This window comes from Colias croceus, chromosome 14 (genome assembly GCF_905220415.1).
Source record: "Colias croceus chromosome 14, ilColCroc2.1".
In the NCBI taxonomy this organism is placed as follows: Eukaryota; Metazoa; Arthropoda; class Insecta; order Lepidoptera; family Pieridae; genus Colias; species Colias croceus.
Genome location: NC_059550.1, coordinates 8,316,458 through 8,602,963, shown reverse-complemented (window position 1 = coordinate 8,602,963; position 286,506 = coordinate 8,316,458). Strand labels below are relative to the sequence as shown.

The window sequence follows — 286,506 nt, the reverse complement described above, 5'->3', positions numbered from 1 at the left end:
TTTAAGACTGTATAATCATTCCCCATAGACCACGTTTTTCTGTAATAAAAACGACTAATTTTATGAGATAAGTATATATTTGTCTCTTTCTAATATCAACTTCCCGCCTTGACATGTATAGTTTGTCTCTTCCTCGCTTTTCGATATTTGACCATTTTTAAATGTCTTTGGTTTTCAACGAATTTTAAAACGACCATAGATAATGTCTATGCTTTGATTGACCGATTAGTGACATTAAAATATACACATCAGAGTAATGTATAGTAAAAAAAAAAATAGAACAATTGCTAGTCTAATTTATAATATACTAATTGTTAATGATATAATATTATGTAGGAATAATGCTATGTTATTTTTGCTACTTTTGTTTATGGTTTTTCTACTTTTTTGTATCTGTGCGAAAATATTAACGAATTATTCGTTAATTTTTCTTGTTTAAACTTTATTTTTTTAAGGGCTGATTTTTCAATCCTTGATTAAAACGTATTCGTCTAATAAAATATTACACGAACAATATATTAAAATGTCACCTGTAAACTGTCAAATACGGACAATTAGAATACATTTTTGAAATGGTAAATACGTTATTCGTTATAACGTTCGAATAAGTTTTAACCAAGAATTGAAAAATCAGCCCTAAGCCGTAATAACTTATGCATATGATATTCTTAGTGTTGCGTCTTTGAAAACCTACACCGATTAAAGTATGGCTAAATATGAGTAAGTTTTCCTATAACTATACTAAGTTTTATTATATACGAGTGAAGTGTACATAAAGTTGATACTCTGGTGTGTAAGGGCTTATACACATAATGCGATTTTTTAACGCGCGTTAAAATTTATTCAGTCATTATATTGAAGTTGTGATAACTCTATGTTCATAGCGCGGTTTGCCTTATGTGTATATGCCCTAATTGTGGATTTGACGATTATTCCTTTGTGTTAAGTAGGAATTGATGTTTCTCATATTTTGCCTACATCGAACGGCGTAACTTTTGGATTTTTGTAACCAATAAATTTATACAAGTTTCGATAAATATACAACGTATTTTTACAATATTATCTGTATTGTAACACATGAGATTAAATGTGATTCTGTTTAGTTGTAATTGTAAATATTAATTTTATATGATGTAATCTGTTACCGACCAGATGGAATTTTAATAATTTATTGATCCGTAATTATAGACGTTTGTCTCTTGTAAATGTTTATTATTTTGTTCAGTATTGCTTAAGCGTATAATATATTATATTATCATACAGTGAATAGGATTATTTAAATAAAAATTTGAAAATATTTTATCTTTTATTTCTTAAAACGTTCCTGTGTACCTTATATTATATGAGAAAGTTAAAAGTGGTGTAGAGGTAAGGTATCAGTTTTTTTCTAACTCATGTCTTTTACAATATTTTACAATGAAAGAAAGAAAAAAAGTGTTCATAATTGAAAAACTTTTATTGTAAAGCAAAAACAAAGATATGTGTCATGGAAATTTAGAATAAACTACTTAAAAGCTACAAAATTACATATTTTATCACAATCGGTCCAATAATAAATTACCTAGGCATATCTTAATTTAAGTATATGATATTGAAATGTTATGCAAAAAGCTTCTTCAAATTCGAAAGGGCTTCATAAAATTAATGACATTTTTAGAGTAGGTATCAGTAAGTCTATTACTACCTTATGTTAGGTACTTTAAAAGCCAGTTTCTATATTATGTGTAAATATTACCAAGATTTATCAAAATGAATCGGTACATTTAGGGTCAATTAAATTAAAAATGGATATTGAGAATAAAACAATGATTTAGTACTTTTCAATCATTTATTTTAAATATTAATTAATCTAAGATATAATGAATAGACTAGACTATCTAGATTTAGGTTAGCTAATAGGTGAGACCGCGACCATAAGAAGAGCCGAATAAGCGAAAAGAGCGGAGTGAGCGACAGTTGCCAGCGAGAGCCGATACCGATTTCTACATATTTTACTTAGTTACGTTACGTAGACTAAGATTTATAATTATGTAATGAATCGTGGTAAAATATCAAAATTAACAATTAGCAGAGAACAGTAATTAACCTCCTCCTTGGTACGCGTCCCAGTATAACGGAGGGATTCTGGTTTCTGGGTTCGATTCCCGGTGGAGACTAGCACAAATTCTCGGTCTGGCTGCTGGCAGGACACAGACCTACCTGTCCCTAAAGAAAAAAGATCAGTGAAACATATGCATAATCTAACTATCTGCTCCATAATAGGTCAGAAACGATATATCTACCGAGAGGCTAGAACTTAGATTATAAAGTTTCAGTTGCTTATTATCTTATAAGTATTTTCTTTATAATATAATAACTATCGAGAGAACAGCTTGTTATCAGTGAAAATCTGTGAAAATAGATCATACTTTAAAATACGTGTTCACTGAACACTTTTTTCAGAACTTACGTAAGTAGAAGAAAGTTATCACATCCCGAAAAATAAACTTGAAGTTATGTAGATGTGTGTAACGTATAATGTATTCTTAATGCTTAATTTACTGCCTGGAAAATTCTGGCATTCGATAACTTATAAACACCGCAGTTTTACGATGGGTCATAAAATATAGTGCCAATATGAATTCAGTATACGATAGTCGATAATGCAAAATACTTCCCTATACAATTCCAACATAAACCTAACTTCAAAACGAATCTCCCAAAAAATAATGACGTGTAAAACGATATTACGAACAAAGACCGAGATATAATTATAAACATTCATTTGATAATTATTCCGCTACGAAATTAATGTTAATTATGGTAGAACAAGCGAGTGCTCATTATGACGGATTCGAGCGTCAAGTTTCTCTTAATTATTAGGAAAAAGTCTAGGGGTTGTGTTGCTAAAATAGGATACTAGACCTTGATAAATTGCAGTTTCTTTTGTTTATTCAGCTGAGATTTATTTTCACTATGCTGTGACAATTTAGTCGTCTGTGTTTATATTTCATCAATGGATAATTTGGTGCAGCATTAAGTACATACATATTACTTGGCGCGAAAATATTAAAACATAAAATACATTATATTTTCTCAAGCTTCCACCCGGGGCTTCGGTGCTATTGTCCCGTTCCCTTGCGATTTCTGGGTTACTTAACCAATTCCCTTTTTCAGATATAAAACTATTATTGTACTCAATTTCAACCAAATCGGTTCAGTAGTTTAGGTGCGCGTGACGAAGCGACTGACAGATAGACACACAGACATACCGACATACAGTCTACAGAGTTACATTCGCATTTATAATAGGTTGCGATTAAGAATAAAGTAATTATTTGAAACACACATCTAACTATATAAAGTTCTTATAAAAGTCGACTTACGAGTATGTTCTAGTTCTGAGAGGTTCAATGTTCATCAAATATTACCTAAGTAGCTACCTAGATAAGTAGATATGTATATATTTTCGTCAAGTCGATTCGCCAAGCTTTGGGAGTTTTTAATGAAATACACACGTATTACAATACTTCGTATGTTCACAAGAACAAGAAATATATTTTATTAAAGCAAATCGAGGTTTGTAATTCTACTGTTTGGTAATGAAAAATATCGGTCGTAATAAGTAATATAAGTCGCAGCAAAAGTTACATAAGTATAATATTGAATCTAATTCATGTAAATTTGTTTTGGTATCTTTTATTAAAACTACTACGAAATTTAATGAAATCTGTAGTTGAAATGAATGTAGTAAAATGTACCTATACTTATTATGTAAGATAAAAAAAATAAATAAAATAAAAATAGTTTATTTACCCTTCTCAATTTCATACAATATGGAGTAGTAGGGCCCTCCTAGTAAGTTTAATATAAAACCTGTGTCAGGAGGACCCGCTCTTCCTTAACTTAAAATAGGTTATCTACATGAGAAAAATAAACTGTTTAAATAACAAAATATTAATAGTTAAGTGTGGAGTGTATTCGTGTGTGTGTGTGTGTGTGTGTATGTATTGTGTGTGTGGGCGCATGTGTGCGTGTGTGTGTGGGTGAATGTGTGTGGGTGAATGTGTGTGGGTGTGTATGTGTGTGTGTTTAGATTTGTCATTTTATGTATGAGCACGAGTTTGTGAGTGAACAAATTTAATAGCAATTAATATATTTTAGTAGCGTATGATTATGATTAAATTTAAATAAATAATATAGAAACAATAATTACACAGTGCATGACGTAGCAAGGAGTTTTTCTGTGTCATCATAATTTAGTGTTTTTAGCCAGTTCGTTGTTTTGTTTTTTAAATCACTACACGTTAATCTATTAATGTTTAATAATTTATTAAGATGATTATATATATAAACTGAGTTAGCTGAGTATTGGCGTCTGGCAAAAACAGTTTTGGTACAACGAGTTTTGATTACATCCTTCCTTCTTCTTCCCTCGACTGTGGTATGAATTAATGGTGTTTTTTTGTGTGTTTTTATTGTAATAAGTAAGATGTATAATTGTCTAACTGATAGTAAATCACATAGTTTATACAGATCTGTCGTTGGAAACCGGCGCGGTTTTTGATACATGACTTTCAGAAGACACCTATGCACACGCTCCATTTCTATAAATTTAGATTTGTTAGCCCCCCCCCAAATAGGAATACAATATGCTAAGATTGATTGAACTAAGGACTTGTATATTTGATTCATAAGTTTATGTGAAGTTACGTGTCTCAAAGATTTAAAAATCCAGATTAGTTTCCGTGCTCTTTCGTTCATATAGTCAATGTGTGAATGCCAAGATAAGCGGTGATCAAGGTAATTGCGCTGGTTTGCCGTCCAGCTTCTGTTTTCGTCCATTTGACTGACCTGCTACAATCACGTGCGTAAAACTTGAATACAAACCTACCTTTCCGCGCAAGTTTGCACTTTTTACGGTCCATAATGTTTAAGCAACAGTACTATCAACATTAAAATTTGATTTGACAAGAAGAGAGTTCAAAAAATTAACGTAAATGTGGCCGCTTCGCATACGTGCCTTGCAGATGTCATCGCGCGAGAGAAAAATTTGCCGGCGAGAAAAGTTCATGGTAAGGTAAATCACTGTTTTAGCTAGTTTACGTAATGTTTTTGGTACGTATGTTTATTTATAAGCATAATAAACGCAATTATAAGTGTTTATCATACATTTTTATAATACTCTTCGAAATATTAAGTGGACGGATACTAGGTTACCAAATTCTCAAAATATTTGGTTTTCGTCCAAGTGGACGGAAACTCAAACAGCTACGTGAATATTTGTTAGGGTCATTTTACTTTATCGGACCTTTAAAATACTGAATAGTTTCTCCCGAAGTGATCTTTATTGCTATTAGTTTAGTTTTTTTGGTTTCCGTCCACTGCTATGTCAGTGCTGCCAAAATAAAAAAATATTTAAAGAAGTGGACGAAAACTAAATTTAGCTTTAAATGTTTTAGTTTTCGTCCATGAATGAGTATTGGAGTATCCAAAAATTAAATATAGCCATTCTTTTGCATTACTTTTCGTCTATTTTTACGTATTGAAAAGTTTTCTATTCAGTATCTTCCTTATAAATAATTGGTGAGGGCCAGAGTGTTGTAGGTACCTAATATTGTCATTCATTCAGTCATGTATCATTCTCCTTATGTGAAGTAGAGTCAATTATTCGTAGCATAAATGAGGGTAGGTCAGACATAATACACTGTATTTTTCTTGATTATCATTCACTTGAGTATCATCTTTTATTCTAGGTCTGTTTTGCCAATGCAGTATTTTTTTATTATACTTACTCAACGTATCTTCAGAAAGATCTTACTGTTTTTAGATGGCCTCGAAGGAGTCTAAGAAATCTAGAAAAAAAAGACGCTGCGTACACTGAAGATTCTGTAGCTAAAACTTATTATTATGGCTGTGTGTTTATAGTACGTTTCATTTGATAAACAAAGTATTAGAATGAAAATTTTTGTTGTTAGAATGAATATTTCTGTTTTTTATGTTATTTCTTAGTCCTGTAATTATTACTTGTTTCATTTACATTGTAAGGAACGCATTCCTTTCTTTATTACGAATGATTATACAGTCATCACTAACGCCTATAAGGACTGCCAAGTGCTACATAGATCTCAGTGTTGACTAGTTATATTTATTATTATTAGTAAAACCACAAGTAAAACTAAACCTGGGTAGTGAGAAATTGTAATGTTAATTAAATAAACGTATATATTTACCTGTAATTGATTTTAAACTTAATAGTTGACCTACCCTCCTTTTTCTACACGGTGGTCGAAAACTAGCTTACACTAGGACGAAAACCAGTTTTTTTGGACGAAAACTAGCATTTACCCTACTTTTGCAGAAAATAATTTAAATAAAAAGATACATCAAAATGATTTATTTTCCCTTAATATTATCTTAAAGAAGACTATATAAGGACTTAAAAAAAAAATTATATGCTTAAGGAAGGGTGCTCCAAAATATTTATTTCGTATCACAAAGTTGGCAACTCATATAATTGGACGAAAACCAGCGCAATGACCCTATGATCCCGAGATATTTTGTAGTAAATACTTTTTCAATAGTGTCGCAATTGCAATTTAAATAATCTGTTCCATCGCATTCGTGGAGCTTAAGGTTAAGATTAGGGTTAGGTTGTGTTTTATTATTAATTGAAAAGCATATGTAGTTAGTTTTTTTAATGTTCAGAGTGAGGAGATTACTTATTAACCAATCAGAAATTTTAGAAATACCTATTTGTGCCGCGTTAAAGACTGATATCCATGAGTTCCCACTAAATACTATCGCCGTATCATCTGCGTAAGAGTAGATTTTTCCATTTAATATACTTAAATTAGTTAGAATATACTTAAATTAGTTAGAAAAGTAAGTAAGATGAAATTATTATTCCTATATGTAAACTGAAAGTTTCTTGATATTTCTGTAGAGTCGAAAGGAAAATGAAACTCAAGTGTCAAAGAAATATTTTATTAATTAATGATTTAAATAGTAGTAATCTTATTAAAATCTATTTAAACATTATACTATATTATCTGCGGACAATGTGAAAAATGTAATCATCCAAATCTCTTCTAATAATTATAAAATACAATAATTATGTTTTAAACTTTACAAATAATTAAATTTATTCATGAAAATCGACGTGAAAATTTTAAATTACAATCCATATGAAATAGTAACTATTTAACATATAAAAATTAGATATGTTTAAAAGTAGATAAAAATAATTATTGGAACAGCTTCCAATTATAAAATTAATTAAGTAAGATAACCTTCATTTCTAACGCTAATAGATCGATTTATTTCATTTAGCAAAATAATATTCTACACATAAAACCACTTAAACTAAAAATTAAAGCTCAATCTAAAATTACATCGAGATTTTCTCCACGCGTTAGCATAATTTGATTTCAAGTATTACAAAAACAAAAAGTTTACACAGCTGCCGTTCTGAGTTAATGCGTTATTTTGACACTTTAGGTATAAACAATCACATAAATTATTAAATAATATACAGATAACATGAGATTGAGCAATTAAAAGGACAATTATATCACTAGCAAGTTTTTCGGTTGGTTGATTAATTTCATTCTTAGAGCGGCCGTACACGGGCGGCTCGAGCAGTTAACAGCTGAGCGACGTACACGGATTGCTCGAGCGGTCGGTCGTTGACTGCTCGAGCTGTTACGCGCTACAAACCATGCAGTTAACGGCTTGAAGAGGTCGCGACTGCTCGAACAGTCCGTGTATGGCAGTGAATGAATGTCCACAGTTCGCCGCGCGATCGCGGCTTCAAGCGGCAAGCCGTCGGTCTTAACTGCTTGAACCGTCCGTGTACGGCCGCCCTTGCGACTGACTGATTGTCCAGACAAAATTTGAAGACTTTAATGTTAAAGCTGAGATAGGTACTAAACATAATTTCAGTTTAAAAAGGAAATAAGAGATGGGCTCTTAGCGAGGACATTTTTTTAAAATAGGTACATAATATGTTCAATATATATTCTGATTACAACTTTTTTAACTATTCATATATTTTATATATTACACTAGACACTGTCGGGGACAAAAAAAATTATATTTATTGTTCATGTATTATTGTTTCGTATCTATTAGCTACTAAATATTCGTGTACATTTAAAAAGTCAAAAGAATGTAAAATTATTTTCCGTAGGTACCATTGCTAATATACATTCAAAATTATAATATGCATGTCTGACTAATAATACCAACACTTCACTAATTGCACGAGAGCCAGTAAATTATGAAGAAATTTGTTCCATTACATACATAAATCGAAATAAATAATATTGGACGGATTTTTTAAAGATATAAAAAAAAACACATAAAAATATATTTCTTAAAACACATTAATTTAAATGTAAATTAAATATGATAAATATCGGTATGATAAATATAAATATTGAAGAGTTTTAGTTGTTCAAGGAGAAATTATTGTTCTAACGAAACAAAAAAATTGTTACAAAATATTAAAAAGTTAATAAAACAAGAGACAGGAAAATTGATCAACATTGTGTTACTGAGAAAAGTTTTCATGAAACATTGTTCAGTTGTAAAGTTATAGAAAAGAATTTTGAATGGAGTGGATTTCATGAATTAGTTTAATATTATTTTTATGTCTTTTTTACTTAAAACAAGCAAGTTTTCTATGTTTACCTTTATATTACTGACCTAGCCACTTCGAATTGTAACAACAAATAATAAAGTATAAACAATACTTATTATGTCTATTCGCAATTTTATACAAACTTTTTGGTAAATTTGACATACATTTCTTAACAATACCGTGGAAACAATTCAGAGCTAACAATAAAAATATTTTAGTTTACCGATGACACAGTAACATTTAGTATTAATATCTTAACAACATTAACATTAATTTAATATTTAAAATGGATGACAACAAAATGATGAAGCAAAATATACTTATTTTTTGGAATCGAATTCCTCTAAAGTTGGTTTTACAAGCACCTCTGAATGTGAGTCTAATGGTGAACACATGATATTCGATATATTGAAGTAAAATCATTATATTTTTTTCTTTTATGGCAATATTGTCATATTTTACACGAAAGGAGATTTCATTGCTCGTGTACCATTCCACTTTCAAAGACAATCGGTGCTTATGATTATCGTACAAAAATATATTAAGGCCATCTCTTTTGATAATGCTTTTCTTCTATGATCTTTACAACGAACGTTTGATATTTTGTGAATGTTTTTACAAAATACTTTTCCTTTTTTATCCTTTATATTTTTTAATTGTATGATTTCACTTCAATAGTTTCTTACATAAAATGACGGCCACTTCATAGTGTAATGAACTATACACATACTCTTAATTCTACATATAAATTCGTTATTATAAAAATACAAATAAAATTGGCACTGATGTCTTCTATCACAGATCCTTCAATCATTAAAAGTACCCTTTATCCTCATTCTCTATTAACAATAAAATGCTAAGCTAATACGTATATTTGTGCTAAATTTTGTTCCCTCATACACTTTCGATATCATTACTAGCTACACATTGAAGTTGTTCTGCAGTTGAACGCAATCTTTGTCGAAAAATTTACTAACTATTGTCTCTTTGAAGAAACTTTTCGATGGTATGTACGTTTCAACTGAGTATTTCCTCGATTTCGCTTCAGGGGGAACTTGCCCCAAATCAAACGAATAACTATGTTTGATATTTTTAGATTTATTAGCGTCGCTTTCACTACTTTTGCTTGTGAATACTTGGTCATCAATTTTGATGTTTGGATTCAGAGAACTCTCATCTCTTTTACTGTAAAATAAGCGTTCATGATCGATTATTAATGTGGGAGAGATATCTGTATCGTCTCTCTTGTTACTACTATCTTCATCGTAAACAGTATCAACGGAGCGTTCCGCATCGGATGCTGTTTTTGTTTCTTGTATTGTTCCTAGTTCATACATTTTGGGTAAGTGACGACTTCCGTCGTAATTTGTTTCATCAGATTCTTCTAAGCTGAACGCTTTTTCTTTAAGCTTTTTCGGCGTACTCGAAAGATTAGTTTCTGATGTATTAAAACGTACTGTAATATCATTGAAAGCAGATAACTTATGGGCTGGAGACATAGCTGTATTATTAAATGCTCTGCTGGCAGGAGAACCACGACCTTTTGAATGTACTCCAAATATTTTCTTGATGGATTGTCGGAACTGTAAAGATTAATCGAAATTAACAAAACCGTACGTGTTGTTGTCATTGATAATAAGATTAAAACTCACTTGAGTGTTCATGCCGACGTATATCAGCGGGTCGTAGCAAATGGAACTTTTGGCAACTAGAGCTGGTATCACTCCGGCGCCAGGTGAAATCTGTAATAAAAGACAATCATTTTAATGATTCATTTTCAATATATTATCTTAATTAACCTATGTTTGTTTCTATGTCTCTACTGTGAACGTAAGTTTAAACAAATAAGTAAAATCATATATTTTAAAAACTCTCTCGTCTTTTCTTTTATCACAAGATACGCTACATAATTTGAATCCCAGATATTTCTTTAAGAAATTGTATCGTTTTCTAATATAGGAACAAACCTATAGGACATAGGACTGTATAATTTTGGTATACTCACAATTCCCTCAGTAGCAAACTGTTCCATTAAAGCGAAGAAGGAATACGGTGTCCAGGCCACAGTGAAGGCAATGATCATCACGAACACCATGGAGGTGGCCCTTGCTTCTGCGCGACTCACTCGGACTCGGCCGAGCCGCTGGGAATTCTATAAGAATAAAATAAACCCTTTATGAGACAGAAAAGGGTTTTATTTTTCCTACAATGTTGAATTTTTAATGTAACGTTAAGTGTGTTAGCATTTCCGAGCTATATGTGACTTAGAAGTTTCATCAATCGAAATGATTTCAAGATATTTTAGCTTTGATTCCAATTTTAAGTTGTATTAATACAAACAGTATCGTCCCATCCCTTGTGTCGTACGGGAAAATGCATTGTATATAAATTATATCATATTATTGATTTATCTTGAGGAAAAGAATTTATATTAATGCCATTTTGTTATTTTTTCGAATCGAAGTGCGACCTCTTGGTTCATGTGTCATCGATTAATGTACCATCAACCATGGGCTACATTTTTACTCAAATATTCAAAAAATTATAGGTACTTTTATGGGGCAAATTAATCGAATGAAAGAAAATTAATTCCATGCTTGTAAAGCGACGTCGTTTTACTGAATTAAATTTTATATAGCCTATAATGCCGCATTTTTATTGAATTTATGTTAAGGCATGAATATCGAAGAGGCGTGAGATGAGGGAGCATGTTCGACCAACAATCGTTTATTTAATTCCGTTTTATTCTATTATTCGGCAATTTACTAATCAAAAAGCCTTTGTCAAGATCAACATTATAAACTTTGGCTATCTGTAGACGTAAATGGTATCAAATTAAAGAAAATCTTACCTAAATTAGTGAGCCTTCGCGATACCTTCTACTATTATTTGTTAAAAGCCTTGCTTTACCTTAAGTTTTGTAGGTTTTTTTTTGAAGAAGTTAACTATAATTTTAAATTTAAACAATTATAAGAAGATTAGACTAAAAACTTTCAGGTTTCAATTCTCCTGTTAATCTAAGGACTACCTACTTAAGTCAGAATGGTTTAAACCACTTAACTAGTACTTACAAACGCTTGTGGTCCGCTAAATTGCCAAAGATCGTGATGTATGGACCACTCTGTAAACCTTATTTACTACGGTTAAATTAGTTCCGATTTAATTAGGGCTCTTCCTTTCTACATTATTTATGGATGGGAATGTTTTTCGTAGTTGTTTCGGTAAGTTTTAGCTCGTTATTTTTATTTTATAACCTTTTTACGGCTAGGTTACTATTTAATTAGCTTTTTATTAAGTAGGTTATTATATTATTAATCACTTTTGTTTTAGTTTTTTTTCATCTTAATGAAATTTAAGGTTTAGTAACTGTATCTTTTTAATACTATGTTAGTTATAAATTAAATCTAATCTGGTTAAAATGAAAAAGTTATATTTTAATATGTTTTTTGTGGAATAGTAATATATAAAGGATCACAATTACAGTGCAAATACCTCCGTTAAAATAAACAGATTTAAATGAAAAACCTTTTTAATGTAGAGTTTTTTGTTGAGCGTCAATATAAGCACGACAAGTATTATAAAAAGAGTAGCTCAAGAAAATTCCTTCGAAATGTTTCTGTTCCAGGAATATTTATTTCAACGCTTTATTTTAAAATATTTTAAAGCATTCCTGAATCGCATAAAACATCTCAAGCGAACTTTAGATAATAATCTAGACATTTTTATACATAAAATTACGAAAAATTCATTACATACGAATTCATGTCAGTTTAGTAAGATCAAAGATGTTTCGTTAGTTTTAAAATTAATTATCCACTTTTCTATAATTACTTTAATATGGATTCTGCTTATACTAATTTTTAAAAGTTCAAAGCACTGAGCTTGATCCACGCAAGTAGGTACCTACTTGTGTGGATCAAGCTCAGTGCGTTTATACCAGCTCATTTTCCGAATCTGCGTAACTACGTAACTTATTAGATTACAATTTTGTATGTTATTTAGGCCAACTAATGGAAATTATGTAATATTTAGGAAAAGTAAAGTGGAAATATAATTTAAAAATTCACACGAAATAACATGACGGATGTCGCCAGGTCACTGGTCCACTCTAAAACTTATATTAGAAAACTCATCGTTCATGGAAATTTAATTTTGCAATTTATTTTTGATTAAAGTCTAAGAATATGTAGGTCAGTAGGTACATCCCTTTTTTGTTATAAATCGTTGTCTAGGTACAGGGATTTAGAGCATCTACATGGCCTAATCGCGGCTTCGTCCGCTTTGTCTAAAACTAGTCTAGTAAAATATACATATATATACTAAAACCTTCACATTAAAAAAGAACTGTATCAAAATCCATTACGTAGGTTTAAACATTTAAGCATACGTAGGGACAGGGACAGAGACAGCGACTTTGTTATACTTTGTAGGTACTGATAATCGTCTATATTTCAAGCTATTTTCAAATCGAACCAGTACTTCCTGAGATTAGCGCGTTCAAACAAACAAACTCTTCTGCCTTATAACATTAGTATAGATTACTCATAATACTCACTCTCTTCATAGTCCTGATGATGTTCACGTAGCTGAAGGTGATGATCGCCAGGGGCACAATCTGCCCCATCGCGAACAGAAACAGGATGTAGGTCAGCGTGTTCATGCTCTGCTCGTGCCAGTTTACCGAACAGCTGGGAACAAAAGTAGTATATATTAAAATAGTTATTCGTGAAAATTTGCCTGACAGAGATGGCTTAGATTGCAATTTGTTAAAAAAACAGGTTATTGATAAGATATTAAAATTGTACAATATAGTATAAATAAATAAAAGTAGTCGAAGGAAATATTTTAAGAAAGCTTTTTTGTCATGAAATTTGAATGGTTTTGTGGGGATTTCCTTTGTATGGAGGCAATGTAACGAAATACTCATGTGCACAAAGGCTACAGTGTTAATAATAATTAATGTAGGTACAATTTTCAGTTTTTAGAATTATTAATTTATATGTTTTTCCTGCAATAATTCAGCAGGTGTCAAGACGAATCTATTGAGCAGATAATGATATTTGGACCTGTAAAAAAGTCTAAAGTTTAGGTCTAATGCATAAGAAAAACACTCTTCATACTTACCTACGTTACCTTCCCTCTATTGAAAGTCATTTCAAAAGTCAAAAGGAGCGTCTTAATTACCCCTGTTACCTTAACAACTGAACACATTATTTGCATGAATTTAAATTAATCTATGTACTTCCTTCCTAAAGAGATCTGTGGTCTTTTAATGAGGACAAAAATGTTTGTGTGAATATAATAGGATTCGAAAATGTTGTCTTTGTAAAATCAAATCGAATTAAGCTCATTATATACGCTTTGTTGGCGACAAAAAATTAAATGATTTACATTTGAGCGATTTATTTGTTCGAGACATCAATGTTATTAAATTATTGTATTTCTGTTATAATTGGCATTGGTTAACTTAATTAACAAAGAAAAAAAATAAAACCTTGAATTATTCTTTGCAGATTTAGTCACAATTTAAAACAGTTTGGTACAATAAAACTTAAATAATTGGTTGATAATCTTATAGCTACTTTTAAGTAGTTCCAATGTATGTGAATATTTTAAGTAGGTAGGTAAATTCTTTTTAATCAAAACATAGCAACGAATTATATTTTTTTTTTCGTTTGTTATCAATAAATGTTTTATTTATTTCATTATCTCGTCATCGACTAAATAACAGCATATCGAAAAAAGTTGTGTTTTAATTATAACAATAATTTGTTATTTCACTGACAAGACTGTTAATTATAAGAACTGCGTCTTAGTTGGCTCAATCTTTCCAACATTACGATGTTACTAATACACAAAAACACCATAATAGCACCTTGATGGTGTCGGACCGAAAAAATAGTATTAAGTACATGGTTTTTCCCATGATGAATGCATAAGGAAAGAATGTACCATCTGTTTCAATGATCCATTTCCCCTACGAGCTAGTAGATTAATGTATAGGTACTGAAAGCTCAAATTTGCTCTTTCTATGGCACTTATGAAAACATAATTAAAATAATAAATAGTCTCTATCCTAGCTTATTCTTCAAAGCAAATATGTACCTGAATTATATAAAACTAATGCGAAATAAATCGAAAATACATTCATACAAATACAATACAAAATGTCATGGTGCATAATGACAATTCGTGATACCTCGTAGCTGAATAGAATACCAATGTTAAGATGCACATCCTCACTCTGATATAAAGGTTAGCATCTTGTGAATACTTGGAATTAGGTACAATGCTCACTACTAACCTATTTCTGATGGAAAATCTATACTTATGTAATAAATTTGAAGAGTTTGTTTGCTTAAACGCGCTAATCTCAGGAACTGCTTTGAAATATTATTTTGTACGCATTAGATCATAGAGTTCATACAAATACATATAAAAAAAGAATCACGTAAATCGGTTCAAAAAACCTCTGAGTATCAGTAATCGGTGTATATACCTTGTATATACATAAAAAAAACGTACCGGCCGAATTGATAACCTCCTCATTTTTTTTTAAATCGGTTAAAATCTGCAGATTTTCAGATTAATGTGATTTGTGCTATTTGGGTATTATTTGTTGGATAGTAGCTACCTTGAAGTTTTCCTTTTATCACAGCGAAACATCTCTTGTAGGTACTTACGATAAATTTTACATTCCGATAATAATATTATTATAAAAGTTTGTGTTTCATTTCGTTTTATCCAATAATATTGGATTTACCTTGGAAATATAATCATCGGCTTACCTATAATAATAATGCTTTATAGGCTGAAATATATTATACTAGCTTTCCGCCTGCGGCTTCGCCCGCGTTTTCAAAGAAAAACCCGCATAGTCCCGTTCCCGTGGGATTTCCTGGATAAAACCTAGCCTATGTTGCTCAGTGAAGATGCAGCTTTCTAATGGTGAATTTGAATTTGAATGAAGAATTTTTTAAATCGGTCCAGTAGTTTATGCGTGAAAACCATACATACATACATAGGTACATACATAATTACAAAACTTTCCTCTTTATAATATTAAGTATAGATAATTTTAGAACTTAATTTAAAACTTAAACTTAACCATTTACCTGTTAATATAACTTCTAAAACCGATATACTTATTCAAAATAAGTAACCGAAGAAAACTTTTCTGTAAACTAACTTTTGCCGTAAACTTTACAATGTTTGTGTGCTTTTTAAGTTTATTTGTTTGTTTTTCGCAAGTTTTAGTTTTATCCTACATTTAAAAGATAAGATGTAACCCACTTGTTAGGAGTTCTGTCTGAATGGCCTCTTAAAATAAAAATTGTAGAACAGAAATCAAGAAGCTTATATCAGAAATTCATAGGTATTGTATTTATCATATGATATTATTTTTCTTATCTTTAACAGTTTAAAATATTACTAGTATTAAGTGAAAACTGTCGTAGTTTGTTTTATTTACATACCTAGGTTAAGCTCTCTAGCATAATTTATTGCAATGAGATCTTTTTATGGCCCGTGTAAATGTGTATTTATTGGTTTTCCACTTCCAGTAATAGAGAAGTCGATGCGTGTAATTTTTTAAATAGGGTTTAGCTAAAGATTAGGCACTTAAATGTTTTAATTAATAATACTGTTATATTATTTCTTTTTTTATAAGCGTCGTGTAGGTAAAATGGTATGTAAAATTGAGGTATTGTGGTACATTAACAATATAATTATATGATATCTTTCTTGAAAGTCGGCAGGTACTTATATTGTAATTATTCGTTCGCACTGCAGGTTATAGCTTCATTATTGACCGGTTGGCTTGGTTGGTCACTACCAATGCAGTGCCACTGCACTGCATTCCAAGTCAGAGGTCGTGGGTTCGATTCCCACCAGGAGCAAATATTTGTGTGATAAACTATGAACATAGACGTTTGCTCTGTGTCTGGGTGTTAATTATCTATATTAAGTATTTATTTAACATCTATATATATAAAACTCAACGGTGACTGATATAGTGATCTATCAACGCACAGCCCAAACCACTGGACGTATCGGGCTGAAATTTGGCATGCAGATAGATGTTATAACGTAGGCGTCCCCTAAGAAAGGATTTTAGAAAATTCGTCCCCTAAAGGGGTAAAATAGGGGATAGAAGTTTGTATGAAACTTTTTATTCCTTGGATGTATTTGCATGAAATTGGGCATGTAGATAGATCATATGACGTAGACGTTCTGTTAAGATTTTTTTTTTAATTCATCCCCTAAAGGTGTAAAATAGGCAATAGAAATTTGTAGGAAACTTTTTATTCCTTTGATGTATTCGCATGAAATTGGGCATGTAGATAGATCTTATGACACGTAGGCGTCCGGTAAGAAAAGATTTTCGAAAATTCATACCCTAGCTTTGCCCTGCGGTTTCAGTCAGTAATCATATATATATAAAGCTACACTACCACTCACTCACTGACTGACTGACATCGGGTTTCTCGGAAACTACGGGGAAAGTTGGGGGAATTTTGACGTGATCGTGTAGAGGTGCTCCCAGTGACCACCGGAAAAATATAGCGAACTCCAACACCCTGGACAAGAGGGTGGACCCCTGGAGGTGCGCAAAAACGGTGATACCTGGAGGGGGGGTGTCTGAACAAAAAATGCTCGGAACTGGTGGCGATTACCAGGGGAGGTGGAAAAATGGGGATTTTCGCGAAAACAAGATGGCCGCCGTACTTTGCCAAAATCGCCGTTTATGAATCCTTACGTCTCAAATTTGGCACACGTGCTCTGTTTGAGCCGGCGAATCGATCGGTGCCCCGTTCGAGTGGCTCCGGGCCCCCGTTTCCAACTTCCATACAACGTAAAATCCAACGGCCCGCGGAAACGGTGCGAGTTGGGTTGGGGGTCCCGGAACTAAAAATGATCACCACCTTGGGACGCTACCAGGGAGCCATAGTGGGATGCTAGATTTTGGAATTTTTCCATTTTTGGCGCAAACATAAAAACGTAAATTTAGACGAGGTGGTGCAATAGAGAAATAAACCAATGACGCATTCATACTCGCCCAGCTCCCAGGATATCCAGAAAAATCCGAAATCTTGAACTTTCTCACAGCCCGCGGAGACGGTCAACGGCCCGCGCAAACGGTAGCAGCTACATCTGGGGTGCTCAAACTAAACTTGTAGTAGACCTCGAGCAATTACCACAGATAGTGAAAAAAATTCAAAATGGCGGAAAAAATGGCCGCCGCCATACAAATTCTAAAACGGCCATCGCTGGGCCGATCACGCTGAAACTTGGCGCAGGGGCTTTAATCGAGCCTCACATTGAGTTGGTATACTCATAATCGAGTTTCCATCGCTGGTTTCCGAGTTTCATACAACGCAAAATTCGACGGCTCTCTGAAACGGCGCAAGATAGGTGGGGGGTGTAGAACTAAAAAATGATCAGGAAGATGGGGTGCTACCAGGGCAATCGAGAAATTTTAAATTGGACGTAATTTTTTTTCAAAAAATGGCCAATTTTTCAAAGCAAGATGGTGGCGCCGGTTCCGTCACGATAGGTCTGAAAATTGACATCTGTGCTTTGATTGGTCAGATTTACAAAACTGCATACTCAGAATTTCTCTCAGACCCCCGGTTTCCATTTTCCATACATCACGAAATTCAACGGCTCTCTGATCTGGTGGCACTTAGGTTGGGGTCACCACGGTAAAAAATGTTTAAAAACTTGGTCCGCTTCCAGGCACATAAAAATTTTTGCTAAAAAGCGAAATTTTTTTTTTCGAAAATTTTGTATGGAAATTTCCATAGTAGGAAGGGTAATTGAATAGCATCGGCAAAAGACGGCACCGCGGGCTGCTTGCTGCCCGCGCACCGCGCAACTTCGGGGGTTGACAGCCTCCCGGAGTAGAAAATATTTATTAACTTTTGAACTACCGCACGAGCCAAGCGAGCGAAGCGAGCGAGTCACGGCAGCGGCCAGCGTAAATATTCAAATAGGTAGCGAGGAGCGAAGCGACGAGCGTGTTAGGTTAACTTTTGAACTACTTACCGCACGAGCCAAGCGAGCGAAGCGAGCGAGTCGCGTCAACGGCCGGCCTAAATATTCAAATAGGTAGCGAGGAGCGAAGCGACGAGCGTGTTAGGTTAACTTATGAACTACCTACCGCACGAGCCAAGCGAGCGAAGCGAGCGAGTTGCGGCAGCGGCCGGCCTAAATATTCAAATAGGTAGCGAGGAGCGAAGCGACGAGCGTGTTAGGTTAACTCTTGAACAGTTTATTATGAAAAGTCACTGCCCGCTATCGATAAGACGTTTCAAAAATTTTACCAATATTTGAATAAGTAATTTATAAGCAGTTTAGGTAGCGAGGAGCGAAGCGACGAGCGTGTTAGTTTAACTTTTGAACTACCACACGAGCCATGCGAGCGAAGCGAGCGAGTCACGGCAGCGGCCGGCCTAAATATTCAAATAGGTAGCGAGGAGCGAAGCGACGAGCGTGTTAGGTTAACCTTTGAACTACCTATCGCACGAGCCAAGCGAGCGAAGCGAGCGAGTCGCGGCAGCGGCCGGCCTAAATATTCAAATAGGTAGCGAGGAGCGAAGCGACGAGCGTGTTAGGTTAACTCTTGAACAGTTTATTATGAAAAGTCACTGCTCGCTATCGATAAGACGTTTCAAAAATGTAACAATATTTGAATAAGTAATTTATAAGCAGTTTCGACTGACTGTAGAATCGCTGTTAGCAGATGTTACAAATGGAAAGGAAATTCGAATGCATTTTCAAATGACTGAAGATTTCTGCCCTAGGATGAGCCACGAGCTGCGCAGCTCGCGCACCACGCACCCTCGAAGGTGGACAGCCCCCCGGAATAGAAAATTTTGAATGGGGAATTTATAAGCATTACCGACTGACTGTAGAATCGCTGTTAGGAGATGTAACAAATGGATAGGAAATTTGAATGCATTTTCAAATGACTGAAGATTTCTGCCCTGGGATGAGCCGCGAGCTGCTTGCAGCTCGCGCACCATGCACCCTCGAAGGTGAACCGCCCCCCGGAATAAAAAATATTTGAATTTGAAATTTATAAGCACTTCCGATTGACTGTGGAATCGCTGTTTGCAGATAATAGCAAATTGACGGGGAATTTTAATGCATTTTCAAATGACTGAAGATTTCTGTCCTGGGATGCTTCGCGGGCTGCTTGCAGCCCGCGCACTACGCTCCCTCGAAGGTTGACAGCCTCCCGGAGCGGAAAATACTTGAATTGGGAATTTATAAGCACTTCCGATTGACTGTGGAATCGCTGTTAGCAGAAAATTACAAATGGACTGGGAAATCTAACACATTTTCTAATGACTGCCCTATTGCTTCAACCCAGGGGCAAAAGGGGCTCGCGGGCTGCTTGCAGCCCGCGCACAACGCACCAGCTAGTCTATATATATAAAACTCAAAGGTGACTGATATAGTGATCTATCAACGCACAGCCCAAACCACTGGACGTATCGGGCTGAAATTTGGCATGCAGATAGATGTCATAACGTAGGCGTCCCCTAAGAAAGGATTTTAGAAAATTCGTCCCCTAAAGGGGTAAAATAGGGGATAGAAGTTTGTATGAAACTTTTTATTCCTTGGATGTATTTGCATGAAATTGGGCATGTAGATAGGTCATATGACACGTAGGCGTCCGGTAAGAAAAGATTTTCGAAAATTCATACCCTAGCTTTGCCCTGCGGTTTCAGTCAGTAATCTATATATATAAAACTCAAAGGTGACTGATATAGTGATCTATCAACGCACAGCCCAAACCACTAGACGTATCGGGCTGAAATTTGGCATGCAGATAGATGTCATAACGTAGGCGTCCCCTAAGAAAGGATTTTAGGAAATTCGTCCCCTAAAGGGGTAAAATAGGGGATAGAAGTTTGTATGAAACTTTTTATTCCTTGGATGTATTTGCATGAAATTGGGCATGTAGATAGATCATATGACACGTAGGCGTCCGGTAAGAAAAGATTTTCGAAAATTCATACCCTAGCTTTGCCCTGCGGTTTCAGTCAGTAATCTATATATATAAAACTCAAAGGTGACTGATATAGTGATCTATCAACGCACAGCCCACAAACCAGCACACAAACCACTGGACGTATCGGGCTGAAATTTGGCATGCAGGTAGGTATCCCCTAAGAAAGGATTTGGATCAATTCTACCCCCAAGGGGATTAAATAAGGGATGAAAGTTTGTATGAAACTATGTCAATTTTATACCGATCGGGCTTAGACTTTGCATGCATAAAGCTACTATGACGTAGGCATTCCCTAAGTAAGAATTTTGTCAAATTCCACCTCTAAGGGGATAAAATATGTGATTAAAGTTTTGTAGTTTTGTAGGCCCTAAGTTTTTACATACGCTTAAAAAATGTACCAAAGCCGCAAAAAATATACCTAATTAATATTAATACTTCTTAACGCGAGCAAAGCCGCGTGTAAAAGCTAGTTATATATATGTATGTTTATCAACCATCAAGTTTCCATAACACAAGCGAAAGCTTAGTATGGGATCAGAACGTGCCGTGTGTGAAAATTGTCCTGAAATATTTATTATTTATTATGTAGTAAAGTACAAAGTAGGTAAACACTATAATAGCACCTTAATGGTGTTGGACCGAAAAAAATAGTATGTACATGGTGTTTCCCATGATGATTGCATGAGGAAAGAATGTAACATCTGTTTCAATGATCCATTTCCCCGGCGAGCTAGTAGGTATTAAAGGAATCACGGACTGTTTATTGTATAAATAAAATATAAATATCTAGATTATCACAGCAAATAATTTCTTTATTCCACCCCACTTCATTAAATTCGAACGAATCAATCAATGTCGGACTCTCAGCATTTTTAAGCTAATTAATTGCTTGGAAAGGGTGAAATAAATCTAGATTGATCTTTAGACTTTTTAAAAAGCTTGTTTGAAATTTTAAACATCAGTAAATTTATTTTTGGCGAAGTTGAGTTACATTTAGGTATTTTATATTATTGTTTGTTGGAAAATAACATGTTGTAATAATTATAATGAAATGAAAACAAGCAGATTAGAACCGAAAAAATCAGCCACAATCTTGATAATATTTGCGATTACTACGTACCTATACATTATACAAAGTTTTACTACACGGTAGATGTGCGTCACATTGACAAAAAAAAACTTTTCAAGAATTAAAACAACTGATAGACAAATATAATAACCTACTTACACAATATAAATACCATTCTGATGTAATAAGATAACATACATACACATCACGTTCGATTCCAGGCATAAATTTAAGTCTAAGTCTAATAAAATTTTCTGACAAGCGCGCCCTATTCCATACATGGACCGATTTCGTGAGCAATATTTTTCCTTTATCTGTGTAATGAGAAAATGAAACGGCAGCGCAGCAAAGAGGTTGGATTACGGGAATTTTGTATATTTCAATTGGAGGAGGTATGATAATATATTGGGTGTATAATGACTCAATATTAAATACTAGCTATGCCCCGCAGTTTTACCCAAATTGCTCCGCTCCTATATAGACTTGTTGGCAATATTCAAGCAAAATTTGAATTAAATCCTACTTTTTTAGTATTTTTTTATTTTGGCCCTGACAAACATACAAACATCGAAAAATCGATTGTAGATCACGCCCCAAGTATTCTTTTAAAAAAATATTCTATGTACCTATAGTTTTGACTTTCCTAAATCCTAATATTTCATTATAATATGCAGGTATTATTTGATTGGATTAAAAAATAAATTAAACTAATAGCAAATAGGGTAATAGCTCAAATGCATTGAATAAAACTCTGGCTGGTAATAATAATAGTAGAGTTTGTTGTACCGGGTGGAATTTTGTAATGGCACCTGAAGGTAGATGTTTTCTTTCTTTTCATAAAATATAATGAAATATTTTCTTAGAGAACACTGCTGATGGCATAACAAAATTCCAACTTTAATTGATTTCTCTCCTTAGATTTATTATAATTAAAAAATGTTCGGTTCTATTTTTAAATTTTCTAAATATAAATTAAACACTTATATTTCATAGTTTTAAAATGAAATAATACCTGCCTAATATTTTTGTGAGGTTACAATATGTCTGTTCATGATGTTGTTGTTCAGAATGTTCTCAATGTCTCAATAGACGATTTATTTTATGAAAAAATCTAATTATATAATAATAGGATATTATACGAACAATAAATGAAATTTTAGTAGTAGACTAAAAGCTGTCTCCTATAAAATATGCATTTCAAAATCCCATATATAACTTTTGGTATTTCTCATAAATTAACTGAACTTAATTTTATGACATAATAAAATACTTCAAAATTTTAAACAGCGATTAAATTGAAATAAGTTATCCAAAATTTATAATCTAAATGTAGTAATAAAATTAGCATAAATAATACTTATCATGAACAACTGTCGTTAATAAGATATTCAGAAAATCCAATTTCTCAGCCCTCCCCTTCCTGAAATTCCAACCCTCTTAAAATGCCAAAATGGCGCATGTACGATGTTTATTGCATACCGAAAGTGTAACTGGATCATTATTTATTTAGCTAGTTGTGTAACGCGGCTTTGTGTGTGCGATTTGCTGAAATTGTATTGACTTTCTGGTCTATATTCTAGCTTTTTCCATTAGTTGTCCTTTCTATGCGCCTCTCCACCATTAGGTACATTAACCCCGAAGTTTTATTTATTTTAAATTGGCGAATGCATCATCACTACATAGTATAAAACAAAGTCGCTTTCTGTATCCCTATGTCCCTTTGTATGCTGAAATCTTTAAAATTACGCAACGGATTTTGATGCTTTTTTTTTCCAATAGATAGAGTGATTCAAGAGGAAGGTCTTAGTATATGATTCATTAGGTTTTAGACAAAGCGGGTGAAGCCGCGGATGGTAAGCTAGTTTACAAATATTTACGGGCAGTGGCTAAATATTCAGCACTCACATGGCACTCACAAAGTTTCGAGTTCATCATACGCAAAAGGAGAATTATTATTATACTAACTAAATAAACATCCACAATTCACTCATTTCATTTCATTTAATTTCACAGTTATCTGAGTAATTCTTTCAAACATTAAAAATACATTATTAAAACGTCGCTTTAATTGAAAATAAACTTCCAAACTACGACAGAAGACCAAAGCGCTACAAATCTGATCAAGGAGTTAGACAATTTTCAATCTTAATAAAGGCATTTAAATCCCCTTTTACCCGAGTCCGAGTTTGACTGACTAGTTATTAAGTTCTTATCGTCATTGTCATATATTTCATAAAAAGAATCCGCTGGGCTCAACGTTATTGCGTAAGCAGTGTTTGTGCTGCCTTGCTGTATTACGGTCCTACGGTACCTTTGAGTTCTAAATATAGATAGACTCCAGAATGTTCGACGGCAGAATGTAGAATATTTTATTGTAATGAACGGTGATTTGGAGCGGAGTTCTGAATTACCTAGTGAGAATTCTGAGAAAAAGATTGATTGTGAATATTGAAGAAAAGCTTTTATATCATTTCTTTTATATTATTTTAGTATAATCCTTCTGACAGATTTTCAGCTATAATTAGCACTGTGTATTAATAAATGAAAGATGGTAAATTCGAAAGCAAACATTATGTCTGGTTTTTTACTAAAGATTTTTGAGAAAAAGCTTTTTTAAAACTTAGAAAAAGGTCCGTCATAATAAAGATACATAGTTTAAAAGCATAAACAAAACACCTACTAAGTAGTTGCAAATTATAAAATATTATAGTTGCAGGTTTCAAAGTCCGTGTAATTATAAAACCTGATGAACTTTTGTCAAAGGGCTCGGTAATCTAAATAATCACGACAGATTTTCCAGATAAGATAATATTAAATTTCGTTTTAATTTCGAAGGTTAGGGCACGTGGAAAGGCATTTGTGTATTTGTCTAATTGTATACGCCGAAATAGATGGTTGAGGTTTTGTGGTTGGAACACGAAATCTGTGAGTCAAAAATAGAAACTAGAAATATCGTTTTTGAAATTATGAATAGGTTTATTCATTTCAGTAGTGTTTGAATATAGGTCTCCAATTGTAACAAGTTGGGAATACTAAAAATAGTTTCTCATTTCATAGAAATTACGCCTCGATGTAAACAAAATATGAAACAGACATGGTCTTTCATATCACATAATATTTGGTTCGCTATTTCATATAAAACGAGAGAGTCTGGTGAGTTATAACTTATAAGAATAACTTAAACTAAATATCTCTAATAATAGTAGTGTTATTAAAAGAGTAGAACCAACACAATTCCATATTATTCCAATATAATTTTATGTAACCCATTATTAAATTGAGAAGCAAATATAAAGGACTAGCTTTCCGCCCGCGGCTTAATCCACGTTTTCAAAGACAAACCCGCATAGTTCCCGTTCCCGTGGGATTTCCGGGATAAAAACTATCCTGTGTGTTAATCCAAGTTACCATCTATATGTGTGCTATATTTCATTGTAATCACTTCAGTAGTATTTGCGTGAAAGAGTAACAAACATACACCTACACATACATACATCCTCGGAAACTTTCGCATTTATAATATTAGTAGGATTAGTTTAAAGCTGTTTATGTGATCCATATTGCTTATACGTTCTAATAATTGCTAATTTCCTGTACCAATTTTCCAGTGGCGGTATACTAAAGGATTATTCATCCACATTCACGGTAGATGTCTAGTTGTTTAATGTAATCCATACTAATATTATAAAGCTTTGTTTGTTTGAACGCACTAATCTCAGGAACTACTGGTCCGATTTGAAAAATTATTTCAGTGTTGGATAGCCCATTTATCGAGGAAGGTTATAGACTATCATCATCTTAAGACCAACCAAATGCGAGTGAAACCGCGGAGCGCACTTAGTTTGTTATATTAATAGAAATTCTATATTCGATTTATTTCGACTCATGTAACGAACGAGAAAATTTGTAAGAATCGTATGTATGTACTTACGTTCTCTTCCACGCGAAAACCATTGAAGATTTGACGATATTTGGAAGTGATAATCTATACTACTTAATATTATAAAGCTGAAGAGTTTGTTTATTTGTTTGAAGGCGCTAATCTCAGGAACTAATGTTCCGATTTGAAAAATTCTTTCGTTGTTAAATAGCCCATTTATCGAGGAAGGCTATATATCATCACGCTAAGACCGACAGGAGCGGAGTAATGCAAGTGAAACCACGGAACACAGCTAGTAACTCGTTAACTTTAGAAATATCTACATGCTTTTGCCTGCAAAACCACGCACATCTAGTTTAGATAATAAAATAGTAGAGAAATTCAATAATGTATATTTTTTGATGGAAACTTAAATATACAGGTAGACTGTCAAGCGTGGCGTAGACTAGTGATAAGATTTTCTTGCAAAGAAGGTTGTTCTTTGAATACAAATTCCGTTCAATCTTTGCTTCAGTTAGGCATGGAAGTTCGGTTTTGGTCTTAGCGTAATGATAATATAATATAGCCTAAGCGTTATTCGATAAACGGGCTATCTAACACCGAAATAATTTTCAAATCCGACCAGTAGTGGTTCCTGAGATTAGCGCGTACAAACAAACAAACTCTTCAGCTTTATAAGTTTAGTATAGATTGCTACGAGGTGTGAATCATTTTTAGAGGAAAATACATATTATGTTTTTAAGTTTTATCATACTCAGGATGAATTTAATAACTATCGATGTACAGTTGATTAAGCTGACTTAGGCATACCTAAACAAAATTACCTATAAGCCGCACATACAGACACACGGACGTCCAAGACAGAACTTTTTTAAACTGTTTTTTAACTAGTTTAAATAACAAAAATGACATCAAAAAATATCATGAATGTTAAAAATAGTGTTTTTTCTTAATATGTGTGTGTATGTATTATCTTACAAGTGCAATGTATGATACATAAAGACATTTTAAGTTTGAAAAATCAGATGTTTTGCGCGAAGTGACAGTAAATAATATGGTCAGCATGCAACAATAAATATATATAATAGCCTACTGCTATACTAGGCTATCTAAAGAAAATAATTTTCATGCCCTATAATTATTATTAAATGTAATAATTATAAGTTTACTATATACTCTATCGCATTAAAATAATGATGTAGTCATGAAGTACCTATGTAAAAACGTTGTCATAGTAATATGAAAATGGAAGAATAGCTTACAAAACTACGAGTATAAAAGTCTATATAAAAGAACTATTCTTGTTTATTGAAACACTGGTCATAGATAATAACAAACTAACAGAGCGACACAACTTGTGGTTGTGATGTTTTAATTATCCATTGTGTGGATTGTCGTTAGAAATTTATTATGTGTGTATCAGTTTTTGAAAAAGCAATAATTACAAAAGGAAAGATATTCTATACGTAATAGGTAGTAATCTATACATATAATAAATCTGTAGAAGGGTCAATTCTGTACATTGTAAATATTGAAAAAATAAATAGCAGGGGGTGTTACTGGATCGATACCAAACCCAAATATGTGATTAAAAAAATTTTTGTCTCTCTGTCTGTCTGTATGTGAAGATATCACGTGAAAACTAACGGTTCGATTTCGATGAAACTATGTATAATTATACCTTATTATCCTGGACGTAAAATAGGATACTTTTTATCCTGGAAAAGTACGTAGAAAAAAAATTAAATTAATTTTTCAGTTTTAGGTATCCATAGACGTTGTTCTGTAGAACCCTGAACACACGTTGCGTTATGCGTATTATTAGGTATAGGCCTAGCCGTATTTGGGTCCAATAGATATTTATAAGATGTCATTGTAAGAGTTACTCAAAAATGGAGAAATAAACCATCCACGCGAAGATCGACATCCGCGCGGACGGAGTTGCGGGCGGAAGCTAGTAGTATTAAAATAATTCAGAGCAAATATTAAAATAACTATTAACAATTAATTTATAAATATATAGCAATTATTTTATATTTGTATCAGATATATTGTCATTACAAAATCATAAAATACAAATTTTACATTAAAACAGGACATTTGATGCAAAGGGCGGCTTTATTTTTCATTATTCAAGCATACTCTAGCAACACGAGCTTCTGTGATTGTTAAATTGAGAGATCATTTAGGTATTTTTATTCATATTCAATATGTAGATTACATAATAAGTCACCCTAAAGCTACGGCAAAGTTCGAAACTTTCACAGTCGTATTTATTAGGATCACGCTTAAAATTCGTATCGAAGCCACACAAAAGATAAATTGTTCAAACTAAACTAGTTATTAACAAACCGAATACTATTTAAACTGTCAGTCAAATATATGAATTCTGACGCGTTAGTTTCTAATAACAATAGAGAGTAAAGCTACGGGCAACATATACTTGTATGACAATGCCATTACGAAAGAATTCTAGTGCTAGCACTAACTGTGTTAAAAACCATAATATGGGTAAAAGATATATCAAAGAGCATAATAGAGTAGGATAATAATATTCCGGGCGGTGGAACGGGGAATGTAATCCATCGTCCGGTTCGGTGAGGCGGCTTGAGACGTGTTCCGCTCATGCCGCCAACGGGAGGGAAGAGCAGGCAAACCATCTTTCCTGTTCTTGGCTTGCGCCTGGCCTAGAGATGGGCTGCCGCCGAGGGGGTCACGGAAGAATTCCAACCAATACCCGCGGCCCCATCATTAAAGCGGCTCGACGGAACACAGTGGGGTTTTAGTTGGTAGGAATCCGACATAACCCACGGCTCCTTCCCCGGGGGCAGTGGGTATCTTTGGAAGATTTCCCCACTATAAAAAAAAAGGATAATAATAATCTGTGATAGAGCGTAAATATAAGTACAGTCAAAAGTGCACTCTGTAGGTATTTGGGATATTTTTTGAACAGGAATCAACAATGGACCAATACCTAAATATTATTTGAAGGTTGAACTCTAATTATGATGCATTAAACTATTTTAACCTTTTATTAAAGGTTGTTAACGTCCATAGTTTAAATTTCATGTAGCTATAGGTTAGTTCGTAGAAGCATCTTCGGATAATCCTATTATTTGTGTTTATTAAATTTTGTTGGAAATTGATTTTAAGTTTCGCAGAATTCTAAGTAGACATATTATTTATGGGTAAAGTGTTCATGTTTATATTATATCATGATGAGAACTCATTTGATTTGTAAATTTTGTGAAAATTGTCCTGAAATATAACCTGCTTAAGCTTTAGGAATAATTAGTCAGTTTTATTAAAGCCTGAGTAACTTTTTCTGGTCCTACCAGACCGAGACATTTTTTTTTCTTCGTCTACACCGGGAATCGAACCCAGGACTCGTTGCTACGCTCACGCGTCAACCACTCACTGTACCAAGGAGGCGGTCACATACAAATAATATAGGTAACCTAGAATTCTATGCATATAGCGACAACAGCAATACTCAAACATCAAATATACGTATACACCTAATCCGCTCTTATGACGTGAAACTCGGAAATGAGAGCAATTTAATCTCTTATACATCCGAGCAATAAAACTTTTGGTATCAAAAAGTTTTGTAGGTATTCGCCCGCCTTGCCGTAAACTGTATATTTTTTCGTTATTTATATGGGATTATATTGGGATAAAGATTAAATCATCTGACTAGAAATACAACAATAAATCATGTAAAATCTGAAACACCACTTAACAACTTCAGCCCTTGGCTTCTCTTGCGTTCCGGATAAAAAAATTATTTGTAGGTATAATATTGTAATCCACGAATAATAAAAAAATCGGTATTATCATGAAGAACCGCAATAAAAACAATGCTTTATTTCGATAAATCAAAAGCTAATTCGTAAAAAATGTTTCTATATTTAATTCTGCGTTATACATGAAAACACTAATTTAAAAGAAAGAAATAAAGAAATAAGAAATAAAAACATTTATTTGACAACACAGCGTGACACATCAAAAAGTAGACAATAAAGAAAAGAATACATACAAATAACACAAAAAATTTAACAAGAAAAGAGAAAAAAAAAATATTAAAACAAATTGTGCCCGCAGTACCGCCAAAAAGGACCTAGTTCAGCTTGTGCCAGGCATGAGCCTAGCGCTGGTTTTCAACTAGAACCTAGTTTCGACTCACGGATATGAAACGACGCAATAATAATAATACATTAAAAATAATGTGATAAACATAATATTACATACACATATATTATATCGTGAAAAACGTACCCACATAAATATAAAAATAAAAAGTTCTATAAAATAAATATAGATAGGATTGACCCATACTAAAAGATAAAATAAATAGTAAGAAAAAACAAAAACGAAAAAATAAGCATTGGACATTAATCTAACCTTCGCTGTTCATCGATTAAGTAGTTCTTAAGATGTTTTTTGAATGTATTAATGTTTAACAATAACCTAATCGGTGGCGGCAAGTCATTCCATATTTTCGATGCTGCATAGCGGAAGCTGCCTCTAAAAGTGGAAGTACTATGTTGAGGAATGATAAGTGGCTGAGCACAGCTTCTGCATGCAACATCTCGACTACTCGTTGTCCAGCTGAGCCTTTCGTACAGATATATGGGCATACGGGTCTTGGCAATTCCAAACATGAGACAGGCCAGATGTAGTTGGCGTCTTGCTTTAAGCTTAAGAACTCCCTGCTTATTTAAGAACGGTGTGACATGACTACGTGGTGGAATAGTGTAGCAGTAGCGTGCACACGCATTCTGTACTCTTTGTATCAGCCGATCTGTTCTGGCCAGGAGACGTGGACCATAAACAGTATCAGCGTAATTAAGTTTTGAAATAACTAGAGACTCCACCAGACGTACTCGAAGATCCTCAGACAAGTATGGACGCACTCTATATAAGGTTCTCAACCGGAAAAAACAATTACGAACCACATCGGTTATGTGCTTTTCGTACCTTAATGAGCTATCGACATACAAGCCCAGATTTCGTGCCTCGTCAACTTTTTGGATTGCCTTACCCATGAGCTTGACGTCAAAAGATGGTAGAGATTTAATATGCTTCTTTGAACCGAATAACATATACTTCGTCTTGTCAGGATTCAGCACTAATGCATTGGTCTCAGCCCATTCTGCAATACTTGCGAGGTCATCGTTCAAGTATTTAACAGCATTGTGTAAATCAGTGGGGAAAAATGAAATGTATACCTGAGTGTCATCGGCATAAATATGAACTTACAATTTTTAATAGAATTTATTATATCAGCTGAGTAAAGAATAAATAAAATAGGGCCCAAAATAGAGCCTTGGGGCACACCTCTTTCAAGTAGGCTAAAACTTGACAATTGGATACTGCCATCATCCGACCGAATTTCAACCCTCTGTTGTCGATTAGATAGATAACTATGAAACCAGAGCACTGTACTCTGGCTAAAACCATAATAATGTAGTTTCGACAAAAGCAGGGGAATATTAATACAGTCGAAAGCTCGGGAAAAATCAAGCAATACAAGAAGAGTACACATGCCCTTGTCCTGAGCGGCCAATATATTGTCAGTGACGTCCAACAAAGTTGTTGTAGTGCTATGGCACTTTCTGAACCCTGACTGAAACACGGGGAGCAAGTCATTTTTATCAATAAAATCTGTGAGTTGCTTACAAACAACTCTTTCTAGTATTTTAGACATACATGGCAAAATACTTATCGGCCTTAAGTCTTTGTAAGAAGTTAGGCTACTTGTTTTAGGTAATGGTCGAACCAATGCCATTTTCCATAAACTAGGAAATATTGACTTTTGTATTGAACTATTTATGATATGGGTTATAGGTTCCAAGGTATAAGGGAGTGTTAGTATCAACATATTCAAATTAATTTGACACTTATTTGACACTTTAACAGACACTATTTCTACATTCAGTGACTACGACTATCTGGTGCTCACCGGTGATTTTAATATAAATCTCATTAACAAACGAGACCCAAATACCGCCCGCTTGAATGCATTCTTACAATCTCTGCAATTAGTAAATCATGTCAATGATAGACACCTACACACTTTACTGATCATAGTCAGTCACTCATTGATGTTATTTGTACGAATGCTCCTGTAGCTAAAATAAAAGTTGAACATATCCCAGACCTTGGTGCTCACGCAATTATCACAACAGAATTTAAATTAAGAAAAAACACCTTGTCCCCCAAACACATAATATTTAGACCATTAAAAGACATAGATCTTAATAAATTGAATAAAGCTGTTTCTGTTCTACCCTGGGACACAATTGCGTGTTTTTCCGATGTGAATCAGATGGTAGATGCATTCAATCACTTGATTATAAACTTATTTGACTCATTTGCCCCTATTAAGAAGTCTTTAATAAAGAAAGTGTCGTATCCATGGATAACCAGTAACGTAAGGTACATGATGAAGCTGAGAGATGAGCAACATTATAAATTTCGAAAAACTAACCTTGACGCTCATCTTCAGGACTATAAACATTTGAAAAGTTTAGTGAACACTAGCTTGTTCTATGAAAAGAAAGCCTTCTTTGATCACAACATAAACCAACATAAAAATAATGCAAAACTTCTGTGGAAAAATTTGAAAAGAAATATTATCCCTGATTTTAAACGCACTGGTGAGATCCCGCAACATTTGTGTGACGCCGACGCAATTAATAAACATTTCCTTGATGTTCCCGGTCAAAGTATTGCTGACCCTGTCGACCTCGCCTATTTTGACAAAAATCTTTATTGTGACAGTACTTTTACATTCGAGCCCGTAAGTGAAAGCTATGTCGGAAAACTTATTCTTGACATCAAAAGCAATGCAGAAGGAGTCGATGGAATCACCAGGGACATGTTTCTTTTAACACTTCCACATTCTCTTCACGCTTTTACTGCAATTATTAATAAATCTCTCTCTTCTTCACTTTTCCCATCGCAGTGGAAGACAGCCCTGGTGCGGCCCATACCAAAAAACAGCAATCCTACTGCCCTCAAAGACCTTAGGCCGATCAGTATTCTCCCCTACCTCTCCAAGATCTTAGAGCGAGTTGTCTACAACCAAGTCACTAAGTACTGTGAATTAAATAATATCTTGCCGGAGTACCAGTCAGGTTTTAGAAAACTTCGTAGCACCTGCACTGCTTTGATTGATGTTGTGGATAACTTGCTCTCTGCACGTGACAATGGCCAGCCATCACTTCTAACTCTGCTTGATTTTTCTAGGGCCTTTGACTGTATAAACATTTCTTTTCTTCTCTCAAAGCTTAATTTCTATGGTTTCAATCCTATTTCTTCATCTTGGTTTGATAGCTATCTTCGCCAACGTCACCAAAGAGTAATGCTGGTTAAAGGTGACGGAAACAGAGACCTTTCTTCGCTTGTGCCTGTCAACAGAGGAGTTCCCCAGGGCTCCATTCTCGGTCCTCTTCTATTTATAATATACACGGCAGATATCACCTCTTGTATACATAACTCCCAATATCATTTATATGCCGATGATTTGCAACTTTACATGCCTGTTGATAGAGATCGAATAGAAGAATGCACCGGGAAAATGAATGAGGATTTGGAACGCATATCTGACTGGTCTCATAAAAACTCATTGGTTCTTAATCCATCCAAGTCTAAATATCTTGTTGTTGGCTCTAAGAAGCAAGTCTCTGACTTGGTTAAAGCAGATCCCACTGTTTTTGTAAACTCCATTCCTATAGAGAGGGTTACAATTGCTCGTAACCTGGGCATCGATTTCGACGGCCAGTTAAGGTTCGAAGATTATGTCACTAATTTAGTTAGTAATTGCTTTTATAGACTCAAAGTTCTTTACAATATTCGGCCTTTTCTGAGTGTCGATCTACGAATAAGATTGTGCGAAAGCATCGTACTTTCTAAATTAAATTACGCTCTCCCTGTTTATGGACCTTGTCTAACGGCAAAAGTACAGCGTCTTATTCAGAGAGTCCAAAACTCCTGTGCCAGATTTTGCGTGACAATCCCACCCAGGTCTCATGTCACCCCTTTTCTTAATAGCATAAAGTTTTTAAAAATGAAGGGTCGGCAAGATTTACTATTGGCTTGCCTTTTATTTGATACGATCCATACAAAGCAGCCTGAATATCTGTACACAAAACTATTGTGGCGTAAGGATACTAAAAGGGGTGAAATAAGAAGTGGGACCCAAGAGTTATCCATTCCCCAACATAAAACTACCGCCTTTCGTGGGTCATTTAAATATAATGCGACGAAATGTTGGAATAACATACCACCTCCAATAAAAAAACTCAAGTGCAAATCCAACTTTCGTCGCACTTACAAATCACTACTGCTCAATTTACAAGCATCTTAATTTTATTTCCTTTGACTATACGTATCCAAATTTATAAATTAACACATTATACATATATACCTACATATAAATACTGATTTTAATTGACCAAATATATCTATATAAATTTATACAAATATATCTTTTCTACTGCTTATATAATATTATTATTATTACATTTATTATACATTACATTTATTATTTGTTTAATTCATAATTAATTATTCTATTTTTATTATACCTATATATACATACTTGATACTTGATTGGAGGCGCAAACTATTCATCTGGGTATCTGGCAGAATTATCAGCGTTGTGGAGCTTTCTCCCACAACATTATGCTGAGCCAGGGCCTAATTACAGCCAGTGCGCAACACACATACCTAATACATTTGTGTACTTATAACTGTTAGTGTGTGTAAATTATTTTGTGTTATTTTATGTTTGTTTTCCTTTTTTTATATTTTGTATTATTATGTATGTCTGTTTGGTTGCAATAAATCTTTTTATTATTATTATTATGTGTATCTCATTCCATAATACTCGGGTACCATCATAAGGAAGGTACCCGGTCCTTTGGAAGGCTTACGTGGGGACACGGATCCAACACGCAGAGGCCCTTTAGAGAACTTTACTGTGTTGTGGGACACCAGCCGCAGCCTGCCCATGACTGCACTATAGAGATACAGTCCTAGGCAGTCCGCGGCCGATGTAGGACTATTTCAAGATATGGAAAAACAAAATAAACTGGGCTATGGAGTGGGATGTTAAATGGGCCGGTATTTGGGGACTATTGGAAACTATGGCACCTGCCTTTCTACTAAAAGAAAGTAAAAATATGTTGGCAGGTGGTGACTCGCCCTCTCACTGTATGGGCCCCCGAAATAAGTCGCTGCAATAGTGCGACAAGGGGGCAACATATTGTGAGCAGCTAAGGGTGGAGAGGCGTCTCCGTTGGACTTTAAACGACGATCACGCGCTCCCTGAGGGTCCAGCATCACGTGCCCACTCGCCACTTACGATTCGCATCCACCCTTCGAGCTAAAAGCTCTCGCGACTCCACTCTGGCCGGCCGGTTAAGGCAAGCCAGAGGTGGGGGTCCTGTCCTCGTCAGGCTTCACTCCGACCGGCCGGTGATGGCAAGCCGGAGATGAAGACAGGGGTCTCCCCCGGGAGCACTCAGTTCCCGCGGGGTCGCTACTCCCCGACACCCCGCCACAAGGTGTCCTGCGGGTTGACTGATTGCACGGGTGGAATATCTACTGTCACGTAGACAATAGATATTGCAACCGTGGGCGATGGGGTCGTCACATCCCTACGCCCTTATTATTATTATTATGTTTCTCATCTCCATAATACTCGGGTACCACCAGAAGGACGGTACCCGGTCTTTTGGAAGGCTTACGTGGGGACACGGATCCAACACGCAGAGGCCCTTTTGAGAGTTTTAATGTGTTATGGGACACCAGCCGCAGCCTGCCCATGACTGCACTATATAGAGATACAGCCCTGGGCAGTCCGCGGCCGATGTAGGACTATTACAGAAAATGGAAATAAATGACTGGACTATGGAAGGGGTGCTATGTGGACAGGTTACTGGATCTATAGGAACTATGGCGTCTGCCTTTCTACAACAAAGTTTGTAAAAATATATTGGCAGACGGTGACTCGCCCTCTCACAGATGGGCCCTCTAAAAAGTCGCTGTAACTTAGCAACAAGAGGGCAACATGTCGTGAGCAGCTAAGGGTGGAGAGGCGTCCCTGGACTTTAAACTCCGATCACGCGCTCCCTGAGGGTCCAGCATCACGTGCCCACTCGCCACTTACGCTTCGCATCCACCCTTCGAGCTAAAAGCTCTCGCGACTCCACTCTGGCCGGCCGGTTAAGGCAAGCCAGAGGTGGGGGTCCTGTCCTCGTCAGGCTTCACTCCGACCGGCCGGTGAAGGCAAGCCGGAGATGAAGACAGGGGCCTCCCCCGGGAGCACTCGGTTCCCGCGGGGTCGCTACTCCCCGACACCCCGCCACAAGGTGTCCTGCGGGTTGACTGACTGCACGGGTGGAATATCTATTGTCACATAGACAATAGATATTCCAACCGTGGGCGATGGGGTCGTCACATCCCTACGCCCTTATTATTATTAATTTTATCGTGACCCTCAGCGTTCGATTTAAGTTTAAGCAAGTACCTAGATACAACGTCTTGAGAAACCGTTGCTAATTCGAAAACCGCCTCGCCATGTAGGTGCGATTCGAAATATGTTATGGTCGTCAAATTAACAATAGCCCTACCTGGGACTTGTAGAAAATGTTGGTTAATATTATTGGGACAGGACAAATGAGGTGGAAGTAGATTTAATTGTTTCCTAGGCAAAACATGAGATTTTATATTGTTCCAAAGAATTTGTGGTTTATCTATTTTATTATTTATATTATGACGAAAAAAGGCAACTTTTTCACTGTGCAAGGAGGACATAACAAGAGATTTCAATTTATGGTAATAATTTTTTTTAGAATCTGTTCTATTTTTTCGATACTTAAGTAATGCCTCATCACGTAACTTCATCATGATTTTTATGGTGTCAGTTATCCAAGGATGTGGGGGCTCTCTGATTATACTTGTCTTAGTAGGCGCATGTAAATCGAACAATGTAATCATGCACTCTGAAAACGACTCGACCATTGCATTGACAGAATCTAGAGACATGAAACTACTCCAATCTATTTTACCCAGGTCCTTGCTTAAACTTTCCCGACATATATTTTTGAGAGGACGGAATTTAGTTACGTAAGGTTTTAATCTATTTCTTTTTATGTTGAACTCACACATAACTACAGAATGACCAAGACTAGATCTGTATGGTTCGACTGTAACATTCCTAGCCTGCAAATCCGTGCAAACTAAATCGATTAGAGTTTGACTGCTTTCAGTAAAGTGGGTAGGAGCAGTAACAAGCTGTGAAAGGCTCAAGGAAGAAAGAAATTCATTTATTTTCAAAGATTTAGAATCATTACAATTTATCATATTTACATTGAAATCCCCCAACAATACACAAAAAACGATATTTATTTTTTGTTGCCTTAACTTAAGAACTCGAGAATCTCACTTTATCCCCGTTCAAATTTGTCTCGGAAACTTTAAATGAATTGTTTGACGACGTTTTATGAAGAAATAAATATGAATAAACTTTTAATTTCAACATCGAAAGTTCGAGTCTTAGATACAAATGTATAATAATTATAGTTAGATTCCATAAACATAAACAACATTGATTGAAGACGAAAATCTCAGTTGTCTATGATTGCTTCAGATTTTTAACACACTCTTATTAGTTTCGACTGTATGTTTATTGTTTATATAGGTAACTGACTCCTTTAGACTCGAATTTGACCCAATTTAAACTGACACAAATTCAAACTTTGAACATTTACCAAGGATAGGTGAACATAAGATTGTTCTTTTTAACCCAATGAGCCCCAAGCGGCCCGATCGGTCCCAGACACAATAGATTTTCTATTGTGTCTGTGGTTCCGGGGCCTGAGTTACCTATATTAATCATTAAATAATAGTTGCTTAAAAATCTAAATTAATTACAATTAATTGTCATTATATTATCCATCAAAGGGTAGTGTAATTACATTAATCATTTCAATAGTTCAGACCTTTGACAATAATTTATTACGAATCGTTGAAATTGTTAGATAACATTTTCCGCTTGAAAATCACTGAAATACGCGTCAAATAGAGAATTAATCACTACATAAAAAACAAAGTCGCTTTCTCTGTCCCTATTTCGCTATGTCCCTTTGTGTGCTTAAATCATTAAAACTACGCAACGGATTTTGATGCGGCTTTTTTTAATAGATAGAGTGATTCAAGAGGAAGGTTTTTGTATATATAAATTATTAGGTATTAGACAAAGCGGGCAAAGCCGCGGGTGGTAAGCTAGTGTGAGGATAAACCATGAATTAAATGAAAGATGTATTGCATTGGTTATCAATACTTCTATAATTATAAAGCTGAAGGGTTTGTTTGTTTGTTTCGCTAAATTCTGGATCCGCGGGTCTGATTCGAAAAATTATTTCACTGTTAGATAGACTTCCATTTATCGAGGAAGGCAATAAGCTATATATAATCACGCTAAGACCCATCGTAGCTTAGCAATGCAGGTAAAACCGCGAGGCAAGCAGCTAGTAATATTATACAACGTAGTTTTTAAATTAATATTCTTCTAGCTATAAAAAGGATGGAGTGGGGATTTAGTTTACCTATTTACGATATTTACGATACAATATATTAATATACGATGAAGGAAAAATAGTCCAAGGTTATGGAAAATGATTCATATTATGGAATACATATCATAATATTATGCTTAAAGGACATATTGTATGGTTATTTTTATCTTGAATGTTTGCGGAAAAAAAGTTGTATATTTATACAAGTATTTTTAAATTTTCAAGGATTTGCATATAGGTATGCACACACATACTGATTAAAACCACATTATGCATACGTAAACAACCTTATTTTATTCGATTTATTGATATTCTGGCGATATATTTTTTTTTTTTTGTAAATACTAAAAATATTGAACTATCCTATTTGGTCTACAATGCAGAATTTTAATGGCCTGTATATTTTGAATATAGTTATATTTTGAATTATATAAAAATTATAATGTTCTTTAAAGTTTAGTTTGTTTTCATTATACCTTAATAGGTACCATACCAACATACCATAATAGGTTTAACTAAGTTTTTGGGCATGGTACAGTCTGGTACAAAGGATATCTCATGAGAATCGTGCCGAAGGCTCGACAGAATATATAAATTTATAATTTTCTAACTTTTATGTAGAAAATGTTTATTAGCCGCAATTTATTGACCAATTAATTTCTTTAGTAGTAAAAGTTGTGCTAAATCGTTTTTAGAAAATATATTGATGATCGTATTAGTTCGTTAATGTCTTTCCTTTTTCATTATTTTAATAATTTTTTGGGAGCTTTTTTCAAACTGCACTATCCCTTTGAAATCTTTCGCATAGGCTCTATTTATTTAGAATTACTAAATACTGTTCATGTAAAGTGTTTTTCCTCATTTGCTTAAACATACTAACGCTACATAGTAATTGTGTCTTGACTTGACTCTTCTGGCGGGAAATGATCCGCGACTTTCTCCTGTTATATCGTTCTGAGGCCAGAATATTACGCATATTTACATAATGGTATTACCGTCGAAATGGGAAGCCATCTTGTTAAGTCGATGCAAATGGTTTAATACGATAGTTCAAAATAGCTTTTCGAACATGATAACGGTTTTTTTTTATATTATAGTTGTTTATGCTTTTTCGCGAATCAATAAGGGAAGTAGAATTGAATATTCATGGAATTTAATGAATCGAGCACGATTTTTGTTTCAATAACTAGATACATTGTATTGGATTTGTTCGCAAATGTTTCATGATTAAGTCGTAGGATGTAAATCTTACAAGAAAATATTTTTATATTACTGTACTGAAAAGTCTGTTGTTCAAACAAATATTGTGTAACAAATAAAAGATTATACAAATAAAGAATAGTTAGATTTCATGTATCCTCTACTAGGGTTTCATAACTTCTAATTTAGCCAGTTAGCCAGCCACTTACCTACATTAGTCAAATGTTGTAACACCTAAAATTAAAAGTTGTAAAATAGACGTGCATTGCTGCGCCAAGCAATTACCGTTTACATGGATTGCTAATTGCAGCCGCAGTGGAAAGTTGTAATTAGTTTTGATCGGAAACTAATCGAAACTTCAGTCCAGGCCGACGGGGGATGTGGAAACTTCGGATCCTTCTGAGCCCTTGGTCTTACGTAATTCTATTATTATCATTGAAAAACTTTTCAATTATTTTTTTAGTGATCGGAATAGTTCAGCGATTACGAACAACTTCAATAAAAAGAGGAAGGTTGGTGATTAAAAAATCTGCCTATTACTCTAAGCATGCTTGTGCTAAATGGTGAAGGAAATCGTGATGAAACATACAGTTTGGTAACGACGGTCAATGAGCCGAGTCGATTACCTATGACCTAATCTTAATACGATAATGAAGTTATATTATATTTATTAAATTTATTAATTCTATTTATAAGGAATTAATAGAAATAAACTGTTATTCCATAACGTATCTAATACATCGAGTCGGAGGGTCGCCGGGTACGTGAATAACTGCCTCTAGGGCAGTTCTTTGATGCAACGTAATTGCATTGAATGTTATTTCACTATTATCACAACAAAAAACTTACCTTATATTAGCAGCTTCATTAACATAATTCCCCCACCCCATCAAGGGTGGTGTAGTGAGCGCCAGGGAGTACGCCCAAATGAAGACCACGGAGAGAGCCGCTCCCTTGGAACTGAGGTGCCTGGACCGGAGCGGCCTGGTCACCATGAGGTAGCGCTCGAAGGATATCACCGTTAAAGTGGTTATGGAAGTTATACCTGGAAAGGAGATGTTATATAGTTTCAAACTCGAACTGGTAATTTTGTTGGTACGGTTTACGTTTTATGTTACTTATTTAAAGTTTTCCTGGAACGACATTTGTCATATTACCTATGTGCACTAAGTAATTAATGACACTCTCTCTATTTTTTTTATGAAATGTAAGGTTGGAAAATGTGCAGAGACACAAACCGTTTTATATTATTTTGTAATATAGGTATTATGGTAAATTAGATTCCGTATAACATAAACAATCCTTTCTATTTTTCGAGTTCATGTATTTGCCAAAGTAAACTGTAGTCAGAAAATAAATAAGTAAGACACAAATTTGCTGGTTATTATTAAAAGATCTGGACAATTTTGGCGATTAAGTTAAATTTGTCTTAATAAGGTTTTCAAAGAAATAATAATTGGAAAAGTTTTGTTAGAAATTTGTTCAAAAGGACCACAACCCGGTCCTTATATGACACAAATAAAATAGTTCGAGTCAGCTAGATTCTGCTCTACGTTAGCAAAAATATTGTTTTGGCAAAGAGATGCCTTGTAAAAAGAAATAAAACTACCTGATGTGTTACTTGAGTAAATATTTATATCACCGCCAAGATGGTCATTAATCTATACGAATTTTATACAGCTGAAAAGTTTGTTTGATTGAACGCGCAAATCTCAGGAACTACTGGTCCGATTTGAAAAATTCTTTCGGTGTTAGATAGCCCATTTATCGATGAAGGCTATAATATTATCATCACGCTAAGACTAACAGGAGCGGAGCACTGCTGGTAAAACCGCGGGGCACAGCTAGTTGCACTATATTTCACCGCGATTATTTGGTCATAAAGTCACGAACCTTTTGGGTAACCTAAATCTATCTCTGATTACCTTTATTACCCAGTAATAACTCTTGTTAAAGAGCGATTTAAGCGCTTTGTGCTATAATCACCACGATGAATTCTTATAAAGTCATCAGTTCGTGAGGATGGATGTATACTATATGTTTGTTACTCCTTCATGGGAAAACAACTAAACGGATTTTGATAATAATTGGCAATGATGTAGCTAATGTATTAGATTAACAAATTAGCATAGAAACACTTTTTTTCGCGTGTGAAACTGCGTGGCATGACTAGTAGATACAATTGCAAAAGGAATTTTTAGAATTTGAAGATATAGGTAGCTACTTTTCAATACAATAAGTATACAAACTCAAACATTTATTTATTCAATTAGACATCTTCTAGAAGCACTTTCGAATCGTCATAACATATTATTATTAAACTGAAACTTTTATTACATCGTCTCAAACTTATCGGTCTGTGTAGCGCATGTCGCGTGACGCACGATACGTACGATAATTATCGTACAAATACGATAATTTTTTGTTAAATGTCTACTGTGTGAAAAAAAGTTTCACTTTTAGCGTGGTTTCATAACACCACACAAAATTTTTTGTAACATTTACCATCGATTCTAGATTATTCTAGATTTACAAGTCGGATTAGTTCAATGAGGTCTCGCCATCTTTTTATTTAAAGAACAAATGACAAACGACTCAGAATAATTCAGAAGAGAGCGTCTGTAAATTAAATAAAATGGTAATGTAAGATGGGATAGCTGTTAGACGTCCGCCATTAAAATATTCTCTTTCTTATGTTTTCTGCGTCTTAACGTGGCAATGTATTTAATACTTGTTATGTTTATGTACAATACTAGAATTTATTTATGTTATGTACTATAAGATATATGAAATAAATTCTGCCAGAATCAAAAAGGCGTGATGTAAGGTAAGAATTTACACCATCTTTAAGTATAATTTCATAGTTATATAAATATAAAGGTAGGTAATAGGTATATATTTTTATGAATATAATATGCAAAATAATAGTCAGTCTCAATTGAACCTGCCCCCATTTCCCGTGACATTTTTATTAACAAATTTTATAGACTACTACTTCTGTGGCTAGCCTTACGGCTTACCCCAGATCACTTGGGGTCGGCTTCATTTTATAGATAATAAATAAAATTAATCGTCTCGTAACCTTTCCCAATATTGTAATTTATGGCAATAATATTGACATATTATCGTCCCTCTATTGGGCAGATAAGGAGATTATTGAAATTCCTGAAGAAAACGAAAGTATTATAATACTAGCTGTGCCCCGCAGTTTTGCTCGCATTGCTCCGTTCCTATTGGTCTTAGCGTGATGGTAACTGAGCTAACTAACACTTTCTTTTTGAGATTAGCGTGTTCAAACAAACAAACGATCTTTTCAGGTTTATAATAGGCATTAAATAATATGATGATATTTCATTTCGTGGTCCTTTTCGATCACTTTTACGCTGTTTACGAGTCGTCTTTTCAGCTGATTCATAATTTTCATAATGGTTAGCTGACTTAATTGTGAACATTAATTAAATTTAATTGTTTTAATGCGAAGTTATATTATTATTTAGTACTAGCGGTCCGCCCTGGCTTCGCCCGTGGTACATATTCACGTTTTCTCTACATAAGAACCATCCTCGAACTTCAAGGAATATTATAAAAAAAGAATTAACGAAATCGGTTAAGCCGTTCTCAAGTTATGCGCTCACCAACTCATTTTGGGATTCATTTTTATATTATAAGATTTGTCATACAAAGATATTATATATTCTGTTTTTAAAGTGAAACTTTTATTACATCGTCTCAAACTTTTTGGTCTGTGTAGCGCATGTCGCGTGACGCACGATACGTACGATAATTATCGTACAAATACGATAATTTTTAGTTAAATGTCTAGTGTGAAAAAAAGTTTCACTTTTACCGTGGTTTCATAAAACCACACAACATTTTTTTTCTTGATATCTATTTGCACAAAAGTGGTTTAATAAAAATATTATTCCGAAACATAATTTCCTCTCACTGTATAAAGTTAAAAGGATCGTGTGTTCGTCTTAATTAAAGATATGCAATTACTGACTGCATACGAGTTTTCAGTGTGATTTGTTTAGTTTTGCTTTAGATATCATTTTCGTTGTGGAATACAAACTTTAGTGCTAATTAATATTGCAGTTTTGTATGAAATTTGTATTGTTTTTAAATAATGTTCACGCGTTGCTAGTTGCGATGGAACAAAATATAACTACGTTTTTTTTGTGGGGAAATCTTCCAAAGATACCCACGCTTCCCGGGGAAGGAGCCGTGGGTTATGTGATATGTCGGATTCTTACCGACTAAAACCCCACTGTGTTCCGTCGAGCCGCTTTAATGATGGGGCCGCGGGTATTGGTTGGAATTCTTCCGCGACCAAAAATATACCTATAAGATAATATACAAAGCATACCAATCTACTGTATTTAAATGCAATTTAATCAAAAAAATAACTATCAATCAAATAAATGCGAAAGTAAATCTGTCTGTTATCATTTCACGGCTAAACTACGCATCGATTTTGACGAAATTTGAAATGATAACAGACTATAATATTGTATAATGTTTTTTTTTCATTGTAGATAAATATTGATTCATTATTTGGAAAACATCTACGCAACTTCTACATAATCTACATAAAAAAAAACAATTTTCTTACCCAAAAGTGCCATAAAGAATCCATACAGCACACACATAGTACGGCCGAAGATCCACCGATGGAAGAGAGCTGATATCAGGGTTAACGGGTTTCCCAGGACAGATACGGAGAAGTCGGAACACACCAGGTTGAACAGTATGATATTTAGGGGTGTCCACAGCTAGAAATAGAGAGATAATGTTAGTAATTTTTAACCGACTTCAAAAAAAGGAGGAGGTTATCAATTCGGTCGGTATGTTTTTTTTATGTATGTACACCGATTAATCCGAGGTTTCTGAGCCGATTTACGTGATTCTTTTTTTTTCGATGCGGGATGGTGTCGAATTGGTCCCATAAAAACTTTATTCGGATAGGCCCAGTAGTTTTTATTTTATGAGAATTTTTGTCTGTATTTGTAAATGTTGCAAGTGCAAGTTTGAAGTCGGTTGTTTTTAACGCAGTTATATACAGTTAGCATTTTTAGTGGTACTCCACAGCTGAAAATAAATGAACATTGTTAGTGATTGTGTTTTGTACTCTCAATGCGCCTTTATTATGAAGTATAGATATGATCCAAATTCATCTCGTTATTTTTTCGCGAAAGAGTAACAAACATACCTCAGAAGCTTTCGCATTTATAATATTAGTTAGATTAGCAAGTTAAACTTTTTGTAAAGTAGGCTGTAAAAAGTTTTATCCACACAAATAAATTGTTATTAGGTATAATCCAAACAAAAGATATTTCCGAACGTGTTGTTTGATGTTTAGTGTAGCTGTGTGTAGGGAGATGAAATTAAAGATAGCGGCCAATTAAATTTTATATTTCTTCTAAATTACACAAAAATATACTATTTATATTCACTAACTACAAAACGTGGGTCGGTGGCGCGAGCTATGGGACAACTGAGGGGCGACGCTATGTGACTGTGCGACGCGGCCGAAAATCCTGCGTCAGCACAGCACCTACAATATTCCCCCCTTTTCAAAAAAAAATGTGGAACATTTTTAAACAAAATCAAATTAAATTATCTTTATTTAGATTACTAACTCGCACAACGAACCCTAACAATTCTGCTGACAGACAAAAATTTATAACAAAGTGAAACATAATACAAGATTAGTTCAGGAGTCGGTGAAACATTTTTATAAACACACGAACATTTATTTTAAAAAAGATACATAACATAATATAAAAATTACTAGTCTGCAGCCATGGTGTTTGATATAACGTTATGATGTCCTCTCTTGGCATCATTGCGGCCATTTGCCAACAATACAATCTAATAAAGTCCTACGATCGAACAACATAACATTACATACACACAAACATTATAATGTAAAGTAACATTATTAATAAAAAAATACGCAATGTATAATATTAAGGTATCATGCACCTAGTACATTAACATGCAAATAAAATCATTCACAATTAATACGAAAATATAATTAAAATTGTTCCCGTCTCTTACACTATGACGATAGATACAATAACAATGCAATATATGAAACGTCATGACATTAAAATTTTAATAACACACAAAGAAATATAACTTACATGTTTGTTAATACACAACTTTATTTAATTCTCGTGTTCTTTCCACCTTGATTTCAGGAACAGATAAGCTAGTAGTACTCATAACTTCTTTTTTAAACCAATTACTAGCAACTTTAATACACTGTTGTTTCAAAACACAACAAACAAAAATAGTTAATATAACTGCAATGAAAATTATTATAATTCCAAATATATTAATTTTATTTTCCAGCTTTGAAACATTGGAAATACTTTCGTTAATGACAACACTTTCCTTGGTTTGATTTAATCCCATAGTAAAATTGTAAAATATTGTACATATATAGAAAAATAATTGTATAAAATGTATATATTTAGTTGTATATAGTTTGAAAATAAAAATGTTGAATAAAATATTTCAATATAACCATTCTTTAAATTCAAAGAATTACGTGACCTAAAACAACAACATACAATTTGCAACTTTGCATGGTTGCAATAACAATGGCTATGTACATGATTAAAACATAAATTTACTTGGCGTTTTTCGTATTCGCCCTGATCGTGTAACATAATTTTTACAGCTGGATTTGTCTGTCTCAAACGTTACCTTTTTAATTACCTTTTTTGTATGTAGCGAATCATTAATTTTACTATCACTCATATTAACAGACTTACCTGTGAACTTAGTCACACTATTATTATCATCAGGTAAAACGTATGCAGGTTTTAACCTATCTACTGAAACGTTAAGTTGTCTGTCCATTAATTGAATTTTAAAAGTTTTATCCTTTCTACTAATGACACGATATGGCCCATCATACGGCGGTTGTAATGGTTTCCGTACGGTGTCATTTCTTAAAAATACATATTCGCAATCAATTAAATCTTTATGAATGAACATTTTACACGGTAATTTATTAATTCTAGGTACCGGTTTCATACTGTGTATAATCGACCTCAATTTATCAACATAACTATGTTCGTCACACGGTTTTATATTACTTGTGTCATAAAAATCACCAGGCAGCCTTATATTACTGCCATAAATCATTTGAGCTGCAGTTACGCCTGTGTCTAATTTAACAGTTGTGCGTAACCCTAACAATACTGTTGCTAGTTCATCAACCCATGAATTACAATTTAAACGAGCCATAAGCGCTGCTTTTAAAGATCTATGCCAACGCTCTACTGCACCGTTGCTCTGTGGATGATATGGGGTGGTCCGCAACTTTTGTATTCCCATTAATAACATAAGCTGCTTAAATAAATTACTTTCGAATTGTCGACCTTGGTCACTTGTAAGCCTAAGGGGACAACCGAACCTACAAATCCAACCCTCATACAACACCTTAGCCACAGTCTCCGCAGTAATTTCTTTTAAAGGAAAAGCCTCGGGCCACTTGGTGTACCTATCTATGATTGTTAGACAATATCTAAACCCTTCTGATGAAATTGGCAATGGCCCTACAAGATCAATATGTATATGCTCAAAACGGCTCGAGCCTTGAAAACTTCCTAAATCGGATACAGTATGTTTTGAGACTTTAGCTCTTTGGCACTTAATACATGTTTTAGACCAAATTCCTATATCCTTATTCATTTCTGGCCAAAAATATCTATCTGTTACTAATTTTTTTGTAGCTCTAATACCCGGGTGACTTAAATTATGCACAGCATCAAAAGCTAAACGTCGAAATTGTTTAGGTAAATATGGTCGAATTCTATCTGTGGATGTTTCACAATAAATTTGTTTATTACAATCGAACATTGCAACACGCTTAAGTGTAAATTGACTGTTTACGTTTGACCGGTGTCGCATTTCTGCAAGTTGTTCATCCGTTTCCTGCGCTCGGGCGAGTTCTGCGAAATCTAACACGGTGGGACATGTTATTGTTTCAATTCTCGATAACGTGTCAGCGACTATATTTTCCCTACCTGTTACATGACGAATATCTGTACAAAACTCACTAATAAACATAATTTGCCTAGTTCTTCGAGCAGTTTCCCTATTTGTACCTATTTTACTAAATGCAAAACAAAGCGGTTTATGATCTGTATAAACTATTAATTCGCGCCCTTCAACCATGTTGCGAAAATGAATAATTGATAAATATATCGCTAACAATTCTCTATCATAGGTACTATATTTACGCTGAGCTTCCGTAAGTTTACGTGAAAAATATCCTAAAGGTTGCCAAATATTGTTAATTTTTTGTTGTAAAACTGCACCTATACACGTATCTGAAGCGTCAGCCATAAGAGACAATGGAGAATCTAAGGAAGGATATGTCAACAAAACTGCATTTTTCAAATCGATCTTACATTGTTCAAAATTTTGCTCTGCTAATTTATTCCAATTAATTTTACTTTTGTCTTTCCGTTTCGCACTACCAAGATATTTATTTAACTCTGACTGATGTTCAGCCGAGTGAGGAATATGAGATCTATAAAAATTTAACATGCCTAAAAATCTTCTAAGTTCTTCTATAGTACTAGGCTTAGGAAAATCTAAAATTGCTTTAACCTTGTCTTCGAGCGGCTTAATGCCCTCGGTAGAAACTTCATAACCTAAAAACTCTAATTTTTGCTGACCAAAACTACATTTTGAAAAATTGATAGTTATACCGAATTGATTAAAACGTTCAAAAACTTGCTCTAAATGTTCTCTATGCTGGCTTTCTGATTCTGAACTGATAATGACGTCATCGATATAAATAAATAAGAAATCTAAACCTTTTAAAACTGTTTCTTGCATGAAACGTTGGAAAGTTTGCGCAGCATTTCGCAAACCAAATGGCATACGCATAAATTCAAATAAACCAAAAGGTGTAATAACTGCTGTCTTTTTTATGTCATTTTCTGCAACAGGCACAGAATTATAGGCTCTATTAATATCTAATTTAGAGAAAATTTTCTTATTACCCAAAATATATGTAAAATCATGTAAACGTGGTACTGGATAACGATCTGGTTTCGTAATTGCATTTAAACGTCTATAATCACCGCAAGGCCTAATATTACCATCTTTTTTTGGAACTATATGTAGTGGACTTGCCCAAGGACTACTACTCGGTCTACAAATCCCTAACTCTTGCATAACAATAAATTCATTTTTAGCCTTTACGTACCTGTCAGGAGGAAGCTGCCTCGCTCTCGCATGCACCGGCGGTCCTGTCGTCTCGATATAGTGACAAACATCGTGTTTTGGCGTCTCTTTGTAAGAAATAGGTTTAGTTAAATCAGGGAATTTATTCAATAAATCGGAATATGGACATTCCATAATTGTTTTTAAAGTGGGCACAGTAGAATTTGAGATATTTCCCTTAGTACTCAAATTAGTTACTTGATCAATCAATCTACGTCCGTTTAAATCAATTAATAATTTATGATTAGCTAAGAAATCCGCACCAATAATTGGTTGCTTTACATCCGCTAATATAAAAATCCAACGGAACGGTCGTCTCAGACCCAAATCTAGAGACAAAAAATGAATACCATATGTTTTAATTTCCGTTCCATTAGCAGCAAATAATTTATATTTATTACCTTCTGCATAAACCTTACCATACACCACACTACGCGGGATGACGGACACATTTGCACCACTATCAACTAAAAAGTTTAGTCCTGAATTTCTGTCCAAAACACTGAGACGGTTATTTCTGTAGACTCGGTCGCAGGCACCCGTCGCTGGCTGCACCGATGCTAGTTTTCCGCTGGTTTCTCACGCTGACTAGGTTTCCAGTTGCACGGTTTCACACATTTCGTCGCTTTGTTTTTATATTTGTAATGGTATTTACAAAGCCAATTGGGATTATGCCTTTGATTACGTTGAAATCTACCTCTTGACCTGGATCGTGACCTCGTTCTAAAATTTGATGTATTATTTCTTGTTTCCAATCTCCTCAGTCGATTATTTAATTTTTCTATCTCACCAATCAAATTATTTTCTGGACTGTTGCTTAAACTGGACTGTTGAACTGCTGATACCGAGTTTAAGGGTGTCATGCTCTCCATAACTTTATCTGCTATTGATGCCAAAATATCTTCACTTTTACTCTCGGATACGGCTAACACAGCTCTTATTGCCGGCGGTAATAAATTTTGCCATAAAACTAGAAGTGTTTCTGTTGTTACTCGTCCACGCGCCAAATCTTGCATTTTCCTCATTAATTGTGACGGTTTTTGATCACCCAATTCCATTTCGCCAATTAATTTTTTTATTTGTCGATCTTCCGATTCTTCAAAAATTTGTAATAATCTTCTTTTTAATTTTTCATATTTTCCTGTCTCCGGCGGGCTAATTAAAATGTCCGTGACTTGCTCGATGACTTCTGGCGTTAATTTAGAAATTACTATTTGATATTTCGCCTCATCTGACATTTTCTGTGGCGATAAAACTGCTTCCGTTTGTATAAACCATATTTTCGGCGATTTCTTCCAAAAATCTGGGATGCGGGACGTAATGGAGATTGACGATAAACTTGCAAATTCTTCTTTAACCGGTTCCATGGTGATATTTAATTTTTATATGTACTTTTATGTGTTATTAAATTTTATTTAGTTATTTAAATTTTACCGCTGCCACCGCCCTGTAGTTTCTTCTTGAGTTGTCCGTATATATATATTTATATATTAATTTTGAATATTTATTCTCCCTACTACACACTCACGTCGATATATCACGCCGGTCGAGATCACGTCGGGGTCACCAATTTAGTGTTGCTGTGTGTAGGGAGATGAAATTAAAGATAGCGGCCAATTAAATTTTATATTTCTTCTAAATTACACAAAAATATACTATTTATATTCACTAACTACAAAACGTGGGTCGGTGGCGCGAGCTATGGGACAACTGAGGGGCGACGCTATGTGACTGTGCGACGCGGCCGAAAATCCTGCGTCAGCACAGCACCTACAGATGTTTCACACTTAGCTCAAACTTCTAAAGGATTCCTAGTAGGCCTAAAATCTAAATGCCTATAATTCCCTGTGTCTCTTTTGAAGGTTTTTCTTCAATTTCTATACAGTGAAAATAAAATCTATTTCTGAAAATACTTGTCTGATGTTAAGCTTTTAGGCACAAGGTGTTAAGTATATAACCTTATAACCTTGTCTAAAAATTGTTTCCTTTGATAGATTTAACATTGGATAAATAAAAATTAAAAACACCGTTTATCAGATGGTACGTTTATTTTGTAGGTATGAGTTGAAGGCTTTACTGGGCAACGGAATTTGATGTTTTTTTTTAATAGAGCGATTCTCAATGAAGGTTTGAGTGTGTAATTTGTAAAGTATAAAATTGAAAGCTAGCTATCGATAAAAAGTACGTTGCATGATCTTATTACAGACTGACAAAATATATAATACCTACTGTATTACAGAGAAATAATTATCAATTGGGCGATTAAATAATAATGGATGAAATGCTTATATTATTATAATTATGATTGCATTCGTTGTTTTAATATTATGATCAAATCGAGTCAATTTATTCAAGTGTAAAACGAGACCTTCCAAGAAATTATGAGCTTGATAAATTCCACGCAAATTACATTTACAAGCTAGTGTTTATTTCTAGTCCCAACTCTGTTATTATTTAAGTATTGTTTTAGACAACAGCATTTGCATTTTTTCGAATTCGCAATTATATCATAAACTGTAATTTGTGAAATTATATTATTATTTATAGGGTTTTCTTAGTAGGCTCGTCTTGTTATTGTTTGTTACTTTGATGAAACAACTCCAAAGTTTCGTAATAAGATAACGGAGTGTGTATGTATGTTTACGCGTTATATATTTACAATTGTAAATTACACGATTTCCCAGAAATAATCGATTTAGAACGTGCGTCTGTGTGTTTGCATGTTTAGATCTTTAAAATCACGTAACGGATTTCGAAAGGATAAAGCGTTTCTGAAGGAAGGTATACAGGGTGTCCCACTGTTGGTATACTAAGCTCAAAGGAGGTTGTAGTTTTGCATACGCCGAGTACGTAAAAAATACTTATAAAATTCCAGACACATTTTTTTTTTCAAATAGATGAATTCTTAAAACTCTATGTGTACACCTGTCACCTCTAACAAGCAACCCACCCAACTTTGCGACCAGCACGTGAGCTATCTTTTAAGATTATGTTTTCATTGATAAAATGCTCCCATTAGCGAAGCGGTATATGCCGGCTGGTCGAAGTTAGAGAAGAAAACATGGATTTTATGGAAAAACTTAGCAAAAAAATTTTGACATAATTTTGTTGTTTAAGTATTTTTTACGTGATCAGTGTATGCAAAACTACAAGTCCCTTCGCGCTTAGTATACCGATAGTGGGACACCCTGTATAATGTCTACAAAGCGGGCGAAGCCGCGCGCAGGAAGCTAGTCTAAAGCAAAATGTAATTCAGAGAATTCGTATAAAGGGTAACTTCTGGTTTTCACGGAATAAACATGGCGTTAATTTTAACGCCGTGGACCATTAATTATAATACACTCGGTCTTTGGTGCGGTAATTTTGAGATCCTAGGAAATATTAAGACGATAATTCAAGTGAAACGATGTCGTTGGTTTTATTGCTTATATATGGATGAAGAGTTAAAAAAGTAAAATAACACAAACTGTTGAATGTATAAAATAAAATAAATTATTCACAGCCAAGTATTTTTAGATAAGTTCAGAGTATCTATATTGTAATTTCTATCATTTTGCCCTAAGAAAGATAGATTGTATAGCAAATACACCGAACCGAACACCTATCTGAAAATAATATAATTAACTAGCTTACCGCCCGCGGCTTCGCCCGCTTTGTCTAAAACCTATTAAATTATATACTTAAACCTTCCTCTTGAATCACTCTATCTTTTAAAAAACCGCATCAAAATCCGTTGCGTAGTTTTAAAGATGGACATAGGGACAGAGAAAGCGACTTTGTTTTATACTATGTAGTGATTAGCTTTGAATCAAGCTTTAAACAGAATCCAACAGTTGAACTGAGCTTATATACAAGTTGTATGTTAGTGAAGGACAAAGGAAGCTTTCAAATTGAGTTCAAGGTCACAGCATAACTTCCTAATTAGGTGAAAAGTTCTCATTTCCCTAGTTGTGGAAGTATTAACAATTCTAAACTATGTTACTTTAATGCAACAATTCTCACAAAGTTGCAGAAATAATATAATTGAAATTAAGAAACCCTAAAAATCATATTTATGCGTATTATTTATAATGAAAAATCTGCTTTTTTATGCTTTATCTACGAGTTCATAAAAGTTGTGATAATAAGGTGTAATTCTTTCCAGAATTAGCGAATACGGTGTATGTTATTTCTATCTACTTTTAAGCAAAATATAATAATAACAACCGACAAACCTACAAATTGTTAATAGTAAATTTCAAATATTTTGATTTGTTTCTCACAAAGTATAAAATAACTTCGAAGTGATTAGCGCACTCGTAATTAATTGATGAAAGTTCTGATAACGTTGAAAAGATCAAGGAGTTTGAGTTCCTTTAAATAAATAATATCTTTGAACAAAAGGGAGTTTTTATAAAATGTTTGCTTCTTTTTAATATAAATTTAAGTTTCTCGTAAATTTATTCGCATTCAATCTTCCTGAAAATATCGAATACGTATATATTATATTAGAATATTCAACTTATCTGCATTTTGATACAAAAATACAGATAAGATATACATAACAGTATATCACTGTCAAAAAAATATTGCCCATTAAAATTTTAGACTATATCTTAATATATATAAATCTCGTGTCACAATGTTTGTCCTCAATGGACTCCTAAACCACTTAACGGATTATAATAAAATTCGCTCACCATGTGCAGTTCGATCCAACTTGAGAGATAGGATAGTTTAAATCTCAAATCGTTTTAGAAAAATCGGGCGAAGACGCGGGCGGTAAGCTAGTTTTATAAATAATTTCGAATCCAATTTATCTTAGCAAGCCGCGTTCATTTGTTTTTTATTTCATGCGTACCTATTTATTGGAAATTCAATGGACCAATAACGTTATTCGGTTCAAGTATTCGACCTATAGCAGCGTACCTAGTAGGTCAACTCATTACGTGATTGGTCGTTTTAAATAACGTATTTTATTAAATAATTCAGGTCTACTAGACTAGACACCTCTGGGCTCTGGGTAAGCTCAGGGTAAAGCATTTGAATTATTTAATTACTGCGGCTATGTGAGGTGAAGCAGCTTGTATTAAAGAGCCTATAAAACTGTTTTATTGTTGCATGAAAGTCTGATTATGTCGAATTATTATTACATAGAAATATAAGAACATATAAAAATTATATAACTAAATCCAATTAATAGGTAATTATAAGGAAAATCCTCATGACAATTGCTATTTCCACCAAATTTATACACAAATCGACAATAACGCAATAAAGATTCTAACTTGGTTTAAATAAAAATTCAAATGATTGCTGTTTTTGAGATGACCTACCGTAAAAAAACTTACAACATTCCTCGTTTTATTTGGAGGTTAAAAAAATGAGTTTCGGATGGAATTTCAAGAAGGTTCATCTTGTGCGTTAGTTAACTCAAGATTCGCCTCACGTAATTAAACTTTTTCTATTTCGCCAGTAACCATTTTATTTATATTAATTAACTGGAGATCTTTCTTCATTGTGAAAGTTTTTAACGCCGTAAAACGAGGTGCTACTTTTTAGTACCTACATCGACACAGTTTACTCGGTTTTTAAATATTTAAAATTGTTGTAGACACTTTAACAATAAATTAAAATATGTTTTAAAATTATAAATTTGTTTGTAAATTCGTGTATTATTTTATATCGTAAACTATTTTTATGCCAAAATATAAACATTACCAACACAGACTACTTAGTTATGCATAATAAAGGCTTAATTTTTTAAACAATATCGGTGTTTTATATACCTACTGCATATATTGCTGTAATTTAAAAAAAATGAAAAGAAAATTAAAATTTATTTATTTTACATTACAAACACGAAACATTAATATTTTACATTTTTTTTACATTACAAACATTACAAAACACATCATTTTATAAGTAGAGCCTATCACACAGATTTTATAAAACTTATTCTATTAACGAATTTCTCTGTAATATCACGTAATATTACTGTAGAGGGGTTGTGAACTCAAAGACGATACTGATCGTAATGATTTTATTTTGCACACAATATCCGTATTTATACAAAAATTGACCAAAAACAAAACCAATCAGAATTCTAATGTTGAAATTGAAATTTAGAATGCGCTCTGATTATGAAAAAGAATGCGCCGGCCTGTACACAATATGATATATATAAACTCTATGCATGTCTCCCATAGTGTCCCCCCTCAAGCGAAGCGAACATTTTTCTTGACGACGCGTCCACTTCTTGTAGTGTAGGGACGTGCCTTGTCCGTGTTGTAGTCTGTAGCAGGAACTGACGACGTAGCACTCGTAGGTGTAGGTGTAGATGCTACTGCTGTGCTTGCCATACCTTCAACCTCTTCGTTTAATATGTATGCAGGCTTGAGTCTGTCAATTGATACTACTGTAGTCCGAAGTGGTAACTGTATTTGGTAGTACTTGTCGTAGCGCTTCAGTACTTCATAAGGGCCGTCATACGGCGGAGTGAGTGGTGCTCGAACTGTATCGTTCCGTATGAATACATGAGTACACGTAGACAAATCCTTGTAAATAAATGTTGCTCGATTTGCGGGGGATCGTTTAGTCGGTGTGAGTATAGCCATAGTTTCTGTCAGGCGTTTCACGTAGTCAGCGTCTTCAATACCCGTCCGTGTAGGCACGAAGAAATCGGAGGGCATGCGCAGTGTAGTGCCGTAGGTCATCATAGCTGGACTCAAGTTGTTATCTTCTCTTATAGCTGTGCGTAAACCCAGCAGTACTGTCGGTAGTTCGTCTGTCCATTGACAAGTACTGCCGCGAGCTATGAGCGCGGCTTTCATAGTGCGATGCCATCGTTCGATTTGCCCATTTGCTTGAGGGTGAAATGCCGTCGTGCGTATTCTTGTAACCCCAAATCTTTTCATGAGTGCCTTAAATAAAGCAGATTCAAATTGTCGACCTTGATCGGTAGATATGCGTAGCGGGCAGCCGAAGCGTGCAATCCAGTTCTCGTACAATGCTTTCGCGACGACTTCGGCAGTTATTTCTTGAATTGGAACTGCTTCAGGCCATTTTGTAAGACGATCAATGATGGTAACACAGTATCGGTAATCTCTTGAGAGTCGTAGTGGACCGACTATATCTATGTGTATGTGCTCGAAGCGTTGCGAAGGCGGGAACTCTGCTAATGGAGTGACGACGTGCCGGTGAATTTTAGCTCGTTGACAGCTGATACAAGACTTGGCCCATAACGTAGCGTCTTTATTCATTGCTGGCCAGAAAAACTTCGATGTTATTAGCTTCCGAGTAGCTCTAATACCAGGGTGGCATAGTCCGTGTTGAGCGTTAAATGCCATATAACGGTATGCCTTCGGTAGAAAGAGACGGGGCGATGCGCTTGATAGCTCGCTCGAATGTTAAATTTGTTTGAGTTTTTAATTTTCTGAGCTCTTCGTCGTTACTTTGGTCGATGGCTAACTGCTTGAAGTCGATTACATTAGGGCATTGGATCTCTTCGATGCGTGACAACGCGTCGGCGACTGTGTTCTCTTCTCCTTTGATGTACTTGATACTCGAACAGAATTGACTTATGTAATACAGCCGCGTATATTGCTAATAATTCGCGAAAATACACGCTGTAGCGACATTGCGTAGCACTCATTGCTTTAGAGAAAAAGGCTAGCGGTTTCCATCGGTTCTCAATCTTTTGTTGAAGTACAGCGCCGAGACTATGATCCGAGGCGTCAGTCATGATGGCAAGGGAGCAGCCAGGAATGGGAAAACATAATGTTGTCGCTTCTGTGATGCTTTGTCGGCATTTCTCAAAAGCTTCAATTGCTGCAGTAGTCCATTCGATAGGCGTTTTGTCGTTCTTCTTGCGTTTTGTCGTTCTTCTTTTTATTATGTAGATACGTCTTGTTTAATTCACTTTGTAGATGTGCTTGGTTCGGTAGGCAGTCTCTGTAAAAGATGGTAGCAGCCTGGACTGGATGGAGACGGGAGCCAGCTCGCAGTGCTTTTCTTCATGGTGTAGTTAGTCTTCTTCTTCCATGTTTTCTTTTTGCTCCGTCGGAGGTCACCAACTGTAGAGGGGTTGTGAACTCAAAGACGATACTGATCGTAATGATTTTATTTTGCACACAATATCCGTATTTATACAAAAATTGACCAAAAACAAAACCAATCAGAATTCTAATGTTGAAATTGAAATTTAGAATGCGCTCTGATTATGAAAAAGAATGCGCCGGCCTGTACACAATATGATATATATATAAACTCTATGCATGTCTCCCATATTACTATTTAAAAACAATTATAAATCTTCTAGTTTTAAAATTCGTTTTCAGTTTAAGTTTATCTCTTGTAAAGAGCAAAATCATTGTTAAGTTTGTTTATAACGTCAAAACGTCTAAACACAAATATTGATTCATAATGAACCAAGCTTGCTCCGCTTTGTGATTCCAGGTGTCCTGATTGCATAGCATTGACCTTACAACATCTAACTATATTGGATCTTGCTTTGTAAGGGAATTGTTTTGTTTTCGCTTATGGAAGATAAGATAAGGGTAAATTGAAATGCGAAAGAAAATATCCAATGGTAATGTTAGCATAATATTCTCAGTACAGGTAACTGGGAAGTCCTGGTTTTAGGGACTTAAAAAATAAAAACTCGCTTCGGCATAACACAGAAGACTGATCATTTATTTCCCCGTAAAGAAAAACGATTAAATGGAATACATGACTTCAAATAATGAAAAAAAAACGAACAATATAAAAGAAAATACGTACAGATTAAAAATTTATTATCCAGCACAGTTTACTAAATATCCATCTTATGAACTATAGGGAAATGTTGTACTCACTTCAGGGCGCTGTAAATCCCTAGTTATTGACGTAATGAAAAAATGTTGTATATAAAAGTTGTTCCTCAAAAAACAATCTACAAAAATGGTCTGATATCATTTCTTCGTAAAATGATAAAAAAAAGTTTTATTGAAAAATATAAATAGCTCTAATTTCTGAACATTTTCTCTTATAACTTTTTTATTTATTGTTCTACGACAAAAAGTTACTGGACCAAAATTGTAGAGAATTTAATTTGCAACAAATAATGTTTAACAATTGTTTTTTATCAGATTAATAGTCTAAGAGATATATCGTAAAAATCATTTCAACCGCTATTTTCAAGATGGCGGCCGTGGGACACGGGTGGCGACCCCACAAACTTGGTGATAGCTTCACACTGACCCCCCCTACACATCAAAAAAATAAAATTGCGTCCTCTAAAAAACACAAGGTTAGGCCAAATAAATGTAACATTTCAATGGACTAATTTACATAGAAAGACTTTGTGCGAAATATCTTTAAACTACAGTGTTCATTATGTATGTTAAGTACGATATTACGCTAATAGTTTCCTTGTTTTAACGCGACTTGTTGTTACTTTAGGCTAAAGTATAAATAATCATCACTGAGAAACTATAAATAAGGACAATAAAGTCGTACTTACGCGTGAAAAGACACACCCGCAATTTTCTTCTCACTATCGCTTATACATGCAATAACACGACAACGCACCATTCTATTTACTTCGATGTCTATATTAAGATAATTTCACCGTCTTTTCAATGTACTCGTATCGATTTTTTACTAAATAATATCCAAAATTCGAACACCAAGCACGATGAAGGCACGAACTGTCAAAGTTTGTTTCGCAACTCAAGTTGCGGATCTTGAAAAATAGGTTACACACTAAGGGACAAAAAATTGGGTATTTGTGTCTTTGTCTTATGCATTTGTTATGGTATTTTCGCTCTCTTTCTTGTGTAAGTGAGAAAGGTATCGTCATTGGGTCTATTAGTTACTCTGTCTACGCTCATATTCGTACTAAATAGATAACATAATATTATACTCACTTGTCGATCCTTAAACATGAGCAAGATCACCATTAAATTGAGGAAGAATCCGAAAAATCCAATCAGAAAGAGCACAAACGCGGATGCCACGTAACCCCACCGAGGCATCAAAAGAGGGAAGCCCTCTTCATAAGTCCACACCACTGTGTCATTCACACCTACATATGACGTCATGATTCATAACTCTCACTACACTAGCACAGTGTCACATTTTCAGGTCAATCCAATGTACCTGGAAAAGAAATACACGTTATAAAGGCTCGATTGAAATCCTACCCTTCTCAAGTTATTGAATAAGTCATGTTTGCGTTTAAGGATCTTTGTAGATATATTATCACGTTGCGCATGAATGTACAATGTAGTACAGTAGTTATGTTTTTCAGTATTGCACTGAAGTTTTTTTTTTATACTTAAAAAAATCAAAGTAAGAAACAACCGAAGATATTAAGATATTTAATATTATTAAGAAAGAAGATATCAATATATAGGAATGTCGTAACCAAAAGAAAGCCTTTTTGGCTACTACATTCTACCACAGACTAATTAATAGTTACTACGTAAATTCTACGAAATATTATAGGTAGGTACCATACCTATACCATACTTAGAAAACATGGACATAATTTATTTTTATGTATAAAATACAACCAGTCCGAACTAAATAATCGTTCAATAACTGTTGTACCATATAATTTATATTATATCACGTAACAGGAAACTGACGTGTAAATAATAACATTTTTATCATGTTTCGCATGAAATGAGAAGGAACCTTCATCAGTAGTGTGTCAGTACAGGTTTATCGTTTAAATCTTCTGTCTATCGAATTGCAATTAAACACCTAATCTCAATGATTTTATGCTCTACTAGCGGTCCGCCCCGGCTTCGCCTGTGGTACATGAATCTCATTCAAGTTTTATGCTATACTAGCGGTCCGCCCTGGCTTTCCCCGTGGTACATATTTCGCAATTAAAGGTAGCCTATGTTCTTACTCAGGGTCTAAAGATTGTCTGTGACAAATTTCATAAAAATCGGTCCAGTAGTTTATGCGTGAAAAGTTGAAAACCATACATACATACATATATAAACCTTTCCTCTTTATAATATTAGTATAGACTAGCGGTCCACCTCAGCTTCGCCCGTACATGTTTACATTTTATAAGAACCATCCTCGTACTTTAAGGAAAATTAAGAATTAACGAAAGGAATCTGTTTAGCCGTTCTCGAGTTTTGACGATTCATTTTTATTAAGTACCTTTATAGAGACAGATATGAAAATAGTTATAAGTTATAAATAGTATGTAGTTAGGGTATATTGTCACTTTGTCCTCAAACATTTATAAGAAATTATTTGCTTCTATTTGAGTCTTACATTCGAGATTTCCTACGATATTCAATATGGTATCTTAAATATGTATCGCTAACGCTATTATCAATAAAGTCTATTCTACAGTGACAATTTTCCGACAAGTCAGTACATACCTTATATATTTATTGTAAAACAAGCAAAGAAATGTATACCTTAACGACAATGAAACGAAAACAATCCGTTGAGGCGTAAGATCCTCTATACAATGGCCTTATTGTGTCATTCAGGCTTCGATTCAAGTGACAATATCCAAGTTGATCTGGCATTATTTATACATTTACTATTTTGTATTAAACTTTTCATCTAAAACTTATAAATAGACGACAATGGAAGTCCAATTATATGTTTAATTTTAAAATTTTAAAATAATTCAATTGCAATAATCGTATTGTCAAAGTTATTATTTGTTATTATTTGTCGTATTGTCAAAGTTATTATTTATACTGATTTTGCAGTCAAAAAGCAAACGTTAAAAATAACACCAACGAATTTATATAAAATTTGTTTAATAAATTAATGTCTCCAAGTAAGAGTAGATTTAGTTTCTCTGAAAAATGAAGTGACTACCGTTAAACATGCAGATAAACAGCTATACAAGTCTGGTCTCTAAGATTTCTAAATACCAATGATTATAGTCCAATAGCGTGATAATATTACGAGGGTTTGTTGCTATCATGTATTTAATACCTATCGGTTATGGTACTAAATCAATTGAAAAGCACTCATTAATCTCACACCAATATAAACCCCCATAATTATGACGAAGTCTGATTAATGGCCGATTAAAATAAACCCGAGGCCGCTTGTCAATTCCGTTTTATGACAGATCTGGTTACGTCATCAAATGTGGCGTCCAATATAGGAATAGCCTTCATGGGCCATTTACACAATGGGCAGCGATGGGCCAACAAATGATCGTCGATGTTTGCCGCTATTACATCAGCCACAGCAGCCGATCATAGATATAGGAGCTCTACACTATCGTTATTTCCCCTATCCAATGAGAGACGAGCATAGTTTTACTAGTAAATAATTATAAAAATCCATTCCTACTTTTTTAATGAGAATACATAAATTACTATATTATATTCATTGCCAAATATATTCAAATTTTAGGGAAATTAGGCATTCAAGACTGTATGAGGACATTGCCCGGATTCTAGTTGTATAGAACCAGCCCACGTGCATCGAATAATTTCCGACTCACATACATAGTCTATTTGTCTCAGTAATTGACCAATATTTGATTTACGTAATTAGTCAGATTCTATTGAAATAAGCCTAATATTTATTAGTCGGAAAAATTAATTGAAACTCTACGGGAATAAATATTGTATAACAATGTATAAAAATTAATTATTTAACAGTGTTTACTTTCCGTATGTTTTCTTAAAAGTATTTATAGAAAGCAAACGATAGGACTCTTTTTTATATTATAACCATTTTACGAACTATTTGTTTAGGTGGTAACAGTATTTTATTAATAATATTTGATTCCTTGTATTTTTATGGCTTATTTGATAACAGACTAGATTGTTTAGTTGATATATTTTTATTGTTCGTAATCTGAACTTATTGAATTGTAAGAGCATACTTTTTATTTACTGCCCTACATTATAATATTTAATCATTAGTCCTAAATTGACAACAGACAAAAAACAGCTCTATTATTAGCTCCACAGAAGCTAAAATGTCCTTAATAATAATTATACTTCGGTGTCGCGTAATTTTTCGAACGAAACAATAATTTGCTGAAGAGATGTTATTACGCTTTTGATTTGTTTATATTGGAATAGTATAAAAAATAACAAAAGATTAATGAGTATTTATAGAACAACAAAGTTTTGTAGTTTACCTAACATTTATTAGAAGTCGAACTGCCACTACATGAGTAAATAAATCGTACAGACTACTACAAGCAAGACACATGTATGCGTGTGTGTGTCCTTTACAGTAGGGTTGTGTTACAGATAGAGACTGTCATCGCTTGTCATGTACCTACTATTTGCACTGATTTGCACTTGCTTTGCACGTACCCGACAAAATTTGAAAATAACCAATGTTCGATGATCGATGGCACACAGTTGAAGCATTTTGACAATTTCATGCCTGTTTGTTTTTGCTGTGGTTTTTTCATATGCGATTCTTGCTTTGATTCGTGCTGCCTCTGCTGTCAAGTAACTATTCTGTGGCTGTTATTCGTTGAACCACTTGAACCGCTTTCAGCAATGCGTATTGTCAGCGAAAAACACGAATACTTTAAATATTTTACAAGAATACTTTATTATAGGTACTTTATGTATGTACAACTAATTCTATTTTATCAGGCTCATCAGTAATAAACTTTACATTATAAAATTTAATTTTCAATTGATGGATTTGAAATTAATGAGGTCAAAAGAGGATTAGCTTTCCGCTTGCACGTGTAAATAGACGAGGGACGAATTAATGTTAAAACGCTTGGACAAATGGATTATGTTCGAATTAGCTTTCTTTGAAAAACTATAGTTAAATTGAAATACCTACTGTATTTCAAGTACAAATACCTACTGTATTTCAAGTACAAATACCTACTGTATTTCAAGTACACCCATAATATACGTACACAAAAGTATTCTTGTATGGAACAGCGTGTTATCTTAAAACTTCTAAATTGTTTAACAGAAGAATACCTATATCTAAACCACTTGACGGATCGGGCTGAAATTTGACATGCAGGTAGATGTTAATTCTACCCTCAAGGGGATAAAATAAAGGTTGAGCATTTGTTTTTTCCACGCAGGCGAAGCTGCGGGCAACATCTAGTTGATATATCGAACACTACAAACGTAATTAACATTTTGAACGCTGTAATTTCCAATAATAACAGGTGCAGAAGATCATGTACTTGGATTAGATGTAACGAATGTAATCTGTATCCTCTGTCGGAAATTCTAAAATAAATAAATACATTATTGAACAACATTATTGTTTTACACATAACACCTTTCCAACACAACCTAAAAATATTCTACACAAAAAATCTGCCTTTCCCGTTTTATTTATTTATCGAAGGAATATATTATCCGTTTATGAGTCACATGTTTTTGTTATTGTCAAACGTAGCCATAAACCATGCTATTATTTGCAGATGCCGACCTTTAAAATTACGGCCTACAGGTTTTCATTAGTGCAGACTGTAGCTGAATGGTATTTTTTGTGAATGAGTATTTTTCATAATTTTCTGACACGTAATGCAATGTGAAATGAGGGTGTATTAATTAGTTTTATTAATGACTAGCTTCCGCCCGCGACTCCGTCCGCGCGGAAAAATTAAGAAAAATTAAGATTTTTTTTTTCTTCGTATTTTTCCGGGATAAAAAGTATCCTATTTTATGCCCAGGATAATAAGGTATAATTATACCAAGTTTCATCGAAATCGAACCGTTAGTTTTCACGTGATGCCTGAACATACAGACAGACAGACAGACAAAAATTTTTTTAATCACATATTTGGGCTTGGTGTCGATCCAGTAGCAACCCCTGCTATTTATTTTTTCAATATTTTCAATGTACAGAATTGACCCTTCTACAGATTTATTATATATGTACCTATAGATTAAAACTGTAGGTTGAAATTTATATTTATAAATAAAATATTTTGAAATTGTTAATAAATATAAAATAAATATTGTTATTAATTGGCTTATTTCTTAATCAAGTGGCCAACTAGGTTAGGAAAATGAAATGCTGCTGAACTAAGTAGGTTATCAGAAATAATGAAACTTACGCGAACTTTTATTGTAGTTCGTAAGCGCATACCTACTAATCATTATTATTATAAGTAGAGCTGTTTTCAATACTTATTGCAGCATCGGATAACAATACATTTAAAAAATAACAAATACCTATATTTGCTCACAAAAATAAACAATCATAATCTTACTTTAATATTATAAATACGAAAGATTGCGAGGATGTGTGTGTGTTGGTTACTCTTTCACGCAAATACTACAGAACCGATTACAATGAAATTTAGCACACATATGTAACGGTAACTTGGATTAACATATAGGACAGGTTTTATCCCGGAAATTCACTGGAACTATGCGGGCCCTGCGGGTTCTCCTTTGATAACGCGGGCAAAGCCGCGGGCGGAAATTTAGTCGTACATAATCTAAAAATCACATAAGAAACAGCGCAAAACAAATCCCTAAACACTGGAATCGTCTGACACGTGCAAAAACAAAAATATGACCTAAATAAGAATATCACATCGACATTGTTACGAAAGTGAACTACAAAAGATAATTTTGAACGAAAGGATGTTTGAAATGTAACCCGACTTGCGTTCGTTTGTAACAGCATACTTTAAATAACGAGCACTGAAAATGGGATAAGGTATTCTTTGTAATAATATATTTAAAAGTATTTATTGATAAATTTAAAAAGTAATCTTATATAAATGAAACGCTAAAATTGCTAAGCGCAAATCTCGACAAAAACGACCTTCAAGGATAGGATGTACATGTAGGTACCACGGGCGAAGCCGGGTCGGAATGCTAGTTATTAATCTATACATATAATAAATCTGTAGAAGGGTAAATTCTGTACATTGAAAATATTGAAAAAATAAATAGCAGGGGGTGTTGGATCGATACGAAACCCAAATATGTGATTAAAATAAATCTTAATTTTTCAGTTTTATCCATAGACGTTGTTCTGTAGAACCGTGAACACACGTTGCGTTACCCGCAGTGGATTCTTTTCTTTTATAAGATGTCATTGTCAGAGTTACTCAAAAGGGAGAAATAAACCATCCACGCGAAGACGGACATCCGCGCGGACGGAGTCGCGGGCGTAAGCTAGTAAAAAATAATTTGCAAGTCTGAAGAGTTAGTGAAGGCCTGCATGAAAATTAAATATCTAGGCACATGAGGTTAATTAAATACAATATTGGTTTCCAATAACATACGAATATCTCGATTTCCCGGAAAAATAGGTACTTAATGTGAAAACACGCCTTACTAAAGAGAATTTGGGGTTCATAAATTTTAATGATACACCCGGCTTGGGATAATGTTTAATTTAATAATTTCATTTATTCGCTGAAACAATTCTATTCCTGTATTACATGGAATTTTTTATCTGTGTCAGTCCTTTATTGGGATAATAATAAATAGGTAAGGAAATTATTCTATACTAGCTTTCCACCCGCAGCTTCGCCCGCGCAGTCAAAGAAAAACCCGCATAGTTCCCGTTCCCGTGGGATTTCCGGGATAAAACCTGTCCCGGGGCAAAAAGTGGTAGCCTATGTAAGGACATAAGGATATAGAGATATGTTGATACCTGAGAAAGGTCTCAGGTATCAAAATATCTCTATACCAAATTGGTTCAGTAGTTAAGGCGTGATTGAGTAACAGACAGACAGACAGAGTTACTTTCGCATTTAAGCGTAAATTCGGATTAATAGTATGGATAATCTGATGTTATATAAGACTTAGCAATTTAGTTTTACAGCATTCAAATGCTTTATATGAGATTTTTTTAAAGAATAGGAAAAATCGATCACAAGGTGGAATGCGAACCCGCGTCTTTCGCTTTGCCGGGCGGGAATTATTTTTTTATTTGACAAATTGCTCACTCATAAGAATTGAATTGTATGTATAAAACAGTAGGAAGAGGCATGTTATGAACATATAAAATAAAAATTAAATAATTTCTTGCAGAGTAAATTTAAATATTTATATTTTAATCTTTAAGAAAATACTAACATGAAAACGCTGTGTAAAAATTGTCATTATAATTTTACAATTAAACTACAAATGCATGCAATAACTTTTTTTTAATTTATAGTGGAGGATGCATTTAGGCATACCCAGAGCGCTCGGGGAAAGGGCCCTGGGTTATGTTCCATATACGTATTTAAATATATTAAAATGAAAAATGTTTTTGTGAGCTCAATAGAAATATTTACTTTTCATTAGATTTCGTTTGATTCTCAAACACACGTTTTTACTTTTTATTCGTGTATTTGCTAACGTATTACGATTGACGACTCAGCGTATTTTTTAAAAATGGATTCCAGAATTTTATTCTGTTAAAATAGACTAAGGCTAGCCGCACACACGCAATATTATTGATCAATATTATTGTTGACTATATTGAACAATATAATGGTACCGCACATTATACAATATTATTGCCAATTTTTCGTAATTGAAAACGACTCATTCATCCGCAGCATCTCGATCAGTGTGCACTGTTTTCAAAATGGATAAAAAGAAAAAAGCTATTGCATTGATTGTTTTATTGACTTTATTCAGTAAAACGAGGCATTCAAAAAAAAAAGATGGATAAAAAAGTGGATGATGAAAAAACCTCAACTAAACCATTTAAATGTCATAAATGTTCTTTTTCATTGGCAGCTATACTTCTTTGAGTATTTTCTAGTGTCCGTCTGCCCTGAAATCTTAAGGTACTGTTACACATGCTTATTTCAAGCACGCCGCATGCTTCAACCGAGCACTTGCTGCTTACAGGCACGTGTGTCCAAGCACTTGCTCAAAATAAGCATGCTTATTTCGAGCATGCTCAAAAATCAACAGGCGTGCGATTTTTGAGCATGCTACTTGCGGCGCGGGTGGAAGGGGGCGTGCTTCAAGCACGTCTAAACAGGTTTGCTTAATGAGCATGCTAGTATCGATCAGTCGGTCGCAACAAGTGAAGTCCGCGTGCACAATTTCACGCAAAATGTCTCGCTGGGGCGACGAAGCACGCTATAAAATGGCATGTGTATTTGAATGTCTGCTTTGAGCATGCTTATTCAGGAGCAGACTTAAAACTAGCATGCCTATTGCAAGCAAATGTAAACTGCACATCAGCATGCTCGTATTGAGCATACTCAATAGCACGGTTTTAAGCATGCTATTTTAGAGCATGTGTAACAGTAGCTTTACTCTCAACTAAAATATTGACGCACACTCTGCACACGACAATATTATTGTCAATTTCCCTGCCTCCCCCCGATATTGACGAAAATATTTCAGGATTTCCGGAAATCCACAATAATATTGATCAATACATCAATATGGATAGCAAACGATCAATATTATTGACAATACGTAAATTATTGACAATATTATTGCGTGTGTGCGGCTAGCCTAGACATCGAAAATTTAGGGGATGAAGATTTTATTTTAGAATCGAACGTTAAAACGATTTGTTAAAATGGTTTTTAGAAGTATAAATATAATAAATAAATATTATAGGACATTATTACACAAATCGACCTAGTCCCACAGTAAGCTCAATTAAGGCTTGTGTTGTGGGTACTAGGCGACGATAAATATATTAATATTTAATAAATACATATATAGATAATAACACCCAGACCCAAGAACAAATAATTGAGTTCATCACACAAATATTTGCCCTGACCGGGGATCGAACCCGGGACCGTCGGCTCAGTAGGCAGTTACTTTACCACTGCGCCAACCGCGTCGTCAACAATACATTTATTTAATTTATGCCTGGTTAAATTTAATTTAATGGATTTTATCGCAAACATGTTTACTTTATACTATTATTTGCTGAAACCTATGCATAAGTTCCGTAGTATTTTCCTAACCAAGAAGGCAAGAACGTATCGCTTTTTTAACCGAAGTTCCCGAAACGTCGTTCAATTCGAAGCGTTTTTACTAATTTACACTTATCTATATATCAGATACTGAAGATGTAAAGTACAAAAGAAACTCGGCCGATACTCCGTTTAGTACACGCACACAGAGACAATTACAAAGAAACCACGTATACATAAAACAAAGCGTTCACGCACACAAACATAGCCTAGTGACCCGTTTTACGTAATTATTATAGCGAGAATATCTATCCAGTTTATTATATTATGTATATCCAATAAATGGTATAAAAATATATATCAGACATATCGGCTGTGTCTGACAGCAATTTATTAAAGTGCGTCAAATCAATTACTAATTATTATTATTCATGCGATCTGTCAAAGCCACATTCATATTCCAACCCATATAAATGACTATGTGATCGGATAACGTCTGTTTTATTCCGTTTTATAATGTACTAGCGGTCCGCCCCGGTTTCGGCGATGGTAAATGTTTACGTTTTCTCTCCATAAGTACCATACTCGTACTTCAAGGAATGTTATAAAAAATACACAGACAGACGTTTGGATGTACGGGTGTGTCATGTCTGACACCCTTAGACTGACACCTGATTAAACCAAAATTAACGTGTGTTTTATTAGTTTTTTCAATTACCTACATATTTAATTATATTACGTAGAGACGATTACAGGAGCATATAAAACGAACAATATTACTTTCCTATGCACGTATTTGAGTGATCAATAATAAACCAAAAAGTTTACAACCAGCATAAAGTTTTATCCAATCGCCTCAAGCCTTATCGGGTCACTTTATACCTTTGGAAACTATTTACGATCTATTACACGCTCTAAAACTTGCATTTCCTCTAAGAACTATCACATGTTTTGGGATAAACTATTTTCTTAAAAGGATATGTTTCGGGTTGTTAGATAATATATACTTAGTAGTTTTAGAGGACGTTTCGATTCAGATTAAGACTTAATAAATTGTTTAATGCTCCTGTTACATGGAAAAAAATGGCATAGGTTTATTACTAGTTTAATTTATAAATGAAATAAAATCCCGTCTCTCAGCTATAATTATTATTTATTTTATTTATGACACTTCATTGTACATGTTAGAGAAATTGAAAATAAATGAATACATAAAATTGAAAAGTGTACAATAAGCTGCCTTATTGCTTAAAAGCAATCTCTTCGAGGCAACCATAAAAATAAAGGACATGAAAGACATTGTTAAAAAGCGAGGGCGCATCAATAAGATAAAAAAAAAATGAAAAGATAATTCAAATTATTATTGTTCAAAAAGTGAGTGTTTCAAAAATGCTTTTCCGTTGTCCCTTATACGTAAAACATACTCTTATAATAATTATAACAAAACCAAACATTACTTAATTAGGAAATACATTAAATGTTAGAGTTGCGCCATTAGGAAATACATTAAATGTTAGAGTTGCGCCAAAAAATGTGATGTGAATGTGAAATGTGAATTTCATAAAATACTTTTCATTGAAACAGTGTTAACAAGTGATAATAATTTTATTGCTTTTTTTTCCGAAGAAATAAAGGTAGCTTAAACAATAAACAAGAGTCCTTCTTTCCTAGAAATGCTTGATTGATGACGTAACTCAGCTTACAGAGTTATTTAAAAACTGTTACTAGGCTGATTCTGTTTCTTTTTCACAATATTTTTAACATAACAGATTAGAAAGCTCAGATGTCTTTAGTTCTGAATAAAAATAAAAACAAAACTATAGAAGAGCGCGGGTTTTCTCGCGTGTACTTCGCTCTATCATTCTTCAGGTCCATGTTCTTCAGGTTCATGTCCCATATATTATTTACGTTCCATATTATACATTATAATTTATTGACACGTCAAAAACTAATTCAACTTTATGTAATTTCATTAAAATAAAAAAAATAATTAGGACTTTAAAACGTAAGAGAGAAATGTTGATAGAGATACTTCCACATGAGTCATAAGAAAAGTACCTATTAATAAATATGCATAGTACCTACAGGTAAACCTCAGCCAACACCGTCGCTCGCGTATACCAGAATATCAACTAGTTCACATATTATTTCACCTGATAATCTATCTGCATACCAAATTTCAGCGAAATCCGTTAAACAATTCTCATATTAATAAGCATCACATACATCCAAACTTTGAGATTTTATTGGCGTAATTTCAAAGATGTAATGTCATCTCATAATTCTAAACAAAGGTAAGCTTCATATATTTATTGTTAGCATAAGGTTTAGTAAAAGAAAAATGAGCAAAATAATATGAAAGCTGTGTTAAATTTACTTCGAAAAACGGAACTCAGAGCTTGTTTATATAAAGGCTTTCTGTAGCCATGTCACTTTGAATCACTGAGGTTCCCTGTAAGGTTACTTTAAAGAAGTTTCCCTTCATATAAATTACGAACCCTAATGCTCTTACGGTCTCGTAAAGTGGGTATTTTTATTACTAGCATGCCGAAGTAACATTTTAGACTGTTAAAACTGTTTCCTTCAGAAGATTAGATTTATATTATTTATCAGAGTACCTAACATATTATTATGAAGGTACATTGTACACAGCAACTATGATTATGATAAAATATCTCCCAATGTATTGAGAAGTGATTTAGAACCTCCTCCTTCTTTGAATTCGGTTGAAAACAAAGATTGTTAAGTCAGAATGAATCCATACTATAATATTATAAATGCGAAAGTAACTCTGTCTGTCTGTCTGTTACTCAATCACGCCTAAACAACTGAACCAATTTGCATGAAATTTGGTATGAAGATATTTTGATACCGAGAAAGGACATAGGCTACCTTTTATTGCGAAATATGTACCACGGGCGAAGCCGGGGCGGACCACTTCAAAATAAAACTTCTATGATAGGACAAATAAGTCTTGATAAATTGACAATCTACGAATGAAACAATTTTTAATTGCATCCCCATTACTCTTAAGAAGCCACTGGATTCACTTATATATTAAGTACTTATTCAGAAACCAAACTTCCATATATATTTCCCACTTGAAATTACGAGCTTTATAATTAGGCTATTCAAAAGTTCATTAATATCAAATCATAAGCCTACACATAACGTAAACCAAGGTAATACGTAATTAGCGATGTGCATTATTCGGAAACAATGAACTATGATTATTTCATTAACCCGAATATGTTTATATTCAGAGTTCCTCCCGGTACAGTAGTTAGTGTATGAGCACAGAACCTATTTATTATAAGTATAATTTACAATGTTAGAGTTAACTCTAGAACCGTTCCAGGAAGGCGGGGACAATAAGAAGGCAAAGAAATGTATCTATTTCCATCATTCCATTAAAATGATGGAAATAGATGCATTTGTTTAAGCTAGATTAGGCTAGATTTGTTTAACGATTAAGATAATATATTTATGGATACACCTCTTTGCTTACCTATACAATATTTGTATGATTGATTGATTTGATTTCCATATTTTAAACGAAGAACGAAACAAAGATATGAAAACGTGGTTTAGTAGGGAATCGCGTGTTTCTAAACTGTCAGTTAATGTCCCAATACATAAATCAATATGTCTCTCAATAATTGGAATATTTGTTTACGCGGGTCTCTATTATGTTTTCGCGAAGCAAATGAAAGAAAGAAAGAAAGCAAGCAATTGCTGCGTGAAGCAGCCCCGTTAGTTTAGACGTGGCTCGGCTGTGAAAAATGACAGCACTCGTAATTTTTTGGCCAAACCACGTCAATAATAATAAGGCTGTAGGTACGCTTTGTAGGCACTTCTTATTAGTGAATGAAAATTATTCTTATAAACGCAAAGAATCTATATTTATGTGTGACTCTTAGTCTGTTATATTTAGGACGGAAATTCGAATCAGATTTGGATAGATTGAAAGATAGGAACATCGGTGTATGGCTTTGAACAGTTTACTAACTTCAACTTGTTTGTATATAATATAATTAATAATATCATTGTTTGTGAGTAAAAACCGCGTCTAAATCCGGGCCTTGCTCAGAGATAAGTTGGTTAAAAAAATGATTTTACCCATGCAGTTAAAATAAACAATAAACATACAGGAGACGGTAGTAAAAAACAATGTATCTACCTCTGATGTTTACACACATTTAATGAAACTCTGGTTTTCCAATTTTACAAACGGATATACCGATTTTATTTATTTGTATAAAGCCAATTCAGAGCGCTAAGGTATACATATACAACACACGACGAAGGCTTCATTACATGACGACCCTACCAAAGCTGCCTTTGTACATTTTAATTGCTGAAGTTGATATTATTGCAAACATGTAGAGAATACTAATTGCACATTTAATATTCCCTTTACTTCGCATATGTGTATCTACTATCTAATTATTTATTATAACTCATTGATAAGGATATTTCAGGATAGTGTTGTCACCGATCGATTTGCTGAAATAATTTTTCATTTACAAATAAATAGGTATATCATATTTAAAATTTACATATATTTTTTTTGTGTGAAGGTTTATTCAGAAATAAGAATTACAAGTATTTTTTTAATAACCGTCAAGATAGGTCACATTCTGATCATGTTCGCATTACAATATTTCATGCCTTTAACTACCAAGCTACAATTCTTACAAAATTCTAAAAAAATCAAACGTACCTAGTACATATACAATTTAGTTAGGTACATTACTTCACTAAAACATTAAGCCTCGAGGGCTCGGCTTCGAATCTGTTTTATCCACGTGACAGATATGATCGCGTGACTGAATCTATCTTGATGCGTCATCGGTACTACCATAGTATAAAGAGAGCAAGTAAGTTATCTTCAAACAAAGGTACATCGCGCCATTTGTATGTACGCGGAGCGCTTGGCCACGCCCCTCGTTCATGTACGCAAACTTGACGCACGCACACAGCGACGCTCGGTTCCTTCTCATGGACCGTTCTCGGGCCGGGCGCACCGTGTCAGCGCAGCGGTCGGTGCTTGTTTATACAATTATTTAAAATACCAACGTGACAAGTGACAACCCTGCGCCTCGCGAGTATCTAGATACCGTGCGCTCCTAAATGCCGGGAGACGGCCTACATGCTCTCTTTATATACTATACTACCGTATAAGTTGATTTATAAACATTAAATAAGACAATTCTAGATCTACGTGTTACGTACGTGTAATGAGAAAATTATTCGTTTCTTTTCTGAGCGGTTGAATTGCGATGTGAATGAACTCATGTCAATAAACTGAAGTACTTATACGTAAATAAAATAAATTACACCAAACTTATAACCAAATCAATAACACATAAATATATAGTAAAAAATAATATAAATCTCAGAGAAATCTCAGAGAATGCATATAGAGAAAATCGACCGATGCCGAACATGAAACTGTGTTAAATTATGTTTTGCCTATATGAATGTTACTTTACAAATGTTGCTTTTGTATTATATATTATATTCTTTAGAGTTTAAAACATAAACAATCATATTTTTATACCGTAGACTCACAACAAAGACTCAACACTATTAAAAAATATCTCCAAAAAGAATTACATCAAGGACACCTTGATATCTCAATAATATTTTCTATTTGTGGAAATGATGAGTCTTGAATATCAATTAGGACAAATTTATAATGCGAACTTGATATCTTGCTTGGGAAATTCCATCGGAATTCTGAATCCAGTAACAATTCACATTTCGACTACATTACCGGCCGTCCAAATTTACCGGCGAATAATTCACTATTAGGAAGGGATTCTGACTATAATCCGCCCAAATTAGATGTGTAACAATTCTATGAGCGACAAACTATTATTAATTGTTTTGATTGTTACAGCATTATATTCTCATTTACCTACGTGCCTGGATGCGACGTTTTAATTAAATTAATCATTTACAATGAATATCGATTGTTTAGGTTTGTATAAAGCTAATTTTCGGGAAGCTCTGGATGACTATACTGTGTTTAATACCAAATTTCCAATCCTACTACTATTGTAAATAAGTAAAATACAATAAACGAGAAAGTTGAAGAGATAATTCTTACTTACGCGAAATACGAATGCTACTTCAACAAGTAAATTCAATATAAAGGCTTCTTTATATTCATGACACAAAAAAGTCAATGAGTCATTTGTACACATAATGTTGTAGAAATTTACCTAAAATTAAGGGCATATCAAGCTGTGTTGTATTAAAGCAGGCCTAGACAAATGGCACAAACGATAGAAGAATATAATTCTTCATGTATGGGATTGTCAATACGCAATTTAATGTAACATAATGAATTGGGAATTGGTAGCCAAAGGTCAATGTAATCTATTCTATTTATAGGTACAAATGTCACAGATTGTACATTTGTATCAAAACCGCGTGGGCTGTTTTGACAAATAAATAGGATTAAAGTTGTCATTTGTATAGCGTGGTACTGCTAAGTGAATGATTGTTGATAATTGTATTATCTTACTAGGAAATTCAATATACTTACATATTTGGAACTAAAACATTTTCTAGAACAAACAAAAAATAAAATAATAAATTATGAAACAGATCCACTCAAACTTCTAACACCATTAAAAATTGTAACTAAATTGAGACTTCAAACAAGCCTTTAAATTCCATAATGGTTTCCGAGTACCAAGAATTTTGATCAACAAGAAGTTTATAACAAGTCAAGACATGTCTCATCTAATGGGAGCCATTGAGAGGAGGAAATTTCATTTGTCTCTTGCTCGATATATTTGTAAGGACAAGGTCATCACTATTGTTGAGGGTAACTTCAAAGCAACTGCAATTTTGGGACTTTTCCAACGTCCAATCGTAATGGAATTTCGAGGAAACGATCCTTTTGCTTTGCGTTCACTTGTTTTTAATAAAACATGACAACATTGTATCAATTTTGTTTCTAAAGACAGAGTTCTTGTTATCTTTAAATAAACAAATATAGATGGCCCAATAAAATTTTAGAGCTGGGACTTTTTTACTATACTCTAAAAAAGATGGGTCAATTTATAGACATCTATCTACTGCATCAATAAATTATTGCCTTCAAAATGTTCGTTACTATATTGTGTGCCTAAACTTTATTAAAAGGATTTTGAGGATTACAAGGAGGAAGATTGTTTCACATTAATTAACTCAAAAACGAATTGACCGATTTTAAAAGCTATTTAACATAAAAAGTCACAATCTCTTAACGTCACAGTCAATATCTTTACTAGGGCTAGACGAGGCTAGGTATATTTTTATTAAAATTGGGAGTGAGAAAATTATTATTCAAATCGTTTTTATGTGAAAATGTGTTGCTGATTCTTAATATATTATTAGACCTCTTCGGAACATTACAATTTTGAGTGTTTGTAACTTGTTTAGAAACACACTTATTTCAAGAAACATATACATGTATAAAATAACGTTGAAGGATGTATGTTCAAAGCGGTTACATAAATCGTCGTGTATAATAATTTATTGATATAATTATTGTGATCACAAACACATGGGTTAGATCCTCAAGTGAAGCAATATACGGAGCTTAAACAATTTATGTGTTCCTTATGGAAATTCGCATTAAACTCACTGCCTGGTAATGGGCCAAGATAGTGGACCTTTATTACATTAGACTGACAAATGTAGCATATAAAATGGTCTATAATATGACTAGCTTGATTACTTCTTCAGAAAATCACGTATTTTTAATTCAAATTCAAATTGATTTTTTCAATAGACTCCTTTTATAATCACTTTTAAATCGTCATAACATAATATATATTTTAACATTTACCACCGATTTGGAAAGCAGTGCCTAAGGAAAAGAACCGGCAAGAAATTCCATAGTTGCTCTAATAAAATCACGAGCTAAGGAAGAAATAGTAGATAACTCAACAAAACCACCAACAACCTTGACCATTATAATTATAATAAATATTCAAATTTTCGTAACATCGATGGTTTGTACCTAAATGTACTTGAAGCGAAAATTTAAGAGCCTCGTGTAACTAGTTACAATATTTATTAGGGTGTAAAGATAGCGGCAATTATGCAAAGGATGTCTGTTTGTAAAATATTGGATGCCGCGCCCGCTTTGCTGCGGTAAAATGAATTCCCTTCGAGTATCATAATTCATGATATTTGGTAGTAGCAAGTAATGTAATGTCATTTTAATAAGCTTTATTATTGGGATAACAAGTTCTAGAACGTAGGTAATGTAAAAAATGGAATTGTTGTAGTCAACGGACCGTTGAAATACTTACCTACCCATAATAGTATATTACTAGATAATTCAAAAATAATTAGGTAGGTTCTTAGTTCTTACTATAAAGGGAATTATAGTTCAGTGGTCAAGATACTTTGTTTTGAACGATACGAACCTTTTTTAAAATTATATTTCAGTGTATTTGTACACTTTGTTTCAAAGAAAAGCATGGAAACAGATTCCCTCTTACCATGCATGACATGGAATGTCCATTTGTCCAGTGGGCTAGTTATTTCCGGTTTATTAATATTATTAGATAATAAATACTAATTATAATTTATATCTGGTTTCGTCCTTCGAAATTAGCAAATGCTACAAGTACTATAGCATTTGCTAATCTCTCGGACGAAGCCAAATATAATTTCGATTGAACTACACTTACTAACAGGCAAGTTCGTTTAATCACAAATTGATAATTAGTTATGCGATCAAGTTAGAATACTGGAATGCTTTAATTTTTTGATTCTCTCGTTGGATAATAATAATGTATACCGGGCGTTATTGAAGTGGGGACAAAAAATGCCTGATTTTACTGTATACTTGTATGTATAGTAATGAGAACCTTCCGTAAATCTTGAAGGTTCACACAATGAGTTCTTTGCCTGGATTAAGACCCCTCTTTAAACACATAGTTCCTGAACGAAGCTGATTTTCTAGGGTCAAAACTGTAATTTGCTATCTAAGCTTTACAACTTAATGTTGACTTCTCAATTAAACAAGTAAAGTCCCTTATAATCCTTGTTATAATATCAATCGGTCACGAGCGATAAAGCCACTCTTTGTACATTACTAGCTGTGCCCCGCGGTTTCAGCGCATTATTTCGCTCCTGTTGGTGTTAGCGTGATGATATACAGGGCATATAAATGGGCTATCTAACACTAAAATAATTTTTCAAATCGGACCAGTAGTTCCTGAGATTAGCGCGTTCAAACAAACAAACAAACAAACAAACTCCAAAGATTAGTATAGATATATTTTAAGTTTGTCTTATATCAGAAGTTATCTCAACCTTGTAACAAACTGTATTTCCGTGTATGTACAATAAAGAGTATTCATTCATTCATTCATTCATTCAATTGTTACTGTACCTCAAATTGAATGTTTTATTATACCTCTTTAAACTGTTTAATATAGTCAAGTCAATGTATTAGAGAAGTTATAATAATAACCTTGAATGAATTTACAAAACTACAATGAACATTGGTGTAAAAATACATATTTAACGTAGTATTATGATGTTTAGTTCTTAAGTTATTTAAAAATATCACCATTGAACCGAAAGGTCACGTTTAAATAATAAACTCTTTATTGTTATATTAACTTTCTCTTTATTAAGACCTCTTTTTTGGAATTCGTAACAAGCGAAGTTATGAATTCCAGCAATAAAGGCTTAATGGCGCATTCTTTAGTGTTATATATTTTTTTTCTTATATTGAATGTAGTCGACTCTACGTTGTTTAAATCTGGATTGAGCCATGAGGTAAACTATATTGTAATATGTAAACTATATAATTTACATAGAGGTAAAGTTACATGCACCAAGTGATTGCATATGTCAGCGGAAAAAATACCTTCGTAAGATTGACCAATCACAGAAACGCTCATAAGCTTTTTTAAAATACGATAAATAACACATTGCTCTCTGATTTTAAACATGAGTTTGGTAAGTTTAACAATTTGCAAAAATTTGTCACTCACTTATAATCCTAGAAAAAAAACCTGCGGAACTATATTAGCTTCCGCCCGCGACTCCGTCCGCGCGGATGGCGGTCTTCGCGTGGATGGTTTATTTCTCCATTTTGAGTAACTCTGAAAATGACATCTTATAAATCTATTGGCCCAAATACGGCTAGGCCTATAATCCTATAATAATACGCAACGTGTGTTCGCGGTTCTACAGAACAACGTCTATGGATAAAACTGAAAAATTAAGATTAATTTTTTTCTACGTGTTTTTCCAGGATAAAAAGTTTCCTATTTTACGCCCAGGATAATAAGGTATAATTATACCAAGTTTCATCGAAATCGAACCGTTAGTTTTCAGTTTTTCACGTGATGCCTTCACATACAGACAGGCAGACAGACAGACAAAAATTTTTTTAATCACATATTTGGGTTTGGTATCGATCCAGTAACCCTGGTATTTATTTTTTCAATATTTTCAATGTACAGAATTGACCCTTCTACAGATTTATTATATGTATAGATGGTGAATATTCGTAGTGTCTTTGTTTAGAATAGAATCATACATTCATCTCGAGATTGATATGTTTATTAAAGTTATATCAATGGTATCCCATAAAAGCCCATAGTTTTGAATTATATGAGCATTATGGTAATAGTTTCACCCTCATCCATGTGACGGAAATATTAAATTCAAATATGGGACAATAAATATACCTTCGTTATATGAACGTGTTGATGTATGAATTATTATTTAAGGAGTCGCTTGTAAGCAATTATACCCATGATATATGATTAATAATGTTGTTGTTGTATTATTCTTGTTGGCCTGTAAATTACATTACAAAATTTAAAATTACAATTCTGTCATACGGAAAATGTAAAATGCTTGCAAATAAGATAAGGAAGATAAGTCACTGAATTTATATGTAAGAAGTTAAACTACAATTAGGTTAAATAATACTGACGCGGACGTGGAGGCAATAAAAGCTACCGTAGCAACGTAGCACCGTAGCAAAGTTTAGTGTGGCGTAGCGCCCTACGAGCATATTGCCCTATATACCTACTCGGTTATTGTTATATGAACTTGGCTAGTATATTTCATGTTGCAGTATATAATTTACTAGCTTATCGCCCGCGGCTTCGCCCGCTTTGTCTAAAACCGAATAAATTATACACTAAAACCTTCCTCTTGAATCACTAACTATTAAAAAAACCCGCATCAAAATCCGTTGCGTAGTTTTCAAGATTTAAGCATACAAAGAGACATAGGGACAGAGAAAGCGACTTTGTTTTATACTATGTAATGAAGTTAAATATTTCAATTATTTATATAATTAAAATTGATACATTTGTAGTTAACTGTAGAGAAAATGAGAGGTACATTTGGTACTTAATAATAATTATTATGATTGAAAATAATCGTCTTACATCAATATGTCTACACATAAATTATGTAATACATTAAACCATAAACATTTCGTATATTTCGTAAGTTGTTTACGAAAATATAAATAGAACCTTGATAATAAAATAAATGTACAAATGTAGGTTATTTATTCTATTGAATTGGAAAAATATTTTATAAGCTAACATTCTCAGAAACAGTCTTATTCATATCTGTAAGTCTGTCTTTAGGCGACAATTTTAAAAAATGTAATGTGTATATTATACAAGTTTCACCAATGACTCAAATGATCATATTCATTAGAAAAACATGTAAGAGGCAAATAATTAAGGTTAACTACAGTAAATATAGATAATATAATTTTGTTTGTTTTATGAATAACTAGATTTCCGCCTGCGGCTTCGCCCGCGTTTTCAAAGGAAAACCCGCATAGTTTCCATTCCCGTGGGATTTCCGGGATAAAACATATCCTATGTGTTAATCCAATTTACCCTCTATATGTGTGCTAAATTTCATTGTAATCGGTTCAGTAGTTTATACGTGAAAACCATACATACATAGTACATACATACATACATACAAACCTTTCCTCTTTATAATATTAGAGGTAGTATAGATATATAAGTACAACCAAATCTAACAACATCGTTCTATGTGCTAACAAAATGATACACACGTATTATGTAATTTTGTTTTGGATTCTAGTGCGAATTATACTCGTTTAAAATGTATTTTAAGGCAATCAGTGAGCTTTTTTAAAGCCCTTTTATAAGTTCTGATTAAATATTTCATAAATAATTAACAAAACAATATAATAAATTAAATATAGTACATATATTATATAAGACATAGTGCAAAGCAATTAAAAAACTAACTATACACAATAACTTCGAATTATTAAATATGTATGTAATAACAAATACGCCTGAAGTAAGGAAATCTCCCAAGATACTATTAAATATTCAATGTTTAGTTAACCTTTATGTGTGTTATAATATAAGACATATTAATATAAATGAAATTGCGAGTGACAAATTAATGATAAAATAAAACAAGCATATTGTAAAAAGCTTTAAAAAGGCTCTATATGATTTATATCGGAAGTTAAATATTCTAAATTGAACATCCATACTAATATTATAAAGCTGAAGAGTTTGTTTGTTTGAACGCGCTAATCTCAGGAACTACTGTTCCGATTAAAAAAATTCTTTCAGTGTTAGATAGCACATTCAGGAAGGCTATAGGCTATATTATATCATCACGCTAAGACCAACATGAGTGGAGCCACGCGGGTGAAACCGCGGAGCGCAGCTAGTACTTGATATAAGGGCTGAAGCTGCCTTATAATAATATCATCATGAGTAAAGTGTTATTTCATTTTTTAATCTTAATAATATTCATTTCAATTCGGAAAACGAAATGAACTTTTTCATTTGTATATTTATTGTTCTTATACTTTGTTTATAAGTAGATATATTATTATCAGTATGTTAATTATTTATTACATAAACAATTTTAATTTGAAGAGAATTTAAAGCGTAACTAATCATATTAATAATTTAACACTATGTCGAGAAACTTACTCCAAAGCAATTTTTAGTGAGTTTTCACTGTACTTTTTACGTCATAAAAAATACAGTATACATAAATTTAAAAACATTTCTTAAATTTCTAACAAAATTAAAACATCAACTAACCTTCGTAAACATTAGCACAAATCACATCACTACGTAACACAAACTCAGACGAAAGACCGCCCACCGCAGCGTCCGAGCCGCGACTGACACACCAAGGGGTGCCAACCCTTATATATCCTGGACCATTACCTGTTGCAAACGACCCGTCACATTGTTCCCAACGTGAGGAATAATAACCGGGATTTAGTTCCTATTTTTCAAGCACTTATGCTTTGGGATTTAACTTTTAATGGCCGAAAAGTTAGGTTTTTACGTAAAGCTCTACGAATTTATGTAAGTTTGGAATCAAGTATCATGACCATGTATCAATCAATATACCGTACTATACCTATAGGTATACTTAGTAGTATCTACTCAATAATACCTAAGATATAATCAAGTCGTAGAACAAATGTTGTTGCTTATGATGTTAGCTATCTTGTCCTGCGAGGTTGCCGGTGTTTTACAACTAACCCTGTTTATTATAAGTTTAAAAAAATAACTTTAAAATTCGGTCAAGAAAAGGACCATGACGTGACCATGACGAAAAGAGATATTTCGTACTGATTCCTGACACTCACATTCCTTTATCTGGGCCCAAACTTAGCAGTTATTTCTCAGTAAATAAACAAAATAGAAATAAATATTTTTATAAATTCTCGAATTTATCGTTTGGCAACAGTTTTGTGGTAATAATTTTTATTTGTATAGAGTATCTACTATCTATATTTTTATTTAAGTTGTAAGGTCACATAGAGAACTTACAAACTTTATTATACCCATAATATCTATGCTTATCATATTATATAAAACAAAGTCGCTTTCTCTGTCCCTATGTCCCTTTGTATGCCTAAATCTTTAAAACTACGCAACGGATTTTGATGCGGTTTTTTTAATAGATAGAGTGATTCAAGAGGAAAGTTTTAGTATATACTTTATGTTTTAGAATGTAGGTTTTAGACAAAGCGGGCGAAGCCGTGAGCGGTAAGCTAGTTACTTATAATATTATAAAGCTGAAGAGTTTGTTTGTTTGTTTGAACGCGCTTAACTCGGGAACTACTGGTCCGATTTGAAACATTATTTCGGTGTTAGATAGCCCATTTATCGTGGAAGGCTTTAGGCTATACATAATCTCGCTAAGACAAACAAGAGCGGAGCACTGCGGGTAAAACCGCGGAGCGCAGCTAGTTTAAATATAAAAAGATAGCGTGTTCAGAAAATATACACGGATTAATCAAAGTAAATTGAGTATTTATGAAGTCTCGGAAGCCTAATATCGAACCAGTTCATATTTTACGAGCATTTTTATGGCAAAATATCTGACCCCTAAATTCCCTAGCGCTTTTTAATAAATTGAAATATTTGATTATGATTGTTCGATGGTTTATTCATTTCGTATTATATAATCTGTATTAGAATATTGATGATAAAAAATATTTCGTTATGGACGGATACAATCGTGAAATAAAAAGGAAAGACGGTTTATTTATTAACTACATTAAAAATAAATAATAATTAGCTTTGTTACAATTTACCTTTTACCTACTTTTTATGATTAAAACAAAATAATATAATATCATCTATAAATTGATGAAACACAGAAGTTGAATATTATTAATTTTGATCTATTTTCTATTATGTTTGAATGCACGAAAAGCTTATTGGAACTTCAAAACAGTACAATTTCTTAAAGTAAGGTTTTAAAATCCACTCATTAGCACTGGAGTGAGAATATATTATAAATATTTCATGTAAATATAATTAATAATAATAATAATAAAGCCTTTTATTTCCCATAAAAATATATGTTGTTTCCCATAAAGTATAATTAATAAGCTCTTTAAATCACATAGTGTGTAGCACTACGTGTGTGTAGCACTATGTGATTTAAAGAGCTTATTAATTATACTTTATGGGACGTAGGTATATAATATTATATGCGCTTTTGATTTGAAATGATCATGCCAAGAGCAAATCAAATCAAACGCATTAACAAACCTCTACAAAATATCCTTCAGCATTCTGCCTCCCCATGACAGACTTCTTGATCGACGATCTCGATCTTGACAAAAACGAGTAATCTATACGCCAAGACAGAAATAAGTAGCCACGAAGAATATTAACATTACGAGCGGATAGAATACATTTTTCGATATTTATAACCAACATCGAGAGCGGAGTTAAAAGCTACTTAAAACCGATATAACGATACCTATTGTTCCTCAAGCACCAGATGAACGGAAAATAGTCGACTGCAGGTATTCTATACCGTTTTAGGGGTTCAACTTTCAAGGATGTATTGTGTTGGAATGTTTTGGCATAATCTTCATCGGTCTATCTGAGAATTCCATTTACTGAATATGAATAAAACTGTGCACTAAGACGATAATCGATACAGCAATTGACGAAATGTAATAAAAGATAATAAGAATAAAAAAGAGCGTCCAAAAAAGTTTCACTTCAATCTATACTAATATTATAAAGCTGAAGAGTTTGTTTGTTTGTTTGAACGCGATAATCTCGGGAACTACTGGTCCGATTTGAAAAATTCTTTCGATTTTAGATAGCCCATTTATCGAGAAAGGCTATATGCTATAATCATCACGCTAAGACCAACAGGAGCGGAGCAACGCGGGTGAAACCGTGGAGCGTAGCTAGTAAGATATAAAACTTAACACAATAATATGAAATTGAGAGTGATTAATACAGTTAGTATTTGTAATTTATAAAAAGTTTGTAATCACTAAACAAGCATAAGCGACTTGGTGACATTTTAAAGAGATGCATTCTTGATATATATTGATAAAGCATCTATCTATTTATATACAATTGATACTCGTGTAATAAACTATATATAATTCTCATGTCATTCACAAAGGCTTATGCAAGCTTAGTGAGAAAGTTTCCTCAATTGTGACGTCATAGCTTCGATGAAAATATGCGTTCGGTAAGAAACATTACTGGCCAACTATTTTTATTTTCCTTAAATTATAATGCTTTGCTAATATTTAGAAATAAATCAAAAGCAAGCAAGGTATGTTTCATTTTTTATACCTTTTTCTACACTAATATTATAAAGAGGAAAACTTTGTTTGTTTGTTTGAGGTAATGAATAGGCTCATAAACTTCTGGACCGCTTTTGATGAAATTTGGCACAGACAATCTTTAGACCCTGAGAAAGAACATAGGCTACGTTTTATTACGAAATATGTACCACGGGCGAAGCCGGGGCGGACCGCTAGTAATAAATTAAATTGACCATTATATCTGTACCTTAATAAACTCAATATAGATACTAGCTGCTCCGCGCGGTATATAGCCTATAGCCTTTCTCAATAAATGAGCTATCTAACACCGGAAGAATTTTCAAATCGTACCAGTAGCTCCCGAGATTAGCATGTTCAAACCAATGACCTATTATACTAGTAGACGCGGCATACGCCAACATCATTGCACTAAAAAACAGCGTAATTAGTACATATTATCTACTTACTAACGCATTATCACCAATACAGTTGTTCTCTCTTTCACTCTCACGCACGAGACATAATACATGTCTCACTCATGTACTTCGTAATAACAACTGCCGATTAGAATACAAAAAGAACGTCCAGCCACGACGCTGAATGGTGCGTGACTAAGTGAAACTCGGGCACTTAGCTGAGTTTTTTCTTGCCAAAATAGAGAGCGGGTAACGTATCTAGCTCTTTTATATATCATAGGTTCAAACAAACAAACTCTTCAGCTTTAAAATATTAGTATAAATTATGAATTTGAAACACGAGAAAGCGTCCAAGTAAAAAATAAAGAGTTCTTATGAAACATTCTTAAAAAACTCCAGTTTAACGCACAAGTTTTATTTATATGGCTTTAAATTTTTCCTGTTTGTTTACTTATAGCAAATGTTTCTGAAACAGTTCTTATTATGGCTTCTTTTGTTTTCAATTCTTTATTTAAATCACGTGTTTTGTCATCGCAATGACTGATGTTGGATTAACACAATGTGATAAAACGTGGATTTGTATTACACAAGTGATAACTGCGTTAAAAACAACCGACTTCAAACTTGCACTTGCAAAAATGCCCATAAAATAAAAACTACTGGGCCTATCCGAATAAAATTTTTATGGGACCAATTCGACACCATCCCGCATCGAACAAAAATCACGTAAATCGGTTCAGAAACCTCGGAGTAATCGGTGTACATTCATAAAAAAAAAAACATACCGGCCGAATTGATAACCTCCTCCTTTTTTTGAAGTCGGTTAAAAATATATTATGAAAGCTTGTGTTCAATCGTGAGACCTCATTTTCCGTTGTGTGTTTTGCTGATTATTATTATTTACTAGCTTTCCACCCGCAGCTTCGCGCAGTCTAAGAAAAACCCGCATAGTTCCCGTTCCCGTGGGATTTCCGGGATAAAACATATCTTATTTCCCGGGGTAAAAAGTAGTCTATGTCCTATCTCGGGTATGAAAATACCTCTATACCAAATTTCATGCAAATTGGTTCAGTAGTTACGGCGTGATTGAGTTACTTTCGCATTTACTTAGTATGGATTTCAATTGTTATTTCTGCCGTAGCGATGATTAAAATAAATGTGTCGTAAGGATCACTTTATACTATACTAGCGATCCGCCCCGGCTTCGCCCGTGGTACATATTCACGTTTTCTCTACATAAGAACCATCCTCGAACTTCAAGGAATATTATAAAAAAAGAATTAATGTTATGCGCTTACCAACACATTTTGGGATTCATTTTTATATTATAAGATTTTAAAATGCTTATTCATTGATGAAAATGAAATCTATATTATTCCCATCCATCTCATTAATATCCAATAATTATTACCTAAATAATTACATAACTGCGTCCTTTTCATACGTATAAGTATATGTATTGCAAAACGCTCATGCCTCCATACACGCCGAAATCTGTATATCTTATACTAGCTGAGTCCCGCGGTTTTACCAGCATTGCTCACATCCTGTTAGTTTTATCGTGATGATAATATTATAGCCTATAGCTTCCTGGATAAATGAGCTATCTAACAACGAAATAATTTTTCAAATCAGACCGGTAGTTCCTGATTAGTGCGTTTAAACAAGCAAACTTCAAGCGAAGAGTGAACCTTGAGTGAACCGGTACGTACTAGGGAAGCGCGTACCATCTTAGACCGCATCTCAGCTTTCCATCAGGCGAGATTGTGGTCAAGCGCTTCCCTATCCTAAGTAAAAAAAAAAAAAAAACTCTTCAGCTTATATAATATATGATATATAAGTATAGATATATGAATAATAGGTATATATTTTTCAATTACACACCTAAAATAATTAGTTCAAGATAATTGCTTGGATTTATGCAGATTAAAATGAATGTAAGTACCTACCTGCAGCATCAAAGTGAAAGCAGTAGAAGATAATAAGGAAAATGCGTTAAAAAATAGCCCTCATATATGTAAATTGACAAAGAGCTGCTGTAAAATACGTTCATTTCTTGTTAATTAAAAGAAAATTAAATGTATATTGAAGTAAGGTTTATGAACTTGCGTTGAAATAGATTCATTTAATAACCATGTTTGAATTCGTATGTTTGCATAGTAATATTATGTACAGAATATAAAATGTAATTTAATTAAAAGTAAAATGTGTGATCATATAAATGAGCTTCTATTTTTCAAGTAGAAAAGTTTTTTGAAAAGTTAATAATATTAAATTCAACATTCGCGCCATTTGTAAGAATTTATGATGAAGATGTTTGTTAGATACTCTACCACGCAAAAACAGCTCATCGAATCTGTATGAAATTTGGTAACAAGACACAAAATAGTCTGGGAAAACATACTCCTGTTTTTCTAAGTAGGTACCACGAGAGCCGCGGGATCTAGTAAGTAAGTGCTATTTATAAATTTATGAAATAAAATAAAATATAGAATACTAAATAGTTTTATTTGAAGTTTAACATTTCTAATAAATCGTAGCTTAATAAACATCACACATGAAAATGTAACAATATTTTTAGACAATAATTAGTAGTCTACAATTATTGTTATTATTGTTTTCATATCAATTTGAAATGTTCGATCTTATGTCCCACAGCCATAAATATATTTTCCACTGTACAAGGGTTTTCTGTAACAAATAAAAAGATATTATTTACGTTTACTAAGAAATATTTCATTTTTACATTTATGTATTTTCCAGAAATAATTTGAATTTTTCAAATGTTTTACCGTTTCACGACTCAATACAATGCTCAGATTAAAACAAGTTACATAATAGTGCACGGAGAAGATCGTGAGTTCGAATCCCACTTCATTATCATAAAAAAATTTTTTTCATTGAAAAAAATCTAATATTTGTAAGCATTCTAAAACTACAGAAATAATTTCATAATTTCAAAATAAAATCAAAACTCTACTACCTATATAAATTTAGTATACATATACATTACTTCATAATTATTAATAATTAAATGTATACCAATTCGTAACCATTCGTCTGAAAGGCCGGCGTCCAAGCGCGCTAGGCGCACTGCGTCTCGGATCGCGTGGATGATTACTGTAGCCAGGCATAGTGCTGGTTCCCCGGTACCTGAAAATAGGCTTGTTTATTATTTAGTTTTGCAGCATTATAATGCTCTATATCTGATAAAAAGAAAGAATAGAAAAATATCTTATGTTCTTTAGGTAATTTGCTTAATTATTGAAACCTAAAAAGTGAATGAGCAGTATAAAACTTAAATGGTCACTAGGATCAGTGTAAGTAAATTTTTACTGAATAAATTTCTCTTTAAAATTTCAAAAGAGCCACAAAAAAGACGTGTATTAAAAGTGGTCAAGAAGGTATAATTAATTAATCTATACTAATAATATTATAAAGCTGAAGAGTTTGTTTGTTTGTTTGTTTGTTTGTACGCACAAATCTCGGGAACTTCTGGACAGATTTGAAAATTTCTTCCGGTTAGTTAGTTAGATAGCCCAAATATCGAGAAAGGTAATAGGCTATAAATCATCACGCTACGACCAACAGGAGTGGAACCACGGGGGTGAAACTGCGCGAAGCAGCTTGTTTATTATATAACCAAATATCAAATTCTTCGATTACATAATGGGAAGGGATTCTGACTTCCTTCACAGTTAGAAATATGTTGTCTTTTAATATCATTATAATATTATATTCCCATCAAGTTTGTCTGCATGGGAAGTCAGAATCCCTTCCTGTTATGTAATCAGAAACTTTGATATTTGGTCATATGATATAATATTTAAAGTGTTTCATCATATTTCTAACAAGGAAAGAAATTGGAAACCATTCCTTCCTATCCTTTCATTATAGCAGGACCATGATTTTGCTTTGAGAGTACGTCATTTGAAAGTATGTTCTCCTTTTTCAAAATTATAATTATGAAAATTGCAAGTGATAAATATATTCCATAATTCTTATATTGATGTAACATAGCATGTATTATTGTAAGCCAAGTTTTGTCTGTTTGTTATACAAAAGTAGCTTAATCACTGCATAGTATAAAACAAAGTCGCTTTCTCTGTCCCTATGTCCCTTTGTATGCTTAAATCTTAAAAACTACGCTACGGATTTTGATGCAATTTTTGTTAATAGATAGAGTGATTCAAGAGAAAGGTTTCAATATATAAATTATTAGGTTTTAGATAAAGCGGGCGAAGCCGCGGGTGGAAAGCTAGTATCGAATAATCGACACTTGATATTAAGGGATTAAGGGATATACGAATAGCCTGCATTAGTTTGTTGAAGACTAGTTAAACGTGTTATCGGCAAACCCTAGATTGCGTAGACTGCGTAATTCGAGCATATTATCTTACGGTCTTACTAATAAAATGTTACCCATTCGCTATGCAGTGGATTAGTTGTTGCAATAACCTGTCTTGTTTTTATGATTGACGTTTCATGTGAGCAAGAGCAGGACACAGTTATGGTTGAAAATGTTAGAAATTTATCCATTGTAGGTATAACTTTTTATTAGTAAGGCCGTTAATATATATGTAGGTACATATGTTTCCTTGGCTCGCTCTAAAGCGTAAATTGTTTGAAGGATATAACCCTTAAAGGCGTTGTAAGATTCTTATCGTAAGAATGGGTTCATCAAAATTGTATAAAAAAAGAAATGGATGGTGAAAAATAAATGGTGCGACGTTTAACGTTAACCACGCTTTTATTAGATTCACCTGTATGTTTGTATGTAACGGATATGTTTGTATGAATTGACTCGAATTTGGCCTAATTTAAACGGAAGACAAATTCGCATTAATAATGTAAATAGGGATGCTACTAAAGTTACCTTTAGATTGTAGCACACCAAACTCGTTTTTAGAGTTTTTGCAGAAGTAAATTCTCATATCTGCTGGTATATCTTTTATACCTGGAGGCTTGTAGGACCACGTGCGATCGGTTAATAGTCTTCCCGATAAGGGATCATATATCAGATTTTCTTGCGTCCAATATCCAAGGCCCATAACAAAGGCACCTTCTATCTGCAATTTTATAAAATTATTATACCTTTTTTCACTTTTCGATAATTTTTAGTCAATTTGTGTATATGTTTGTTTTTGGTTATTTTGAATGATTGAATGTAAAGTAGAATTACCTGTGTGACATCTATCATAGGACTAAGGCTTCTACTGACATCTTCAAGTAGATCCAACCGTCTCACATTATGATTTCCAGTTAAAATGTCAATTTCCACCTCTAAAACACACACTGCATATACAGCATATGGTTTCACATCATCTTTCATAGCAGAATACATGTAAGACGCTTGCAAATCAATTTCTTCTTTAAACGCTTCAACGATTAGCTCTTCCCAAGTATAACTTCCTTTTGCTTTGATAGGAGCCAATCTATCTAATAGAATTTCACATGCTCTTTTAGTTGCGTATGAAACACATTCGCTTCCAATACTAGCGCCTGTAGTCATAGTATTCGGTGAAGTAAAACTTGTAGATGGTTGTACACTTATCTTTTCTAATGGTATGCCAAGTGTATAGGCGCATACTTGAGCAACTTTAGTATTAAGACCTTGCCCCATTTCAATACCACCATGCATAATAAGGACGCTTCCATCACCGTGATATATTGAAACTATGGAGTTATAATTACCAAAGTATCCTACATCATACTTCATCGGCATCATTTTCATTGCTCTCTTGCGCCACCGGTTATTTTTATTGAATTCTTCGATTTCCGTTTTCCTTTTATCATAATCAGAATCTTTTTTTAATTGATCAATCATATCTATGAGAGGATTGTTTTCGAGTATCATGTTTGCAATTCGAACTTGCATAGGATCTTGGCCTATTTCATATGCAATTATTTCCATAATGTACTCTATCATTGCTACACCTTCCGTAGAACCTAACAATTTAACGGCTACCATTAATTATTGATCAAAAATGACTAGTTTAATACTTGATTTTAAATTGTAGAAAAACTTAAAATAAATTTAGTACTATTCATGTAACGATTATATTCATAGCTATTCTTGCATTGCATGTAAGTTTCAGAAATTGAAAAATGAAGTTCTATTTTTATATGTACCTACCTATAAAAACGAATCTTATAGGCATTTTATAAATAAATAAAACCTATAAAAACTTACCAGGAGCACGACACCAAGTATTCGAGGGTTTATCAGTCAAAACAGTATTAGCTTCTATCTCCCACCTCTGAGTGTCGTAGCAATTACAGAAATGATTAACGGTTAAAGGGACGATCACTTCATTAATTGAATGACCATTATCTTGATAGAAAGTGTTCTTTAGATACTGAATGACACCTTTTTCATCTACGCCCACCTGTGTACAAATATAATTTGGATAAAATATTGATCTTGGTTTATATATTGCGTTTTATTTTAAAAGGTACAGTTCAAACCGTAACGCTAAGAATTAACACCAAAATCACGTGTTTTTTTATTGGATTTGCAACATATTTAACAAATAACTCGTAAAATATTCTGGCTCGTTCCCTGTTATTTATTTATTATATTGCATATGGCAAAAATACATTCTAAGTCATTTAGTCACTTACTTTTGATTGCATATTCAAAATTTTATAGAAGCATTTTTTTATTAAAACTATCAGTGCTAAACAAGATTAATACTGTGATTATAAATACTCATAGCATAATTATACCTCAAAATTACTCAGAGTCGGTAATCTCTTTCCAATCGACCGCATATTCGTTTCAAGAGACAGAATCAATCTACACGCTTTTCTCTGTAGATGCGCCACCAGACCCGCAGCACAGGCGACTTGAGCTGATCTCGTTATTTTACCTCCATAGGAACCACCCACTTTACGAACGATCACATTTATACTGCAATCAATCAAAAATTAATAAGTGACTTTATTATCACAAGTATTAAAAGTTTAGGTATTTTATCATACTTGTTTGTGTTCACAAAAGAGCTGGTAGTTTGCCTGATATAAAGCGATTGCGACCAGCATATATATTTAGAGATGCAGAGTAGTAACCTTTGCTAGTGGGTTGCCAAGTTTATTATAAGGACTAGATTCATGACGGGAATAAGAGAAAGTACCAGAAAGGATGTAGAAATCAATACAGGCAATAGGCTACTCGTTACATTATTTTACTGGCACAACTCAAACTCAAACATTTATTTATTCAATTAGACTACTTATAGAAACACTTTTGAAACGTTATTACATATTTTCAACATTTACCACCGATTCAGAAAGCAGTATCTACGGAGAAGAACCGGCAAGAAACTCCATAGTTGCTCTTTTAAATCATGTCAGTTTTACAATTTAATTTTACAAAATACATAATATGTAACATCATATATTATAATAATAAGCCAAAGAACTTACCTGTTTACTGGAACATTTAAACATTGAGCAACAGCAACATTAGCTAAATCGAGCCACTGTGTAGCTGAATGTATTTCCAGTCCATCTTCAATAGGTTTAGCAACACACGTTTGAGGTTCAATGTAATAATGATATTGATCTACTGTTTTAAATTCACCTTTGATTACATGTTTCACATCATTCCCTACATTACTGGGTTTTATGGTTTCATTATTTATTACTCTTGATTTATTATCAGGAGATTTTAAAACGTCATCGATAGTAAGTAACGGTTTGTTATTATTAATAACTGAATAAATGATTTTCACTAGTTTAGCAGCTTTGTTGGCGGTAAATTCTCTATTTGCAACTATAATAGCAGCTGGTTGGCCATTAAATAATACTTTTCCAGAGCATAGGATCTCTTCATCAGCTGCCATGAGCGGCACGTTACTTGGTGTAAAGGTATTTTTTCCAGGTATATCTTTAGCTGTGTAAAATGCAGCGACGCCTTCAAGTTTCTAACAAAAAAATAACAATTAATATTATCATTGATTCAAAGCGTCTATACAAGTTTAGTAGAAGAAGTTTTAAACATTACAAAGATGCGGATGCGATTATTTTATCAATTCCAATATAAAATATAAGTATAAATATTTGGAGATCTAATGTAATTAGAAGTGCAACATTTGTAGTATCATGGCTACTTACAAAAGCTTCAGAGGTATCAAAATCACTAATAATACTGCCCGGAGTTGTATCAGCTAGAACAAATGCAGCAAACACCTCATTTGTTAACTTCGGTAAAGCATTTGCGTAAACAGCTTCACCACTACATTGTATTAATGCTTCTAACTTCGGTATCGGTTTATTTAGCGGCCAAATAGTTGGATCAGTGTCGTAATACTGATTTCCTTTGGAAACTTCTCTTTTAATTACATCACCACCAGAACGATATATGGGATTTATTTTATCATCAGGTGATAAGCTTAGAATGGCCTGTAAAATACAGTAATCCTAAGCATTACGGTATAAATATGTATATTATATAAACAAAATTAGAATAAGTCAATCAATTAAAGTGAATAATGTGTAATAATACGAATATCTATACATATAATAAAATCGTAGGAAAGTCAAAACTGTACATTGAATATTTTTTTAAAAGAATACTTGGGCCGTGATCTATAATCGATATAGAAGCCAAAAACATAGTTTTTAGAATTTTTGTCTGTTTGTCTGTTTGTCTGTTTGTCTGTTTGTCTGTTTGTCTGTATGTTTGTCTGGGCTAATCTCGAAAAGTACTGCATAGATTGACTTCAAATTTTGCATGAATATTACTAACAGGTCGGGTGAGGCTATAGGCTACATATTATCAAGCTATCACATACGGGGGAGGAGCTGTGAACCTTTATTTTTCTTACATATTCCGTGTACTACGACAGCGTACAATCTAAAGACTCATGTTTAAATGTTGTTTTTGAGTAAGCCATGCTATTATCTACCTTTACACTATAAAAACTACGTCATTTATGTAATTTTGGCAGAGAAACAGTTAAATGAATCTTAGCAGTATAAAGACAAATTTGAAACAGCGCCATCTATAGCCAGTGTTATAAAAATCAAACACACATTAACTATTGGAAATTAATAATTAAATGACGCATATATAAATGTTGTTTGACAATATCTAGATTGAAACTATAAAAATTATGCCATTTAAGTAACTTGGGAAGAGAAACATAGTTTAAAGAATGTAAGTTGTATAATGTTAATTTTGTAACAGCGCCATCTATGAGATTTCGTAAAAATCAAATCAATTTACATGTTAACACTACTGAATACACTGTTGAAAATTAATAATTTAAATATAATCATGTTATTTATTTAACTCTTTAACCCATATCTTCCCTTCCCTATAAGGTATATTTCGTGTAAATAATAAATATACTACATTTTTTTAAAGTGAGGGTAGATGTTTATTATTTTAAGTAAAACTATAGACACCATTATCTACAGTAATTAATCTAATATTGATTATGTTCATTAGTTACAATTTTAAAAATCTTCATGTTTTATAAATTTACTAGCTTACCGCCCGCGGCTTCGCCCGCTTTGTCTAAAACCTAATAAATTATATACTAAAACCTTGCTCTTGAAATTAGTCTATCTATTTAAAAAACCGCATCAAAATCCGTTGCGTAGTTTTAAAGATTTAAGCATACAAAGGGACATAGGGACAGAGAAATCGACTTTTGACTATTGAATGCCATAAAACCAAAAATATCAAATGCAATCTTAGTATTTTGTGAATTTTCACCGTCATGCGTTCCCACTAAAGGTAAGTTGTTACATACAGGTATTTATTTTTTTATAATGATAGCAATTCATGTGTTTTGTTGGTATTATATTATTACACTTTTTGAATGAAATAATAAAATGATGAATTGATGAATTCTTTTATATATGACTTTTACAAGATTTTGAGGTGCATTGGGAACAGTAGTTTTTGATAAAATTTTATTTGTAAGTAGCTTTTTTTATAGATTTACAGTTAACTTTTGATTTTTTTATTTACAGATTCAATGCTCATAAAATTATATCGCCTTTGGAAGACGATTTCTGCTGACAATTTTACAACACCACTTGAAAATTGATGATTTGATGATAAAGATAGTGGCAGCGAGGATTAAGTGGAAATTAGTAATCATCCGCTTCGTTAATTTTTGACTGAAGTTAATGTCCAACGTCCAATGGTTCAATCATTGATCAATATCAATAATAGTGTTAATCATAATGGTTCAATCATTGGAAGTATCTCGGGAAATTTTGGAGGATATTTTTCAGGAAGGAGAGGAGGGGCAGCCAGCCACATATCAAACTACTACGTTTTAGTACCGAAAAAATGTTATTGCCAAATGAAACGTAAATTTTGCACTCACAACTGTACAAGTAATGTTTTTATTTTGACTTTGCGGTTATCTGATTATAATATTTATCGTTATGGCTATCGAGGTACCGACCGTACTGGGATCAGAGTACATGATATACAGTTCATCATCCAGGATTGCTAAGAGCATTTTCACACTGAAAAAGATGTTTTCTTTGAATCGTAGTTGCTTCATTTATTTATTTTTAATCATTTTACATAACTAATATGTTTTATATTTTATAAATATATCATTTTCATTATTTATAAATAAAATGGATCCAACATAACTTTGTTGTGTATCATTTCTCTATTAATAACCCATAGGCATATTTTCCGAGCGCCCCATTTAAGTTGCGGTCCTGAAATTATAAAAAATTTATGTATACTTTTGCCAAATATGTATAAGCTCATTGCTCAAGCTCATTTTTACATAAAAATAACAAAAACTAAACTACTAAATAAAATAAATTATGTAAAGATTTTATAAGAAAACACAGTATATTTATTAGGAGACGGTGATCTCTTCCAGGCAAAAGATATTCATCAGCTCAATAAAATTGAATAGTATATTGTTAGTTATTACTTATTCTTTAGATTCACAATTGTAATGAGCATTTCCGCATGCAAGTTATTTCAAGTAGTATCGTAGTTTAGATATATCATAGTTTTGACACATTAAGGTTCCAACAAAATCCTCAAATTTTTGAGCAGAGTTGAGCAAGATAATTTGAAAAATGTGCCGTGTTAAGTATTATAGAAAAGGTTAGTTCGTTGGTAATTATTATTTCTTCTTCATTTACATGTTGTTAGTAAAAATAAACTTTGACTAACAGTCAAAGTATATTTTAACTAATACTACTTAATACTAACTATTATACTTATGTTCAGTATTTATCTGTATTATTATTGCTTGGTAATTAATATATTTTCATGTCGTATACTTAATTATAAACATAAGTTTGATGTGTTATTAGCTGGATTTATTGAAGTGAAAACTTTTTTAGCGGCGTTGGGTATTAAATCTTAAACTCGCGTCAGGACACGTGACCATCGAAAAAGCGTAAGACGGATGTTAGTTTTTTTAGCCCTTATATTCCATGCGTAAGACAGATACCTACCATTCCAAAATATCAAACATGCTGAACGTTAATAATCAAGTTTTCACTTCTGCCGGCACTCCCGGAGTGCAACCCGTCTTTTTTTTTACACACTCACAGACTTATAATATTTTATGTTAAAATAGTGTTAATCATATTAATATTTTTTCACAATTAAAAATATTCCTTTTTTTCTGATGGTGATGTTATGAGGACCATATTCGGTCCTCATATCATTAAAAATCTGTGCGAAAACTATAAACACTTGTGAGGCCCTCACGGCAGTCACGGATGAATTCTACACATACCCGTGGCCCTGTCGTTGATGCGGCTCGACGGAACACAGTGGGGTTTTGGTCGGTAGGAATCCGACATAACCCACGGCCTCTTCCCCGGAGGCCGTGGGTATCTATGCAAGATTTCCCCACTAAAAAAAAAAGGCCATCACGGCAGATCGGGGCGGTCTTACGCGAAGTGGGGACAGCGTTGTCACTGTATCGCTTTTGCCACGCTTTTCAACAGACTTATTCGATAGTTCAGTTTTGTGTTAAGACCGCTGTGACAACCAACCCGTGAGACAAACAAACCCGGTTTCCCCTATTATCCCGTTAGACCGAAACCCTCACTGAGAGGGAATTACGTCTCACTACTGATCACGACAGTCATATTTTATCTCGAGAATCTGAAACTTTACTCAATATGAAGACCGTTTGACAAATGATAGGGTGTATCATAATATTATTCGATCTCTTGAAGATGAACATGAGCATAAGCAATGACTAGAGTAGGGACGCGAATATTACAATTATTTGAGACAAGAACGATTAATATTTGTTTAATGAAAGATTAAGAATTGAAATTATTCAGTCTCTGAAAACGGACGAATAGCGAGAGGCCCGTCTTACTGCAGACGATTTCGTCATAGTCTTGAATTCTTGATGACTTAGAGGTAAACAATCTACGAATTCGGTGGTGTGGTCCGACAAATATAAAAGTGGGTTTGCTTATAACCTCACAATTTATTACAGATCATCTTCTGTATAGGCGATATTAACGTAGTATGTTCTTTGCATGCTTTACATGCTTTAAAGTGGAGTAAGGAGACGGCTTTCGTTTGAAGATACACCGGAACCTTTGAAATCACTACTTTTAGAGGAACATACTGTGCAATCTAAACTGTTATTAGACAATATTCGCTCTTATAGTAGTGCGTTTCAAATGATCCTTTGGTGCTCAATAATTATCAGAAGGTCCTTTCATGCTTACTTTTAAGATACAAGGTCAAGTTTACCATTTGATAGGATCCCTTTTGCCTGAAGGCCAACCTAAGTTTGTTTAAATATATTTTGTATTCGACTACAACGAATAGTGGAATACAAGAAATCAATATTTCTCAAATTTAAAACTGAACTCATTTCACAATTATTTTAGAACAGGTTAATTCGTATGTATGCAGTTTTAAATCGACATTAGAAGCTTTTCCTCAAGATGGTGATATCGGCACTCAGGAACTCCCTGGACGTGTTATAACGCCCAGGCCACAGTATTACAATTTTTCCTACAGTAGAGCAACGAATGTATTTTCGCATAGCAACGGAGGGGAACTCGCGGGGGGTCAAGTGACGCGGGCCACGTACCACAAACATGCTTAGTTTGTGGTACCGAGCGCGAAAGAAAGTCATCGTGTTTTTAGTAAAGTTACTATGTATACTGACGTAATTTAATACTTAGGTACATATTCTATAATGGTGCGCTCAAACTGTTAATCTACATTTAATTTAGATTATTATTTGAAATACTAAGTAATGTAGAATTTAAATCACATTCATTCATGTTGTCTTTAGATTTTAAGATTTTCTTATCAGTGTTCAATTTTAATGTAGTTAAATTTTATAAGAGACAATAATTAAGAACATTCAAAAATAAAGTGTCACGTATTTTTTTTTAAACGACGAATGACGAAAAACGACGTAATCGCGGACGAAGTCGCGGGCAACAGCTAGTTAGTAATAAATGAACCAGGTATTTACAATTTATGTGAAAGTTTGTAAAAAATTGTGAAAAATAAATAAATTTTGAATTTGATTTGATTTGAAATATATTAGTACTATCCCTGTTCCTTTAAAAAATGAGTTATAAGAAGAAGAGAAAAACAAATCACACCGTGTCACATTATAATTTCTATAAAGCCGCGAAAAATAAACAATAACATGAGACGTTATTATCTAACAGACGTTTCCAGAAATGACGGAGATTCTCGTAATATTTATTACCTTATAGAAAAGACTCAGAGCCAACATTTTCCGATAATCTACAGATGGCTCAGTTTCCATAACTTCAGGATTTATTTCCTTCGACAAACTTCTTAAAGCTATGTTCAATGTCTCATTTGTAAAGGGATCTTTACCAATCAATGCCATCTCAGATTTAGCAGCATGTACGAAATTTGGTGATATACCACCATACACAATTGTCATTTTGTCTAGAATTTGGGAGCTGTGGTGAAATTTGAACAGGAATGCCGAGTTTACTATCGCACGAGAATTTTGGGAACAAGGCATTATCTGAAAATGTAAATTTCATAGTGTATGCGCATCAAGTATTTTAATTAATTTAAATTTTGTATGATTGAAGCACTGATATAAAGTTTTATCTGTGAGTTATTAAATTAGCAATAGATAATATTGATATCTAACATTTTAGTGTCTAGTGATTTAAAATATTAGGCTCACATAGAGCTCATAAAATGTTATAACAAAAAAGTACTATACATTTTCTTACCTTGTAAGTTTTTAAAATGCAGTCTTTAGATAACGGTGGTAATAAAACATTAATTAAAACCTTATTATTCATATCAACCTTAAGAAAATCCAGTAGAGTTATGATTTTATATTTCCCCACGCCTTCAGCTAGGAACAATTAAAAGACAACTTTACACAATAAACAGTGTTCATTAATGCTCACTAAAGATGGGCATACTTCACAAAATATAGCCTTAAAAATGTATTTTTTGCGGCTTAGATATAAATTAGATTTTTTTATACAATAAAAAAATTAGATAAAAAAAATAGAGAACTTGTTGGATTTTCAAAAAAAACTCAAAATCCAACAAGTTCTCTATTTTTTTTAATCTAATTTTTTTATTGTATAAAAAAAATCTAATTTATATCTAAGTCACAAAAAATACATTTTAAAGGCTATTTGTGAAGTATGCCCGTCTTTAGTGAGCATTAATGAACGATTAAAATAATCCAACAAGACGTGATTTGAACCTGCGTCTTTCGCTTTACCAGAGACGATTTCGCTTTAAGCCTTTGCAATCAAGTGGGGATATGTATGTCTATAACCACGAATACTTAATTATAACTCACAAAAATATAAATATAGCTCTTACCTATAGTAATCATGCCACCAATTGCTTCAAGAAGTACGAAGAGATCAGATTGAAATTCTTTGTTTGTATGTTTTAACATTAAATTACCGCCAATCGTGCCAACCTTAGACATAAATGATAATCTTTTATATCCATGTAAAGTTTAAATTAACCCATTGAGCCCCAAGCGGCCCGATCGGTCCCAGACACAATAGATTTTCTATTGTGTCTGTGGTTCGAGGGCCTGAATTAATAATATTATATTTTTTTACAAAAGCCTTAACCGCCTTGAAATGGTTGAAGTGGCCAAAAATTTAATGGGAATGCTGGAAGCTAAAATGCACTAGCCAGCTATAAATTAAAAAAAAATAGATTCACCCAGTTGAAATTTTTCATGAAGCAAATAAACATAAAAATACAATCGAATTGAGAACTTCTTTTATTTTAAAATCGTTTGAAAAAATAGCTTATATTATTATAACCCTATTAACGAAGGTTTGCTCATGTAAAATTTCCATAACAAATAATATTTTGAATTAGTATTTTCAATTGAAAAATACGTGAACAGCTCCAGCTAGTCAAAACATACTTGTACCTTGTTTATTTTTCTTATAAGTAGGATTTACAACATTGACGTAATATTTTTTTTTCCACATTAATTTTTTTTAGTAATAAAATATGTTTTCCATTTTGTAAACTGAAGATACCTATTGGATTTTGAACAAAATAGCAAATCGACTGACAACCTTTTTTCGCCTAATAGGATTTGACAACACTAACGTAAAAAATATTTTTCGTTATATACTAAGTTACTATAAACTATATTCCAATTTGAAGAGACCAGAAAATTAGAAATCTTAAAGAGAAATCAGAAAATTAGAAAAGACTTAATTACATAAAACTAGAAAAAAAGACTTACATTTCTAACAGGTATATGAGCAACCAAATCCATATGATCCCATAACTCTTTCAGATAAGAAAAGTCCTCATTTTCTTTGGACAACTTCAGAATTATTTCCATCATTTCGGTTAATGAAAGAGCAGCTTTTAAGATTAGGTTAACGTCAATATCAAAACCCTTTAATTCCGTTACATTTGATATGTCTATTACGTTTTTCGGATATTCATTGATGCGATAAACACCTGTTCGAAACATTATTTTATGATTATCATATAAATAATAAAGACCATTTAATTAAATTACTCTTCACAATATGTTAAACTATTTGGAATTAATGCTAGAATTAAAGAGTAACAGTGTGGCTTGCGTCTATGTATTTTTTATCTAGGTATACAATAGCTGTTGACATTCACAAAGTTTTTGGCTATCCATTACACGTACATTAATCAATATTTAATCCAATCATTATAGTACGGGAGCTAGCAACGTTTAAAAAAAAGTCATTTTAGTATAGTTGGGTTTTTGATATACTGTTTCTCTTGCTATTTCGGTTAGAGTCCGGGCTGTCTCATGTCTGGCTGGCCGCAGTGGTTGCGTTTATTAGTGCGCATCTTATCTGCACAGGAAAATATCCCTAATTTAAAGTCATTTTTAACGCGTAATTTTTAATCCATTGCCTTTAGATAGATCCATCAGACATAATTTTTTTATTGCAAGACGTTTTTTTCGTTGTAAAATAGGTGCCATACGCAATTTTTATTTCAAAATAACTAAAATGTCATCGAAATAAGTGAAATTACATCAACATGAGTCCGCTTAAAAGGTAAGTAATAACTTTTTTATTTATATTATATTATCCTTTTTTAATACTTATATTGAATAATTAGTAAACTAATTTTTTAATAGATGGTTTCATATTTATTACACTTTTGGGTATAAATATGAATTTGATGATATTTGTATTTTCTAGTGTTTGATTTTACGCGAGTATTATACATTTTGAAATTAAAGACTTGGGAAAATAATACAATGAATAAATCGCGTTTAAAATCCGTTAAAAAGTCTTTAATTTCTTGATGATATTTGGTTTTTATCAAGTTTACATTAACGTCCTATTTGAGGTTCGTTGGGAAAAAGGAGGCGATATGGTAGATTGTTGCAAAAAAACTGTAAATAGTAAAATGAATATTATATATAGTAAAAGTAACACAGTGATTACTTATCCTTCACTGGGACTCATGTTGATGGAATTTCACTTATTTCGATGATATTTTAATTATTTTGAAATAAAAATTGCGTCTGGCACCTATTTAACAACGAAAAACACGTCTTGCAATAAAAAATGTATGTCTAATGGATCTATCTAAAGGCAAACGATTAAAAATTACGCGTTAAAAAATGACTTTAAATTAAGAATATTTTCCTGTGCAGATAAGATGCGCAATAATAAACGCAACCACTGCGGCCAGCCAGACAGCCCGGACTGTAACCGAAATAGCAAGAGGAACAGCATCAAAGAACCAACTATACTAAAATGCTCACTTGTCAACGTTGCTACCTCCTAGAATATTACTTTCTACATTTCATCCTATATTCACATCAATGAAGACGAACTACACAAGAAATAACACATTTAATAATTCATTGCGTGTACTTAGAGTGTAAAACAGGCTTGTTTTACACTAAGTATAAAGATTTGGATATTTTATTTCATTTAATAAACTACCTTGTCCCGTATTTCCAGCGACTAGTTTATGTTCACCATTCCCCATAGCACTGAATACATCATTCAAATTTGTAGCTCTGTACCATTTAAATCCATCTCCACTTATTTCAATTGGTACATTTTCATCTTTCTCAATAACACACCACGTACTTTCATTTTCCTCTTCTTTTTTAACTTCTTTACATTTTTTATCACATTTAATATTACCAAGATCTTCATTTTCCTCTTCTTTTTTAACTTCTTTACACTTTTTATCACATTTAATATTACCAAGATCTTCAAGGTCAATTAGTTTTTGTTTTATATCTTTATTTTCATCGATTGCGAAAGATTTGAAAGCATCAGCTATTGATCTATAGCCAGTACATCTGCATATATTGCTGGCGAATGAATTTTCAATTACTGCTGCTGTTGGTTTTGGATTTGACTCCAATAGGCTAAAATGTAATGTTTTCATATGATTTTAGTAAAAATTTTAATTGTTAACTTCGAATGTGGTACTGGAAATAAATATAATAAGTAATCTGTGGAAAAAGAATGACTGAAATAATTTAATGTTGCTTTCAATGGATGATAGCGCAAATTTATTAGAGTGTACACAGGCGACATTTTATCTCATAGTTTTATAGACATTTTTTATTAGTTTATACGACTAATTTTCCACATTTTGTAGGATATTATCTAATAATGTGAAACAATACAATTGGAAATCATTACATAACTACCACTTTATACCAACAAAAGTAAAAAACGACGTGTGGCACTCGGGGACTGCCGCGGTAAAGCTATTGCATGCTATGCCTTCAAGCCACACCTCCGCCCGTCGGAGTGGGGAGCGTGAGGTTGTTTCGTTACGGAATTTCTCGATTCGGTCCCCGCGCTCACGGCTCAAGGCCCGCGATAGAAGCTATGCAATAGCTTAAAATACGGAAATCTATACAAATAAATTACCTGTACATACTCATAACCCAGCCTGGTGAACAGAAGCCACACTGCGATCCGTTCACAGCAGCCAATCTCTTCTGTATCTCATGATATCCAATGGTACTGTTGCCTATGCTTACTGTTGTTCGAATATCCCAGCCGTGGCAAGAAAACAGAGATACTAAACACTATAAAGAAAAAGTTAAAGGAAACTTTAATAATAATGTATTTCATACTTCGTATAATATTAATCTTTAGCGTATTCTTAAATATTTACCTATGTAAAAGCAATTAGATTATTTTTAAAGCATCCATTATACTGATTTTAATTTTTAGTGTTATACCTTTTTAGCATATACATATATAACATATCAGATGTTGAACTCGATAAAATCCATCCCTTAACTTATCTACTATTTTACTTACTACTTTAGATACTATTTAGGTAGATCTACTATTTTTGTGTATAACAAAATGTTGGTAATAAATTATGTAGGTCAAATTAAAATTATAAACCGTCCTATCGCGACCACTTTAATCACACAGAATTCGGAGTTATCGATACTCAGTTATATATCAAACTTTTGGTATTAATACTGTCATTATGGACGTTTATTTCAATCGCGCCTAACCATACAAACTTACAGAATTCACGGCGAAAGTTTTTATCTCTTGTGTGGGTGTAGAGGCCCTTACAGATACTATACAGGCCCCACAACCTCCCTCCCTGCACATGACTTTAGTGTCGCGAAGGTCTGCCACGGTTCTAATGTATTCGTTTAGAGTGAAATCTGGGCTAAATCTGCCGTCAGCTGAAATTTTTAAGAAAGATATTTTACATTAGTTTTAATGTTGATAATTTGTCAATGCTTCGGTTGGGTCTGGTTGAATGCTTTGTAGAATAAGTCTATTCAAATAGAGTATATACTCTATATAGAGTTTGAAGAAATTTATCCTCATAGACTTTATCATGTTTGTCGTTTCGATACAGTAACGAAAATAAAATTTACCTGTATTGGAATAAGAATATCAATGCACAGTGTTAATAAAATAATAGGTGTTTATTTTTTTTTATTAACATCACAGTATAATGCGTTATAGCCTTTTAAATAAACATTTATATTTCTTAGCTCATCTTTCTTTCGTTTTCAATTAACGAGAAAAGATTATCATCAGATGGTGATAATTAAAAAAAACGACCCTACGGCCGAGGCCGCTATTTTCCTGTGAGTGGTTATAACCGCAAAACCTCCCCAGAATCAAACACTACGGTTAAACACTGCGTGCCAACAATAAGGGTTAGTTCTATGAAGAACTAACTTCGGTGCGAATTCACGGTTTTCACTCGCGAGCATTTGCGTTAATCGGTTTTAAAATCAGTCACGGGTAAAAACTGCGACGCCCGCGCCGTTTGTATGAGGTTGCTTCATTCACAAAGCACGAGGGTAAAAACCGCGGCGGTTGAGCCCTAGCGCGGCCTTGGCCGTATACGAAATGGCTCACTAAACTTTAACAAATTTTCCATACATTGAAACAAATGAAAAGACTAATATGAAATGTTGGCTTTACGTCTGGGTCTAATATAGAAATCACCTCATATAAAATTCAAACTATTTCAATTAATATCTATTTACCTTTATGCTCTATTCCATTTAATTTGAACACGATATGATCCATCTTTTCATTTATATTACACACTTACAAATATGTTAAAATATTTTGTTTTAGACGTAAATAATATCTGATTTATTATGTCTTCTATATAGATAATTAATGCTACCTATCACAATATGAACTGTATCTAGGATATGATCAATAATTGATTAAAATTAATATTTTCATAAGTAAATTAAATAAGTGCAAAATATTGAAGAAGCCTTAAATATTTTCAGATGACAAACATAATTTAAACAAAATAAAATTTTTCCGTAGGTACTACTTTTAGATCACTGAAAACTGCGCTTGATTTGAAAACCACGAGCATTTAAATAATAAACTCAAAGCTGATAAACGAGAAAATTAGTAAGCAAATCAAATAGAAATATAATTTGTAAATGATACTTTATTGCACTAGTTAGGGTTCCACGTAAAATACATTTTGTAACATCAATATGAATTTCCTTAACATACACGCCTTATAACAAAACTAGCTGCTCCGCGCGATTTCACCCCCGTGGCTCGATCGGATATATAGCCTATAGCCTTCCTTGATAAATGAGCTATCTAACACTGAAATAATTTTTCAAATCGGAGCAGTAGATCCAAATATTAGCGCGTTCAAAAAAAAATTCAGCTTTATAATATTAGTTTATATGACCGGAGTAGCTCTTGTGTATATTAAAGAGTAAGTATGATTCGATGGTTAAAAACTACAGCTTTTTTATAAGTAAATCTAGCAAAGCAAAATAAATATTATGATCAATTTTATTTTAAACCAATAATACAAGTTTCACGATTAAACAGATCCGACTGAAGTTTTTATAAAAAAACTAATTTTGCGGCATTTAAAGCAAAGACAAAACACCGTGGAACAGCGTAAATTCATGGAATCTTCAAATAAGGAAAAAAGGGAAATTGGTTAAATTGGTAATCACTTTATTTATTGGGTATTATCTTGCAAAACAATGTCGTAAATGGAGACGATAAACCGGATTCTGTTATAATAATATAAAGAAAATTTACCTTTATGTTCTACTATCTATGAAATACCTATCTAGAAACATTTGATGGTTATAATGCAAAATCTTTTAGAGATATTTTAAGCAACCTGCGCCCCGCGGTTGCACCCGCGTGGCTCCGCTCCTGCTGCTCTTAGCGTAATGTTAAATAGCCAATAGCCTTTCTTGATAAATGGACTATCTAACACCGAAATAATTTTTCAAATCGGACCAGTAGTTCCTGAGATTAGCGCGTTCAAACAAACTCTTCAGCTTTACAATATAACAAGTATAGATGTGGTAAAAAACGGTAGGGTTAAATATAGAAAGGTTTTTATTATAGCTTCAATTTATTGTAAGTTTAAAAGTTTTTTGTATTGTGTAATCTAAAAACTACTAGGTAAATCGATTCTGAACATTCTGTTTCCAATAAATAGCTATATTGTTTCTAAGAAACATAGATACCTTTGTGAGCAGTATGTATTTATATGAAAATATGCCTTTGATTAAAAAAGACCGTAGGTACTCTTTCTTCAAGTCAACTTTAAAAGAAGAATAACTTTTCACGTTTACAAATAATTTGATTTATTGCTTTTCTTCCCGCCATACGTCAATTAGTAGAGCATAACTTCGTAAAAATGTCTCCTTCAGTCATAATTATGAAAAGTTTACTTACTTACTTACTTACTTACTTACTTACTTACGGAGTGGCGCAGGGACCCAAAGTGAGTCTTGGCCTCCGACAATAAGAGCCTCCATTTGACTCTATCCTGCGCCATCTCTTGCCAGTTTTCAATCTGAAAATTCTATGAAAAGTTTAGGGAGTAAAATTAATATTAAATTAAAATACTGCATACTCATACAAAAATAATATAAACCTTTTAAATACACTAGTTCACTCAAGACAATTTATATTTCTACTAGTGGTCCGCCCCGGCTTCGCCCATGGTACATATTTCGCAATAAAAGGTAGCCTATGTCCTTTCTCGGCTATCAAAATATCTTCATACCAAATTTCATGCAAATTGGTTCAGTAGTTTAGGCGTGATTGAGTAACAGACAGACAGACAGAGTTACTTTCGCATTTATAATATTAGTCTGGATTGAAAGAATAAAGTTACTAAAGATTTAAATATTTGGGCTCTATCACTAAATTATACCTAGTATTGAATTTACAAAAAAAAAGAAAATATTTACACGATTTCAAAGGAATGAACACAATAATTGATGAAACCAATCAAAATAATTCATTGCTATTATTTCAATTATCGAATTAACAAATGGAATGACAATAGGATAATGATATGTTAATCTAGATTTTGATTGGTCGCGTGATAAGGGCTAATTTAATAACAACTTTACTTTTACCGTCCATCAGTACGTATGTCAGTCGCGCTTGTCATAAACTCAAACTCAAACATTCTAATGTATGGAAATTCATAAAACCGTTCATAGCTTGACCGACCATACGCACGCGTATTTCCATACATTATGACAAGCGCGACTGACGGTCGGTGAAGCTCTGCAACCGGCCTTATGGCTGAATCGTGCGATGAGTCTGTGTTTGCTCTCACAAAACATAAAAAAACAGTATTTTCTACAAGACCTGATTGTTGCAGTATCCTGGACTGAAAGGTTCTTGATTTGTGTAGACTTTTTTTAAGCACTTTATATATTTTAAAACATTATTAATAGATAAGGCAAGTAATATTTTGACAAATCAGTGAGAATATTTTAATAATCGATAACGGTGAAGAAAATGTTTATTATCGAAAGTTAATCGGTTCAGTTTAATCCGTTTTAAATTCATAATAATCTGTATAATTTATACATAGGCTAGGTAAACGTATGTGCATATTAGGTAGATTAATATTATGGAGTATAAATACCATTATCAATGAAATTTATATTATCCACTCATCATCATCATCATCATCATCATCAGCCCATATACGTTCCCACTGCTGGGACACGGGCCTCCTATGAGGGTACAGGCCATAATCCACCGCGCTGGCCAAGTGCGTGTTGGCGGATGACACATGTCGTCGAACTTTTTTTTAATTCTTCGACATGTCGGTTTCCTCACGATGTTTTCCTTCACCGTTCGAGCAGTGGTGATGTTACAACATGCGCAGATAAATTGAAAAATCAATTTAATTCCTGCGCGCTCGCCTAGTCTCGAACCCCGGACTTATCGATTCGAAGTCCGAGGTCTCACCACTGAGCCACCACTACTTATCCACTCAAATCTTAAAAAATAGCTCTATTGTAAATGCTCGCTGTGAAATATTTGTAACATCAGCGCGAAAAATATTTCTACGAAATTTCATATCGAATTTTCCCACACGTAGAAAACATTTAGGAATTTATAATTTTCAGAGGCATGCTTGTTAATATTTATTTCGATGCTTTATAAATAGAGATCATGACATTTTTTGATAGTGTTATGGTATAGAATTTTCCAGAAGCAACGGAGCGGTAAGGGTCACGCATAGTACAACAGTAAGGCTGGTTGCAGAGCTTGACCGACCATCAGTGCGTACCGTCGGTCGACGATACGCATCAAAAATGTGTATGACTATGACACTAATGCGCATGACAATACGCGTGCGTATGATCGGTCTAGCTATGAACGGTTTTATGAATTTCCATACATAATATGACAAGCGCGACTGACGTACGCACTGATGGTCGGTCAAGCTCTGCAACCAGCCTAAGTTTATTACATAAAATTTAAAATAAAGTTTACATCCAATGTTTTCTTCTACTAGAATACCAATGTGTTACTCTTTAATTGATAAAATTCACTTAGTTAAAGTCCTTCGAAAAGTATTATTATGTTCAAATGTAACATTCTTAAATTTGCCATTTGCATCCACTTAAAATTAGATTCTTAAATACTTTAACAAATTTGAGTTTTACGAGATATTTTTCCAGCCAATAAATAAAATAAATAAATCCTCAAATAGACATACAATTTGTATTGTACACGATATTGTAACATGATTGCGCAGGCCACAACAATATGATGCGGAACTAATAGCTGTGCGAGATACAAATCGCTTGTTGTTTGACGACGACTTCTGAAACTTTGAACTGTGGACAATTTTGAGACTAAATTTAGTGGAATTGAAACTTTTAGTTGCCTCTTTTGACTGGCTGGCTAGTACACAAGTAAGTGTCTTTGAAGATAATTTTTATTGTCTTTTTTCACTGACTAGATGTGCTAGTTGACCCACCAAATTTTTTTTAGGGCAAAAGAATTTGTCTTGTTTTTGTAACAGTTTTAATTGACGTTAAGGTTCTATTGGTCGTAGTATTCATTTTTATTTGTAACAGTTTTCATTGGCGTTAAGGTTCTATTAGTCGTCTTTATTATACAATGCCTATGGCCTTCTTCAATAAATGGTCAAAAAATAACGTATAACGTTCGTAACCAATGCTTCGTCGAGTTTTTCCCTGTTTTTACTGGAGAACTTTACAGCAATTGTGATCAATAGAAAAAAAAAGAAGTCTGAAAGAAGAAACATACCAAATAAATCTCGTTTAAAAGTGGTTAAGTAATAATTGTACCTATTTTATAACTCATTACTTTACCAATGAATAAGTAATATATTGTATTAACAAATCCCATAGGCAAAACGGTGTCATGGTACCCTTGTTCTTAATTATATTATTTCGCAATAGTTCTGAAGGCCAGAGTTTATGTATGTATTTTTATTCGCATGGGTGTGAGTAAGCTAATAACAGAGGATCAGTGTGGCTCAGTTAAAAGTGTTTTGAAATGTCACGTAAGTTTATATAAGTTGTTTGTTTTAATTATTTTCCGTTGCAAATAACAGCGGTTATGGGTAGTGGAATTTGGATAGAAGACCAATTTGATTATGAAATTATTTCACACTGCTGTAGGCCGCAGCTTCGCTTGCGTGGAAAAGATAAATTTTCATGGTTTATGGGATGAATTTTCTTAAGTCCTTTCTTAGGGGACGCCTACGTTATGACATCTACCTTCATTCCAAATTTCAGCCCGATACGTCCAGTGGTTTGGGCTGATAGATAGATCACTATATCAGTCACCTTTGAGTTTTATGTATGTTACCGGAAATGAATGAAATTAAGGAATTGTACACAAATCCTAGGAATTGTGTACAGTTCCGATACCATTTAGGAAATGTATAAAATATTGTTTAATAAACTATTTAATGCATAGATATCCTAGGAAATGTATAATCTTCCTAGGAATTGTATACAATTCCAATATCGTATTAGGAAATGTATAAAATAAATGATTTCTGTAATAAAACACTGTATCGGGTAACAGTTTTACCGTAAAATAATAATAATATGTTCATATTATCTTACTAATTAACATTTCTTAAATCAACTTATATTCAATCAAATCAAATTTTCATTTGGTAAGTTATCAGTCCCCTCGTCCCGGCTGTCCCCTTGTACACGTCCCAGTCGGATTGTATAATCCACCGTATTACAAACGGCTGGCATTTTGTAATATGCCGAAATTCGTCTTTTTCCAAAATTCTACAAAAAGAGGTCGTGAGCCGACGGAGCCCCACTTCGTGGGGCTCCTATTTCTACGTAGTTTTAAAAAAACACGAACCTAACCTAACCCACCCCCTTATCCAAACTAAAAATTCTGATTACGGGAATTTTCGGCCCTCCCCCCATCGACCCGCGTACCTTCTAATATTATTGCATGATACATTTCCGACAATGTGTATAAAATAATTTATTTCACACATTTCCGTGCGATTTTAGGAATTACATACATTTCCTAGGAATTGTATACAATGACGGATTACATACATTTCCGGTAACATATATATAGATAATATAGTGTAGGTTGGCTTTGATTGAAAGGTCTTTTCATTCTTAATTACTATCAGACCCAACCACTAAACCAATTAGGATGAAATTTGGTACAGAGATAGCTTGAAACGACATAGGAGATAAGTCCTATAAGATCCAAAAACCGTGGGTTTGTATTGCCCATCGGGTTAAATATGATTGAACGATTTACTAACAAATTCTCTGAGCTAGTCTTTTAGTCAATTTAATACACAGTGAATGTCATCAGATATCAATAAATTCTTCAAATTAGATATAATATTGTAAATATATTGAACTAAATAGCCGTAAGGTATCTTATCTATAAATAGATTACATAGATAGTATTGTATTGTATTGTATTGTATCAGCCTGTCGCGTCCCAATGCTGAGCAAAGGCCTCTCCAAGTCGCTTCCATGAATCGTGGTCTTGTCCTAATAAAAACCAGTCATTTTTAGATAGTATATAACTGTATAATCCTTGGTATCTTTTTTACTTGAGACTTGTTGCACTGCCAATTTCTTGTCATTGGAGAATTATAAGTATTTTACAACCTCATGATTCTGAATAGGTATACCTACATAATATAAAATACCATCAAAATCATTCAAGCCGTTTCAGAATAATAATATGGCAACTAAGACTACTCGAGAATTTGACATTTGAGAGATGATCAAAATCTCCTCGAGCATACACAGAAATTATTTTCATTGTAATTTTAATTTCAGTACATTTCAAAATTCTACAAATATATAAGTTCCTGATAATCGGCGTACACGCAGTACATGTCAATCAAGTTCCCGCCAAATTTAGCTTTAGTTCTATGCTAGAAGCTGCCAAACCAGCCATACAACCTATTTTTGCAGCTGGTTCTGATAAATGTAAGTTTTTATTAAGATTCTCCACACAACAACTTATAAAATATTTCTTTATGAGAGCTTCGGATCACAGGTGCAGGGCTAGTAAAAATGTATCGAAAATGTATTTATAATCGGAATATCTCTACAATCAAAAAAATGCTTCAAACCCTATAATGTCGGTCAATAACCCAGTGGAAATGACAAGTACTTATTAAATTGATCTACCAGTTGAATTAATCAAAATTCCAAATGCAATCCTTGATATTATAACATCACAGTATTACAATAATAACATCTTGAAGCGAAACCATAAACTACTCTATGGTCACACCATATTTATGGCTATCTCGAAGAAATGAACAGCAAATATCAAATATCTTTCGTACGGTACATGAATTTTGACGAGAATCAAGACGTGCCTTATTTTTACATAAATATACGTTTGGGTTCCAACTTCCAAGAATACATTATTCAATCGGAAATCTACTTTGTGCTCCCGGCATTAATCCTAGATTTAAAGCTTACAAAAATGATTTTCCATCTTCGTGTGTGAAAATCGTGTAATGTGACTTATTTTATCAGAGTTCAAAATACGGTTTCTGTATTGGTGCTTTTATTATCACTTATTAACATCTGTAGATGTTAATAAGATGAAGAACTAATATTATAAAGCTGAAGAGTTTGTTTGTTTGTTTGAACGCCCTTATCTCAGGAACTACTGGTCCGATTTGAAAAATTATTCCGGCGTTAAATAGCCTATTTATGGAGGAAAGCTATAGGCTCTCGCTAAGACCAACAGGAGCGGAACACTGCGGGTAAACCCGCGGAGCACAGCTAGTACATAATAAATGAAAAAAGAGAAGAAAACCTATAACCGTACTATGAACCGTACTTTTGTGAAATTATTATAAAAATTGATAAGTTCATGAAACCCAATTAATATATACAACTTCGAATATAAAACGAATTTAACACCAATTCTTTACCTTTCAGGTGAAGTGCTGAAAAGTTATTTCGGCCTAACATACGAGCAGATGCAAGGAACCAACTTGACCATATTTAGTGAGAAACTGAACATTGACAGAATCACCAAGAATGGTAATACCAAATACAATTTCACGAACAGGTTAAAACGTATGATGACGACAGACTCTATTGCTATCATAATTCATGGGTATTTAGAGAATTCAGAAGGAGTAATGGTACAAGCTATAGCCCCAGAATTGTTGAAAGGGACGAATTTAAAAGTATTTGCGTTAGATGGAAGGAATGTTATAGGCCTGGAGTATATAACATCGTCTACATATGTGCGTTTTATGGGAGAGCGGCTGGGAAGCTTATTGAGTGATGTCATAAGACGTGAGTATTTGATTTCTTGGACGAATAAGAATATTTGGAGGTTAGTGACACTTGGTTAGTATGGAAGGCACAGATATATTAAAATTAACATGCAAGTTAAATAGAGTAGGAGTCCTATATAAAAGTATTTATTAAACATTGATGACTGCATGATAAAATACAAAATACGATTGCCAACGAATCAGTTTCGAATCGAATCAGTCAGAGTCGCAAAAATTATTTCTTCTTTTGGAAGGTCTTCATTTTAAATTGGTGTTTCCGAAGTAATTAGCTTTTCTAATTAACTCTTAAAATATTCGCCGTTGCTGTTATCCCCGTAGTATATCAGTACTCGACGAACAACATCAAAGGCATAAGTTAAACTAGGAAAGTAGATGTATTTCTGGAATTCCCACAGGAACAGTGAAAACTGGTAGCCCAGAGTACGAAAGTTTAAATTTCCTAACTATTTACGACGCTAAAATTTAGTTTAGTTATCATTGCCTACCGTATTCTGAATGAGATTAACGAACTAGGTTTAATAACGTTCGTATTTTCTATATCAAATTATCAACTTCAAACGAGACATGCAAGGCATATTTAAGCATGCATACTATTCTAATTTTATAGAGATAAAAAAAAAATTTTTTTTGTTTACGTGTTTCATACGAAGATACGGGACAAGCTATATTTATGACACTATTGTCACAGAATACGTAATAGTAGCTAAACACGACAGAACGTGACAAAATCGTAGAAGATGGTTAGATATTGTGGTTTACGGATGTATTTCATCAGAAAAACGCGAATTTCTTTACGCTAGTCACAAACGTGCCATTTGCACTCTCTACAGTGTGACTGTCAAAACGATAATTTTGTATGGAGTGTCCGGGGTGTGCTATTGTGCAACAAATTTTATAAAAAATGTAGTTTTACACCAATTATGATAACTGTTACCACATGATGACATGAAGTTCTTTACAATATCCATTTAATGGCAACTATCCAAATATGTTAAAGGAAGTACCTAACTTAATATAATTTATTTCATCATTTCAACCAGCCAACATCATTATTCCAGGTGGCCAGAACCCGTCAAAAATACTTCTAATCGGCCACTCCCTTGGTGCCCATATTGCTGGAGCAGCAGGTCAAAAGGTCCAACAAGACACTGGTCAGCGCATTGGCAGGATATCTGGACTGGATCCAGCAGGACCCTGCTTTAGTAACGTCAGTCTGGATGATAGATTGGACCCCTCTGATGCTGATTATGTTGATGTTATACATACAAATGCTGGCATGCTCGGAATTAGAGAGGCTGTTGGTAAATTTGGTTTTATTTATGTATCGGTCGTTCAAAGTGTTTAAAATATAAAACATGTGACATAATAAATACGGTATTCGAATAATTAAACAATATAATATGTATATTTTTCATAATTATAAACATGCTGACTAGTGAACTTTAAGAAAATATGATCGTATGCACTGATAGATTTTCAGCTTCGGAAAAAAGAGATATATAATTACTGTTGTATTTATTTTTATCACATGATTATTAAAATATTATGATACACTATGATCGTGTAATTCCTTTAATTTGAGGAAATTGATACAATTACGAATTAGATATTTTTAGAAATGTTTATGTGATTCTATTTAATTTCATATTCCATACAGGTCACAAAGACTTCTTTCCAAACAGTGGGGCAATGCAGCCGGGCTGCATTTTGCCAATTTGCGAGCACAGTAGGGCGTGGGAGTTGTATGCGGAGTCTATCAATTCTCCTGAACGCTTTCCAGGTAATGTTTGCACTTTATAGTCCGGAATATGATATTATGACCTGCTTTTGAATAAACTCAGGCATTTGAACTTATTAAGTATGTGTAGGTATGTTATGTATTTCTAGGAAGAGTCATCAATAGCTATATAATATGTGAAACATTATTTAGCAATTTATATTCAAGAGAAAAGGCGCAGTAATCTCATGACGCCATAGTCCTTCAATCTTCATGCCTTATACAGATAATAATTCTACCTGCAAGAGACTTATTCATTAATTTCAAAGGAATATAGGTGAAAGACTCAGTCTTCTATAAAGAAGAATTTAATGTAAGTATTAATATTTACAGCAAGAAAATGTGAGAACTGGACGACATTTCAAAGCGGTCGTTGCATGAAAAACGAAGTCGCGTTTATGGGATATAACTCCGAAAGTGGCAGCCCTGGCGTGTACTATCTAACTACAGGGTCATCTTCACCGTTTGGCTTGGGAGCAGCTGGTAGTGGTTGAAATAAAGGGATATTCAAGATATTGGTAGTTTAATTCGGATTTAATTTGACTAGCATAAATATATTATGTTACATTTTTAATTGAAGAATGAATGCATTTTGTAATTCGACTGTAGGTATATTTTATAGTCTAAGATACCACCGCAGGATAAGTGCGTTCATAGTTTTTTTGATGAAACCAAAATTTTATGTATATTTATAATAGGGAGAATATAATATATCGACTAGATTTCCAGTCAAAATTTGGCCGCAAGTATTATGAGAGTAGTGTGAAATTTTTAGTCGATATAAATTTATTTAGAAAAGATTTTGGAACATTTTTTCTAATACGATTTGGCGTGTCTTTTACTTTTAATTCTATGAAACCAACACTCATATTATTTTTCATAATATCGTTAAAATAAAACAATGAAGAATCCATATAATTCCGATAAGATCAGTCTTTGATTTATAAATGTTTCAAACTCGGTCAAACTGGGAAAATGATTCTTAGAAAGTATTTACCCAAACATATACAAATACCGAAGCTTTTCTCAAAACTCATTATATTTCATAAAATTTGCCATTTTAAAGCCAAAAAAATTCAAAGTCCTTTCAGAAGTTCGAACCGAATTTGACAGAAGCACTTATACAAAGTCGTAAATATTTCGCAAATCAACTGATTTGCAAGAAAAGTTAATGTTCATTTTCCTTTTATTTCCGTTGAAAAGTGTTATCTGTAGGCATCGCAAAGTTGGCGGGACTTTATCGCTATACTTTGGGTATGTATTTTTCATTTTATTTGATACACGTGGTAGAAGTATGCAAATAATGATAAATTAATTTCAAGGGCAACACTAATATTTTCTAATAAGAAAGAATAATATTAATTACGTTATGACGTCCACCTCGTTCATACTTTACTGAATTTACATCAAATCTCAACTGATACAAGATTTATTTTGTATGCTACGATTTAACTCAAAACTACTGGATCGATTTTTAACACTTTTTTAATATTATAAAGCTACATATTTATTGAGTCACTCAACATAACATGTTTTTGTCATGGGGAAAAACGAGAGGAGCCGGGACAAACGGCTAAATAAAAATATAATTTAACTAACAGACTTAGTCAAAAACAATATGCTGAAATTGATTTATCTTTATTTTTTTATGCTGATTTATAATCTACACTAATATTATAAAGAGGAAAACTTTGTTTGTTTTTTTGATTGTAATGAATAGGCTCATAAACTACTGGACCGATTTTAAAAATTATTTTACCATTCGAAAGCTACATTATCCACGAGTAATGAAGGCTAGGTTTTATCCAGGAAATCCCACGGGAACGGGAACTATGCGGGTTTTTCTTTGAAAACGCGGTCGAAGCCGCAGGCGGAAAGCTAGTAATATATAAACAAAGCTACGAAAAGATAAACAATGTATTGATTGTTCTAAGAATCAAAACACTAAAGTTTAATGCCTTCCAGTTACAATATCCAGCTCTTCAAGTCCAGAGTGAATAGGCTTCTTCTGGGTAGACGTGCTCCTAAATAGATCGCATCACTGCTTTACATCAGGCAGGATAGCGGTCAAACGTCTACCTATTTATAATAAAAAAAAAAAAAAGTTCTCTATCTATCTATAGGTAAGTTTACTAAACTTGCATTATAAGTTGTTAGTTAGTTAGTTCGAATTATTTAGTTTGAAATGACGGGTGATTTAGGTATAATTATTTTTAACAAAAATCTAAACTGCCTTCAAGTTGTTGGAAATAACTTTACTTAAGTCCCCACGGAAGGCACCTTTCAAATAAAAGAAATATCATTTAAATCGATTCACCCAGTCGAAAGTTTTGAGGTAAGTGGTAACAAACCTAAAAAAAATCAGTCGAATTGATAACCTGCTTTTTTGAAGTCGGTTGAAAATAATGATTGCCCGGATTGTTTGCTTTCGTTATGTCAGGTTCTTAGAGTATTATATTAATAAAAGTCAGGTTATAATCTAGTTGGCCTTATTGTCATAGTAAGTATATGAGAATATATTGGAATATGAAAATGTTAAAATTATTAGCTCCAAAGAAATTCTTGTGTAGTTATCCTCTTAGTTTAGGTGCTACGTGTGGTGGAATTATTTTAATTGTGAGTACAGATAGTTTGTCTTAGATTTAGATATTATAAAGTAGAACCACAGACTAATAATAATATACTACGTATACGTAGAACTTACCTCATATTTGCTCGTAGAATTTGAGGTGTTACCTTTGGGGATTATTACAGTACAATGTGTTTTCCCCTCTATAATATACTATATACTTATAGCTAGTGCTATTATTCGATACTAGCTTTCCATCCGCGGCTTCGCCCGCTTTATCTAAAACCTAATAAGTTATATACTAAAACCTTCCTCTTGAATCACTCTATCTATTAAAAAAAACTGCATCGAAATCCGTTGCGCAGGGACACAGTAAATGACTTTGTTTTATACTATGTAGTGATGAATGTATCATTTCAATTTGTTATCTTTTAAACAAAGTAAGCGAAGCCGCGGTTGGAAAGCTAGAATACTATAAAATAGATTATAAATTATATCCAGGAATCTCCTTTAAGATCTGTCATTTGTTATTACATTATATTTATTTCAAATACGAAGAAATGTGTTTGGTTTAGGTACCTAAATTAATTTTATTTGATAGTCGTAAAAATAACATAATTGAAGATTTTTTTCTAGGAATCGGTAATACGCAAATTCGTTTTCCTGTACCTATTATAATGACATTTCAAATGATTTTTTAAATGTTAATAAAAATAAACCGTACATTCATATTTACGTACAAGTTTCTTAGAATTGTGTATTTCCTTGATATTCAAATTTAATATATTCGTGTCAAATTAATCAAATCCATACTAGTATTATAAATGCGAAAGTAACTCTGTCTGTCTGTCTGTTACTCAATCACGCCTTAACTACTGAACTAATTTGCATGAAATTTGGTAAAGAGATATTTTGATGACCCGAGAAAGGACATAGGCTACTTTTTATCCCGGGAAAATGACACAATCCCACGGGAACGGGAACTATGCGGGAGTTTCTTTGACTGCGCGGGCGAAGCCGCGGGCGGAAACCTAGTTTAATATATTCGTGTCAAATTAACTTTACTTTGAATGCTTTTGAGTTCTCTTCATAGAAACTTTGGTAAGTCGGTCACGAATCTGATAATAGTCTTCTAAACTTGTTCTCAAGAGTTTCGGTGTCATACAGAAAAAGACGGAAGTAAACTGAATAAGTTATTAATAAATTCAAATGAAAAAAAAAATGTGTGCGTGTACTAGTGTACACACGTAAAAAGTGAAACTTCTTTATGACCTTATTTTTATCTTTGACCTATTATATGCAACTTTACAGAAATACGTCGAATCACGCGCGGTAGGGATAAGAAAAAGATGGCGCGTAACGGAAAAATGTCACGCGTAACGAAAAAATGTTACACTAAATTTGTTTCCAACCCCGATAAAACAGTTTCACTTCAAAAAAGGATTGATAATGAAATCCTTTTAAAATCCGCCAAGCGATTATTGCAGGAAGTTTTACTGGAACTTACTATTTGGGAAAGAATTGACCACGTCTTCATATTTACAATTATGAGACACTCCTAAACACTAAAAACACAAAACATAGCATACCTACGAATTGAACTTTCTCCACGACATAGCGGTATTGCCACAGTATTACAATATTATGTATTGCCCTGAAGCGACCTTGAAAATTTACTCTCAACGCGCCTAAAGAAGCTTCACTTCACTAACATCATAGCACACTGTATAATTTTAACAGAGTTCTATTTTAATAGAGTTTTATTTTAAATTACATTGTATATAGGCGTCCAAACAGTTTCAAACTGCAAGCTATGAAAAGCAAAAGGGTGCTTTTCCACAAAGAATGTGCGAGAGAAACTAGGATGTCTAGTCTGTGCTGTGAAAATGTGTGGGAAACCCCCACACATTTTCCTATCAAAGCTGTTCGAGGAAAATGTGCTGTGTAAATTGGCATTATTGGTGGCAAAGCACCCTAATACTTCCCATATGATTAGCTCTATATCTGAATTTTTCACAACTTTCTTTCATTAAGTAAGTATAATTAATAAAGTTTATACTGCATTAGCTGCGCTCCGCGCTTTCAGCCGCGTGGCTCTGATCCTGTTGGGCTTAGCGTGATGATGTATAGCCTATATAGCCTTCCTCGATAAAATGGGCTATCTAACACCGAAATAGTATAAATAGTTCCTGAGATTAGCGCGTTCAAACAAACAAACTCTTCAGTTTATAATATTAGTTAGTACTACATAATACTTTCAGTGTGTCACAGCATCATGTGGTCTTGCATTATTCGTCCAAGTGATGACGATCAAAGACTGCGACGTTTGCTCGCGGTATGTCTGGAGGAATGCGTATAGTTTTAGCGTCACTGGCATTGTTTATTGTGCCTTTATGTTGGCCATCCATGTCTGGTTCTTGTGGGGTATTCATGAGGTAATTCATTTTATCTGTATCCCGTTTTATATTATCATCACTTTGTCATCAAGTGCGGCTTTATGATAGAAAAGTTTTGATAAGCACGTGTTTATTATAAAATCAGTTAACGATAGTAAAGTTAGTTACATTACACTTATTACAGAAAATGATTCAACTCATCACACTGGATATGTAATGAACATAAAAGTGACCTAAAACGTATAACCTTATACTTAAAACCTAACAAATTAATACCTAACAAATTAATTTGTGCACCAAATAAGTTATTAAATATTAATATTTGGTTACGTAAGACAATAAGTTATTAAGTAGTAACATTTGGTTACGTAAGACGTATAAGTGTTGCTATTTTCTTTTCTTTCTTTATAAATATCCATTTTTTCATCATTAACTTTTCATATAATCATTTTTCAGGAAAAATCATCAGTGGTGTTATGTTGGAGTGTAATAACTGCAATGTGGCTGGCCCAAACATTCGTGCTTCTTATAATTTTGATTTGCATGTACAGCACTCAAGTTAACTTCATCGCGTGGGTTCTTTCGTTTATCTTTGGGATTATTGCTGTTTGTTAGTATAATTTATATTTATTCTTTGACAAGTTATAAACCTCATTGTTTAATTATAGTCCTTTCCACCTAAGATGATTTCTGTGACACATCGATTTTTGACACGTGTAGAGATGTCTGTACTGAAATCATATCAATTCTTTCCGATAATCGATAATATTTTATATGGAAATGGAATCGATTTTAATAATGTACCAAAATTAGTTTTTTCGGCATTTCGCCATCAATTAACTAAGGAAATTTAGCAAACAACAACAACAAAAAGTCAACAATAACAATTAGTAACAATAGCAGAATACCACGTAAAGTATCAATATAAAAATACAACTTGTATACAAGGCTGACGCACTCGTACAGACGATTGACTCGATTGACAAACGATCACAAGATGGGCGCCGATTATATGATTTTCCAACTCTATGATTTTTCAACGATCCATTTCATGTACACGAGTTACGTAGGTATTACATTTTTGTGTTATTTTATTTTATTTTTCATTATATTAAACTAAACAATACTGTTTTTGATTTATAAGCTTAAGATGTTTCATTTTTATATTTTTGGTAATAATGCCGCCATAAAATAAAAATATTATGCACTAAAATTATTTTGGCGTTTTAAACATAAAATACGTAATTCGGAACACGATGAAGTGTCACAGGAATCATCGCTGAAAAGGACTATAAATACTCATTATCTGTGTGATATTTTTTTAAGACGCAGAATAAATAGTAGTTCAGGATACATCGCCTATTTTTGCAAGTGACTACTATCAAGCTGATTTTCCGTTTGTAGCTTTATTTTGATGAGACACTAATTTCAATATACACAATAATTTCGTGTACGAAACTCTCGATTGTGGTAGCTAACAGAGATAACAAGGATAAAATTTTTTGATTTGATGGTTCTCAAATATTTATTACGCAATTTGTAGGACAATATGTCTGTTGAATTATATAAACATTAACTAAGTGAAAACAAAAAAATCAGCTTGTTAGTAATCATTTATGATGACCTCGTTATCGATACACTTTGGAAAGGGGGACTCATTGAAGAAACCATAGATTTTGTAGGACAAATATTTTTTCGAATAATTTAGGTAATTATCTTCTAATCTAATCTAATCTGGTCTAATCTTGAGATTGAACAAAAAAAAATTCATTCAGTTAGTAATAAATATTTGAGAACCATCAAATCAAAAATTTTTATCCTTGTTATCTCTGTTAGCTACCACAATCGAGACTTTCGTACACGAAATTATTGGGCGTCTCATCAAAATAAAGCTACAAACGGAAAATTAGCTTGATAGTAGTCACTTGCAAAAATGGGCGATGTATCCTGAACTATAGGATTTTACCAAATTACTTTTGCAATAAAAATCGAAAATTTAAACACATTCCAGGTGTATTGTGGTACATTGTCTTAGTTGGATATGGATATTGGTTAGAGCTGAGAGAAAAAGACAAACATCCAAATCTAAATGTATCCTCAAATTAAAGGGAAGTTTTAATAAATAATTTTTATTTCATTCAAATAACATTTTATTTCCAGATAATGTTTGATCTTTAAGAAATTTTGAAACTGAAAATAGTATAATAACTTTGTGTGTGTACAAAACTAACACATGCAATTTTACATGAACTATCTTCGATAATATCAACAGTACTCAAGTATAAATGACATCGAGATAGAACAGAAGATACGATTTAAAAATAATTTAAAAACCAATACGGACACAGACTGTCATGATAAGAGTAAAAAAAATATGCGCATCTTGCCAGATATTTTGCTTTCATTAAATGAGGGTAATATTTCCTCATGATGAATGTTATTTTATGATAATGGCTGCAAAATATCAGAGTATGTAATCTATGTATGGCTATTGCATAGGCTTGGGTTAATGTGTATTGTTAACATTTTTAGTAACTAAGCTGTAGCACCAAGCATACCTAGTATTGACCAGCACAAGGTTGCACAATTTTTATCGACACACTACACTTTCGCTACACTTTCTTACAGATAGACAGCTTCCAGATAATCCAGTAAATTACAAATTCTTTGAAAATATCTGCAGAATATGTTCGATATTTCACTTACCTATGCTATATATTTATTTGCTATTTTAAGGCTATTCTACTTTGAACATTATACTATGTGCTACTGCAGTTTTCTCCGAAACGATAATTCTGAAGGAGCTTTCTTAAAACCTACTCAATTCTGGTGTAAATAAAAGACATATATTATAGAAAATAATATAATAAATACAGTACACAATTATTTCACGTATCTTAATCAACAGTATCGTCGCCAGTTGAGCTCGAACCTTGCAAATGCTTTCGATGACTATTCACCACTAATATAAAGTATATTGTCACTGAAAAAGAAACTTTATGTTACAAACTTTACATACAAATATTGAATGATCGAAACCGAGATTTTGAAATTGGTGATTTCTTAGTTATTAAGCATTAGTAGTTGTGAATTAGAGAGAAAAGGTATACTTATTTAAATGCGGTCACATATTTAGAATATCCTGAATACAAGATCGCAGTTAAATCTTTCTTTTCATGTTAACTATTATAAACATATACAAATATTTTTGGAATATATGTATTTACAAACATTTTTGTAATATTTTCAAAAATAGATTATCACCGATTGTAATGTCACAAATGCTGAGAAAAGTTGAAATGAAACGGGGCGGCCATTTTTAAAGGTCACATTTTTCACATACATTTTAATAAATTTTTTTTTTGTACACATTTACTTGTGTATATATTATAATTAGGTATACCTAGGTATTTTTTATTTATTTATTCACATCACGTAGAACTTACATACATCACATGATTTTAACCTAATTATGTAATGGTACTAACATATATACCACAGCATGCCCAATATAACTATAAACACCCGGTTCCTCTGCTTCCTGGACGTGAAGACCAGCGCCAAAAGCATCATCATCATCAGCATCACCACCACGAAGATTACTGCATACCAGATCCATAAAGCACAGAGGATGGTGTCATCCTGAAAAGGGTTGAAGTTAGTTGTAAATAGTGAAATAGTGGCTAATGTTTGTGTTATAGCCTTTCTCGATAAAGGGCTATCTAACACCGAAAGAACTTTTCAAATCGGACCAGTACCTAGTTCCTGAGATTAGCGTGTTCAAACAAACAAACTCTTCAGTTTTATAATATTAAGTATAGATAGTATAGATAATATAATTGGTACTATAGAATAAGGTATGTTACAAGTTAGAATCCTGAATTTGCTCTGGTCCAATTATTTATATCTAGATCTATCTATCTATGCTACTTAATTTTAAATGAAAACATTGTTTTCTATTTTTTTTCTATTTTTTTTATTATCATTTGAAGATTAAACCACGAAACAAAAAAAGCGTTGCTCTCTAATTTAAACAAATATGATAGCAACCTTTTCATTAACGGCCTTCCACTGCACATAATACGAACATAAATATCTGTTAAAAAAACATTTATCCTCAGTAAAATATAGTTTTATTTCGCTCGCGAAATGTTAGAAATGATTTCCTTTATCAAGAAGACGTTCTATGAAAAACGTTTGCAAAGTCAAGCTTCAAAGGCATTTATAGCGCAGCGATTCTATAGATTTTTCACAATGTCGACGTGTCTCCGGCACTATTTTTATTATGGACGAGTGAAAATATATCGTCGAGTTGAAAAAGTAAGTCACGTAAGTAGGTAAGTCAAAGTGAGTCAGTGTTGAAGATTATCTTTAAAGTATTTTTATTATTTCTGCATCTCTTTTTGGGAGAAATAATATTTAAAAATAACTAAGATTCGATATCCAACTTGTTAAACAATTCTACAATACAAGCTATAGATTTTATAGAGTCGATTGATACTAGTGCCGTGCGTGCAGCCTAAAATCAACTTCAAAGCATGAATGTTTCGTTTGCAAGTATTTTTCTTTGTTATATTCTTGGTATTGATAAAAACTTAAATATCAGTACGAAAAAAATACAATTAAAGAATATGTGTTACCTTAGCCAAACCCCAGAATAAAACCACACTTGCGGCGAAATACAGAGCTACCAATATCCATATTGTGACTAGAAGATAGCTTAACGGTATGAAAAAGGAGCACCCATAGAATATTGGATGAACCTGAAATACAAAAAAAAATACATTTAGAAAGAAGATTTATATTTTATTGATATTTTTCACGACAACTGTAACAAAATCCGCAAGTATTTAAAGGAATTAACTTAATTTTGTTTTCCTACTTTTTATTTATTTTTTTTTTTTTTGCTTTGTATACCTCATAGTGACTTGACTCATTAATCATGTTGTGTTATCCTGTAAATGTTTGTCACAATTTTCTTTTTTGTTATATTATGTACCCTAGCTCTAAGTATTGTTGTGACTGATGTTGGATGACCTAAATAAATAAAATAAAATAAAATATTGAAAATCAATTGTATATAATATATGAATTTGAACTATCTTTCTTCGACGTGGAATCACCGTTAGCTATTTTATCGTCTTGTAGGATGGTATAGCTACTATCCAATTTTGTGTTATACTTTACGGAGAAACTATCACCTGTAATACTTTCAGATTTGGAGATATAGGTACCTACATATCTATTAAATAAGCAGTGTTTTTTATTCATCCTTAAGTGTGTTTTATAAAACTAATTAAATCTGTATAAAATAATTGCATCAGAAGCTAGTGACAGTTTAAGAACAACACACCCACACTATTCCATTTTATAGATTGTGTTTCCAGGATGAAATAAAAACAATTTATCGTATGGACTTACAGATGCTCCTGCTACACTAAAAGCGCAGCTAAAAGTAAAAAACTTCTAGAAAAATAACATTTAAAATGAGCTTTTATTTTTATCATCAAGGTGAGAAGAACGACTTGACTTCTCGCTTTTGACTAGGTATAATCACTACATAGTATAAAACAAAGTCGCTATCTCTGTCCCTTTGTATGCTTAAATCTTTAAAACTACGCAACAGATTTTGATGAGGTTTGTTTTAATAGATAGAGTGATTCAAGAGGAAGGTTTTAGTATATAATTTATTAGGTTTTAGACAAAGCGGGCGAAGTCGCGGGCGGAAAGCTAGTACTCACTATACCCAAAGCCGCAACTATCATAGATCCTGTTCTCAAATCAACGCCGAAGAAGCTGGTCACATTGGGCAAATCATCCAGGGCAGTCATTGTTTGCAATTTATTTTTAGGTTGGTTACTTATATTTTAATAATGACAATAATGATTGGTGACAAATTTGAAATGACGCAATCAAAAATTGAAGCGAATAGATTATAATTTAATCAGGAAATTATAGATTATAATTTTTTTTTAACAAACTTAATTGTTAAGGAAGATATTGCAATGGAAGCACAAATGGAAGCTTTAGCGCTAAAAGTCGATGCTGAGACAATGATGTTTGTGTCTCTGTATGTCTTTTACAGTACATTCTATTATACAAGCAAAAATCCTTATAAATTTTTCCTTTTCTTTAGGAAAATTGTTATAAGTGCAAAAAGCATGTTGCAAGATGATATTATGTTCCTCGTATACAAATCCAACTCATATTGTTGCAGAATACATAATAGTAGCTAAATGATAATGTGTACCTTCTGTGTAGTAATTATAAGTTTTAATGTAAACTACTGTTACCTACCTATTATAAAGCCAAAACAAGTTCTATGAATGTAGAAGTAGCTAATTTTCTTTCCCGAAAATGTAGGTTTTAATGAACAATATAAATGCACAGCTCTAATTTATGTTGAGAGAAGTAAAGAAAGAAAAGCTCAATTTTAATTGTATATTTTCTAAAATGCTTTAAGCTCATTGGCTAGTAGAACGTGGACTTTGGACTTTAAATGTTTTCCTGTGTATTACACTCATACTATTTTTATTATATCGTCGTTAATAGGTAATATTTATTAATAATGCTATTATATTACTTATTCAAGTATTCAATAAATCATAGGTACTTATGACCGAATATCCGCCTTTTTCTATTAACTTACTACTTTTTAACTAACGGCGCAAAATATTATATTCCTCAAGTATACGTCAAAAAAAATGCACTCCGTACTTCAAGTAGTTGTTTTAACACTTTTTTGACTTAAAATTTTCAATATGTAATTACCTATTGCTACTTTTATAAACCGTCTTCGATTCTTAAACCTGATGAGTGATGACCAATGACCATACTTACCAATAACAATTAACTACGACTCCACACTAACCAATTAAAATCAATTTACCCCCCATCTGTCAACTATCAATAATTTCAATCAACAGCTTGCAGTTTGTTACAAGTACTTATAAAGTCAATACAAGTTGGCAAGAGACCCCGGACCCTGTTTCTAAAGGAAACATCGTTCAGCCAATCAAAAGTTGCTCCACTTTTAAAGGAACTTTCTAGATGGTATTGAAAATTTATCGGGGATTTTAAAACAGCTCGTGCTTGTGCTGGTAATGATATACCATGCAGGCTAGACTTGAGAAAATATACCTACGCTAAGTGTAAAGAGCTAACCACATGCTTTGATTATTTCAGCAATGTATTTCTAATCCCGGAGAAATAGTTGTGACTTGTGTGTCTATTTTTTGAGGTTGAAAAATTGAACCACTTCAAATTGAAGTCTGATGATTTGATTTAACATCTATAGTAGTTGCCGTAGGTTAATTATATATCCTACATAGACTTTTATGAACACATTGAAATACTGTTAGTAAATGTGCATGATAAATTCTACTTTCATTTTTTCGTCCTGACATTTCAAAGAACTAAATGAACTATAACGTAAGCTACATGGATTACACCAAGCCGCTTATGAAGCTAAGTTAACGAGCATTTTTGAATTTTTACAAAGCGATTAGCCCTCCAGTGTCACTAACTTTGACGATGCCGATCGGTAAAACGTTAATTGGATTATTCCGGATAGAACCGGTTTAGTTTGACTGGATTTTGCATCTGTTTTTCGTGAGGGCTTATCGAAAGACGATTAACGTTTTACGTTTGAAGCTTCTATAGTAAAGAAAAATCAATTTAGTCATGCAATGATGTAGTTATAGGTACCAGCAGCTTTCAATGAGAGCTGTTATAACTGTAGGGTATCTTTTAATGACAGTTTGCCATCCTTTTGCCCACATGCTGTCGTACCTTTCTTTTTTTACCACATCGTGGTCACTATAGGATAAAAAAACCTGTCAGGGTGCTAGATTTAATACTCCTACACCTCGACGGTCAAAGATATCTATTCTTTTATTCATCGCTATTTTCAATTCTAAACATATATTAATTTCCTTGCTGAATTAATCTATACGTAATAATATAATGCTGGAGAGTTTGTTTGTTTGAACGCGCTAATCTCAGGAACTGCTGGTCAAATTTGAAAAATTCTTTCGGTGTTAGATGGCCCATTTATCGAGGAAGGCTATAAGCTATATATCATAAGACCGACAGAAGCGTAGCATTGCGGGTGAAACCGCGAAGCACAGCTAGTTGAAAATAATTGTAGTTTTAACTGTTCTATCCAGCAAGCTCTATAGAATCCGGAATTTAACGAGAAAGTATCTCAATCCATTTTCTCGATTCCTCCAGAACCCGCAATCTTCTTTATTAAACTATAATATTATATTCTTATCTGTTATAAAGCGGTTCAGCGTATTGAAAATGAAAATTGGAAAATGTTGTAGATATAGGTACGTGTTGGATAGAGTTTAGTTCAGATTATATAAAGCGCTAGAGGAAAGAGACTGTCCATGAAATTTTGTTGAAGCAATTTATTAACATAAAACCAAAAAGTTAGTACCTATCTGCTAGTGTAAATGTCATCGTTCGGTGCAAGCTGTTTTGGAGATTAGCTGGTATAAACATAATGAACATTGTAACTCTTTTAGTTTTAATTAAGATTCGATATTTTTCTCGTACTCATATCTTAGTACATATAAGATTATTTACTTTGTAAAATAAAGCATTTTTAATAAATCGGTTTAAAAAAATAAACATGTATTTTGATATAAAAATAAACATTTCATTTTAATTTACTCGGGCAGGGTAGATTTTATTCCAAAGGAGTTCGAAAAAAGTTATTGTTTAGTACCTAGCAGTCATTGATCCAATAATAAATTATTTATATTTTTAAACATGACTGTTAGTAGATATATATTTTTATCCGTATTTTTTTTCATTTACCCTAAATATTCATTATTTTTTTTAATTAAGACGTTAGCGTTTCATAACAAAACCTCGTGTATACAATTTTACGGAGCAAAATAAAGGTTGTAATTTTTAATTATTTTTCATAAATATTGCTAAAATACAGTAATAATTACAGATTAACACTGGCATTCATTATAAATTAAAAGCCAATGTTTATGAAACAATGGATTTGTGAACAATAGATCATGTTATTATCGCTGTTCCTTTATATTTTGTTTTTATAAAATAAATCGGAAAAGAAACAATAAGATGCTACCAATCTCGATGGACCTGGAAGCCAATGAACTTCAAACCTTTTTAATTATGAATAAAATAATGTAACAAGAAATTTAATTCTTAGTCTTTGGTAAAATAACAAAAAATGTTTTTTTTTTCGTAATCTTTAGAAAAATTTCATTAACCTGTTAATTAGCCAGATTACATTACTATTTTTATTTAGGGTTGTTCGTTAAAAATGTATTTTCTCGAATTATAATTATAATTATAAAATCTCGAATAATTATTATTTATTATAATACCGATTCAGCACAAGGTATAAGTTATTTTCATAAAGTGTAGTTATTTAGATAACAACTGTAATAAACATGTCAAAATTGTACCATTTAATGAAACCATTGTTTTGTAAACGAGTTTTATTAACCGTCTTCAGAGCAGTAAGGCTGTATTGTGAGAAAATAGTGGGTGGTCAAAGATTAATATTGTAGATGCGAGATGCGTAGTTTGTTAAAGCTGTTAAAATTATGTTATGGCTTTCTGTATGTTTACGATTAAAGATTTTTTAATTAATTCGTACGAAAAAGATGTGTTAGATGATAATCTTGATAGAAAGTGCGAATATTATACATTTAGATTTAATACTTTTAAAAATTGTAATCGCTGTTGAATCATATCGTTACTTATCCTGACGATTTATAATTACAGTCTTTTTGGTTCGACAACACTTTATCGCAGCACAAAGTTAGTTCCCATGTTCCCTAATATTCACCTAACCACAAATCAAATTTATTTTTCATCCCAGAGGAGATTCAAGTTTGACAGCTTTATTTAGAGAAACCTTAATAAACAACATAGCTAGCAGAATTAAGGCTGTAAATTACATAATATTATTATTTTTTATCATACCACCAGGTGTTATTTATAGAAGCTAACAAGATTTATATAAAAAATACATAATTTTGTTTATAAAACTAATAAAGTTGTGATATTGTCACATCTATTTTATTTATAATCTATTCAGTATAAGTTTTCAATTAAACAGCTGCCTGTTGCAGTGGTTTTAATAACAAAAGTGACTCCTTACAATACACAGCTTTAAAATGAACAGTATTATAGGTATTATGTAACTAATAACTATGTAAATCAAATATGGCATTTACTTGCAAATATTCATTTCTTTTTTTTTGTCTTTAAATTTAAAGTCGGTATGAACAACCACTCTATACTACGTATCTTCATACACTTTAAAAATAAAAATTCCATAATTTATGAATCATGAATCACGAAATTATTACAAATTCCAAAACAACAACTTCCAAAACAGGTTACATGGTGTAGGCATAGGTATTATTTTTTGAAGTAGCGCCTGTCTATTATAACAAGCATTCCGCTCATTAAAACGGCAAATATTTGAAAACCATTATTCTAACAAGCTAAGCTTTCACAAACAAAACATGCTATGGCACGCGAACAAAAAAGTTATAAAAGCACATGCATATATCACCTCATTCGACATAAACCTCTTTACTCACCAATGTTAAAAAAAAGACAAAAATAGGCCATTTATAGACGTTCTATTTTCAAAATTTAAAAAATCGTCTCTACGCGGTCCTTTCTTTGTCTATTCATTTAGTTTTTGGCGCGGAATAGGTATCTTTATTGTAATAGATTGTAATATTTTCGTTATTTAAAATTAATTATTTTACGTGTGATAAAATATGATTAGAAATTCAACATTTAATGTAAGTTCCCTCTTTCATTGTCAATATATTGAAGTTTATTCACATAAGTATGAACACGATCCGATGTGGAGGCAAACGTACGCGGGATGTTTGATTTTGCTCATGCTTCAGGATATGTATAAATTCAAGTAAGTTTAGAATTTTTTCTTAAAAATTGAATAATTTAGAGTATGTACGTAGAGAGGGAATAAAGTATAGTTGTTTGAATGATAATATAAAATAAGCCAGAGGATACAAACCACGTATGTATTGACAAATTATACTCATCAATAATTTCCGCTTCTATGTAAGTAATTTATTTATTAGTAAGTAAGTAATTAAGTAATTAGTTTTAAAAAAGTAGCAGCTCAAAATATGTATTCATTTATTCGAAGCCACATCGATATTTCTTCCAGTTGTAACAACGAAATAGTATGTAAAGTAAGAACCCACGTAATATACATGATGTTCAATTAGTGAAAAATAATGTCATACAAAACATGACATGGGTAGAATAATTTACAAACATTTGTGGTTACTACCCACCCGTATTTAGTCATCTACGTAATTGACCAGAAAACTTCTCTAATATATTATTCCGTATCACCATACAAACTTCAACAATAAGCCAAATTACAGGAATAATAGAAAATAACTGACTAATTAGACAATCGGAAAAAGTAAAACAATTAAATTATTATAATATTTTTACATTGTGAAATGAATTATAAAGATTTATGGCTAATTTGTAATGTCGAATTTGTGTAGTTGTCCTTATTTTGTATTTATTTAGAGACTAGCTTCCGCCCACGACTTTGTACGTGCATCCCCGTTTTTCCCCGCTCCCGCAAGAATTTCGGGAAATCCTTTCTTGGAGGATGCCTACGTCCTAACATCTACCTGCATGCTAAATTTCAGCCCGATACGTCCAGTGGTTTGGGTTGTGCGTGCGTGTTGAGTTTTATAGATATATAGATTATAAAAATGCTATTCTTATTGTAATTTTTTATTTGTCCTATAACTACTCATAATATTAATATAACTAGATAATTTAACATAGACCAAGAGGTTGGAAATATTGTATGAATTCCCTCTCTCTAAAATGTTAACCTAGTATATATTATATTCTAATATTTTTAAGTGTAAACTACGTAAACACAACAACAGAACAGATATTACATCCAGACATTAATAATTATGTGGACATCTACGTCAGACCGATGACAATGAATAAACGGTATTTGGAATTCGCCTTTCCTGTTCACTCTGTTTTTGAATGGAGGTAAGTTTACTGTTCATATTCATTCATTATTATTTCACACACATTATTTCGCATTATCTACATGAGTTTACCACACAAAATTAACCTTTTAATAAAAAATGTGTGCGTGCAACTGCAGTACTAGTGCACACACGTAAGAAGCGAAACTTCTTTATGACCTTATTTTTCAAAAATATAATTTACTTTATGCAACTTTACAGAAATAAATTGAATAAAAATAAATCGAATCACGCATGGTAGGGATAAAAAAATGATGGCACGTAACGTTAAAATGTTACACTCTTAGATTAAGGATTGGTCTCCGCGCGCGCTACGACTAGATACCGCCGGCGTACTCGAAAAATGCGGCAACTAAAAGTACGCCGAAATCGGCGTACCCGAGCCAGTCGTGTCACAAGCATTGTGTGGAGAGGGCGTACCGATAGTTTCTAAAGATTTTGGACATAACCTGAAGTAAAATGCCTGTTTGTGCCATAAAACTGTTTAAAAAAAATACAACAAATAATAAGAAAGACACTGGGATTACGAACCATCAGGAATAATCGTATTATTCAATATTTCACCTGTACTTCGAAAATGTTGTTTACGAAAATACGACGCCATTTAGTGTTGCCGTACTGCATATCCCAAAAACACACTTTTAATTTGAACTTATTTTATTCATAATGTTTCTTTTTCAATACTATTACTAATGCATATTATAAAAAAAAATGATAATAACAATAATTTATTTCTGTTTAACCTTGTTTAACTGACTCATATATATGTTATTTTTTTATTACCGCTTTTTTACTTTTAAAAAACCTTTGTAATAGTATAGTGGCATCGCAAGTGGGTTTGAGTCACATGTTCATGGGTTCGATTCCCGGCAAGGCCAAAATGAAATAAAAATATTTTTCAAACTTCTTTCCAAGATAGCCCATTTCCCATTTATGGGGTAAAATTTATGTAGCTGGCAGTACAATTCTTCACACACACTAGCGTCCTTACAAATTGCCTTACACACACTACAGAACTGAGTTGCCGCACTCACGGAGCTATTGTTTTTAGGTGGAGCGGTATCTAGTCGTAGCGTCGCGCGCGGAGACCAATCCTTAATCTAAGGTTACACTAAATTTTTTACCAACCCCGATAAAGGAGTTTCACTTCAATAATCGGTAATGATCTTTTATGTAATATATTTTCAACGTTAAGTACATATTATATGTATAAAAACTTTTTTTGTATTCGATATAGCAAAATATGCTGTATAAATACTTACTTGCAAAACGTACTTGTTTATTGCATAATAAAAACACTCTAATTAATCTAAGTTAAATGTGAAATGAAAATTACGAATACACTAATGATTTTACTTAAAAATCGTTGGAAAACACATATTTTGTACATCGATAGCTATCATTTATTATCGTCAAATTAATCTTTAAAATTTTGTTTTAAAATCATACTGCACATTTCATTCGCAGATTTGGCTTTATACTTCGATACAAGCAAAAGAAGATCCTTCAGACATTCTACAGCCTGCCGTTCACACCTCGAGTGTGGTGTTGTATTATTGTGATCTTATTTCTTAGCAGCTTGATCTTTTACATCCTAAGCTATTGGGAAAAACGTATTATTGGTGGAGAATGCAGCTATTGCCATGAATTGCTACTTGCTTTTTCTGCTTTTTGTCAACACAGTAAGTATTAGTAGTAGTAGTATGTATAAGTAGTAGTAATTTTTTTCTGCTATTAGGTACCTATAGTGAAAGAAATTACGTTTTCGTATGAAAGAATGAAAAAAAGTTAGTGGAACATGATTTACTACCCGTATTATTATGCAAGTTGCGTACATTTTATGACATTTAAAATTGTGAGCTATGACAATAAAAACTTTAATTTAATGTGAAACATAAAAAGTAACAAAAGAAAACCAAAATGCAATTTAATGAAGTACGCCTGAAGTATCAAAAAGTCTACGAGTCGGTAAAGAAAGGGCAAAGCAATCCTGTTAGAAGTTGTTTGGAGGGAAATATAAACTTTTTGAGTACGAATCTTTTGGCATTTTAGAGACACAAAGATTATTTTTAGATATAAGAACATTGAGCTTCAGAACGTTGCTATTGGTTCATAAAATAGTCAAGGTACTTACATCATTGTTTAATTAAATTAGTTACACAATTATGTAATAATTATTATTACAAATATACAAATTCACATTTTTCGTAATTTGTGTTTTAACATAATAGTTATTTTAGCATTTATGATACATTCTACACATCAATATAAGGATGAATTTCCAACCAGCTGCTGTCCTTTTTTTTTTTTTTTTTAATAGTGGAGAATGCATTTAGGCATACCCAGGGCACTCGGGGGAAGAGCCCTGGGTTATGTCGGACTCACCCTGCTGAGTGCAGGGACCTACCGACTAAACTCCACTGTGTTCCGCCGTGCCGCTTTATAGACGGGGCCGCGGGTATTCGGTAGAACCGCGTCCGCGGACCAACCAGCTGCTGTCCTATGCTATAATTATCTATACTGCGTTTATTTTAATAATGCTTTAAAATCCTTTATTAATCTGTCATTCAACATTAGACTTAAACCAAAACTAAAATCGGTTACCAACAGCTCCCTTGCAAGTAATGACTTACGATAAGCCTCCCTTAACGAGGTGAAATTAGTGATAGTCTCCTAATATATCAGTAACCGCTAGGGCATCCCAGATCAACAGTTAATGGAGGGAAAATGTCTATTGTAACTCAGACTTTGTAATGACACCTTGTGTGTGTTATCTATGCATATATTATTTTATATTTATAATAACTTTGAATTCTGATTTTACGGATTTTTGGTGTGTTGAGTTTTCTATCTCCTCTCAACTTTGATTAGGATAAACTCGGTAGGTACATTTTGAAAAACTTACAAAAACGGATTTTTTTCTTTCATCCATAAGTAAAACACAGACAAAAAACGTAACAAAAAACCTTCATAATATTAGTAGGGTAGTCTTTAGGATAGTAGGTATATGATTAATTGCATTTTGACAGTAAAAAATTTAAATTTTTAAAGTTCCAGACACAGAGTATTGAATAATGAATAGTACCAACTTCTATGACCCGTGCCGTTATGGGTTGAGTTTGATTATCTGTGTAAGTTCATAATTATTAAATTTTTTTCAAATAAATTATATTAATAAATAATAACATTTTTGTTTCAGTATTACCACTGCAAGCTAACTTATATTCACGTCGTATAGCCTACCTATTTTTCATCCTATGCTCTTACGTCATACATTGCTTCTATACATCTAACCTTCTCTCACACATAGTGAATGATAACGACAGAGCTATGAATCTACAAGCCTTGGCTAGGAGTGATTATGAGCTTGTAATAATACAAGATACTTTAACAGCTCATAGACCAGTAAGTATGTGTGTGTTATTATCTATATATGTATTTATTAAATATTATATTTATCGTCGCCTAGTACGAATAACACAAGCTTTAATTGAGCTTACTGTGGGACTAGGTCGATTTGTGTAATAATGTCCTATAATAATATGTTTTTATATACAAATTCCATTTGCAAGTCACATTTACTAATCAATTTTCGTTATGTTATAAATGTAGACCACATTTGTCCAAGAAAATCGACGTTATTTAAGTCTCCTCTGATTCTTCTCTGCTCGAAATCTTATCGTAAGTCAGGACAAGTAATGTTCATTAATATAATAATATTAATGTTATCCTGTCTATTATTATATCTGAAACTTTTAATGTCACGAAATTTGGCGCGAAATTTAAGGCTACAAAAATAAAAAAAAGTAATACAAAAATACTCCAAAACCTCATAAGATATTAAACTTCCGCCTTGAAAAAGCTGTTAGTTTTTCTAAACCTCCATACATTTACTCCGACAACAGATGCCTCCGGGAAAAAGATTGCAAGATGCGCCATAGACAATATTATTATAAATAGTAAAATGAAGCGTTAACAAAAACAAAAACAAACAAAAATCTTGTACAAAAACAAAATATTTTCAAGACGCAAATCTGATATTTTACTTCAAATCAAACTAGCATTTAAATAAACAGCTAAGAGCATTGAGTTACTATGTGCTAAGTCCAAAAATGCTTAAATAATATTGACAAAATCTTATATTTTTAAGAAAAATAGTAGGTATTTAATTGAAAAATGTTTTGACACACATAAAATCTTCATACATTCCAGAATACACATATTATACGAATGGATAAAAACCTGAGTCTCATAAGCAAAAAAATGGATAACGTCAAAATAATGAATGTTTCATCCGCCTTAGAGGCACTCAAGGATACGAAAACCGCAGTTTTGTCTGATTTTACCTCGTTATACCCTATAATAAAGAGATGTTAGTTATTATTTATATTATCTAAGTAGTTGTTTATAATATGTAATTTTGGGCTGTTGTGAAGTGTTGCAAACAGTCAGCTCTTAAAGTTATTAGAAATTGCATGTTGGTTTCAGTTTTCACGACTTTTTGAAGTGAAACTTCTTTATCGGGGTTGGAAAAAAATTTAGTGTAACATTTTTTCGTTACGCGTGACATTTTTCCGTTACGCGTCATCTTTTTCTTATCCCTACCACGCATGACTCGACGTATTTCTATAAAGTTGCATATAGTAAATTATTTTTTGAAAAATAAGGTCATAAAGAAGTTTCACTTCTTACGTATGTACACTAGTACTCGCACATTTTTTTTTGTTTGTGTCACGTTAGATCACATTTGAAAACTATGTTGTGTTAGAAAAGGTTATCTAATTTATTATGATGTATTAATTTTAACTGTTTAATAACTTAAAAATAATAATATATGTGGGGATGGTGTAAAATGAAAAGCCAAATTCGCCCAATCGATTTATTTCCCAGACACCGGTTACATATCAAAAATACATTTCAACAATCCTCCATTACATCGTACCAAAAAACACACAGTCAAGTCATAGACAACATAGATCGTTTTACAGTCTACAGATAACATATCCACAGATTAAATAATAGAAAAGCACAGACTAAAAATAAAAGTAGTTATGAAATACAATCTTAATTATTTATCCTATTCCCACACGGTCATCCTGCAGAATCATCTGTCCCAGATGAGTCAACAGTCGTAGATGATCAATATGGTAAGTAGACAATGGTAAATCACCTTTATCTATTACATGTAGAAATCCTTCCTTCTTTCCTCTTTTATTTGAATTAAGTATACATTCCACGCAATTATCAATGTTTGTTTTAATCTTTTCTTTTAAATTCTCCATATAATAATTTCTATTTATTAATTCCTCAGTCTTAACACAACCAAAATGTCCGTTTTCATGATGTTTTCTTATAATTTCATTTTGCATTTTCTTAGGTACAACCATTAATTTATTTCCATCCTTAATCTTCCATAACATTCCATTCTTCTTTTTTGCAAGCACAATTGGACTAGCATAATCAGACTTACTTGTTTTTATTATTCCTTCATCAAGCCATTCTTTAATCTGTTTGTCAACAATGTTAAGCTCCAAAGGTGACAATCGTCGTGGATTCTGATAAACTGGTACATCATCGGTTAATAATATTTTAAGTTTTACATTTGATTCTTTAGTACATCTTTTGGGGTTATATTCTTTTATAATATTCTGTATTTTATTCTTATATTCTTTGTTTTCAATATTTGTGATATCTTCATTTTCATTCTCTAGCATTGTAAGGTGTAATATTCTTGTTGCAGTGATAGTTCCAGATTTAAAATTGATTTCTACTTCTTTCAGTACAGGATTTCCTAATATAATGTTGACAGGGATAGCGCCATCATCAACAACATAAAATAAAGTTTCAAAATAACAATCATCAATTTCAATTTTTGCTGTGAAAGATCCTTTTGTATAAATTTCCTTTTCAGCTATTCCAGTTAAAGTTTCTGTTGTTCCTGAACTATAAGATAACAATTTTTCACCTTGAATCTTCCTAAAATAAGACATAATTATTAAATTAGCATCGCTTCCGGTATCAATCAGGGCTTCTACATCAATATTATTTATTTTCAGCTTCTTGAAAGGTCTCACATCAATATTATTTTTAGTTGACATAATTTCCAAACTCTTTTTTATACTTTTAGAACATTCAGTTGATTTATGGCCAAACAAGTTGCATTTAAAACATTTAATGCCTTTAGTACAATTAGGCGACTCATGATCTAAATCTCCACAATTGAAACATCTCTTTACTCGTAGTGTTTTTTGAATTTTCATGCCAATGGACTTTGATACTGAATTACTTTGAATCTTATTAGGTGAATATGATTTTTTCTTAATTTCTGAATAAATGTCTAATTTCTTTCTGAATTCTTTAATGTTACAAGCGCCATATAAAATATTTTTGTTGGACTCACTGTCTTTAATACCGTCGATGACATATTCCATCAGGGCTTCATCTTCAACATTCCCAAGTACTGCAAGTTCCTTCATATGTAAAAAATATTGCTGATGAGTCTCATTCATCTTCATCCGGCGAGTTGAAAGTCTCTTGTGAACAGTTGCACTGTTCAACTTCTTACCAAATTCCTCACGGAGCTCAGACTTAAGTGTATCCCACGTGGTGGTCCCACTTAGTGAACGTAAAAATAGCTTGGCGGTTCCCGCGAGAAGCCGCTTCGAAAATATGAGTTTTTCTATTTCGCCCCATTGCATTAAAGAGGAAATATCTTCAAAATCTTTTACGAATGTTTCGATGCCATAGGCATCATCACCCGAAAATGGCGTCATTGATTTCTCTAAGTCATTGAAGGAAATACGCGGCGATGGTTCACCACAATCATCATCATCTTTTACTCGTTTCGGCGGCATGTTGAATAATGTAAATAAAAAGTTTTATAGTCTTCAAGTCGTAATCGTATAATCATAAGCTTCTTTAAATCTTAGTCTTCGTTCGTAATTCGTAAATTCTTAATCAGGTTAAATCACCGGCATCATAGTCTTCGTCTGTTTTTTCTTTATTCCACCATCCCGTATCCCGGACGAGCCCCCAAATTATGTGGGGATGGTGTAAAATGAAAAGCCAAATTCGCCCAATCGATTTATTTCCCAGACACCGGTTACATATCAAAAATACATTTCAACAATCCTCCATTACATCGTACCAAAAAACACACAGTCAAGTCATAGACAACATAGATCGTTTTACAGTCTACAGATAACATATCCACAGATTAAATAATAGAAAAGCACAGACTAAAAATAAAAGTAGTTATGAAATACAATCTTAATTATTTATCCTATTCCCACATATATATTATACATACATCAATGTCACCACCACGGCTATTCAACTATGTCACATTGCTTCTATGTTATTATGTCTAAGCCTAATAATATATTTTTAAGTAAATGTAATTGCTATACTATCAGATGCATCTTAACGACATAAAATGAAGGGCTAAATAGCCATAATGGTGATTTTCATAGTCTTTGTTGTGTTTTTAAAAGATTGTTGTATATGTATGTGATATTTGAAGATTAAATAAGTACCTAGACATTGTACAATAAATCTTTATATATAACTTACATTTCTCGTTATATTTTAAGTATTACCTCTACAAAGCAAGCAAAATTTTATAGAGAATAACTTTGTTAATGTTTATTCTTCTTAAATAGAAATATTTGCGAAAAGATAAATGAATGATTTTTTGAACAGTTTAACGTGCGCCTTTCTCACGTAGCGGACAACACCTTATATTCATAGCATGGCGTCATAACGTATCTCAATTCTTAACGTGGCCATTCAATTTCCTTTCCCCCATTTTCCAGCGTTGGACAAAGATGCGATATGCGACCTTATTGAAATTGATTTATATTCAATGGTCAAGAAATATTTCTATACGTCCAAACAGTTTCCGTTCAAGGATGAATTTAAGATAGGGTAAGTGAACTTTGTAGTTTTTACAATATGACCAAATATATAAAGTATATTATCTAATCTATACTTAATATTATAAAACTAAAGAGTTTGTTTGTTTGTTTGTTTGAACGCGCTAATCTCGGGAACTACTGGTCCGATTTGAAAAATTCTTTCGGTGTTAGATAGCCCATTTATCGAGAAAGGCTATAAGGCTATAATTATATCATTACGCTAAAACCAACAGGAGCGGAGCAATGCGGGAGAGACCGCGGGGAACAGCTAAGTACCTTATATAGACTCAACAGCTAAGTACCTTATAATACTCAATACTCAATAATATTAGTAATTCTAATTTCTATAGAGGTTGTTATTGTCCGTAAAAGCTGGATAGATACACCAAAACTTGATAAAACGGTCTAACTTATTCTTTCTACATCTTATTTTTAAAATATGTTGGTAGTATTTTTATTTCATCGACATACGATTCCAACCAATGAGGAATACTAAGTAGGTATATTATTAGTAGTGTACAACGTTTGCAGGTTTATTTATCTAAATATTATTACTATTTTAAATAATTTCCAATACCACACAGCTATTAACTTATCCTTTTAATTGTTTATGTATAATATTTTTTTCTAGGATACTAAAAGCAAAAGAAACGGGTCTTGTTCGTCGAATGTTACTGAAGAGTCAACATGCCTTTTCTTGCAACGACCATGAGAGATCCTACACAGATTATACTATTATACCAGTTATTATTTTAATAGCATCCTTTGTGATCACTTTTTGTATATTATTCGGAGAAATTGTATATTATAAGCGTTATGATAAAATAAAATTGTTAAATAAATAAAGATTAAGATCTAATAAATATAATATGAGTTTATTTATTGTTTTCAGGACCCTTTTTTTGTTTTTAATAAAACATTCGAATAAATTAATTTATTTCTAATTTGTTATGGAACTAGATCTATAAAATAATCTTAATAGGTGTGTTTATTTTTGAAGAATTGCGAAACATGATACATATAGATAGCGACGGAAAAGCAAAAATATTGCGCCTTGAGGTTTGAAAAGACAGACTGTATCCAGGAAAAATAATTCTCCCCTAAAATAAGGAAATTGTAAACGCAGAGTACATTATAATTATTTTGACAATTTACTTAGTCCTCAAAAACGCCAATGTAGTATTTTTTTAGTAAGAATTAATTGAGATCTATGTTACGAGTTGCATAACATACCTAAATAAGCCAAGATAATAAATAATAAATTTTATATGTTTGTAAAAACCTGAGCTGATATTGAGCCTTGGGATGCCAACCCTAAAAGGGTTAAATATTATTTTGTAAATAAAAAAAATACTGAAACTGGATATAAATTGGATAACAAAGATCCTTACTCTAAAGTACACGTGAATCAAGCCGCGGGCTTTACTTAGTTTTATGTCAATAAAATACTACAAAACGAAAACCAAATAAACAAGTAATCTGTTGCTTTGATTTCTCATAATAAATATAACCTCAGGGCAAGTAAATGATTTGAAAACCAATTTATATTTTGATATCTTCAACGTTTGACAAGTTTTTGTGATTGATTACAGTTTCCTAGAAAATATACTAATATCTATAATAATTTTAAATACAAGTAACCAGTGTAGTACCTAGTTTACAATAAAAATTACATGAACATTCTTCATAGATTTTAAGATATTTATTTGTACAATACAAAACATCCCTAGACTTTGTTGATGTGTGTATATTTCTTGTGTGTAATAATATTGAGGAGGATAAATTATAAAGTAAATACCTTCTTTTTCAAGTAGGTAGAGTATAATTTATTTGTGCACCCACTGCGTAAACAACATTGAACAAAATTGTGAAATTTTTCGCTTATTTGAACACAGGAAGTTTTCTAATAAGTGGAGCCTGTACTCGTGTATTAAGTATTATTTGTTTAGAAGTAAAATACATTTTTACGAATATAAAATGATATATTTTTCATTATAATATTGTTTTTAAACCCTTACAGGTAACAAGGTCAGAGGCAGAATATGTTAAGTTCGAATTTTGTGAAAACTGCATCATGAAAAGTAACATAGAGAGATGATTAAAAAAAATGAAGCTGAGAATTCAAAATAGAAATTTAAATGTAAATTCACTGTCTCTATTTACGAGACGTAAAGAACTCGTTAGTTACGTCATAAATTATATTTTAAACTAAAAGGGCCTAAAACTAAAGTTAGTTTAAACTTACTTTAAGGTCAGTTACGTAAGAATTACACTTGAATTACAGAATTCACAAACATCAAGCACACATTTTGTAGAGTTATCCCTTCAGGAATCGTAACATAATAATAACATAAAATATACCCCATAGTCTCGCAAATATCTATTGAGCTTGCAATAACTTCAAATTATGCAGTAAATACAAGTAATAACACATTGCATGCACCTTATCAACTACCATAAAATAATAACCTGACCTTCTCATAATAGCATTATTTACTGCTACGGCTAATATTAAATTGTTTAAACTGTCTCTCTATTGTTTAAGCTGTTATTATTTACGGTAGGTTACGTTCAACGGCGTAAAACTGTGAGCCTTAAAACTGACCATGTTCGCATTAGTGATGTCTATGCAGCTTAGAGAGGTTCGTAGAAGAATTTTATTGAATTGTAAGTGGAATAATTTAAGCTTTTAAATTAATATATCGTAATTGGAGTGTAAGTAGGTAGAATACTAATTGTGAAATAAAGATTTTTTGTTGAATAAAATATATCTATCATCATCATCATTCATCCTCATTGATAAGGGAAAAATATCAACAGTATACCCAATTACCTATAACTAGTATTTTTTTTTTTTCAATTTAATAGGAAAAGATTCCTATAATCTAAAATTATATGTTGTATGTCTCTATTGAACTGCTTGACTGATGTTCATAAATTTTTGTACGATTAGAGTAGCTAATTTTTCCAACTTGATTGAATTGATTTTGACGAAAATTTGAGAAGAACAAACATTCATTCATTCATTTCCTATTTGTACAACTATTAAAGATTTAAATTAATAAATTCAGAGATATTCAAAGGAAAAAGTTCGTCAATACCTAATATTATATATCTTTCCATTTGAACAATTATTATCTTCTCTTTATACTCAGTTTATTAAATCAAATTAAGCAATTTCCACACAATTCACAAGGTCACACTAATGGTATCATTACACAAATTATATCAGACCAGCACAATACATGAAATGGTTTCATTAATTTCATTTTTGACCATTATTCCCATTGACTGCCATCAACAATTCATTAGTAGATAGTTAAGCTTGCTATTATGTCGTCGTAGACAAAGTATCTATTTTATTTGGCATCCATTTACTTAAAAGAACAGAAAAATCGTAAAATATAGAAAATATTCTTTCGGTAGATTCGGTAGACGTAATCGTTACAATTTTGATATCTTTCGTGTGAAAATAGAGTCTAAGTATAGTATAGTTAAAAAAATATTCAATTTTTATGAAAAGTAAATTCGATTTTTAAACATATTACTTACAGATGGCGCTGATCACTTTCAAAATAAATGGGAAACAATATGAAGGTAACATTCCGTCTTGTGAAAGTTTAATACTCAATTATTTCCAAGTTTTCAACTGAAGTTTCTCACGAAAGTTGATAAATAAATCATTTGTCTGTTTTAGTCGTTCTAGATAGATATTTTATATAAAACTTTATATTATATGCTTATAAAATAGTACCTAACGTAAATTTAATTTATCTATTTGTTTGTTTGTCTGTTTGTTTGAACGCGCTAATCTCGGTAACTACTGGTCCGATTTGAAAAATTATTTCGGTGTTAGATAGCTCATTTATCGAGAAAGGCTATACGCTACATGTCATCACGCTACGACAAACAGGAGAGGAGTCACGGGGGTGAAACCGCGTGGAGCAGCTAGTTTAAGATAATCATACTGACAAAAACAGTTTCCTCATTTTAAATTTAAAGCTTTTCAAAGAAAATGTATAAAAAGCTAAACTTAATCCAAATATTTGTTACCCATGCACTCGAAATTATAGGTACATAAAAAGGTACATAACTTAGACATGATTAAAATCATTAGACTTACATTCCAATTTATCTTTAGCCGATGGTAGATACGGTCCAGAAGTATCTCTAAATGACTACATAAGAAGTGTAGTAACACTAAGTGGTACTAAAGCCATGTGCCATGAGGGAGGTTGTGGGGCCTGCATCGTGAGTGTCCAAGCGTCACTACCACCTAGCTATGAAGTTAAGACGTTTGCTGTTAATTCGGTAAGGAAACTTCTAGAAAATCTTACATGTTATTATTTAAATGGTTATTTAAATGAATGGCAATACTAGTATAAAACCTATAGGTAAAACTGTGCAAAATTCCTAATTCTCTGGCACCAAATTCTCAGTCTATAAATCGAATAGTTTTATTTTGATTCCCTTCAACGATTATATTATCATCTCATAAACCTTATAAAAATTAAAAGTTTGTCATACTTCTTTCGTATTGAAATATTTCAGTGTCTTGTTTCCATTTTATCGTGTCACGGATGGGAAATCACGACGGTGGAAGGAATAGGAAACAGGATAATTGGCTATCATGAAATTCAGAGTAGACTGGCCAAATTTAACGGTACTCAGTGTGGTTACTGTACTCCTGGTTGGGTTATGAACTTTTACAGGTAAATGAGAGTAAGATAATAAATAATAGAATTGTTAAGTCCTAAATTAAATATTGGTAATTGTTTCTGTTTATGACGTCTAGTCGTTTTACCACGTAGTCGCGAGTAAATAATTCATTGAAATCTTTTACATATTTTATATTTATTTTCTAAGTTTATTTTAAAGTATGAGCGTAAATTTATTTTTAAAAATAATCGTGGTCTACAATATTTCAAATCTGTTTTTCAGTCTTTACATGTCTAAAAATGGAAAGCTAACAGCAGAAGAAATAGAAAATTCATTTTCTAGTAACATATGCAGATGTACTGGATATAGACCAATTGCTGATGCTTTTAAGAGTTTTGCCACTAATCCTGGCCAAAATATTGATAAAAAACTTAAAGATATTGAAGATTTAGATTTATTCAATACGTGTGGTGTTAAATGTAAAGAAAATTGTCACCATAAGAAATGTTACAATGCTAATGATAGTTTCAAAGATAATGATTGGTGTATTCTTAATAAAGATGATAATGAAGTCAGAGTATTACAATCCCAACAGTATAAGTGGTCTAAAGTGTATAGTTTACGACAGGCGTTTAAAGCTATGAATGAATCTGATAATTATAAATTGATTGCTGGTAATACTGGACAAGGTAAGTGAACTAAAAAAATAATATTATAAGTAGTATCTAAAGGAACAAATTATATACATTTGGATCGAATTGGATTTCAGCAGATAATATATTTTAATGCAATAAAGATATCATTCTCGTTGTAACTTAAGAGTTATATTGCTTTTATATATTATGAATACTGTCTTTTTCAGTACCTAAATAATTATGTAACTGAGTATAAAATTATTGTATAACTAGCTTCCGCCCGCGACTCCGTCCGCGCGGATGTCGGTCTTCGCGTGGATGGTTATTTCTCCATTTTGAGTACCTCTGTCAATTACATCTTATAAATATCTATTGGACCCAATTCCCAAATACGGCTAGGCCTATAATAATACGCAACGTGTGTTCGCGGTTCTACGGAACAAAGTCTATGGATAAAACTGAAAAATTAAGATTAATTTTTTTCTACGTATTTTTCCAGGATAAAAAGTATCCTATTTTACGCCCAGGATAATAAGGTATAATTATACCAAGTTTCATCGAAATCGAACCGATAGTTTTCACGTGATGCCTTCACATACAGACAGACAGACAGACAGACAGACAAAAATTTTTTTAATCACATATTTGGGTTTGGTATTGATCCAGTAACACCCCCTGCTATTTATTTTTTCAATATTTTCAATGTACAGAATTGACCCTTCTACAGATTTATTATATGTATAGATAAACACTACCTTTTTCACCAGGTGTTTACCACGTCACAAGTTATCCAGATAATGTGATCGATATATTCAGTATTGCTGAACTAAAGGGTCACACACAAGATGTGAACTTAATACTCGGAGCAGGAACAACACTTACTGATATGGTTGAAATATTTCAACATTTATCATCGGAAAATGAAGACTTTGCGTATTTAAAAGAATTTTGCAACCACGTGGATTTGGTGGCCCACATTCCTGTAAAAAATGTAATGTTTTTAATTATTTAAATTAAATAAAGGTTAAATAAGTTAAAGTATAATAACCATTTTATTTTATAGATTGGAACAATCGGAGGGAATTTGTATCTTAAATATTTAAATAATGAATTTCAATCGGACCTCTTTGTTCTGTTTGAAACGGTTGGTGCTATGGTAACTATTGGTTAGAACATTTTTGCTTTCTACTATACATATTAAAATAATTTAAAAGTATAGCTAAATATAAATTATATTTATAATTGCAGCAGCTAGTGTGAATGAAAGTAAAATAATGAGCTTAGAGGACTTTTTGAAATATGACATGAGGAAAAAAATAATTTTAAATGTTGTTCTACCGCCTCTGCCAAGCTACTGCTGCATTAAAACTTACAAGGTAATGGTATATAAATAAAAAATATTTTTTTTAAATATTACATAAACTAATAATATAAATAATGATTTGAGATAAGTCCATTTATTATATCTAATAAAAAAATTAAAAATATTGTTTTACATTCCAGATCATGCCCAGATCACAAAATGCTCATGCAGCTGTCAATGCTGGATTTTTCTTCAAATTTAAAAAGGACAGTCGAGTTTTAGAAAATATAACGATGGTGTTTGGTGGAATATCGTCTCAATTCACACACGCTATTCAGACAGAAACTATTTTAAAAGAAAAAGATCCATTCACGGATGAAGTCCTGCAAAGAGCACTTAAAACTTTATATGACGAAATGATTGTAGAAACGGCGCCAACGGAACCTTCGCAGACTTATCGGAAATTACTAGCTGTTTCTTTGTTTTATAAAGTAACTAGAATAATTTATTTTTTTATAATTAAAAGTCATTTGCGATACTTAGATTAAAATACATTATTTTAGGCAATCCTTCATCTATGTCCTGGTGATAAATTAAACCCTAGATATAAATCTGGGGCAGAAGTCATAAAGAGAATAATATCACAAGGAACCCAAATGTACGAAACTGATAAAACTATTTGGCCTTTAAACCAACCTATACCAAAACTAGAAGCATTACTACAATGTAGTGGTGAAGCATTATTTGCAAATGATTTACCGAAACAAAATGACGAAGTATTTGGTGTATTTGTAACTGCTGATGTGCCTGCTGGAAGTATTATTAAGAAATGTGATGCAAGTGAAGCCTTGGTAAGTATTGCACCTGTTTTAAAAATAAAAATGACATATTTCATAAAAAAAACACCTTTTGCATTTGCTATATTTACAGTTTAACAATACGACTTAACGAAAGCTAACAATATTGTTCAAATAATATTATTATAGACTCTACTAAATTAACTATTTGTTTTCTTAATAAAGAATGATAAATATTACAGAAATTACTTGGGGTAGTTTCTTTTTATTCAGCGAAAGATGTTCCCGGTGAGAACACATTCACACCTCCAGCTATTCCATTAACAGCTGATAAAGAAGAAATATTATGCTCCAAAACTGTTAAATATCATGGACAACCAGTTGGAATTATAGTTGCAAGTAATCAAAAGCTTGCTACTCGTGCTGCGAAGCTAGTTAAAGTTGAATACGAATCAATTAGTACCAATAAACCACTTTTGACAATAGCAGATGTTCTGAAATCGCCTGAAAAAGAAAAAAGAGTGAAAACGTTTAAAATAATTGAACCTACAGAAACTGGGAAGGATGTTAAATGTGTTTTTTATGGTGAAATAAATATGGGGTCTCAATATCATTATTATATGGAGACTCAGACTTGTGTAACAGTGCCGAATGAAGATGGTCTGGATGTATATGCAGGGACGCAGTGGTTGGATGCGACTAGTATAGCTGTGGCAAATTGTTTAAATGTACCTCTAAATCGGTAAGTTGATTTTACTTTACAAGTAGATAATATGATTGATAATGAATTATATAAATTTATCATCATCATCATCAGCCCATACGTTCCCAATGCTGGGACACGGGCCTCCTATGATAGTATAGTGAACTAATGACTTCTACATCTCAAAGGCCTCCTATGAACCTATATCGTATTTATACAATCATATAATACGTATTAATTTTGAGTAAGAACAACATAATATTATTTACATTAGCTTCGTCTGCTAGAAATATTAAGATTTTAAGAGCTCATTTTTTTTTTTTTTTTTTTTTTTTTTTTTTATACAAGAGGAGGCAACAGAGCAGACGCGTCACCTGATGTTAAGTGCACTGCGTCGCCCATAGGCACCAGCAATGCCAGGGACATTATTAGTGCGTTGCCGGCCTTTAAGGTAGGAGTACGCTCTTTTCTTGAAGGTCCCTAAGTCGTAACCGTTTGGAAACACCGCATGAGGAAGTTCGTTCCATAAACTCGTTGTGCGCGGAAAGAAGCTTCTTTTGAAGCGCGCAGTCGTCGATCGCCAGGAGTCAAGGTGGTGTGGGTGATATTTTAGTTTGTGGCGTGCGGTACGATGATGGAACTCAGCGGCAGGTATTGTTCCAAACAGCTCCTCAGAGCACTCCCCATTGTAGATGCGATAGAAAACACACAGTGAAGCGACGTCTCTTCGCAGCGCCAAAGTATCAAGCCGATCGGTAAGACTTGGCTCGTTAACGAGTCGTACTGCTCTCCTTTGAATACGGTCAAATGGAAGGAGGTGTTGTTGGGGTGCCCCGGCCCAGATGTGGGAGCAGTATTCCATGTGCGGCCTAACTTGCGCCTTATAAAGCATAAGGCGGTGGTGCGACGTGAAATACTGCCCCGCTCGACAGAGGACACCAAGTTTCTGTGAAGCCAATTTGGCTTTTCCTTCCAGATGACAGGAGAACTGTACGCTACTCGAGATTTCGAGACCAAGAATACCGATGCTAGCTGTGGCAGAGAGAGGAATGCCCTGAAAACGAGGAGTTACGACAAAGGGAAGCTTTTTTGCGGTGAACGCGCAGACCTGTGTCTTCTTGGGGTTGAATTGGACTAAGTTACGTCGGCCCCAGTTAGACACCTCTTCTAAGGAGGTTTCTATTGAAGACACGAGGTTGTTCCGGCACTCAATGACGCGGTCCTGAGAAATATTGCTGTGGCCGGTGTATATTGCATCACCAGTACTGTCGTCTGCATAGCAATGAATGCTACCGTCTAGCAGCATATCATTGATATGCAGAAGAAACAGAGTGGGAGACAGAACGCAGCCTTGTGGGACACCAGCATTCACAGGCTTAGGATCAGAGCATGAACCGTCGACTACGACACTCATGCTACGCTCTGTGAGAAAACTGGCGACCCACTGGCAAAATTTCTCAGGAAGCCCATAGGAAGGAAGCTTCGCAAGAAGCGCTTTGTGCCATACCCGATCGAAAGCTTTCGCTATGTCCAAGCTGACAGCTAAGCCTTCCCCCTTGCTCTCAATCGCTGACGCCCAGCGGTGAGTCAAATAAACAAGAAGATCGCCAGCTGACCGGCCACGACGGAAACCGTACTGTCGGTCACTAATCAGCTGGCGCTCTTCCAGATATTTTAGCACCTGGCGATTGATAATGGTTTCCATTATCTTGGAGAGCAAGGAAGTGATGGCTATGGGTCGATAGTTGGACGGATCCGAGCGATCGCCTTTTTTCGGGATAGGGTGTACTAAAGCTGTCTTCCATGTATTCGGGACGACGCCTGTGGAGTAGGAGTGCCGGAAAAGTCGCGTGAGAACCGGCGCCAACTCAGGTGCACACATCTTCAACACAATAGGAGGAATACCGTCGGGACCACTCGACTTGTGGATGTCTAGAGCGAAAAGTGCTTTACGCACAGCGCTCTGGGTGAATCGGATGTCCGGCATAGAGCCCTCGAACCGTGGGATGGTAGGTGGTGATTTTCCCATGTCATCCAAAGTCGAGTTAGCGGCAAAAAGGGAGCTAAGAAGATCAGCTTTCTCCTTTGCCGTGTGGGCCAACAGGTCATTCTCCATGCGTAGAGATGGCAATGACGGTCGACAAAAGTTTCCTTGCACAGCTTTGGCGAGTGCCCAAAAGGCTCGTGTTCCCGAAGGAAGTCGGGCGAGTTTCTCGCCAAGCTTTGCGATATGCTCAGACTTAGCTCTTGCAATAGCTCTTTTGAAGGACCTAGAGGCCGAGTTTAGTTTTCTCTTAAGAGTACGGGCGTCTGGATCATTAGTCACAAGAGCATTGGCCCAGGCTTGGTAACAATCCTGTTTTCGGCGTGATGCCGTTTTACAAGAGTGACCAAACCAGGGCTGGGACTTGCCACCGATGGGAACAACGGAGTTTGGAATGAACAATTCCATTCCCTGAAGTATCACATCAGCAACAGAGTCAGCACAGGTGCTAGGATCTTCTGCCGAGAAACAAACACGGCCCCAGGGATAAGATGAAAAGAAGGTGCGCATCTCGTCCCAGTCTGCTGACTTGTAGTGCCAAACGCGACGGCGGCCACCATTCAGTAGCCGTGAAAAGCGCAAGATTGGCACTTCGCTCCGTACGAGGCAGTGGTCAGATGAGCCTAAAGGGGCATCAACTGTGACCTGATAGCCATCCGGATGGGAAGTCAGCAGAAGGTCCAACAGGGAAGGCGTATGGTCCTCAACATCGGGAATTCGCGTGGGCGATGCTACCAGTTGGGTTAGACCATAGGCAAGGGCAAGGTCGTAAACAGATTTCCCCGCGTGGTCTGTTGTGCGAGACTTGAGCCATTCTACATGGTGCGCATTGAAGTCTCCAAGGACCACGATTTCCGCTGATGGAATCTGATTGAGCATGTTGTCAGCCGTCAATTGTATGTGATCGATGAGTCGGTCGGTTTCGTCATTACCGCTATGGGATCTGTATAGGCACGCATAGACGCGAGGGTGGTCGTCGCAGTCCACACGTAACCAAAGGATGGATAGATCCCTACCTTCAAGACAAGCGAGGCGACGAAAGCAGATATCATTCCGAATAAAAGCGCAGACACCAGCGCGAGGAATAAAATTGTGCTCCAGGGTAAATCCTGGGTAATTCAGATAGGATGTGTCGGAGGGGGAAGATATCTGCGTTTCGGTTAAGAAGAGCAAGGCCGGCTTCACCGTCTCAAGGTGGTAATGGACGGCATTGATGTTCGAGTGTAAGCCCCTAATGTTGCAGAAATTCACGCAGTGCGTGGAAGGGGGTGCGCTGAGCTTTTTGCTCTTGTTGCCTCGGGTTTTAGAAACGAGCGGGATTTTGCCCTCCCCAGAATACGCAGGGCAGCCTGAACAAAGATGCTCAGGGAGGGATTCTCCAGCACCGACAGTGTTGGTACCCTCCTGGGGTAATAGTTCTTTAAATTCCGCTGCCATAGTTTTAAAAGGGAAGGGGGGGGGGGATTGGGCATCCGGTGTGACCCACTCACCTATGCGAAACGCTAAGAAAGCTTTACGCCGGTTTCCTGTGGGTTAGTGGTACCGCCCCGGATGGACTACAGCCCAATTCATGCTGCGTACGATTTCCAAAAGAGAATATCTTACGCAGCTGTAGTCCTACCACTCTAAAATGTCGCCAGAGCCTCGTCCGTTGATCGGCAGGGTGCACCACGAGCAGGTGAGGTTGGCTTTGGCCGTTGGATGGTATACGGCCATTACACCCCAAAATTCTCACGCTCGCACGCTCATTGTTTTATTAAAGATTAATAAGTGATTTTAAATGTAATTTTAAAGTGTAATTTTAAATCATACAATGATTTCCTAAGTATAGTATCCTTGAAAAGTCCTTTAAATAAAAAAATGAAGTCTTATAAAAAAAAAATTATGTAGCATACCTATTTAAAAAAGATGTGAAAATTATTCTTTATCGCCAATTTCCCTTATTTCCTTCCAGGGTGAACGTAACCGTCAAAAGAGTAGGAGGAGCTTACGGCGGCAAAATAACAAGATCGTTACAGGTCGCGTGTGCTGCTGCAATCGTATCGCATTTACTAAATAAAACGTGCAGATTCGTTCTGTCTTTGCAAGATAATATGAAGATTGTTGGAAAACGAGCGCCTACGTACTGTAACTTTGAGGTATATAAACAAATAGTACAAAATTATTATTTCAAAACCTATCATTTGACAGAAATGAAAGACGAGAGACATTTACTTTCAAATAAAAAAAGAATCATCAAAATCGGTTCACCCAATCGAAAGTTCTGAGTACCAAACCCAATAAAAAGACAGTCGAATTGAGAACTTTTTTTTGAAGTGAAACTTCTTTATTGGGGTTGGAAAAAAAATTAGTGTAACATTTTTTCATTATGCGTGACATTTTTCCGTTACGCGCCACCTTTTTCTTATCCCTACCACGCGTGATTCGACGTATTTCTGTGAAGTTGCTTAATATAGTAAATAATTTTTTTTTAAATAAGGTCATAAAGAAGTTTCACTTTTTAAAAAAATCAGTTGACAAATTTTAGCAGAACTAATAAACGAAATCATTGATACAGGTGGGCGTAAGTAAGCAAGGGGAAATTCAGTATTTGAAACTGAAATACTATCAAGATTTGGGCTGTGCAGAAAATGAAATTATAGCTGGTCTTACTTTGGGACATATTATTGGCAATTGTTATACCACTAAGCGATGGACGTTTGAAACTTATACTGTTCATACTGATACGCCTTCCACGACTTGGTGTAGAGCACCAGGTAAAATATCTGATAAATCACTTATAATTGCTTTAAAATTCTTATCAATTCCATTCAATGTTACTCAATAATGTTTAATGAACATAGGCTAGAGTTTGTTATGGTAACTGCTGAAGTTAACAATAAACTTTATTATTACGTTTCTTCTTAAAAATAATCTAAAACTTGAATAAGCTTTTCGTTAAACAATTCGATAAGTTTTTTAATTTGAGTAAAGTTACCTCAAAATAATAATGATCACTTTTATTAATGAATAAAATTTTAGGATCAATGGAAGCTATTGCAATAACTGAATACATAATGGAGAAAATAGCTTACACACTAAAAAAAGATCCTATCGAAGTTCGTGTAATCAACATGAAAAAAGACGACCCATTACCAGAATTAATAAATCAATTGAAAACAGACTCTGACTTCCACAATAGAGAGTTAATTGTGCAACAATTTAATAAAGAAAACAGATGGAGGAAGCGTGGCTTAAAAATAATGCCAATGACTTATGAATTATTTTACATAGGTCCATACAACGCCTTAGTATCTATTTACCATGCTGATGGTACAGTTTCTGTTACACATGGTGCTATTGAAATGGGCCAAGGGGTTAATACTAAAGTAGCTCAAGTGTGTGCTTATGTACTTGGAATTGATCTAGATAATATTTCTATAAAACCTAGTAATAGTTTTACTTCCCCTAATTGCATGGCGACTGGAGCGAGTGTTGGTAGCGAATGTGTAGCGTATGCTACTATGAAAGCTTGTGAGATACTTCTAGAAAGATTAAAACCTATTAGGGATGAATTAGATAAACCAGAATGGAAGGAACTAATACAAAAAGCACATGCTTCAGGAATTTACTTACAGGCGTCTTATATGTATTCTACTAATGAGCCTGTTAAACCTTATGATATTTATGGTGTAGTAGCGTTAGAAGTAGAAGTTGATTGCTTGACTGGAAACCATGAAGTAAAGAGGGTTGATCTACTTGAAGATACTGGAAGAAGTTTGAGCCCTGAAATAGATGTAGCTCAAGTAAGTATATTGTACAATTAAATAATATTTGTAAGAAATAGTAGTTTGCGAATTCAGAAAAAAAAATTGTTATTGAATAATCGATTGAACGGAAGTACCGAATCAAAATACATTTTTAAAGATGCTTTTTTGATGAAACTTGTCTTGAGTATTTTAACTGTTAATTAGAAAACCAAATAGTTATATGTAAGAAAGATCACGGATCATCAGATTAATATGATCACGAAAAAACAAGGCTCAAGGTAAAAAAAGTTTTAATCACTCTTTTAAACAAAGATTTAAATAAAAAGGCTTTATGAAAATATAAGGGAGTTTCTTAAAAATATGATGAAATCAATTATTTCGTACAGATTGAAGGGGCGTTTGTAATGGGATTGGGTTATTGGACATCGGAGAAATTAATCTATGACAAGAATACGGGCGAACTTCTGACGACTCGCACTTGGAATTATAAGCCCCCTGGTATTAAGGATATACCAGCTGATTTTAGGGTATATTTTAGAAGAAATTCAACGAATTCCTGTGGTGTTTTGCAATCTAAAGGTAGGCAAATATTGAAAGCAATAGCTTTTTCCCTTTCGTTATTAGATTTTTAACTAATTCCTGTTTAATTTATGTACCTACCTATCTAAAAACGGCAAATGTATTTTTGAAGTGAAAACTTCTTTAGCGGCGTTGGGTATAAAATCTTAAACTCGCGTCAGGACACGTGGCCTGATCGAAAAAGCGTAAGACGGATTTTTTTTAGCCCTTATATTCCATGCGTAAGACGTTAATAATCAAGTTTTCACTTCTGCCGGCACTCCCGGAGTGCAACCCGTCTTTTATTTTTGTTAGGTCAATGATTAGTTTGTAAGTACATGTTTTTTAGAACATGTATGATTTTTTTGTCTATGTTTGAAAATCGCTTACAAAGAGCATCGTAGTAAAATAACACTGTTGACTAAAAACCTATGTGATGCGAAATGTTTTTGTGTTAATTTTCTTGGTTCATTAAATATGCATTAATCTGCAAATGATTAAAGATAATTAATTATACATATTTTATAATCTATATGAAATATACCATTTCCAAAATTAATAAGAGCCTAAGTTTAATGTTTTAATGTAAATTTGTGTTAAGTTTGCATAAATTAAAGTCATATTTATAGTGAAAATATCACGAAGAAAATAAGATGTATTTTCAAATGCAAATATTCCACTGTTTTCATGAACATTAGATAGATAAATATTCAATGCCAAAGAACTCGAACTCTATATTAAAAAAAATAAAAGTTAGTTTTTTTTTAATGTAGTTGTATACTACCCAACTTTTTTGTTGAGCGCGAAATCTTCCAAAGATGAGTTGCTAGCCGACTCGTCAACTTGTAGATGTTCACATGAAAAAAAATTAGAGTTATAAAATGTGTTTAATACTTTATTGTCATTGAAATATATATTTTTTATAATACAAATCTAATATCTTGAAAACATATTATATATTTTATAATATTATGGTTTATCAGCAACCGGAGAACCAGCCCTTTGCTTAGCTGCAGTGATCACCCATGCTTTCCGAGACGCCATATCTGCCGCGCGTCTCGATGCAGGCTATGAAGAGCAGTGGGTGGATATTGGTATGTATTGACGATATCATCATCATCATCATCATTAGCCCCACGTTGTTTAGCCACATACCTATACGTTCCCACTGCCAGGACACGGGCCTTCTATGAGGGTACAGGCCATAATCCACCACGCTGGCCAAGTGCCGGTTGGCGTATGTCATATGTCGAACTTTTGATTCTTTGACATATCGGTTTCCTCGCGATGTTTTCCTTCACCGTTCGAGCAGTGGTAACAGCATGTACAGATAAATTGAAAAATCAATTAAACGACTATTCGATTTGTAGTCTCAGGTTTTTACCAATGAGCCGCCATTGCTATTCTTTTATTGACGATATAGAACGATATTTTAACGAATTTAAACGTACTTTTTATATGTCTGCAGAAACATTGCATAGTGGAGAGATTTGTTTTTTGTTTGTCATATTTTAAAAATTAAAAAAAAGCATCGCCCTTCTGTTTTGAACATTCTTGCACTGATAGGTAGCTTATATTGTTCACGAGTCTTTTTAAAATACATTCACCATCTGTTATATTTCAAGACGAACTAAAAAAATATATATTTGTGTCACGTCAGTCTCAACTGGCCTCTAATTGAACAATAGCGACTGTTAGCTTTGAAACTAAACGACAAAGCTCAGTTTCCCTGAACTTAACACAATTATTGTCTTTGAAATCCGAATATATTTCAAACAATTCACTAAACAATATGGTATAGGCCTTGAGGTTAGAAGACTGAGGGCAGCTTCCTACGTCTAGTCTAACAATACATACAAGTAAATTATAATATTAGCTAAACGAATAGATATTATATTTTTGTTACGATTTATCATCCTTTCAGAAAGCTAGATTTTCCTTGTAACAAGCCCTTTTTCAAATAGTTTTAAGCTTTTTAATACAAGATTTCTAGGAAAAGAAAATTTAAGAAAATTGCGTAAAAAATGGAGCCTTTACTGGTCTTACCAAAAAACATTTTAAACACAGTCTAACTTTAAACCAGGGATCTGTCACTTTAATAGTTGCCTGTGTGAAATACGACAAATTCAGATTAAAAAGAACCCGCGCTTAAAGTTAACCCTGTCTAAATTTTTTTGTAGTAAGACAGTATCTCTATCAATACGCATGTTTAACAGTTTGCATGAAAACGAAATAAGTTGTTTTTACAAAAAAATTGTTTTTTATATCTTCGAATTCCAGTAATAATTAAGATAGGCTTATTGGTTTGGGTAATGAATTAAATTAATAATTAAGGTAAAAATAAGGAAAAATAACTCAAATAAAAATCTCTCTATTAACTACATAACATTTTTTCTTTTCAGAATATCCGTGTACCATTGAAAACCTGTATATGGCTGTTGGTCACAAGCTGGAACATTTTAAATTAAAATAATATTATATGTACATGTTTATACATTGACCGCCTCCTTGGTATAGTGGTTGACATGTGAGCGTAGAACCGAGGAGACGATTCGATTCCCGGCGGAGACGAAGAAAAAAAATGTGTCGGTCTGGTAGGACACAGAAGACTGATCACCTACTTGTCCCTAAAAAAAATTTATCAGTGAAACAGATATATAATCCATCTGCCCCTTGCCCCACTAGGGGACATGGGTATTCGCTTTTATGCTTATACATAATATTTTTGATCATTTTTTGAGTTATATAAAGTTTTTTCCTATTAATAAATAAGTTTGTAAATAGAAGTAGTAATAGATGATCCAATTTCTTTATAAATATGTTTAAAATATACCACATATAATTCTGTAAGCTATAATTAAAATCGTAGAATTCGTTTTAATAAAGGAGTGTGATTAAAATATATAACGAGTTTTATTTCTTTTATAATAAAGTTTCAACCTATTATTACATCTAAACGAAAATAATTACTTACTGAAAAATAACAAAAACCCACACATAACAGCTGATATTTTTTATTGTTAAGGCTCCGTGCAGACAGAGAGCGTTCTGCGTTCCGCGTTCTGCGTTCTGCGTTCCGCGTTCTGTGTGATGCGAAGGATGCGCACACAGAACGCAGTCAGACCGCACCGCTACGTTAGATAGAAGAACGCGGAACGCGGAACCCAGAACGCAGAACGCAGAACGCTCTCTGTGTGCACGGAGCCTTATATGTGACTTCTTAACTCCAAATCTTCGATATAGCGATTTAATAATTTGCTTTTGTGTTTGAAAGAACACTCGGGAATCTTTAAAAAAATTTTTTTTACAAAAAAGTTTTTAATTATAATTTTATAAATTAAAGAGTTGCTAGATAACATTTTTACGTTTATTAATTTCCCATAATAAGCTGTCGCTATAAGTAGTAATCGCATAAAAATGCAGATTCGAAATGAGTAATATAAAAATATAAGGGTTAGAACATACAATTATTGTATACCTTTAAAAAAATTAAATTGCCACAAATCCAACATACCTATTTGTTCAAACGGAACGTGTAATTTTATTACAAAAACATAAAAACTTAATTACAAGGCAACTTCAAACAGTATTTGAAAACTAGCCTACTTTTAAATTCAAACACGCCTCATCCATTGACACTTAAGTACAAACTTAAGTTATAAAAGATTTCATAGCTATTTATTATTAGTAGAGTTCCGTAAAGTGTTGATAAAACACGAAATATATAAAAAAAAATATGAAAGGATTGAAATTTAAACTTAAGAATTGATTTAAATTTATTTTCAAGTAAGTTTACTTATCTTCTACCTAGTTAGATTAATAGATAGTTTAATAAAAAAAAATATATTTTATGAGATTTGGAGTAGATAATAAACTTAAAATGTATCGTTTTCAACTTAGCACCTTATTTTTACATTTTACAAAAAAAATTCTAATCTTTGTGCTCTATTCTACGTTTATTGCAAAATAATATATATTTTATAATCTGATTGGGAAAATTGGCACCTTTAAAACACTCAATATGAATGCGGTACTAGTACAATCATGAAAAAAGCTATTGTAATAAATTATATGTATTTTATAGATATTTTTGACTGGCCGGTTGGCTTGGTTGGTAGTGGCCCTGCCTTCCAAGCCAGAGGTCGTGGGTTTGATTCCCACCCGGGGCAAATATTTGTGTGATGAACATAGATGTTTGCTCTGTGTCTGGGTGTTAATTATCTATATAAGTATTTATTTAAAATTATATATGTATGTTTATCAGCCATCTGGTTTCCATAACACAAGCGAAAGCTTAGTATGGAATCAGATCGTGCCTTGTGTGAAAATTGTCCTGGAATATTTATTTATTTATAGATAAGCAAGCTTATAATCCCAAATATTTTGCAACCCATGTTTGTAACAGGATTGTAATAAAAATATAGTGTTAATAAATAAATATTTATTTTTTGAAATATTAGGTTTAATAAACATAATATAATATTATATACTTATGTTAATTTATTCTAATTCTTTTTTTTTTATATTTCCACAAACTTAACATTATAGATCCGAATAACAAAAGACATGTTTTTTTTCAACTCCCATTAATATTTTTTTAAATAATAATAATATAACCTATCATTTAACTTGTGCTACCGACTGTACTCTGGACCACGCCCTTTGGTACTTACCATTGCAATATTTCCCGAGTATTCTGACAGCCGCTTGACTATACGGTATAGAGGTCTGATACGTATGTATTTTATTAATTATTAAAAATCTATTAATTTTAATAATAAGTTTTATACTTAACGTTTTAATAAAATCTCAAACTAGTAAAGGATTGCGAACGTAAATCAAACACAAAATAATATTATATTATGTGTTCAGATATTTTTAATAATAAAAATTCTTGTGAATGTATTTTACTTCACAAAAAATACATACTCTATTTATACAGAATTTCATACTGATGATAGCAAATTTAGAGCTTAAATAATAGGTTAACCCCTTGGATAAAAGGATCAGTACATATCTTCTATAATATAAAAATGAATCCCAAAATGTGTTGGTAAGCGCATAACTTGAGAACGGCTTAACCGATTTCAATAATTCTTTTTTTATAATATTCCTTGAAGTTCGAGGATGGTTCTTATGTAGAGAAAACGTGAATATGTACCACGGGCGAAGCCGGGGCGGACCGCTAGTTATAGATAAATTATATCGTACTAAGTTACCGCCTGCGGCTTTGCCCGCTTTGTCTAAAACTTAATAAGCTACATACCTTCGTCTTGAATCATTATATCTATTAAAAAAGCGCATCAAAATCCGTTGCTTAGTTTTCAAGATTTAAGCATACAAAGGGACATAGTAGTGATTAGTCATGGGGATAAGCCTGCTCAAATGTAATACAATATTTAGCAGCTGCAAACAAACAAAACCACGCACATTTTTCTTTCCCTATTTCTATATTTACGGGTAACGGTTATAAACATCTCCTTTTTCTTATTTCGAAATATAAAAAAAGTTTGACTCTAGGATCTCTACATCCAATGCATTTGACTCTAGTGAAACTAGATTCAGTTTAAACTAACAAGTAAAATTGATATAGTATAAATCTTAAAAAGACTAACCCAAAATACATAATATATAAAATGACAAACTACAGTGCCAGTACTTTGCTTACTTGCTCCCACATTCGTTGATTAAAATGACTACATAATAATTACAACTTGTATACTTATACAGTATCTATATTATATACCTTAGTTTTTGTGTTAAAAAGGGATATAAACGTCTTAATCCATACAAACTTGTGAATTTGTAATAAATTATCCATTCGGACACGAAAAAAGCGAAGTCACTTTTTCTTAAAGTAAAATTTACAAATTTACAGTAGGTATATGTAACGTCTTTTCAGTGTGAATTAAAGAAGAAATAAAAGCTAAAAGAATATCGTATAGTACAACGTATCTATTTACAAACAGATCGAAAAATATATCAAAAAAACACATAGTTATATATAAAAAAATGGAAAATGCGCATTGATTTTTTGCAATATGAACGATCATGAGATTCTTAACATATGGCATAAATTAAATACGTAATATCGTAACATGCTTAACCATGAATACGCTGTATCGATTTAAATGCAGTTATTTTAAAAATTGCACCTTATGTCTTCTTTTCACATTTCCGAACGGTGGGAAAAAATATTTTATGGCAGCAGCTGCTTTCTACTGACTATTTCATGATCACAAAAATTGCTTTTATTTTTAAGTCTTTGCAATTATTGTTTTCTTTTATTTAAAACTTTCGCTAATTATTCTAGAATAAAATTGTTAAGTACAATCATTATTTTGTTAGAAATATTTTTTTTATTCATGAAAAAGATGAAATAAATGCAATTATGTTAATCAAAACAACAATGGCCCTTTTATGCGTTGTTTTGCCAAATTTCATTGGTTTTGTTTTCTTTTTTCTCGCATAAAAAAGAAAACTCATACTTGTTTTGTATCCCCAACTTATTGTGGATGCAAGAATTTAATGAGATAATTTTGCCTGCGTATTTAACCTGTATATTAATGAACTCAAATAATATACTTAAATAAAAATTCCAGTATTCACTAAGACATTAGTTCCATGATAATTTTCAATGTTTACATTTTAGATCAACATGCAGCTTCGAAAGCACATGAAAATTGCAGCTGGTTGCATGGGTGCAGCCATATTTGGAATTCTCTTCGGTTGGGTATTATTCCCTGTTATTCTTAAAGGCCAGTTGAAAAAGGTAAGAAGATGTCTATATGCATTTAAATACAGGTAAGCTTTTGCTACTAATTACTATACCCGTAGAATATGAAAAAATGTTTTTTAATGAAATCGACAAACGTTTTGCCAACATAAGTTTTGTGCATCATCACTACATAGTATAAAACAAAGTCGATTTCTCTATCCCTATGTCCCTTTGTATGCTTTAAATCTTTAAAACTTCGCAACGGATTTATATTTGTTTTTTTTAATAGATAGAGTGATTCGAGAGGGAGGTTTTAATATATAATTTATTAGGTTTTAGACCAAGCGGGCGAAGCCATAATAAATATAAGTTAATTGCATAATTATGTTATTTAATAACTCAATTTGCTATGTTATTATAAACAGTATATTAGTATTAGTCTGTGCTATAAAATAATAAATTACTCTACATGGCTTATCAATCACCATTGATATATTATATCCTCGCTCTTTGTTTTTGAACAACATCAATTTTCAATTTTAGCACTGATTTACAAATTTGTAAAGTTTTCAAATTCTAACTATTAGGTCTTGTGTAAAACTAAACCTAAATTAACATGAAAAAGGGTTATCTGTAGGCGTTTGCTAAAAGACTAATATTATGAGAGAACATTTTTCTTGGAGGAACCTTTGTGAACTTCGTAATGGTACGCTTCATTGTTTTTATAAATGAATAAACCCTTTGAAAGGCTCCAATTATTAACAGATAGCGGTTTCACGTGTAGGAAGTTAATAGAAAGAAATGCGAATTTAATCTGAAACCAAATCGGGTTTGGGAAGGGTGATTTTGAGATTAAATTTACCTCTCAATGGGATCGGAAATTAATGCGTGAAGCACAATTTTCGTAGTTACCTTGCAATGAATGTTTAAATTTGTAATTAAGAGACATGTAGAAAAAAGTTGAAATAATATAAAACTTGAGCGATGTCATGAGACATCCGGGTTGCCGGAAGTGAGAAGTGTCAAGTTCAGTCAAGTTAGAGAGACACAGACAGAGAACCACAGATTAAGTATTAGTTACTACGTAACAGATGCGACAGTGATGTTTTCCATAGTTTCAGTTGGCCAGTTGTGGCGCTGCTGTAGCCTTACCAATTTTGACAGTAAAAAGTAGTGTTGCCTACCAGTTCGATATCTATCGATACTTTAGTGAGGTGCCCATTGTATCGATAAAAATACTACGTACTAGATACTACGTGACTTCCAAGCATTATTATTGCGAATATTAAAAATAAAACAGATTTCGTTTTCAATGTTTATTTATTTAATGCCCTTTTTCTTAATTTATTTGTTTTATATTTCATAAAAGCAATTTTATGGATTCCTGCCATTTTTTGCACATATCTCTCCTCTATAGCTCCCTTTAAAATTTTATTTATAATATTGCTCCAGTTATGGACATGAAGCCTAACAATATATGTAAAAACATTTTTTTTAAACACATATTGTGTGTTTTCTGACACCCTAACCAGGAAAACTCCAAATCTTGAATTTTTTCTCTTAAATTTGCCCCAATTTCGTTTTGGATACAGTTATCGTTTAAATAATTATGTTTAAACAACTTGCTTCCCTGTACAACACTAGAAGTTTGGAACTTGGATAAACTAAATTACTATTTTTTAAAAGTTTATATTCTCTTTGGCGCATGTAAGAATAAATATTATCCTCTGTAGATTTACTAGTAAAGCTCTTCATGCAATTTTTTTTGCAAGAGCAGCATTTGCAAGAGTTTATTTTTACTGCTTTTCTCATTTTCCCTTTTGTTGCGCCTCCAGGATAACAATTTACGCTATCAAATAAATCGTCGAAGAACTCCACAACTTCTGCTGTAGTAGCCACACTGCTACTGCTGCCCGCGTGAATGTTATCTAAAATTAAAAATATTTGTAAGAAATTAAAATCTTGGAAACACATAGTTTTTATTGTAAATATTAAATATTAAGTACCTACACACATTACATACATATGAAACTTTGAATCTAATAACAGCTAATGGAATTCTCTTAAAAACAGCTTTATAGTAAAATCTGAGAACATGAATAAAAAACTTACTAAAATTTACAAACATGGATTTATCAACTATAAACTATCATAAATCACATACCTGTAGGTCTTTTCATAACAACTGGAATAGCTGTAATGCATGATGGATGTTCATGATAATCATCACCTAAAACCAAAGAACTTATATAAATCTATACTATATATTATACTAATATTATAAAGCTGAAGAGTTTGTTTGTTTGTTTGAACACGCTAATCTCATCTAAAAATTTGAGTGCATATTACATACCTGCCCTTCCAATGACCAACATAATATTATCTGTAACATTTTCATTCTCATCTGATTCCACTTTGTGATAATTGTGATCACTCAGAGCATTTTGTACTGTAACAAGTAAATACATATTATGTAACATTTAAAAATATAATTCAAACACAAATAGAAGGTATGTAAAGTATGTCAAAGTATTTGTTTGGAGCCATGAAACCTGTCTTACCAAATATCAGCTATTTACATAATTAGTGGGCACCAGAAAGGACATCCACAGGTTCCTGAAATTATCATTCTGATTTCTGCGGAAAACAAAAAAGCCGATTCGTCGCATTGGTTGCGGTGCAACCACCGACACAACACTTTGATAGTCCCATGGCAAATTTAGCACTTATTTACAGTAGAACACTTTAAAGACTATATAGTAGAAGGTAGGTATCGTATCAAAAATTCAAATAAATGTCAATTGTCATAACATGGCTTCTCAAAATGGCGCCGTAGACAGGAACAAGTAGAAAAAAAAAGAAAAAAAAGAACAGGAAGTAATGCAGCGCCACAACTAGCCATTATGAAACTAGGCTGTCAGGGGCCTGCAGAGAACCACGCACACGCCGCACGGCTTACAAATCTAGCAAAATGTGTCGCGACAACTTTTCGTAACGTTCACAACGTGCGATAAGGAACTTCGTTCCAATAATGCAACTTGCATGCAATCTCCTTTATGTAGAGAAGTCAAGTCTATGTACAAGAGACAAAGTAGAGAATTATTTATTTATGAATATGAAATATCTCTTTATAATATGCCTTCAAATATAAATATTTCGTATTATTTCCAAGGAAATGGCGCTGTCTAAGAAGACTGACGTCCGCAAAATGTGGGAGACAATACCTTTCGCCTTGGACTTTAAAGTTTATCTGTTTAACTATACGAACCCGGACGAGGTGCAAAAGGGTGGAATACCTATCGTTAAGGAGGTTGGACCTTATTATTTTGAGTGAGTATATGATGAAAATATAATTTCTGGTCTCGGGTAGATGGTGAGGCAAACTATTTTTTTTTTTTAAGTGAAACGCGTTGAAATGCATTGAGCGTAAATTTCAAGGAGTAAGGCGACGATTGTGGTATCATTGAATCTTGCCAAAGAAGTTTCACTTCTGACACGAGTGCTCGGTACACATGCTCTTTTTTATTAAATCAGCATACCTATGACCAATAACTCTATTAAGTCGGCACTATGTATTTTTAACGATTTATTTTAATGACACTATCGACACAATATACCGATAATTAAGTTACGAATACGGGAACCGATGGATTTATGTACATGTTAATCATGTCACTTATCAAGGATATTAGGACTTACCAGTAAACAATTCGGTGTGATTATGCATAAATATCTGACATCAAAAACCTTGTTTCTTTAAAATACATATACCTAAGTAATTCTTATATTACAAGCACATCAAAAATGGAAAGGACCATGATTCCAGAATCTTCCAAACTACTTTTTCCATTAAAAGACTATCCGTAACAACTCTTTGTAATAAAACGGAAAAGTTTCACAAAGTGATTTTCCCGGCCGAAGTTACTCAAAATAGTATTTGTGTCCCCTCGTCCCATTCAGTTGGGATAAAAATAAAAACGCATCGAATAAAAAGTTTTCTTTATTGCACTATTATAAAGTTGTTAGAAAGTGGACAGTAAGTAGGTTATTATAGGTGATTTTGATTATTGTAATTTATTTAGCACTAGCTTTCCGCCTGCGGCTTCGCCCACGTTTTCAAAGAAAAACCCGCATAGTTCCCGTTCCCGTGGGATTTCCGGGATAAAACCTAGCCTATGTTACTCGTGGATAATGTAGGTTTCGAATGGTGAAAGAATTTTTAAAATCGGTCCAGTAGTTTATGAGCCTATTCATTACAATCAAACAAACAAACAAACAAAGTTTTCCTCTTTATAATATTAGTGTAGACAAACATAACTCCGCAATATTGATAAAGTTTTTGACTACACCATATGGAACAAACTTCATTAGGCTTTCAAAAGATTCGTTTAAAACCTACAATACTTCTTTGGTTCCGTAGTCTATCTCAAACTGGACACATATCACTGATTTTCAGTATCTCTAGCATGTAATTTACAATAATGAAACATCTCGTATATCATTTGATAAAAGTATGCCAAGTCATACTGTATCTATGATTCAAAAAGGTCTACGTGCAAACTTGTATTGTTTTTGCTTATCACGTAATTATAAAAACAACATGGTAGAGCAATTCAATGTAATTTTTGATACGAAACTTATATTTTTAGATCAAAAACGTGTATTTATTTTTCAGGTCTATTTAGACCCTAAAAACTAAAACTAACTAACTAAAAAAAACAATAAAGTATTTACTTTATTGTTTTTTTAGTAAAAACAATAAAGTATTTACTTTATTGTTTTTTTAGTGATTGTAACTGATGTTACAATCACTAAAAAAAACAATCGAATAAAACCGTTTGCTTGCAGCATTGATTTTCTTACATTTTAGATTCTTTAGAGTTTTAAGGTAACTAAACTAATGTTTAAATATCCTCTCGAAGCTATAATAGCTCCGGGATCTCTAGCTTACACGTAAAATAGTTTTAATGAATAGCATGTTACATTATCAACGGATGTTCCAAAAGTTTTCATATAGCAGACCCAAATGTTCGCCAGAAATGAAGGTCCATGTAACAGGTGCTCATAATCACAGCAACTAAATTAAAACAAGACCCTATGCTCGCTATATTAATGAGAAACTACGAGATCCCTTTTATTAAACACATGATACATCATGGTGGACTTGTTAGCCAAAAATACATTTGCCTTTAGATAACATGCTTAATTGAATGGATGCTTTAGGTTGTGTAAATGAATATTGAGGGTTAATGTTTGGTTATTAGAGGTATATCTTGGACTAGCTGTGCCCAGTGGTTTTACCCGCAGTGCTCCGCTCCTGTTGGTCTTAGCGTAGTGATATATATAACTTATAGCGTTCCTCGATAAATGGGCTATCGAACACTGAAACCATTTTTTAAATCGGACCAGTAGTTCCTGAGATTAGCGCGTTCTAACATCAACAAACAAACAAATTCTTCAGCTTTATAATATTAAATTTGGTATAGATTTTTCAAACAGCTGGTAGCTAGAGTACATAAGATATACGTATAAAATCACACTGTAGCGTTCTAATTATCCTCATAATATGATCCAGAGTAATGTTCCTGGAAGTATGAATGCTCATTACACATACTGCATAAATATAGGAATAATAAGTCCGTTTGTTTTATTATCATCTCAATCTACTTTTGCATAGATCAATATTGTGATATAATAATATACATACACATAATAATATGTGGTACATTTACCTACTTATAAACAATAATTATCAATTTTTATTCTTCAATATCGTAATTTTTATGTTAAATTTATGTCTGTAATAAACTCAATAAAGAATCGTGTTTCGTGGTATAATATTTACATGATTTAGGATAAATTGATTTCAAGGAATTATATAGGATCAAAACGGTTTGAAATTAATCAACAAGGACGAAATTGTTGAGAATTTCTTTCAATCTACTTTCGTTATCTTTGAAAATGGTACACGCTTTTAAAGGAAAACACAATATATTTTAATATGGAAGAGTAACTGAGCTGTAATAGTCCAATATATATTTTGTAACATGATCTTTAACACTAATTATAAACCAAACCTTCTGAAAACCTTTGTCTGTCTTCATCATGTTTCTCAGAAAATATCGATGACGTGTCATTAAAATTGAAACAACGTGTCGCTAGGTACCGAATAACGAACAAAAAGGTTATTTGCTTTGATACAATTGTCTTTGATACAGAATGTAGGTCATGAATTCCCTCAAGTTTCATTATAATCGTAAACTGATTTTCCTAATTAATAATCCTAAGCCTTCATCAGCTATGTAGAAACGTGTCTGCGCTATATCAAAGTGTTTATTACTAATATTACAAATTGGTAACTTCTTCTATATCTAAAAATTGATAAAGTATTCTAATAACATAAGAATGAAAATTTCCAAAAATCCTCTCTTAATGTTTCCTTACACTACCTAAGGAACCTTCATAACAAATCGCAACTTTCTGCGCTCAGTAGTTTCAACTGTGCGTTGTCCGTTAGTCAGTCAGTCAGTAACAAAGTAACGCAAGAGTTTTATACATAATATTGACAATCAATTATAACACTACGATTAATAGCAGAGCATAGCAGCAGTGTAAAGGGCAAAAATATTCCTTTTAAGAGCAGACGATGTTGCCTAAGCCAGTTCTTAATAACTCAATTCTTCCAGAGAGTGGAAAGAGAAGGTAGACATCGAAGATCATGAAGACTCAGATACTATAACATATAAAAAGCGAGACACATTTTACTTCAAGAAGGAACTTTCTGGACCTGGTCTAACTGGTGAAGAAGAATTGGTTTTACCCCATATGTTCATGATTGTGAGTACTAGTTGTGAAAAATATAGTTAAAATGCTCCGTAATTATTTTGGAACTACAAACACCATTCAATATTTCTGGTAAACTAAACTTATGATCATCTTATGACATTAAATGATTGATTCATATAATAATATGTAAATAGTAGAGAAAATAACACACCTAATACCTACAAGCAAATCTACATAAAAATAAACTTTAATGTAGATTTGCTTTGATTTGTAGAATAAGAAAAACGTATTGTCTTTTTGTGAATGTTCTTCTTGTTAGAGGAAAATCTTATCAATTCGTTATGATAATATAAACATCTGTTATATTTTTGCCTTAGGAGTACCGAAAGCATGTATAAGAATTAATAAATGAATTGTTTTTGCCTTCCTGTATATGTAAGTTCATATTAAAAGATTATGATTTGTTTTATTTAACGTTTGTATCGAACAAATTTAATTTGCGACCATTTATAAAAAGTCTCTCATCAGCAAAAAGTTTCGTAATTATCGATGAGCGTATTCGTTTATGTTATTTTATTTTTTCGCCTTATGGGTCATCCCGGGATCCCAGGAATCGTCCCAGTTGCAAAGGCGGTCATCCCGGGATCCCAGGAATCGTCCCAGTTGCAAAGGCTTAACACAAACTTACTTCTCCCGAGAGTTGCGTCGCCCATAGAGTTGACGGGAGAGACAAAATAGTTGCGGAGACAAAAGTTGCTCTTGCGCGCTAGCTCAATGATCAATGAGCGTACTTTTCATACGACAATGTCATACGATTAATGCCATATTTATTACAGAGCATGGCAACAGTGGTGTCCCGTGATAAGCCAGCCATGTTAAGCATGTTAGGAAAGGCGTTTAACGGAATTTTCGATGGTCCGGAGACCATTTTCTTGAAAGTAAAAGCATTGGATCTTCTATTTAGAGGTGTGATTATAAATTGTGCTCGCACTGAATTCGCTCCGAAAGCTGTTTGTACTGCATTGAAGAAAGAAGCAGCCGATAGCTTGATATTTGAACCGAATAATCAATACAGGTTTTCGTTATTTGGTATGGTAAGTTGTTTTTTACAATGGAAGATATACTAATAATAGAATTAAAATATTTAATGAAAAACCTTTATGTAAAATTTGATTGATTAATGATTGCAATCTTCTAACTTCACCCTTTTTATATTTTGAAATTATGCTGCTTTTTCTCTTTTGTTAACACAAATATTGCAACTTATGGTTGAGGTACAGAAAAAATATTTGCAACCTCGTAGGTATATTGTTTTCTTTTTCGATTATGAAATAGGAAATAGATTATAAGGAACGAGTAAATTGTAATTACAAGCGGGATGAAATAAATATTACAAAAAATCTTTTACATTCTTACACTTAAACGTAACAATTACACAAATATTACCAGCATTCATATAATATCTCTTACTCACTTACTTTAAATTTACTCAGAAAAATATTTTAGAACATCCTAAATAAGATTTAGCTCGTAAACAACGACTTACTTATATAATCCTAATGGCTTTCACGCAGATATTGTTCAGTGTTTTCCAAACAAAATAACAGACTAAGGTTTTTAGTCTGCATAATATTTGTTAGACGCTGAAAAAGGAGATATGATTTTAATGTTTCGATGCGTAAAATATACCTATATGCATAAGTATAGTAACGGTATACTGTAGCACTTTTACAATATTGGAAACTAGTTAGTTTTATTATTAAATAATTTAAATTATAATAATAATATAACTTTATATTAAGCTTAATATAACTTTATATTAAGTTTATATTTATATAACTTTATATTAAGCTTAATATAACTTTATATTAAACTTAATATAACTTTATATTAAGTGTAGCGATTTTTTTTCGGGAGATATAAACTCGCTTTAAACTAAAGAAACTTAGTATGATGCTATCGCAAGACAATCGATTAAATTTTCACGACATAGTATCATCATTTAGTATCATATACTTACTTAGTTATCATTTTGTATATACCTAATATAAATAAATAACTTTTTATTCAGTCTATTATATGATACATAATATAACTGATATTTAAGTAGCCGTATATAAGAATATTTTCGTTACAATACATTGACGCAAAACGGGTCCACTTACTTCCTGGAAAATACGAAAAGGGAAAACGAATAATACAACCGTTGTAAAAATTATTATGAAAGCATACATTAAGAAAACATATAAAAATTTTAGTCAAAACAGCCCGAATCATTCATCTAAACAAAAACAATTGTATTTTGGTGTTTATAAAAAAGTAAAATTAATAATGCTTTCTAAAACATTAAATCAAAAACTTTTTCGAATATTTTAAACATTGTGTCTTAATATTTTTATCTTCTTCATACTTTGAGTTAAATTAAATAGGAAGTTTCTTTGTCTTAATTAAAAGGCTGTCGACTTAAACACTGAAACACTTTTCCACTCTTAGCTTTATATTAATATTATTTTCTGCTAAGATAAAACATTTACATAAGGACCATTTTGATTTTTTTAATCATTGATTTACTAAGTTCATAAAAATCTGCAATGACTTGTCTCAACAATCTAATGTAAAAGTTCTGATAATTGGACTAAAAGAAGAACATAAATAATTTATTATAGGATTATATTTTCTCTATTTGGGAGGATAGATGTCACCGAGTTATTTTATAGGTCAATAATGTCTGTAATAGATACTCAAACGTCTATGAAAAATTTTTGCTAAAACATCAAGAATTCACTACATTTATGTTTTATTTGAGACAAACAATATTGAAATCCTTCTTCCCTCTAGCATTTGTCTCTACAAAACGAGACACATAGAGCTACAAAAAGTTAACAGATTATATAATGTATAATCTGATGCCAATAAATAAATATATCATAGAACAAAATGTAGTTTGTACATTTTCATTGCAGCGTAATGGCACAATAGACAAACACGTGGTCACAGTCAAGCGAGGTATTAAAAACGTCATGGATGTTGGTAAGGTAGTAGCTATTGACGGTAAAGCGGAACAAGAAGTGTGGAGAGATTCTTGCAACGAGTTCCAGGGGACTGATGGGACAGTATTCCCGCCTTTTCTGACTGAATTTGATAGACTGGAATCATTTTCTGGAGATTTGTGTCGGTAAGTTTTGATATGCGTCTATGAATTATTTAGGGCTAAATTTTAGTGGATCAGAATTTACACTTTTATTGGAATTCATACTAATCTTAAACGAGACGGGAGCTTCGTCAATTTCTAACACGTTTTTCACAAGAATAAATCCTAATGAGGTCCCGGATTAAAGGTCACGCACGCAATATATGGAGCAGTTGAATATTTGCATTGATTCGTAGAAGCAGATATAATTAATTTGAAATATTCTTTGAGTTGTACGCTCATAGAATCTGACAAATCTCTTGAGGTTGTGTTAAAAATATATTTTCCTCTTTCTTATCGCCTCTCCCATGATAATCTATTCTGTTTCTAGAACATTCAAACCCTGGTACCAGAAAAAGACATCATACCGAGGTATCAAAACCCACAGATACATTGCAAACATAGGAAACCTGGCCAACGATCCTGAACTTCAATGCTACTGTATTTCCCCTGACAATTGCCCTCCCAAAGGCCTGATGGACCTCTCTAAATGTTTAGGAGCACCTATGTATGTGTCTCTGCCACATTACTACGATAGTGACCCAGAATTATTGAAGACTGTTAAAGGATTGAACCCAGATGTTGAAGAACATGAAATTGTTATTGACTTTGAACCGGTAAGATTATAGTATAGCATAGTTAGCGTAATAAACGAGAAATTATCGTTGCCAATTTTATGCAAAGCCTATAGTTCAGGATACATCGCCCATTTTTGCAAGTGACTACTATCAAGCTGATTTTCCGTTTATAGCTTTATTTTGATGAGACACCGAATAATTTCGTGTACGAAACTCTCCATTGTGGTAGCTAACAGAGATAACAAGGATAAAATTTTTTGATTTGATGGTTCTCAAATATTTATTACGCAATTTGTAGGACAATATGTCTGTTGAATTATATAAACATTAACTAAGTGAAAACAAAAAAATCAGCTTGTTAGTAATCATTTATGATGACCTCGTTATCGATACACTTTGGAAAGGGGGACTCTTTGAACAAACCATAGATTTTGTAGGACAAATATTTTTTCGAATAATTTAGGTAATTATCTTGAGATTGAACAAAAAAAAATCAGCTAGTAATAAATATTTGAGAACCATCAAATCAAAATTTTTTATCCTTGTTATCTCTGTTAGCTACCACAATCGAGACTTTCGTACACGAAATTATTGGGCGTCTCATCAAAATAAAGCTACAAACGGAAAATTAGCTTGATAGTAGTCACTTGCAAAAATGGGCGATGTATCCTGAACTACTAAGCCTAAAAACAGGCGATATATCGGTTATGATTGTATGCTAAGATATTAAAAAAACAGACACTCCTAAGCAAGGAGTAAGCAAATAAGACATTCAGATTCAGAATTCAGATTCTGAAATATTTTACGATCCCGTGTAAAACTAGAAATGCCAAAGCTTGTAGCTAGTTTAATTTTTAAAAATGCATAGAGCCATTCTTATCATAGTGCGTACACACGAAATATTTTGTCTAGATAACTGGGACACCAATGGTTGCGAAGCAAAGGGTACAATTCAACATAATACTATTGCAAACGGAGAAGATGGAACTCTTTAAGGATTTACCGAACACCATGGCGCCTTTGTTTTGGATTGAAGAGGTAAATATGGCTATAATATGTTTAAATGCTCTGCATTGGATATTATTTAAATTACGTTCTGCTATTTTAACTTTTCATAGATGTTTGTAAGTTTAACAATTTGTTTATAGGAAGGGTCTCTAACGATTTAAATTTTGATTATTTATAAATTATTGTGACTTCCGTATCATGATTTATCTTTATTCGTCTTTAATGTATGGAACTAGTTGGATTTAAAGCTTGTAATGTATTTTCACGTGATTTTCCATTTTCTGTATCTTAATATTCTTCGTGAAATTATAATACAGTTATCATTGCATTCCGGAAAATATAGGTACTATATTATCTACTATTCTAATTAAATACCTATCAATCAAGGCATAAAATCTATTTCCAATGACGTCATGAATCATAACTTTTTATTATAAGGTACGCAAACCAATTGCTAATGATCTGAGAATTGCCATGTGATTTTACTATATTGCAAAAAATTCTTGACGTCACGGTCGCGAAGTAATTATAGGCTTAGATTTGCATAGATTTAAAATAATGAATCATAACGTACGGGGCTTTTATAAAAAGCAAACATAATAATTATCGTACATGACGTATCACTACCACAATCACTACATAGTATAAAACAAAGTCGCTTTCTCTGTCCCTATTTCCCTATGTCCCTCTGTATGCTTAAATCTTTAAAACTACGCAACGGATTTTGATGCGGTTTTTTTTTAATAGATAGAGTGGTTTAAGAGAAAGGTTTTAGTATATAATTTATTAGGTTTTAGACAAAGCGAAGCCGCGGGCGGTAAGCTAGTAAGTAATAAATCACAAATGCATATAGATTATAGAACTAGCCGTAATCAGAATAATTAAAACAATTCCAATATAATTATTTTCAAAAGACATGCTTGTTATCCTATATTATATCGACAAAAAAGTTGCATATTTTTCAAATGAGGAAGATTTTCGCAATTACTTTTTCAATACTTTTCTATAGAGTCTATGTTAGCGTATTATGGAATTTTATTTCATTTTGCAATTTAATAATTGTAATCAATAATATGCTCAATCTAAATTTTCAAATACTATTTATTAGTTAAAGTTCAGTACAACCAAGAAGCATAATACTTAGATTATTGATATTAAAAACTATTATTAGCTATATATTATTATCATCACGCTAATTCCAATAAGAGCGGAGCAAAACGGGATAAAACCGCAGGCCACAACTAGTATATCATATAGATGTATTTAATCCCTAATTTCTATCACAGGGTCTCTCCCTCAACAAGACGTTCGTGAACATGCTAAAACATCAACTCTTCATCCCGAAGCGGATCGTGGGTGTGGTTCGCTGGTTGCTAGTGGCAACCGGCATCTTGGGTGTGCTGGCTTGCCTCGTGTTCCACTTCAAAGGTGAGATTAAAATGGTGCGTGTTGGCTTTGTAGCGTCAGCAAGGAAGCTGTAATTATCTTAATATATATAAATCTCGTGTCACAATGTTTGTCCTCAATGGACTCCTAAACCACTTAACCGATTACAATAAAATTCGCACACCATGTGCAGTTCGATCCAACTTGAGAGATAGGATAGTTTAAATCTCAAATCGTTTTAGAGAAAGCGGGCGAAGCCGCGGACGGTAAGCTAGTTAATTGATATATTTTTATTACAATATGGCGACTTGCAAGTGCAAATTCTAAAAATATAACACTCTACTCTGTCTGTTCAATGTTTCGTATATTTTAGTAAGATACCTATTTCAATCAGATGACTAAACAGTTCTAAATTCTAAACTGGGACCGCTTTTTTTAAACAATTATACCTTCTTAAGAATTTATAGAAATCTAGGAATAACTTACAGCTGAAAAAAAAGCACTAAATAACCATAAACTATTACTAATTAATATTAATACAAGAAACAGTGTCCCCATGACCACGCTCGCTGTAAAGTGTTCGAAACGTCGGGAAAATAATATAATGAATAAATCGCGTTTAAAATCCGTTAAAAAGTCTTTAATTTCTAATTAATACTCGCGTAAAATCAAACACAAGAGATATTGAATTCAGCCTAATACATTATTAAGTCTAGATTTTAAACAATATTGAGTAGTTTCCGTTGCCGTCAGTACTTTTATAATCCTTGCTCTAAAATTGAAACTAAACTCATAAGTCATAATTAAACTGTAAAACAGAGATTTATCAAGTACTAGCTTCCGCCCGCGACTCCGTCCGCGCGGATGTCGGTCTTCGCGTGGATGGTTTATTTCTCCATTTTGAGTAACTCTGACAATGACATCTTATAAATATCTATTGGACCCAAATACGGCTAGGCCTATAATAATACGCAACGTGTGTTCGCGGTTCGACAAAACAACGTCTATGGATAACTGAAAAATTAAGATTATTTTTTTTCTACGTATTTTTCCAGGATAAAAAGTATCCTATTTTACGCCCAGGATAATAAGGTATAATTATACCAAGTTTCATCGAAATCGAACCGGTAGTTTTCACGTGATGTCTTCACATACAGACAGACAGACAGACAGACAGACAGACAGACAGACAGACAAAAATTTTTTTAATCACATATTTGGGTTTGGTATCGATCCAGTAACACCCCCCTGCTATTTATTTTTTCAATATTTTCAATGTACAGAATTGACCCTTCTACAGATTTATTATATGTATAGATAACTTTTTTAATTCTATAAAGAATTAATGAAATATAGAAATTTTGTAATGAAAGAGCACATTTTGTGAGTATTATTTGTTTACACTTGCATACAAACGGAAAATATCTTAATAATATTATCGCCATTATGATCACTTCTTATCATAATTTATTACAAACGTATTAAAAAGTTCAATAATTTTAATTTATTCACAAGATAGAACAATGATTTATAAAACCCACAATCCACATCTTTCAAATCGCATGAAAATTCGACCCATATATCCATCAGATAGTTAAATCCAATACCAAACCTATCTCCAAGATTTATATTCATCATCTGGTCACGTATTTTGACTGCTCACTTTCAATTTCAAACCTGCCGAGATTGGGCCCATAAATGGATATAATTTGGGGAATTCGTGTCCATTTTTATGTAATATTTGACGATTTGCCGGTGACCTACATTCTGGGTATCTTTAGTCGAAGTTTTACGGCCGTTTGCAAAAGCTGCGATGAAATGTGAAAGCTTTACGGTATTTTCAAGGAATCTTTACGTTTTGATGTACGGTAGTATGGTAATTGTACGCAGAATTTAGGTGATTCGATTTGTGTGTATAAATTTATGAGTTATTACCTACTACTTGTATTAAAAGCATCTTATATGATATTATTATGACCATGAAATTCACGATTTTTCCCAAAATTTCCTAGTAGGAAAAATTATGCGAGTATTATGAAGGAAGTAAACAGTGCGTTAAAAAATTCAATGCTCTTGCCCAATATCTATGTACCTACCTACTTATCCTGAATTTTGCAACCTTTTAATAAAACGTAATTTTCGTTGCGTATATTTAATGTATTTTTGTAATTTTCATTGGCTGTTTAATAAGTAACTAGTAAATAATCGATTTATTTTTTCATTTTTAGACCACATAATGCGCTTCGCGATAACAACCGATTCGCCTGCTAAAGTGAAGCCAGAAAATGGAGAGGTTAAAGATAATAATGGGAGCGTCATTCAGACACCCACCAAAATTGAAATGTAATAATTTTCTAAGCTTATAAAGCTGGATAAGCTCTCTTTAATTTGCTCGTTTTGTAACGTTTCAAATTTTATAAAAAAAATACTAAACTTTAAATTAATTTTTAATCTGTAGTCTGTCATAAACCTATTACAAAGTAAGCACGGCTTTTTTGTTACCTTTCATATTTACTATAATAAGTGATTATTTGGTAAGCGATTAAATTATATTTTAGTTTTAAAATATCTTGTATGTAATAGAAGTTTAGACTAGTAGTTGTATTTATGGATAATTATATTGTCATTTATGTAGTTTAGACTCTAAATAGATCGCTTTTAGCTATGAAAAATTAGCAATTATACTAAGAAGTGGACTATTTTCTGTTAAATAAAATAAATTATTGTACTTATCACGTAGGATTTCTTTGGTCAATATGACAAAAATAATCTCAGCTGTTTTTTATTAAGTTTTATAAAAATATTATATTTCATTCATAAGGTATTTTCAACATGGAAGTGATAATTTATATTTCGTTTATTATTATAATATAAATGTTGTATGTTATTTTCTATAATTAATAAATGACATTTTTCTTTATTTCTCTTTTATTGCTAACCTTTTTTTTACGTAGATAGGTCGACGTTCGACCCCAGTCCCACCTGATGGAAAGTGTTGACGAGATCTAAGGTGGTAAAACACGTCCGCCTAGAAAGTGGCTGTTAATTCGTCTCATCAATTTGTGTTACCTCATGCCTAAATAAATAAAAATAATATAATTATAGCTCTGGTATTAAACACTAGCTGTGCCCCGCGGTTTCACCCGAAGGCTCCACTCCTGTTGGTCTTAGCGTGATAATATTATATAGCCTTCATCACTCGTGGATAATGTAGCTTTCGAATGGTGAAAGATTTTTTAAAATCGGTCCAGTAGTTGATGAGCCCATTCATTACAAACAAACAAAGTTTTCCTTTTTATAATATTAGTGTAGACTAATTATTATATCTATAGTCAATATCTAATCCATGAATTTCAAGACTTGTTAACTATTTTTCGCAATTCCATATTGTGTCTTAAAAGCAGGAGAAGTAAAAGACACATATTCTTCTCAAATTTTATTTATCTTAATTTAAATATATTTACATGTCAGGCGTAACACTAAAAACTTACATATCACATTTTATTGTACTTAACAATCTCAAAAAGCCAGTGTCCACAGAGAATATAATACTTAGGGATGATTTTTCAATCCTTGGTTAAAACTTAATCGTTGAATAACGTATTAAACTACCATTTCAAAAATGTATTCTAATTACTTGCATTTGACAGTTTACAGCTGACATTTTAATATTATCGTGTAACACTTTATTGGACGGATAAGTTTTAACTGAGGATTGAAAAATCAGCCCTAAAATAAATATTTTTTTTATTTAGTCCTTATATATGTTAGAGTAAGTAGCAATACAGAATATATATTTGTACATCATTATAGTGAAACGATTCAAATCAAACTGTCTATAAGAAAATCAAAAAATGAAATAACATTATTGAAAACTGGCCTACGTTCCACAACGAGAGCTTTTCATACAGTATGTTCAGAATCTTAAAATTCATGAGTTTGCCTTTTGTTTAGATAAAAATGGTGAAATTTATAGCTTTCAAGATCATCATCATTTAGAGAGTCTAGTTATAAAATTAAAAGTGATTTTCGACTTTGAAAATACAGTAACTAATGTGGACGCAGCTTTGTGGTAACTAAAATTAATTAATTGACCGTGAATCACAAATTTTTCTTCGTTATCGAGTGGTCTATTAACTTCTTGGACCGTTTCACTAAATCGCTCGATTTGTCAATCAACTGATCCATACGCTTGCTCTGCACGTAGTCGACCAATTTTTTGAAACCCGACCGTAATACATACACTACAAGCACCGACACACAGATGAATAAAACAAAAAATGCTAAAGCAACATCGATCATGTAATATTGGAAAATGTTCAGATCTTTCGCGGGCGACAGCAGATGATATGCGCCCTTGTGCCTTATTACGTATTCAGTCCAATAAATGGCTCTCTCCAGCGGCGATTCCTTTTGGTCCCTGAGCAATATCTGTCGCTTTTTAACTTGCGTTCTATATCTTGGTTCGTTGATCACTTCTTTGATGGCTTCGTACAGTTTATCAGCTGTTAGATATTGAAGGTCTAGTTTTTTAGCGTAGCCGTCGACTTCTGCTTTGGCTGCGTTGGAATCGTGGTCGCAGAAGACTGGCATGCTCACTATGGGCACTCCGTGATACACTGTCTCGAACATGCTTAGTAGTCCACCGTGTGTCACGAATGCCTTTATTTTTGGATGACCTGAAAAATAAATAGTAATTATGAATTGATATAAAAGATAATCTAAAACCATTATTTATCTCTATAGAATTTATAAAATTATACACATGCTTTTACTCATTATTATGTTGTCTTCTCTAATGTAAAATTTCTTGGGCCCTATGGCCTTGGTTAGGTTAAGTAAATTTGCATATTTATAACATGTTCTGATGTGAGATAAAGATATTATCACTATGGTCTTGTTGGCGTTATAATAATGTGAGTCTAACCTCTTTATATTTCTTTGATGATCCTTATGAAATAAAATGTTTTGAAAAGAACGACTAAAATGTATGTAGGATAGAGGAAACTGCATCTATCCTATAAAAACTACTTTCCACAGGCAATAATAATAATTTTGAACATAACAACTGCTCATTGATATGCTAGTAGAGATATTAGTTGTACTAGTAGAGATTGTAATTTTATCACAGCTTACCAAGCAAATCCTGCTGAGGCAGCCACTTATAAAGCCGCACATTAGACGGTATATCAGTCAAATTCTGTTCCGCATCCTGTTTCCACAGCACCCTTTGAGGAAGTCTTCCAAGAGCCTGAACGATCAGTCTATGTGCTGTAAGCGGCATATTGTCCGTACGAACTGACGAACCCATGGACACGTAGACGAAACCTGCTTCACCTGCTCCGGTGATCCAGTCTTCTAAATCCTGGAATATTCGAGAAGCTATTGAGTCTTTTAGACCGTGATAGGAACGTCATATAAATTAAGATGGTAATAAAGCTCTGGAATATCTTCACGTGGTTGAGTTGTTATTAGGGTTGGAATTTAAAACAGTGGTTTTATTTTTCGTTGTCTTTTCTTACTAACGGGTTTTGGACAGCAAGAAGGTTATTTAAACTTTCAGAATAATGAAATCTCCAGACTATCTTCTGTTTAAGTCTTGTTAAATTCTGGTTAAGTCGTTATTAGGATTCGAAAAAAGTGTTAATATTCCTTGAATTATGTCTTACTGTTCAGTTTAAGTTTTAGTTAGTTCGTAGTCGATACAGTTCCTAGAACGTGTTGTTTTTTTCCCAATCCAATCTAAGTTTACCTCTTCTTTCGTAGAATGTTCTCGAATACAAACAAGTTACAATTTTTACATTTTTATTTATTTAAATAAACATGTATAAATAATAAATTTATAGAAAAATAAAACAGAACTCGAGATAAATTTTATATGAGGGCCGCACTAAGCACTATAACTTAAAAATATACAAACAACCTCTTAGTCAAAATAAATTTTGTTTGAACTTCTTAAAAGGTATGAACATAATAATGAAATGTGTAACAAACCTTACCGCATTCAATTTCTTTGGCTCCCTGCAATGTATACAAGCGACTTCGGCCACATTGGGCAAATATGGCCTTGGATAGGACACAGAGTAATGTCCGTTCTGCAGAATGAAGCTGACATTTTTCCCCATATCGTAAACATGAGGCATTTGCTGGCCAAAATGTTTTCTTAAAACGCCTTGCAGGATCGTTACGCTTACAGCGTGTCCAGCATAGGCACCGATATGCCAAAATGCATTTAATGTCCGGTCAATAAAGTTCATATTGTCTGTGAAGGATTTTGCGAAGATTGGTGTGACAGAAAATGGTGCTGGACTGCCAGAAATGCTGGTTGGTCCAGAGTAGAAGCCAACAGTGTTTATGTACATGAAAGGGACTTTCTGCTTGTACACTAGGCCTAAAGCGCATTCGGGGTACGCTCCGTCGAGTATAATGAGATCGTACTTCCTCCCTGATTTGAGGAGTGATTTTGTTTGGTAATCATTTAGGAAAGCGTCGCAAGCCTGAAATCAATATTATTAAAAATAACTTGTAAATGGTATTACTAGCTGGCGTTGTAGCATATATTTATATATTTTTGTGTATTTTTTCTGATATTTTTGAAGATTTTTTACAAAATGATCAAAATGACTATTCCTCAAAAAAAAAACACACGATTTAATTTTCATCCAATAATTTTTTAATTACTTACTAATATGTAATACCTACCTCATAACCAAACCGTATGATATCCTTATACGGAAGCGGTTCCTCCCCCCTCATCTTGGCTCCCACCAGGTCCAACGCCATGTATCCCCTGATGAAGGACACCAAGCCAGCTGGAGCGATCTCCTCTAAACCCTCGAGGTGGAAGTCCGGTGGAAACGCACTGATTAACGTTATGTTGTGGCCTCTGAAATTTAACAACTGCAGGATAAGCTCTGTTTGAATATAGTCTGTAAACGTATGTGTTTTGTTATGAATTATGATGATTTGATTTATGAAGTAAACTTTTCAAGTTCAACGATATTGATTTTCTTTTAAAGAATAGACATAATTAATTAGGTAGATTTATAAAATACTTTAATGCTATAAAAAAATGAAATTTTCTACAATAACTGCAATTGCTAGATTTCTGGATGCACATTATTTTCTTTAGAATTCTCAACTCTTTACTTTATACAAATAATTAAATTTAAAGTCACCTTCTAATTAGCCCTCTGGCAAGCTCCCAAAAAGGTATTTTGTGAGACTTTGTACCGCCCATTGTTACCATAAGAATGTCGCTGCCACAGACCGACGCAGCCAGCAAAATCGGCAAACAAAATATAGGCCATCGCGACCCCTGAAAAAAAATAAACCAATGTCAAAATTTTGGCGGCATTTTTTTTCTTCTTTTTTGACAGCACTATGACAAGTTATTTTTTTTTGCTATAATATCGAGATGCTGTTACTGTATGTCACTTACATTCTTCATTAGGTAATAAAACAAAATAATATTAAAAACGATTCATAATTAAAGAACATTACTGCGGCAGTCGTTAAAAGGAGAATTAAGAAAAATACGATAAAGAAGGTGTTTTTAAGCTTAAAACGTTATGATTACGAGTTTTTTTTTTTAATTAACATTGTACCTACTACGAATTACGTCATGACGTCATTTATAAACAAAAATACAGTAAATTAAAAAAGTAGACAGTTTGTACCTATATTAAAATAAAATAAAAGCTTCCATTGTATAACATGTTATATTCAAGTATCAAAAACCTCTAACTTCACTTTTTCATTTCTACTGACTTGAAATTTCTATCTATTAATTAAATATTCTTAAGTTTCCCAAGGGAGCAACATAAAAAGTGACGCCTACAAAAAAGGTGAGGCAAAAAGGCATCCATAAAGCTCTTTACATCTTTATACCCTGCTAACGAGCATGTAAATTAGCAAGAACGACAAACATAGATTTCTTATGAAAACCGCGATTCAAGTTTTTAGTGAACGAAATAATAATACATTTTGAAATTATATTCATTTGTATTTTGCCTCAAGTCGAGTATTATAATTGAAATAAGTATTTAGAATATTATAATACTTTACACAAAATACAAATATATACGTGGCTTAGGTAGGTAGTTATAAGTGCTTTTTTATTTAGATTTCCATGAAACTCTTTAAAAAATTAGTATTGGAAGATAATAATATTAAGTCTTTAATTTATAACAATATTAGCATAGACGAAACGACAGAAATAAATCAAATACATTATATAAAGCCCTAATTTTAATCTCAAACGTTAATTGCCCCTTAGGAAGTCAGACCTCTTCACAGTCATAAATTATTTCCTAAGATCCTAATTCAACATTACCGCAAAATAAGGGAAAAATCCAAGCAAAAGCAGTCCATAGTCTTGACCCAGGCTTCCTATAATATGGTAATTTTTCTCAATTCCTAAGACGTGTTTACGGTTAGTCCCAGGGTTACAAATGTTCCGTAAAAATGTCCCATTTACACGATAAGTGAATGATAAATGACTTACAGGGAAGTGTCAAGTCAGTTAAGTGAAGAGGATAAATATATTAACTTTATTTGGGAACAAATAAGACTATTCATCACTATGACACTATATAGTGGAATAACAACAACTATGCTAAACAGATTAACACGTTTAGAAATTGGTAAACAATTTTATTTGGGAATATCTGTTCTGGATTATACGAGTTATCCCATAGAGCTTTAGTACTGAGAGTTTCTGAAAACAGTTTCCCCCCAGAGCAATAGCATTCCTCCCAGTAAATAGTTACTTATAGATTAATTAGTTCTAGTTCCATAATGCAATAATCATAGGAAAAGTTCGTGGGATCTAATTAATCCAGTCTGATACAGAGGAAGACAAAAGGAAATCATTTAATAATTAATATAAGTGAATAAAAGCTCAACTTCAGTTCAAAGATTGTAACTCAGATATGCAACAGTTATAAAACATTTTATTTTCTAGATTTTAAAGAATATAGTTTTAAGGGACAGTCTTATATAAAAACAGTTTTTGATGTCAATTCCTGCTCTATCCCTTTATAAGTAATGACTCATTTTTATTCAGAAAATTAAACTACAGCTTGAAACATATACATTATTACTACACTTACTTCGCTATGCCAATACTACTTTACTCCTATGCCAATTATTTACGTAATATTCAGAACTAAAAGTTGTGTCTGCTGATTAACTTACCATGGTTCGTAACCTTAACAAGAACGACACTTCCTTGAACTTTCGAAAATTAATATTTATGGCAGTAATTATTCAAGCAATAATATAATATAAAACTTTTTCTTAACAATATGTAACGATTAACTGTAAACTGAAAGTTTTTATATACATATTTGTACATCGTAATTCGTAACGTCAATAATAATTATGATTTCTTTTCTGTGATATCGTTAGAAATTTATTTAGTACAATTATCATAAACCAAATTCATTCCAAATCCGATTTCGTTCGTCTCGTTAATACTCGAACTAAGGTTATATTTTATATTTAAATAATAAAAGTTATTGGATGTGAAAAGCAATTTAAAACGAAGAAAAGGCGGTCCCTGCGGGTTGCTCGAGGTGATTGCGTCGTGTATGTTTGTTTATTCAATTACTTTATGTTTTATATTAGAAAAAGAGCGTTTGTGCTGAGCACACGTGTCAGAAGTGAAACTTTTTTGGCAAGATTCAAAGATACCTTAAGTGCTCTATGACGTGACGATATTGCTATGACGCGACCTTAATTAATTAAAGAAATTTTACTCTCTACGCGCCTGTGTTTATTTATCTGATTTTTTTTCATCAATACGCTAAAAATAGAAAGATAATTGACAGTACATTTTCAATTAGGTAATTCTAATATTAATTATCTTCTTTTATCCTTATAAACATCGATACGGAATTATGAAAACACCCTGTTTAATTTAATCTTTGATTAAAGTGTTGTAAGATACAATCAATCGTTTTTATTTTATAAATGGGGCATTTCACGCGAAGTGGATACAGATTTCAGGGTCAGGTTTCAGATTTCGGTTATATTTTAGTATGTTACACCTGTACATATTATATCCTCGGTATGTATACGAAAAAATTTTGCATTTATAGAAGCTTAGTTTTCAAAATGCAGGTCTTTGAATATGTCAGTAAGCGCGAGGTATGGGCGACTTCGAATGTAATAATTACCTATCCTATCAGATATAAGAAGAGTATTTTTTTAATAAATTGATGACTGAATAATATACCCCATTAAATAAACTTTTTATCTTCATATTTCGAATTTCGAATTTATATGTGAAATGCCCCAAATATCAATAGTAAATCATTTACTGTTTTACAAAAAATATTAAAAGAAAATTAATTACGATTTATTACGTAAACAAATGCGATTTATTTCTAATTCTAGATTCTAGAATTATCTGTGGACCTCAAATGTCAAACACGGCACAGACCTATAATTTTATAATCTGGGGTAATGATGTGAGAATTATTCTGCGTCTGTGCGGCTAAACGTCACCAAGGTCAACGTAATCAAAAGTTATGGTGTGTTTTGGCGGCAAAATGCCAAGTGATGACTGATTGATTTGCTCAGCGTTTTATTTGTATTGTGTGATTGTTTTATTGGTATTTTGTTGTATTAGATATTTTTTAATGTCTTTAGACTAATTTGTGTTATTTTAATTAAAAATAATTCGTTTATTTTTTTTGCAAAAAATGCCTTTAAAAATGTTTCCCTGTTGCATAAAAATATTTTAAGTATACTAACATACAAAATCTACGCAATTCTATTGTTTTAGCATCAATCAAGTTTATTCAGTGCCGTGGGAATGAAAACCATTACTGACCTTCATTGTTCTATAAATGTTTTTATTTGAGCCTATCAAAATAGCATGTAAAATTATGCGCGTTTGATAAAAATGCTTCCATTTTTCTTCACTTTTTTATTCACTTCGATGGTTAGGGCAAAAAAAAAGAATCGAAATTTTTATTTATTTACGATTACTAGAAACGAACGTTAAAATAATTTGTTAAATTTTGGGTTTATGTTCTGTAGAAGTATCTGAATTTTTCTGATGATTTATTACTGGTGGAGAAATGGCTTTTTTAACGTTTGTACAATAATATTATAACGTAATAGGTAGTAACCGAACCTTTGTTTTCGAAGAACAATCGATTTTATAGTTTTACGAAAAGCCAAGTCAAATCTAGAATATCTAATGTTCGAAGTTGAGTTAATTAATTTAGATTTTACAGAATTAGCGTAATATTACGATGAAATGTAAAATTTAAACCGTATATAAATATCTAAGTCTCATGAAGCTTATATGCCTGTAGTCAAAAAATTATGATAATAATAATAAAACCTTAGAGCAAGACAATTCAATAAAATTATATACTTCATACAGTTTAAGTATTATTATAAGGTCTTGGAAAGTTGCTAACCCCGGTTTAAGGGTTATAAAGTGAATAACATACGGAATCACCTTATTTTGGATATTGTTGATAACCTTGTATAGTGTAAGAGACAGTGACATTTTACAGAGGCCTTATTTAATTATTTGCACGTGACATAAAATTTACAATGACATTTATTTATATTTTACAGAAATATAATGCAACGTATAAAGGTGCCTTTTTGCATTCAATTGCATTCGATGCTTATACTTTCAACTACTTCGTTTCCATTTTTTTTTGAAGTGAAACTTCTCTATCGGGGTTGGAAAAAAATTTAGTGTAACATTTTTTCGTTACGCGTGACATTTTTCCGTTACGCGCTATCTTTTTCTTATCCCTACCACGCGTGATTCGACGTATTACGGTAAAGTTGCATATAGTAAATTATTTATTCAAAAATAAAGTCATAAAGAAGTTTCACTTCTTACGTGTGTACACTAGTACACGCACACATTTTTTTATATATTTTTTTTGTTTTCTAAGCACATAGCTAATATAAGTACCTAAACATAGGCTCAAATACGTCGTATACAAATTGAGATTTTCGCGTCTTTCAATTATTTATCATTGAATATAAAACGTACCATTATTTATTTACCTATAATATGTACAGAGAGAGAGATAATAGTGAAGAATACATAGGTATTAGCCATTAGGTATTGTTCCAAGCAAACGATGTCACAGGACGAAACATAAACGAAATTCAGATTAATCTACCTACGAGATTAAATAAACACGTGAGAGTAATCAAATTAGAGACTCAGTGATTATTTGGACGAAACGAAAAGCACTAAGACTATAATAAAATTATGAAACCTAGATCGTCTGTTTTTTCATTTCGAATTCTAAATTAATTTTCCAGCGAATTTATTTCTCTTGGGGTCAGATTAATGACCCACAATTCCATGTTCATAAATTTTTGATAAACTTACATTTCAATCGACCGACTTGACAAAAAGGAGATCTCAATTAGACTGTATTTTATTTCGTTTGTTATTTTAGAACTTTCGACTGGGTGAACCGATTTTGATGATTCTTTCTTTATTTGAAGGCCAGTGCCATCCGGTTGGTCCAATTTAAATTTGGTTCATATCTGACAATTTTTAGGCGGTTTAGATTTACTTTAAAAACATGTTGTTTAATTATGATACCTGTTTTTTGTTAAAATAAAGATCATCTTTAATCACGTGAAAGTTGGAATTTAGTTTATTTCTTATTATTTATATAACAGTGAAAGCAAAATTTTACCAAATGTTAAATTATTATACCAACTTTTTGCTAGCAACTTAGCTAAAACGACCCAGTTAATTTTGTCGACAGAACCATTAACTAAAAACTATATGTTTATAAGTATTTTAAATGCCCATTATTTAATCCATAGATACTTAATATTATAAATGCGAAAGTAACTCTGTCTGTCTGTCTGTTACTCAATCTCGCCTAAACTACTGAACCAATTTTCATGAAATTTGCTATAGAGATATTTTGATACCCGAGAAAGGACATAGGCTACTTTTTATCCCAGGTAAATGACGCAATCCCGGAAACCCCACGGGAACGGTAACTATGCGGGTTTTTCTTTGACTGCGCGGACGAAGCCGCGGGCGGAAAGCTAGTAAAATATAAACATAAAATGAACTTAAATGAAATAAAAAGCCACATCTTACGCTATAAAGGTAACAAGACATATTGGAGTATAAATGTAATTAGCGAAAAGGTTTATTTTTCACATTCTTTTTCACATTCACAAAAATATATATCCTTGACGCTAGAGTTGTTATTTTCAGATAAAGAATTATAAAGCGTTTAATATCTTGGTTACAAAAACTTGTACAAAGATATAAGAGCGTTTTGTTGGAAACGGTAATTACCTTACATTATCACGATTTGAGTAGCTTCACCTTGTATGCGTGATTATCATTTCTCTCGCTGTACATACTTAATATAATTATTTATTTAACGCCCGCGCCCGCTTTGTCTAAAACCTAATCAATTATATACTAAAACCTTCCCCTTGAATCACTCTATCTATTAAAAAAACCGCATCAAAATCCGTTGCGTAGTTTTAAAAGGGACATAGCTTTTTAAATGATAAGGTTATTTCTATGCAGTTTAACCTGCTTGGTATTTTGTTTTGAAGGAATTCACTCATTTAACTAGAAATAATATTTTTAATACAAAAACACAGACAAAATAAGAAACATGCGCAATCACAACTAATTATTATATTCGAAAATATAAATGACAATGGGCAATCATAGTTCATTGGCATATATAAATACACCAAACTGTCTGCCGGACAATTATAATGCCTCCTCCACACTACTCGCGAAGTTGAACGAGGTTAGACGAATAGAATAATGTAGAGAGGCACTTCGGCTTACTTCGTCCAACTTTACCTCGCCTCGGCCGACTTCCGTTTGTTGTCGGTTTTTGCGTCCGAGTCAAAGGGCACGAAGTTACCTGAAGTTCGTTCTGAATATGAACGTATGCGTTCCTCGCGAAGTTGAACGAGTGTGTAGTGTAGCACCGCGGACTTCAGTCAACTTCGGCCGAGTACTTCGCCGAGGAACTTCGCGAGTAGTGTGGAGGAGGCATAACAATAATTAATATACCTAATTTATATGGAAATTCAAAACGGCTTTTTCAAATACATAATTAGATTAATAAACTATTTAAGCTATTAGTATCACCGTGCAAATAGTTAACTAAAATTAGTACACAATGTATTATAATATGAAACAAAATTTGTTTGCAACAAACTTAAAAACTACCCAAATAGATTTTCTTGTGGTTTTCACCAATAAATAGAAAGATACACTATATACACTACGTATTGCTCTATCTACTTATAGCCTCTCCATAAAATACAGATGCAGTTCTGCACGGTGATTATTTTTAAATGACTTCCCGTCCGTTCGTTTTCTTAGTCATGAGTTATGACGCTAAGAACCACTACAATAGAAGTATCCTATTCACCCCTGTAAAGGACGGATATACACAAATTTAAATAATAATTCAATAATCTTCGCTTGTGTTCTGTTTGTAAACACAATTATCATTTGAATAGACTCGCACAATAGACGACATTATAACCATATTGGGCGGACCACCATAATAATACGAGTATAATAACATAATAATAAATACGTAATACACGTCTTATAGGTATGGCTGTCACGTGTTGAATGAGGAACAATTAATTATTAACGTTCGAATTAATTGAAAATGGAATTTGTGTTTCTTTTTTAATTTTTTTTTTTTGTCAACATTTTTTCGTGCCTGTACTTATCTGCTTCGAGGAAACTTTTATTACGAACTCATAAATTATTATATCAATACCTATTGATACTAATAATATCACTGACCTCAGGTTCTTTTGAGGTCAGTAAATAATATAGATTTGAAATAAAGAGCTTCCATTAAGCACCATAAACGATGCCCAAAACATATCGGAACGAACAATTTATTTATATTTTTATATAAATAGGATATACGAGTAATACATATTTTATCCATAATACTGAGTATATTAGGATTCTAGGCTTAAAATCATTCTCATTAAGCAGTCCTTAGTAAGTAACAGACCCTTGGGCAGGCACTTTTTATAAAAACCTTTCAGGATGATCTCTGGAGTCTTGACTATAAAAATATTAAATATACCACAGTTTACACAATATTGTATACTTAGCAACAAGCTAATCGACAAAATAACATGACTGTGAAGATTCATATTTATCCAAAAGTATTTAGAAGTTATGATTGAATAGTTTATTTATTTAAGGCACAGTAATATTCAAGTGCGTAGGTACTTATTTTTTGGAATGACATGTGAGCAAATGGACCTTTAAAGTATGTATAGAGACACAAAACAATAATAATAAATAATCATTTATTTCCTCAAAAAACTTATATCTAATTTAACAAAAGTACAAGTAAAAATAAACTAAGAGGACTGGTGTCTGCGATAGGCCGTAGCCTGTAGTGCAGATCGCCAGGCACTCCCCAATTCGAACCGCTACAATTTAGCGCAGTAGGTACATTGATTAGAAGATTTACATATTATGTAACATTCAAATAATAAACTATCCAAACTATACTTATGTATATCTAATGACAAGCGAGATGCCCCGGCTTCGCCCGTGATACTTAATCTATAGGTACTAATATTATAAAGCTAAAGAGTTTGTTTGTTTGTTTGAACGCGATAATCTCAGGAACGAATGGTCCGATTTGAAAAATTATTTCGGTGTTAGATAGCCAATTTAACGAAGAAGGCTATGGCAATAAAAAATAGCAATGCGAGTAAAACCGCGAGGCACAGCTAGTTTCAATAAAGAAAAAATTTAGAAATCGGTCCAGTAGTTCATGAGATAAGTGTATTCACACAAATATACTCTTCAGCTCTATATTATTTAAAAAGTATAGATAAAAAGTTTTATAAAAAGAGGGTGTGTGCCGAGCACAAGTGTCAGAAGTGAAACTTCTTTGGCAAGATTCAATTCAAAGATATCAAAATCATCTCACTCCATGACGTGACGGTCAGGTCAGCGACCTTGAAATTTTACTTTCACCGCGACTAAAGAAGTTTCCGTTCAAAAAACTATTTCATTGTCACATAATACATATTATAATACGTAAAGACATAGAGATACGTATTGTATAGAGTTTGAGTTTGAGTTATTACTCAGTATTTGTAATAAATTGTATGTAGAGCGTATTAGGCGTTATGCGCGATTTTTCGAAATCACATAATATAAAAGCATAACCGACATAATCTGTTACGTTATGTTATATAACCCGATTGTTATTAGGAAAAGATAACATATACGAAGCGTGCCCGTTTACCTTTCATTTCCGACTGTGGTACAATTTATGAGCTTTTTAGTACGAAAATATAATATAATAATAATTAATCTATACTAATATTATAAAGAGTTTATAAAGGTTTGTATGTATGTTTGTTTGTGTAACTAGTCTACTACTGTATTATTGTAGACAATTTCATATGAACAATTTTTTTAATTATAAATATTAAAATATATAAAAAAACAAACACAAAATATGTAAATTAATGAGTGTTTTTTATTCTAATATCTCGATTCCTGATCAAAGCTAGACAATAATTTGTGATCCAGAATATCAAAACTTGTCAGTGATGAATGGTAACATTACATTTTTAATAACGCTTACGACAAATAGGAAACCCAATACCTATTAATTAATCTAATATATAAAAATCAATGCCACTTTTCGTTGTAATTCCATAACTCGAGAACGGCTGAACCGATTTCGATAATTCTTTTTTTATTATATTCCTTGAAGTACGAGGATGGTTCTTATGTAGAGAAAACGTTAATATGTACCACGGGCGAAGCCGGGGCGGACCGCTAGTTAAATATAATGCAGACTATTTTTACCATAGAAACTCTATGTATCTACGTTTACAAATAAATTGACCAAATCTTCAGCTATAATGAAATCCATTCTAACTTTGTTCTGTAAAGTCAGTTAAAACGCTTCAGTCTGTATTTTATACTGTTTTCTACAAATTAAGGTTATAAGTACGATGTCCGAAGCTAACCGGTTAGATATAATATTATGATCTTTGCTTGGAAATACCTGGTTCTGAATACATATTTGATAACAAAGTACATTGACTTTAAGTACACTATGATAGATATAATAATAATAATAATAAGGGCGTAGTGATGTGACGACCCCATCGCCCATGGTTGGAATATCTGTTGTCTACGTGACAATAGATATTCCACCCGTGCAATCAGTCAACCCGCAGGACACCTTGTGGCGGGGTGTCGGGGAGTAGCGACCCCGCGGGAACCGAGTGCTCCCGGGGGAGGCCCCTGTCTTCATCTCCGGCTTGCCTTCACCGGCCGGTCGGAGTGAAGCCTGACGAGGACAGGACCCCCACCTCTGGCTTGCCTTAACCGGCCGGCCAGAGTGGAGTCGCGAGAGCTTTTAGCTCGAAGGGTGGATGCGAAGCGTAAGTGGCGAGTGGGCACGTGATGCTGGACCCTCAGGGAGCGCGTGATCGTCGTTTAAAGTCCAGGGACGCCTCTCCACCCTTAGCTGCTCACGACATGTTGCCCTCTTGTTGCTAAGTTACAGCGACTTTTTAGAGGGCCCATCTGTGAGAGGGCGAGTCACCGTCTGCCAATATATTTTTACAAACTTTGTTGTAGAAAGGCAGACGCCATAGTTCCTATAGATCCAGTAACCTGTCCACATAGCACCCCTTCCATAGTCCAGTCATTTATTTCCATTTGCTGTAATAGTCCTACATCGGCCGCGGACTGCCCAGGGCTGTATCTCTATATAGTGCAGTCATGGGCAGGCTGCGGCTGGTGTCCCATAACACATTAAAACTCTCAAAAGGGCCTCTGCGTGTTGGATCCGTATCCCCACGTAAGCCTTCCAAAAGACCGGGTACCGTCCTTCTGGTGGTACCCGAGTATTATGGAGATGAGAAACATAATAATAATTTAATAATTTATTTATTAATAGAACAACATAGGTCCACTTGTTAGTAATTTCTTAATTACTATGTTAGTACATTACATTAATTATTTAAATATTATCATTTCATACATAAAAATATGCCTTTTTTGGATTTTGAATATGTTTTGTCAAAAGATATGATTCATTTTTTCCGATATATTTTAAGGATTTAACTTCGTTTTCTCAGTTAGCTTCGCATAAAGCTTTATAATAAAATATGAGACTTGACTATGAGAGAATGTTTTGTTTGTTTAAACGCGCTAATCTCAGGAACTAGTCCGATATGAAAAATTATTTCGGGGTTAGATAGCCCATTTATCGAGGAAGGTTAATACATAATATATATAATATCATCACGCTAATACCAACAGGAGCGGAGCACTGCGGTTAAACTGCAGGGCACAGCTAGTGTGCAAATAAAATAAATATTAAATCTCTCACGCGTCCTACTATAAAATACAGATTTAGTTACGCGCAAATAACGTGCGTAGGACGTGCGAAGGTGGAACTGTGATTCCCCATGAATCCTTGATATATTCACACACTATTAACTGATTTAAGAATTTCTACTCATTTCATTAAAGGTAAAGTCAGGGTTATATTGCTATAATGACCCTTAAAATCCGCAATGAGCCATGATACTTGACACAATTCACAAAGAATGCAGTAATTATGTTGATTACGCGCCAAAAACCTTCGAGGCGGGAAAAAGAATTTTTTAAATACATGTGGTAATCAGGAAGATAATCATTGAGTAATAATTAAGGATATAATTTCATACTTATTTAAATATAAATATAAAAATGAATGGTCGGCTGGAGGGATATATGTTCTTAGTCAAGAAAGCCAAAACTCCTGAGGTGATATTGATGAAACTTTGCAGTTTTGTAACTTGTGTAACCATATGTTAAAGTGGGAGTCGAGCATGCTTCGGCACGAATTGGGCCACGCTCGCACCGGGGAAGGTACCACAACCTCACCGAATATCGGCGCCATAGTGACAGTTTACTGTCGCGTTCCGTACGGTGAGTGAGGGGTCCGGAGGCCCACATCCCTTCCCATCCCCTACCCATGTTCTCCTTCCCTATCCTCATTCCCTCCCATCCTCGCCCCTTCTACCTAAATCCTTCCAATTCCCTTTGAGGATAGCAACCACTTCCCAGTGGAGTGGATGCTTATGGGCGGCGTGTATCGCTTAACACCAGGCGACGCGTCTGCTCGTTTGCTATCCTATAGCATAAAAAAAAACCATACTAAAAATACGCTATGTTATTTTGTCTCTGGTTTCGTTTTCTGAATGAAATGTTAAACCCTCTTTCAACAAAAAAATTTACTACAATAAAAGAGAGCCTTTATTTCCTTCATTATCACAACAAATACTTTTTGATATTTTAATTTAACTACTTCTAGATATAAAGGTTTATTAAAAAAAATCTGCTTACAGTATTAATGCCAAAGAATACATTTTAAACCCATTCATTCACCTATTCCCTAATCATACCCAGGTATGGTCTCTGACAATTAAGCCTGAAGCTATATTTTTATGACAAAATTATAAAACATTTAATTTTCTTTACTATATTTTCCTCTTTTAGTCACAAACACACGAGCTGTTTGTAATTGTATTAAATTAAATGAACATTTACTTGAGTTGTCCTTTGAGCCAAAATATTAAAAAAACAATTAGACAAATGAAAACACATAACATACTGTCTACTTATTCGCTGAGAGTTAAAATATCGAAAGAATATACATACTCCTAAATCAAATCACAATTAATACTTACATACTTATACTAACTATTTTTTTGTTGTGAATAGGAAAGCGCTTGATCACAATCTATGTGTCTAAGGGCGTATTCAGAAAGAAAGCTGAAAACTTATAAACGCTTATCGGCGCTTGTCAGCGCTGGTTTGTTCTACACAAAGGAAGCAGGTTGAAGCAGACCAAGACACATTTTATATGGCAGCGCCCAGCGCTGACCAGCACGTGTTGAAGCTTTCCATTCAGATCTTATCGGCGCGTGTTCGTATATTTTCCTGCGCGGGTTACCAGCGCTGACAAGCGCCGGCAAGCGCCTTATAAATTTCCAGCTTTCTTTCTGAATACGGTCTAAGATGGAACACGCTTCCCCTGTCCACTACGCTTGAAAATATGAATCATATTATATTATTATCTGTGATATTATCTGTACCTATAGATAAACTAATTCATTTCCTCAAAGCGATATTAATCCGGAACAAATATTTGACTTCCACAAACTTTTGCTATTCTAGTGATGTGATGTTCACGTTATTCAAATTATCTGTGAATATTCAATATTTGATTATTCTAGCGTGAGTGACACCACGTGAATGTAGGAGGTAATGACTTCATACGTTCATTAAAATTATATTAAAACTTGTTGTACGAATTTGAATAAATGTAGAACAAAGATAGCATCAAGCAATTTATATAAAAAATAAAAGCTATTCACTTTTCCCTAACAACCTAATTTTGATTGAAATTTAAAAAAATAGCCAGTTACATGAATTTCATAATGCAGCAATACGTAAATTTGCTATTTTTTGTAAAAATCGTAAATTTTCCCACCAAAACAAGAGCTTTAATTCAAAAAATCGGCATTTAACCCGAAGAAGGTATATATCTTCTACTAACTCATTTATAAATACGTAATTTAATACCATTATTCTAAGGATTGTTTATTTTACAATGGAAATTGTTTTCAGGGTTTAATACGCAAATATGTTTATTTTTATGAAGTTGTATTTCATATAACTTTGTAACAATACACCAGTGTTATTCTTCATAGCAAGCCAATGCTGATCTAAAGCTTGGTACTCATTAAGCTTTGATAGTTATTTACTTTTTTCCTTCATATGAATTCAGCTTTAATTCGTAAATGAAAATAGCGTAAATGAAAATTATGGAGAAAAGTTGATTCTATGTATCATGGTATCACTTATTGTAATCAACATTCATCACTACATACATAGTATAAAAAAGCTCGCTTTCTCTGTCCCTATGTCCCTATGTAAGCTTAAATCTTTAAGACTACGCAACGCAATGCAGCTTTTTTTATAGGAAGAGTGATTCAAGAGGAAGGTTTAAGTATATGACTGACCGGTTGGCTTGGTTCGTAGTGACTCTACCTTCCAAGCGTGGGTTCGATTCCCAATCGGGGCAGATATTTGTGTGATGAACATAGATGTTTGTTCTATGTCTGGGTGTTAATTATCTATATGAAATATTTATTTAAAATTATATATGTATGTTTATCAGCCATCTGGTTTCCATAACACAAATGCCGTGTGTGAAAATTGTCCTGAAATATTTATTTATATAATTTATTAGGTTTTAAACAAAACGGGCGAAGTCGCGGGCGGAAAGCTAGTCATAAATAAATTGAACATGTCACTTGAATGTATACCTAGTCAATATGTCTTGACTCTTGAATGTGGGTGATCAGTGTAAGTTTTCAACTGTACGCCGGAAATTATAGCTTGACCACGAATGCCATTGGATAAAAAAATTGTTCTCTGACCCCATAATATGCTAATTGATTACCATCTCTCGTTTTGGGAACGTCAAATTAAAAAGAGGATCTTAGCTCTACCATCTATAATAGGCGATTTTTTACCAGATTTATGAATTGATATTTAACCAAACTGTCGAAGATACATAATTATTAGGTAGATAATATGATTTTGAAATAAATAAAAAAATAACTTTTCCCATTGTATACCAAGCTTTACTGTACTACAATCGTATTATTTTTACACAATTTGAAATTCATAAGAAAAGCAAACACGAGGATTGATGTTAAGGAAACAAATTACAATAAATATGAAATGTTTATTTACATTTTAGCCGTTGGAGAAAGCGTGAAACGATAATCTGTTTATTTTATTACCATAATATAGTATTATTATTTGTAAACATAAAATAAGACTTCCCTGAAATATATTTTGTCGGACAAAAACGAATCAACTGCTTTGAATTTAATATAAAAGCACTTTAGAACTGGATATTTATCGGTTCCATTGTTAATTATGTTATGAATATAATTTTATTTAGGACAGTTATCTATTTTTCTTCTTTCAAGAAATCATCAGGATTTTTATCAGAAACATCTTTTCTTTTTTTAACCACAACAAAATGATCAATTCTTTTGTATTCCGTTGGCGACTGTCAGCCAGAAGTAAATTTGAGCGCTTAACGATCCACGCTACATAATTTGCAACATACGTTATTAGGCTGTTTATAAATGGGGCGTTTGTGAACTTTTATTGTATATTTCATAAGCCTTAGAAACTATGCCTTGTTTATCGTCCAATTATCAACTTGGTGTCGTTATTTGCAATCGTCAAAAATCTAGAGATGATAATACTTAACTATATCCCTATGTCATATTATAAATGCGAAAGTAACTCTGTCTGTCTGTCTGTCTGTCTGTTACGCTTTCCCGCTTAAACATCTCAACCGATTTTGATGAAATTTGGAACAGACAATCTTTAGACCCTGAGAAAGAACATAGGCTACCTTTTATTGCGAAATATGTACCACGGGCGAAGCCGGGGCGGACCGCTAGTAAGTTATAATTTACCTTATGAATAACTCTTCAAAGTTATCTATGATAATTTTTATACAAATATCCGTAATACGGATTTTCTTGAAGTTCTCATTACGCATACAGTGCGTTTTAAGCCTACAATTACTATTTTTACTTTACTAAACTCTACTATTTCAGTAGATCAAGTTCATAGTGTCTTTTAAAGCTTACTGTTTTATACTTACGTTGCTTAAATAGCACATAAGCAACAACATGAAAAATGAGTTATGAATTTTCATTCAAAAAACACAAACACAATACACTTGTAAAAAGTTTCATTTTCATTACACAATTTTAAAATTGGAGTGAATTATGTTTTTAAGCTATTGCTTAACTTCTATCGCGGGCCTTGAGCGCGGGGACCGAATCGAGAAATTCCGTAACGAAAAAACCTCACGCTTCTCACTCCGACTGGCGGAGGTGTGGCTTGAAGGCATGCTATGCAATAAGCTTTACCGCGGCAGTCCCCGAGTGACACACGTATTTTTTTTATTCTCAAAGCAAATTAAACTAAACGTATCGTACATAAACAGCCTAACCATTGTTTGAAACACGACCATGACCGTCTAGATAGTGAGAGTAATTACAGCACAGAACACTTTCCCTGCTTTATTGAAATCGAGCAAAATTACACCTTAACTTCAAAAGCAGAAGTCATAAAATACGTCACAGTAACATTACATAAAAGCTTTCATAAAGCACTGAAATTAGATCTAAAGGCTTAACAGGTTTGTGTTTTCTTTAACGTTTTTAAATTTACATATGGAATCAATTTTAATCAAAATAGTTATGTCATACTTAATTGACATTTATGAATATTTCTTGCATACAAAACGTGTTCAGGCATTTGTTTAGTAGGTATTTGTTAATAACAATTCTCGCTAGCATTAAAATCAGTCGTAAATTTTAATTGTTAATTTAATATTGAATGCATCATAATTCATTCCTCATAAGATATTAGCATATTTTTACAATTTGCGACATGACTTATTTTTGCCAGTTTTTTGTCTCTTTAGTATCATAGATTAAGCATTGCGCTTTCAATAAAATAGTAATAAAAATCTCTCGGTGAAACAGATCTATATTTTATTCATACATAATATTTCCTCATCCCTCTAGTTTTAATTAATGGAAGCTTGTTATATTTTTATATGAATCAAGATTTGGTCTTAAGAATTATTCTACAAAAATACTTAAAAAGTTATTGTGGTAGAGCGAATGCAAACATCAATAAATAAATCAAATATTTCTTATATTGCAACGAAACATAAAAACTAAGCTGAAATAATATTAATATTATACAACAACAAAAGCATATAATATTATTTTCTAAAGAATATTCATATTCATTACACGCGCACTTTTTCTAGCTCTATGGTTAAACTACGGAAGTGGTGTTACTGGTCACTTAGTCTATGACATTGTGCATATTTTCGTAGACAATATTTTGCCGCCCATTTTTCCGCGTAAAACATTCTATATAGGGGCAAGTAAAGCACCTATTGTTGTCGCATAGTATTGGTTGGATTAATGAGCAATTATCGTTTTATGATAAGGAAATCTGCCATTAAAATTGAAATTGTCCTCTATCAAGGATAAACAAGACGTAGGTATATACACGATATATATTTGTTAATGGTTATACGGAAAAATCATACAAATGATCATATCCAGATTTTAATTATAAGTTATCGAATGCCTCCTTAGAATGCCTCAAACAATCTCTGTTTTTTATTAATTCGCAAATGTATCGCTAATTTAAGTGTGAAAATTTAACAATAGACACGACGACAATATTTACTTCGCATTTAGAATACTAAGTTAAAGAATCTTTTAGCGTGTTCTCATAATATTTGTTTAATCTATTTGGACCTAGGTATATAATTTCCAAAATATTAAGTTTTAAATGTCCGGTTTATTTATTAGTATGATATCACTACAGAGTATATACTAATTGTAATGTCGTTGAACTGTATAAACACACTCCTTATTCTACTAACCTTCTTCAAAACTTTTTAATTTAACTTATGTAAATGAAGCAAATATGAATTTGTTAAATTCTTATGCATATTATTACATCATGATCAAATATTAATTAATTATTCAAATATTTCCACTAAAACTGGCCAAACCTCTTTTCTTTTTTAATTTACATACCATTTTCAGTCCGATGCACAAAAATTGTCACAACACTAATTCACTAGCACTAAATACGTTTAATTCACCAAAAAGTATTCACACCACAGACGAACGAAATAAAACCAATTGCTGCACTTCCTTCGTCACTGCTTTCGTCTGCAAAAAAAAATATGATTTAGTGAAAGTGACAGTCGTTTGTGATGTTTTTACATCGAAACTATTTCGACAGCGTTTTGGCGCCAACTCTTGGCGAATTATTTTTGCAGGTTAAACGCTTTCTAGATGTTAAATGCTCGTTATAATTTAGAAATTGAAATTAAATTATTCATTTTATAGTCTGAAATTAGAATATCAAATAAATTAAAATAATAAAAAATTGACGTATTTGCCCACTATCTTCAAATTCAGTTGTTATATTATAATAATTATAAATTTTCTAATTTCAATAAATTTTTGGCTAGTTATAGCAATTTAGATAACGCATAATATATCTACATAATAAAAAGGTGCGAAAAAACTTTACGTTTGACTTTTTTTTAATTTTTTACAACAAAATGACAACGAGCCGAGCCCAAAATATAGGTAGTACTTAGTATCTGTGCTTAGAGTATTATTAAACTATCTGTAATTTATAGGTTTATCTGTAGGAGAGCATTAATATCAAGTTACATACCTACATCTTGTATCAATATTGGCCCATTAGAATAGATTCCACGAAAGATTATGTTTACTATAACATATTTTATGACCTAGGTACTATGTATACATATATTTATTAGTTTATTACATTAAAACTATACGCATACGCTTGAGCTGCGTAATTCATGTTTATTTATTTAACAACTTAATGTACAACACCATATTAAAATTAATTACAAATGTACCAAAAAACGGATCAATATGTAGTACATAAGGCAATCTTATCGCTTATCAGCTATCTCTTCCAGGCTGCTAAAAAAAGGATAAAGAGAAAGATTTTTAGTTAATCTATCCTATCCTACTAATATTACCCTCTGGTAACCTTGATTAACACATAGGTTTTATCCCGGAAATCCCACGGGATCGGGAACTATGTGGGTTTTCCTTTGAAAACGCGGATCACCACGGTATGAAATATGATAAGTAGGTTTAAATTATTCAATGGAGTTGTATCACAAGCCCGCAATCTTTGGATAATAATTTTTAACGAGTGTAGCGAGCACATGGCAAATTTCCACTTGGTATGACCTCGCGTAATTACATAATTGATTAAGCAAACTCCATCGGATTATACATACTGCATTTGTTGTGTAATCTCTTGCACGAAATCTGTTTTGGATATGTTTTTAAACACATTTCTATGAGCAATGTTACCAGGCATAAAAACAAAATCACTATATCTGTCCCTATGTCCCTTTGTTAGATTTACGGATTTTGATGCGGTTTTTTAAATGGATAGATAGATAGAGTGATAAAAGAGGAGTGTAGTATATAATTTATTAAGTTTTAGACAAAGCGAAGTCGCGGGCGGAAAGTTAGTTACATTTATATATTTAAAAATTTCAATTGAGATTTTAAAAAGTAATGATTGTAGAGTCTTATCTTATATTGTCTTATTTTAAAAACTCTTCAAATATAGTGGTTCCATGGTTTGATTAAATAATAAAGGACCAATGCTTCCTAGAAAAAAATTTAAACGAAATAAAAGATAATGAATTAAATCGGCTTTAAGCTCTGTCCACGAGACCGTAGGTAGATAATATAAAATGCCATCATATTAGTACACGAGTACTAAGATAAATATTGTCTTATTCTCTAACTTATGCTGCTTATACATACAACATAAACACTTGATTTGCTTATAATTTCTAACATTTCGTAAGCTGGGTTAACATTAACCAAACAAATGCATATTGATAACGTTGTCTAAAGTTATAATATAAGGAATGATTTGATTGTTCTTTTCTTGAAGTGAAACTTCTTTATCGGGGTTGGAAAAAAATTTAGTGTAACATTTTTTTCGTTACGCATGACATAATATTTCCGTTACGAGCCATCTTTTTCTTATCCCTACCACGCGTAATTCGACGTATTTCTGTAAAGTTGTATATATAGTAAATTATTTTTTGAAAAATAAGGTCATAAAGAAGTTTCACTTCTTACATGTGTATCTACACACGCACACATTTTTTCTTACGATGTTTGTTAAAAAAAAGGTCTTGATTGAAAAAATTCTTATATCATTAGAAAACTTCAGCATCACCGGATATCATAGGATTTTTATTTAATTTATTTATACCCCGGGCCAACCCCAAACAACCTAGTCTTTTTCTAGACGTAAGCCCAGCAAAGAAAATCCATACATCCTCAATTATAGTCAAAGGAATACAACATTATAGCGACAGTGTGACCTACGTATTTCCACGAATTGACACATGATTATGAGTATGATTTTCGGAAAACATGGTGATATTTCATGTATCATATCCGTAACGGGGCCAATGACCACTTCAGACCTTTTTGAAGCCTGTTTCAGCGACCAGACTTTTAACGTATAGACTACTTTCTTTTTAAATTCATTTCTACGGGCTATAAAGTTAATAAATAGAAAGAATAAAGAAGAATTTATCGCAGAGGAGAACGACGTTACATATAAAACCTCATAATATACCAAAAAGTGGACCAAGCGACTCTATCTCCGTGAATTTTATAAGTGGGAATGTAATTGAACGACACCTTTGTCAAAAGGCAGAATCAGGAGCAGCATAAATTATAAAAAAAAACAACGAAATATTGTGATGAAAACTGATGATTGCCCATTAAAAAACAATTACGTGAACATCTTGTAAATGGTAGGTAAACGTCTGACTAGCTCCAATCATCGAAAACAAACTTATGAGCCGTCAAATTGTGAAAGGTCGCTCGGTAACGACGTGTAAACATAAAACAGCGCAACCCGCGTGACACACTGACACAGCTTGGATTACGTATTCATTCCACATGTTCACAAAATATGATGACCAGGAAATCAAGGGCCATAATGGTATAGTTCACGGGTAAACGCTATTTTGTAATCTACGTCATAACCTATACTTATAGTAGGAAGTAAATACATCTACTAATTCTTAACACAGTTGCAATATAGGACTCGGTTAAAATTCAACGTTCAGATAGATCATGACCTAAGCTAATAATGTTGAGATTTGTCCAGTAATCAAAGTGTTCCATTGTAAGGATGTACACAACTACATCTTTATCATACTTTGAGTTATCACAGAAGCAAAAATTGTCTATCTATAAATTATACTTCAATTTTTTACTTGCTTCAATGTATTCTAGATACATTTTTTTCTGCGACAGGTTTAGATAGATATAGTATAACAATGAGATTTTTTTAATAATGTAACTTATAGCAAACGTTGACCTACCGGGAAACTCTATCGTTTCAATTAAGCGTGATCGTAGTGTGGCACGAAATTTTACATAATATATTATATTATTTAATAGCAATTAAAGATCTCATTAAGGTAAGTAGATCATAGTTATTTACTACGATGTATCAGACATTAATTCTAAGAATGAACTGACGCAAGTAATGATATTCGTGTGTGAAATATTTGCGACTAGCTTGTGCAAGCTTAAAAGTCGCAAAACGAGCAAAAACTTGTCTTAGCTGTTGCCACAATCTTAGATAGATAATCTGAATTTGCGTAAACTTGTAATCCTTTATTATATACGACACTTGATGAATTTTTTACAACGTTGACAAAAAGTTTTGCAAAATGTTTGGTAAGTACTTTAATGAACCGTCAAAGCCTTGTCCGTTAATAAATTTTTAAACGCTTTTGTCACTCTGTCCTCGAATGTTTTGCAGTTTCAAGTAATCTTTTATCTAGATGGTGAGATATGAATTTTTATGTGCTGCAATTAAGTAATATCTTCATAAGATTCAGCGACATTGACACAAAATATTTTTTACAAAAATAAATTAAACGTTCACAAATTCTTCCGTAGTTAACATAAACACGTTAATTGTTTACGTACATATTGCACACTTTACTTCTTTTTTTGGTTTTATACTATATACTTGGAAACAAAAAAAAACCAACCTACTTATATCATTTCGTACTTCCATACAAATTTATTTCACACAATCATTTAGTAAAACACAATCTTGTATCCAGTATTCTATGCTGCCATCAATCTTACTTTACACAATAAGTTATAAGGCATTAGGTAGGTACAATCGCCAAATAAAAATATACACGCACATATGTGGTCAACCTTATGGAAAATTTGATCCAGATTTGATTGCATTGCAACAGTAATAGAGAATACGAAATATTGAGGTCTCTGACCTCTACATATTCGAAACACGAATAACTTTAATATCAAGTCTAAGAAGTGTATTTGTTCATACATGACAATATGGAAGCTGGTACCATGCGCTTCCCTAGAAGATTCCCGTTCTCTGCGCTTGAAGAATAGTGTTATATCCAGCGAAAAAACAGCTTTTCTTCCACACAACCTTACTTATCTGTTACTCTTTCTACTATTATAATTATATTTGTATGTTTATCAGCCATCTGGTTTCCATAACACAAGCGAAAGCTTAGTATGGGATCAAATCGTGCCGTGAGTGAAAATGTCCTGGAATATTTATTTATTGTAACGAAGTCCAACTCTCTTGATAAACTACGAAATGTAACAAAATCTGCGTATTATTCTCCAGTAATTATATAAATAGTGGAACATTCACGTAACAAGCGATGGTGTAGTCAGTGAAACCAGTTTGTACACAAACATCAATTTCCTACTTTTTCCTAGGGTACTGGAGCGTTGGATTACGTAACATTTATCTGCTTTATCTTCCTATATTTAGCTCATTATAATGTTCATTGCGATATAATATTGCACTGATTAGATAATTGTTTTAATTAATTAACACTCTTTGCATCCAATTAAAAAATACGTAAGTACTTAGTGTCTTTACTATTTTTATTTTATTGGTGTTGTAAGATAAAAGGTGGCAAGAGGTGTTATTTAATAGTGTTAAATTAAGTGATAGATAATCATGTGATCTTACAAGATTGGGAAAAACAAAATATAAAATATAGACGACGATCTACAATATAAGATTATAATCTATTTCAACATTTATTTTTATTTTTATTTCCATTACATGTAAAAGCTAGGCGATATTTTTATTTCCCAATATTTCTACTAATTTAATCACACAATTTAATTTTACCTCATGTAATTAACATTACACCATATAAAAAATAAAGTTTAAACCGTTTATGAACACAGAACAGCTTTTAAAAGCTTCCATTTACGCGTAATCTGACCGCAAACTATCAAGGTTACTTTCAAACTTAACCGAGGATATTGGTTAAATTTTGTCAATCACGTGAAATTGTTTATATTTATCAATTTATTATTAATCTTGTGATATACCTTATTAACATGCCCCTGAATCGTAATAAAGCATAGACGATAATTTTCGAATCCAAATAGCATATTTATTTGCGGAAAGCATGACGTTGAGGTGTTATAATTTTATTTGTTTATTACATACATATTAATATGGATTTTTTGGATATCGTTTAATTTCTAAATTTTATTTATTGTTAATTTCCAAGCTCAAAAACATATTTAGCATTCCAAGTTGCAACTATATTAAAGAAGTTGGAGCAAAGTTAAATTTAATTTTGAGCGAAAATTGTTACCTATGTTGTAGTGTTTTAAAAGTTCGATACATCTAAAAGCTAAGAGCAATTAACCTATAGAGTTCTTATATTAAGACAGAACAAAATACATATTTTCTAATCTACTTACTCTTAGTCAATAACAGCATAAGCCAGATTGAGATAGCGATAGAGTATCTGCACTGTCTTCAAACGTAGCGCGCCGGCAGTCAGTTTGTTTTCCAACCAGCTGGTGGGCTCAGTGCGTCAAGTGTTTTTAACGAAATATTTAGAAAATATAAAGTGTACAGTGTTTCTTTTTATTTGTCAGTGTGCTAAAATAACTATTGTATGTTTAGCAACCGGCTATCACTAGTCGAATGGGAGTTTTGGATAAAAACAATGTAAAAATATCTTTCCATCGGTAAGTGATTTTCAGCAAATTGATAAATATTTATGTTTTAAACCTATTTGAAGGTTTTATCAAGCACTTTTTTGTAATTTTATGTTGTAACTGTAACATTTACCCACTTTATGGGGTTGTGGAATATAAAATAATGAAATAATTTTTAAAAAACGTCACAATAATATCACGTTTGGCATTTTGTTTACCACCGTAGTGTTGTAACACATCTAGCGTATATTATCGATTTATGACAAAAAATCTATTTCATATTAACGTTGATTTATTTATTTTGTTTCATAAATCAGATTTATATGTAGTTGTTGTTGCAAATAATAGATGTAAATTTTTTACCGCAGGAAAATAAAACATACCACGTGGTTGTTTTATTTGCCCTATGTGTTTTAGTTTTCGTTTGTTGTTTATTAATTTCTCTTTCAGATTATTAATAAATTCATTTTGTTTTAGATTTCCAGAGCTAAATAAAAATGGGTATAAAACGTGAGACATGAGTTGATTGGACGCCGCCACAATTTGCAATATTGTGTTCACTGCATTTCGAGCCTACGTGTTATCAAGATGGATACTCTAGAAGAATTGTGCAATCTTACGCTTACGTTTTTTTTTTGTTCCTGTAGATAATAAATACATTTGATTAAAGAGAGTGAATTTTTATTTTGAAATTTTTTACACATAAGTTACCTACTTTAAATGTGTAACTATGTGAAAATTAAACGGTTGATTAAATGACAGTTCTCATAGATGAGAAACTACTATTGAAATACATACTTAATATACATGCGTTTTCAAAGAAAAACCCGCATAGTTCCCATTCCTGTTGGATTTACGGGATCAAAAGTAATTTTTCCAAATTTCATTGTAATCGGTTTAGTAGTATTCGCGTGAAAGAGTAACAAACATCCATCCTCACAAACTTTCGATTTATTAGTAGGATGTTAGGAAAATGTTTTCATTAAGACTGTCCTTTTATTAACTTGTTAAAATGCTGCATGATTCCTTCATGCTGACTGTGCCTTTCTCCTCACTCCTTTAACTTTATCATCATTTCCTTCTTTATTTTAAATTACATTTCAAGTTTTAAAATTTCTTTTATAATGTACTAACTTTCCGCCCGCGTTTTTAAAGAAAATCCTGCACAGTTCCCGTTCACGTGGGATTTCCGGGATAAAACCTAACCTATGTGTGTATGTACAAAATTTCATTGTAATCGGTTCCGCAGTGAAAGAGTAACATCCCTTCTCACATAATTTCGCATTTATTATATACGTAGGATTAAACAAATAATGTATTCAACTGAAATTAATTATAAGTTTTGTTTTTTTTATTATTTATTATTTCACGAAACCGTAAATGCAAAATACATTCACGATTTTATCGATTGAAGCACATCCCATCACTATCACCTTCTATCTATCTAAATACGTACCTATAGTAAAAATGGTGCCATGACTATGTTGAAACGTAGCTTGTTGTCTATAGCTGTCTCATTCTTTCATACGACGTTTTCTTTAGATAGAGAGAAACAAATATATGTAAATTGTATACGCTCGATACAAGTACTCTATAGGTTAATTGCTCTTAGTCTAAAAGAGATATTTTCAATGCTTACCAAAGTTAAGCCACCAATAGCACTGACATTCAAATCTACTTTTGAATTCAATTTAAACTATGAGCTGTTAACGATAGTAGTTAAAAATAATAAAGTTTCAAACTAGGTCTTTCCTTTACCAATTGAAGATATTTTAATGAATAAATGAAACAGTTAAAAAAATTAAAACGTTTTAAAATTTATTTTACACGTGCCCTTAATTCATCAGTTTCACAAGTTAAACTTAATAAAGTATTGCAAAACCGATGGGTCTTAAATTGAACCTAGATAATATTATGAAACTAATTTCTTAGGCCATTGCTAGATTTTTACTTCACAGTATTGACTCACCGTTAAACTGTGGTTTGGCGCAATTTTATTGCTTTTTATTGTATAATTTCACAAAACATTGCGAATTTTCTTACGAATAAAAAGTTCGACCATAATTTGTTGTTAAAAAAAACAGTTGGCTTCAAATACCTTTACATTATCATGAAATACTTTAGTGCCACCTCTAATGCAAGTTAATTTTTTACCAATATAATATATAACACGATTTATTATTTTTTTAATTAATCACAACTCAATTTTCATAAAATTAAACACTTTTATCAATTACACTGTTCCATACTTTCGCTCCATTCAAAAAAAAACCAATCACACCACATTACACATAAAACTGAAAATAAAAAAAAACTTACAAATAATAAAGGTATATCTATACACAAACTGATTAACAAATTAAGCGCGTGCGCATACCGCGCTGTATCGAAACTGACAACCCTACCACTGCCTTCTCTCACCACCTCATGATTACGGAATTGTATCGTATAGACTTGACCTTATGTTACAAGATCGCGAATTATGTAAGGTTCCTCTTCGAGTGCAATTCATTTGGGAGAGCGATCTGTTACATTTTTTATACAGATTCTTAAAAGTTTACAATTTGTTTTCCAATTTTGTGACATTAATTAAATTTAATAATATTATGCAGAAAAGATACATGTCAATTTTAATTTTCTCATTCAAAAGATATTTTTGGAAGAATATTTTGAACGCGCTTATCTAGGGAACTACTGGTGCACTTTAAAATCCTTTAGATAGCCCATTCATCCAGTAAGGCGATAGGCTATAGGATATCATAACGCTAAGACCAACAGGAGCGGAGCCACGCTGGTGAAACCGCGTGGCACAGCTAGTAATATAAGTCATTTATCCTTAATCAATAGATATTTATAATTCATACTCCTTAAAAGTTAAATTGGGGTTAGAATTGCAAACTTAATTTTTAAAAAACTGTATTGAATACAAACCTAGTTCATACGGGATTCAAATCTAGGTAGGTACATCTCATCACATCTTCTTCTATATCTCATATAAAAATATATAATAATATGTCTGTGCATGCAGCGTAAAACGGAATTCCGCATTATTACGTTACTGAGAATGGACCTGATACAGATTTGTTTTATCTTGATCTAAATATTCTTCCTATTAACATTCATAGTTTTCAAGCAATCCAAAGTAGGTACCTACTTAGGGTATTTGCAATTTTAGATTGAGTTAAATTAGATAGGTAAATATTAATGTACCTATGTACATTGTACCTATTTAATTATTTAATTAAATTCAAAGAAAGACCTTTTACATTTGAATCTCTGAAGCACTCTATACTATAACCACATAATGCATCTGTCTATCTGTGGGTATGCAATAAACTCAAAACCACTGCACAAATTTTCATTCCGTTTTCACCTATGGATAGCGTCGTTCTCGAGGAAGGATTAGAAGAGATTTTAATTCGTGAAGTTTAATATTAAGCCAATCTGTGAACTGAAAGCTAGTTAATTATAATTGAAAATCTTAAGAATGAAAATAAATTCACGAAAGCGTGGAAGTAACTAATTAAACCTATTTATTTTAAATAAACCCATTCTCAGGTACACTTTCTAAAGTAAAACTAAAACTTGTTACAATTAATTACTTGCCGTAAATACCTAATTGAATAGAATTTATCTTCAGTAGGTACTAGGAAGGCAGGAAAGTACCTACCTACTTTAAGATTTTATAGATACTTGCGTAAACTACTTATTGATAAGTTTCCGAACAAATTTAAAGAACAGTAACCACTAATCCAATTAGAAGATATTATAGGAAAAATGGGATTTCCACCAAGATTAACTAAGACTTGAACATAGATCCTAGGATATCAGATGGTCAGACTAAATTGGACAATTTGTTGGGTAAATGACGATTAATGGGTCCGAAATTATCTGAACTAATAACAGAAGTAGGAATAGGTATCTACCTAGTAGTAAATAAACCTAAGTAGATACCTACCTAATATATATTCTAATTTCTATGTTAATGAAAAATGAATCTCAAAATGTGTTCCTAATCGTACAACTGGAGATTTTTGCGACAAGGAAGGTTGTAACCACGCTCCGGAGAGAAAAAACGTAAAAGGGGCAAAAGGGCATATCTGCCAATGTCAGCCGGGGCATCTAGTTTTTTGATAAATACATCTACAATTTTTATCCATAAGCAAAAAGAATATGTTAGGTATCTAAATAAATGCTTTACACTACAAACAAACAACATTAGGTACATGTTCCATTTTTTATTTTACACGCTTCACTACTATCATCTCAAAACAGTTCAACAAAAGCTAATAATAGTTAACACAAACTGCTTAATACCTACGATATTATTGTTTTGTACTAAATACAAATAAAGATATATACAGTTCCATTTCTCATGCATTAGCTGTGAATCTTTGTGGTACTTACCTTGAATTTACTTAAAAGCCCAAATAAACAATTCCCTTCCTGGAATAAAGCGCATGATTATGTAGGCTTTCACTTTGATAACATTATTATTATCATCTGAGTTGTTACCCATAAAATATTTTTATTGTTTTAACTTCGAAGCTTGACTAAAATATAAGACGAAGAATGTAGATAAGTAGTTACGTCTATGTTAATAATAATATTTAAAATGCAAAATATTACCTATTATTATAATTACAATGATTGTAGCTGACCCAGCAAACGTTGTTCTTCCAGAGCATCCCATAATTATACTCAAGCGTAAAATAAGCAGACCTTTCTCAGACCTACTAAATATAAAATTTCATAAAAATTAGTCCAACCTTTTCGGAGGAGTCTGTTTAAAAACACTGTAGTTATCTATAAAGTATAAAATTTATAAATTGAAAACAACATTTGGTGCAAGGAAACTTTTCTAAACCGCACATTAGGTCTTGCTACATTATTACACAGATGATTGATGTCTTTGTATATTAATGCAGCCGGTGTGAGATCAAAAGTGTGATCGAACTTTCGTTCCTCAATTATATTGACATATTGTGTGCAATATTCTGGCTCTTCACTGTTGTAATAAGTTTCGTAAGCAACTGCGTTTAATATTTAAATTTATTTCATAATCTAATATATAAAAATCAATGCCACTTTTCGTTGTAATTCCATAACTCGAGAACGGCTGAACCGATTTCGATAATTCTTTTTTTATTATATTCCTTGAAGTACGAGGATGGTTCTTATGTAGAGAAAACGTTAATATGTACCACGGGCGAAGCCGGGGCGGACCGCTAGTATTATTTAAATAAAAGTTAAAGATTACGAGATTAATTATGATGGCTACTGAAATATAGCAATCGAATTAGATACCATTGTTTTGGGACAGATGCGTAGTTTCAATTTACTTGGCTGAGCTCTTCGGAAGTTGATAAACTATTTATTCAAGTTACCTAAGCAAGTTACAAATATTATAAATGCGAAAGTTTGGGAAGATGGATGGATGTTTGTAACTCTTTCACGCAAATACTACCGAACCGATTACAATGAAATTTGGTATGTAGATAGCTAAAGACCCAGAATAAGACAAAGATTTTTATCCCGGAAATCCCACAGGAACGGGAACTATGCGGGTTTTTTTTGAAAAAGCGGGCAAAGCCGCGGTTGGGAATTTGGTATTACATATACTTAAAGATTATAATAATTGATCATCCCCATTCCATTTTCGCTTACCTATGTCGTTATAAGTATAATTAACGATATTTTGTTTACAAACATCAGACCGTATTCCCAGAAGAGAAACCGTGATAGTTATCTTTCATGTAACAGGAGTCGAGTTTATTGTTGTAAACTGGGTGAAACTTAAATCACCAGGTTAGTGGGACAAACAACTAAAATTCGATAAAATATACAAAGCATAGTATAGAGCAGTCTGTCTATTGATGGATTAAACTTGGTATTTGAATGAAAACATTCCTTTTTGCCGAATTGTATTTCAAAACGTAGGTACTTGGTACAACGTTTACGTAGGGGTACGTTAATAATCCAAAAGATGCTCTTTTGTCGTGAAATAAACGCACCAAAATCTCATAAATATCTCTGATCTCAGCAGGTTTTAACTTTTAGACAGCTGTCGAGAAGCCAAAGCAACTTCCTGTAGGAGGATCATAACTGTCAAGGCGTTAGACAAACGACAAAGGAACAAACCGTGCATAATCAACTATCTACATAAAAGATTGTAACATAGGATAGCTGTGTAGTTACGACACATTAGAAAGGTATGCATACCGCGGTTGATTATAATATTCAAAACAAAAAGACCAAAACATAATGATCGAGCGTTGCGTGCTTTTATTATATTGTTACCATTTTATAAGCGACTATAGTAGGTACCTATCTATTGTGCCTGTACTTGTGTGGTCTTATTTTCGTAAACTTAATTTTAAAACGACTTCCGTACTTATATTATTGCACGCCTCACAACACGAAGTGTGTTGTACTCTCGAAAGACCGTGTTGTGTCAAGTTCGCAACCACCGCAACATAAAAAAGTTTAAAAAAGACGTTCCGCGTCTTGTCTTTATTTTTCCATTTTGTCTCTACCGGTTGCCGATTTAATATAGAAAATTTTCTTTCCTATTTTTTTAGTGTAGGTACCTATTTCCCGCTTAAAAATTGAATTAAAATGCACGTGCACGTGCGTGAACTTTTGGATTTACCAAATTTTTGTATGATTTTAATGACAGATTTCTTCGCTTACTGGTCTTATCTACAAAATATTTATTTTTTATTGTTTGACTAATGAATAATTAATATCGACCTGATTAATGTGGCGAAGAGCCGCTGGGTGCAGGCCGCCGGTGATCGGCGGGATCGGCCGTTCTGGAAGGTCTTTGGGGAGGCCTATGTCCAGCAGTGGACGTCCAATGGCTGAGACGACGAATAATTAATCGAAGATACAGAAATATTTTTTAAAATAATATATTTTGTATAATATTGACTAATGCAAAGATTTCATATACAGTAATACATATTTTAACACAAAGTAGGAAAAATAAGCTACGTAAATATGCGTGAACAAAAAATTGAAGCAATTTAAAAAAAAATAAGGTGAAGTTGATATCGGTATCCAAAATAAGTAAAAAGTTTAAAATGGACTTCAATTTTAATTTTTTTCAAGTTCATTAATTTTTTGTTTGAAAATAGTTTTCAATTTAATAAGGATAATACCTACCTACCTATAATTATATGTATAACTTTAATTTAGGGTTATTCATTCATTACTTGAGGAGGTGGAGAAAAAGGGTTGAAGGATCGCGCAAAATTAAGAATATGCTTGCATCATATTTTATTTTACAAAAATTTTAAATGTACTTATGCCCGTTACCCGTTATAGTTACCCATTACATAATATTTCATAATACTAATGAATAATCAATATCGACCTGATTAATGTGGCGTATATTTATAATTAGGTATCAAACATTATCATTTAAGAATACTATAACTACAAAATGCTTATTAAAATATTTTTATTTAGATATAACTAGCTTACCGTCTGCGGCTTCGCCCGCTTTGTCTAAAACCTAATAAATTCTCTTATCTCTCTATATATTAAAAAAAAACCGCATCAAAATCCGTTACGTAGTTTTAAAGATTTAAGTATACAAAGGGACATAGGGACAGAGAAAGCGACTTTGTTTTAGGTATACTATGTAGTGATAATGATACAAGATACGTGTTAAGTTGTTCAACTTATTCGCAACTGCTTCAAAGTTCATCAAGAAACCCACGAACCTAGATTTTTCCTGTTTTTAAATAAAATGCATTCAATAATAACATGTAAATATGTATTCTTAACCTTTTAATTGTAAATAGAATGCGGAAGACACAAAAACTATAAACATGTTATTTCACATTCATGTTAAAAAGACAAAGTCTTTGGCAAGCAACACAAACTGTTTTGGATTATATTTAGCACATTTTAAGTGCAAGAAATTCCTATATATTTTTTACAAAAATAATGCTACTGCTTGCTAATAAAATACATAGGTATGTATTTTATACTTACATTGTATATTAGCTAAACAAATTCCTTTTTGTTCGCACAATTACATTCCGTAAAATGCAATTATAATAAAGTATTGGTTGTTGATCTCAATCACAATCTCATCTCAATTATCACAATTATTATTAAAATAAGAAAATAAAATAAAAATATGCAATCGGTATCATTATTTTAATTACAAATAAAAATAAAAGAAATGATTAATTATGTAGTGCTTTATTTATAAATAAGTCTTAAAAATAAAATTTAGAAAAGTTCCTCGACACATTATATTAACTAAGTGTGGTGTTTTTTAAGGTTTTTTCTGATTTTAAGGGTCATGTGTTTGGTTTATATTATAGACAAAAGATAATCACCATCACCATAATCATCACTTATTTAACTTAAGCATGGGGGAATACATTTTATTTAATTTTTAAAACAATGACGGATATTTCCGACTGTATTTGCAAAATTGTTACAACAGAAAATATTGTGAAAACTTGCAAAACTGCCAAGATAAGCAGATATTAATTCACAAAACATGTTTTATTTCCGTTAAAAATCTTCAATATATAGGTTCATTAAGTTTCCAAATCCTTTTTAGTACTATCATTTTGTGCATCAGAATTGATATCTTTAGGTACAGTTTCGATTATTTTAAACTGTGGTGAAATATAATGTTGGGGTATATGATGCCGTAGTTCCGTCTTCAGTCGAAAACTCTCTGAACATTGTGAGCACCTGTAAAATAAGAAAAATAAATAAATAATAAATAATTCAGGACAATTTTTACACACGGCACGATCTGATCCCATACTAAGCTTTCCCTTGCGTTATAATTTTAAATAAATACTTATACAGATAATTAACACCCAGACACAGAGCAAACAATTATGTTCATCATACAAATATTTGCCCCGGGTGGGAATCGAACCCACGACCTCTGCCTTGGAAGGCAGGGCCAGTACCAACCAAGCCAACCGGTCAGTAAATAGCAAATTTTTTAGTAGAGTTACTTAGTGTAAACTGGCAGAAATTCAAATTTGGACAGAGATGGATAGTATGGGTGGTAGTCTGGATTAACAGAAAGGTTATTTCTTCCCTAAGTACCATAATGCCAGGTCCAGACTGGTGAAACGTAACATGCAATGTAACATTCTGCCTTTCATTGCATGTTCGCTGCAAGCGTGGACGCATAGCGCGCTCTAACGCGCATTCACTATGAACCTCCCGTATTCGTGTTCCTTGCCCCTTTGTGTTCGTCGAAAAACCGACAAATCACGGATCGCTCCGCGCGCGGCTTGTATGCTCGTAGCATGCGCGTGTAATGCACAATCGCGCGCGCAAGACGTCCAAACTATGAGAAATTTTTACAAAGTGTGTTACCTTTCATGATACATTGCAGCAATGTGGACGGTGAATTATTTTCTCTTTCATTGCATGTTACATTTCATGTTACGTTTCACCAGTCTGGACCCGGCATAGAGTGAAGCCAAAATTCCTTTAATTATTCTAATGTACATTTTTCCAAATAGATGGTAAATAAAATCAGTTGCAGATCTCTACATATTATAAAACTAAGTCCTAAAACCGCCGTATCTGTCTGTCTGTTGCCGAATACATCAAGACTACTGCGCCGATTTTTTTCTGTTTTCACCAATGCATAGCTAACGTGTTTCGTGTTTCTCGAGAGATGATTTAGCAGAGGTATATAATTTGTTAAGTTTTATCTACACAAGAAGATAACTAGTTGGCAAAAATTACGGTGGTATATGTTTATTATCATCTATGTAAGCATATGGTTACATTTTATAATTAAGTTAATATTCTTGTTACGAAATGTCACATGATTAAAGCATTTCCCTAAAAGATCGCAATGATAAGAAAATGAATTATTCATGAGCGGCATTAATGTCGAACTTTCATATTAAATTATTACATAATAGTTTGAAATAATGTAGATTTGTGAAATAGTACAGCGTGAATCACACTTAGACGGATAAATATTGACTATAAGAGGCCATATGTGTACATAATAAATATCTACTCTTGTTTGAAAAAGAAAAAAATGTGTATAAGTATTGTATGTTTGTTTACAATTTAAATACTTTTGGCAACACAGGTTTTTTTTTCCGAGATCATCTTGTGGCATTTGCCATGTAAATGTCAGAATATACTAGCTTTCCGCTCGCAGCTTTGTCCGCGTAGTCAAAGAACCCATATAGATCCCGTTCCTGGATTTCCGGGATAAAACCTATATCTGTACCAAATTTGTGTCTCATACATTCGGGTATCTAAACAAAATAGTCCTTACATATTATAATACAACGCCACCTAGTTCCAAACTGATGAATTTGTAACTAGCTAAACAACTAATATTTATAAATATACAAAAAATTCTTGGAACATGTTCATCACACTTTTTTATTACAACCAAACAGTTTATAGTTAGTATTTATTATGTTTCGAGAGTAGAACACATTTCACATTCAGTAAATCCTAAGAGCAGCCGTACACGGGCAACTCAAGCAGTTAACGGCTGAGCGACGTACACGGACTGCTCGAGCGGTCCGTCGTTGACTGCTCGAGCTGTCGCTACAAACCGCGCAGTTAACGGCTTGAAGCGGTCGTGACTGCTCGAGCAGTCCGTGTACGGTAGTGAGTGAATGTCTATAGTTCACCGCGCGGTCGCGGCTTCAAGCGTGTCAACTGCTTAAAGTGGTCCGTGTACGGCCGCCCTTAATGACACCCTGAAGTCCTGTTCCATGGATGAAAGTATATTACATAAATTGAATAGCCTATCCTAACGACTATACTCATAATCATGTTCAGAAATTGTCCAAAGCGAAACTCTGCCTACGCGCGTATTAAGCAGAGTTTTCTAGTGACCGTAATACAAGACTCTGAACATCACTACCATGAAATAAGGTGTTAATTTCAATGAATGTTTTCGAAACGCCTCTTCGGATATTTTTGACATTTTAAAAGGTTATTGTGAGTCTAGTTGTTTATATTATTTATATTGTATGCTAATGATTTATTCATATCTAAAATAAAGTAAACAATAATCTTACTTATACAACTTCTCTCCAAGGTGCTTTCGTTTATGTTTCTCAAGATCGTTGCTCTGTGAGTATGCCTTATTACAAATATCACATTGGTACGGTTTCTCGCCCGTGTGTATACGGTAATGGCGCGTGAGCTGTTGTTTGCTTGTGAACCTGGAAAGAATAATATTTATTTATTTATTTATTTATTTATTTATTTATAAACACACACTAACATTACAGTTTCCCAATACGATAGTGGTTTTACATTTAATTGGTTACATCGAACTTAGAAATATTTAACATACAAACTAAATACATACATTACTTTTTATAGCATAGTACAAATAAAGCTACTCGCGTGAATTCATCCCAAGTGCAACAAAATATATCCGTTTTGATTGCTATTTCATTGAGTGAACGAAGTGCACGCGTCATAGGTGCCTGACCTAGCAAGTTGGTGCGAGCGGACGGCACCAGCAGCAGCGGAGGCCGGCGCCGGCGCTCCGCGTATCCATCTGGTACATACAAATACATTTTACCCAAGATATCCGCATTATGTATCCTACCTCTAAAAATCCTGAACAGGTACGAGATTAACGCCAGGTCCCTTCTAACCCTCAGCTCGTTATATCCCACCATGCCCAAAACGAATAAAGTCGGATACATAAGCGGATAGAAAGGATAAACCCCATATAATCTCATGTAAAGGTAACGAGTGAATTTATTTTGTATGCGCTCTAGCATGAGATTATATTTAATTTCATGCGGGCCCCAAATAAAGGAATTATATTCCAACTGGCTTCTTACTAGAGTATTGTATAAATTAATAATAGCTCTAATATTCGAAAAATTTCGTGACATCCGCAATATAAACCCTAAGTTTTTAAAAGCTTTCTTACAAATATTTGTTATGTGCTTACTATAACTTAAGTCAGCACTGAGATTAACACCAAGATCTTTAACTTCAGTTACCCTCGACATCTGTGCCCCATCTACGTGGTAATTATACCTTGTTTGGTTTTGAGTACTTTTAGAGAAAGTAATTATCATACATTTTGAGGTGTTGAACTGTAATAAATTCTTTTTACTCCAGTCTACAACTCTATCAATATCGCTCTGAAGCTTCTCACAATCACTTATATCTTTTATTGGCAATGATAGTTTAAGGTCATCAGCGAAAAGCAAGCACTTCGCATAATGAACTACCTTTGGAAGATCATTTATCATCAAAATAAACTCCAAGGGGCCCAAATTGCTGCCCTGAACTACACCAGATCTGGTAAAATACGGTTTTGATGCTTGTCCAGCATAACTTACGTATTGCTGCCTATCCGTCATATAATTAGCCATAAAGTTTAACAGATGCGGAGTGAATCCAAATTCTGCTAACTTTTTTATCAGCACATCATTGTTGACCAGGTCGAATGCTTTTTTGAAATCAAAGTAGGCCGCATCGACTTGTCCGCCGCCGTCAACTACGGGTATAATATCCACCATATAGCTTAGTAGATTGCTAGCAGTGTTACGTTCTGATCTAAAGCCATGTTGAGCATCTGACAAGTGAGATCGTACCTGTGTCAATATGCTTTTTTGCACCGCAGATTCAAAAACCTTCGCTGGTGAGGGCAATATTGCAACAGGCCTATACTCATCCACTCTGTTACCACGTCCCCCTTTGGGCACTGGAACGACGCGACTTATCTTCCAACAGTTTGGGAAAACAGCTGTTTTAAGGCATAAGTTGTATATATGGAGAAGGGGCTTTGCCAACACCAGGCGGCAATCCTTCAATATATATGGCGGTATCTGGTCTGGACCTGAAGATGTCTTTGGCTTAAGTTGACTAAGCGCCTTCAGTACTTCACAAAGCTGTAATTCTCCGATGTGCACTCTTACTGCTCCGTTTAAACAATTTGCTTGTGTTATCGCTAAGTTTACATCTAACTTTGGTTTTTGCTGAATATAAACCGACCTAAAATATTCAGAAAATGCATCCACGCTTTGCTGTGCAGTCATCACCTCGCCATTGTCGCTAACCAGAGGTTTAGATTTTTTAATTACCCGACTATTGTTAATAAACTTCCAAAAAGATTTGGGGTCTTCTATTAAATTCGCTTCAACTCGCCGACGATAACTGTTTAACGCCATTTCAATCGCACATTTTACCTTAGATCTATACCTACTGAATATTTCGTAATCTTTTTGCGATTTACTAGCCTTAAAACGTTTATGATGCGCCGCTTTAATTTTAATGTCTCGAATTATTTCTTTTGTGTACCATTCAGGATAAATGTATCTCGAACATTTTTTTTTTTTTTTTTTTTTTTTTTTATGCTGCGATAGGGGAGCGCTTGGCCACGATCTCGCCTGATGGTAAGCTGAGATGTGGCCTAAGATGGAGCGTGCTTCCCTAGAATGTACCTGTTCACTCTCCTCTTGAAGACCCCCATATTGTAGTCATCGGGGAACACAGATTCAGGAAGCATGTTCCAGTCCCTAGCGGTTCGAATAAAGAATGTCGATCCGAACCGCTTAGTCCGGGTACATGGAACGTCAACCATGTGGCGATGCCTAGAATCTGTGCGCCTCGACGAACGATGGTAAAATGGGGATGGCGGAACTAAGTCGTGCAATTCCGCAGCGCACTCTCCAAAGTGTATCCGGTAAAAAACCGATAGACTTGCCACTCTGCGACGATGAGCGAGGCTCTGGAGGTTTTTGCCTACTAGCACATCGTCGTTTATGAGCCTCTTGGCACGCCTCTCAATCGCCTCAAGCGACTCCAGCTGGTACTTGGCAGATCCATCCCAGAGGTGAGAGCAGTATTCCATGCACGAACGGACTTGTGCTTGGTAGAGATTGAGCAACTGTCCCGGGCTGAAATACTGCCTCACCTTCGCCAGTATACCGAGCTTTTTTGAGGCTACTTGGGCTTTGGATTCAATGTATGAACCAAAATTAAGAGTAGGCGTTAAGGTGATTCCAAGAAGCTCGAGGCGGTCAGTTATCGGCACGGATACACCTTGGAAGGACGGAGTCAGGTTGAATGGACTCCGTTTTGCGGAGAATAGACACGCCTGGGTCTTGGACGCATTGAACTTGACCAGATTGGCCTCACCCCACTCGGAGACAGCCTGTAAGGACAAGTTCATGCGTTCGACCATCGCCTCCCGTAGCGACTGGATTTGTGCTGCACTGGCTCGCGCGCTAGATGCATATCTCTCCACAACAGTGCTATCGTCTGCGTACCCATAGATACCGGGTCTCAGCAGATCGTTAATGTGTAGCAGGAAGAGTGTTGCGGAGAGAACTGATCCCTGAGGGACCCCGGCATTAATAGCCAATTGGTCGGACGAGCAGCCGTCGACGACTACTCGAATCGACCGGTCTCTCAGGAAATCTGAGATCCAGGCGCAGAGACCAGCAGGCAGACCGTAGGATGGAAGCTTACCAATAAGACTATCATGCCAGACCCTATCGAAGGCCTTCGAGATATCAAGGGAGACAGCAAGTGCTTCACCATGATTCTCGATGGCCTCGCTCCAGATGTAGGTGGCGTACGCTAGAAGATCCCCAGTGGACCGGTTTCGGCGGAACCCGTATTGTCGGTCACTGAGGAGGTCGTTCGCTTCTAGGTGTGCCAGGAGCCGGCTGTTCAGTACACGCTCCATAGTCTTACAGAGTATGGACGTGACTGAAATTGGCCTGTAGTTGGAGGGGTCGGCACGACTGCCTTTTTTGGGCACGGGCTGCACGTTGGCAAGTTTCCAAGATTTTGGTACTATTCCAGTCGTCATCGAGAGGCGAAAGAGGCGCGTCAAAACAGGAGCAAGTTCAGGTGCACAGGTTTTAAGAACTATGGCTGGAATTCCATCAGGGCCACTGGCTTTATTCACGTCAAGATTCCGCAGCGTTTTAAGAACCTCAGTCTGACGGATGCGAATTTCCGGCATGTTCACCTCGCATCCAGGTAGACTGGGAGGTTTCGCATTTGCGGGATCAAGACGAGAATTTTCCGCGAAAAGAGAAGCAAAAAGGTTCGCTTTCTCTACGGCGGTGTGAGCCAGCGACCCATCCGGTTTCAGCAGTGGAGGAAGTGAGGGGCGGCAGAAATTCGATTCAACCGCCTTAGCCAGGGACCAAAACGCTTTGCTACCAGAGGGGTAAGAAGCCAGTTTGTTCCCTATACGGCTGACATGGTCAAATCGAGCTTTCCGTAGAGCCTTTTTGCAGGACTTGGCGGCCCGGTTGAAGGCTTTCTTCTTCTCTGACAAGTCCTTGGCCTTGCGGTGTCGAGCATCAACCCAAGCCAGATATGCTTCATGCTTAAGCGCTTCAGCGCGTCTGCAATCGGCTCTGAACCAGGGTTGAGCTTTGCTGGAGGTGGCTATATCGGAGAATGGAATAAAGTACTCCATTCCCTGCCGCAGCACATCAGTCACAGCATCCGCACAGGTTGAAGGGTCTTCAGAAGAAAAGCAGACAGGCCGCCAGGGATAAGATGCAAAAAAGGAACGCATCTCGTCCCAATCTGCTGACTTGTATCGCCACACGCGCCGAGAGCCCCTGGGACTGGGATCGGGCGGCGAGTAGACGGATACATACTTTATTTTTCTTCTTTAATGGCACACAGGAATCGAAAATTGAATTAAAAACATTATAGAAATACTTCAAGCTCATATCTAATCCTAAATTATAAAAATCCGTCCAATCTACTTGTGCTATTTTAGAATAAAGTAAAACAAAATCGGCTTTATTAAAATTCCACTCTAAGGAAGTATTCGTACTCACATCTGTGTCTGAGTAAGGAGCGGCAGCGGGCGGGCTGCGCGGCCACGCCGAGACCAGCAGCGGCGGGTGGTACGCGTCCACCGTCACCAGCGGCTCGGACGCTTCACATACACTAACCAAACTTCCTTCACTCAATGCACTCAACACTAAAATATATGCTTTATTGTAATGGAATAAGACTCAAAGTGAGATGACTGGATTTAAAATTTAAATTGTGTGAACCTATAATGGATACTATGCTTTATTGCAATAAGATAATACTCAAAGTAGAGTGGCTTGATTTGTATTTTATCTTAAGTATGGTATAGGTTCGAAAATTTTAAATTAAAGTTTAATAATTGATAAAATACGTTTCATTTTATCCAAATAATATTCGTTTTCTTTATGTTTACACCTCCTAGTGTTCAAGTTTTGTACTACAATGAAATTTTACCATAGTAAAAGAAATCATAAAGTTATCTATTCTAATCTTGCAACTCCTGCGTTTTATTAATAAAATTGTCAAGAGTGTTTTCACAACTTCTAAGTTAAGTTCTGTTCAAATAATTTATCTACAAAAATTACCAATAAATAAATATTTTTTACCACCATAAATTAAAATATGTTCTAATAAAAGAAGTTCTATCTATATATATAAACTTATCTATATGTACCACTTACTTCATAGGACAAACATCACATTTGTATGGTTTGATACCCAAATGTCTCAATCTGTGCTTTGTCAAAGAACTGCGACTTGTAAACGTAACTCCACACTGATCGCAGGCACATACTGGCTCCCCTGTATGTGTTCTTATGTGCGACTTTAACTCTCCTATAAACATTAAAATTTACACTTATTTATATTATCAAACTTACTTAAGGCCGTGTACGCGGTCCGTGCGCTGTTTGGCTCAAATATGTGATTTTTCAAACCAGATTGTCCAACAACCACTTATCTTACAAACATATGAATTACTAATAATGTTAGGAAATTTTATTGTCTATGTAGTTAGTTAAGAGTTTTTTTCAATTAATACAGTATTTGTGAATACCATCAAGATAACTGAGCCGATGATTACTTGATTTCACTTTTAGTGTCAATTTCGAAGCTAAAAATATCTGAAATTGCTGACAGATCTAACACACAATTTTTTTAACTAACTGCAAAAATCCTTATTAAAATAGTTAGTTAAAAGATTTTTTTATTTTGGACTCCTAACTTACGAAATTAAAATCCACAACAATGTGAATTTTTTTAGAAATTATAGTCGACAAAATGATTATTTTCACCAAGATATTTGACTTAATTGAATATAATTTATACATATTGCAATAAAAGAATGTCTTACTTATAAGATAAAATTTAAAAAATCAACTAAGGTACCTCTATTATTTTTCTACAATTTTTTTAAAAGTACTATAAAACACTGCGCGCGACCCGATTCAAATCAGTCGGCAGCGAGCCTTTCCAGAGAGAGGACATGTTGCTCGGCGCTCTCCTGTGGACCTATGCTGTTCATAGTAAAAGGATAGCGCAAGCCGCGATCTATCGTAATAGATCGCGGAGATTTTGACTTGCGTTAAATTGAATAAGCGCTCTTAACACATTTTAAGCAAGAACACACACACACAATCACCTACACACACAACTCACCACTCTTTAATTAGACTGTTTAATATATAAACAATAATTGTAAATCTCGTAATTGACGTATTGTGAACATAATTAGATTAAATCAATTAATATGAGTGTTCTTAATTTGTACTTGTTTATTATATTTTTTCTAGGTGAATAAATTTCCTAGTGTTATTTAACATGATTAAAAGATTATTTAAGTACACAACAAACATCAAATTATACCTATTTGTAAATTGTCCATTGCAATTAAGTTTTAAAAAACAATACTTGATCATAATATTATGTCTATATCTACATCTACACTAATATTATAAAGAGGAAAACTTTGTTTGTTTGTTTGATTGTAATGAATAGGCTCATAAACCGATGAACCGATCGATGATGGACCGATTTTAAAAATTCTTTCACCGTTCGAAAGCTACATTATCCACGAGTAACATAGGCTAGGTTTTATCCTAGAAATCCCACGGGAACGGGAACTATGCGGGTTTTTCTTTAAAACGCGGGCGAAGCCGCAGGCGGAAAGCTAGTAGGTAATATTTCAGAAAAAAAATTACATTACATTAATATATAACAAACATACCTTTACTAGCAAACTGTTTAGGACACATAGTACAAGGAAATGACTTCAACCCAGCGTGCCTCTTTACATGCTGATTTAAATTCGTACTCGAATGAAAGCTTTTCCCACAAGTGGGGCAAAGATATGACTTATTTGTATGTATACCCATATGAGCCTTAAGCGTTGCCAAATGGGCAAAGGCCTTCTGACATAACAAACATACATGTGCCTTTATCCCTTTATGGTGATTCATATGTTCCAAGAACCTATTCTCTAAAGCAAATGTCTTAGAACATATAGAACATTTGTAAGGATGCTTTGAAACATGCGAAAGTTCGTGTTGTTTCAAAGGACTGAGTTTCTTGAACACTTTGCTACAAACCGAACAAGATAGTACTCTATCCTTTTGTATGTGTTTTCTTTTGTGGGCAGATAGAGAATTTATGGACTTGAATGTTACGGAACATAATTCGCAAGTAAATTTTTCATCTTCTTTAGATTTATTGGCAAGCAAGTCATTCAGGTTTTCATTGTTAGCTTTTGTTTTATCTAGCTTGTTAAGTTTTTTATAATGATACAATCTGTGCTGTTTTAATTTCGATTCATTTTTGAACTTCTTCTTACAGAACTCACATTCATTAACATCTGTTTTGCTTAAAGTGTCACTAAATCTATCATCGTCTTCTTGTTTTGGTTCTGTTTTAAATTTTATGTTCAACTTAGTGTCCACAAATTCTTCTTCAATTTTAATTTCAATATCATTTTGTATACACTCTTCATGGTTGGTTGTTATTTCATTTTTGTAAATGTCTTTTAGCTGTATGTCAACATTTACTGCTAACTTTCTGAACTCGTTAAATGAGATAAGGCAATTGTAACATTGTTCACATATATTTTTTGGTAAGGCATCGTCTTCTTTGATCTGAAAAATCGTTTATTTCATAATTTTAGAATGTAGGCAAAACAAGCATCAAGATAATATATAGACTAGGATTAACTTTATACAAGAGTTCATCAATCAAACACGTTACATACATTTAAAGTTGTACAAGAGTTCAATAAATTCACAATATTAATTGAATTATCTAAATTGAGCATATTTATCATAACATCAGATTTTTTACATAAACATGTTCGACAACAACTATCATATACTTCCAAAGTTGCACTTTTCGCCATTTATATAATATTATTACATTTTTTTTTTTGTGTACATAACAATAAACAAAAATAAATCAAATTATTTTATTGATGTCGACAGTCAGTCGATAGTTTCAAGAAGCTTATATCAGTGCTTATATCTAATACACTGGAGATTTCGGTATGAACATTGACGTGTAACAAGAAAATATTGCCCAGTTCATGTTTTTTATCACTTTCACACCTAACTTGGTATTGCCACTGTTAATACGAAGTTTTCCCAAGGCTACTATGTATGCTGTAATATTCTGTGCAAAAGGTTAGTTTTTGTACATGAGTTTGTTGATAAATTGCCAACAACGTCATTCAGAAGCATTGTTGGATGAGACAATTATTATTTATGCTAAATAAACTAAGTATCTGAACCAATTATTAAAAAGCGATACTCCCTGATTATGGGTAGTCACCATAATAAAATTGTAGCAACTCTCACTTTGTCAATATGGCATGTGTGTCAAAAAAATTGCGTCGCTTCGAATATTTAAGTTAATATTGTTGCTTATTTAATGAATATTTTCCGAATATAAAGAATGCATTGTATTGTGCAAAATTGCAGAAGTGTTTGGACACCAAATTCTGGCATAGAATTTCACAGGCAAGTGTATATTTACGTTATTTACAATATTCCTCAATACTCCTGCATTTACCTGTTTAGAATCATTTCAATGGCAAAAATTGTAAAATTTTGCATCATTTTAGAAAGCATTCATGTTAAATTTGTTATTTTCCTAATACTTTATCATTTTTCAACAAGTTTTCAATAAACAAAATTAACAAGTAAGGTAACCATGATGACGAGTTTTTATGGATAGTGAAGAGAATATATTGTACAGTGCGACATAAAAGAGATGAAATTAATTAATTTGGAACTAATTTTTTTTCATTATCTGGCAACCCTGAATTATCAATGCAGCTGTCAAGTTGAATAAAAATTTGTTGTTTATTTGGTGAAGTTGAGATAAAATTGTTATTTTAAACAAGAAATTTACTCAAAAAAGGAGAAATCATGAAAAAGGTTAAACGTAGCGGTGTCCGTGATGCCATATATAAAGTTTTCATTCGGTGTTTCTCATAATTTCAAGCTGAAAAACGAGAAAAATATTTGGAAAACGTTTACAGACGTACAGCAGATTATACCGGTGAGATTCTATTTATTTTTGCTCAGTACTACGTAAAATAGAATATTCCATTAGTGACGAGTGTTTAATGTACGTATCTATGGCGATTATTACGTTTTTGAAATTTAATTTGAGGTTATTTGTATGTAAACAAAAACTAGTTTTTATAGTGCGACCAGCACAATTTGAGTCAAGAAGTTATATCCAATCCAACCAGCCTTAAATAGTATAGTGATAACTACTTTCATACAGCTATCTATGAATCCTTACTTGCTACTTACTAGAGTGGACGCAGGGATCCAAAGTGAGTCTTGGCCTCCGACATAAAAAAAATAGTTTTAAGCTACTAAATAAATATGTTAAATGTACTATTTGATTTTATTCATCTTAATTCGTTTGTTATAGGGGTTTCTGAAAGCACAGTACGCAGGATAGTGGAGCAAGGGAGTAAAAATGAAGGAGAATATCTACAAAAAATGAATAAAAATATGTAGTTTTCAAATCACCTTGTTTTTTTTACCTGACGGACCCAGAAGGAGCGTAATGTGTTTGAGCCTTAGGTTTGAGCTGTATGTATGTATGTTTGTTTGTTCGTATGTTTGATTCTATGTGCGCCTCTGCAGTCTAAATGGCTTGACCGATTTCTATAAACTAATTCCAAATACATTTAAGTAAAATTTGACCTAGGTAGGTCATTTAAAATACTAATGTATTTTTGTCTTAAATTTACACGATGATGAATGAAACAACTTTAAATCGCGGTATTTATTACTTTTTATTTTTTTGATTTTTATTCTATAGTATCAAGATTGCTTGCGTCGCAGTATCAGTGTTGCTATATGAGCGACGGTGGCGCCCTCATTTTTTGTCATCTCTTTTGTGTCGCACTGTAATAACAATATTATGATGAAATTTAGAACACCATTTTCAAGATTTTTACTAGTAATGAAACAACACTCGACATCGGTATTGCACTCACATGTAGTTATAAGATTGTTCATTTTTACATTGAAATTTATACTTTTTTAACTTACCTCATATTTTTTGTTTTAGGTATTTCAGCTTTCCAAAAAGTAAAATAAAAAGAAATATATGTGCCCATCAAGGTTACTGAGGATTACGACCCAGAAAAAAATACCTTTTGAAAAATAAACTTTGTAAAGTTAGCTGAAATTTGTGCAAGGCTGCTATAAACAGTTTTTCTTTGATGATTCTGGCTTGAAATTGACCCGTCGAAGCAACGCGTTTAAAAAGATCTGAGTAGCTAACAATTTGGTAAACAGCATCTGATGCAAAACACAACTTTCCTCTATTTTCAAAGGATGTTAATGCTATATATCGGTTCATATCCAAGCTTTGTAGCCAAAAGTTATTTATAACTATCATTCTATACCAATTAAAATTGTATGTACCTACCTATAAAGTATGACCATAATATTATAATATAAATACTGTTAAAAATATATGTCGTTATTATTTATAGACCATGATTTTTAGTTTTTTCTATTTTGAAAAATCCTGAATTTACAAACCAGCGTGGTCACTCAACAGAAAGAGACAAATAACATGACTGACGTCATTGAATGTCATAGTTTCTTGTTTCAAGTTAATGGTCATAGTGCAATCTCCAGTGTATTAGAGGATATAAGCTTCTTGGATAGTTTTCGAGCATGTTTCGAGTTTTGAACCTCTCCTCTCTCCTCTACAACAAATGCCATTGTCAAAAGTGACATTGCCATTTGCTATAGTGCGGATACAGTGGAGAAAAAAAGTTCGTTATAGAATTCACATAAAATAATATTATATTCATGGTAATTAGTAAGGTATAGTGTGGGTATAGGTAAGTCAAGAAAAGAAATCCAAGGTTTAATTACACAGAACATTTGTTTTTACTGTTCTGTGTTTAATTATATAAATAAATAATAATAAATAATATTTTAATTCCAGATATTTCATTATATTAGATCTTTCACATTTTTACTCTTCGATAAAATATTTTTTTTTGTCATATTTGACCAAGAAGCTTACATCTGCTTACATCTAATACACTGGAGATTTCGGTATGAACATTTGACGTGTAACAAGAAAATATTGCCCAGTTGTTGTGTTTTATCACTTTCAGACCTAAGGGCGTATTCAGAAAGAAAGCTTGAAACTTGTAAGCGCTTATCGGCGCTTGTCAATGCTGGTTCGTTCTACACAAAGGAAGCAGGTTGAAGCAGACCAAAACAAATTTTATATGGCAGCCACCAGCATTGTTGAAGCTTGTCGGAACTTGTCGGCGCCGAACAGCGCTTATAGGCGCATGTTCATATATTTTCCTGCGCAGGTTACCAGCGCTGACAAGCGCCGATAAGCGCTTATAAGCGCTTATAAGTTTCAAGCTTTCTTTCTGAATACGCCCTAACTTGGTATCGCCACTGTTAATACGAAGTTATTCCAAGGCTACTATGTATGCTGTAATAATAAGTGCAAAAGGTTAGTTTTTGTACATGAGTTTGTTGATAAACATGTCCAAAAACTGGGCATTTCTGAAAATATACAATGACTATGAATTTATTTAATTAACTAACTTACGTGTTGAAATTGATATTTTTGGTTTTATGGCATTCAAATGCTTTTTCATTGCATTTCATTTTCGTTTATTTTTTAGCACGGCACGTGCGCTCGCCGCTCACATCCGCCTGCCTGCGTCCACTAGACGGGTCGGGGCGGGCCGCAGCGCACCGCGCGCCGGCAGAAATCCGTCTGCGAAGCGATATCCGCCAATGCGTTGCGGCCCGCCCCGACCCGATCCGTCGCTAATGGACGATGTTTCATACAAAACATAGGCTGGCGTATTTTTGCGTTGCGATGCGGCCCGGCCCGATTCGCCTAGTGGACGCCAGCCTTGAATGACTGTATCGGAGATAACTTGTGTAAAGTAAAAGTTTGTAACGTGGATTATTGTAACGGTAATGTAGTTTATTGCAGGATTTGTGTGTGCTATCTGGGCTGCAGTCCGGGGTAGTTGAGCCTTCATTTGTGGTGAGCAAGCGTCGTGTCTATGTCATGTGGATGTTGTTGGTGTTCTGTAAGGTCAGTATAGCCGAGCGGTATAGTTGTCTAATCCCGGGATGAAATACCGTAGTGCTGTAATACGAGAAGGGACGTAGGTACGAGGACGTACGATTGTCAGTATGGCCGAGGAGTGGAGAGTGGAGAGAGTCGTGAGTTTGGATTTTATATTGTTGTGTAAAAAAAAAGCAAGAAAAGAAGGAAAAAAAATAATCCATAAAAAAAATGATGCAAAAAAATGATGCAAAAAAAATGATGCAAAAAAATGATGCAAAAAAAATGATGCAAATAAATGGTGCAAAAAGAATGGTGCAAAAAAAATAAAAAGAGAGAGCGAGTTATTGAAGGGAGTCCGGTCCAATAACTCGGCTATAGGGATTGCAAGTCCGGTCTAGCATTTTGGCTATATGGATTGCAAATCCGGTCTAGCACGCTACAGGGAAACAAAAAAAAAAGATTTCCGGTCTAGCACGCTACAGGGAAACAAAAAAAAAAGATTTCCGGACTAGCACGGTTGCTGAAGGGCTTGCCGTACCAGCACATTGTTTTATTTGTCTTGTTCCCAGGTGCTCAGCCCCCCTAGCCAAGTGGCTTTCTGTTAGCGTAGCGTTCAATAGAATAGACTACGAATGAATGAGATTGACGTAAGCTGTAGATAAGCTGTAGATTTATCTACAGCTTACGTCAATCTCATACATTCGTAGTCTATTCTATTGAACGCTACGCTAACAGAAAGCCAATTGGCTAGGGGGGCAGAAGTCGCTCGAGGACGAGCGTACCTATGTCAGAATGGCCGTGACGGCGCCACCGTCGAAGCTTTAAAAAATAACGAACGGCGAACCGATAAAAAGCAGCGCGCGCGCACGACTCGGGTCCCCGTCCGATTAGGGCCCTTCTGGCCTCCTCCACTCAAGCGACAGCTCAAGCCGAGGTTCGTGGTCCCCGTCAAGGGGGGACGCCCTTGTGCATGTCGCTACCAGGGTGAACCTTCAGTTCACCCCCGCGTCCGCGTTAAAATGTAGAAGCCCTTCTGGCTAACATTGAGAAACACCTTACAAAAAAAAAAAAAAAAACGACTCGGGTCATTCGTTCGCCGACCGTTGCCCAGTGCACATCTCTCACGAGCTTACTATAACTTATTTGTGATATTTATTTTTATTAGTGGTCATAATTGTAATACCAAGTGATTTTGTGGAGACCTTCGTGTTCTTTTAAATCAATCTCGGAGCCTGACGTCTACACATTCAATAGTAACATGTAAATATGTATTCATAACCTTTTAAATTGTAAATAGAATGCGGAAGACGTAACAACTATAAAAATATTATTTCAGATTCATGTTAAAAAGACAAAATCTTTGGCAAATAACACACGCGGTTTTGGATTGTATTTAGCACATTTTAAATGCAAGAAATTCCTATATTTTGTTAAAAAAAAAGGCTAATGCTTGCTAATAAAAATACATAGGTATGTATTTTATACTTACATTGTATATTAGCTAAACAAATTCCTTTTTGTTCGCACAATTACATTCCGTAAAATGCAATTATAATAAAGTATTGGTTGTTGATCTCAATCACAATCTCATCTCAATTATCACAATAAAATAAAAAAATAAAAATAAAATAAAATGCAATCCGTATCATTTTTTTAATTACCAATAAAAATAAAAGAAATGATTAATTAAGTAGTGCTTTATTTATAAATAAGTCTTAAAAATAAAATTGAGAAAAGTTCCTTGACACATTATATTAAGTGTGGTGTTTTTTAAGGTTTTTTCTGATTTTAAGGGTCATGTGTTTGGTTTATATTATAAACAAAAGATAATCACCATCACCATAATCATCACTTATTTAACTTAAGCATGGGGGAATACATTTTAATTAATTTTTATAACAATGACGGATATTTCCGACTGTATTTGCAAAATTGTTACAACAGAAAATATTGTGAAAACTTACAAAACTGCCAAGATAAGCAGAGATTAATTCACAAAACATGTTTTATTTCCGTTAAAAATCTTCAATATAGGTTCATTAAGTTTCCAAATCCTTTTTAGTATCATTTTGTGCATCAGAATTGATATCTTTAGGTACAGTTTCGATTATTTTAAACTGTGGTGAAATATAATGTTGGGGTATATGATGCCGTAGTTCTGTCTTCAGCCGAAAACTTTCTGAACATTGTGAGCACCTGTAAAATAAGAAAAATAAATCCATACTAATATTATAAATGCGAAAGTAACTCTGTCTGTCTGTTACTCAATCACGCTAACTACTAACGCTCGTACGCTCGTACGTACACTAACCGCTCGAGCGGTCGGCGTCAACTGCTCGAGCCGTCGGTTGTTGACCGCTCGAGCCGTCGCTACCAACCGCTCGAGCGGTTGATTTTTTTGACTAGTCAAGTCATTGATTTTCAGGGGGGGAGGCAGCCGTCGACGGCTCTAGCGCAGTCAACGGCTCGAGCAGTCAGTGTATGCCTCACGACCGCTCGCGAGCCGTCAACGGCACGGTGGAATTTCGTCATGCAGTTGACGGCTTGAAGCGGTCGCGACGGCTCGAGCCGTCACGTGTACGGCGGTGAATGAATGCCTATAGTCCACCGCGCGGTCGCGGCTTCAAGCGGTCGGTCTCAACTGCTTGAAGCGGTCCGTGTACGGCCGCCCTTAGTAAAAACTAAGAGCAGCCGTACACGGGCAACTCAAGCTGTTAACGGCTATCGGTCGTACACGGACTGCTCGAGCGGTCCGTCGTTGACTGCTCGAGCTGTCGCTACAAACCGCGCAATTGACGGCTTGAAGCGGCAGCGACTGCTCGAGCAGTCCGTGTACGGCAGTGAATGAATGTAGTTCACCGCGCGGTCGCGGCTTCAAGCCTTCGGTGCCAACTGCTTGAAGCGGTCCGTGTACGGCCGCCCCAAGTTTAATGGCCCCCTGAAGTCCTGTTCCATGGATGAAAGTATATTACATGAATTGAATAGCCTATCCTAACGACTATACTCAATTCATGTTCAGAAATTGTCCAAAGCGAAACTCTGCCTACGCGTGTATTAAGCAGAGTTTCCTAGTGACCGTGATACAAGACTCTGAACATTACTACCATGAAATAAGGTGTTAATTTCAATGAATGTTTTCGAAACGCCTCTTTGGATATTTTTGACATTTTAATAGGTGATTGTGAGTTATTTATATTGTATGCTAATGATTTATTCATATCTAAATATATATATAATAAAGTAAACAATAATCTCACTTATACAACTTCTCTCCAAGGTGCATTCGTTTATGTTTCTCAAGATCGTTGCTCTGTGAGTATGCCTTATTACAAATATCACATAGGTACGGTTTCTCGCCCGTGTGTATACGGTAATGACGTGTGAGGTGTTCTTTGCTTGTGAACCTGGAAAGGATAATATGCTTTATTGTAATGGAATAAGACTCCAATTTAGATGACTGGATTTGAATTTTTAATTGTGTGAATCTGCAATCTTACTAATATTATAAAGCTGAAGAATTTGTTTGTTTGTTTGAATGCGATAATCAGGAACTAGAAATCAAGAACTACTGGTCCGATTTGAAAAATTATTTCAGTGTTAGATAGCCCATTTATCGAGGAAGCCTATATATTATGTCATTACGGTAAGACCAACAGGAGCGGAGCTACGCGGGTGAAACCGCGAGGTGCAGCTAGTGGGATAGTTGTCAAATCGGACCAGTAGTTACGGGCACAATATACAGATACATACAGTAAGGAAACTTCATACAAAATGTTCGAAATGGCTCCCCCCCATCAAGCGTGTTTTCGAGGGTATTGAGGGGGATCGATAGTAGCGGGTGACACATCCACAGATTTTGAATGACAAAGATACATAGTATGGAAAAAAGTTTAAAGTGATGTCATTTCACATTAAATAAATATCGATTGTTTCAGTTTGTAGCCCTTTCAATAAATATATTTGTAAATACCGTATCTGACTACAAGTTAAAAAGAGACTATTTTTTAATTTCTATAGATATGGCAGTATGAGTTTTAAATTATGTTGACATATTTTCTACCAAAATGATAGCTACAAATAGTACCTATATTAGGAGTCCAGTCTGTTTAAAGATCGCATCTATTTTTTACGCAATCTAGAAGAGCACGAAAATCTAAAAAAATGGAAACCTTACAAAAATCTTGTTTAAATTTATGTGCATAATTACGTAAATATTAGGGAAGAAAAAGATAGTTATTATAATTATTGTATTTTTATCGATACGTGGCGTCTCCACTTTGTCAAGCACTAAGCCTGTCAAACTATTTTCTTTTTCTTCCTAAAACAAAAAGGTAGAGGTTCTATGCTCGTATAATAATAATTTTAATTTATTTTTGCATGTTTTGTGTTTTTTAATTTATATAATTTAATTTATCGTTTTAAAAATAATTTAAGTAGTAGGTATACCTACATACAAGTATTGTAAATTCTGGTTTAAAATAATTATTGAATATATGTATAATACAAATATCAAGCATTATAAATAATTTAGGTACATTAAATAGCCTTCGGCGTCCATAACAAAACAAGATTTCGAAATATAGCACTGATAAATACGTATTTACTTTTACAAGCTGTATTAATTCGGATTGTTTCTTCTTGTAAATTCATATTTAGGCTACACCATTTTTGTATTTTAACGGGTTTTAATCTCAAAATTACCACAAAATCAACTGTGAAAAAAAGCAAACAGAAATATAAAGGCCGAATTGATATTTCGTTTTAATAACGACATTTGCATTTGCGAGCGAACTACATCTCACCAAGCTAAGTTTGCACCTCGCGTCGTTTACGTCACACTGAGGCTTAGGTAGGTACGGGCTGTAAAAAAGGATCCACTATGACTTTAAAAAAGTAAACAAATGTTTGTTAGATTTTACTTTGCATTTGTTGTTTTTAACATTATACATATTTTACGGGTACATACCGCATTCCAGCGAGGTGTAAACTTAGCTTGGTGGAGATATAGGTACCTACCTACTTGAATACTACTTAGTTACCTTACGAAATTATTCGACATTTTTCGCAAGTCAGTAAAACAAAAAGTGTTTAAAAATTTGAACGATTTATTAATTATTTTCATCGCCTTCTAGAATTCGTATTAACTCTTCAGTATTCGTCATGATACATTTCTATCATGTACATTTATCGACATACGAACGTAAAACTTCATGCACAAGCACAACACTGATGGAAAATTCCAGAAGTCGGCACTCGTATATGACGTAAGAAGCGGTCGTCTTTATCCGACCGTAGCGCTGGGCGTACTAACAAAGTAAGTTTCGGAACATGTAGGCTAGGGATGGGAACCATCAATTGAATCGCTGACATTTCATATGTAAATTTACTTAATTTTAAAGGAATTAAATGAAATACTCACAAATATTTGTAAACAAATGTTTTATTAACAATTGCTGTATTTGTTTTAAAGTTAATTAGTCAGTATAACGAGAAATATTTTGATTTATGTTTATTTTTGTATCGAAAAATCTTGGCATATGTCACGTCTCTCATGTCGGATTTTGTCGTCATGGGCGTTGCACATCAATACAATTTTTTAAAAATAATGTTAGTAATTCATCTAACTTTGGACCAGGGGGTGTCAACTCTATACGTCGAAACAGCGACATACCTACAAGGGCTATTTCAAGTGTGGCGATAGTTAAAAAAAAACGGATAGACGTAGTATGCCAGACTAAAAAAAAACATTTTTCATACCACTAATGTCAAGCTAATGTCATTTCTGACTGATGACGTACTGACGTCTGGCTATGACCAAACAAGATGGAGGAGTTGTTTGTTTTGCCGTAGCGTTGTGCAAACTGCAAGCAAAGAGATTTTAAACACTACGTTAAACTGTTTTGTTGTAAGTTTTTTTTGTTTGTTTCGACTCAGTGCGATCCAAATATCTTGAGAAAGTGACTCTGAATTGTGTGTTGCGAGATATTGACTCAGTTTATGCGTTTTGAGATAGTGACTGTACCTACCTACCCATGTGTTTTTTGAGAAATTGACTCTGTTTCTGTTTTTTGAGAAAGTGACTCTGTTTGACTGTTTGTGTACATATTTCGAGAAAGTGAAAGTGACTCTTAGAACGTGACCATGTCGTCGGTAATAAACGCCGAAAGTCGACGACGATGTTATAAGTGTGGACGTTCACCGGCTGAGGACTCACTAACTACATTGTTTCGCTTTCCTAAACCCGGAAAAACGAACACATTACGGTATGTATTCATATAATTTATGATGAATTACCTACATGTTGAATATTGTATGAATTGTATCAGGGCTTCGGTTCGAATACTTAATATAATATAGTAGTTTAATAACATTTAAATTGATTCTGGTTCACAATCAACCATCCTATAGTCAGTTTATTTTGATGTAGTTATAATTTTGTTTCAGCTGTGAATTATGGGCAAAGTACTGCTTTCCTGATAAACAATACTGGTCACCAGAATTCCAGAATAAACTTCATACAGAACATAAAATGCTCTGCAATAGACATTTTCCAAAGACATCATTTAGTGATTACCCGGAAACTTCAAAGAAGCTTCACAGATTTGCAGTACCTAGTGACATCAAAGAGGTAACTCAGTTATTTATTTAGTACACATAATATAACAAATATAATCTTTTAAAATTGTCACAAAATATTAAGTTTATAGATGTAGTCAGTAGTTTCATATTAAAATGTTTGCAGTATGTAAAACAATAAATGTTGGTTCAGAGCTCTATGGGATACACTACTAATATTATAAATGTGAAAATTCATGAAGATGTTTGAAAGCTTATTACTTAACGAATCTTAAACGGCTAAGCGAATTTGGATTAAACCTGTCACTCAGAAAGAGCATAATCTGCTTAAAATATAAGTTAGTCTTTATCTCAGGAAAATAAACAGTTCCCGAGTGATACACAATAAGTTTTCTGTATTAGATAAGCCAGCCCAGCTGGAACCGCATGCAAAGCCTATAGAAAAACAAAGGTTATATAGTGTTTAAGGGATTTTGAGATTGTATGTTAGATTTTACAATTATTGTTGTAGTAGTAGATTATGATTATTACTACTACAAAGTTTTTTTACTTAAATTTCAGGCTGAACCTCAACCAGGTCCCTCATATTGTCAGGTGCAAGTTTTGAAAGATGTGACCAACTGCTATTCTGAACCAAAACCAGTACCAACCTATAAAAAACCAATACTTGAACCTCTACCTGGGACTTCGCATGGGTTGCATGCTTCGTTTGAAGAAAATAAAGTGCTAGGAAGTGTGTGTAGTGAAAGGCAAACTAAAACCCCAAAAGAAAAATATCTGTTGGCAAAATGCAGAAAACATTTCAAACATATTTGCCAATTGCGAAATAGAATAAAAAAATTGAAAAATAAGGATATTCTAAAAGAATTAAATAAAAACGAGTCAGTTGATAAGTTAATGAAAAAATTGACTCCTACATTTGCCTTGTTGCTGCAAGCACAGATAAAAAACATAAAAAAAAAACCAAAGGAAGGAGATGGACAACAGAAGAAAAAATAACAGCACTGAGACTATATAAAAGATCACCAACTTGCTATAGACTGATGAGAAGATTGTTTTGTCTACCAGCTCCATCTACCTTAAAATGTCTTTTGAGCAAATTCTCCCTCGAAGTGGGAGTCAATAAATGTATTTTCTCTGTGTTAAAAAGAACAGCAGAACTTCAATGTGCATCTGACAATGAATACATCATCATGTTTGATGAGATGTCAATTAAAAAAAATATAAAATATAATCAAAAGACAGATACAATAGAAGGATTCCAAGACCATGGACTTCAAGGCAGATCACCAAAATTAGCAACACATGCTCTAGTGTTCATGTTAGCTGGCATTAGAAAAAAGATTAAGCAGCCTGTGGCTTACTACTTATCCAGCGAGTATGTAACAGCAGACCGTCTAGCAGTCTTGATAAAAGAGGTAATGTTATCAAAACAATCCAAAATACTAACATTAAAGCTACCTATCTAATAAAACACAGAACTCCATTTTACTGTTATCTTTTATCTTTCTGAAATATTCTGCACACATATAATATTTAGAAAAAAGTAATTTGAAACATAATTATAATGTTAAAGAATAATTTTAGATTTGTACTGAAAGTAAGTAATATCATAACCCAAATCAGTTTCCACAAATTAAATTAAATAATCATGTGTGTTAATTTGTCAATTTTTTTAGATAATACGTGAATGTCGTGAGGCGGGTCTTAGCATAGCGGCAACGGTTTGCGACATGGATGGAGTAAATCGACGAGCTTTGTCCATCTTGGGTGCCACTAGTGAAAAACCCTCCATTACTATTGATGATATAGAGATTATCAGTATGTATGACCCGCCTCATCTTCTTAAGTGTTTCAGAAATCTATTTCTGAAATACGATATCCAGTGCACTACACAAATTACATCAAACAACAAAAGTGGAATAGGTAAGAACTAATATTATTTGTTCTCATTTAGTTTGTAGTAGTGTGTATTATGATCTAAAAATGCTAAATAGTAAATACCTACACATTATTTTTTTTTTTAAATTAAATGAACTTCTTTATTTTAGGTGTTGCAAAATGGAGCCACATAAAAACTTTTTATGATCTGGACAATCAGAACCCCAATTTTGTATTTGCTCCGGGCTTAAAATTAGAACACCTCAATCCAAACAGCAAGCAAAAAATGAAGGTTAAATTGGCGGCACAAATCTTAAGCCATACGGTTGCTGCTGGGATGTTGGCGAAAATTTCAGAAGGTATATTAATAATATAGTTTTTACTTTTTAATAATATTATTTCAATCTATTAACAGAACCCTGTTTTTTGGGGTTCCATACCCAAAGGGTAAAACTGGACCCTATTATTAAGACTTTTTGCTCGTTTTATTTTAACTTTCGTTATAATGGCAACAGGTAGACGCTTGAAATATTCACAGAATATTTAGTTACATATTCACTTTAAGAATAAATAATTAAATTAAAATAAAACAAAAATTAACGGGGCTCCCATACAACAAACGTGATTTTTTTTGCAGTTTTTATAGATAATGGTGCGAATTCCTTCGTGCGCGAGTCCGACTCGCACCATGCCGGTTTTTTTTTATTATTCGTTAAGCAAAGAGTTTAAATACATTTTTACTTTCATTTTCAGGAGTACTGACTTCAGAAGCAGCTGTAACTGCAGGTGTTATTTCAAAAATGGACAAGCTATTTGATTCTGTTAACAGCGACTCCTCAGATTTGCGCCGCGGGAAAATATATGCGACTAATTTAAAAGAAACCACACCACATCTCCAGTTATTTAAGGAAATGAAATTATTTTTTAATACTTTAAAATTCTTAGGCTGCACACGCACACCGCCTTCAAAAGAAGGATGGGTGTGGACTCTGAATGCAGTCGAACTTTTATGGAATAAACTCCGAACTAAACATTCAAATGTTCAAAGCCTTGCCACCCGCAGACTACAGCAGGACCCATTAGAAAACCTGTTTGGCTGCATTCGGGGTAATTGTGGTGCTAATTACAATCCCACTGCTGGACAATTTGTTGCAGCCTTAAAAACTTCTATGTTAAGCAACCTAGCTCACCTAAGCACTGGAAACTGCGAAAGCGATTACTGCGAAAGTATAATTGATAATTATAAAGAGATATTGACCAAGTCCACAAACATATGCACAAATGATACAATTTTACAGAATTTTTCATATTCCTCAGATTTCTCTGAGGAACTTGAAAATGTATGTACTGCTGAACCATCAACTGGTGAAGCTCAGGCATGTGCATATGTTAGTGGATTTTTAGTTAAAAGACTTGATTGTACCTGCACAAACTGTCATAATATTTTAATTTCTAAGGAAAAAGGGTCAGTTGAACATTTATTTATTCAATTTAAAGAATACTCCGAAAAGCAGAGCTTGAATTATCCCCATAAAAATATAATAAATTATGTGGAATCCTGTGCTTTGGTGGCAAACAGAATGTTTGAAGATATAGGACACGAAAAGCAAGTACTTAAAAGAGTAAAAGAAAAAATTATAGAATCAGTTGATCATGAGTTTTTAAAGGCTTGTCCAGCACATTGGGAAAAAAATCTCAATTATTTTATTCACAATGTATCATATATTTGTATAAAGAGGCACTGTATATTAAAAAATCGTCAGTTCTCAGAAGAAGCTTCGAAAGCTTCTTTAAAGAGAAAAATGGATGTTTTAAAACACAAATGAAATTAAAAAATAAAGAAAATTATTATAATTCCTGAGTTTTTTTTTTTGCTAATGTTTGTAGGTCATGTTTTTGAAGTTACATTTTTCTTTCTGGTTGTGCAATAGAAATGAAAAGTTATGTCAAATTAGCATATATGACGTAGGTACCTACGTCATATATTATGCTAATTTGAGATAATTATTCATTCCTATTGCACAACTAGAAAGAAAATTTCAGTTTTGAGTAATTTTCTCTAAAATATTTCAAATATCCCGCCCTAATCGCGTTCTTTAGTTGTTCTGGGGGTGCCACTAGATGGCGCGCAGCAAAACTGTCTTTACTTTTTTTGTACGAAGTCGTCGTTCTTCTCCCTAGAGTATATTTGTTCTGTGCTTTGGACGTTATTTTTAGGACTTCTAATTAAGAGACTAAAGTGTATTAAACTGTAAATGATTACTTAGTTAACTATTTGCCTAATATACTTAAACATATTTTTGATAGAATGCAGCGTAATTAAATAAAAAAACTGATTATACGAGCAGTGATATTTTGGTCGAAAATATACGACTCTGGCGGTGGTCTGGCCCGAAAATATTTGTCGGATTAATCCGACGTAGGCGGTTAAAAGGTTAAAGGAAGTGCTATATCTATATAAACTTATCTATGTTCCACTTACTTCATAGGACAAACATCACATTTGTGTGGTTTGATACCCAAATGTCTCAATCTGTGCTTTGTCAGAGAACTGCGACTTGTAAACGTAACTCCACACTGATCGCAGGCACACGCTGGCTCCCCTGTATGTGTTCTCATGTGCGACTTTAACTCTCCTATAAACATTAATTAGTAAAATTTACACTTGTTATTTATATTATAAAACATACTTAACATATTTTAAGCATGAACACACACACACATAAACGCACACACGCAATCACCTACATGCACAACTCACCACACTTTAATTAGTTACTGTATAATAAATAAACAATAATTTTAAATCTCGTAATTGACGTATTGTAAACATAATAAGATTAAATCAATCATATTGTAAGCTGTGAAGTTTTCATAAATAAATAAGGCTTTTTTTAATATGAGTGTTTTTAATTTGTACTTGTAAAATATTAATTAAGTACACAACTACAAACACAATTATATTTGTAAATTGTCCGTTGTAATTAATTTTTTAGAAACAATACTTGACCATAATATTATGTAGGTATAGGTAATATTTCAGAAAAAAAAATTACATTACATTGATATATAACAAACATACCTTTACTAACAAACTGTTTAGGACACATAGTACAAGGAAATGACTTCAACCCAGCATGTCTCTTTACATGCTGATTTAAATTCGTACTCGAATGAAAGCTTTTCCCACAAGTGGGGCAAAGATATGGCCGCTTATTTGTATGTATACCCATATGAGCTTTAAGCGTTGACAAATGGGCAAAGGCCTTCTGACATAACAAACATACATGTGCCTTTATCCCTTTATGGTGATTCATATGTTCCAAGAACCTATTCTCTAAAGCAAATGTCTTAGAACATATAGAACATTTGTAAGGGTGTTTTGAAACATGCGTGAGTTCGTGACGTTTCAAATGACTGAGTTTCTTGAACACTTTGCTACAGACCGAACAAGAGAGAACTCTATCCTTTTGTATGTGTTTTCTTTTGTGGGCAGATAGAGAATTTATGGACTTGAATGTTATGGAACATAATTCGCAAGTAAATTTTTCATCTTCTTTAGATTTATTGGCAAGCAAGTCATTAAGGTTTTCATTGTTGGCTTTTGTTTTATCTAGCTTGTTGAGTTTTTTATAATGATACAATCTATGCTGTTTTAATTTTGATTCATTTTTGAACTTCTTCTTACAGAACTCACATTCATTAACATTTGTTTCACTTAAAGTGTCACTAAACCTATCATCGTCTTCTTGTTTTGGCTCTGTTTTAAATGTTATTGTTAACTCAGTCTCCACAAATTCTTCACTTTTAATTTTAATATTATTTTGTGTGTACTCTTCATGGTTGGTTGTTATTTCATTTTTGTAAATGTCTTTTAGCTGTATGTCAACATTTACTGCTAACTTTCTGAACTCGTTAAATGAGATAAGGCAATTGTAACATTGTTCACATATATTTTTTGGTAAGGCATCGTCTTCTTTGATCTGAAAAATTTTATAAATCATAATTTTAGAACGTAGGCCAAACAACTAGATCAAGATAATATCATATAATATATAGACTAGGATTAAGTTTATTCAAGAGCAAGAAATCAAACACGTTACATACATTTAAAGTTGTACAAGAGTTCAATAAATTCACAATATTAATTGAATTATCCAAATTGAGCATATTTATCATAACATCAGATTTTTTACGTAAACATGTTCGACAACAACTATCATATACTTCCAAAGTTGCACTTTTCGCCATTTATATAAGTATTACAAAATTATTCTTGTGTACATAACAATAAACAAAATATTCAGTTAAGACGAAATAAACAAATTATTTTAGTTAATCAATTTTTTTTATTGAGATTGTAACTAATTAATCGTCGATAGTTTTCGAATGTCGATCGGTTTTCGATTTTCGAATTTTGAACCAATGTTTTGAACCTCTATATCAAATGCCATTGTCAAAACTCAAAAGTGACATTGCCATTTGCTACAGACTATAGTGCGGATAGGTACAGTGTAGAAAAAAAGTTCGTTATAGAATTCACATAAAATATTTTCATGGTAATCAGTCAAGAAAAGAAGTCCAAAGTTTCATTATATTAGTTATATTAGATCTTTCCACGATCTTTCACATTTTTACTCTTCGATAAAATATATTTTTTTTGTCATTGACACATTTTTCTGACAGTGACATACAAGTTCTTTTTTATTTCTAAAAATACCATAATTATTTTAGTATCTGTGGTAGGCTGGAAGTGATACGAGTTTTATAAAGATCATTTTCCTATTTTTTCGGAAAATAATTAAATAAATAATAATTAGTGATTGGATTTTGAACATTACTCGGTAAGATATTTTAATAGATTTGAGACATCATTAATTGTGAAATAATGTATCACTGGCGAGAAACAATTGAAGCGCATTTATAAAAATATTTGCGCATTTTAAATCGCTTTTTGTATAAAACTGGCATACAATGTTATTGCGTATTTATATTTAAGAAAATATATTATTTGTAAAACAGTCATTTCAATTTTTTAAATTACGTAAGAAATCTTTTACCGGTTCACCTTCAAAAAGAAAATATACCTAAGTACTTAACTATATATATATATATTTTTTATTTTTTAAGTACACATAAATAATTAGTTTCACAAGTCAAAGTCTATATTTTATTTTTAAATAAGATCGCAGGAATCGAATTTATTTATCATGTAATTTTTAGAATATCATAAATATATAATAGAAATAAGTATAGGAAATCTAGCAGAAAATATTATATATGAGCCCGACACAGTAAAGTACCAATCACAGTTCATCCTCAGTCTTGTAAAGTATTCTATTACAAGAAACACTAAGAACCGAGGAACTGTGATCAGCACTATACTGTGAATTAGGCTTTCCATTTTTTTCATCCACTAGCGGTCCGCCCCGGCTTCGTCCGTGGTACATATTTTGCAATAAAATGTAGCCTATTTTCTATCTCAGCGTCTAAAGATTGTCTGTGCCAAATTTCATCAAAATTGATCCAGTAGTTTATGCGTAAACCATACATACAAACCTTTCCTCTTCATAATATTAGTATATGTCATCCACTAGCTGTGCCCTATAGTTTTACCTGCATTGCTCCGCTCCTGTTGGTATTTATATGATAATATATAGCCTATTGCTTTCCTTGATAAATAGACTATGGACTATTTAACAGTGGAATAATTTTTTATATCAAACCCATAGTTTGAATAATGCATTAAAGCAAACAAACTCGTCAGCTTTATTATATTAGTACAGATAGGTACATCAATCATAATATTATAAAATATGACAACTGATATAGAACACACAAAAAATTGGTTACTAATTCCTCTGATTACTCAAATTTTCATGAATTATATCTGTTTGACTAATTGTATGTGTGGGGCTTCTCATAATTAAATTACTTAGTACTCAAATAGCCAATTTGTTTGAGTACTTACCTTATTTGGATTCTTGTAAAATAAACAAATGATGAAATTTATTTGATAATCTTTATTAATTATTTAATTGAATGGTTGTATTTAATATTGGAGAACATCTGTTGGCTATAATATTGGAAAAAAACATAACTGATGCAGAAACTATACTTACAAAAAAAATATTACTTCTTCATACTTAACTACTAAAGAAAAAATGGTAAATTTTTTTTTTCTCAAAGAACTATAAAGAATAGAAATGTTAAATCTAAAACTTTATTGATACTACATTATATTCTATTGCAACTATTATAACCTGCAATCTAAGGAATTATATTTGTTTTTTGTCTGTATAATTTTAAAAAGTTATCTAACTACTGAATTTAAAACTATCTCCACAGGTTCTTCCTTCCTTTTCTCAACTTATCCTTGCCATTGACCTTTCTTACTCTATCTAGTTTCTAATGGTGTAAATGATTAAATGGAAGTCTGTAGGCACGGTATTACGAAAGCATTTGCTACTGAACCTGTTGATAAGCTTACTTAGAGGTCATTGTGACCCCGTTTATTTTAGAAAAACATCAAAGTAAATACAAATCGTCAGTATAACGCCGGTCGTGGTAACGTGCGGTTGTGTGCGTCGCGGATAAATTTTGAGGTAATTTTATTTTTTCGCCCAAAAATATCATGAAATTGTGATAAACTGTGCACTATGACATCACCATAATAAGGTCAAACTGATCATCTCAATCCTTATCTTGTATGTTATAGAGCAGTGTTAATTAACGGAGTACCTTGAATAATCGTTGTTAAAATAATTAATATTCATTAAACTAAGACTCAATTAATTCAAGAGTACCATAATAAAGGTAGCAATTAATACGCATTTCTTATTAATTATTATGTCAGTTTTTGTTACAATCCCATCGTCTTCCATGGTCGCGCTAAAACAGAATTCTGCCCAATTTACATAGTTCTTCGAACTTCGTAAAACCTGTATAGGTATTAGAGCGAATTTCGGAAACGCGGTGTGTTTTTTTTTAAGTCTATAACTTGCAATGAAGGGCACCTTCGCCTTGTTAGGAACGAAATGAACAAGTATATCATAATCTACATCTTATCATCCTAACGTGACCTTTAGTCTTGTTCTGCCTACGATTCTTCTTGCATTAAAAATGGAATAATATTCATTTTTATGTAAAAAAGTATTATTGTTTTCAACGTTCGTGTTTTATGTCAATTTGTTTGGTGCAATCGTGTCTTAGAAGATAGAGCCTGCATTGACTAACGGTACTTACGCATAATCAAGTACTGCGGGCCTTTGCTCTTGGGCCATACATATTGCGCCCGGTTTGACCCTCGATAAATAATAGTTGAAATATAACTTATGAATAATCTTACAAAGTTTTCATGATCGGGTTATTAGTACTTCCGAAGATTACCCCTACTAAAAAAAGTTGAAACTGCCTGGATATGCAACCACAACAAGATGACTGGCTTGCTTAACAAATAATTTACTTACTTCTTAAAACTGCATGTTCTATTTACCTACGTGTCTAATTACTATCATCTAACAAATAAACCAAGGAGTACGTAATACGAGTTGTTAGGGAAGGATAATTTGAATATATTCCGTTCACTATATCCTCTATGTCCACAGCAATCGCGTAACCACAAATAGCTGAAGACGAATACCCTTCTTAAGTATCAAATAACAATATGTGATAAGTTAATTAGTAATTAATTTAATAATACTAGATTAGGATTTGGCTGTGTCTATATATCTAGGTATAACTGAAACATAAAGTGTTCGTGTTTCCTCTCAATTCTTATGTAGAGAATATTTTACATGTCTCTCTAGTTATAACATACGGGTACCACCAGAAGGAAGATACCCAGTTCTTTGGAAGGCACAGGTCCATCACACTGAGGCCCTTTTGATAACTTTAATGTGTAACTTTTGGGACACCAGCTACAGTCTGCCCATGACTGCACTAAATTCTTATCATTATATTCTTCAAATTTTCATGCATCGCAATTAACCCTAGAACCGTACCCATATTAGAATTTCATTAACGGTACCCAGGGGTACAAGTGTACCCCGATGAAAAAAACAAGATGACAAAATGATTATTAGCTTTTATTAAATGTTGACTTATTAAGGTCTACTAAACATTCATTTGAGTCTTATTAATTTAATTTATAATGGCATTTTTATATTTTTTCTACAATTTACACACACTTTACGTTGTTGAACAAAATTTCTTAAATATTTTCACTTGGTGAACTGTATGCGTGACTGACGGACTTTAGACGTGGATATTCACAGTGACATTCCATATTCTAAAACAGCAGTGGTCCCTGCTGTAATAAGTAAAAGTTGCCGTAAAATATCTCCAATACTTATTTGTAGAGATGTCGTGGTCATATCGTAGATTTGATCATTTCATGATATGAGTGGCCATTTCACGAAATGGTCGCATATCGTGAAATGGCCAATTTAGTTTGGCCACATCATGATGTGGTTTGGGCAGATCAATGATAAGAAATCGTTTCACGATATGGCCAATTAACGCACGGTTTTTTCATGAAATGATCAAAATTATTTGATCATATCGTAAAATAGTTACATTAATCGTTGGTAGAGGCGCTGCAAGCTCTGTGTTTATGTGATAAGATGGCGGCCGCTGGCGAAAATTAAATTATTCGCAGTTAAAAACTTCATAATTCGTTTAATAACAATATTATGAAGAAAGTCATAGCAAAGAATTTACGACGAAGAGGTGAGTAAGTAGTTATTATGGAAAATGTGGATATCTTATATGTATTTAAGAAAAAATGCGACTTAAATAAAATAATTTAAGAAACTACTAGTTACTTACTATATTATTATAATTGTTTGTTTTTTAAAAAGCGATCCGCTTCTGGCACTCGCCGGCCGCTGCCGCGGCACGCTCGCTTTGCTCGCTCGGCTCGTGCGTTGTTTATCAAAGTCTAACCTAACCTAACCTAACTGTTTTCTATTGCAAAAACGATTCGCTTCTGGCATTCGCCGGCCGCTGCCGCGGCACTAACTTAAATGACATTAAACAAGTTTTTAGAATATAGTTATTCTGAATTTTTTTTAATATTTTATGGACTCTTTATATTTTATACGATCTGGCCAAATGTGGATGACCAAATCGTGAAACGTTGACGATTTAACGATCTGATCAAATTATGTTGGCCATTTCACGATATGCGACCATTTCGTGAAATGGCCACTCATATCATGAAATGATCAAATCTACGATATGACCACGACAGAGACATTGGCAAAGTTATGTATTAAAATCGATCTTCTAAGTGAAGTTTTTTCTAATGAAAAATGAAAATTTTTTCGTCAGGTTCATATTTTGATGCCTCACAAAGTACCAGCTCTTCTTGTTATTCCTCCTCCCACAAAATATTCAAAATGAATTCATCAATTGCCATCTAAAAAAAGAAAATGTACAACTCTGCTATACAAATCATGCAGCAAATTATAAATTTGTTGAAAATAAGAAATCCTACACTATTTCACAATAACAGTATGTATATAACAATATGTATGTAAAGTAAAATTATAATTGTACATCAAATTTATCAATAATAAATATAAAATAAAGGACCAAAGAGCGAAAAACAAAAATAAATGCACCTTGAAATACTTACGTTCGTAGTACCCAGGGGTACTGGTGTACCCCGACTGGTTCGTACGACGTCTTCTCAATAGTTTGATCACTGCCCGAATACGGTATCTACGTGTCTTCTCGTCCCCGACAAATACACGGACGCGCAAAAGAAACCGTTGTTTAGAAAAAAAGATATAGAAGATTTTCTTTCATTTTTTTCATTTGTACCCCAGGGTACGGTTCTAGGGTTAATTTATTGTACCTACTTGTAATTAACATAAAAACCTATTTATTGTTTAATGGTAGTATGATAAACTCGTGATATAGCTAAGTGGATAATTGCCATGTACCTAAGTGATTGTGAGGTGTTAATATTATATGATTGTATTTTTGTTCCTTTTTAATTATTTAATTAAACATATTATGGAGAACCATAGACTTATAATGTTCATTCCTTGTATTGTGTTCTGCCTGATTTATAGACAGTGCTAAATTGAAAGCGATTCCTAATTGTCCTGGTCCGTTATTATTATAAATTCCTTCTAAAATATTGGGATATTATAATTGAGTTATAAGATACCTACCACTCATTATTGATTTCAATTTGTCTCTCAAACTTATAAATTTATTTTACTTTTATCTCAAGATGCTCAAGCCTTAATTCTACCCATAAAATTACATCATTGAAAGCTTCGCTTGCTTCGTTCTGTTCGAAATTTAATCATTTATTCAGCATAATTCGAAAACATTTTTATATCAAGTACTTCGGAATTGCAATGTCTCGCTCATATTACCATCTCATTAATATTTACGAGCGTTATCTAATCAGTGAGTATTGTTACTTGACAGTTTAACATCTGTTTTAAACAGGTTGTTGATTGTTCCGAAGTTATTTTATAAAGACCAAAAGGTGCCCAAAGGAATATTTTTATACCTATCCTCACTTTATGAATTATGTGCTATTATCTTGTTTTCGTAATCGTAACTAAAGGACGTTAAACATTGGACACATGCCGCTACCAAAAATTTGCGCTCCATGATGTCCAATTTTGGATATATACCCTGGACCCAAAAAAATACTACACCCATAAGAAATGGGCATATCCGAAGCTGTACTTGATTGCAAATAACGTCTTCGACATTTATTTTACGGTGTTCCTAGCCAATCACAAAGCAGCTGCGTCTTCCGCAGTGTTATCCCTACCAAAACATGGAACAAATTATACTATGTATTTTCCGATCGTGGCGAAGGGTATTGGCCATATTTCCCAACCTTTCTTTATTTAAATGTAACTTACAAAGTAAGGTTCTTAATTAACCTGAATGACCTTATTACTTACGTTTATAGCTTTTACGTTAGCGATTATCGCACCTTCCACAAAATTATATTATGTTTCGTACTTGAAATGTTCGGAAATACCTATCTTTAATCTTGTTTGCTTAACCCTTAATTCGACAGATTTTTTTTATAATTAAATTTGTATCTGTGTTACTAATTTCAGTTCTTAGCTTATCTAAGACCTTAAAAAAAATACAAAAAAAAATCTATTGTTTTCAGTTTCCTGAAAAACCTACGTCCTGTATACTGGACCATATCAAGTTTACAACAAATTGATGCACTTGAATCATGTGTAGTATATTTCTCATTGTCAAAAAGATAGAATATAAAAACCAGAGGTTCAATATAATATTATTCAATATATTTTGGTAAATTAAGTCTCAAAGTTACATCGTTTTACGCTTAAACACTAGAAGTAACTCTTAAATCTTATAAATTATAAAAATCACTATTATGTTTTGAACATAATAATAAGTAATCTATACAGTCTTCATAATAATCAACATTTAGTTAAAATAATCAGTCTCAGTTATAAAAATGAGTATCAAAAATATCGATGTAAGTAGATTGTTAATCATTATTTTATCTATCTACTTTATTTGAAAATTATAAAAGCAATTTCTTTTGGTCACTAAGCACAACCTCTGTTTGCATTTGGAACACTGCATGTTCGTTTTATTGTTCTTGCAGAACTTACAACGTCCATAAGTGGTATATTCAGGCCAGAGGTTGTATCCATCATAACGTACAGAAACTGGGGACCTCGGTGCACTTGGGTTTTCGATCAGAGCTTTTTTCTGTACAGGGTTTGGGGGTTCCGTCTCAACCGATCTTCCCTTTTGCCACAATTCAACTGCCAACCTCTGTCTAAACTTTTTTAAGTTTATGTTTTTCAGGCTCTTCATGTTGCATTCTCTCCTGTAGAGCAGCCAAGCATTGTTAACTTATATGTTTAACATTTGGCCAAAGATGTTCATGTACCAACGACGGCTCTTGAAAGATGTTCTGTAAAGAACTATCAACATGTCGCACAGATCAACGCCTCCCATATGTTGATTATAGTAGCTGACTAATTGGGGACATGTAACACCAAGTTTTCTTTTCTGTTCTTTGCTCCATCTCTTGACCTCTTGAACAGGGTAAGCATCTGCATAAGAACAAGCCAAAGTCACAACCTTATATTATAGAAACATTTTACAATGACGATCTTTTTATCGTTATCTACGACTTGGCTAAATCTTGTGTATCATTTTCGGAACTGTCTAATAAATTCATGCACTGTAAGCTTGAGTCAATGGAAGGGCAGGATGAGGAGGACAAATCTTCAGTTCTATTATGAATAGCAATATCCTCATCAGGTTCAGAATCAGTGTCTATATCGGAAGGAGCATATTTAGGCGGTACCAATGCTACTAAGAGTTGTCCTCTTGACATTAAGCTCTAAAAAAGACAAAAATAGTAAAATTCAAAACATATTAAATGCGGATCCCTAATATAGTATTATAATAAACAACAAAAGTTAATTTTCTAATAAGTCGACAACGAGAACAATACTGGACATATAATTTTGTATATAGTTTTCTACAACTTTGATATGGGGAAGAATACTGGACATTCAGGTAGTGGGTCTTGTAAAAACGAAACAAATCACAGTAAGACAATAAATATATTATAAGTAGCTTTACGTGTATTTTATCTGGAACTTTCAATGATACTACGAAAAAAATAAGCCGTAGAAAATGAATAAAGTGCAACTTATCGAGAGCCTGCGCGGCATGTTGCTTCTCCCCGCCATCTCGCCGGTGACTGCTCGATTCCCGTCGAAGTGTGTGCCTCACCGATTTTTGACAACGTAGTTAGATAGTTAAGGATTCGATTGTGTCGTTTTAGTTCAAGTTATTAGGTCTAGTTTTTTAGGCAGATTTTTTTTTAGTCAACGCGAAGTATACTGCACGGCGTCGAATTAAGGGTTAATAAACGAATATGAGTATGGCCGCCAAAAATTGTACATTCAAGAAAAAAAAAATGTCCTTGTCATTTTATATAGCACCAGATTTTTTTATATAGTAATTATGGTAGTTTTTATATAGTTTCAGCTTCACTATGTTATATTTATCATTATATTAATAATTTAAATTAATTTTGAGTGCCTTTAACAAGCTCAATATTTTTTTTTTGAAATGCTTATTTTCCTTTCCATACTAAAATCATGTGTCCCACTTAGTCATCTCACACTTTGAAGTCACAAAATTATGCAAAAATCTATTGATACCTGTAAAATTTTGGTATTTCTAAATTATTCTGTAAACTTGTGGATAGTTTTAACAAGTTCTAATAAAAATAACATAAAAGAAATTAATATAAAACTCACTTAAAACTATGTCCCACTTTTTTTCACGAATGATACTTCACGCACGGTTACCATGAAATAACACCCTAAATAACTAGATATCCAAGCCACAAAAATATTTTTAAGTAGTGGCAACACCGATTTAAATGTTGGCCAACCTTTAGAAGAAAAATCGCCATTTTGTTACTGTCAAAGTTAATCGAAAGGTAGTCGGCATTTTTGCTTCGCAACATTTTAATAATTTTGAGTGAGAATTATGCAAGGTAAGAATACAAATTTACTATATTATTTAAATTATGTGTGTAGCTTTAGTGACCTAGTAACAAATCAAACTATGCGGCGTCTTATTACTACAATACTTTGGCGAATAAAGGCTTTTTAGGTTATGTCCAACCATATTTTTATTCACGAATGATACCATGTGTTACTATTGTGTTACGTAACATCCGTGAGCGGCTCTTAGGGGTAGTACTCACTAGAGAATCTAAACTTAAAAATTTACTTTTTTACATAAAGAGAACCCACTTCAAAAACTATCATGTTTCGGAAGTTAGTAACTTTTTTACTATAATAATTCGTATTCGTAATTAATATCATAAGTTGTGAATGATTCTTGCATTTGTAAGTATTATAGAAATACAAAATTTGAGAAATAAAACTTTTTCTTTAATATTTAAATTTGTTTTATTGAGTTTTAAAGTAATTTAATCAAATAATTTAATTAACAATATAAAACAGAAATGTAAAAAAAATCTCCTGCATTATTAGTTGTAATGTACACTAGGCTTAACAAAATCACGTATGTTACTATCAGTCACGTATGTTACGGTGTGTTACGACTTCACGACTGTTATTGTACAATATTTGGCGGCCATACTCATATATATTTTATATGTTTGATAAAAAATTCCTAAGTCGACACTTGAGCCAAATAGCTACCTAATTATTTAGACTACATCAAAATCTTACTAGTATCACGTAAATTTGCTATAAATCTCCGGGATTAGCATTGTAGAGAATAATATAGTACGAGTCAATGGAGATTTAAATTGGTTAGGTTTAGTTCAGACTTCAGACAGATATTTTGCGAAGCGTTAAGGGTTGTGCTCTACCCTTAACATCTCAAGGCCCAGCAATTTCCAGGCCTTACTTTTTTTCTTGTCTTTTATCATTGATAGTCACAGTTGATAGTACCTACATAGTACTTATTATGTATATAATATATTCGACTTGGGATATTGTGAGTAGTTAAAAGTTTAACATTTTATTTGCTATTATGTTAACTGTGGTCTGTGCTTATACTAGTAAGAAAAATGAGAGCGTGTCCGTAAATTTATAAACCCAGATACTATCACGTTTTACTATTTCTATGTTAAGGTTAGAATAAATTACCCATATCGTTTTACATGATACATACATGTAGCATAAGTAAGTACTGTATATAATATAAATTGTAACGTAATATCTACATGAAATTTATATCCTACAATTGTAGTAGTTAGTTAATAAAAACAACTTCAGTAGGAGAAGTTTTAATATAAAGCATCCATAAAAATATTAGTGGGAAGTCTGTATGTTTAAATATTGTTTTATTTGTTTCAATAAATTGAAAATTTAAGAAATTTGTGCGTAAGTAGTCGGTATCGGGCTATGATATATAAAAGAGCTAGATACGTTACCCGCTCTCTATTTTGGCAAGAAAAAACTCAGGTAAGTGCCCGAGTTTCACTTAGTCACGCACCATTCAGCGTCGTGGCTGGACGTTCTTTTTGTATTTTAATCGGCAGTTGTTATTACGAAGTACATGAGTGAGACATGTATTATGTCTCGTGCGTGAGAGTGAAAGAGAGAACAACTGTATTGGTGATAATGCGTTAGTAAGTAGGTATGTATTAATTACGCTGTTTTTTAGTGCAATGATGTTGGCGTATGCCGCGTCTACTAGTATAATAGGTCATTGGTATCGGGAATTTCACTACAAAAGTTTTAAATAAGCAGTCATTCTTATTAGAAATTCTATTATTAGTATATTATATTATGCAAATCTAGACTAGCGTTATGCCAAAAAATATGTTTATAAATAAACTAAATACTTGAGTCTGTTTGTATGAACGATTACTGCTTATCGGTCATATGTTTCTTTATAGCGGTAATTTAGGTACGCCGTACGTACCTACATTAAATATAATTACGCTTTAAAGATAAATTTTTCATGTTCTATAATTTTTGGTCTCCAGACAAAACATGTGTTGATATATTGTTATATTATCTATGGTCTATCAAAAATTACGTGACTGACGCAGAACTTGTTTATGAACACAAAAAAAAAATTATCGTCTGACTCCCTGACCTGGTTGTTGCGGAATAATTCCTGAAATATATTATATTAACGTTCGATTAATTAAACGATAAGTATATATTTTAATTTATTACATTAAGAAATCCTCAATTGTAATTTTCGAAAAATTGTGTAGTTTCTAGTACCTACTCCTATATGTATGCAAAGAATACGCAGTAATTCTCACGTTCATAACCACAGTTCGTAACAAACATTAATTAGTCAAATCACGGCGACCTATAATTTTAATATTATGTATATCTAAGATTAGTACAAATAAATAATTTTGACTGATATTGATGCAGATGATTTCAAGATTTCAATTTTAATGCATGATATGGATCATGCGTGATCATGCTTTAAAAATTTATGACCAGGAAAAATTTAACTAACTCGACCTAGCTGTTATACCCGCAGCTTCGCCCGCATGGTCATAATTCATTGTACCTACAAAATTTCGTCCAATATTTTATCCTCTTAGTCTTGGTGGGGGTATATCAAAATCCTTTCTTAGCAAATGAAAAAACGTTTTGCGGTGTCTGTCTGTAAGTACCCATGCCAAACTTCAGCCCGATCGGCCCAGAAGTTTGGGCTGTGCGTAGATCAGTCAGTCAGTCAGTCACCTTTGCATTTTATATTAGGTAATTAATAGAAGATTAAACAGTATCTTATTGCAAACCGTTATCTGTTAGTAAACATGAATGTTCACGTGCCGCGAAAGAGTTTTTATCTTATCAATTAAGCTAGGTGCGATAGACCCATCTTTAAGCCATTTATTTGATACTCATGACGCTGATTACGATAAATTACATTGATAATGATTATGATGATTCGAATATCTTTAAAGAAGCGTAGAAGCTGGATGAGCTATGAAATTTGTTATATTTTTTTTAAACAGACGCTATGAAAGTTGTGCTAAACAAGTGATGACTGCGTTAAAAACAACCGACTTCAAACTTGCACTTGCAAAATTTACAAATACCTACAGACAAAAATGCTCATAAAATAAAAACTACTGGGCCTATCCGAATAAAATTTTTATGTGACCAATTCGACACCATCCCGCATCGAACAAAAAAAGAATCACGTAAATCGGTTCAGAAACCTCGGAGTAATCGGTGTACATACATAAAAAAAATATACCGGCTGAATTGATAACCTCCTCCTTTGTTTTAAAGTCGGTTAAAAATAAATTGTAGTTTTGGATGGATTGTGAGTGCTAAAATGTCAGATGAAATATTCGTCCTATAAACAAGCTGATTCCTTCTAAAATATTGGGATATTATAATTGAGTTATAAGATACCTACCTACCTCTCATTATTGATTTCAATTTGTCTCTCAAACTTATAAATTTATTTTACTTTTATCTCAAGATGCTCAAGCCTTAATTCTACCCATAAAATTACATCATTGAAAGCTTCGTTTGCTTCGTTCTGTTCGAAATTTAATCATTTATTCAGCATAATTCGAAAACATTTTTATATCAAGTACTTCGGAATTGCAATGTCTCGCTCATATTACCATCTCATTAATATTTACGAGCGTTATCTAATCAGTGAGTATTGTTACTTGACAGTTTAACATCTGTTTTAAACAGGTTGTTGATTGTTCCGAAGTTATTTTATAAAGACCAAAAGGTGCCCAAAGGAATATTTTTATACCTATCCTCACTTTATGAATTATGTGCTATTATCTTGTTTTCGTAATCGTAACTAAAGGACGTTAAACATTGGACACATGCCGCTACCAAAAATTTGCGCTCCATGATGTCCAATTTTGGATATATACCCTGGACCCAAAAAAATACTACACCCATAAGAAATGGGCATATCCGAAGCTGTACTTGATTGCAAATAACGTCTTCGACATTTATTTTACGGTGTTCCTAGCCAATCACAAAGCAGCTGCGTCTTCCGCAGTGTTATCCCTACCAAAACATGGAACAAATTATACTATGTATTTTCCGATCGTGGCGATAGGTATTGGCCATATTTCCCAACCTTTCTTTATTTAAATGTAACTTACAAAGTAAGGTTTTTAATTAACCTGAATGACCTTATTACTTAGGTACGTTAATAGCTTTTACGTTAGCGATTATCGCACCTTCCACAAAATTATATTATGTTTCGTACTTAAAATGTTCGGAAATACCTATCTTTAATCTTGTTTGCTTAATAAACGAATATATCCATACTAATATTATAAATGCGAAAGTAACTCTGTCTGTCTGTCTGTCTGTTACTCAAACACGCCTTAACTACTGAACCAATTTGCATGAAATTTGGTATAGAGATATTTTGATACCCGAAAAAGGACATAGGATAGGTTTTATCCCGGAAATCCCACGGGAACGGGAACTATGCGGGTTTTTCTTTACTGCGCGGGCGATGCCGCGGGTGGAAAGCTAGTATTTCATATGTTTGATAAAAAAGTCCTGGCGACACTTGAGCCAAATAGCTACCTAATTATTTAGACTACATCAAAATCTTACTAGTATCACGTAAATTTGCTATAAATCTCCGGGATTAGCATTGTAGAGAATAATATAGTACGAGTCAATGGAGATTTAAATTGGTTAGGTTTAGTTCAGACTTCAGACAGATATTTTGCGAAGCGTTAAGGGTTGTGCTCTACCCTTAACATCTCAAGGCCCAGCAATTTCCAGGCCTTACTTTTTTTCTTGTCTTTTATCATTGATAGTCACAGTTGATAGTACCTACATAGTACTTATTATGTATATAATATATTCTACTTGGGATATTGTGAGTAGTTAAAAGTTTAACATTTTATTTGCTACTAGCTTCCGCCCGCGACTCCGTCCGCGCGGATGTCGGTCTTCGCGTGGATGGTTTATTTCTCCATTTAGAGTAACTCTGACAATGACATCTTATAATAATATCTATTGGACCCAAATACGGCTAGGCCTATAATAATACGCAACGTGTATTCGCGGTTCTACAGAACAACGTCTATGGATAAAACTGAAAAATTAAGATAATTTTTTTTCTACGTATTTTTCCAGGATAAAAAGTATCCTATTTTACGCCCAGGATAATAAGGTATAATTATACCAAGTTTCATCGAAATCGAACCGTTAGTTTTCACGTGATGCCTTCACATACAGACAGACAAACAGACAGACAGACAAAATTTTTTTAATCACATATTTGGGTTTGGTATCGATCCAGTAACACCCCCTGCTATTTATTTTTTCAATATTTTCAATCTACAGATTTATTATATGTATAGATTATGTTAACTGTGGTTTGTGCTTATACTAGTAAGAAAAATGAGAGCGTGTCCGTAAATTTATAAACCCAGATACTATCACGTTTTACTATTTCTATGTTAAGGTTAGAATAAATTACCCATATAGTTTTACATGATACATACATGTAGCATAAGTAAGTACTGTATATAATATAAATTGTAACGTAATATCTACATGAAATTTATATCCTACAATATTGTAGTAGTTAGTTAATAAAAACAACTTCAGTAGGAGAAGTTTTAATATAAAGCATCCATAAAAATATTAGTGGGAAGTCTGTATGTTTAAATATTGTTTTATTTGTTTCAATAAATTGAAAATTTAAGAAATTTGTGCGTAAGTAGTCGGTATCGGGAATTTCACTACAAAAGTTTTAAAATAAGCAGTCATTCTTATTAGAAATTCTATTATTAGTATATTATATTATGCAAATCTAGACTAGCGTTATGCCAAAAAATATGTTTATAAATAAACTAAATACTTGAGTCTGTTTGTATGAACGATTACTGCTTATCGGTCATATGTTTCTTTATAGCGGTAATTTAGGTACGCCGTACGTACCTACATTAAATATAATTACGCTTTAAAGATAAATTTTTCATGTTCTATAATTTTTGGTCTCCAGACAAAACATGTGTTGATATATTGTTATATTATCTATGGTCTATCAAAAATTACGTGACTGACGCAGAACTTGTTTATGAACACAAAAAAAAATTATCGTCTGACTCCCTGACCTGGTTGTTGCGGAATAATTCCTGAAATATATTATATTAACGTTCGATTAATAAAACGATAAGTATATATTTTAATTTATTACATTAAGAAATCCTCAATTGTAATTTTCGAAAAATTGTGTACCTAGTACCTACTCCTATATGTATGCAAAGAATACGCAATAATTCTCACGTTCATAACCACAGTTCGTAACAAACATTAATTAGTCAAATCACGGCGACCTATAATTTTAATATTATGTATATCTAAGATTAGTACAAATAAATAATTTTGACTGATATTGATGCAGATGATTTCAAGATTTCAATTTTAATGCATGATATGGATCATGCGTGATCATGCTTTAAAAATTTATGACCAGGAAAAATTTAACTAACTCGACCTAGCTGTTATACCCGCAGCTTCGCCCGCATGGTCATAATTCATTGTACCTACAAAATTTCGTCCAATATTTTATCCTCTCAGTCTTGGTGGGGGTATATCAAAAATCCTTTCTTAGCAAATGAAAAAACGTTTTGCGGTGTCTGTCTGTAAGTACCCATGCCAAACTTCAGCCCGATCGGCCCAGAAGTTTGGGCTGTGCGTAGATCAGTCAGTCAGTCAGTCACCTTTGCATTTTATATTAGGTAATTAATAGAAGATTAAACAGTATCTTATTGCAAACCGTTATCTGTTAGTAAACATGAATGTTCACGTGCCGCGAAAGAGTTTTTATCTTATCAATTAAGCTAGGTGCGATAGACCCATCTTTAAGCCATTTATTTGATACTCATGACGCTGATTACGATAAATTACATTGATAATGATTATGATGATTCGAATATCTTTAAAGAAGCGTAGAAGCTGGATGAGCTATGAAATTTGTTATATTTTTTTAACAAACGCTATTTAAATTGTGCTAAAAAATAAATTGTAGTTTTGGATCAACTGTGAGAGCTTAAAAAATGTCAGATGAAATAATCGGTGTATTAAAACAATCTGATGGTTGCTAAAACAAACCTACTAGATATCATGTCAACAATCAACGTATCGATAAATGCTCAAAGTTCAATGCATTATAATCTGCATCATTCAGGAATGTGAATTTTCAATTAAAATTTCAATTAGTGGTATTCATTTACTACTAGCACCAGCGCGCAGCGTCGTGAAATTACAGTAAGAAAACAAGTGATAACTGGCTGCGTTAAAAACAACCGACTTCAAACTTGCACTTGCAAAATTTACAAATACCTACAGACAAAAATGCTCATAAAATAAAAACTACTGGGCCAATCCGAATAAAATTTTTATGTGACCAATTCGACACCATCCTGCATCGAACAAAAAAAGAATCACGTAAATCGGTTCAGAAACCTCGGAGTAATCGGTGTACATACATAAAAAAAAATATACCGGCTGAATTGATAACCTCTTCCTTTGTTTTGAAGTCGGTTAAAAATAAATTGTAGTTTTGGATGGATTGTGAGAGCTAAAATGTCAGATGAAATGTTCGTCCTATAAACAAGCTGATGGATGCTAAAACAAACCTACTAGATATCATCAACAATCGACGTATCGATAAATTCTCAAAGTTCAATGCATTATAAACTGCATCATTCAGGAATGTGAAATTTCAATTAAAAATTCAATTAGTAGTTTTCATTACCTTACTACCAGTAGGTACCAGCTGCATCGTGATATTACAGTAAGAAAATATTAACTTTTTTACAACTTTACGTACTTTTCCTGCTATTATCTTCGTTTTACAATTCGATTATGAATAAGAACTATCATGATAAATTTACCTTGTTTGCAAATATAGAAGAATTTAAGATTGTAAGATGACTGAAAACAACTTCTGATGTCGTGTAAAAACTAAAAATTACTACAGGTCTCAAGAAATCGTTGATAATATTATATAACAATAAAAATGTATAAATTCGTCTAGAGTAAACAGCGGGGATTGAGGTCGATACTCTTTTTATTGCGTTTGCATGTCAACTAGTTTGGAGTTCGATGGTCGGCATTGGCCAAATACGCTGGTTTTATGGGCATCGTGAAAAAGTCATAGAATCGATAATGTACTACTAACTTCGGAATATGGAGCTTTACGGAGGAAAAATATAGTATCAAATTATGAAATATGGAAAACGGGTCTTGAATGTATTCTTTATCAAATAATAACGTGATAGAAGATAGATGGATGAGGGTGACAATAAGTATAAATGTTACACAAGTATTTTACCTGCCACTACCTAGGTACTTACCTATCACTTTTACTATCTATAAATGAAATTATTTTATTTCATTGCGTGATGCGGGTCACGGTAGGTAGGTTATAGGTAAGTAGGTAATAATATATAGAATGGAACTGGGCTGGACATGTTTGCCGAATGTCCGAAGAGTTGTGGGCAAAAATCACCACTATGTGGATCCCCGACAATGGAAAAAGGCTGCATGGAAGGCCCAAAATCAGATGGCGCGACGAACTGGACTCTCATTGCAAGGAGTGGACAAAAATTGCTCACAATAGGAAAACGTGGATGAAGGGAAGAGAGGCCTTTGCCCAGCAGTGGGACAGCCATGGCTGAATAATAAAAAATATCTTCGTTCCCGTAATGAAATCTTTCAATTACTACAATACACATATCCAACTAACTAAATGTTTATTCCTAATATTTTTTAAAGAATAAGTAAGAATACTCCACTCCGTTTTGTAAAACTGTTTTGTAAACATGAAACGTATAGTGAAGCCAAACTAAATCGAGACAATCATTGTGAACCATTTCATTATGCTGCAAAGGTTTCTTTGTCATTAATCCAATCATTGTATCCAGTATATTATAACTGTCTTTGTTTTAATTTTAATTATTTGTTAAGTAAAATTTACTATGAAACAAAACAACTTTTCAATATACCTATGAATACCTGGATAATTTAAAAGTTTTATGTCTACAATGAAACTGGAATAAAACAAACTTTATTGTTACCTTTGGCCACAGAATACATAATAGTAGCTAAACGCTACAGAACGGACACTCTCCGCCCCCCGCCAAAATTAAACACTTACCTCACCCCGCTCGATCATGCTATAAATGGTCCGCATTTTTCTGCAAGGACGATACGCAACGAAGATTGACAACATTAATCAAATTGACTTACAGTAATTTTATTATTTTGGATTTGTGATTATCGTTTTTCGTAGAAAATGGTTAGATATTGTGCTGTTTAGGGATGTATTTCATCAGAAAAACGCGAATTTTTTTTTTACGCTAGTCACAAATGTGCCAACCATAAAGCGTTAACACACACATTTACAATCTCTACAGTGTGACTGTCAAAACGATAATTTTGTATGGAGTGTCCGGGGTGTGCTTTGGCCACACAATTGTTACATAAACTGTTGGTTTTTAACCACAACAGTAGCTCGTTATCTTAATTTACAATAGAGTATAGAATATCACAGTAATATCAATAGAAAACAATTATTTATCAAACTGTCACATTTATTTATAACGCCATTCCATAGAAAATGTATGGAAAATATTAATTACATATTTCTGAATTAATTTTGACTTTGAAGAGGTACCTTTTAGAAAAAATTAAATTTATAGGATAGTAACTAATAAAGAAAATAATTGTGTTTATGTAATAAACCCCTAAAATTGATAATACGTGGTATCATATCTCATGGTCACTTGTTTTCTATATTGACCCCATGATAGATAAAAACAGTCGTCATTTGTACAAAAAGTACCATAATGATAACGGTAATAATAGGTAGGTATATCTTATACCTACCTATTTATGTAATGAACGTACTTAGGTACGTGTTAGTCTACACTTCTACAGACTATAAGAATTATTGTACCTAATGGTTATGAGTTACAGAAGACGAGATGTAGGCTGTACAAATAGGAAATTAAAAAAAAATAAAACAAAATATATATATGTTACCGGAAATGTATGAAATCAAGGAATTGTATACAATTCCGAGGAAATGTGTACAATTCCGATACCATTTAGGAAATGTATAAAATATTGTTTAAAAAACTATTTAATGCATGCATATCCTAGGAAATGTATAATCTTCCTAGGAATTGTATACAATTCCTATATCGTATTAGGAAATGTGTAAAATAAATGCTTTCTGTAATAAAACACGTTGTTATTTTTTTTATTATAGCTCTTATTGATACCATCGGGTAACAGTCATACCGTAAAATTGTAATAATATTATGTTCATATTATCATCTTCGATCGTTCGATCTTCGTCGACGGAGCCCCGCTTCGCGGGGCTCCTATTTCTGTGTAGTTTTTTTTTAACAAACCTAACCTAACCTAACCTAACGGTTAACCTAACCTAAACCTAATCTAACTTTGAGGGCGAATATCTCGGCTATTTTTGATTTTAGAGAAAAGTTGTTCCTATAAAACATGCTTTTAAAAGCGTAATCTTTACGATAAAACAATAATAAATAGGTGTTATAATGACACCAACTCCATCAAAAATTTTTTAAGTCCTGCGCCCCCTTTGCTTTAGTCCAACCCTTGCCTGCGACATATCAATATCTTAAATGTTTTACATTTCCGATAGCTATTTAGGAAATGTATAGATTTCCTAGGAAATGTGTATAAAATAATTTATTTCACACATTTCCGTACGATTTTAGGAATTGTATACATTTCCTAGGAATTGTATACAATGACGGATTACATACATTTCCTGTAACATATACATCTAAAACAATAAATAGGTACGTCCACGGTACGTAGTACGTACGTCTTTGGAATTCTATTCTAAATTTAAAAATGACTAGACCGATTCTCATGAAATTTGGTGTGTAAGTACTGTTAGCCCTTTAAGCCTGCCTGTAGGCCCAACCAGGAACCTTACAACATTGTAGACAAGATTAACATTGATAGATTACAAATAAACGTATTTTTAAACCTCAAAAATCGACAATATGAAACCACGTTTAAACTAAAGTAACAAATTTGCACATGAATAGAAGAGGAAATACAGCCTAACAACAATCTCACGGCACGTGTTAGTAATATATGGTAATTGACGGTAATATGTTCAAATCATGTTGCATTCAAACTCCAGTCCGACTAACTAGCTCAATGAGTTCGCTACGTAAATAATTTTTATTCCTGTCACACTTGTGATTTGCTACTGTTTAATGTACGTTTTTAGGATTCCGTACCCAAAGGCTAAAACGGGACCCTATGACTAAGCCACTGTCTGTCTCCAGGCTGTATAACATAAACCGTGATAGCTAGATGGCTGAAATTTTGATTTGCTATAACAACAAATAGTAGTAGAAATAAAAAAAAATATCTATTAAGGGTGGGGGGGGCCTCGTACAATAAATGATTCTCTATTATACCTAGATGATTAAGTACGGATAACGGAACCCTTCGTGCGTGAGCCCGACTCGCACTTTGCCGGTATTTTTATTCAATTATTATACCGTAAATTATGTTTTAGCACGTTTTAGTATACAGGGTGTAATCGTTAAGTGTGCACAAGCGATTATTCCGTAACTAATGCTGGTATCAAAAAACTTTAAACTGATATCGAAAGTACTTAACCTAATGAGTAAAATGGCCATTTCCCATTAGCTTGTGTAGTTGGATGCGGAAAATTGTTGTAAGTAATGCATTTAGTATGAAATATGACTATATCAAACATGTAATATGAAAGATTTTGCTTTTTTATTCGATTTTATGCTTTAATTACTCCGCAAATTTCAATGAAAGTTCATTTAGAAACTGTAAAGCTTGATGAGGAAAAAATGGTATTCCAAATCGAATATGTGCTTTGAATACAAAATTTATGGGAAATAAAATGTATGGGAGCGTTTCATCTAAGATTTTTAAATTTTTTTGATATTTGTAATAATTACGGAATAATTATTGCCTGCGCACACTTAACGATTACGACACTTGATACGATTACACCCGGTATATAGATTGTTAAATAATATTATTTTTATTTTGATAATGCAATTAACAAATAAGGAAAACAATGTGCAATCTATTTTATATTTTGATAGGTCTAATCGTTGTTATTCGGATTGAATATAATTGCAGTCTAAAGTTCAACACTAGGTAGGTACCTACGATGGATTCATAAAATGTATTTAATTCATGTGTTTTGTAGTGTAGTCGTGATTACTTATCTTTTGCTAATTAACACTATATTAGAACCTTGACGTAATAATCTAGTAACTCTGCCTTGACTTTACGTTTAATCTAAATTAACAATAGCACATACCTAGATAAGTCACAGGAACGCAAACTTCTTAAGGGCATTAAATAATTAACTGTTACTTTATCTATTAGAAGTGATGAGTGACCGGCTTTAGAAGCTAGTTAATAAATTATTTTTCAATGAAAAAATAAATTCTCAATTATTTTTCCTCAAAATTATTTTATCCTACAAGGGCAGCGCGGGAAACGGCGCTTGATTCAACACCCCTCCCACACCGTCCAACAACCGTCAAACATTTATTTACACATTTATTTATTAATCCAAACCAACAGTAAATACATACAAATCTTGCAAGCTTAAATCTAGAAATACATAAATGTTAAGGATGTAGGTAAGGACAAATTAATTTTTATATCTTAAACTTACTTAAATAGTAACCGGAAGGAAGTTAGCGCGGAAAGTTTATTTTTTTTAATTATTAATATCTCAAAAAATTGCTCCTTAAATGCTCCATCAGAATCTGTAATTGCTCCACTTCTATAATAATTAGTTTATTTATAATTAATTTAAAAAAAAATCCAAATACTGAAAACTTGATTTCCCTATAGAATGAAAAATATTCACTTTTCATAAAAAATTTTAGCAGCGGAGCGGGAGCAATTTTTTTGCAAAAAAATTTTTTATGAAAAGTGAATATTTTTCATTCTATAGGGAAATCAAGTTTTCAGTATTTGGATTTTTTAAAATATTAATTATAAATAAACTAATTATTATAGAAGTGGAGCAATTACAGATTCTGATGGAGCATTTAAGGAGCAATTTTTTGAGATATTAATAATTAAAAAAAAATAAACTTTCCGCGCTAACTTCCTTCCGGTTAAATAGTACCAACTAAATCAACACAACGCTTACGTTAAATTTTGTTATGACTAACGTAATTATTTTTAAAGTAATTAACAATATTAATAGAAAAAACACATTTTTCCTCTTGAAGCACTTTTGAACCGTCATAACATAGTTTTATCATTTACCACCGTTTTTGAAGTGAAACTTCTTTATCGGGGTTGGAAAAAAATCTAGTGTAACATTTTATCGTTACGCGTGACATTTTTGCGTTACGCGCCATCTTTTTCTTATCCCTATAACCACGCGTGATTCGACGTATTTCTGTAAAGTTGCATATAGTAAATTATTTTTTGAAAAATAAGGTCATGAAGAAGTTTCACTTCTTACGTGTGTACCTACACTAGTACGCACACATTCTTTTTTTCGTCGATTTTCGTTCTTTAAGTGAAACCAAACCACTGGTTTTAAGGATAACGGTGTTTACACTAACAGCCTCTATTTCCTACCTTTGTATTATAAATGTACCTATCTATTAAACAAATGAAACTGTATCAAATAATTTAATAAAATATTTGTTTGGATAACGCGTGATAACAAGGCAAACGAGATAAAATTTGTTTGTTTAAAGTCTATCGTTATTTAACATCGCTGTACTAAAGAAATAGAACAAAGTTCAAACTAGAATGATGGTTAAAAACATAGTTCTTACATTGAAATAAATATTGCGATCGCATAGGAGTAGCTTTAGATTTAGTGTTTGTCCCGATATTAATCAGTTTTAAAAGAGGATTGCAGTCATATTATTTTCCAATTATTATAAAATTTTATATAAGAATTATTTTATAAAATAATTAATAAAAAAATATCTATTGTTTCAGATTTAATCGACCGACGCGCAAGCAAACGAAACTAGAATCTAGTCAATTTAATAATTCATTTAAAGATGAAATAAATTATAAATAGTAACTATCCGTCTAATTTAACACTTGTACTTATAATTTCTTGTTAATTTTATTGTTATTTTGTAAGCACAATGCAGATTTTAAAAGCGAGATTCGCTCTAAGAGCCTCCGCTACACAGTTTCAAGCATGGAGTGCCTCGCGTCACAGGACGGCCACCACAGTACGTATTTTTCATCTATTTCATTAATTAATATAAGATTAATATATAACCGTGAACATAATGAAAAGAAAGAATATGACTCATGATTCTGAAGGAAATGAAAAATGAAAATGATGACTCCAATCACTCCATTGTCCATTATTATTTATCAATCCTGATACTAAATAAGAAATACCATACCATAAGATATAATATCCTGATTTCATTTGCTCGAAGAAATTGATCTCTACGTCGCTTCTAGAACTACTTAGTACTAAAATATAGTTCTTTAATCCTTCATCTTGTACATAATCCATATTAATTTAAAAATTATTTTCAGGATACAAAAAATGTAGAGTACAAACCGATCAGAAGCGTCCTGGTGGCGAACAGGGGGGAGATAGCCATCCGTGTGTTCAGAGCTTGTACAGAACTGGGGATCCGATCAGTGGCTATTTATAGTGAGCAGGATAAGCTGCAAATGCACAGGTAATTAAAAATTATGTGTAAAAGTTTGTTTGATTGTGTGTTTTATACTTTGTTAACAATAGTTAAAAAATAAAGATAAAAAGTTCGATCACAAGGCGGGATTTGAACTCGCGTCTTTTTGCCAAGCCAAACGAACTTCGAAGTTTTTCGGTTTTATGCACGTTTTATGTGACACCGATTGGTCACCCCCAATTTTTACTACTCCTTAAACAAATATTATTGAATGCTCTAAAACTGAATATTAAAAATATTATTCTACGGATGTCTCCAATTTGTTTTAATGTGACCGTATGTGAAATTAGGCACAGGAATCCATCTTGTCATGCTAATTGCACTTAAAAGTAATGTGGATGTTTATTGTTTGTATAAAACGTAAAGGGCTTTGTCATTTAATATTTCATTTTATACAAAAGAAAAATGTTCTTTCATGAAATATTTTTTACATCGTAATTAAAAACAATGCGGGTAGATCACAAAACTCTTTTAACCTTTAAACTATATTTTAAATGAATTTCTCTTAATCTCGCAGGCAAAAAGCAGACGAATCATACCTAGTGGGTAAAGGTCTGCCACCAGTGGAAGCTTACCTCAGTATCCCGGAGATTATCCGGGTCGCGAAGGAAAACGACGTCGATGCTGTTCATCCAGGATATGGGTTGCTGTCTGAAAGGTAAGCTTATTTATTGTTTTTTTAGGAAAAAAATATCAGTTGGAAATGTGTAAAAAGGATGATCAATTGATAAAAGTAACTAAAGTTTGGCTTTCAAAGATCAATTGGTTAATGTAGAAGTTAGCTTAGTAAGAAAGTACTTATTCATTTATTTATTTATTTCTTTATTTATATCAGGCAGCATTGCCCATATATTGTTAGTAGTACTTATTCTAGTGTTAGTAAAACTACATATTCATACTTACATACACTTACAACTACAGAGTCATACTTACATACCAACACAGTATTTTTTACGCTGCACCTATATTTAGAATATACATTAAGTGTCATAAAAACTGTTTCTTTGTACTGTTTATTTGTGATGAAAGGAATTATTTTCAACAAATACTGTCTAATCAGGAATAAACGGTGCTAATTGTCAGCCAATAAAAACACGTTATTTCAAAAGCAAGGAAACACAACTTTAATAGATTGCCTATAATGCTTTAAAAAACATTTGATAATTTATTGAAATAAATAACCTTTCAGGTCAGATTTCGCACAAGCTATACTCAACGCTGGGCTACGATTCATCGGGCCCTCTCCAAAAGTTGTTCAGCAGATGGGAGATAAAGTAGCCGCTAGACAGGCCGCTATTGAAGCTAGTGTGTTTAATATTTATTTTTCAATTTTTTTTTTACATTTAGACAATATCTGTTTATGTAGTGTGTGAAGTGTGAAGTCCCATGTCCCCGTAGTGGGGTAAGGGGCAGATGCATTATGCATACATCCCCGTCCGATTAGGGCCCTTCTGGCCTCCTCCACTCAAGCGACAGCCCAAGCCGAGGTTCGTGGTCCCCGTCAAGGGGGGACGCCCTTGTGCATGTCGCTACCAGGGTGAACCTTCAGTTCACCCCCGCGTCCGCGTTAAAATGTAGAAGCCCTTCTGGCTAACATTGAGAAACACCTTACAAAAAAAAAAAAAATATGCATACATCTGTTTCACTGATCGATTTTTTTAGCAGCCTTCTGTGTCCTACCAGACCGAGACATTTTTTTTATTCGTCTCCACCGGGAATCGAACCCAGGACCCCTCGGTTCTACGCTCACGCGTCAACCACTGTACCAAGGAGGCGGTCATTATGTAGTGTAGGTACTCTAAAGTAAATAAATATGTAGATTATAGGGTAATTATTATTCTGTTGTGACTCTACCATGCAAAAATGTCCTATTTTTTTACATTTTGCTATATTTTTATCTTACATAACATTTTATTAACTTATTTTCAGAGGTCCCAATTGTCCCCGGTACTGATGGTCCCATTACAACTAAGGAGGAAGCGCTCGAATTCTGCAAACAACATGGATTACCTGTTATTTTTAAGGTATTTTTAACACATTTATTTCTTACTAGGTTTCCGCCCGCGGCTTCGCCCGCGCAGTCAAAGAAAATCCCGCTTAGTTCCCGTTCCCGTGGGATTTCCGGGATTGCGTCATTTTCCCGATAAAAAGTAGCCTATATCCTTTCTCGGGTATCAAAATAGCTCCATACCAAATTTCATGAAAATTGGTTCAGTAGTTTAGGCGTGATTGAGTAACAGACAGACAGACAGAGTTACATTCGCATTTGTATGGATACTAAGAACTAACTAACCAACAACGCACACACACACTACTACACCATTTTTCTACTAAATAACCAGAACAATACACACACAACACAAATTTTTTAAGTGAAAATGTCTTCAGACCATTTCGGCACTTTATGATAAAATTAAATTTTGCAAGTTCTCTTTACTTATAAACTGATAGAAATTTCTAAATTAATCCATAATAAAGTTTCACTCCGATTTTCAGTCGCTATAACAGCTTTTTTATTTATTTATATAATATTACTAGTGGTTCGCCCCGGCTTCGCCCGTGGTACCTACATGTTTAAACTATCCTATCTCTCAAGTTGGATCGAACTGCACATGGTGTGCGAATTTTATTATAATCGGTTAAGTGGTTTAGGAGTCCATTGAGGACAAACATTGTGACACGAGATTTATATATATTAAGAAGATTTATCTATTTATTACAGGCTGCATATGGAGGGGGTGGTCGCGGAATGCGGGTAGTTCGCGAAATGAGCGAAGTCGCGTCGTCATTTGAACGCGCGTCGTCTGAGGCGCTGGGCGCGTTTGGGAACGGATCCATGTTCATAGAGCGGTTTATTGAACGGCCTAGACATATTGAAGTGCAATTGTTGGGTAAGTTTGTTTGTTAACAGAATGCGGGTAGTTCGCAAAATGAGTAATCCATACTTATATTATAAATGCGAAAGTAACTCTGTCTGTCTGTCTGTTACTCAATCATGCCTAAACTACTGAACCAATATTCATGAAATTTGGTATGGATGTATTTTAATACCCGAGAAAGGACATAGGCTAACTTTTATTGCGAAGTATGTACCACGGGCGAAGCCGGGGCGGACCGCTAGTAACTAATAAAATAAAATATAACTTTATTTGTGTCATCACAACATTAGGTAAATAGATACATTGCTTGCAAATACATAGAGAGTGAGCTTATGAGCTAATGAGTCAAAAAGCTATCTTCAAAGACCCACGATTTTTTTTCGAAACAAAACTCTGCCTACGTATGTATGTATAAGGCAGTTTTGTAATGAGCAATGCTATTGACATAGAACGGTACTTTCACATAATAATGAGTTAAGTTCACTGTTTATTTCTTTTGTGCAGTGCCACAAACTTAACTGACCCGGTGACGGTGTCACTGATGTCCATTGCCGCTAAATAGTATTTCCCCGGATGTAAGGGTAAAAACTAAAAATAATGTCATTGCCAATGGTGTAAATTAACATTAATAAGTAACTTTTTATTTATACAAAATATTCCGTATGAAAAGTCTGTGAAAATGTGACAAAAAGGCGGCACGTAGTTCCAGTTTTTGCCACCGGGTCAGTTAAGTTTGTGGCACTGTACTGTTTGTGAGAATACTTAGGTATTCATTTTTAATCATAGGTGACAAGGCTGGCAATGTGGTACATCTGTACGAAAGAGATTGTTCGGTGCAAAGACGGCACCAAAAGGTTGTGGAAATTGCGCCTGCGCCTGGATTGGACCCAGAGGTATTATAAACTATAATGTTTAATATATTTATCAACAAAAATTGTAAAAAAATATTTGTAAAAAGGAATAAGACATGTTCATAATCAATACCATTATTTTTATAATTTTTTTTTTGTGTCGATAAATATTACCTATATCAAAAGTAGAAAATCGATATAGAAACACCCTGAAATTTGATTTTTTTATCAGTAATCATTCAAATGGTTACTAATTTTTTTAAATTAAGTAATTTATGGAAAAAAAAATTATTCTGAATAAAATTATCATTATTGTGGTCATTGTGATATTTAGAAAAGGAATATATAAAAAAAAATATTTATAGATACGTCAACGCATGGTAGACTGTGCTACCCACTTGGCTCGCCACGTGGGCTACGAAAACGCGGGAACTGTCGAGTTCTTGTTGGACGATAAAGGCAATTTCTACTTTATTGAAGTGAACGCAAGGTTCGTATTTGCTTGACTTGTAGTACTTTTTTTACTTCACGATATGAATGGAAATTTAAAATTATAAAGATTTATTATTTGTGTATAATTTAAAAAATGCTTAGTTCAGAGTGACATATTAAAGTTTATATTATATTATGTCACTCTTAACTTTAAGTTAAAACCGACATTACTTTTTTCTCTTGTTATTACATGTCAGTTGTTGAATAAAGTTTATTTCAAAGCCGAAACCATTGAGTTTCCTCAATTTAGATGCTTAACTAGTGTTTAATTCTCACATGTGATCAATTGAAACAGTATTTGATTACACTTCCAAAATTTAATAATAACACAATTTACTCCTCTAACTTCTCTTATCTCTTCCCAGATTACAAGTAGAGCACACAATAACAGAAGAAGTGACTGGTATCGATCTGGTACAATCGCAGATCCGTATAGCGGAAGGCATGACCCTACCAGAGCTAGGGCTGACACAAGACCAAATTAGGGCTGATGGATACGCGATACAGTGCAGGGTTACCACTGAAGATCCGGCTAATAACTTCCAACCTAGCACTGGCAGGATTGAAGTTTTCAGGTAAGAATATAATTAAATATTTTATAGTACACAAAACGCATATATTTGAGCGTAAAAAACGCATTTTCGAAAAAAAGGTTATTATGGCCCTGTTGACAACCTTTAAATGAAAAATATTACAGAATGGAAATAAAAAACAAAAAAGAATCTATTTCTTAAAAAAAACAAAGATACGATGAACGATTTTTGGACCTTTAGATGCTAACGACCCGGCTAATAAGCTGTTAAAATTTAATAATATTCATAAAATCTTCTATATTACTACTTATAGATTTGTAAATATTTATATGTGTGTAGTTTTTTTTAGTAATTTTTAATAATTTTCAGATCCGGTGAAGGTATGGGTATCCGTCTAGACTCCGCTTCGACGTACGCCGGTGCTATCATTTCTCCATACTATGATTCGCTACTCGTTAAGGTAAAAATAAAATTGTTTTTGATATACATAAGTCGAAATCGACACACATAAAGAAAGATATTAAAACCTTAATCTTAATCTTAAACTTCGGATTTTAATAAATTATAAACAGCATTTCTTCAAACTTTGAAAGAGCTTTTAAATTTAACAGTTATTAAAAAAACGAAACGAAAAAAATATCGATAGTGTTATTTAATATTTGTTGAATATTATAATATTCCTTTAAGTACGAGGATTGTTCTTACTGTGAGAAAACGTCAACATGTACCACGGGTGAAGCCGGGACGGACCGCTAGTACATCATAAAATATCTGAAAATGACCTACTGTGAAATATTAAAGTAAATTTCCATTTTAGGTTATTTCACACGCACAAGATTTAGCATCATCAGCGGCGAAAATGAACAGAGCGTTGCGCGAATTCCGTATCCGTGGTGTTAAAACCAATATACCGTTCTTGCTTAATGTATTGGAGAATCAGAAGTTCCTTAATGGTGAGTCAAGTATACTAAATAATTTTATATTCATAGTCTTTTACGCATTGATATATTTTGCAATCATATTGCAATAGTATCTTAAGTAAATAAACTTAAACTTTTTGAAATGAAACCTCTTTAGGTGCGTTGAGAGTAAAATTTCAAGGTCACGTCATGGAGTAAGCTGACGATTTTGGTATCTTTGAATCTTGACAAAGAAGTTTCAATTCTGACACGTGTGCTCTGTATGAATTAAAACACCTCTTTCTCTTTATAAGTAATTGTGGTATGGTCTCTATCACTGCTATAAATAAACGCACTTACATTGCAAAACAATTTTTTTTTTCTTTTATTTTTTTTTCTATCGTCTCATCATTTAGTTGGCTTAAATACATTTAATTGCAACAGTCATTGCCATAATATTTTGAGTATATTCTTATGCTTCACTATCACTACATAGTATAAAACAAAGTCGCTTTTTCTGTCCCTATGTCTGCTTAAATCTTTAAAACTACGGAACGGATTTTGATGCGATTTTTTTTAATACATAGAGTGATTCAATAGGAAGGTTTGAGATAAAGCGGGCGAAGCCGCGGGCGATAAGCTAGTTTTGTCATAAGAATGAAATAAAAAAAAAAGAAATATTATCTACAATTTAAATATATTTATTTGAGTGACTAAATACTAATTAATTTTATTTGTTTACTTCTAGGTGCTGTAGACACATACTTCATCGACGAAAACCCACAGTTATTCATGTTCAAAGCCTCCCAAAACAGAGCTCAAAAGATTCTCAACTACCTCGGCTACGTACTTGTTAACGGACCGGCCACGCCCTTAGCAACTGATATACCGCCATCTAGCGTCAAACCGTATATACCCCCGGTACCTTTGGGTGAGTTAAATTGTACTTTATTACAGGGTTATAAGGTCGCTTTTCGTTTGTAACTTGTATGTTTTGTGTGGTGGTAACAAGTTAATGAAAACGAACAAAAATGCTTGTAATATCAATCTTAATTGTATCGTGGTTAGGTCGTTTTTCGTTTGTAACTTGTGTGGAATGAGTGGTAGCTTACTATAACTCAAAAAATATGAATTTAATTGTATTTCAAACCGTATATACCCCCGGTGAGTTGATTTCTACTTTATTATAAGGTGATAAGGTCACTTTTCGTTTGTAACTTGTGTGTTATGTGTGGGTAGCGTAACATGATTTGTGAACAGCCAATGAAATAATTACGAACACAATTCCTCTAATATCAATCTTAATTGTATAGAGTTAAGTTAGCGTTTCATGTGAAACTTGTGTGCTATTTGTGGGTAGACAAAATTTAACTTAATGAATAAGTGAACAATATTATATCCGATAATGGGTGAAAGTTAGCAATAATATTTCTTTAAAAAAATTAGAAGTTAGTTCCTTGACTTTCTAGACTAACATAAGTACAGAATAATGACAGAGTATAAAAAACTATCCCCCGAAAAGTATTGCGCATCTAAACTTTAATGTTCCAGCACTTCCATAGTTATTTAAGACCAAATAAATAACTATTAATAACAAACATATTTACAAATTGCAGCCCGCTCTGGGTACGGTAGGTTTAAACAATATATAGATGTCGCTTGAAGTCTCTCGATGTTTCCTGACCACGCCCTATCGCACAAGTAATCATTATTTGCGTCTGTACCGCCTTTTTATTGGCTTGAGCTGTTAGTTAGATATTTTAATTTTAAGCATTTGCTACAGAGTATAAAATATTGAAAAATCGATGTATTAAAAGTGAATTTTGTTGGTGTTGAGCACAGAACAGGTGTTGAGGGTTATCCCATATAAGCCAACTTCTAAACAAATACATTATTTTTAATAATTACGTATACGTTTTTAATTCCTATCTTCGTCTTTTTTATAGAAGTTCTTCAGGTTTCCTTTTATTTATATTTTTCCATACAAATGAATACTAGATATTTTATACTCTGTACCAAACTATATAACATGTAATCCCCCCTTTTGGGTTGCGTTTATTTACGATTAATATTCGTTTAACCAACATTTCATCGGGTTTACGCTTAAGTGCACACCACGAACATTGTCGCACAACATTGTGTCATTATTGTTTTTTCCTCCTTCAGACCTTTCACCAGAGGCCATTAAAGCGCAGGAAATGACTGGTGAGAATACAGGTAAGAACATTTAGTTTTTATTTTCATATTTGGTTTGTTGATAAAATTTATATGTATGAATAAGTAGATATTTTTCGGTAATTAGTATCTACGGAGAAGAACCGGCAGAAACTCCATAGTATTATGAATACATTATCTGCTTTAATTTATTTGTTTTAAGCCTATTCGTGTGTTATATATTAATTTATTTATTTCAAATTCGTTGTGATAAATAATTTATGAAAACAAATTCTATTTTATATCAAAAAATCATAATAACTCTTCTTATAGGTGAAAATGATGAACCCAGTGAACCGATTCAAAATTCACAATTTTTTTTTTGTATATTATCTGTACTTTGTGTGAATTTTAAATACAACATGCTATTATGGCAGTAAATCTTATGCTTTATTTAAAAAAAAAATAATATAATACAACAGACACTATGGAATAACTCTTTTATTCTCTTCTTTCTTACCTACATTCTATTACTCAACAGTGGTGAAACCGCCAAAGGGTTTCAAGCAAATCCTCCAAGAGGGTGGTCCAGAGGCATTCGCTAAAGCAGTCCGAAACAACAAAGGGCTATTACTAATGGACACGACATTCCGTGACGCTCATCAGTCGTTACTTGCTACTCGTGTGCGTACACACGATCTGTTGGCTGTGTCTCCATATGTTGCGCATAACTTTAGCAACTTATATGCTTTGGAAAACTGGGGAGGAGCTACTTTTGATGTTGCCTTAAGGTTTGTGTAGTTTTCTATTACATATATTATTATGTAAAGGTATCGGGTATCGGTAACCTGACTTTTTATATAGTAAAGGGTCTATTGCGAAGGGATACCAAGTAGTTGCGCATGAGTCTCGAATACAGAAAACGCGTATTGTTAAATTAATTAAGTACCTTGCAATTTTGTGCTGGCAAAAAAACTGTAAAAGAACAAAATTTTAAAAAAAATAATTTTTCATGTTACAAAATAGACTTAGAAGGGTCAGGATAATTATATAAAACTTGGAAATGAAAATAGCAATTAAAATATAAGCACCTTTCACATATAAAACGGAATTTTCAAAATTTATCAGAACCTAGTAAACTTTAAATTTAAAAATGATAAATATAATTTCCAGGTTCCTCCACGAATGTCCTTGGGAGCGTCTCGAAGACATGCGGCGTCTGATCCCCAATATCCCGTTCCAGATGTTGTTGCGAGGCGCTAATGCTGTTGGATACACTAATTACCCTGATAACGTGGTCTTCAAGTTCTGTGATATGGCTGTGAGTTTTCATTTTTTGTTCTGGAAAAAAGATCTGTATTCCTTGTGATATGACTGTAGTTGTTATAATAATTTAAATTATTAATATAAAAACTGCACACAGAAGCAGGATAGCAAGATAGATCCTTTTTTTTTAATTCAAGATAGGGGTTGGGTCTTGTTGTTTTTGATAGGTTTAAATTATGGCTAAAAATATCTTCTCCACTAAAAAAGCCTTATTTTTATCGGATAAAACTAAATTAAACATTTACACTTTTTATTTATAAATTAAATTTGATGCATGTGCAATATTGTACCATATCCCAATGACTATAAAGTTTTAATTCCTTTATAGAACTCACCAAACCTCTTTTTTAAATACAGGTAAAATCTGGTATGGACATATTCCGAGTGTTCGATTCCCTGAACTATCTACCCAACTTGATACTCGGTATGGAAGCCGCAGGCAAAGCCGGGGGAGTGGTAGAAGCGGCCATTTCCTATACTGGAGATGTGTCCAACCCTGAAAAAACTAAATACGACTTGAAGTACTATGTGAATCTCGCTGACGAACTGGTTAAAGCTGGTACTCATGTGCTGGGTATTAAGGATATGGCTGGATTGTTGAAACCACAGGCTGCCAAGTAAGTGTCTAATATATTAAGTTTTTGTTAGTTTTGGTTTGAAAATTAGACTCTTAATTCGTATTTATAAAGTTGAATTTATCTTGGTATATATTTATTAGTTAATTTATGCTGTATTTTTTTTTTTTTTTTTTTGTAAATACAAAACACGCCTTAAAGCTTGATTTTGCTTTAAATTTCGTTTCTGTCGATTTTAATTATTACAGATTTCATTAGAAAATTTAAAGTTCGTTTCTGTTTAGGATTGTGTATTTAGTTGTTATCAATATAATATGATAGAAGATGTATTACTATAAATTGTTTTTGATCTTTTCCAATATTTCTATCCAGGCTTTTAATCTGTGCCATACGTGACCGTCGCCCCGATACGATCCACGCATAAATATATTTTTCATTTTTATTTTAATGAGTTCTCGTCTCAGAGGCTCTCACTTCGTGTTTTCAGCGTCATAGGATAAAGCTTTAATTTTTTCCAATATTTGTATCCAGGCTCCTAATCGGTGCCATCCGTGACCATGAGTTCTCGTGTCAGAGGCTCCCTTCGTGTTTTCAGCGCCATAGGAGTTTAATTTTTTCCAATATTTCCATCCAGGCTTTTAATCGGTGCAATCCGTGACCGGCATCCCGACATCCCGATCCACGTGCACACACACGACACAGCAGGTGCCGGTGTGGCGGCCATGTTGGCGTGTGCTGAAGCTGGGGCTGATGCTGTGGACGTGGCCGTGGACTCCATGTCGGGGCTCACCAGCCAGCCCAGCATGGGGGCCCTAGTTGCCTCCCTGCAGACCACTAAGTTGGATACTGGTGAGTGGACGCTGATGGGAAGGTGGAACAGCTGATGAGAAGGTGGAACTGGAAGATCTACGACCATAAATGGTATAAATGGCAGTTTAAATGGTGGTAAATGTTAACCCATTGAGTCCCAAGCGGCCCGATCGGTCCCAGACACAATAGATTTTCTATTGTGTCTGTGGTTCCGGGGCCTGAATTATTAAATGTAACGACGATTTAAAACTGCTCTTATAAGAAGTCTTAATTGAATAAATAAATGTTTGTTGAGGTAGGTGGCGCTAGTGCCATACGTAACATCAGCTCTCGAGTTTTTTACAATTTAAAATTATTAATAGTACAAAAGTTAATAAAAAAGTGTGTTCAAATTAACAAGTAATCAGTAAATAAGTGCGATTAATGTTATCTTCGTCAACAACCTGCGATTTACGTGGAAATACGGAATTCAAAACCATCACATACAACGACCGTTACGTCAAATTTGGAACAAAGAAAGTTGGAGACAGAAACTATATTTAAACCTAACAAGTAGTAAGTAAAGTATCGGAAACAAAACGTAAGTAAAATAAAACGTAAGTAAAACACAATTATTAGAGATATTAACGTATAAAATTGACATTAAATGCCATTAAACAAAGAACAGCTGACCAACAATTAAAATATATAGTAACACATTAACGGTTTGAATATACAGTCTACAACTTCATTTGAAATTGAAAATGGATAATATTACTATCCGAAAGAAAACACTCCCTAAACAAATGTCTGAATCAAATCTACAAGAAATATTAAATGATTCTTTTTTAAGTTTATCCAGCTCAAGTTACACGGATTTATCTACAAAGACAAGTCAACATATATCGACTCCAAATACTTCAATAGTGTTTAATGAGAATCAAGAAATAAACAAATTACAAACCGAATTAATATCCGCACAAGAATCTATCTATAACCTAACAAAACAATGTTATAATCTTAGACAGACCTTACACGAAAGTGAGAAAAAAGTGCAGAATTTGATTAGTCAAATATTAAATACTAAATCAGATAAAACATTAACCGGAACAACATTGAACAAAACGCCTATAAAACAGACAATAACAAATATAAGTTTTAAAACACCACGGCACTCACCTTTAAAATACTACAATGAAAATATATTTATTCACAACACTTATCCTAAAATCAAACAGAAAACATTTACTAACTTACAAAAAAAACACAATTCTCAAAACTTTACTATAGATAATATGGGTTTGGACAAAAATACTTTGAACTACAACATTACTAAGCCACTAATATTAAATAAAGAATGTGACGGTACCGACAAAAATAAAATTATTACTAATTGTCAACAAACCATAACAGATGTCAGCACAAAGGTAATAAAACGTAAAATTATAATTATGGGTGATGAACGCGTTAGAAATTTGTCTTTAGGTATGCTGGAAAAACGAAAAAATAAGTGGAATGATTCTTATGAAATATTTGGCTTGACAAAACCGCATGCTTCTTCCAGCGAAATATTAAACAGTTGTGAAAGTTTTATACAATCTATGAATCATGAAGTTATATTAATATTGGGCTTAGGTTCCAACGACAAAAATCCATATCAACTTATTTCAGGTTTACTAGACTTAATGGGTAAATTAAAAAATAACAAAGTATTTATTCTAAATGTTAGATATAACCGTTACCTAAATGAAAAATTATTAAACACACAAATAAAGCTATTTTTAAGAGGCTATAAAAATTGTTCATATATTGATATTGACGAAGATTACAAATATTATAATTCAAGAATTAATTATATTGAAAATTTAATAAATAAAATAAACATAGAAATTGACAGTATCGAATACTCGAATACATTTTTAAATACAAAAAAGATCTTAGAAAGGCTTTCTTCGTCAAAAAAATGCGGTTTGTTAAAAAACAATCGAAATAAATCAAATCAAGTAAAAAAAGGTACAATTCCATATTATTTTAAAAAGACAATAAATGAAAACACTTTAAAACTGAACAGTGAGGATACATCAAATAGTAATATATTACCGAACAATGAAAACTTTTCATCGAATCCAAATTTTTTTCGTCCCTAAATCCAGTTATTTGACAATATTACATCAAAACATAGCCGGAGCCATAAATAAGTCAGAAGAGCTGTACTTGGCAATATCTCAATTAAGCAAGTCCCACATTATTGACATTATATGCTTATGTGAAACATTTATTAGAAAAGGAAATGAGCAGCTACTTAAATTACCAGGATATAAGTTGGTATCATCGTTTTCTCGCAAACAAAAAAGAGGTGGAACATGCATTCTGGTCAAAGAGGACATTTCATGTACTAATCTAGACTTAATAAAGGATCTTGGTTGTAATTTATTCTTTGAGTGTTGTGGTATAGAGTTAAAACATTTAAATACAGTGATAATTTGTGTTTATAGAATTCCAAGTCAAAGTATAGAGATTTTTATTGAAAAACTTCAACTTACACTACAAAAAATTGCAACTAAAAATAAAAAAATAATAATATGCGGTGATTGGAATATTGATATTCTTAAAAAAACTAAGTTTTCAGATGAACTTAATACTTTACTTCAGAACTATAATATTGAATGTTTAATAAAAACACCTACTAGGAAAAATTCATGCATAGATCAAATAGCGACAAATATAAAAAGAGGCGTAACCGCAGAAGTACTTCATCTTGGTTTATCAGACCACGAAACTGCACAGATATTAAAAGTAAATATGATTAAGCCCAAAGTAAATGTGTCCTGGTTTGAAACAAAAAGAGATTACAGTAAGCAGAATATACGTAAATTTTGCGAGTGCATGGCATCATTGAGTTTCTCTGAAATACATGAATTTAATAACTTAAATGAATGCTTTAATAGTTTTTATGAATTATTCCAACTGTTTTACAATCTCTGTTTCCCATTTATTAGGATTAAGAGAAACACAGGAAAACCTAATATTAATTGGATAACCAAAGGATTGAAGAAATGTTGTGTACGAAAGCGACTACTATATTTAAAAAGTATATATTACAAGAAAACATTTACAAATAGTTGGGGTTATTATATAAAATACAAAAATATTCTAAAAAGGTGCATTCTTAAGTCAAAACAAATTCAATGTGAAAAATTTATTAAATTATCAAAAAATAAAAATAAGGCTTTATGGCACATGATATCTAATAATATTAATGACGAAAACAATATTAAAGAAATAGAAAAGATTGTAGTCAATAATAATGTATACAACTCAATGAATGATATATGTGAACAATTTAATAACTTTTTTATTAACATAACAAATCAAAAAAATTTTAATTATGATGCAACTGAAATAAAAAATACATTGACTACGGAAAAATGTAATACAATATTCTTGACACCAACAAGCAGTGACGAAATTTTAAAAGTAATAAAATCCCTAAATAACACGAATTCCGTAGGAACAGACGGTATAAGTACAAAAATACTAAAGGCTTCCAGTGTACATATTTGCAAACCGTTATCCTTTCTTGTCAATTTATCTATGGAGCAAGGAACTTTTCCTCATGTTCTAAAAACATCAGTTATAAAACCGTTATATAAAAAAGATGATCCAAATGATATTAAAAACTACAGACCGATAGCACTAATTCCAGTTTTATCTAAGATATTTGAAAAGGTAATTTTAGAAAGATTTCAAAATTATGTTGATAAAAACAAGATATTATGTCGGGAACAGTTTGGGTTTAGAAAAAATAGTTCTACTTCTTTAGCATGCTTCGATATGGTGAAAGAAATAATTCAAGCCCTTATTGAAAAAAAACCAGCAGCCACCATATTCTTAGATATGAGCAAAGCATTTGATTTTGTGGACCATCAATTACTCTTGTTTAAGTTGGAGAAATATGGTATAAGAGGAATTGCTAAAGAATGGGTTGCAAGTTACTTAAATGATAGATATCAGTATGTGGAGATTCATAAAATGATAAATCAAACACGAAACTCATATAGGTCAGAGAAAAAAGTTAATAAATCAGGTGTACCACAAGGAAGTGTGCTCGGTCCATTTTTATTCCTCTTATATATTAACGATTTACCGAGATCAGTGAAACACAAGACAGTTTTATTCGCAGACGACACTACCCTTATTGTTAAATGCACGGATAAAAATACATATGAGAGAGATATAAATACAGCATTATATAATATAGTAAAATGGTTACAAAATAATAATCTGAAAATAAACTTAGTTAAAACAAAAATAATTCAATATTATACAAAGAATTGCACCAAAATTAATCTAGACATAAAATGTAATGATCAAGTAATCGAACAGGTAAAACACCATAAATTCTTAGGTGTTCTGGTAGACGAAGGTCTAAAATGGGACAGTCATATTGAATATATTTGTGATAGGTTAAATCGTTTCGTTTACGTATTACGTCGCCTTAGAGATACTGTATCTATGAATGCTGCAATAAATGCCTACCATGCATATATATCGTCGATACTCTCTTACGGAATAATTCTTTGGGGACAGTCTTGCGAGGTGCGGAAAGTGTTTGTGGCGCAAAAGAAATGTATCCGGGCCCTGTGCGGATTACATCAAAGGGACAGTTGCAAACCAATGTTCGGTAAATTACGTATCCTTACACTAACCTGCATATATATAAGAGAAGTATGTTTATTTGTTAAATACCACCCAGAATATTTTAAAAAGAAAGGAGAAGTAAATTCGCATATGTTAACGAGGTATCAAAATAAACTGCACTTTCCAACATGTAGAATAAATCAAGCAAAAAATAGTGTGATATTTATGACTATTACAATATATAATAAAATACCGGATAACTTTAAGGATCTCCCAGTAAATATATTTAAGAAGAAACTGACGAAATGGTTAATGGAGAAACAATTTTATGATATTCAAGAACTTATTACATTGCGGAATCTGTGAAGGAATTAGTGACGTTTAACAATAGTGACGCGAAGAATTTGTGTAGTGTTGGTGTAGTGTAATTCAATTAACTTATTTCCATTTAAATATTTGCACACCCAAATAGTGGGTAGAATGTATTAGCGCCTTAATATTGGAACAACACCTTTTTTGTAACTACATTCTTGTAAATAAATGAAATTTGAATTTGAATTTGAATTTGAATTTAAGTTTGACCAGAACTTGTGGAACAGTATCTAGTATAATATGTTTATCCCGCGACAAATGAATCTATTTTTATAAAATTAGAATATAAAATTATAATTAGAATATTATTATGAGTACTGACAGTGAAAACCGTGACAAGGCTAACAGTAAAAAGGCTAATCTGCGATTTTAATAAACACTACATCACTATCTGCTAACTAGCTGACCCAACAGACGTTATCCTGTCTTGACGCAAATTTTTCCATGTGGAAATAACAAACAGATCAAAAAAATATTACCAAAATCGATCCAGTTGCTCACGCGTCATGCCGTGACCAAGGGAAAGGCTTTCATTTTATACATAGCGAAGACAAATCTGCTACTTTAATAGCACCTCAGAACATCAATTATTACTAACTAGCTTTCCACCCGCAGCTTCGCTCGCGCAGTCAAAGAAAAACCCGCATAGTTCCCGTTCCCGTGGAATTTCCGAGATAAAACCTATCCTATTTCCCGGGGTAAAAAGTAGCCTTTAGTAGTTTTCTTTCTCGGGTATCAAAATATCTCTATACCAAATTTCATGCAAATTGGTTCAGTAAATAAGTAAATAAGGCGTGATTGAGTAACAGACAGACAGACAGACAGAGTTACTTTCGCATTTATAATATTAGTATGGATTGAATTAAATATTAATACAAATATTTTTTCCCAGGAATCCCCCTTCAAACGGTATCCGAGTATTCCGCATACTGGGAACAAGCCCGTACCCTCTATGGCCCATTCGAATGCACAGCCACTATGAAGTCTGGCAACGCAGATGTGTATATAAACGAGATCCCCGGAGGACAGTACACTAATCTGCAGTTCCAGGCCTTTTCTTTGGGTCTGGGAAGCCAGTTTGAGGAGGTTAAGAAGGCTTATAGGTAAGAGGTTGTGGTAGTTTTAAGAACTGCTTTTATAGGTGATTACAATGCTATTTCTGTGAATAGATCTCTTTCTAACATTACCAATAGATGCTTAGAGAATCTCATGATTCAATTTTATTGGTCCCTTGGATATTTTAGCAAATAGCTTTAAAATGCACTCAGGTCTATCGATTAAATAATACATTTTGCATATGCTTTTTGAGTTTTAAAGCACAAAGTATTGCAATATCCCTTTTTTACAAAATAAATAAATCATAAATTAAAAAGACATTAAACTCAAGTTGAACATTTAATAAAATGCACTTAATATTTTCCACCTTATTACTATTAAATAGTAATACTTTTAGACTTACTATTATAGACTCCTTATTTAGACTACTTATTTTAGACTTAAACTTGTTTTTTTTTCAGGGAAGCCAATCTCCTCCTGGGTGACATAATCAAAGTGACTCCATCATCCAAGGTAGTAGGAGATTTGGCGCAATTCATGGTGCAAAATAAACTAACTGCTGAGGAGATTCACGCTAGAGCAGAAGAATTGTCCTTCCCGAAGTCTGTGGTGGAATTCTTCCAGGGGGCTATTGGTATACCGTATGGTGGTTTCCCTGAACCTTTGAGGTATATTACACATATTAACGTGTAATATTGGAAATAATGCTTATATATGTATTTTATAGACACCTACAATACACATACCTACAATAGCGTCGACGCTGATGTAGATAGATTGCAATTTGAATTAGATATTATCTGATTTTATTTTCTAATTTATAAATGTTATCCGTTAGATAAATCAGTAAACTTACTAATTGATTGAGAATTATATGCAATATACCATTTGGTTGAACATTGTTGAGGTTTATTAACGTCATCATTAATTTAAGACACAATTTCAAACCGAACTTTATACTTTTAACAATATGGTTTTTATACATTATTTATTTCCCAGGTCTAAAATCCTAAAGGATATGCCAAGAATAGAGGGTCGTCCCGGACAAGAACTACCGCCTTTGGACTTCGACAAACTGAAGAAGGACATCCAAGAAACATATCCTGATGTGAGATTATCCCCAATCAATTAATGAATAGTCGTAAAAAACAAAAAAACAAATATTAAATGCTTTTTCATAGAAAAAGTGATAAATTTGTTACTAAGTATTAAAAAAATGAAATCTCATTCGTCCATTTTATGTCATAGTGTATACTTTAAATAATAAAGATAGAACAATATTGAACAAATGTCTATCAAAATTTTAGTCGTAATCACTTAAAAATGACTTATCTCCTTAGTTTTAAAACTAAGCGATCGACTTGACCCTCTTGCTTTGCGAAGGGACATTGCCTCGCTGTGTGTCTTCTATCGCATATACCATGGGGAGTGTTCAAATGAGCTATTCGAGCTCATACCTGCTGCGGAATTCCATCACCGCACCGCCCGCCATAAAGCCAACTTCCATGCTCATCATTTGGACCGCTGGCGAACGAGTACCGTACGCTTCTCGCGACACTTTTTTCCACGTACCACCACCCTGTGGAACAGTCTACCAAGTTCGGTATTTCCGCACATGTATGACTTAGACTTATTTAAAAAGAGAGCCTACACCCACCTTCGAAAGTCGGTAACAGCCTCACAAAGGTAACTTTGTGAGTGCTCATGGGCGGTGGTGATCACCTCACTAGGTGACCCATCTGCTCCGTTACCCGCTCTATTATAAAAAAAAAAAAAAAAAAAAAAAAAAAAACAAACTTTAACTTAATTTACAGGTAAACGACCAAGACGTAATGTCGGCGGCCATGTACCCGCAAGTTGCGAACGATTACTTCCGTATCCGCGACAAGTACGGGCCCGTCAAACATCTGGATACTAAGACCTTCCTTGTTGGACCTACGGTAAGAAATTAATTGGGACAAGAGAAAAATAATGAAATTAAATTTGTTTGTTTTGTCCAGAAATTCATATAAAAAAAATTCTGAAGTTTTTTGAGAAAACGCATGTACCGCAGACGTTCTTTTATTTTTTATGGAGTTAGACAAGAATACATTAATCAGCTGTTTTTTATGCAATTAAAACAGTGAAAAATGTGTAATCATACATGTTTATGCCCTTTGCCAATTTCAGGGCTTTATTACGACAAATGTAACAAACATTTGTTAAAAATCTAAAAAAAATAAATTATTTTTAATTTTCCGGTCGCGGCTTCGCCCGCGTTTTCAAAGGAAAACCCGCATAATTCCCGTTCCCGTAGGATTTCCGGGATAAAACCTATCCTATGTGTTAATCAAAGTTACCCTCTATATGTGTGCTAAATTTCATTGTAATCGGTTTAGTAGAATTTGCGAAATCCTCACAAACTTTCGCATTTATAATATTAGTAGGACTCCTGGATTACCCTGGCATCATTGACCTAAGTAGCTGAAATAACTTGTATAAAATAATGATGAATTTAAAATATCTAACTTTTGTATGCATTTGCAGGTCGGCGATACGATAGAAGTTAAAATCGAGCGTGGAAAGACACTAGACATAAGGACGGTCGCAGTTTCTGAGGAAATGACCGCCGCGGGAGAGAGGGAAGTGTTCTTCGAGCTCAATGGTCAATTGCGATCTGTGTTTATTAGAGATGAGAAGGCTAGCCAGGTAAATAATTAGTTTTAAAATTATATTTTTAAGCTATTGCATAGCTTCTACCGCGGGCCTTGAGCGCGGGGACCGAATCGAGAAATTCCGTAACGAAAAAACCTCACGCTCCCCACTCCGACGGGCGGAGGTGTGGCTTGAAGGCATAGCATGCAATAGCGCAACCGCCCCAGTCCCCGAGTGACACACGTCGTTTTTTTTTGGTGGACGATCGATTCAACGAAGGAAATGCAAAAAATAAGTCATAAGAATTAAAAAAAAATCCAAATAATCTTGTAAAGAAGAGTCGATTGTAATATCATTCAATATTTTGAATTAAGGAGCTGATACTGAAAAGCTAAATAACCAAACACATTTTATAATTTTACGAATTTAAATAAATGTAGAAACATTGAGTAATGGTATGAAAAGGACAGAAAATTTATGTTAGCTGTATTTTTCTGTTAATATGATTCATGTTTCACCCTTTTATTTTTATAGGACATGAAAATCCATCCTAAAGCTGTGAAAGGTGACAAGAGTCAAGTTGGAGCGCCTATGCCTGGAACAGTTCTAAGTAAGTTGAGTTATAATAATTTTTCAACTAAAATAGTGTCATAGATTATTTCTTCACTCAATAAGAATTAAAATATAAAGAAAGATTTTATAAAAAAGCGACATAGAGTTTCAGCAAATATGGTTTTCTTAGTTTATGATACTATATAATATTGAGGTTACCCTCTTTTATACTACTAGTATATTAATAACTATCGCTTTCAAATCGTATCGATTAGTAACAGTTATGTGAAATTAAAATGATTATTAAAATATACATAAGATTTAGCATTTCATTGGTTATGTATTCAGTTTAAATCAACTTATTATACTCAAACTTATTTTCACAGCAATCAAAGTGAAAGAAGGCGACAAAGTAGACAAAGGCCAGCCGATCGCAGTCTTATCAGCCATGAAAATGGAGATGATTGTACAAGCTCCTCAAGCCGGTACAGTGAAAACCGTCGCCATTACTAACGGACAGAAGTTGGAGGGAGATGACCTTATCTGTACCATTGAGGAATAAATCAACTGTAAAATTTGACGTTTATCTATGACTATAGATAATCTGTGGTTGAAGACATCTGTCAAATTTGACGTTTGTCTATGCCACAGCCATAGATTATCTGTGGTTCGATGAACGGCTTTAGTTTTAGTGTATGTCGTGATTTGAAATGAAAGGAATATGTATGTAAATGTTTTATTTTAAGGACTATCATGTTGTATGCAAATTATTTAGATAAAATTTAATGAAATTATGAATCTGTCAATTTTATTATAATAATAGAATAAAAAAAATCAAAATTATATAGAGATAGACCGTCATAATCATCTCAAGGCTGTCTTTGTTTGTTTTTGTTGTTTATAAGATGTGCAATACCGCGGGATATTTTTGTTATAATATTTAATAGATGTAGGCACAAAATGTACTCTTTTCTATTCAGCTTTATATGCTTATACTATGATTTTTAATATTTATTGTGTATTTCATTGTTGCGGGCTTCCTTTGTTATTTAAAGTTAACTTTATGTTATTTACTTAATATTTTAAAGCATGATTGTATTTTATGGAATGATGAGGGTAGGTTGACACACATTGGAAATTTTATAATGTGATAAAAAACTATGTAACAGTCGTGCGACTTAATCGACATAGTACAAAAATATAAATTTGTTATAAGTTTAATTTTATTTAGATGTTTAATTATAATAAAAATATGATTTTGCCATAAATAGTAGAGATGTAATGTCATTCCACAATTTCATAAAGACAATTGAAAAATCACAAGGAAAGTCTGATGTTGCCAGTTTTTTGTTATTTTTATATCGTCAAACGATTAGATATGTAATGGTGCTCACTGTTATGATTTTTATTTGTTAATTTTGCAATTTATTTGAGAATAAATGTGTATTAAAATATTGTGTTTCATTCTGATTCTTTCAATTTCATTAATTCGTGTTTTAGGCTTCGGTCCGAACTGCATGCATTGTTCTCTTAACCTTGGTAACGCTTTAGGCCACTGTAAGGATAGCCATCTATTAAGATTCTTTAATAGATATCAAATATTATAAAACTATAAAATTAACATTACAATTCCTCTAATGCAAAAAATATTTCGTAGTTATGTGTGCTAAGGATGTGTATATAGTAGATTGCTCCAAATGTATGACTTCTAAATTAGGTACTTTTTTTCATTATACAGAGAACTTAACTTTATCCTGAGCAGTGATAATTTGTGATAATATATGTGTTTAGTGGTTACGATTTTGTAACTATTTAATAACGATTAACGATATTATATAGAAGGCGGATTATATGCATTTTCGTAGGTATAGCGTGCGTTTTTTCAGTAGGTATTTTGTAAGTAGAACTTATTTTCACCCCAGCTCAGTTGTAAGATTGCAATAATTAATCAAAAATCCATGAAGAAGTACATTTGTACTATTACCAGTTAAGGTTAAACTTACCAAGGGCAAGAAAAAAACAAGAAGAACTTTTTAAAAAAGTATAATTATTATTGTTTATTCAATCAATACAACCATGATAATATTATATTCATATAGAAAACTCTAAAGATACATTTATAAACTAATCTAAACTCGTACGTATAGGTTTAAATTTTACAATTGTTCAACAGTTACAAAATAATAAGGTGAATACAGAAAAAATACAGTTACAAACTATTTACAATAATATTATATTCGAAAAAAATATGGCAGTATTTTACAATACATTACGCCCGTGCATATAAATGTTGCCAAATCTATTTTTTTATGCAGCTATAAAACGAAATAAATGATATCTGTTCAATTTATTCAATGGCACAATTATATGCAGAGAGCTATAATCTAAAGGAACATAAATATACCAAAAAACGGGCCAAGTAACCTAATAAATTACGAACAAATCATTTTTAAGGACCTTATGATGCAATTCTAACTTCAATATAAGTAAAGTGTTTCATATAACTTCAAATCGTTATTTGTCAAATATTTGTATCATTTTAACAAATATTTGATATAATGATTAAAATTTGATACACTCGTTGAATCAAATTATAAAACTAACATATTCGTTCGTTAAACATCACATTAAGAATTATTTTTTTAGTGGTTGTTATCGTAAAAATAAAGACAAAAATCAAAGAAAATTGGTCCCTAACACTAATTTAATAAGGATTTAAATCAATCACTTAACAAAATTCGTTATGTGGTTATTATTTTTCTTAATAATTGTTGTACAGTTTTAAATACATAATTATATTTTCTTGAGGATGATCATCTTCAAGAAAATTTTAACACTGTAGGTAATTAGTTTTGTACAAATGCATGCAGCGCAAAGTAAGAACTATCTTTTATTATTAACCAATTTATTTTATTAAATAAATGTAAGGTACTTTTATGTTACGA

The 286,506-nt window shown here is 33.1% G+C and overlaps 12 protein-coding genes and 2 long non-coding RNA genes across 17 annotated transcripts; 8 read left to right on the top strand and 6 right to left on the bottom strand.

Annotated features, from left to right (window-relative positions):
- Positions 1–8,809: 8,809 nt before the first annotated feature.
- On the bottom strand, positions 8,810–80,638 carry LOC123697494 (parapinopsin-like). The gene is made up of 8 exons (XM_045644026.1): positions 80,560–80,638; positions 58,524–58,755; positions 43,997–44,156; positions 40,234–40,429; positions 13,179–13,311; positions 10,629–10,775; positions 10,276–10,365; positions 8,810–10,206 (listed from the first exon to the last, which is right to left on the bottom strand). Exons 2-8 carry the CDS (start codon positions 58,695–58,697, stop codon positions 9,544–9,546), a joined length of 1,563 nt encoding a protein of 520 aa, XP_045499982.1. The 5' UTR covers positions 58,698–58,755; positions 80,560–80,638; the 3' UTR covers positions 8,810–9,543.
- Positions 80,639–86,590: 5,952 nt separating this feature from the next.
- Positions 86,591–104,049, bottom strand: LOC123697493 (nicotinate hydroxylase hnxS-like). Its single transcript, XM_045644025.1, has 16 exons — positions 103,975–104,049; positions 102,986–103,152; positions 102,368–102,528; positions 101,417–101,853; positions 99,709–99,932; positions 98,811–98,913; positions 98,198–98,325; positions 97,690–97,980; positions 92,099–92,386; positions 91,409–91,908; positions 90,710–90,893; positions 90,174–90,369; positions 89,163–89,929; positions 88,857–89,049; positions 87,023–87,133; positions 86,591–86,671 (listed from the first exon to the last, which is right to left on the bottom strand). The coding sequence occupies exons 1-16, from the start codon at positions 104,015–104,017 to the stop codon at positions 86,601–86,603; spliced, it is 3,864 nt and encodes a 1,287-aa protein (XP_045499981.1). The 5' UTR covers positions 104,018–104,049; the 3' UTR covers positions 86,591–86,600.
- A 6,552-nt stretch (positions 104,050–110,601) lies between these two features.
- Positions 110,602–114,336, top strand: LOC123697495 (pancreatic lipase-related protein 3-like). Its single transcript, XM_045644027.1, has 5 exons — positions 110,602–110,724; positions 111,697–112,062; positions 113,123–113,365; positions 113,722–113,844; positions 114,175–114,336. Exons 1-5 carry the CDS (start codon positions 110,667–110,669, stop codon positions 114,333–114,335), a joined length of 951 nt encoding a protein of 316 aa, XP_045499983.1. The 5' UTR covers positions 110,602–110,666; the 3' UTR covers position 114,336.
- A 2,030-nt stretch (positions 114,337–116,366) lies between these two features.
- LOC123697496 lies at positions 116,367–120,913 on the top strand. The gene is made up of 4 exons (XM_045644028.1): positions 116,367–116,457; positions 118,672–118,845; positions 119,263–119,416; positions 120,818–120,913. The coding sequence occupies exons 1-4, from the start codon at positions 116,368–116,370 to the stop codon at positions 120,910–120,912; spliced, it is 513 nt and encodes a 170-aa protein (XP_045499984.1). The 5' UTR covers position 116,367; the 3' UTR covers position 120,913.
- Positions 120,914–129,593: 8,680 nt separating this feature from the next.
- Positions 129,594–140,891, top strand: LOC123697592. Its single transcript, XM_045644134.1, has 8 exons — positions 129,594–129,745; positions 130,738–130,878; positions 132,345–132,559; positions 134,077–134,282; positions 135,090–135,249; positions 138,692–138,803; positions 139,425–139,536; positions 140,814–140,891. The coding sequence occupies exons 1-8, from the start codon at positions 129,594–129,596 to the stop codon at positions 140,889–140,891; spliced, it is 1,176 nt and encodes a 391-aa protein (XP_045500090.1).
- Positions 135,743–138,167, bottom strand: LOC123697497. Its single transcript, XM_045644029.1, has 2 exons — positions 137,278–138,167; positions 135,743–136,853 (listed from the first exon to the last, which is right to left on the bottom strand). Exons 1-2 carry the CDS (start codon positions 137,729–137,731, stop codon positions 136,798–136,800), a joined length of 510 nt encoding a protein of 169 aa, XP_045499985.1. The 5' UTR covers positions 137,732–138,167; the 3' UTR covers positions 135,743–136,797.
- Positions 140,892–142,347: 1,456 nt separating the features above from the next.
- Positions 142,348–175,364, top strand: LOC123697591 (indole-3-acetaldehyde oxidase-like). The gene is made up of 25 exons (XM_045644133.1): positions 142,348–142,390; positions 142,935–143,104; positions 143,345–143,505; positions 143,735–144,141; positions 144,855–145,078; positions 145,151–145,253; positions 145,336–145,463; positions 145,591–145,881; positions 145,954–146,241; positions 146,430–146,929; positions 150,889–151,072; positions 151,492–151,690; positions 151,956–152,719; positions 153,070–153,262; positions 154,225–154,335; positions 155,644–155,702; positions 159,894–160,013; positions 163,132–163,289; positions 166,646–166,796; positions 167,582–167,839; positions 169,709–169,920; positions 170,267–170,552; positions 171,426–171,551; positions 172,808–172,949; positions 175,136–175,364. The coding sequence occupies exons 1-25, from the start codon at positions 142,348–142,350 to the stop codon at positions 175,252–175,254; spliced, it is 5,397 nt and encodes a 1,798-aa protein (XP_045500089.1). The 3' UTR covers positions 175,255–175,364.
- LOC123697498 lies at positions 161,520–162,882 on the bottom strand. Of its 2 annotated transcripts, none has more exons than XM_045644030.1 (4): positions 162,521–162,882; positions 162,313–162,408; positions 162,124–162,189; positions 161,520–161,887 (listed from the first exon to the last, which is right to left on the bottom strand). In XM_045644030.1, the coding sequence occupies exons 2-4, from the start codon at positions 162,332–162,334 to the stop codon at positions 161,559–161,561; spliced, it is 417 nt and encodes a 138-aa protein (XP_045499986.1). In that variant the 5' UTR covers positions 162,335–162,408; positions 162,521–162,882; the 3' UTR covers positions 161,520–161,558. The 2 variants fall into 2 exon arrangements, with proteins under 2 accessions (XP_045499986.1, XP_045499987.1); XM_045644031.1 differs by having other exon boundaries at positions 162,539–162,882.
- Positions 175,365–176,330: 966 nt separating the features above from the next.
- LOC123697432 (UDP-glucosyltransferase 2) lies at positions 176,331–206,111 on the bottom strand. Its single transcript, XM_045643950.1, has 7 exons — positions 206,007–206,111; positions 197,646–197,783; positions 180,086–180,225; positions 179,610–179,793; positions 178,907–179,404; positions 178,044–178,272; positions 176,331–177,586 (listed from the first exon to the last, which is right to left on the bottom strand). The coding sequence occupies exons 2-7, from the start codon at positions 197,646–197,648 to the stop codon at positions 177,009–177,011; spliced, it is 1,632 nt and encodes a 543-aa protein (XP_045499906.1). The 5' UTR covers positions 197,649–197,783; positions 206,007–206,111; the 3' UTR covers positions 176,331–177,008.
- Positions 206,112–212,116: 6,005 nt separating this feature from the next.
- Positions 212,117–239,954, bottom strand: LOC123697590 (zinc finger protein 665-like). Its single transcript, XM_045644132.1, has 11 exons — positions 239,631–239,954; positions 238,606–239,506; positions 238,006–238,159; positions 230,324–230,470; positions 229,111–229,262; positions 226,691–226,910; positions 222,730–222,874; positions 221,716–222,616; positions 220,172–220,325; positions 214,745–214,891; positions 212,117–212,411 (listed from the first exon to the last, which is right to left on the bottom strand). The coding sequence occupies exons 1-11, from the start codon at positions 239,772–239,774 to the stop codon at positions 212,252–212,254; spliced, it is 3,225 nt and encodes a 1,074-aa protein (XP_045500088.1). The 5' UTR covers positions 239,775–239,954; the 3' UTR covers positions 212,117–212,251.
- On the top strand, positions 223,724–224,490 carry LOC123697129. The gene is made up of 2 exons (XR_006752185.1): positions 223,724–224,033; positions 224,418–224,490. It is a non-coding gene; the product is annotated as an uncharacterized LOC123697129 (long non-coding RNA).
- LOC123697130 lies at positions 232,898–234,328 on the top strand. Its single transcript, XR_006752186.1, has 3 exons — positions 232,898–233,329; positions 233,511–233,694; positions 234,204–234,328. It is a non-coding gene; the product is annotated as an uncharacterized LOC123697130 (long non-coding RNA).
- On the top strand, positions 234,338–237,377 carry LOC123697128. The gene is made up of 4 exons (XM_045643544.1): positions 234,338–235,060; positions 235,322–235,568; positions 235,694–235,882; positions 236,277–237,377. The coding sequence occupies exons 1-4, from the start codon at positions 234,686–234,688 to the stop codon at positions 237,347–237,349; spliced, it is 1,884 nt and encodes a 627-aa protein (XP_045499500.1). The 5' UTR covers positions 234,338–234,685; the 3' UTR covers positions 237,350–237,377.
- Positions 239,955–240,262: 308 nt separating the features above from the next.
- Positions 240,263–285,009, top strand: LOC123697134 (pyruvate carboxylase, mitochondrial). Of its 3 annotated transcripts, none has more exons than XM_045643548.1 (25): positions 240,263–240,367; positions 263,084–263,328; positions 263,648–263,796; positions 264,326–264,466; positions 264,998–265,113; positions 265,738–265,832; positions 266,531–266,699; positions 267,474–267,580; positions 267,904–268,028; positions 268,396–268,605; positions 268,933–269,023; positions 269,381–269,516; positions 270,211–270,393; positions 271,629–271,679; positions 272,158–272,407; positions 272,790–272,937; positions 273,300–273,559; positions 274,152–274,366; positions 280,212–280,422; positions 280,837–281,043; positions 281,375–281,483; positions 282,190–282,315; positions 282,902–283,063; positions 283,544–283,619; positions 283,948–285,009. In XM_045643548.1, the coding sequence occupies exons 2-25, from the start codon at positions 263,239–263,241 to the stop codon at positions 284,121–284,123; spliced, it is 3,603 nt and encodes a 1,200-aa protein (XP_045499504.1). In that variant the 5' UTR covers positions 240,263–240,367; positions 263,084–263,238; the 3' UTR covers positions 284,124–285,009. The 3 variants fall into 3 exon arrangements, with proteins under 3 accessions (XP_045499504.1, XP_045499503.1, XP_045499505.1); XM_045643547.1 differs by lacking the exon at positions 240,263–240,367 and adding an exon at positions 242,080–242,128; XM_045643549.1 differs by lacking the exons at positions 240,263–240,367; positions 271,629–271,679 and adding an exon at positions 242,080–242,128.
- Positions 285,010–286,506: the final 1,497 nt, after the last annotated feature.

What these genes read in the sequence shown, in the direction of transcription:
- LOC123697494 (XM_045644026.1), bottom strand. Translation starts at nt 58,697, where the DNA reads ATGACGTCATATGTAGGTGTGAATGACACAGTGGTGTGGACTTATGAA. An exon ending in TCATGTTTAAGGATCGACAA is followed by an intron (nt 44,157 to 58,523) that starts GTGAGTATAATA and finishes CTCTATTTCTAG; the next exon opens with CTGTGGACACCCCTAAATAT. An exon ending in AATGAAGCTGCTAATATAAG is followed by an intron (nt 13,312 to 40,233) that starts GTAAGTTTTTTG and finishes TTTTGTTCCCAG; the next exon opens with CTGTTCGGTAAACTGGCACG.
- LOC123697493 (XM_045644025.1), bottom strand. Translation starts at nt 104,017, where the DNA reads ATGGATCATATCGTGTTCAAATTAAATGGAATAGAGCATAAAG. An exon ending in GCATTTTAAAAACTTACAAG is followed by an intron (nt 97,981 to 98,197) that starts GTAAGAAAATGT and finishes TTACATTTTCAG; the next exon opens with ATAATGCCTTGTTCCCAAAA. An exon ending in CTCTGAGTCTTTTCTATAAG is followed by an intron (nt 92,387 to 97,689) that starts GTAATAAATATT and finishes TGTATTTTACAG; the next exon opens with GCCATTCTAAGCTTATCACC.
- LOC123697495 (XM_045644027.1), top strand. Translation starts at nt 110,667, where the DNA reads ATGCTAGAAGCTGCCAAACCAGCCATACAACCTATTTTTGCAGCTGGT. An exon ending in TGCAGCTGGTTCTGATAAAT is followed by an intron (nt 110,725 to 111,696) that starts GTAAGTTTTTAT and finishes TTTACCTTTCAG; the next exon opens with GTGAAGTGCTGAAAAGTTAT. An exon ending in TTCTCCTGAACGCTTTCCAG is followed by an intron (nt 113,845 to 114,174) that starts GTAATGTTTGCA and finishes TAATATTTACAG; the next exon opens with CAAGAAAATGTGAGAACTGG.
- LOC123697496 (XM_045644028.1), top strand. Translation starts at nt 116,368, where the DNA reads ATGAAAATGTTAAAATTATTAGCTCCAAAGAAATTCTTGTGTAGTTAT. An exon ending in GTGGTGGAATTATTTTAATT is followed by an intron (nt 116,458 to 118,671) that starts GTGAGTACAGAT and finishes TAATACTTTCAG; the next exon opens with TGTGTCACAGCATCATGTGG. An exon ending in TCTTGTGGGGTATTCATGAG is followed by an intron (nt 118,846 to 119,262) that starts GTAATTCATTTT and finishes ATCATTTTTCAG; the next exon opens with GAAAAATCATCAGTGGTGTT.
- LOC123697592 (XM_045644134.1), top strand. Translation starts at nt 129,594, where the DNA reads ATGATTAGAAATTCAACATTTAATGTAAGTTCCCTCTTTCATTGTCAA. An exon ending in TTCTGCTTTTTGTCAACACA is followed by an intron (nt 132,560 to 134,076) that starts GTAAGTATTAGT and finishes TTTTTGTTTCAG; the next exon opens with TATTACCACTGCAAGCTAAC. An exon ending in ATACCCTATAATAAAGAGAT is followed by an intron (nt 135,250 to 138,691) that starts GTTAGTTATTAT and finishes CCCATTTTCCAG; the next exon opens with CGTTGGACAAAGATGCGATA.
- LOC123697497 (XM_045644029.1), bottom strand. Translation starts at nt 137,731, where the DNA reads ATGCCGCCGAAACGAGTAAAAGATGATGATGATTGTGGTGAACCATCG. An exon ending in CATCGACGGTATTAAAGACA is followed by an intron (nt 136,854 to 137,277) that starts GTGAGTCCAACA and finishes GTCTTATTTTAG; the next exon opens with GAAGATTCAAGGTGAAAAAT.
- LOC123697591 (XM_045644133.1), top strand. Translation starts at nt 142,348, where the DNA reads ATGGCGCTGATCACTTTCAAAATAAATGGGAAACAATATGAAG. An exon ending in GGTTTTCGTTATTTGGTATG is followed by an intron (nt 167,840 to 169,708) that starts GTAAGTTGTTTT and finishes TTTTCATTGCAG; the next exon opens with CGTAATGGCACAATAGACAA. An exon ending in TTTTCTGGAGATTTGTGTCG is followed by an intron (nt 169,921 to 170,266) that starts GTAAGTTTTGAT and finishes TTCTGTTTCTAG; the next exon opens with AACATTCAAACCCTGGTACC.
- LOC123697498 (XM_045644030.1), bottom strand. Translation starts at nt 162,334, where the DNA reads ATGTTGGTCATTGGAAGGGCAG. An exon ending in GTTGGTCATTGGAAGGGCAG is followed by an intron (nt 162,190 to 162,312) that starts GTATGTAATATG and finishes CTTTGGTTTTAG; the next exon opens with GTGATGATTATCATGAACAT. An exon ending in TGTTATGAAAAGACCTACAG is followed by an intron (nt 161,888 to 162,123) that starts GTATGTGATTTA and finishes TTTTAATTTTAG; the next exon opens with ATAACATTCACGCGGGCAGC.
- LOC123697432 (XM_045643950.1), bottom strand. An exon ending in GCCAGAGGGCTAATTAGAAG is followed by an intron (nt 179,794 to 180,085) that starts GTGACTTTAAAT and finishes GTTAAATTTCAG; the next exon opens with AGGCCACAACATAACGTTAA. An exon ending in TCATACGGTTTGGTTATGAG is followed by an intron (nt 179,405 to 179,609) that starts GTAGGTATTACA and finishes TATTGATTTCAG; the next exon opens with GCTTGCGACGCTTTCCTAAA.
- LOC123697128 (XM_045643544.1), top strand. Translation starts at nt 234,686, where the DNA reads ATGAGAAGATTGTTTTGTCTACCAGCTCCATCTACCTTAAAATGTCTT. An exon ending in AAACAACAAAAGTGGAATAG is followed by an intron (nt 235,569 to 235,693) that starts GTAAGAACTAAT and finishes TCTTTATTTTAG; the next exon opens with GTGTTGCAAAATGGAGCCAC. An exon ending in GTTGGCGAAAATTTCAGAAG is followed by an intron (nt 235,883 to 236,276) that starts GTATATTAATAA and finishes TTTCATTTTCAG; the next exon opens with GAGTACTGACTTCAGAAGCA.
- LOC123697590 (XM_045644132.1), bottom strand. Translation starts at nt 239,774, where the DNA reads ATGGCGAAAAGTGCAACTTTGGAAGTATATGATAGTTGTTGTCGAACA. An exon ending in ACTCTTGTACAACTTTAAAT is followed by an intron (nt 239,507 to 239,630) that starts GTATGTAACGTG and finishes AAAATTTTTCAG; the next exon opens with ATCAAAGAAGACGATGCCTT. An exon ending in TAAACAGTTTGCTAGTAAAG is followed by an intron (nt 220,326 to 221,715) that starts GTATGTTTGTTA and finishes TAATGTTTATAG; the next exon opens with GAGAGTTAAAGTCGCACATA.
- LOC123697134 (XM_045643548.1), top strand. Translation starts at nt 263,239, where the DNA reads ATGCAGATTTTAAAAGCGAGATTCGCTCTAAGAGCCTCCGCTACACAG. An exon ending in ACAGGCCGCTATTGAAGCTA is followed by an intron (nt 265,114 to 265,737) that starts GTGTGTTTAATA and finishes ACTTATTTTCAG; the next exon opens with AGGTCCCAATTGTCCCCGGT. An exon ending in ACTTTTGATGTTGCCTTAAG is followed by an intron (nt 272,408 to 272,789) that starts GTTTGTGTAGTT and finishes TATAATTTCCAG; the next exon opens with GTTCCTCCACGAATGTCCTT.